This window comes from Ictidomys tridecemlineatus, chromosome 10 (genome assembly GCF_052094955.1).
Source record: "Ictidomys tridecemlineatus isolate mIctTri1 chromosome 10, mIctTri1.hap1, whole genome shotgun sequence".
Lineage (NCBI taxonomy): Eukaryota > Metazoa > Chordata > Mammalia > Rodentia > Sciuridae > Ictidomys > Ictidomys tridecemlineatus.
This window is the reverse complement of record NC_135486.1, coordinates 139,012,796-139,256,588: the sequence shown is the minus strand read 5'-3', so window position 1 is coordinate 139,256,588 and position 243,793 is coordinate 139,012,796. Positions and strand designations below refer to the sequence as shown.

The 243,793-nt window shown below is 47.8% G+C and overlaps 8 protein-coding genes, 1 long non-coding RNA gene, 1 other non-coding gene and 1 pseudogene across 36 annotated transcripts in view; 5 read left to right on the top strand and 6 right to left on the bottom strand.

Moving 5' to 3' along the window:
* Positions 1-555: 555 nt before the first annotated feature.
* C10H16orf96 (chromosome 10 C16orf96 homolog) lies at positions 556-59,585 on the bottom strand. Of its 7 annotated transcripts, none has more exons than XM_078024871.1 (16): positions 59,378-59,585; positions 28,766-28,870; positions 27,238-27,318; positions 26,960-27,046; positions 24,275-26,882; positions 22,800-22,885; positions 22,364-22,474; positions 16,172-16,246; positions 15,681-15,845; positions 11,607-11,725; positions 11,158-11,220; positions 8,169-8,261; positions 7,212-7,374; positions 6,954-7,056; positions 3,317-3,397; positions 556-2,277 (listed from the first exon to the last, which is right to left on the bottom strand). In XM_078024871.1, exons 2-16 carry the CDS (start codon positions 28,865-28,867, stop codon positions 2,060-2,062), a joined length of 4,155 nt encoding a protein of 1,384 aa, XP_077880997.1. In that variant the 5' UTR covers positions 28,868-28,870; positions 59,378-59,585; the 3' UTR covers positions 556-2,059. The 7 variants fall into 7 exon arrangements, with proteins under 7 accessions (XP_077880997.1, XP_077880993.1, XP_077880995.1 ...); XM_078024867.1 differs by lacking the exon at positions 59,378-59,585 and adding an exon at positions 38,707-39,356; XM_078024869.1 differs by lacking the exon at positions 59,378-59,585 and adding an exon at positions 38,707-39,353 and having other exon boundaries at positions 556-719.
* On the top strand, positions 24,736-33,847 carry LOC144367672 (uncharacterized). Its single transcript, XR_013427209.1, has 3 exons — positions 24,736-24,875; positions 32,722-32,981; positions 33,063-33,847. It is a non-coding gene; the product is annotated as an uncharacterized LOC144367672 (long non-coding RNA).
* On the bottom strand, positions 53,435-54,978 carry LOC101973918 (palmitoyltransferase ZDHHC6 pseudogene; annotated as a pseudogene).
* Cdip1 (cell death inducing p53 target 1) lies at positions 59,306-79,136 on the top strand. Of its 6 annotated transcripts, XM_040278176.2 has the most exons (7): positions 59,615-59,757; positions 75,704-75,776; positions 76,280-76,381; positions 76,438-76,459; positions 76,497-76,676; positions 77,388-77,661; positions 77,764-79,136. In XM_040278176.2, the coding sequence occupies exons 3-7, from the start codon at positions 76,304-76,306 to the stop codon at positions 77,873-77,875; spliced, it is 666 nt and encodes a 221-aa protein (XP_040134110.1). In that variant the 5' UTR covers positions 59,615-59,757; positions 75,704-75,776; positions 76,280-76,303; the 3' UTR covers positions 77,876-79,136. The 6 variants fall into 6 exon arrangements, with proteins under 6 accessions (XP_005327193.1, XP_021583286.1, XP_040134110.1 ...); XM_005327136.5 differs by lacking the exons at positions 59,615-59,757; positions 76,438-76,459 and adding an exon at positions 59,306-59,465 and having other exon boundaries at positions 76,521-76,676; XM_013359518.4 differs by lacking the exon at positions 76,438-76,459 and having other exon boundaries at positions 59,690-59,757; positions 76,521-76,676.
* An 822-nt stretch (positions 79,137-79,958) lies between these two features.
* On the bottom strand, positions 79,959-109,170 carry Hmox2 (heme oxygenase 2). 2 transcript variants are annotated; one of them, XM_078024901.1, is made up of 7 exons: positions 109,019-109,152; positions 86,338-86,457; positions 84,984-85,105; positions 82,685-82,802; positions 81,827-82,318; positions 80,764-80,890; positions 79,959-80,676 (listed from the first exon to the last, which is right to left on the bottom strand). In XM_078024901.1, exons 3-7 carry the CDS (start codon positions 85,067-85,069, stop codon positions 80,549-80,551), a joined length of 951 nt encoding a protein of 316 aa, XP_077881027.1. In that variant the 5' UTR covers positions 85,070-85,105; positions 86,338-86,457; positions 109,019-109,152; the 3' UTR covers positions 79,959-80,548. The 2 variants fall into 2 exon arrangements, with proteins under 2 accessions (XP_077881027.1, XP_077881026.1); XM_078024900.1 differs by lacking the exon at positions 86,338-86,457 and having other exon boundaries at positions 109,019-109,170.
* LOC120887773 (U6 spliceosomal RNA) lies at positions 91,626-91,730 on the bottom strand. The gene has a single exon (XR_005731099.1). It is a non-coding gene; the product is annotated as a U6 spliceosomal RNA (small nuclear RNA).
* An 8,532-nt stretch (positions 109,171-117,702) lies between the features above and the next one.
* On the top strand, positions 117,703-142,204 carry Nmral1 (NmrA like redox sensor 1). 7 transcript variants are annotated; one of them, XM_078024893.1, is made up of 6 exons: positions 117,703-118,070; positions 120,684-120,922; positions 122,109-122,358; positions 123,230-123,420; positions 132,960-133,022; positions 136,419-137,099. In XM_078024893.1, exons 1-6 carry the CDS (start codon positions 118,031-118,033, stop codon positions 136,674-136,676), a joined length of 1,041 nt encoding a protein of 346 aa, XP_077881019.1. In that variant the 5' UTR covers positions 117,703-118,030; the 3' UTR covers positions 136,677-137,099. The 7 variants fall into 7 exon arrangements, with proteins under 7 accessions (XP_077881019.1, XP_077881020.1, XP_077881022.1 ...); XM_078024896.1 differs by lacking the exon at positions 136,419-137,099 and adding an exon at positions 134,140-134,665 and having other exon boundaries at positions 117,706-118,070; XM_078024898.1 differs by lacking the exon at positions 136,419-137,099 and adding an exon at positions 141,992-142,204 and having other exon boundaries at positions 117,707-118,070.
* Positions 128,598-159,786, bottom strand: Dnaja3 (DnaJ heat shock protein family (Hsp40) member A3). 2 transcript variants are annotated; one of them, XM_005337731.5, is made up of 12 exons: positions 159,544-159,786; positions 155,545-155,678; positions 154,105-154,188; positions 152,683-152,883; positions 150,674-150,826; positions 147,675-147,822; positions 147,253-147,317; positions 142,249-142,377; positions 141,186-141,301; positions 140,490-140,587; positions 130,354-130,467; positions 128,598-129,724 (listed from the first exon to the last, which is right to left on the bottom strand). In XM_005337731.5, the coding sequence occupies exons 1-11, from the start codon at positions 159,752-159,754 to the stop codon at positions 130,367-130,369; spliced, it is 1,440 nt and encodes a 479-aa protein (XP_005337788.1). In that variant the 5' UTR covers positions 159,755-159,786; the 3' UTR covers positions 128,598-129,724; positions 130,354-130,366. The 2 variants fall into 2 exon arrangements, with proteins under 2 accessions (XP_005337788.1, XP_013219506.1); XM_013364052.4 differs by lacking the exon at positions 130,354-130,467 and having other exon boundaries at positions 159,544-159,785.
* Positions 159,787-180,748: 20,962 nt separating this feature from the next.
* On the top strand, positions 180,749-236,393 carry Coro7 (coronin 7). 5 transcript variants are annotated; one of them, XM_005337733.5, is made up of 28 exons: positions 180,749-180,933; positions 183,616-183,712; positions 185,876-185,950; positions 189,181-189,251; positions 189,683-189,866; positions 193,575-193,651; positions 200,863-200,913; positions 207,894-207,980; positions 208,459-208,541; positions 228,322-228,376; positions 228,795-228,852; positions 228,930-229,075; positions 229,152-229,244; positions 229,432-229,563; positions 230,208-230,334; positions 230,724-230,899; positions 231,405-231,513; positions 231,629-231,715; positions 231,794-231,936; positions 232,012-232,116; positions 232,191-232,276; positions 232,970-233,111; positions 233,199-233,288; positions 234,069-234,185; positions 234,436-234,571; positions 234,917-235,008; positions 235,537-235,623; positions 235,754-236,393. In XM_005337733.5, exons 1-28 carry the CDS (start codon positions 180,874-180,876, stop codon positions 235,757-235,759), a joined length of 2,772 nt encoding a protein of 923 aa, XP_005337790.2. In that variant the 5' UTR covers positions 180,749-180,873; the 3' UTR covers positions 235,760-236,393. The 5 variants fall into 5 exon arrangements, with proteins under 5 accessions (XP_005337790.2, XP_077880676.1, XP_040133801.2 ...); XM_078024550.1 differs by lacking the exon at positions 180,749-180,933 and adding an exon at positions 180,942-181,376; XM_040277867.2 differs by lacking the exon at positions 180,749-180,933 and adding an exon at positions 181,407-181,590.
* Vasn (vasorin) lies at positions 212,734-223,461 on the bottom strand. Its single transcript, XM_005337732.5, has 2 exons — positions 223,302-223,461; positions 212,734-215,371 (listed from the first exon to the last, which is right to left on the bottom strand). The coding sequence occupies exon 2, from the start codon at positions 215,360-215,362 to the stop codon at positions 213,338-213,340; it is 2,025 nt and encodes a 674-aa protein (XP_005337789.1). The 5' UTR covers positions 215,363-215,371; positions 223,302-223,461; the 3' UTR covers positions 212,734-213,337.
* Positions 236,394-238,248: 1,855 nt separating the features above from the next.
* The window catches only part of Pam16 (presequence translocase associated motor 16), a 7,694-nt gene continuing 2,149 nt past the window's right edge, over positions 238,249-243,793 (top strand). For 3 of the 4 annotated variants that reach the window (XM_040277870.2, XM_040277869.2, XM_040277868.2), the window contains exons 1-2: positions 238,531-238,681; positions 243,047-243,131. In XM_040277870.2, coding sequence (XP_040133804.1) covers positions 238,637-238,681; positions 243,047-243,131 — 130 coding nt within the window. In that variant the 5' untranslated portion in view covers positions 238,531-238,636. Of the gene's footprint in view, positions 238,408-238,530; positions 238,682-243,046; positions 243,132-243,793 lie in introns of those variants that run through there. The other variant, XM_005337734.5, reaches the window with a different exon arrangement.

Sequence of the window (243,793 nt, the reverse complement as noted above, 5' to 3'; positions counted from 1 at the left end):
GAATATGTATATTTCAAATGAGCCTTAAAAGAACTCAGCTGTTTTGGGGTAGGTAAGGCCGAGTTCTGGGGAGGACAGTCCTGGCTCTCCTTTTTGCCAAGGCCTTGTCAGTGGCACATCACGTGGCACCCGGCGCCTGTGGGTAAAATCCTGCTCTGCCCTTAGGAGCCATTTCTGAGTTGGGGCCACAGCTCCCCTAGCTGCAGTGGAGAAGGATGAGAGCTGAGCCCCCCACTGCCCCTGACAGTACCCAGCAGGTGTGGCCTCTTGGGCAAGGGCCAGAGAGTTAGGGCCTCATCCTATGAGCCTGGGCCTGTTGAGACCCTTGGTCTGCCCCCATACAGCTGAGGCAGCTCAGAGCACGTGGTCACTGTGGTAATTTGGCAAAGGATGAAGGTTTGTTTCGAGTCTCTGCTGACACTCAGCCTGGGTGGCTGTGGGCAAGGGTGCTGGGAGGCTGAGCCCCGGTGGCCACTAGAGAAGGGACCAGCAAGTCCCACCCATGGAGAGAAGGCAAGGCCACTCTGCAGAGAGCACCCAGCCAGTCCCCTCATCTACGGTCAGAAAAATGGAAGATTTTATTCTGGGAAGAAGTTGCCAAAATACTCATCTGTGACATGGAGGTGGGGCTGGGGCTGTGCGAACCAGTGGCCCCCGAAGTGGCTTGGAGAGGTGAGTCACTGGGGTTCGGCGGAGCTTGGCCTCATTTGAACACAGTCCTTGGAAAAAGAAACAACCAGTCAGGCCAGGGGTGGTCTCAGGTGAGTAGCTGGTGAGGGGAATGGGGACCAGTAGGAATGGTCAGGCATGCTGAGTCCCCAGGCACTGATGGCCTCCCAGGCCAGGGGCTCCCCCTCCACACCACTCCCTCGCAGATCCTGGAGCCCAGCCCTTGGTCCTCCCCAGGACCCTCCCCTCTCCAGCTCACTGCTGGACAGTTCTCCCCGCCAGCCCCCAGGTCCAAGATTCTAGTGAACACTGGAGTGGGGCTGAGATCTCGCCCCAAACCTGTATAGAGTTGTTTTCATCACTGAAATGGAACAGAGCAGTCAGCAGAAGCAACAGGAAGGAGGAAAAACAGCAGAGGCGTGAAAAAGGCAAGGGAGAGCAAGACAGGAGAGGGGAAGGGAGGGACGGGAACCTCCAAAAGGAGCAGGCCAGGTGGAGTCCGGGGCAGGGGGCAGGGGGTGATCCCTGGCTCTGTGTTCTAAGGCTGGTCTCTAAATTGCCAGTGAGAGCTTGTGACCTCCTGGTTTGCTTTTCCCACCAGATGCATGGTCTGTGAGCAAGGGAAGCTGCTAGACTCAAAACAGGCCTGTGGTGCTCGGCCCGGAAGGGATGGTGCAATCCTGGAATACCCTAGGAGCGTTGCACCCATTTCCTCGTGGATCAGCTAAGAAGTAAAGAGAAACAATCCAATTCATGACAGCAGTTACCAACATGAAAGAAAAAGATGCACACGGTCAAATTTGGTTCCCATGGGAAACTGGACTTAGTAAAAATAATGGCCCCCAAGCAAGGTGGGCAAAGGCAGGAGCTGTCGTGGGAACTGCTTCTGATGGCATCCTTCAGAAGAATAAAAAGGCAAGGGATCAGGGGCCAGGGTTGTGGCTCAGTGGCAGAGCACTTGCTAGCATGTGTGAGGCACTGGGTTCGATCCTCGGCACTGCATAAAAATAGAAATAAATTTTTAAAAAAGGCTTTATTAAAAAAAAAGAAGAAGAAAGAATTTTTTTTAAAAAAGGAAAGGGATTATTTTAAAACCATTTTAACTGTTGTATTCAAAATTGGTCAGGGAATTCAAGTGGCTTAGTGACAAATTCACTTGAAAGCCATGTTTTTTGTGAAGCGATACGAAGGCTGTGTTGGAGAAGAAGTTTGGGTTGTTTGTATTTATATGTAGAGTTAAAATAGTTACTTAATCAACATGGGGGGTCCCCTGTGCAGACCTGTTTGGTTTGCCCAGGGGATGTTTCCTGGACCAGCTCCAGGGCCCCGGATCTCACCCGGGGGAGTAGATGGGACCTGAGACTTGTGGGGACACAGGAAGGGTAGGGGCTCACGGGTTGACAGGCTCCTCCATAGGCTGCTTGTTGGTTCGGGACTCAGGGCGCAGAGACCTCAAGTGTCTGGTAGGCTCTGGGGCCTGCTGGGGGTTCCGCAGAGGGGGGAACAGCGGCGGCAGCAGTGGCAGAGGTGGCAGGGATGGCGGTTGAGCCAGCGTCACGGAGGGAGAGCCAGGGGTGGCTGAGCAGGCTCCAGGGCGGGGACCCAAGGCTGCAGGGAGCAGGATAAAACCCAAGAAATTCCTGGGAGCAACTGGCCTGAAGGGGTCCACCCCACTGGAGGGAAGAGCAGCCGAGTCTGGAGGTGCTCTGTGGGCCATGTCAGGACTGGTTACTGTGGCCTCCCCTGGCCCTGGGCACCTAAACTTCCCAGGTGAAGTGACAAAAGATACAGGACTCTGGAAATGGGCACTAGAGTAGGGCAGAGCTCCAGGAGGACACGGAGCCTGGTGTCTGGGGGTTGGGCTCGGGTCGCTGAGGTTCAGCTCCCTCCTCTTGAAATGGACTAATAGAGCAGGACGTGGCCGTGAGCTGTCCTGGGACTGCAGTGTGTGCCACTGTCGGATCTTTCCATGTCCCTGCTCAGCAGCCAGGCACTGTGTTGCATGGCCATACTTCCAGCAACATGGGAGGCTGAGGCAGGAGGATCACAAGTTTGAAGCCAGCTTGGGCAATTTAGTAAGACCCAGTACCCAAAAAATAAAGACCACCAGGACCACCCCTCTGAGCTGGGTAAGAACTAGATGAGACAAGAAGGGAGAAAGAGCTTCATAAGCTGTCAATGCCCCTCGGCTGCTGATACACGGTGACACCAGTCAGGGGAGCACAGGGCTCAGCTCCTCCCAACCTGGCTCCTGGGCTGCAGTCCAACAGGCCCAGGGCAGTAAGTGGGCTCCTGTGTCCCACCCCTGCAGCCAGTGGACGCCTGGGGACGGACACCTGGCCTAGGCTTCTGTGATGATGCCCAGGGCCTACAAGCTCCCCTGAGGATGGAGCAGGAGCCCAGGACAGCTGCAGGCACATTTCCCTGGCCAGGGAGCAAAGTGCTGGGTGGGGGCTGCTACAGCGGTCTTCCTGGGGCCCAGGTGTGGGTGAGCAGGCTGCCTGAACCTTGACAGAGCAGGTGAGAGATGGATGAGGTGGGACAGAGCAAGCCTTGGGGCTGGGGTGAGGGTAACGGGCAGTGAGTGGAGGGACCCGAGACCTGGCAGAACCTCAGGTGGGATGGGAGGGTTGGGGGAGGTACTCACGGGGGCAGATGGTACCAAATAAGTCACTGGAGCGCACAGGAGCATACAGGTTTCTAGCTGGGGGACAAGGAACCTTGACAGCTGAGAAGAAAGGACCAGAACAGGTAGGCGTCTTCCAGAGCTCTGGCCTCGCATCAGGCTCAACCTAACCCAGCCCTGCCTCCCCGGCTCCTCCAACCCTCCTGTCCCCATGGGTGAATGTCCTTCCCTCTCTGCTTAAGTCCAGATCCTCCCAAGGCTAAGACCAGGACAGCAGACATCCCAAAGGCTTCTCCAAGCCAGGGGACATGACAATTAGTAAAAGCAATTGACCTGGTGCAGACAAGGACTGCATGAGGTAGGCGTCTGGCAGTTCTGTTTTACACACATGCATGATAAATGTGTGCTAGACTGTGCCTTAAAAAAAAAAAAAAAAAAAAGCATGTGCACACCTTTTTTTTTTTTTTAAGGCACAGTCTTGCTAGGTCTCCCAGGCTGGTCTCCAATCCCTGAGCTCAAGTGATCCTCCTGCTTCAGCCTCTCAAGTAGCTGGGACTATGGATGTGTGCCACTGTCAGTTCTTTAGGTATTCCTGCTGGGCAGCCATGCACTAGAGTGCATGGCTGTAATTAGAGCAACTTGGGAGGCTAAGGCCGGAGGATCCCAAGTTTGAGAAAAGTCTCAGCAACTTAGCAAAACTCTCAAAATAAAAAAAATAAAAAGAGCTAGGATGTAGCTCCATGGTGGAGAATTTGTCTAGCATGCCCGAGGCCCTGGATTCAACCCCAGTACAATAACAGCTAAAAATTTCCTGCTGGGGACAGACCCCATAAAGTCCCCACCCCCATCTTGCCCCCCACTTTTTTTTTTTTTTTTAGGTAATTTCACACAATATAAAATTATCCCTTTAAAGCGCCCAGTGCGGTGGCATGGAATACATTCACAGCTGCACGGCGCCACCGCTATCCAGTTCCAAGACACTTTCATCACCCCAAAAGCATCCTGCACGCCATTAAGCAGTCACTCCCCACTGCCACACCAGCTCCTGCAACCACTGTTTTCATTTTCTCCATGAATTTGCTTCTTCCAGACATTTCATGAAAATGGAGCCATAAAACATGTGCCTGCTCCTGTCCAGCCACGAATCACCGTGACTGACTGGCCACCATCCTAATCCCTTCTGTGGAAAGGGGACTGTATTGAGCAGGAGTTTGAGGTGGGGAAATTATCCCAGGTTATCCAGGTGGGCCCTGAGTGCAATCATGGGGTCCAGGGCGAAGGAGTTGGAGGTATGATAGCAGGCGCGGAGGCCAGTGTGGTGTGCTCTGAGGACAGAGAAGGTGGGGCCTCTACCTGGGAAAGGTGAGGAGTGGTTTCGCCCCTGGAGCCTGCAGATCTCGGACTTCCAACCTCCAGAACTAAGACAATGAATCTGTGACGGCACCCACAGAGGAGCCCGAGCCCACACGCTTTAGGAGAGTCAACTGGCCGTGACAAGGCTTCAACTGGCGGGGGTCGTCTCCCACAGAACACTCCTCTGTCTCTGTAGCCCTGATCCTTCCACCTGGAGCCCCTTCTGACCACCTCCTGCTGCCTTCCTTCTGCGCTCAGTCTGCTTCTGTGGACACTCTCTCAAGGCCCCACCTGCGGAGCAGGCCTTGCACACCTGTCTACCAACTGCGGGGCACGCCCTGAGGATCGGATGTCTCTGCACAGGCCTAGACTGAGGACTGCAGCATCACAATCAGAAAGGCCATGGGCTGGCCTTTGGAGGCCTGGGGGGCGGGGCAGATGAAGGGCTGGCTGCGTAGTGGGTCCTGATGGTGGATGGGTGAAGTCTTCCGGAGCTGGGTGGCTCAGCCTGGCTAGTTTTAGGTTGGAATATGGTGTCTGTTTTGGATGACAACGTTCTTCTGTGTGAGCACATGAGTGGATCTACGTGCTGCCACAGACAGGCTTCTAGAGGACTCTCACACTAGTTTGGCTTCATCACCCAAGTGAGGCGAAATATTGGAGCCATCCAAGTTCAAAGTCTGTGTGCATTGTGGGTCTTGGGAATGAACCATCAAGCAGGGAGAAGCCCCTCAGCTCCCTCTTCAGGGGTGACAGCCTTGGGGAAGGTAGATGGGGTTGAGGACAGGACCAGAGATTCCTTCTGTCCCAGCCCCTCCACTGAGGCTGCCCTCCCAGCAAGTGGACCTCCCCTGTGTGTAGATGAGATGCCTCACCAGGTTGCTGCGGGCAGGGGCAGGTGGGGAGGGCCCGGCTTATTAGCCACTTACGAAACCCTCAAGTCACCCTGCTTGGTGACCCCTGAAGCCCAGCCCAGCCCCTCCCATCAGAGCTGCAGTGCCTGGAGCAGCCACATCCTGTCTGGGGAGAGGACAAAGGAGGTGGTGACCTGCCCTCCTGGAAACAGGGTGTGGCCTGGAATGGTTGCCTGGTGGTCCCCAATAAGTATGTCCCCTGGAACCCAGGTACGTAAGCGTATTGGAGACAGGATCTCTGCAGGCTTAATGAAGGATCCTGCAGTGAGATCATCCTGGGTCACATGGAGCCCTAAATCCAAAGGCAAGTGTCCTAAGGAAGAAGAGGAGAGCCAGGGAGGACGCAAAGAAGAGGCTGACGCTGGAGTGAGGCAGCCATTCCCAGGAGACCGCAGAGCCCTGAACCGGTGCCTCTGGAGGAGCAGAGCCCGCTCCCACTGGACTTAGGGCTTGTGGCCTCCAGGACTGCGAGAATAAATGTCCACTCCTTTGAGGCACCCAGCGCTGGGAGCTGCCGCTTCCCTTCCTGGGTCTGGGGTTGAGCTCTCTACTCCACAGGGAAGTCTGGGAGGAGGAACGTCCATGGGTAGAGTATGGACTTAACCCTGCCCGGCCCATGGGCTGTGTGTGGCTTCTACCAAGGAGCAAATTCAGAACTCTCTTCCCAGAGGGAAAATGCCCCAAAGGGGTGTGCAGAGAATGCTCCCCTCAGTATTAGAGCCAAGGTGGCCCAGTGGGAGAGGCTGGAACTCCAGCTCTCATGCTGCAAGGGCCACAGCAACCAGGGGCAAGTGCCCGTGGGTCTGGGGATCCTCCTGGTCTGACCCCTGCCTTTGAGATTAGGACACAGGCCTCCAGGGGCTGGACCTGCTCATTCCACTACCCCACCTTTGTCTCTGCACTCCAGTCTGGACCACTCTTCCCAGTTCCTGCCTGTGCTTGGCTTCTGACCACCAAATAGCTACTGAACCTGGTATTCCCTCCACCTGGACTGCTCTCCTCCCTCCCCACTCCCTCACCAAGTAATGCTTTTCTCCCCTTCAGAGGTGTCAGGGCAGCTGCCCAATCCTTCGCCATCAACCAGGGTCCCTTAGCACAACTCTCCCATCACCAGTGTCTCCCTTCAGGTCAGTTTTATCTGTTTGTAACCATGGATTCTTGCCTTCCAGATATTTACTGAGGTCTGTCCCCTGCATGAGTCACCTCTTGCGCCCCACTGTTTCCCAGCATACACTGGGGACCCCATTTTTGCAAGTGACTAGGTCATTTTGCAAGTGACCCCATTTTTGCTAGGGATGGCGGCAGCCCTGAGCCCCACTGCCTCCCCTCAGCTACCTGGCACAGGGAGACCTGGGCAGGGGTATGCGGAGGGAGGACCCGACACCTCTCACCTGCCAACTCCTTCTCTGCCGTGGTCAAGGGTTGCGCCCCAAACTGAGTATTCATTCGGCCTTTGTACAGAATCCCGTCCACTCCCAGGATGTCCACCTCGGCCTGTGGGAGGGTCCGCGTCACTGGTCAAGGCCTCCACCTTGCTACCCTCCCGATGCATGTAGAGGTCCTGAAGTCAGAGCACAGCCTCCCAGAGATGCCCGTGGCCTGGGGTCCAGCCCATGCCTGGGCCTGGACACCCTGACGGCCAGACTCACAGTGTCGTAGTTTAACACTTGGGGGTCCCCATAGGGGTAGAGTGTTGACAGTTCCCCTGGCTTGAACTTGAGGGTGGTGTCATTTTGGAGGCTGTCACCCCAGTCCTGCTGAGCGCCCAGAGTGTGCAGGCCGTCCTCTTGCAGCTGCAGCCGCTGCTGTTCCCTGTGCAGGGCAGAGAGTCATCAGCCCCTGGAGACCCTCTGCTCCTGGGCCTGGCCGTGTCAAGGGTGTGATGGCACAGCAGGCAGGCCTGGGGCCTGGCAGGCAGTGCAGACACGCACAGCTGGGAGGGGATAAACCAGCCCCCGCATCCCCAGGGCCAAGCGCTCCTGGAGCCTGGCCCGGTTTGACAAGGCACATACTCTTGATCTGCAGCTTCAGAGAGTGAAGCACAGGAGGCCAGGGAACCAGATCAGGCCCTCAAGTCCCTCCTCCAGGTGTCATTCCCACAGGGCTGGGTGCCTCTAGGGCCTCCAGAGCCTAGGATGTCCAGGGGTGGGGGGAGGTGAGACCAGGGGGCCAGCCGGTCTGTGTCAGCTCTGCCACTTACTAGCCAACACCTTGGCAGTCACATAAGCTCTTTGCTGGTTTCCCCAACTGTGAAATGGGATGACCAGGGAGTACACCTCAGAGGCAGGCTGGGAGGGCTCAACAGGCCAGGTGGGCCACAGGGGGGCTCCTGGAGGGTCCTGATCACTGCTCTCCACCAGGAACAGGCATGTCCACCGGCTCGCGAGGGGTTGTGAGATTTAAGGAGATACCCGCCCTCCGCCGCCATTTAGAAGCACCTAACAGTCCTGATAGAACAACATTGGCTCCTGTCCTCTGCCCAAGCCACCTCCAATCACAGAGGGTTAGCAACACCCTGGGTGTCGGCCTTTGGTCCTGGCGCTGGTGGATATGTCTTGGCAGGAGTAGGGGTGGCAGACCTGCCCAGGGCCGCCCCGCAGCCTCACCTCATCATTTGGCGCTGTAGGTATTCGTAGCTGTTGGCACTGGCGGGCCGCAGCTTTGACAGCAGGCGGGCTTTGCGTATGGTGATGAGCTGCCTGTGGAGGACAAAAGCGTGCTGGTGGCTGCAGGCTCCCACCTCCTCCAGGAAAAGGAAGGAGGTGCAGTCCTGGACACGCCCACCCTCAGGGCCACCGTGCATGGGCTCTGAGGAACCCTGACAATCAGAAGACACAAACACATGAACAACAATCATGCTGGTCCTGGCACTGGAGAGGGCCTGGGCTCCACCCCTGTTCTGGTCACTAAAGTAAAAGCCAGACGAGGAAATACTCAGGCTGCAGATGGAGGCTTCCGGCAGCTGGGCAGGGATGGGAAGGAGACACAGTTCCACGGTGCAGGGTGGGCACTGCACAGCCTTGAAGCATACCACATGCCATTTGACCCTTCCCTCACCGTGGTGAGATTTATGCCCTGGGTGTTGCCTCAATAAGGAAATAAAAATAAAGAAGACCACGGCAGCCTTCTTGGGCAGCTCCGCGGAGCAGACATGTGCAGAGGAGACCGGACAGCACAATAAGCACCATGCCCTTCACTGTGGGCATGTTGAGTCACCACAGGACTTTTCAGTAACACACTGATTGTTGACGTTTCATAAATTATAGAAATGCAAAAGGAAACACAGCTTTCTTCCATGTCTATGTAATTTTAAAGTTAGGATAACAACACATACTGCTTGGTATTCTCAAATGCCAACATTTTTCAGGTTATTAAATAATATTCCACAGCTGTGTTATCCAATACACTAGCCACTGGCCACGTGTGGTCATTTTAATATGCATGTAAATTAATTTAAAAAAAATTTTTTTAGTGTCGATGGACCTTTATTTATTTATTTATATGTGGTGCTGAGAATTGAACCCAGTGCCTCACACCTGTGAGGCAAGCGCTCTGCCACTGAGCCACAACCCCAGCCCCTAATTAAGTTTTAATAAAATTTAAAAGTCATTTTCTCATTAGCCACACTGCCAGTGCTCAACAGCCACACGTGTCCCGTGGCTCCTGGACTGGACGGTGCGGCTACCCACCATTTCCACAGTGCAGAGCGCTGCACCAGACCGTGTCCCTGTACAAGGTCGTGGCTTGTGCAGGCTGACACACGTGCCTGTTTCCGTGCATGGTGCTGGTCTCCAGCGTTTTTAATACTATAAATAATATTGCAGCTAGATACCTGTGATTCGAAAGGGAAATCTTGTTGAGGCTCCACAGCTCCTCCATGAAGGAGGAGGTGGCACGGGGGTGGCAAACTCCATGGGTCCCAGGACTGGACCAGCACTGCAGGGCCCTGTCAGGTCCTGATGTCAGGACAGACTGTTGCCCGAAAGCTCCTCAAAAAGTCAACCGCAGAGTTACCTTAGAGCCAGCACTTCCACTCCAAAGAACTTACACCCCAAAGAACTGAAGACAGGTGCTCAGCAAATACACATGTACAGATAGATGCTCACAGCAGCACTAGTCACATAGCTAAGAGGTACAACAACTGGATGTCCATCAGGAGACGAAGGGGTAAGCCAAATGTGCTCTATCCACACAACAGCATCTTATTCAGTGGTAAAAAGGAGTGACGCGCTGGCTCATGCTGAACCTAGAGGAACCTTACACACACTCTGCTAAGTGGAAGAAGCCAGCCTCCAAGGCCATATGTGGTCTGATTCCATTTATAGGAAACATCCAGAAAAGGCAACCCCATAGAGATAGAAAGTGGATTAGTGTGGGGGCTGGGGTTGTGGCTCAGGGGCAGAGCACTGGCCTAACACTGCATAAAAATAAAGAAAGATATTGTGTCCGATTACAAAAATTAATATTATTTAAATGATTAATATTTTAAAAAGAAAGAAAGTGGATTAGTGGCTGCCAGGGGCTGGAGGGGAGGTGGCAGTGGGAAGTGACTGCTAGTGTGCCAGTGGGCCTGGGGGACTAAACAGGGCCCTGGGATTGGAGGCAAGAGTTGCACTACACCGTGACTACACCAAATGCCACTGAACTCTTTGCTTTATTTATTTTTAGAGACAGGGTCTCATTAAGTTGTTGAAGCTGACCTCAAACTTGCAATTCTCCTGTCTCAGCCTCCCAAGTCTCTGGGATTACAGGCATGTGCCACCGATCCCAACCATTTTATTTATATTTAATTAATTTTTGCAGTGCTGGGGATTGAACCCAGGACCTCCCACATGATCTAGCACTGAGCTACATCCTCACACCTTTTATTTATTTTATTTAGAGCCAGGGGCTTGCTAAGTTGCCTAGGCTGGCAGCACCTTGGCCTTCCAAGTAGTTGGGATTACAGGAATGTGCCACCAAGGGACCACTATTCATTTTAAAATGGTTCATTTTAGGGCTGAGGTAGTGCTGGCGGGGGGTAGGGAGTGCTTGACTAGCATGCATGAGGTCCTGAGTTAGAGTCCCAGCACTGCAAATAATAATAATAATAATAATAATAATAATAATAATAATAAAATAGTTTATTTCATATTATGCAAGTATTGGACCAGCAAGTAGAACAAAGTTGTGCTCTTGCTGACAGTGATTCCTTCCTTTTTTTTTCTTTCTTTATTTTTTGGGGGTGGGGTGGAGCACTGAGTCAGACCCTAGATAGGGCTAGAGAAAGAACAAGGAGAGAAGCAGTGCCTGCCATCACCAGAAGAGAGGAGGAGGGGGCTGAAGATACACTCAGTTGGTAGAGTACTTGCCTCGCATGCACAAGGCCCTGGGTTCAATCCCCAGCACCACATACAAAAGAGAAGCGGGGAGGAAAGTGTCTAGAGAAGGATGTGTGCGGCTGGAGCTCTGCAGACCCTGCCTGAGCGTGGTGCACACGGGTATGTATACAATGGAGGCCTTTAGGGAGCTCAAGGTTGCGTTTTACTTGATCTCTGCAGCACGGTGCCTGGGGCAGGTACACGTGGCCTTTACCATCCCTGGCGTGGTACTCACGGGCCGGTCATCATCTCCACTGGCCGGTCACAGGAGATGCACTTCACCCGCTCAAACAGTTTCCTGAAAGGTAGGTGGTCGGGCATCAGGGGTGGCCAGGTGCCCCCACTCCCGCCCCAGCACTGTCTGTGTCCTGGTCTGAGGCTGAACGTGCTGTGCCTCCCGCCCATCCAACCCTCTTCCGCTGCGAGCTGAGGGCTGCAGCCCCCTCTGACACTGGGGCCCTCTGTGGGACTGTCTGGGTGGACGGTCAGGATGCCTGGCCTAGACCCCAGATCTGCCCCGGCCCCCCGTGGTGCACATAGTCCCTTCCCTCTCTGAGCCTCAGTATCCTCGTTTGCAGCCAGGGGCAGCAGAGCTGCCCACTCGGGTCCCAGCCCCGACCCTGTGCCCATGGTCTGGAATCCAGGGGTGCCCGAGGCTGGCAGCGCAGCCCTCCCGCCGCTCGCCTCCTGAAGCCCGCGGCGCTGTCGGGGTCGTAGAGCAGGCCCTCCAGCAGCAGCTTCTTGACCACTTCCCAGACCTCCTCCAGGCCCTTCTTCAGAAGGTCCAGGTCACTGTGCACCAGCTGCCAGCCCAGGGGAGAAAAGACAGATGTCAATCAGCCACACCCAGCTCCCTCGGAAAGGGATCTGCGGCAACCTGCAAACCTCCATAATGAGAATGAGTAGAAGGGGAAGACCATTCGGCTCGGGCTAAAGCCCACAGCCCTCACGGGTGCCATTGGTAGAGGGGAGCTGCAAAGTGAGCTTCCCAGAGGCCAAGGCAAAAACACCACCAGCTACCACCTCCAAACCTACTGCACAACTGCCCATCCTCCCCATGGTCCACAGGCATCTGACCTTCACATAGTCCTCACATATTTACTAAGGGTCTGACTGTGAAGTGGCTAATTCAGCCACTTTTAGTATACTCACAAAGCACCATCACCATCAATTTTTGAATGTTTGCATCATTCCCCAAAGAAGCCCACTATTTCCTCCAAAGCCCAGGCCCTGGCAACCACTAACCTACTTTCTGCATTTATTGGATTTGCCCATTCTGGACACCTCACAAAAATATCATACAATAGTTGGCCTTTGGCCACTAGCCTCTTTCCTTTGGCAAACTATTTCAAGATTCACCCATGTTGCAGCGTGCATCAGAATTTCATTCCTTTTTTTTTATGGGTGAATAATATTCTACTGTACTACATTCATACTACATGATATGAAGCATGGAACAGCATGATCAAATATCATTCCATCATATGGATATACTTTTTAACATTTTTTTCGTTGTAGTTAGACATTTATTTATTTATTTTTATGTGGTACTGAGGATCAAACCCAGTGCCTCGCACATGCTAGACAAGTGCTCTACCACTGAGCCACAACCCCAGCCCCTGGACATACTTTAAAAACTTTTTTTAGTTGTAGATATACATAATGCTTTTGTTTTATTTTTATTTATTTTTATGTGGTGCTGAGGATTGCACCCAGTGCTTTACATGTACCAGGCAAGTGTTCTACCACTGAGCTACAACCCAGAGGTGCTTAACCACTAAGCCACATCCCAAGCCCTTTTTATTTTTATTTTTTAAAACAAGGTCTCACCGAGTTGCTGAGGCTGGCCTGGAAGTTTCGATCCTCCTGCCTCAGCCTCCCAAGTCTCTGGGATTACGGGCGTACACCACAATGTCCAGCACTGGATATACTACATTTTGTTAATTAATTCCTCTGTTGATAGACATTGGGTGTTTTCCACCTTTGGGCTATTATAACTAATGCTCCTTTGAAGATTCACACGTAAACTTTCGTGTGGACATAGTTTCATTTTTCTTGGGATGAAGTTCTGACCCATGCCATGACATGAATGCGCTTCAAAGACATGGTGCTAAACTAAAGAATTCAGACCCAAGAGTGCGCATACTGTGTGGTTCCCTTCACGACAAACATCCAGAACAGGTGTGTGCACGCGGGGGCCAGGGTGGGAAGAAGGGAGTGACTGCTGAAGACGCTGGGTCTCCTTTTGGAAAGATGCGAATGTCTTAGAACCAGACTGAGGTGAGGGCAGCCATTGCCTGGTTCCCTGCAGAATGGTTGATTTTATGTTCTGTGACTTTCACCACAATTAAAAATACAGAAAGGAGTCGGGCACAGTGGCACACGCCTGTCATCCCAGCTATTCAGAGGCGGAGGCAGAAGGATTCCAAGGTTGAGGCCAGCCTGGGTAACTTAGCTAGATCTTGCCTGAAATTTAAAAAAAATAATAATAAAATAAAAAGGGTTGGGCCCAGCAGTTCAGGAGGCTGAGGCAGGAGGAACACAAGTTCAAAGCCAGCCTCATCAGCTTAGCAAGACCCTAAACAACTTAGTGAAACCCTCTCTCAAAAAATAAAAGGGCTGGGGGGCTGGCGTTGTGGCTCAGGGGTAGAGTGCTTACCTAACATGCATGGGCGCTGGGTTTGATCCTCAGCAACACATTAAAAATAAATAAATAAATAAATAGTTAAAAACTAAAATAAAAGGGCTAGGGATGTGGCTCAGTGGTAGAGCACTCTGGGGTTCAGTCCCTGGTGCCCCCTGGAAATAATACAGAAATGAAAGCAATGAGTATGGAGTCACTTAAAATAGCAACCACACAAAAAGCTCCTCATCTGGAAAATCTCAGAAAAAAGCAGAAAGACTAGAATAATTAATTACCCACCACATATCCATCACCTAGATTTAGTAGTTATTAACATGTTGCTAGATTTGCCTTATTCTTATTTGTTCCTGAGGATTGAACCCAGGGACACTAACACTGAGCAAAATCCCCAGCCCTTTCATTTTGTATTTTTAAAATAACTAGTTTGTTTGTTTGTTTGCTTATAGTTGAAGATGAACAGCATGCCTTTATTTTATTTTTATGCAGTGCTAAGGATTGAACCCAGGGCCTCATACATGCTAGGCAAATGCTCTGCCATTGAGCTACAGCCTCAACCCCATTATTTTGTATTTTTGAATCAGGGTCGCTAACACTAAGTGGCTGAGGCTGGCCTCTGCCTTGTGATCTTCCTGTTTCAGCCTCCTGGAGGCCTAGGATTACAGACATATGCCACTGTGCCCAGCTTGCCTTATTTTTTTTTTGATACATTATTTATTTAGTTAGTTTTTTGGGGGTACCAGGGATTGAACTGAAGGGTTCTCAACCACTGAGCCACATCCCCTGCCCTATTTTGTATTTTATTTAGAGACAGGGTCTCACTGAATTGCTTTAGTGCCTCACTGTTGCTGAGGCTGGCTTTGAACTCACAATCCTCCTGCCTCAGCCTCCTAAGCTGCTAGGATTACAGGCATGCGCCACCGTGCCTGGTTTATCATTATTATTATTTTTTTGAGTACAGAAATCATGACATTTCACTCATGAATATCTGAGTGTTTCTAAAAGATGGGGATGCTTTCATTCATAATCATAATTCCATGATCACATCTAATATAATTAGTGAGAATTCCCAACTTGGGTCACATTTGAAGACCAGGTTTAGAACTGGCTCAATTGGACCAGGAGAAAAGTAACACTGTTCCCTGTGTTGCGTCTGATCATCTGGGCTGCTGTGATATTAACCTAGGACAATCTCTGTTCTGTACCCTCTTCCTAACCCCTGGCATTGAGCCACGCAGCCTCACACTGTCAGTCTGTCTGTTCTGGCCTCTCTCTGGGTGTGCACAAGGGGCAGCAGGGCTGTGATTCCTCATGGACATTTTCTGGGTCTGGCACCTCAGCTGAATCAATCAAGGACCAGCATGGTTCCCTGTAGGCCCCCTCAGACCCTGCCTTTTCGGGGGTCCTGCCAGGAGAACAATGGTGGTCAGCCTGCAAGATGCTGCCCAGCTGTACCATGTGGAATTCACACCACCAAGTAGTCCCCTCTTGTTGAACAGGGACCAGTAACCAACAGGATATCACGGAAGTGAGGGAGGGTGCTTCCAGGGTGCAGTCACACAAGACTGTGCAGATTCTTGCTTGTTTCCTTGGGTCACTTGTTTGGGAGGATGTCAGGAGCCATGTTATGAGGCCACTCAAGTGGCTCTGAGGAGGAGGTCTTGTGATAAAGAACTGAAGATTCTTTTTAAAATTAATTAACTAATTTGTGGTCCTGGAGATTGAACCCAGGGGTACTCTACCTCTCTACATTCTCAGCTCTTTTTATTTCTTTTTGAGACTCAATAAATTACCTAAATAAGTTTGAGGCTGGCCTCAAACTTGTGATCCTCCTGCCTTAGCCTCTTGAGTAGCTGGGATTACAGGCCTGGACCACTGTGCCTGGCAGTAAGATTCTTGCCAACAGCCATGTGAGAGTCTTTGAAATGGCTCCTCTCAGCTCCTTCAGATGCAGCCCTGGACAACACCTTACCTGTGACATTGTGAGAGATCCTGGGCCACCCAGCTAAACTGCTCCCCAATTCCTGCTCCTCACAGCTATGAGCCTTTGCTGTGGAAGCCGTAAAGTCCTGGAGTAATCCGCTCCGCAGCAGGGGACAGCGAGGCCAGGAGCTCACCTTGGTGCTCAGTTCCTTCTTGAGCTGCTCCACAGCGTTCTTCCAGTGGTCATTCTGGGTCGTGAGCTTGAACAAGATGCTCTGAAACGTCTCGTGCAGCTCGGTCACCACCGTCTCCAGGTCTGCGCGGTTCGCCTTGCTCGCCAGGGCGCTCTTGTCAGCTTTCTAGGGAGAGAGGGGGCGCAGGGGACAGGGCTACTGGGGGGGGGACTGGGAGACCTCAGCCCTCTGGGGCCTGGACTCTGGGGCCTGGACGTCCAGCCCTTGGGATCTATGTTGGGATCCTCCTCGGGATCTAAGAGGCAAGCCAAGGTTTCCCTGCGACAGGGAAGTTGGTGCCTGGTTTGTAAGTTTACGTGGCAGTGTCCCGGGGTGGTGAGGACGACTTGTGAGAAGCCTCCCCGCCTGCCCGTAGGAACCAAGGCAGAGGATTCTGGAAGGTTCTGCCTGGGTGGCTCCTCTTCCCTGGTGGGGAGCCTCTGGCCACTCACTTCTCGAAGCTCCTCCTCCAGCGAGCTCTTATTCGCCTTGGTCTGCTCCAGGTTTCTGATTTGAGCCTGGAGATTCTAAGCACAGAAGCGCAGGCTGTCAGCCACCTTTGCAGCCTGAGGACGTCCGCCTCGTGCCCCCACCCCTGCCACGCGCTAAGAGGGGACAACAGGGTGGGTGGACGGCAGGCAGGTGGGCACGTTAGAAGGCGTGGCCTCGGGGCTCCCAGTGCCTGTGGGACTCAGAATCGCGGCCCCCTGGGAGGAGGCCCACCCAAGGGAGCACAACCCAGGGTGACGGCTGGTCCCCCTCATCTGGTCTGCAACGGTGTCTCAGTGGGGATCCCCATCTATCTGTGGCACACACTGTGCCCAAGTGCTGGGGGAACCTGTCCTCACCCCGTGACACCACGAAGCAGCTACTCCCCCGTGAGAGGAACAAAGCTAACCATCTTGGGAATCGCCTTCCCTGTCCCCAGAGGCTGGGTCGCTTTTCCTCAAAGCCGTGAAGGCTTCTTCTACTTTGTCCTTCATGTCTTGTCTGGCTCTCACCCTGAGGAACAGAACTCCCAACTTTCAGGTGGGATTCAGCTTCTCAGAACCGAGACCACTTTCTCACAGCCTTCCTTACGGATCGGTCTGGCCACGGGGTAAATGGAAGTGGGTGGGTGTCTTTAACTCTCTGAATTCTGTGTCCTCTCTGTGGCTGGCTTGGGTGTTAATGACTGGAATCTCAGCAGCCATTTTGGGTCATAAGGTGACTTTTATGAATGGAAGTCACAGAGGAGAAGAAGAAAAATGGAACTTAGATCTCCAACACTGTGGAGCACCCGCCCTCCCTGGATTGACCATCTGGATTTCTTGAACACAAAAGAGAAATACACTTAGACCTCATTTGTCGAAGTCAAACTTAATTCTAATTAACGCACAGCTCCATCACATCCACCTGGCCCCCAGGAGGGCTTCGGAGGTCTAAGCAAGAAGAGGAAGCGTGGGCGGGAGCCCCTGCTTTGACCTCCAGCCCAGCTGACCAAGGCTGGTCTTTTGGGCTTATCAAGTCCAGTGCCAGGGCTTGGCTTCTTGGCTCGGGATGCATACTTAACTACTGTAGTTAAAAATCTAGAAGTAGGGGCTGGGGATGTGGCTCAAGCACTAGCGCGCTCGCCTGGCATGCGTGCGGCCCGGGTTCGATCCTCAGCACCACATACCAACAAAGATGTTGAGTCCACCGATAACTATAAAATAAATATTAAAATTCTCTCTCTCTCTCTCCCTCTCTCACTCTTTCTTTAAAAAAAATATAAAGCACTAATCTATTAAAAAAATAATCTAGAAATAGGTGATTAGGTGGGACTCTAACTGCCAGGGACACCTGTGACTTGGGTTGAATAACAGCTCCCCAAAAATTCATGACCTCCCCAAAAAACTCAGATGTAGTTAGTGTAAGTTCACAGTGGAGTAGGATGAGCCCCAAATCCAATAACTGACGTCCCTTAAGAAGGCCACAGGAAGACACCCAGAAGCACAGGAAGAGCCACGTGCCCAGAGAGACGTGGTCTCAGAGTGATGCCCTGACAGGCCACCCGAAGCCAGGAGGGGCAAGGAGGGGTGTTCCCAGAGCCTTGGAGGAATGAGGCCTCACCAGGACCTTGATTTCGGATTTCTAGCTCCACCCTGGGAGCAAATAGATGTTTACTGTTTTCAGACGCCCAGTTTGATTTGTCACAGCAGCAATAGGAAACTGATAGGCCCAGTCAGTGGCAGAATCAGGGCCCAACCCAAAGCTGCTCTGCGAGCCAGAGGAGCGGGCTGCCTCCCGCTGGGTGAGCTGGGCTGTTTGCTGTCCTTTGCCTGCGTCTGGGTCTCTGATCCTCCTCCTCCTTTCCTTGCGCTCTCTTTCTTCTTCCAGGACTGGGGTTTGAACTCAGGGTGCTCCAGTACTGAGCCACATCTTCAGCCCTTTTTATTTCTTTATTTTGAGACATAGTCTCACGAAGTCACCCACGTTGACCTCGAACCAGTGACCTCCTGCTTCAGCTTCCCAAGGCACTGGGACTACAGGCTGCGCCACCACACAGGGTTTCTTCTCTAATGATGCTGGAGAACAGCACCGAGTGCCATCCGACCCGTGGGGACACCTGGGGCTGGTGAGCGGCTCCCAACAGTCAGCTTCCTGTGGTCAGCAGGGCCTGGGAGCCGGGGCAGGGGCGAGGCTGAAGACTTTGGTCAAGTCTGCAGTGTGGCAGGAGGACTTGCAGTTTTCGAGTTGATGACTTTATTTATTTATTTTTGGTACTGGGGATTGGACCCGTGGAGCTACGTTCCCCGTCAGTGGGAAATCTTTGAGACCAGGTCTTGAGAAGTTGCCCAGGTTGTCACCTCTCCTGCCTTGGCCTCCAGAGCTGCTGGGATTCCAGGGTGCGCCACCGTGTCCGACTCAAGCTTTTATGGTCACAGGCTGTGTCGGTGACTGCCTACTGGTTGTCTAGTTTCATGGACGAGACTGGGTCAGCATGATCCTCCAAGAGCCCACACAACAGAAGGCAGCAGACTGGGCCCACGGCATTCAGTGAGATGAGTCAGGGACAAGTCTCTGGCCTTCATTTTTGCCCAGGGAAATGTGCCCCCTGGGGCGGATGAGCGCAAAATGGACACAGCTCACCCCCATTCTGTGCCCAGAGGGTGCCCAAAGCCCTCCTCAAGGCCTTGGGGAATCCTGGGGGTTCTAGGGTCACCCGTGTCCTGGCTTCCACTTCTGCCTTTGTGGGTCCTCCTTCTCTCTGTCCTGACCCTGACCCACCCAGAGACGGACCCCTTCTCCACGACCCCTCACCCAAACCAAACACGAATTCAGGCCCGGATGGAGGCCACCTGTTCCCTCTGAGCAAAAGCCGGAAAGTCGTTACTGGACGTTCCCACCCTTAAGCCTGCTGAGTCCACGGTGCTCCTCGGGATCCCGTGGCTTCTCCACAGGTCTGGCTCCCTGTCTTCTCTACCCTGCCTCCCGGGAGCGGGAAGAGTGCTCTCACCCTCTCAGGAGATGGGCAGACCCCTCACACGAGATGCCAGGCGCGATCCCCATGCCACAAAAGGCACAGACTTCAAGGCCAGCCTCAGCAACTTAATGAGAACTCATCCCAAAATAATAAAGAATAATGAAATAATATTCCATACCCACAAGAATCTCTGAAATTAAAAAAGATCAACAATATTCAATGTTGAGGAGGATGTGCACAATTGTGGGGAGTGAAAAGAGGCATGCTACCTTGGAAATGGTTTGACAGGTCTTTTTCTCTCTTTTCTTTTTTTGATTGCAGCACTGAGGAGTGGACCTGTGGGTGCTCTACCACTGAGCTATACCCCCAGCACTTTTTATTTTGACACAGGGTCTCACTAAGTTGTTGAGGCTGGCCTTGAACTTGCTTGCAATCCTCTTGCCTCAGTCTCCCAAGTCACTGGGACCCCTGTGGTTTACAAGGGTCTTCCCCCCGTAAAGACAACCTCTCCAGGCACTCCAGTGGAGCACAGTCACACATAAGCACACACGGTATGGTCCCATTTATGTGAAGTCCAAAAGCAGGCAAAACTAACCTAGGGCGATGGAAGACAGAGCAGTGGCTACCTCTGGACCATGGGTGTTGCCCTGGGAAAGGGAACTTTCTAAGACCATGGAGCTGTCTCCATTTTGACTGGACTGTGATCAGATAAGAATGACCTCAGCTCTCAAGATTTAGGCATGTAAATCACGCTGCAGTTGAAAACGAATCCTGCTACCACCCCAGGCACAAACAGGAGGGACAGGCCAGCGTCTGTGGTGTTGGCAGCTGTGTCCCAGCCCCTAGAGCATGCCCAGTGCACAGAGAACACTCAGTAACATTTGCAGAGCAAAGATAAATGACTAGGAGCGTTAGGTGGGAGTTAGTTAGGAGTTTAAGAAAGTAGCATGGAGCATACCAGTTATGACCAGCCCTGCCTCAGTGGGGCCTCAAGGTCGCACAAAGCAGCTGTGCCAAGACCCCTGCCTGATCTCAGCCAGATAATCAGCTCCTCCAACAACAGGTAGAAAATGGTAAGTTCCGGAGAGGACCAAGGTATGTTTGCCTGGACAGCCTAATTGCCAAGACTCCTTAAGCAAGACACTATGCAAAAGACCAGAGATCCCCGGACCTAGGAGAGCAGAATGAACAAGACCAGAGCCCACCGGCCCCGTAACTTCTAGTTATAAAGCCATTTTCAATTAGGACCTGCCAGCGAGGCCAAGACGGCAAGGGCTGCCCTCAGGTTGCTAGCCAGGGTAGCCTGTAAATCCAGAGCCAAGGGGACACTTGGTGGGGATCTTCCAACAGTCTCCCTCTTTCCCCAATTGTTTTCATCAGCTTTTCCGCTGCCGTGATCAAAAGACCTGACAAGACCAAACAGAGGAGGAAAAGTCGGTCTGGAGCTCACGGTTTCCGAGGTCTCACTCTATAGATGGCCACTTCCACTCCCTGTGGCTCCAGTGAGGCGGAACATTCCGGGGGCAGAGTGTGGTGGAGGAAAGGGGCCCAGGACACCACATCAGAAAGCAGAAAGAGAGTGCTCCCCCCACAGATAAAATATAAACCCAAGGCCGTGCCCCAGTGACCAGCTCCTGTAGCCGCGCCTTGGCTGCCTGGAGTCACCACCCAGTTAACCCCCCTCGGGAGATCCACACCCTGTGAGGTCCAAGCTCTTATCACGTGAACCCTCTGGCACCGTCTCACAGGAGAGATTCTGGGGCACAGTTCCCATCTGAAGAACCATAACCAATAAAAGCCGGGACACAAAGATGAGAGCTGGCCCCACTCTGGGAGGACCCGCTATCTCCTTGAGGGTGCTCCCCTCCGCTAACAAACACTGCTCTGCTCTCACCAAGCCTGGCATCTTGCCTGAAAGCACCTCAGGTGACCCAAGAGGCCAGCACACAAAGCAGTGTCTGCTAAGACCTCCTCACAGTAGGATCCGAGTTTCTCAAGACCCCCGTCGTGTCCACCACGTTTCTGCAGACGCAGGGGAAGGCAGGGTCGAGCATGAGCACGGCCTCCCTCGGTCTCTGCGGGAGGCCGGACTGATGCCCTGCAGCCTGTGCTCAACACCCCGTGAATGAACACAGGCTGCAGGAGTTAGGTGCTGGGTGAAAGTCAGGTTTCACGTTCCTCCCAGGTGACTTTTATGGGCAATCATATCCTGATGGCATGAGAGCAGGAAGGAGGACAGGACAGGGCCCTGTGTGCTCCGCCTTGTGCCGTTTGGTGGGCCTCAGCTGGCTGCTTCTTCCCTGAGTGACAGCTACTACACCCCCCTTCCTCCTATGCAGGGCCTGGCCTGGAGCTGAGGTCAGTCCGCTCTAGTCCACAGAGGAGGGGCCCCACGACATGGTGACCCAGGCCTCGCTGAAGATCAGAGGCTGACAGAGAGCCCCGAGTTGGCAGAGGACCACGTGGCTCCTGGTCAGTGCTGCTCACAAAGGTCCAAGCACGCAGCCCTGCAAATCCTCCATCCACACACAGACCCTCCGAAGAGAGCGAGCTCTCCCTTCCAGCCCCTGCCTTAGGCAATGCGTCAGTCCCTTTGCAATGACTTCTCCTCCCTGCAGAGGCCCCTACATGCCCCAACGGGTGACACAGTAATGACATGGAGAGTGATCATAGTGCCAGGGGTTTGCTTTGGCCCCCTCCCTTGTCTTTAAGTTCTATCAAAAGCCCTCAGACCTGTACTTAGAAGTCCCCATGGGGCCAGTCACGATGACATACACCTGTAATCCCAGTGACTCAGGAGGCTGAGGCAGGAGGATCTCAAGTTGAGGCCAGCCTGGCAACTTGGCAACCCTGCTGTTCCAGAAAGGCTGCAGTGCTGAGAGCTCAGAGAAGCTTGTTCCCCCAAAGTGGGCTGATTTAGGGCAAATGCCATGAGTATAACTGTTGGGGCAAGAAATTCTCATCCTGCTGACTCATTCAGCAAATGTCACAGAGCCCTCACTCTGTTGATACAGAGGCCACAGATGGGCACTGATCAGGGCCTTCTGTGTATGTGTGTGGGATTTATTCTTAATTAAAGTGTAAGTTACACACAGTAAAATGTCCCCTGGCTCCCCAGCCTTCAGTGCACCCCCTTCTGAAAAACCACAGGGAGGAGCTCTCCCCTGGCCTGCCCCTCCGGGACCCCAGGCCTCCAAACCTTGAACTCATCCACACGAGCCTGGAGCTTTCCCACCAAGCGGTCCAGCACAACGTAGTGATTCTTCATGGACTCTATTTGGGTGCCCCAAACTCTCTCAAGTTCCTCTTCCTAAACAAGGGAGACACAGACAGCTTGTGAGGCTGCCTTGGCTGGAAGAGGCCTGAGGCAAGGAAGAAGGTGCCTGACCTGAGCCTTCTGGACAGTGTGACAGTGTGGAACAGCCGCCTGGGACTCCTTGGAAGGGATCTGCAGCCACCCGCCCTGGACCCTCCCTGGACCCGCCCTAGCCGCATCCTTGGCCCTGCTGCGCTCCCAGGCCACCTGGCAGCTGGCGGGCAGATGCTCCACCCAGGAGGGGTACGGGGGCAGTCCACCTCCTGCTTGCCTCCAGCTCTCACTGTCTCAAAAGCTCCTCCCTGAGAGGGACACTGACCTTCAGCCTGGACTTCTGGATGTTATTTATCTTGTCCTGCAGTATGTCCACGGCCGCCTCAAGCTTGGAAAAGCCTCCTGCGTGCACTGAAAGCAAAAGAGGGAGTGACTGTGGGGCAGGGAGGGAGCTCCAACCACCTGCTCTTCCCAGGCCCCTACGGCAGGGCTGCCCACAAAAATGTGCCCAGACAGGGCCTCGAGGGTCCACTGGGTCTTCCACAGTCACACTGTTATGCGTGTGTGCATGCACCAGTGTGTGGTGCTGGGGACTGAACCAAGGCTACTCTGCCCCAGAGCTACAGCTCCAGCATCTTTTTTTTTTTTTTTGGACAGGGTTTTGCAAAGTTGCTGAGGCTGCCTGGAACTCGCGATCCCTCCTGTATCAGTCTTCTTCTGAGACACTGGGGTTTATAGGTGTGTGCCACTATACCTGGCTAATAGACACATTTTTAAAAACTCTAAAAAGAACAGGTGGGATTACTTTTAATAAAGTGTTTTATCTAACCTATATATCCCAATAAGCTCTTTTAAATATGTAATTCAATTTTCCTGGGAAAGTACTGAGGATTGCACAAGGGCTTGCACTTGCTTAGGATACACTACCACTGAGCTATACCCTCAATACTATGAAGTACTTCAAAACCATGAAGCCTTTATTTTTTTTGCATTGCTGGGGATGGAGTCCAGTGCCTTGTGTGTGCTAGGCCAGTGCTAGACCATAGTCCCAGCCCTGATATTTATGAGAGTCTATGAGATGTATTATACCAAGATTAATAGAAAGGGAGATAGTGAAATTTTTACCAAATGGCCTACATGCAGTATGGACAAGCAGCCAGAGAGGCCAGATCCATGGAAAAAACAGGAGCAGGACACGGCAGCTGGCCAGGAGGAGAGCTTGGGCTGTTACTACTTGTTTACCACCCTCCTAATCTCAGCCATCCTAGTGTTGACAGATATCAATAGGGTTCTTTTTAGCTACATGAAGTTCCACTTTTCCCCTAAGGTCTGTGGAAGAGCAGTGCCCACCAGAGGTGCCAGACAGGGACGTGACTTTGGTGATCGCAGTCACTGCACGTCTCAGTGTGCAGAGCCAGGGATCTAAGTGGGCTCCCAGCAGCAGCAGCATCCACTGGGAACATAGCAGAAGTGCCACACTCTCAGTCTGGGATCTGGCTCAGTGTCAGAGTGCTTGCCCAGCAGGAGTGAGGCCCTGGGTCCCACTGCTGGTACCACTCCCGCCCCCCCCCCCCCGCCAAAAAAAAAAAAAAAGGAAAAAAGCAAAGAAAGAAGGAATTTCCAACTTTAGATCCTAAGAGTCCCTCCCTCCCAAGATAGTGCCCCACTGTACATTCCTGGTAAGTAAGACACTTAGGTCAAAGGGATGATAGCTGCCAACAGCTGATATCGATGTCACTGGGGGAGCCCCAGGAAGGACGCAGGCTGCAGGAAGGGCCTGAGCCCCTGCTCCCCTCCTACCTAGGTAAGTCAGCTGCTGCTGCAGGTTGTTTGACAGCTGGGCAAACTCTTCCCTCAGGGAGTCATGTCTATCCGGCACTTGGGCTATGTGGCCCATGGAGCGCTTGACCGCCGCCTTCTTGTCCTGGGTGCTCCTCGCCTTCTTGGCAGTCTGCATGGCCTGTGACAGGGTTTTGGTGGGAGGAATGTCCTTGGTGGGGAACTGGGGAGCCAATTCTTCATAATCTACCACCAAGTCTTGTAGCTGCTTGCTCTCCTGATCCAAGGTCGTAGGTTCCGCAGCCCCGCGGGAAGACCCTGCACCCGAGACATCTGAACGGGTCCCAAAGGGCCCGGGGGCAGCTGCAATGGCGGTTTTAGTAGCCAGTTTGCTGGCAGGGGCATCGGTGATCGCCTTGGCAGCAGCCTTGGCTGTCTGGGCAGCTGAGTTGGCAGCCGCAGCGTAGTTTGCAGCCGCTGCAGCAGCAGCAGCAACAGTGGTTTTCAATTGCTCAAGGGCATCCTGGGGACCCTTCAGGTGTGCTTCCGAGGCCCGAGCCATGGGACCCTGATCCTTGGTGGCTTCACCTGGGGAAGGCCCAGCCAGAGAGTCTACCATGAGGTAAGGGTAATATTCATCCCCCTTTTCTTCCACAGCTGGGAGCTCTGGGGCCTCAAGAGTCTGGTGCAACTGCAATGGAAGAGGCCACGATGATCCCAACTCTGTGGCTGGGGGTGGGGCCCTGGGGGGCTGCTGGGAGTCTGATGGACCTGGGCCAGGCTGGAAAAAGTCAAACAAAGGCCAAGTGCCAGCTCCAGGCCTGCCTCCTGGTGGTATGGGCCAAGCTCCTGGGGCAGGTTGAGGTCTGGGTCCAAATACAGGCAAAACTGCTGGCATGAACCCAGGTGTCACATCAGGCCCCACTGCAGGCATGGTTTCAGGCTCCAGCCCTGGCCCAGGCCCACGACCAGGCCCAGATTCAGGCCTAGAAGCAGGCCCAGTCCCAGGCCAAGGCCCAGGAGCAGGCCAAGGTCCAGGAGCAGGCCAAGGCCCAGGAGCAGGCCCAGTCCCAGGAGCAGGCTCAGCTCCAGGAGCAGGCCAAGGCCCAGTCCCAGGCCAAGGTCCAGGAGCAGGCCAAGGTCCAGGAGCAGGCCAAGGTCCAGGAGCAGGCCCAGTCTCAGGAGCAGGCCCCGTCCCAGGAGCAGGCCCAGTCCCAGGAGCAGGCCCAGTCCCAGGAGCAGGCCCAGTTTCAGGAACAGACCAAGGTCCAAGACCAGGCCCAGTCCCAGGAGTAGGCCAAGGTCCAGGAACAGACCAAGGTCCAGAAGTAGGCCAAGGTCCATAAGTAGACCCAGTCCCAGGCCAAGGTCCAGGCCCAGGCCAAGGTTCAGTCCCAGGCCAAGGTCCAGGCCCAGGCCAAGGTTCAGTCCCAGGCCAAGGTCCAGGCCCAGGCCAAGGACTAGGAGCAGGAGCAGGAGCAGGAACCAGCCCAGGCCCTGGAGCAGGAATAGCCCCAGACCCTAGAGCAGGAATAGGCCCAGGCCCAGGAGCAGGAACAGGCCCAGGCCCAGGAGCAGGAACAGGCCCAGGCCCAGGAGCAGGAACAGGCCCAGGCCCTGGAGCAGGAGCAGGAGCAGGAACCAGCCCAGGCCTAGGAACAGGAGCAGGTCCAGGCCCAGGAGCAGGAGCAGGAACCAGCCCATGCCTAGGAACAGGAGCAGGCCCAGGCCCAGGAGCAGGAGCAGGAGCAGGAACCAGTCCAGGCCTAGGAACAGGAGCAGGCCCAGGCCCAGGAGCAGGAGCAGGAACCAGCCCAGGCCTAGGAACAGGAACAGGCCCAGGCCCAGGAGCAGGAGCAGGAGCAGGAGCAGGAACCAGCCCAGGCCTAGGAACAGGAGCAGGCCCAGGCCTAGGAACAGGAGCAGGCCCAGGCCCAGGAGCAGGAGCAGGAACCAGCCCAGGCCTAGGAACAGGAGCAGGCCCAGGCCCAGGAGCAGGAGTAGGAACCAGCCCAGGCCTAGGAACAGGAGCAGGCCCAGGAGCAGGAGCAGGAGCAGAAACCAGCCCAGGCCTAGGAACAGGAGCAGGCCCAGGCCTAGGAACAGGAGCAGGAGCAGGAACCAGCCCAGGCCTAGGAACAGGAGCAGGCCCAGGCCCAGGCCCAGGAGCAGGAGCAGGAGCAGGAATAGACCCAGGCCCAGGCCCAGGAGCAAGAGCAGGAACAGGAATAGGCCCAGGCCCAAGCCCAGGCCAAGGCCCAGGACCAGGCCCAGGCCCAGGCCAAGGCCAAGGCCCAGGACCAGGCCCAGGCCCAGGCCAAGGCCAAGACCCAGGCCCAGGCCCAGGCCCAGGCCAAGGCCAAGACCTAGGTCCAGGCCCAGGCCAAGGCCAAGACCCAGGACCAGGCATGAGGGCCTGAGGTTGACCTGGCACCTGGACACTGCTGAGTAGATCTGCCTGGGCAGGCGGCCAGCCAGTCGGCCAGGCAGTCTGCTGCAGGCCGGGGCCTTGGACGGGCCATGAGACGTGGGAAGGCAACCCGGGCTCCTCCTGGGCCAGGGCAGCCTGTGGAGGCTGGTCTGTGGTCTGCCACTGTTTGGACATCTCCAGCTCTTGTGAAGTGGCTTCCTGTGAAAGAGGAGGCTGAAGAGGTGGGCCCATGCCCCCCTCCCCTCCCCCATTGCCCCTCCTGTTCCTCTACTCACTGGAGTGAACATGGCCTCATGGAGGCCACTCCAGAGCACCAGATCCTCAGCTTTGGGGAGAGCGTGAATCCTGTTCTTGAGAGAATCCTGTGGAGTGGGGTGGGCAGTGCAGGCGTGAGCTGGGGGTGCGTGGCCCTCGGGGGGTCTCACTACCCACACAGAACCAGACCGCCCTCCAGTGGCTCACCAACCACAGTGCCCTCTTCATTTACAGAGAAACCTCCCCACCCTGCCCTGCCCCCTGCCCGAGGGAGGAAGGACAGGACCCTGGCCCTCACCACTTCATGCTGCAGTGTGCTCATCTTCTGGTTCTGCGTTTTCAAGTCCTCAGATAAGAGGTCCACTTTTTCTGGGCATATCTGTCAAATGAGCTGAGTCTGTGGTCTGGAAGACAGGTTCTGATCCCCGTCCTGTTGTTTCCCACAGTGCTAGAGGACCAAGAGCCTGAGAAGGGTGAAGAGTTTCCCAGGGAAGGAAAAGGGATGCCAAAGAGTCTACAGACAAATAAGTCTAGGAAACAACGGGCTAAAAAGCATTCAACAGACTTCTGTACCACAGAACTTATCAGAGCCTTGAATGGGCAAAAGCACATTAAGAATCTCCCAGAGGCAGGGCACAGTGGTGCACACCTATGTCCCGGCAGCTCAGGAGGCTGAGACTGGAGAATCATGAGTTCAAAGCCAGCTTCAGCAACTTAGCAAGGCCATAAATGAGGCCCTGTCTCAAATGAAAAATCAAAAATGGGCTGAGGGGGCTGGGACTGTGGCTCAGCGGTAGAGCGCTCGCTTAATAGGGGCGGGACCCGGGTTCAATCCTCAGCACCATATAAAAAAAATAAAAGGTATTGTGTTGTGTCTACCTACACCTAAAAAACAAATATTAAAAAAAAAATGGGCTGCGGATGTGGCTCAGTGGTTAAGTGTTCCTGGGTTCAATCCTCAATACGAAAAAAAAAAAAGTGGGCCAGGAAGACATCGTTTCTCAAGCAGATTGGTCCCAGGATCCTCTTTAGTGTTTCATAGCATTGCTTCCTGACACTGCCCATCTACTCAAATGGAATCTACCCAGTCTAAGATGGAAGTTCAAGTGCGCCCAGTGACCTATGAAACAGAGGCAACACATTAGTCAGGTAATTTGGAGCAGGTGGTCTAACCTTGGCCACAGTGCTGGCCTGGAGGTTTGCAAACCCAGCTTCTGACCCCACTGTGGACTAGGGAAAGCTGTCTCAGGCTTTAGGGATTCCATGTCTTTCCATGTCATGGTAGAGTCTAGAACAGACTTGGACAAATGGCTCAGAGATGCAGAAGAAGTCAGTATGTGTGCCTGCACTAGCTTTATCCTGCTTCTCAGTATGAACAGAGCTTTCAACAGGAGGAAAAGGTGTTCTCTTTCTGTCGAGTTGAGGGACTATAAGCCTGGAGTTTCTAAGAATCGGGGAGTAGCTGCCTGAACATGAAGCCAACACAGAGGAAGTCATCACCGAGAGGCAGACGCTGAGGGGGCTGAGGGCCTCCATCTGGCTGTGGCTGGAGGTGCCCCTGGACTTTTTAGTAAATGAGAATGAATTCTATTACTTTTCCCAAGTCGGGATGAACTGGGTGTCTGACAACGGACATCCTAACACAGTGGAATAAGGGGCACTAAGGGGTCACAGGGAGCTCGGGAGGGAGGCCGAGGGCTGGGCCAGGAGGGTTCCCTTCTTCTCCCCTCTTGGCTGCATTCTTTGACCAAGAACAGGCTTTCTAGGCCTGGACCACCAGATGTCCACCAGCACGGCCAGTGTGGAGGATGCAGGGGAGGAATTACCTTTTCAAAACAATCCTTCATCATGTTCACGTCCTTCCCAAGGGTTTCAACGGTGACCTTGAGTGGGTTCAGGTCAGTGAGCAGATCCTGCAGGGTCACCATGGACTGAAGAGGGAGAGAAGAGGGGGAGACCCTGAAGTTGGGTGTGGTTATAGCAGAAGGCAAACGAAGTACAGAGCTTTCTGGTGACGGCATAGTCCTGGGGGTCATCTTGGCTCTCCCACAGCCTAGGCTGAAAGTACCCAGAGACCAGCAAGTGCTCCCCAAGACAACAGGGCTGCAAGCCCCGGGCAGACTGGGCGGGAAAGAGGTGTCTCCGAGTTACCCAAAATATCTGCTGCCCTTCCCTGTTTGGTACGTGCTACGGAAGGAGGAAGCAGGCTGGTCCCTAGGGGATAGCACCTGGAGGATCAGAGTCAGGGGAGAAATGACCATGTTTATTTATTTATTTATTTATTTTCTTTAGAAGTTAGGATTGAACCCAGGGGCATTATATCACAGAGGCACATCCCCAGCACTTTATGCTTTTAATTTTGAGACAGGGTCTCACCAAGTTGCTTAGGCTCTTGCTAAATTGCTGAGGCTGGCTTTGAACTTGAGATACTCCTGCCTCAGACTCCCAAATTGCTGGGAATCACAGGACATCACAACCACACCTGGCCTGGATTTACATTTTAAAAAGATCTCTCTGGCTGCCTGTGGAGATGGGCTCTGGAGGGTAAATGGGATACCAGAGGACCAGCAATGAGACTTCCAGGCTAAACTGATGGTTGCAAGGTAAGGCTCAAAGCTCGCTGCACAGTTGACTGGGGCTGCCACCACCTCTTTGTAGGTTTCAGATTTCTCAAGCGTTAGGATATGGGAGAAAAAGTGATAAGTTGAACAAAGAGCTTTGTGCCTAGCTAGGCATTCAGTTAACAAATGGTACAATGACAGAAGCCAGTCCTGATGGATAATTACATTAAGTATCAATGTTTTAAATGTTCGGTTAAAAGGTAGAGACTGGAAGAATGGATTAAAAAAATGTAGTCCTAGCTGGGTGCAGTGGCACATGCCTGTAATCCCAGCAGCTCAGGAGGCTGAGGCAGCAGGATCTCGAGTTCAAAGCCAGCCTCAGCAACTTAGTGAGACCCTATCTCAAAATAAAAGAAAATAATAGCTGGGGATGCATCTCAGTGGTAGATTTGCCCTGTGTTAAATCCCCAGTACCACCAAAACAGGAGGAAGAGGAGGAAAAAAAGGCTGAAAGAGAAATAGGCAATTTTAAAAAGCACAGTTGGCAGCTATCATACCGTATTTCTATTGTAGAATAGAACTAGACCGAAGATCAACAAGGAAACAGAAAACCTGAACAACACTAAACCATGCGGGCACCAACAGTGTCCACAGAACACCCTGACAATGGCAGAACACACACGAAGAGCACTCTGCCGGGTAGATCTCACGGCAGGAACGTTTTAGAACCCGTGTTTGTGCTGACCATAGTGGAATTCAACTAGAAGTCAACAGAAGAAACGTGTGTGAGAATTAACTCTCCTAAATCACAAATGGGTCCAAGAAGCCACAGACAAAATTAGGAAATACTCCGAGACAAACTGAAAACAGAGCACGGCACACCAAAGCTCACAGGCTGAAGCTGAAGCGGTGCATAGAGAGAAACGCATAGTGGTCAGTGGCCACACCGCAGAGGAAGACTTCCCATCAACAGCCTCACTTTCCACTGGAAGAAAGAAGGCAAACTAAACCTAAGCAAACAGAAGTAAGAAAATCACGGAAAGTACAGCGCAAGAGAAAAATCAACAAAACTGACAAACCGTTGAGCTCGATGGACCAAGAAAAAGACAGACTCAAATTACTAGAATCATAAGTTAAAGAGGAGACCTTTCTATTGACTCTACTGAAATAAAAATGGACAAGTTCCTAGGAAGACACAAACTACCAAAATAAACTTAGAAAGAAATTGAAAATGTGAATGGACCTGTAACAAATGATGAGACTGAAGCAGTATTAAAAAGTAAATACCCATCAAAGTCCAGACCCACATGGCCTTACCGCTGACTCCCACAAAACACTTAAGAGGGGGCTGGGGTTGTGGCTCGGTGGTAGAGCACGCCCGCCCAGCATGTGCGAGGCCCTGGGTCCTCCGCACCACATAAAAATAAATAAATAAATAAAGGTATTGTGTCCAACTACAAAAAAAAAAAGAAAAAATATTTTTAAAAACTCTTAAAGAATTAATGCCAACCCTTCATAAACTCTTACAAAAAAAAAACAGAAGGGGAAGGAACACTTCCAAACTGATTCAATGAAGCCAGCATTATACTGATACCAAATGCAAAGACAAAAGAAGAAAAGAAAACTGAAATATAAACACAAAGTTCTCAAGAAAACACTAGCAAACTGGATCTGGCAACATATAAAAAGAATTCTATACCATGGCCATGGGGTGGATTAACCCCAGAGATTCAATTAATTCAACATCCAAAAATGAATTAACGTAATATATCACATCAATAAGAAATATGTTATCAACTTTATTTATTTATTTATTTTGGTACTGGGGTTTGAACTCAGGGGCACTAGACCACTGAGCCACATCCCCAGCCCTATTTTGTATTGTATTTAGAGACAGGGTCTCACTGAGTTGCTTAGTGCCTCGCTGTTGCTGAGGCTGGCTTTGAACCCACAATCCTCCTGTCTCAGCCTTCCATTTTAAAAATATACAATCATCTCAATTGACACAGAAAAAGCATTTGATAAAATACATTCTTACATGAAAAAAAAATTCAGTAAACTGGGCGTGGTGATGCATGCCTGTAATTCTAGCAACTCAGGAGGCTGATGGAGAAGGATTGCAAGTTGGAGGCCAGCTCTGGCAACTTAGCAAGACCCTGTATCAAATAACAAAAGGGCTGGGATGTAGCTCAGTGATGAAGTGCCCCTAGGTTCTATCTCCAAAGAAAACAGAACAACAACAACAAAACAATACTCAGTAAATCAGGACACTTCCTCCACTGGATAAGGGACATTTACAAAAGACCTCGAGTTAGAGCTCAGGGCTCAGCAGCAGAGCACTTGCCTCGAGTGCTCAATGCCCCAGGTTCATGTCTGCTATGAAGGAGAAGAAAAAAGAAAGGGGAAGAGAAAGACAGTGTGGTACGGGCACAAGCAGATCAATGGAGTAAAACTGAGAAGCCCAGAAATAAACCCACCCAGCTACAGTCAGCCGATTTCCAACAAAGGCATCAAGATTGATCCAGTAGGGAGAAAAGAATCATCTGTTGAACACATGGCACCAAGACAAAGTAGCTGTCACCATGGCCTGTGGCTGTGGTCCCAGGTATCTGGGAGGCTAAGCCAGGAGGACTGCTTAAGACCAGGTGTTCCTGGTCAGCCCAGGCCACTACTGTTCATAGCAGGGCTATGTGTAGTGAACTAATGAACCCCAACGTCCATTAATCAGTCAGCTAAATGTGGCATGACTCATACAGCAGAATATCATTTGATAAAAAGAAATAATAATGTGCTGATGGATGAACCTGGAAAACAATAAGGTACAGTGAAGGATTGGGAACTCAAGCAGGCACAAGAGGCGTCACTACTGTGGATTGAGGGGTTCCTTTCTGGGTATTGAAAAATGTCCTAAAATTAGACTGTGGTGACAGTGGCACGGCTCTGTCAATACCCTTAAAAATGCATGAATTTTTTGGTAAAATGAAATACCTCAATAAAGCTGTAAAAACTGCATTTGTGTTTCAGAAACGATGGGAGGAAATCTCAACACTGTCTACGTAGAGTCAGGAGTCACTGCTAATTTTGTTGGGAGTGACAGTGGAATTATGGGATGGGTTTCACAAATTCTCATTTGCTTAAGGTGGAAAATGTTTCTTAGAGAGACCTCCAATGTGGAGACTATGGGTCAGCAGCCTTCCTTCCCTGCTCCTCTCCCATGGTAGCTGTGGGCAGCCCGGAAATGGCCAATCAGAAGCTGACCTGGCAACAGACTCCATCAACCAGTTTCCTGCCGGCAGAAGCAATCGCCCTGTCAATTCATCTCAGCCTGGACCAACCAAGGACAGATGCCCCTAAACTCGGCTCAGCCGGCGGCTGCTGTCGGTGGTGACAATTCAGATGGCCTAGGCCCTCCTACCTCCAGCTGCCCTTAGAAGCATTGCGCTCGCCCGGACTTCCCTGGCCCTCACCCTTTGGCAGACCGGTGAGCCTCGCCCTGGGAGCGCCCCCTAGTAAACTTCTTTGGGTGCCTTATTCTTTTCTTTTTTTAATATTTATTTTTTAGTTGCAGTTGGACACGATACCCTTTATATGTGGTGCTGTGGATGGAACCCAGGGCCTCGCACGTGCTAGGTGAGCGCTCTGTCACTGAGCCACAACCCCAGCCCCTGGTGCCTCATCCTGTTCCGTGGTTCCTGGTCTCGCACACCTTATCTGCTTTCTAGAGACCTTCACAGATCTACTGATGCTTCCTCTATCCTCCTATCTTCCTGCGGGTGACCAGGAGCCAAATATGCTGAGCAGAAATTACCCTCAACCCAGCCCAGATAAGTGCCGGGCAAGGCCCAGAAGAAATGGCAGAACCCTGTGGCTTGCCCTGTGGGAAGGTCACCCATGAAAGGAGAAAGGCTCTCTCCTTCACGTGGCTCTGTTCTCCTGTGATGTGCACACCCAGCCCAGACTGTAGCATGGGGACATGCCTTGGACTCCTGTTTTAGGGAACAAGGCACCAGAAGAACCCTTGGGGGGAGGGTCAGGTCTTTTTTCTGACCAGAGCCCTCCAGGCACAGTTAGGGCTTCACTGGAGCTGAGAAAACTGACTTCCCAGGAGCTGAACTGTGGCATGTCCCACATGGCGCCTGGCGTGGCACTGCCGCCTAGGCTTATCCGAACATGTTCCCATCCCCCCAACTTGCCAGGCACAGTGGCCTATGCCTATAATCCCAGCAACTTGGGAGGCTGAGGCAGGAGGACTGGGAATTCAAAGCCAGCCTCAGCCATTTAGCAAGTCCCTAAGCAACTTAGTGAGTCTCTCAGTTGTCTCAAAATAAAATATAAAAATATAAAGAAGGCTGGGGATGTGATTCAGTGGCTAAGTACCCCTGGGTTCAATCCCAGGTTAAAAAAATAAATGCAGAGAGAACTCTTCCGAAAGAAGAATAATATCCAGAATCTATAAAGAACTCAAAAATTTTAACACCAAAAACCCAGTGGGGGGCTGGGGCTGTGGGTCAGTGGTAGAGCACTTGCCTAGCATGTGTGAGGCACTGGGTTCCATTCCCAGCACTGCATATAAATCAACAAAATGAAGTCCACTCACAATTAAAAAAAAAAAAAAAAAACACCCAATGGGCAAATGAACAGCCATTTCTCAAAAGAAAAGATACCAAAGGCCAACCAACAAAAATATGAAAAAATGTTCAACACTGTTAGCAATTAGGAAAATGCAAATCCAAATTACTGAGGTTTCATCTCACACCAGTCAGAATGGCAGTCATCAAGAATACAAATAATGATAAATGCTGGAGAGGATGTGGAGGAAAAGGAACACTTTTACGCTGTTGGTGGGACTGTAAATTAGTATAACCACTATGGAAATCCATACGGAAGCTCCTCAAAGGACTAAGCATGGAGTGGGGCTGGGGATATGGCTCAGTGGTAGGGCACTTGCCTAACATGCTCCAAGTCCTGGGTTCAGTCCCCAGCACTGCAAAAAAAAAAAAAAAAGACTAGGCATGGAACTACCATAGGACTCAGCTATACCATTCCTCAGTTTTATCCTAAAGAATTAAAGTCATACTACAGTGATACATGCATACCCAAGTTTATAGCAGCACAATTAACAATAGCCAATCTATGGAACCCAACTTGGTAATTGTCAGTAGATAAATAGATTAAAAAATGTGTTATATATACATAATGGAGTTTTATTCAGCTATAAATAAAAATAAAATTGTCATTTGCAGGAAAATGGGTGGAACCGGAGAACATTATATTAAATGAAATAAGTCTAACTCAGAAGGTCAAAGGTAGTGACGCTAGAGAGGAACAAGGAAAAGAAAGGTGGGGGTGGGGGTGGTGGTGGGGGTGGGGGAATCTCGTGAACATCAAAGGGACATCAGTAGAGAAAAGGGACCACACAGAGGGAAATGGGAGGGAAAAGGGAAATACTGGGGAATAATATTGGCCAAATTAAATTGTTATATTGTGTGCAAGTACCAATATGTAACAACAAATCCCACAATTATGTAAACTATAATGCACCAATATAAAACACGGGAAGAGGGGCTGGGGATTTAGCTTAGTGGTAAAGTGCCCCTGGGTTCAATCTCTAGTATTCCCCCACCACCAAAAAAAAAAAGAATGCTGGCTCAGGCTAGGGCCCAATAAGGGGGTCCAAAGCAAACACCACCTCAGACAACCACATCCAGAGCTGTGGAAAATGGGAATGCTAACGTCACCTCCCGGGGAAACTTTCCTTTTCATTACTGGGGACTGAAGCCAGGGCCTCACACATGCTCGGTAAGTGTCCTACCACTGAGCTGCAGCCCAGCGCCTCCACGGCACCTTGGGAAGGTTTTGCCGTTGCTCAAGTGTTCATCACTGTTATGGTTTGGGTGTGAGGTTTCCCCCTAAAGCTCTTGTGTCTCTGCAGGAATAGTCAGAGGTGAGGAGACTGAATTATGAGAGCTGTAATCTAGCCAGTCCGTCCTAGTGTGAATGAACTGACTGGGTGGTAACTGCAGGCAGGTGGAGCGCGGCTGGAGGCAGTGGTCACCGGGGCCTTGCCCTGGAAGGGTGCACTGGCCTGAGACTCCTTCCACTTTCTCTGCTTCCTTGCTGCCATTAGGGAGCAGCTTCCCTCTGCCATGCTCTCCCGCTATGATGTCCCGCCTCACCTGGGGCCCAGAGTAATGGAGCTGACCATCCATGGAGTTAGACCTCTGAAACTGTGAACCAAAATATACATTTCCTCCTCCATGTTGTTATTTTGGTCACAGCCATGACTAAAGCAATTATTATTAGACCCTGATTGGCTAAAACCCCAACATGTCTTCAACACATTTAGGCAACAGTATAAAATACCCCAAAACCAACTGAAACGAAAATGCATTTCAATCTGGGTGACACACTGCAGGTGTTCTGGTTGTTGCAAAACAGAACAAGGAGTTCTGAAATAAACAAGCAACAACATGTTGGACCCACAACTTTATGAAAGCAGCATTATACAGAACAGTCTTAATAATAGCTCACAGCATCCTTCATCTTCCCCTGTGGCTGGCCACCAGGGATTATCATTACAGATGGGAAAACCAAGGCCTCAACCAGGTGGGCCGGGGAGGGTCAGGCTGCTTGTCTACCACATGTAGAAACCCAGTCAGGGAGGAACCTGGGAACCTGCAGTTCTGGAAAGGCTCACTAGGGGGAGCTAGTGCACAGCCACCAAGGGGCAAGCTGGGTTTCCCCTGCAACCAGCTGGAGGTTAGGACAACCAGGCTGAGCTGGGAGCCTCCAGTATTGTTGTTGATTTTTTGGGGGGGGGGGCTTTTTTTTTTTGGTTGAACCCAGGGTGCTCCACCACTGAGTCATATACCCAACCCTTGTTATTCTTTCCTTTGAGACAGGGTCTCACTAAGTAGCCCAGGCTGGCTTGAACTCACAGTTCTCCTACCTCAGGCTCCTGAGTTACTGGGTTATTGACACCACCACTCTGCCAGGCTGGGGAGCCCAGGCTTTCTAATCCAGAAGTCTCAAATGGGGCAGTAGCATCTGGCAATGTCTGGAGGACAGACTTTGGCTTGTCACAACACGGGGTGCTGCTGGTGTCACTGGGCAGAGGCCAGGGGTGCTGCCTGACCTTCTACAATACACAGAACACAAGCCATAGGAATTACTCAGCCCAAGTGTCAATAGTGCTGAGAAGCCTTGCAATCTAACCCTTAATAACAACTTGCAGTGGGGCACAAGTCCTCAAATCTGGTGGTGTGTTGACCAACAGAGCCAGTCCCTGGACCATGCCTATGGATCCCAGTCCGCTTGCTGCCAAGAGGCCTTCCCCCCTCCTGGTGTCTGCCCTTGTTTCCCAAGCACTATGTGCTCTGTTTGGGGTGGGTGCTGAGACCAGCAGGCTCTGATTCTCCATTTTTGGCCTGTGCCTCTTGGGGGTGCCCAGTAAGGGCAGCAGAGGACACTGGCACAATCAGCCCAGAGCAAGGGGCTGCCAAGGTACAGTCCAGGTGGCCCATGGCATCAACACAGCGTTTGGTTTGCCAGCCTCAATGGCTGATGGGTACAGACACTTAGCTAAGCAGCTTGCTCTAGAACCAGCTACCATGGCAACTCCCTTCAATGGGTCGCTGTGGTAAGCCATTGCAATGACTTTCCAACGGCAGGGACATTCCTTATCTGTACAAACAGGCCTCTAAGGGCTGCATGGTCAAGTCCAAACCTGTTCACGAGCCCTTTCATGAGCTGAGCAGGTGACCCTGTTCAGTGCTCAGGACATTCAAGAGCTCTAGAAGTCACTACTTTGCCCAGGTTCGTCTTGAACTTATTGGCTCACCCCACCAGCCCTGCATCGGCCTTCGGAGTGCTGGGACTCCATGCGTGTGTACTGCTCCTGGCTAGCACTGGTGTCTAAGCCCAAGTGCCTGCTGTGGCTCAGCCTTACCAGCTCTGCTCCATTCCTGTTGGTGTGGGATATCTGCTTCCATTAAACTTCAACCTCTGGTGTCTCCAAATTGAGAGCTCATCTCTTATAGACAGCATTTAGTTAGGTCATGGGGTTTTTTAAATGAATTCTGCCAACCTGCTTTTCATGTGGTAAAAAACACATAACAATATTAAAGAGTGTGATCCCGGGGCACTTGATACAGACAGAAGTATGACCGTCACCGCTCCTTACTTCCAAGACATTTTGTTCCCCTGAAAGAAAATCCTGTCTCCATTAGCAAACCACTCCCTCTCTCCTTTCCAACAGCCCTCATCCCATTTCTGCCTGCGGACATGCCCCTCCTGGCCATTTCACGTAATTGGAATCACGAGGTTCGGGGCCTCTGTGCTGGCTCCCTCCCTCCATTCAGCACAAGGCTTGTGGCTCCCCCTGCACCGCTCTGCCCCTCTTGCCTGACAGGGCCCAGGCTTGGCCAGACTGAGTCCTCCTCCCTCCCACAAACCCAGAGCTCAGGTCCTCAGATCCTGCGGGGCCCTGGGCTGGCTGACTCGCTGAGACTTCAGTCCACCTCTTTCCCTGCTCAAGTCAAATCTCAATAAACGGACTGGGCACCTAAAATATGTTGAGCTCCGTGCTAAGCACTTCCTGGGCACTCTCATCCAGTGTGAATTCTTGCTACAACCTGGGAGGAAACCATTATCGACTATTGCTGACTATGACCAACCCCACCCTTTCCGGCTGGCAAGAGGCTGTGTGCCTGCTGCTCACAAACCCACAGGGCCCAGGTTTCTACCGGCTTCTCCGTTTTGTAACACTGACCTCAAGTAGGTTACAAAACCCCTCGGTGCCACTGTCTTCTCACCTGAAAACTAGACTACCTGCCTCCTGAAGTTACTACAACACTTAAGGACCTCTCAGATGCACAGCATTTAGTCCATCTGGCACTTGGTAATTGCCTCACGAAGTTACGAGACCCTCCACCCACCAAGCAGCCACGCCCGCCCCACCAGCCCTGGAAGCTGGCCTATTCTGGATGTTCTGTATAAATGGAACAATGCAGCATGTGTCTGTTTGTGTCCGGCTCCTTTCCTCAGTACTTGACAAGTTTGCAATCTTGGGAGTTTTGATTCTGCCAGGCTCCAAGGTCTGGCTCTACCCTCCCTCTGTAAAGGGATGCCCACCATGAAGGAACAGGGAGCGGCATGCTTGGGAGGAGCGCTCAGGGGCTGAGAGGCTTCTACAGCTGGGCTTTTACCTTGGCCATGGCTTCTTCATTGCCCTCCACCATCTTTCGGAGCTTGATGAGATGCCACAGGTCCTCGGCAGGCCGTTTGGTCCCCTGGCTGCCCTCCAGCAGCTGGGCAGTGGAGGGCAGGTCCTGCAACCCAGCCAGTTGATTCTCGATCCTGTCGAGGCGGGTCACCACACCGTCAAAGACGTTGCTGAGTCGCTTCATAGGGTTGACTACAGGCTGGGAATCTCCTTCCCCAGGCACAAGCACCACCTGCGAGGTCTGGAGGAAGTCCTCATCCCCCGAGAGTTCCTTCTTGAGCTCAGCCATTTGAATGTGCTCCAGAATGCCCTTGATCAGGAGGTGCAGGGCCCTGAAATTCACCACCCCACACTGTGGTATGGCAATGTTGGTCAGTTCCATGAATGTGAGTGAGAAGCTCATCTTGCTGGGCTGGGTTGGTGCGGCTAGGCTTCTTGGAATCCTTGGGGACAAGTGGTGGCTTCCTGTGGTCAAAGAGCTGCACAAGCAGGTCTTCAGAGGCTCGGAAGGCAGAGAGTCACAGTGGTCAGGGAAGAATGGCCTCTGTCCTGGCCAGAGATCAGATCTGATTTTCTGGTTGCTAGGACACCAGAGAACATGGTCAAGTGGGTATGCTTCCGAGAGCCAGGAGCAGGTGGTGCTCCTGGGTGAGCCACGCCCAAATAGGAACTTCATTAATATTTAATGACTACCTGAATAGTGAACAGGCAGCCCTTCATTCCAGCCCTCGGCTTGTGTAAGGCTGATGACCCTTTCCAAGAGGTATGCAGGGGAGTGAGGGAACATGCATCTCAGAAGTCTCTAGAATCAGAAGACAGATTTCTTGGAGTCAGGAAGACCTAGGTTTTAAGAAAAGAGGACATAGAGAGAAGAGTCTGAAGAACTAAGCTGGTTCCTTGGCAGGGCCAAACGCACACCTAGCTGCTCCAGTTTCTGGAAGGGGAGAGCAGGGAGGTGAGTGGGCGTCATTTGGTCTGTCCTGCATGTCCCTGTCTTCCTGGATGATATCGCCCTTGCTGAACCCTGCTCTGCTCCCCACATGAGCTGGGGCTCAGTAAGACCCCAGTTCTAATCAGGGTCTCAGTCCTGCTCTGAGTCTGAAGGCATGGCCAGGAGCCAGTGGCTGCAGGGTGAGGAGGCTTTGTGGGGTCCTGTGACTGTCAGGCTCTGCTGGGTCAGTTCTGGGTCCCAACAGCAGTCTGCTTGTCCCCGTCTTCTAGTGAAGCCTGCAGGGAAGTTCCTCCATTCAGTGCCACCCTGAATCTCACATTCCTGGTGCACAGCATGCAAGATGGCCTGCTCAGGATTCCCACTGGCTAAGGACCAACCTCGCTGGCTTCCCTGAAGGAACTCTGGAAAGCAGAGTTTGACTTCCTCAGACACTCCCCAAACCACCTACCATGGACCTGATCTAACAGCTAGATTAGTCAGTGTTCTCCAGAGACAGAACCAACATCATACACTCTCACAGACACGTGAGAAGGGACGTGTCGGGGGAATTGTCATTAAGGAGGTTGAGAAGCCCCACTGCAGGGCATAGACACACTAGAGACCCTGGGATGTGGTGAGCATGGCTCAGGCTAGGTCCCAAGGCCTCAGAACCAGGGAAACCAATGGTGTAACTCTCAGTACAAGGCCAAAGGCCCGAGGTGGGGGTGTCACACAGGAGTAAGTCCTCTCTCCTGCCTTTGGGCTCCAGGATGTGCTTGTGTCCAAGGTCAGGAAGGGAAGAATGTGACCAGTGTCTAAGTTACACAAATGGATACTTGGTCTTTTTCCTATATTTTTGTTCTCTGTGGGTCCTGGCAGGTTGGATGGTGCTCACCCGCATCAACGGCAGGTCTCCCCCACCTACCTGGCTCAGGCTCACCCACCAATCTCTGGAAGCATCCTCAGAGATAATGTCTTTTTCTAGCTATTCCTGAATTTATTCAGCCAAGTTGTCCCCTAAAACTGACCATCATATGCCCTCTTATTAACACCTCTAGGATCCCCACTGTGTTATAGGACCTAAAAATTCAAGGGGCTGGGGCTCAGTGGTACAGTGCTCACCTAGCATGCACGAAGCCCTGGGTTCGATCCTCAGCACCACATAAATGTAAAATAAAGAGATTGTGTCCACCTAAAACTTAAGAATAATATTTTTTTAAAAAAATTCAGGGCTGGTGGATGCTATGGCCTAAACATGGAGGACTGAGGAACTTCCGGATAAGGGGGCTTAAACATGGACATGCACCTGAGGAACTTCCGGATCCTGGGGCTTAAACATGGACACCTGAGGCACTTCCGGATCCTAGAGCCTAACATGGATGCCTGAGGAACTTCCGGAGCGGGGTGGGGGGGTGAGAGGGGGCGCCTTACATGGACGTGAACCCAATGAACTTCCTGATTCTAGGGCTTAAACATAGACGTGCGCCTGAGGAACTTCTGGATGTGGGGGCCTAAACATGGACGCCTGAGGAACTTCCGGTCCTAGAGCCTAAACATGGACGTGCATCTGAGGCACTTCCGGATGCTTTGACCTAAACATGGATGTGTGCCCAAGGAACTTCCAGATCCGGGTGCCTAAACATGGACGTGTACCTTTGGAACCTCCGGATCCAGGGCCCTAAACATGGATATCTGAGGAACTTCCGGATCCGGGGGCCTAAACATGGACACTTTAGACACTTCCGGATCCGAGGGCCTAAACATGGACATGTCTCTGGAACTTCTGGGTCCTTGTGCCTATAAAGGGCAGGGCGTGACTCTCAGAAGGGATGTGGTCCATGAAGAGGAGTGGAGTATGGGGCCTGTTGGGGGGCAGACTAAGCTGTCGCACCCTGAACTTGAATGTGATGGTGGCCTCACTTCCCTGCCTTCCCCTGGATGTCACTTCCTCCCCTTCCAGGAGGTGCCGGGGAAGAAGTGAGACGAGGCACAGGGGCCAGGCCCTGAGGAGGGACACAGTTTTTCTCCTCACTTAGCCAGGCGCCCGGCCTGGCTGGGGACAAGGACGTCTTGTGACACTGGCTGCCTCCTGCATCCCTGCCCCAGGACCTCAGGGACCACAGGTGGGGACAGTCGTTGATTCTCCCCTGGCCACTGACCCTCAGTCCCGGGGTCTGCCCAGGGAGAGTTCTGTCTCCCAGAGGGTCAAGGGGCCCCTGTGACCTGCTGCTCCTTACCCATCATCATCCTGGGTGAGCACAGTTCACAACACCAGACGCTACTGAGAGTGACATCTTCTAGATGGGCGGCTGGGGACTTTGACTCTGTCCCAAGGCCTCAGACATTGGATGATCCCCCCCAGAGACAGAAAATAACCCCACATTGCCCAAGACTTATTTTTAAGCTTTGGATTCTGAAATTTTCCTGCTGCCACCTTCTTTGTGAAGTCAGTTTTTTAACAGAGACGGTATTCGGGGTGGGGGTGGGGGACAACAACATGGAGTTAATCAAACCAAGCTGACACATCTGGTCCTCCAAGAAAAATCTGGATGGGAGGGAGAACAGCCATTCTCAACTGGTGAAATAGTGAAGTTCCCTTGTCCTTTTTTTGTGTAAGAAAAATAAATAATGTGATGTTAACTCATCAAATGATTTTGGATGAGTGCTTGGCTCATAGGAAAACTGATTCTGTTTTATGGAATGAAGTGTTACCTGATTTTAAAATTAAAAATGAAGCCAATTAGGGTTGTTAAAAAAAAAAAAAAATCAGGGCTGCAGTTGTGGCTCAGCGGCAAAGCACTCGCCTGGCACGTGAGGGGCCCTAGGTTTGAATAAAAGTATTGTGTGGGGAAGGCTCCCGCCTGGCCAGCTCCTCCAGCACCCAGAGCATGGCACCCTCCTGGTCCTTACCTTGGGGGTGTCACCTCCCTGCCAGGCCTCAGGAATATTCAAACCAACCTTCCTGAGGGAACTATGGGCACCCAACCTCTTTGTCCTTACAAAGCCCACACTTCCCACAAGCCCTGCTGGTTCCCTCTGCTCCCCAGTGGATCCCGACCGGGAACTGCAGTGTCCTTCACTGGCCTGAGTGTGTGTGACTAATGAACTATGTCCAGGGTCAGTGTTGGGTATCCGGCTGTCTGCTACTATTGAGGGCTGGTTTCCCTCCCTCCAGAACAGGTAGGTAGAGGCGATCAGAACACTCTCACGGTGTGCTTCCTTGATGCAATGGGTCAATAAATGTAAATTTGTCCAACCACGGGTGGGCTCCTGGTGGTTGTGGCTGAAGGTAACTGAGATGTGATGAAATCAAGGATCTGGAGACTGGAAGGATGCTGGAATAGCCAGCTGGGCCCAATGTCACCATAGTGTGTAAAACAGAAAGGAAATGTGAGGGCTCCAGCCCTCCCAACAAGGACCCTGCCACCCCATATCCTCTCAGTAGATTTCTTGTCAGCAGAATTAGCTTTAAAAAAAAAAAAATATATATATATATATGAACCTTTATTTTTTAAAATTTATTTATTTATGATACTGAGGATTGAACCCAGTGCCTCACACATGCTAGGCAAGAGCTCTAACACTGAGCCATAACCCAAGCCCCAGAGTTGGCTTTTGCTGCATCTGACTACAAATTCCAGCTAGTCCGGTAGGGTGGGAACACACCCCTGCTCAGCCTGAGCCACAGTGGGCCTGCCTGGAGTCGTCAAGAAGAACCTGCAGGTGCTCTCCTGACATTCTGGAGTAGCCATAAGGACTAGTTCACAGCCCTGGAGGGTTCAAGTCTTCCCATTCATTTTCGCACATTGTCCTACTTCAGTTCAGAGATTCTTGAATGTGCAGATCAATGTGGTGCTCAAAAGAAAAAAACTATGTGTGTGTGTGTGTGTGTGTGTGTGTGTGTGTGTGTGTGTGTATTTAGTTGTAGGTGGACACATACCTTTATTTTTATTATTTATTTATTTTGGTGCCGGGATCAAACATGGTGCCTCATGCATGCTCAGCAAGTGCTCTACCACTGAGCCACAACCCCAGCCCCATTGTGGTTATTTTCTTAAAAATAATTTTGGGAAGCTTGCTTTCTTTCTCTTTCTTCCTTCCTTCCTTTCTTTCTTCCTTCCTTCCTTCCTTCCTAGGGATTGCATTCAGGGGCACTTGACCACTGAGCCACATCCCCAACCCTATTTTGTATTTTTATTTAGAGACAGGGTCTCACTGAATTGCTTAGCACCTCATTTTTGCCGCAGCTAGCTTTGAACTCATGTTTTCCCCATCTCAGCCTCCTGGGCTGCTGGGATTCCAGGCATGCGCCACTGTGTGCAGCAGGATCCATTAATTTAAATTCATTCTATTTTCCCTCTCTTCTTTGGGTTGCAAAATCCCTATCAATCTAACTTCATGCTTCCCAATTCTTTCTTCTACTACTCCACCCTTGTGTTATAGATGAGGAAATTTAAAAATTTAAGTGATTTACTGAGGTTCATATGGTGAAGAAGTGGCAGGGCTAGGACTTGGACTCAAAGTCTCAGCTGTCACCCTGTCAATCATTCTCTCAATAATCATTCATTGCATAAACATGTACTGAGAGTTGACCAGCGCCAGAAACTTTTCTAAGGGCTAGGGAAAATCAGAATTCCTGCTCTCACCAAGGAGAACTACAACAAATAGGTGAAAATGTAAATAAAGACCCACGGGTGATGGTAAGTGCTGTGAAGATAACCAAGTGGACAATGAGACAGTGGCCATGCTGCAAATGCTCAGGGAGCCCCCTCTGTGGAGGGGACACCTGGGTTGAGATCTGAAGGGAGGGTGTTTCTGGAGCTCATTCAGGGCAGAGACCTTTCTCTACTTTCTAGTACTAGGGAGTACTAGAAAGTAGTATACACAGCCCAGCCCAGTACATAGTAGGTGCTCAGGAAATATTTACTAACTGGATGATAGCTCCAAAGGAGCTGTCAAATCTCATGGGCCATATTAATGATAGAAATGTTATTAAATAAATTTGGTCATTCATGTTTCTTACCATTTATTTACATTTGAAGATCCAGAAATGCCAAAGGTTGGCAAGTATATGAAAAGCAGAACCTTCCTATGTTCTGGTGGAGCGTAAACTGGCAGAGCTGCTCTGGAAAACTTTTTGTCAGGCTCTACAAAATGGAATAAACACACACCTTATGACCCAGCCACCATATCCCTAGATGGGTTCCCACAGAAATATTCACATTCCACGTGCTGAAGTGTTTGTGACAGACTATTCACAGCAGCCTTAAATCCTCACCTAGGACCACCCAGATGCCTGGGAACAGCAAACAGACAACTGGCACATTCACACAATGGATTATTAGACAGCAATGAAAATGCACATTGACAATGGCATGCCACAATAGGGATGACTTTCCCAGCTATGAAATAGGCAGAAGCTGCTATATTCAAATGAGTTCACACTGCATGAATCCATTGCTGTCAAAAGTACAAAGATGGAGAAAGCTAAGCTTTGGTGCGAGAAGTCAGGAGAGTGGTTGTCCTCAGGTGACCTCAAGGCTTGAAAGAGAAAATGAAGCAGAGTTGCTGGGGTATGGTCAGTCTGGAAATTCACCAAACCACACACACTTCTGACAGGAAGTGTCAAGTTCTTGTCAAGTCTCAGGAACTGCTACAACTCTACTGTTGACCCCACACGGCAGCTCCCCCGGGGGGTTGCTGACTCGACTCTGGTGGGCTCCTTCCGTGTCCTGCACTGGGTATGAAAGGAGCTGGCCTGAGTGTGAGACTTCCTCACCCACCCCCATCAACCTGATGCATCATTAGCTTGAACGCCTCAGACAAAATCTTATGCCCATTTTGAGCACTTTCTGGCAAGTATGGAGCCAGGCACTTTGCATAGACACCTCCTTTCATTCCACGAAGAACCTATATGAAGTTTACCTCTGTAGAGAGGCGGGACCAGCCACGGCAGAGCCAGGTGTGCCTGCTCCTCACCACCCTTGCTGCTCTGCAGGCCAGGGTACGAGGCAGCACACTGAGGCTGGAGGAGTGGCCGCTGGGGCTGCCCTCAGGTGAGGGGAATCTATGTTTCCTGGTCGCCGTGTCACCCTTCCACCACCATGCTCTGCCTCGCCCAGGCCCAGAGCGACAAAAGTGGCCTTCTACAAAATGGCACCTCTGAAACCATGAGCTCAAATAAACTTTTCTTCCTCTGTGTTGTCCTTGTCAGGTCTTTTGGTCACAGTGTTGAAAAATCTGACTAAAACAAGCAGTCACAGAGGAGACTGAAGGGTGGGGGGTCTGACCTGGTACGGGGGCACCAGTGAGTGGGCTTGTGAAACTCACCAAACCTAACACTTGTGTGCACTTTTCCTTGTGGAGTTCCAGCATAACACTCAGGCCTAATTTTAACTTTAGACTAAAGAAGTAAGTTAAGAGGGTACATATCACCCCTGGGACTATCGGGCCAGGAAAGGCAAGGGGAGCCTTGCAGCCAGCAAAGGGCACTAGCGTCAGGAAGACACAGGGCCTTGCTTCCTCACTCCTGGGCCACTTCTGCACAACCTAGGAGCAGACAGCAAAGGTGTCTGGGATAGGGGAGGCCAGCCCTGCTGAGGGCAAGGGGCGTTTGTCCAGTGGCACCAGGATGAGCTTCAGGTGGCAGGCTACTGAGTGCCAAGGCACCTGTCACTAAAGGTGTGCTGGGCCCTGGCATAATGCTGCCCCAGTTTTAGTACAATCTGGACTAAAAATAAAAGGCAGTTGGCTTTGCAGCACATGCCTGAGGATAGGGGTGAGGCTCGGGTGCCAGGGGAGAAGGCTGGTGACGTAAAAGAAGCTGCATTCTGATGTTCTCCAGGAAAAGATGAGACAAACAGATACATTTTGAGGCTGAAATGATCCCTCAGGGACAGTCATGGGCTCCTGATCTCAGGTACACACAGGGAGGATTCCAGAGCAAGTGACACAAATACGTGGCCCTATCTTTGTAAGGATATGCTAGCCCTTCCTTTGTTATTTCATTGTAACTGAATTCTTCCTAAATTGCTTTTAGTATGGCTTCATCCCCCTCTTTCTGGTAACAGCTGTATTACAACATAATTCACATTTCAGTTCACCTGTTTAGAATGTAGAATGAGATGCCTTTTAGGGTGTGCAGATATATGCACCACCATGACGATCAATTTTTAAAGTTTTTACCAATCTAAAAAGAAAGCCTGCACCTCTTAGACTTACACCATTTCCCCTGAAGTTCCTGGCCCTAGTAGCCACTGATTTTTGTCTCTATTCTGGACATATGATACAAATGGAATCCGGCAGCACGTGGCCTTTCTGACCAGCTCCTTGTGTTACCGCTGTTTACCCATGACAAGTCCCTGCTTCCCCGAATGTTGAAGTATAACACCAGAGAAGCACGCCAAGGCAAGATTAAAGTGGAAAGTAAAAGCTTTATTAAAGCACAGCAGAAAAGTCTTCTCCTGGAGGAAGAAGGGGACCCAAGAGGTGGAATCCGTGGAAGGGAAGTAGCTAAGATCTACTTTCAGCTTTCCCACACTCCTGTTGCATTCCTGTCTTTGTTCTGTTATCTTGCAGTGATGGAATGAAGATGGGAAGGCCCAAAGGGTGGGGGGACAGGTGGGATGAAAGAGTAATCTGGGCAGGAAGGGCTTTTGGATTAGCATTTCCATGTTTGCTGGGAGCTGCTTCATTAACATTTCCTTGGGATGGGCTCTGGGCCTTGGGGACATTTCAATTTCCCCAAGAGCTACTCTGGTGGACTCCATTTTCTATAATGGCCTCCATTCTTGATTTTACTTGATATTAGACTCTATTTACCTAACTACACTAACTACCTATTTGTAAATCTGGCTTCATTCCCCCCTCTAATTTTGGGAACTCCTTACTGCTGTAAGGAAAGGGGGCGATGACCATTCTGGCTTCTTCAAGCTGAAAGCGGGTGGTGTTGAGCAGACAGTTTTGGAGTCCCCCTTTTTTAAAAATCAGTGTATCGAGTGGTCCCTGATAGAAGTCTGATTGAGAAGTAACAGGCTGGAGGGCCATTTGAGTGATGGGTGGTCTATAAGAGAAACAAGAAGTTATTAGTACTGGAACTAGATTAATGCAACAATAAATGCCACAGCATAGGAATATGCCAATGAGTATGATGACAATGAAAGAGACTAACAATGTTTTCCACCAGGAAATACCAGAAAACCAAGAGCTAAGATATTGTTCCCATGACAAGGTTGGCAAGGACATGGCTTCTGTCAGAGCATGTAAATTTTTAAGGATATTTGTCACATTGCCAGAATTGTCAGGGATGTAAACACAACATTCAGATTTAATAATGGCACAAGTACTGCCTTGAGCTGCAGCGAGGCCATCTAAAGCCATCCAGTTTTGTAAGATGACCTTCCTCCTAAGTGTTATTTCAGTGTTGAGGAGAGAGATACTTTCCTCAATATCATGGAGGGCAGTTTGAGTATAATTGTTTAAAGACTCTACATGCCACATTACATCTTCTAAACCAATTTGTGGGATAAACTGTGAAGCTAGATGATCATGCCAATGAAACACAGATCATCCCTATCTATGTTTAAGATTGGGGAGGTTTGGGCTGGGGATGTGGCTCAAATGGTAGCGCGCTCGCCTGGCATGCGTGCGGCCCAGGTTTGATCCTCAGCACCACATACCAACAAAGATGTTGTGTCCGCCGAGAACTAAAAAAAATAATAAAAAATAAATATTAAAAAATTCTCTCTCTCTCTAAAAAAAAAAAAAAAAGATTGGGGAGATTTGCTGGCTGTTGAGCTGGTTCCTTCTTTTGTGTGACCACTCCCAGGGCTATTCCTCCTCTCGCAGTGACAAATAGGTTGAATTTTTGTTCAGTAGGTAAACTGAGGGCAGGAGATTGGCGTAAGGCCCCTTTCAGTGCCTTAAAAAATTTAATGTGTTCTGGTTCTCATATAAGGGAAGTTGTTCCTTGGTGTAGTACCTCTCTGAGGAGGCTATAAAGAGACTTAGCTAATTCCCCATATCCAGGGATCCAATGCCTACAGTATCCAGTTATCCCTAGGAAGCCTCTAAGTTGTCTTATGGTTTGAGGTAGAGGATACTGTCCTATAGGAGTTATTCTTTCTGGCCCTAGTTTGCGGGTTCCTTGAGACAGCTGTAATCCTAAATATTGAACTTGTTTTTGGCACAATTGAGCTTTTTCTTTGAGACTTTATAACCCTTATCAGCTAAGAAGTTTAAAAGTTCTTTAGTGGCTTCCAGACATTTCTTTTAAGTAGAGGTACACAAAAGTATGTCATCTGCATATTGTAGGACAGTCAGAGATGTTTTATCTCTGAAGTCTGTTAAATCCTTAGCTAGGGTTTGGCCAAACAAATGAGGGCTATCTCTGAACCCTTGGGACAATACTGTCCAAGTTAATTGAGATCTGCTTATCTGGTTCCTCAAAGGCAAACAGATATTGTGATTGGGAGTCTAAGGGTATACAGAAAAAGGCATCCTTTAAATCTAACACAGAAAACCAAGCAGCAGCTGCTGGAATCTCAGATAACAGAGTGTATGGGTTAGGAAATATAGGGTGGAGAGGAACAACTGCTTTGTTAATTATTCTCAGGTCCTGAACTAGTCTCCATTCCCCATTTGGTTTTTGAATTCCTAAAATGGGTATGTTACATGGGCTTTGGCAGGGCACTAAAAGTTTCTGTCTTTTGAGGTTCTGAATGATCTTCAATAAGCCCTTTTTTGCCTCTGGGCATAGGGGATATTGTCTCTGATGTGGAAAGACAGAAGGATCTTTTAAGACTATTTAGGTTGGAACTGCACTTTTTGCCCATCCAATTTTGCCTTCAGTAGCCCACACTACAGGGTTTATATTACATTCTAATAAAGGCAAATAATGATCCTCGCAGTCCCAAATTCATTGTAATGGATGTCTGAAGTTTTGAAAGTAAGTCTCTTCCCAATAAAGGGGTAGGACATTCTGGGACTATTGGAAATGCATGAGAAAACATCATCCCATCCCACTCACAACTCAGTGTGTGTGTGTGGGTAAACTTTCTGGTAATAGGCCATCCAGACACTCCTTGTATCGTTATAGTATTAGAGGAAAGAGGTCCGGGGTAAGAGGTGAGCACAGAATAACTAGCACCAGTGTCTAAGAGGAAATGGACCTCTGGCCTCCCTACAGAGAAGTGTACCCGGGGCTCACCTGCAGTGATAGGAGTTACTGGAGCCAGAATTGAGCCTGGGCCCCATCAGGCCTGTGTGAAGGAGTCTGGCTTCAAGGACCTACACCCCTGAGGACAGTCACTCTTCCAGTGATTACCTTGACATTTAGGGCAGGGCTTTTGGGGTGGCTGCTTGGCTATTGGGCAATCCTGTTTGAAATGTCCTTCCTCTCTGCAATGGAAACAAGTTCCTTTTGTGGATTGAGGAGCATTTAGTCTTCCTCCTTTTTCACCCTGGGAGCTTACTCCTCTAAGAGCGAACACCAGTGCTTCAGTACTTTTTCTGTCTCTGCACTCTTTCTCCTTTTCCTTTTGGTCTCTATTATAAAAAATGGAAGTAGCAAGTCAGAGGATGTTATCTAAAGATTGATCAGGGCCATATGCCAATTTTTGTAACTTCCTCCTAATGTCTGGGGCTGACTTGAGTGATAAATTTGTCCTTTAAAAGTAGTCGGCCCCAGGGCTGGGGATGTGGCTCAAGTGGTAGTGTGTTCAGCTAGTATGCGTGAGGCACTGGGTTCGATTCTCAGCACCACATAAAAAATAAAATAAAGATATTATGTCTGCCTTAAAAAAAACTAAAAAATAAAAGTATTGGCCCTCTGTGGATTCAGGATCCACGGTGGTGTGTTTTCTCATTGCCTCCCTGAGTTTCTCCATGAAAATAGCAGGGCTTTCCTGGGGTCCCTGAATACTTTCTGAAACTTTAGAATAGTTAATGGGCTTTTTGCTTGATTCTCCTGAGGGCCTCAAGGGCCAACATTTGGAAATGTCTAATTTTCCAAGCATCCTGTTCAGCATTTGAGTCCCAGTCAGGATCATTTCTGGGAACTGCCTGTGCTCCGATGGATAATTGGGTTTGCTCCTAGTCTGTTCTGCTGGGGCAAGAGCAAGGTGTACGTCATCCCTAAATTCTTCAGCTGCTTTTAGGGCTGCTTCCTTCTCATTGAAAGTCAAAATATGGTTGAGTAATAGCATAATATCTTTTCAGGTGAGGTCAAACACCTAGCATAAGATTTGAAATACCTCAATATATTTATCTGGGTCCTCCGAAAATCTCCCTAAGTCTGTTTTTATTTGCCTTAGGTCTTGAAGGGAGAAGGGGGTATGTACTATGATTGGTCCAAATTCTCCTCCTGGCATCTCCTGGAGAGGTAATATATTTGATCTGTCTATTGGGGCAGATGCAGAGAGGCCAGGATATGGAGGACAGGAGGGCCGCTGTTGCAGACCAACATCTGATGGAGATTTTGTGGGTCCTCCTGATTCTTTCTCCTCAGTAGGTGATTCTTTTAAGATTTTTCTCTCTTCGTGGCAGATATCATAGCTAAGTCTACTTTACATTGTTGGCATAATTTGGGGTTTTCCCTTAGGACAAATAAACCTGGACCTATGGCACCTCACACCATTTCCATTCCCTTTTGCAAATTTTTATCAAGCTGTAAAATTATACTAAAATTGATACTTCCCTCTGGTGGCCAGGATTTTCCATCAGGGAGTTTGTATTGAGGCCAGGTCTGGCAGCAGAAGAAAATGAGGTGCTTTTTCTCAAGTGTCTGTGGGTCAAACTTATCCCAATTTTTCAATATGTAGGTAAGTGGTGTACCTAGCATATTGGAGAGAGAAGCTCCCATCTGAGTGAGAAGAGAAAAAAAACAGGACTCGGGTACATGCGATGCAGAAAACTGTTCTCATTAGGGATGTCTCCCTAAGCTTGAGCTTCCTTGTGGTCCAGAAAACTCTCACCTTGCTTTGCCAAGGGTGTTTCTGGGCCCCTTTGGCAAAGTGCTAGGGTCCCAGTTTGCCCTGTGCCAGAGACCCTGGGAGGATTCAGACTTAAGGGGCTTACTGCTTTCCTCCCTGCCACTAAAAACCCACAGCAAAAGAGAATTGCGCACTCTTCTTGTTGCCTTTTTGCTCTATAGACTAAAGGAATCTCCTGAGGTTAAGGGATATCTACTGGTTGTAAGGCATATAGTGCTTTCTATCGGAGAGACTACAGGAAGAATTGATTCTAAAAATGCCTCCCTCTAGCAGCTTAAAGAGAACACAGCACATTCTAAACATCAGAGCAGAAATTGGAAATTTTAAAACAGACTAGTGAAAGTTACCTATGTGCATGAGGGGAACCTGGGCACCTTTTACTAACTATCTCGTGTCTTTCTCAGTCCTACAATCTGAATTGCTAGTATTTCTGACCGGTGAAGGAAGGGAAGCATCCAGGAGGGAATGGATGTGGGGTTGGGAGTATTGTGTAGCCCATATGTTGGCAAATGTAATTGGGGATTTCCCAATTTCCACTGATCACCCTAGATACCCCTTAGAGCTGTCAGGAGGGGGTTCAAGAGAAAGGAATTCTAGGAATACGTCTGCGTGTAGCCCAGACCAGAATTCTGCAGTTGTTCCAAACTCCTTCCTTCACCTCCACGCATCCAAGGAAGATCAGGATTAGGGACAATTGTTCTCTGGGCCCAGACAGAAAAGTGGGAAGCGGCTTTGGCAGAAACCAACATGCCTCCTCTGTATGGAACAGGTGATTGAGAGCTGCCTAGATCAGGAAACCTCTCACCTGAGTCTTGAAGAGTGGCGGCTGCACTAATTGTGTTTAAGTAGCCATCGGGTGCCCACATCACCCTCCAGAAAGAGAGAGAGAGGGGCTGAGGCTGTGGCTCAGTGGTAGAGCATTTGCATAGCATGTGTGAAGCACTGGGTTCAATTCTCAGCACCACATATAAATGAATAAAATAAAGGTCCATATATATAAAAAATATTTTTTAAAAAAGAGAAAGATGCACCTCAGACAGACGTGGGGAGCATGGAGAGGCGCTTACCTTGGTGTAGATCTCGGTGGGACCTCCAATCTGTTATGCTGTTTACTGGTGATGAGTCCTTGCTTCCCCGAATGTTGAAGTATAACACCAGAGAAGCACGCCAAGGCAAGTGGAAAGTAGAAGCTTTATTAAAGGACAGCAGAAAAGACTTCTCCTGGAGGAAGAAGGGGACCCAAGAGGTGGAATCCGTGGAAGAGGGAAGTCTTCCCTCTTTTATAGCTAAGGTCTACTTTCAGCTTTCCCGCATTCCTGTCATATTCTTGTCCTTTGTTCTGTTATCTTGCAGTGATGGAATGAAGATGGGAAAGCCAAAAGGGTAGGGGACAGGTGGGCCAAAGGAGTAATCCGGGCAGGAAGGGCTTTTTGATTAGCATCTCCATGTTTGCTGGGAGCTGCTTCATTAACATTTCCTTGGGATGGGCTCTGGGCCTTGGGGACATTTCAATTTCCCCAAGAGCTGCTCTGGTTTCCTGGACTCCATTTTCTATAATGGCCTCGATTCTTGATTTTACTCAATATTAGACCCGATTTACCTAACTACACTAACTACCTATCTGTAAATCTGGCTTCACTTGCACCTAGCATGATGTTCTCAAGGTACATTCACAGTGTTATACCTGTACTGGTGTTTTGTTCCTTCTTATGGCTTAACAACATTCCCTTGTATGGATGGAATACATTTTGTTTATCCATTCATCAAAGAAAACCAGAGCTGCACAATAGTTAAAATGTAAGAACAGATTTTATTCAGGAACTATTACAACGGGGAAAGAGGGAAATAGACGAACTCTGAATACAACAAGGAAAAGTGGCGATTTACAGCGAAGCAATGGAAAGGGTGCTATTGGAGGACTTGGCTGAGGGAACACTGTTTAGAGGGTAGGTGACTCTCAGCTAACCTAACCTCACAGGAATCTTCTGGAGACAGGCCAGGGTGCTCAGAAATCAGCTGGGGAGGGGAGGGTGAGGAGTTTGGCCAGATGGTGAGGGTTGGGGGGGTGGGATTTACTTAGCAGGATTCTTGCTAAATCTAAAGGTCAAGATCTAGTTGGAAAGAGGATTCAAAGGAGACTGTGACCAAAGTTGGTCAAGGATACAGTCTGTCATTTGCTTCCACCTTTTTCTTAACAGGGCTGGGGTTGGGTACTAGGGTTTGAACTCAGGGGCACTCAACCACTGAGGCACCTATTTTTTATTTTATTTAGAGATAGGGACTCACTGAGTTGCTTATCGCCTCACTGTTGCTGAGCTGGCTTTGAACTCATGATCCTCATGTCTTAACTTCCTGAGCTGCTGGGATTACAAACATGCAGCCCTGTGCCTGGCTGCTTCCACCTTCTGGCCACTATGAACATGATCATTTGTGCTGTGGTCTCTGTGTACAGGTTTTGTGTGGATGCATGCTCTCGACTCTTGCGGGCACATTCCCAGGAATAGAATTGCTTGGCTGTGTGGTACCCATGTAGCCTGTGGAGGATCAGTGGCCTTTACTTCTGTCTCCATACAATCAGCACCAGAACGCTTTTGTGGCTAAAATGAATTCCCCTTTTTGTAGTCTCAGCACAAGGACTTGTGAAGAAGGCTTTGATTCATTTTGCTGAAGGACAGCAGGCACCAGTACAATCTTCTATGACTTTACAACCAACACTTCTGACTCTCACTTTTCATTTCAACTGCTCTATTGTTAAGTTGTACTGGTGACAGCATTCTCTTATTGGCCACTCCAATCCATCTCTTTCAGGGACCCTTAACAATGTAAATATCTATTTAAAGTTCTTTCATTTACTTCCCATATCATAAGGAAAAACAAAAATTTCATCTAGTTGGTAATATTGAATTCAATCTTTAGCCTTCTCTTCAATGATGATTCAATATAAGTTTTGTTTCTAAGAATTATTTTCATCTGGATAGTAAACAACATCCTAGCAGTTATGGTTATTCCTAAACCTAATCCCAAGGCAGACAAGGTGGCAGCAAATGCAGCTAATCCAAAGGACACAAATGGAAGAAGACCTCTCTGGGCTGCTCTCATGTCACTGTTCACGGTGTTCCACCCAAAGGAGTGACTGCACTGCTGTATATACAGTCACGATAAAAATGAGAGCAGCAAGAACACAGGCCAGGGGTGCTGAAAGGACAAAGAGTGTGAATGAAGCATAGAGTACCCATTTTGGTGCAGAAGAATGTCTTCCTCCTTCTGAAGTTATGAATTTCCTTTGTCTGTGCACTTTCCATGTGCCATTCTCAGGCCTCCAAGTTTTGGGATGTTAGTGCAAATGATGCCATCTCCACTATGAAGCACTCAGTACCTGCTGCTCAGCCACAGCATTTCCAAGGCCTGGGCTCACCCTGACAGACTTCCTCCTTCTTGGATACCTCACCATAGGCAACTGTGTCCAGAGCAAGCAGTAAGCAAATCATGATCACCAGAGCTGGAATGTGGGGCCTGTGCATTCTTGACCCTACTTGCCAACTCTCACTGGTTTTTGAATCCCCAATACTCAGTGGACTTTGAAGGGTCAGTAAATTTTAATATAGCATCCAGTACAGTAAGTTAGGCATGTCCCATTCTACTTGACCTCTACTACATGGGATGCTCTTGCCACCTGCTGGTCTACATGCTCCCTTCCTTCCTCTGACCCTCTTCTTAGTCTCCATGGATCTTTTCTCTGGCTCTGTTTTAAGTCCTTTCCCCTCCCAAGAGGTCTTTCTGCCTCAAATTTCTACTCCCTCCACACTGCCTGAATGGCCTGTCAAAAACACAAATCTAGCCACATCACTCTGCCCAAAATTGTCAATATTCCCCATTACCTATTGAATTGGATCAATTCTAAATTCCATAGACTAGTCTACAAGACCCTCATCTTTCCTCACCCTCTTCCCTTCCATTTCACACCCTCCCATCCAGCCACACAGAGCAGCTTGCCCCTTGCCAGGAACACTGCATTGCATTTCTCTATGACTCTGCATAACAGCTGTCATTGCCCTGAGTGCCCTTCACCACTTCTTACACTTGGGGAACTTCTACCTGTCCTTAATTTCCCAGCTTAAATGTCCACTTCCTCTACGAAGCCTTGTCTAGGTAGGTACTCCTTCCCCAAAGCTCTCAAGCACTTCAATGCCTTCAACATAAGCTACTGTAACAGTTTTCCTAGCTGGACTGTGTGCACTTTGGGAAGAAATTGGGCTTCATTCCATTTTGTATATTTCCAGGCCGAAACAAGACCTTGCTTAGTCAAATAAATAAATGAATATTCTAGGTTTGTGCTGTCCAGCACAGTAGTACACATCATATATTGCCACTGAGCTCTTCAATGAGGCTGGCCTACATTAAGAAATGTTGTAAATATAAAACACACAAAGGATTTCAAAGTCAGTGTGGGGGAAAAAGTAAAATATATCATTGGTATATTTATATAATGATTTAATATTGAAACAGTATTTTGCATATATTTGATTACATTAAACAGTACTGCTCAAATTAATTTCACTTCTCTTTTTTATGCTTTCTAACATGGTTAGTAGCAAAATTTAAAACTACATACATGCTGGCCTCTCAGCTTCCTAATTGCCACTCATAGTTACAGTCGTCAGAACGATCCTTTAAAATGTCACTCAACTCATACATGGAGCCTCACTGAGGTAGTTACATTCTCTAAAGCTGCCACAAGCACTGAAATCAGTGAATACTGAATCACTGTTTCTACAGCAAATACATGGTCAGGCTCCTAAGAGTTCCCCATTCACAACATTTTTGTCAACCAATCAACATGTAACTTTGTATTATGAGTGTCTTTGTTTAAAGACACCTTATTTAATATATATTGTTGAATCAATGCAGTTGAACACAAGGCCAAGGCTGAACAAAGCTCATGTAACATACATTTTTCTCAGGCACAGCACAACTGTTATGATTGGGATGTGAGGTGTCCCCCAAAAGCTCCTGTGTTAATGCAAGACTGTCCACAGGGAAAGTGGATTTTGAGAGCTGTAACATAATCAGTCCATCCTCGTTTGAATGGACTCAGTGGTTAACTGTGGGCAGGTGGGGCATGGCTGGAGGAGGACTGTCATTCGGGGTCCTCCCTAGAAAGGTGCATCTTCTCGAAGCTCTTTTGCTCTTCTTTCTGCTTCCTTGCTGCTAGGAGGGGAGCAGTTTCCCTCTGACATGCCCTTTCCCTATGATGTGTTGGGCAATGGAGTTGGCTGGCCATGGACCGAAACTTCTGATACATGACCCAAATCTACTTTTCCTTCTCTAAGCTGTTCTGGTTGGGTGTTTTGATCATAGCAACACAAAGCTGACTATAACAACTACTTTCTTGTGCTTAGGAATACTAGATAGCATTTCGGCCCTATACTTGGGGACATTTAAGCAGCAAAATCACCAACAAAAAGCACAAAAATAAGAAAAACATGACATTAAATATACCTCCAAAAGAACATTTTTAGACGGTGTACCCTTATTTTTTATTTTTTTAAAGAGAGAGAGACAAATATTAATATTTATTTTTCAGTTTTCGACGGACACAACATCTTTGTTTGTATGTGGTGTTGAGGATCGAACCCGGGCTGCACGCATGCCAGACGAGCGTGCTACTGCTTGAGCAACAACCCCAGCCCCCTTATTTTTTATAAAAAAAAATTTATTTGCTCTTTCTAGTTGTACATGACAGTAGAATGTATTTTGACATATTATATATACCTTGAGTATAGCTTCCCATTCTTGTGATTATACACTATGTGCAATTATATTGGTCATGTATCCATAAATGAACACAGGAAAGTATGTCCGATTCATAACTTATACCTAGGGAACTTCTACCTGTCCTTAAACCCCCAGCTTAAATATCCACTGCCTATCCTATTTCCATTCCCTTTCTGGAATAAGTACCCTTACTTGACTTCAGCTGAGAAAAAAATGAGAAAGCACCACAAAGTATTGATTTTGGGGTATGCAGGGGAATTTGCAAATATGAAATCTGTGAATAATGAAGGGTGACTAATTCTACTGCTTACAGCTCTTCAAGGGCTTTAGATTCCATTTATAAAATCCAAACTCCTGGGGTTGGGGATGTGGCTCAAGCGGTAGCAGTAGCGCTCTTGCCTGGCATGCTTGTGGCCTGGGTATGTTGTGTCCGCGGAAAACTAAAAAATAAATATTAAAAAAATTCTCTCAAAAAAAAATCCAAACTCCTTACAATGGCCTACAAGGCTGTTTTGTCCACAGCCCAGCAGTGCCAAGGTGGTGGGATAGATTTTGGGAAGGTCAAAGAAAGTGCCCAGACACAACATGGGAGACAGACAATTTATTAAGGAAAATTCATAAGAGCTCCATGACTGCCCCAGAAGAGCTCAGTGGCCAGGCTGACAGCACGCCAGTCCCTCATAGTATTTCTTCTCCTTCAGTGTTTTGTCCAATGGCAATTGGCTAGAGAAATCACACATATCCTTTATATAGTACCCTGGGTCCTACCCCCCACTCAGAAAGGCTGCAGAATCAGTCATCTTTATTATTTTTATTGTTATTTTAAAATATTTATTTTGTCAATGGACCCTTATTTACTTTTTATTTATATGTGGTGCTGAAAATCGAACCCAGTGCCTCATACATGGTAAGCAAGCGCTCTACCACTAAGCTACAACACCAGCCCGCAGTGACATCTTTAGCATTAGTTTGTTTAGTTTGCTTACACAACCGGCATCCCAAGAAGCAACTGCCCTGGTATTCAGGTAAGAAAGTGGCTTTCTAATGGTAACACTAACTTGCCCTAGTTCCCTGTGTGCATGAGGGAAAGCCAGTGTCCTTCAAGATAATGTGTATCTGGACACGGTGGCCCAGTCTTGTTCTCACTGTTCCCTTAAGTTGGTGGTTTTGGGGGAACAGAAAGGAGGCATTCAGGGACACAGTGTTTTCTTTTCTTTTTTTAAGAGAGAGAGAGAGAGAGAGGATTTTTAATATTTATTTTTTAGTTTCGGCGGACACAACATCTTTGTTGGTATGTGGTGCTGAGGATGGAACCCGAACCCGGGCCGCACGCATGCCAGGAGAGCGCGCTACCGCTTGAGCCACATCCCCAGCCCCAGATACAGTGTTTTCTAACCCCCTTTGCTTTAGGGACGACGGAAAGGCCCAACAGGGTGCGGGTGCAGTTTACCTTCCTGCATCCTCACACCGCGGACCACAGTGGCTTCCTGCCTTCCCATTCCAGCCTGTCCCCACCCCGCAATGGCCCTGCCCTTTCACTTCTGCCTCCTCCTCACCATCACCTCCTTTTCTGAGCTCCCCTCCAGAGGCACCACCCATACCGCGGGGGGCGCCCACTGGGCTTTCCTTCGTGGCCCTGGGGTTGGGGTTGACTTCTGTCACAGTGTTTCACGGCGCCTAACCGGACAAGAGTGCGCGGAACCAGGGCTCGACGACGCCGGGGTGCGAGGGCGGCGCGCACTCCTTCCCGCCGCGGGCGGGGCGGCAGCGAGCGCCAACTGCGAGGTCCCACGACTCTCCCGCCTCCTGAGCGGCTGACAAACAGGCCCGAGGTCCTCCCACGAGTCCAGTCCCACGCCGGGCTGCGCTCCGCCCTCTGACGTCACCAAGGCGCGTCACGTGCCACGCGAGGCCCTGAGCCGCGACGCCTCGGGCCCTGGGCCCATCTCCAAACCTACCTGCCTCCTCTGACGGGGCGCGTCAGGCAGCTGTTGAGGCGGCCGTTCCTGCTGCTGCGCTCGCCGCCGCTGAGGGTCCGCGGGGACGGTGAGTCACCTCTGCGCATCCGGGGACGGCTTCCGGCGGGAATCCCTCTCCGCTAGAGCGGGGGCTGGCCTCCCGCGGCGGTTTGGGGGATGACCTCGCCGCGGAGCCCCGCCCCGCCGCGGTGCCTGCCGGGTGCTGTAGGCCCCGCTTCAGGACTACAGGTCCCACAGGTCTCCGGGCGCACGGGGGCGGTGTGCGCGCAGAGCCCGCGGGCCGAGGGGCTCCTCCGAGCGCCAGGCCGGACCCGGGCCCTTCTCCGCGTCCCGCCGGCCTCGGGCACCAGGTGTCGGAGGTAAAGGTGGCGGGGTGGGGGCGGCGGCCAGCCTGGGGCTGTTCTCCTTGGGGCGCTGCCGAGACCCAAGGCGTTTCGGTGTCGTTGCGGCCGCGGAGCTGCGGCGACAGCTTCCCGGGGCCGAGAGTCCGGGGTTACCGGCCCTGCGGCCGCTCGCGTGAGCCCTCGTCACGCCTCCCCGTTTTCTGTAAGAGAGGGTTGTGCCATTTTTCTGCGGGAGACCGGGAAGAGAGGGCAGGGGAGAGGAGGGGAGGGCAGCCTCACCGTGTGGCCTCAAGGAACGGGGGTCGGGAGGGTCCCCGCGCGTGACCTTGGCGGTCCCGCGGGAGCCCGCCGCGTTTGCCCTCCCCCGCCGGGCAGGCCCGTGCGGGTCGGGACCTGGCTCTGCGCCGCGCTCCCGCAGGCGAATTGGGGAGGCGGCGGGTAGCCTGGCCTCGGGCCGTTCAGCACCTTGGTGGAGGTGGGTTCCCAGGGGCCTTTCCACAGGTGTCAAGGAAGAGAGCGGCTGAAAATCCTGCGTCAGCACGACCGGTGGCCGTTGTTAAAAGGACAGGGTCCTGGGGCTCGTCCCAGCCCCAGATTCTCATTCTGTAGTTATGGGGTGTATCCCAGGGAATCTGTAAATAATGAGCTCCTAGATAATTCTCAGGCACATGGGACTGAGAATCTCTGTCCCAGAGTGGGGATCAAGGACCTTCGGTGGGGGGCGATTCATAGCGTTTTTATCACTTTTGTATGCATTCTGAGGATGTGGGCTGGGGAGTGCCTAGGAAATTAGGACCGCTATCCTTGGTACTTTGCTTCTTACTTTGTTTGGGGTTGACACGAGTTGAGTGGAGAAAGGCCTGCCAGCTCTTATTGTCCTGCTCTTAACAGGAAAGAGCCATTCAGAAGACCATCTCAACCTCCCCTGCATTAGGAAAAAATTAGAATGCAGAAAAGTCGAAGGAATTTTACAGAGTATGTTAATGAACTCCATGTAGAATGTACAGTTAACATTTTCTACTTTTTCATCCACCCAGCAGTCCCATCTTTTGTTTATGCATATCTAAGTAAGTTGTAGATCACCAGTGTGTTTTCTTTTCAAATAGTTAAGCATGCATATCATTAACTAGACTCTAAGGATTCTTGCTTATTGATTTTTAACCAACAGAACCTCTCAATCCTGAGGACCTGAAGGAGTGTGTAGGTTTTTTCTTCACATGAGGAAAGACCTTTACATATTGCTCTTACAGAATTTAAGAACAGCTAGCCATGGCTCTAGACTCATCCTAAGAGCAGAAACATGAAATATATGAAGAATACTTAAGGGAACAAAATTGTTTTGAGAAGAAGAGAATAGAATGTGTCCCAAAGGACAGTGCCCCAGCAGTTCATTCTGGCAATAACTGAAGTGAGTTGTCAGCTTGTGTGTTTTTTTAGCTCTTTCTGTACCCTATAAGCTTGATGTTTGAAGCTGCAGGTGTGATGTGTGTTTTCTAAGCTGTAGGGGAAGAGGGCTGGGTAACACATTTGGCAGGCACATGGTGCTGATGAATTAGAGGTCATGACTTTGAGTCCCTTAGGCCCAGATACTTGGTTCCATAGCCACAACTACCAATCCCTCACCCTATTCCTTTAAGGGGGAGAGAAAAGTCAAGCCTCATGAAAATTCATTTCTGCTTTCAGAAACACCGTACTAAGCATGATGACATATTTTAACTCAGAGAGGACGCAGTTCAGGATGTGTAGCAGTTAAAGTCATGTCATTTTATGTTAAGTCCTGTCCTGTATGTGGAGGATATGCTGATAAGAAGGTAGCATGCAGGGAGAACTTGGGCCCTTAATGGGGAGAAGAGCTATTTTGGCAGTGATGATGGGGGGTTTCTTGTCCCACAAGGGGACTTGGAAATAGATTGCATAAAATGGAAGCATATCCATTTTTAGGACCCCATAAAAGGCTTCTGTGTTTACCTCCACCCTGTCAGGATTTCCCAAATCCTATCTCCTAGAGGCGGTAGAGGCTGCATTGTAATAGAGTGCTACAGAGGGGAGTTGGAGTCAGGCCAGGGGGCTGCTAGAGAGCTCCCACAGAGGGCCAGAGAGACACTGGTCTGACTGGCTCCTTAGCCTATGGGTCCACTAGGTCTGCTCACCACCTCTTCTGTACTATGAGTCATCAGGCAGTGCTCTGTTGATAATGATGGATTCTGGGACCAGTACTGCCTAGACTCAGTTAGCAAACCACATTGGAGGCCCCTCCATGTGACTTTGAAGCTTTGTGACAAGCTAGTTGTCTTCCCAGAGCCTCATTCATTACATCTGTGGTAGGTGAAGAGACCTTGATCTGGTCAGAAGACCTATATAAGTAAGCACTGAAAAGATTAGGGTTTCCTAATGTTGACAAAGTATAAACAATTCAAAGCCATGCAGTAAAGGGTAAAGAGGTCCAACAACACTGGGTGCAGTGGTGCACACCTAATCCCAGTGGCTCAGGAGGCTGAGGCAGGAGGATTGTAAGTTCAAAGCCAGTTTCAACAACTTAGTGAGGTCCTAAGTAACATGATGAGGCCTTGTCTCAATATTTTTAAAAAAGGCTGGGGATGTGGGTCAGTGGTTAAGCACCCTTGGGTTAATCTCTGGGACCAAAAATGGGGGATGGTTTCCAACATTCTGGTACTTTCCATGAAAGCAACTGTGATGCATTTTTGCTAATATTGGTTCATTTTTCCAGAAAACATTTCTTGTCAACTTTCTAGTGTTCCTGATTTTGTGGGTGCTGTGAGCCCCTGCTTGGTCTGTCCATTGGGTGATCCAACACCATCAGTTCGTACTACAAAGAAGTGTCTCATGGTTCAGTAAAACCTCTGTGTGTGATACATATCGTGTTCAATAAATGTTAATTCGGCCTGAATTCAGATCTAGTTACAGTGTCCGAGTTTTTCCTTCAAGAAGAAAAGGGTATGGTGGCACATACCTGTAATCCCAGTGGTTTGAGAGGCTGAAGTAGGAGGATCAAAGCCAGCCTCAGTAATTTATCCAGGTCCTAAGAAATTCAGTTAGACCCTGTCTCTAATAAAACACAAAAAGGGCTGAGGATGTGGCTTAGTGGTTAAGTGCCCCTGGGTTCAATCCCTGGTACCAAAAAGAAGAAAAAAAAAAGGAAGAAAAGGAGTCCACAGCAGGTGGGAGTAGGTAGGGAAGGGTACAGGAGTTGCTTTGGGTACATTTAAGGAGAATTTAACCCTATTCAAGAAAACATGAACAGTTGTCACAGTTTCAACTGACATTAAGTAGGAAAACAGGGCATGAGATTTCTGTGCAAGGTGGGGCCCTTTCTAAGTGTGTTGTTCTACTTGGCAGGTTCTCACCTCTTATCCAGGGAAATAGTTACACATAGTTACACAAGCATGCCTCAGCTAAGGAAGCAGCCAGACTAAGTGACTTGCACATGGTTGCCAAATAATGGCAGAACAGGGATACACACACAGCTCTCTTGAAACAATGGCATGAAGGGGGTGACAGGAACACAGGCTTCCCCAGCCCTGCTATGATTACTGCTTCATGGAGTTGATTGTCATTCAAAAAATGGCATTTTTTCCTGTTTTGATTTTGACCATAAACAAAGGCATTTTTATGAGGAAGCATGTGGAATCCATCTGAGCTGTGGCTGTGCTCTGGTCCTAGGGCATGGGTAGTGGGCATTAGGATTAGGAAAAGTAGGGGGCTGGGGATGTGGCTCAAGCGGTAGCGCGCTCGCCTAGCATGCGTGCGGCCCGGGTTCGATCCTCAGCAGCACCACATACCAACAAAGATGTTGTGTCCGCCAAGAACTAAGAAAAAAAATAAATAAATGTTAAAATTCTCTCTCTCTTTCTCTCTGTCCCCCTCTGTCTCTCACTCTCTCTTTAAAAAAAAAAAAAAAAAAAAGGATTAGGAAAAGTACAGGAAGTCCACTATGGTTAACCCCACACTCATAGGCTCATTTATTTAGCAAACATTCCAATGGTTTAGAGAAGTCCAAAGTACAGTTGAGTAGATTACGGTAGGTCTGGGACATGGGCTAAGCCCAGATTTTTCCCTTTCAACCTTGACCATCTGATGAGATAACATGGGTCTGAGTGCTGTTTGAACTATGGAATCCATAGGATTTGCCAGCTGGTCAAGGTTTCAGAGAAATAGTTTAGAACTCCTTTAAGCCTGTTCAGTTTTCCAGTGAACTGAAATAGGCCTTGAGGCTGAGGAGCCCCATCCCAGCAGTAGTCAGCCTGGATGTGCTCTCCACCTGCTCAACACATATTTCACGTGTTTCTGGTACTGTAGAGAAGTGGCCCCAAGTTCCATCTTTACCCCCAGGAGCTATGGGTCTGATGGACAAACTGGACCCTTGAGCATAACTTTCAAGTTCTCCTGATGTGAATGACTAATGCCTCAGGCCTGGGATTGCTTGAGTTCTTTCCACAAGGACCGGAAGCTTCCCCAGTCTCAGCCCTTCTATCTAGTGAGGATCCAGTGACTTGTTGACTCAATTTAGAAGTAAAAAGTCTTAACTCTGAGGGATGGGGTTGCGGCTCAGCGGTAGAGCGCTTGCCTAGCATGTGCAAGGCCCTGGGTTCAATCCTCAGCACCATATAAAAACAAATAAATAAAAATAAAGGTATTGGGCTGGGGATGTGGCTCAAGCGGTAGCACGCTCGCCTGGCATGCATGCGGCCTGGGTTCGATCCTCAGTACCACATAAAAACAAAGATGTTGTGTCTGCCGAAAACTAAAAAAATAAAATATTAAAATTCTCCCCCCCCCTTTATTTAAAAAAAATAAAAAAATAAAGGTATTGTGTCCAACTACAGCTAAAAAAAAAAAAAAAAGTCAACTCTCAATAAGTAGTGATTTAGAAAAACAGGGCTAGAATGTAGCTCAATGGTAGAGTGCTTGCCTAATCTGTAGGAAGCCCTGCCACTGACCCCCAGTGCAACAAAAAAGAAAACTTGGGTGGTGATTTCTTTGCTGAATAAAACTGCTTTTGCTTAAACCTACCCTGCTCAGGGGAGAAGGCCTCAAGTGGCCACTTCTCAGCCCTTGGAGTCCCCAGGCATTCTCCATCCCTGAAGGCTCAGGCTCCACATATGTGTGTTTACCAGCTTTGCTGGAGAGTAGCCACACTGTGACCCGTTACTCTGTAGTCCCAAACAGGCCAAAAAGTAACTGTACCAGTTGGAGGTGGTGGCCAAGTGCTCTAGGGTTCTCCACCTCTAGCACTTAACAGTTTGATAGCAGGGCTTTGAAGGACTCATATTAATATACAGGCAGCGTGTAGGAAGTGGAGATTCATGGGATTGCCTGATTTCTTAAGCTCTACAAAAGCCTCGCAGCTTACTTAAAAAGTGGGGTCCTGCAGTAAGTAGCCAGAGGACCTAGCCCAGCCCCTCCCCCCACGACCTCCCTACTTCACCTTCCCTGCTCTCAGCACCTGCTGTACTCAGCTGCTACTCCTCGGTCATTGCCTGTGCCTCCTTCCTACACTGCATACATGGCTCACCTCATCTTCAACCTGGGCTGGAATATTCCCTGCACAGTGAAGCTTTCCCTGTTTAGGACACAGCTCTGAGGCATTCCATTCCCAAGTTTTTATTCCTCTATACAACTCACTATATAACAAGCTTTACATTCTGTGTCTCACAGTCCCTAGTCCCCACCCTGCAACCTAAAATTAAGTTCTATTAAGACAGGTGCTCCTTCATCTTCACTGCCTAGGAAAGTGTTGACACCTAGTAAATGGTCACAGTTTATTAGTTGGATAAAGTCATATACCATGCCTGCATTTCAGTTGTGTTCCTAATAGCTGTTCATCTTGCAATGTCCATGTGCTGTGTCCTTCCCTGGAGTCCTGGGCATCCACTTTGTTTGTTTGTTTGTTTGTTACCAGGGATTGAACCCAGTGGTGCTTAATCAGTGAGCCACATTCCCAGCCCTTTTTGATATTTTATTTAGAAATCGGGTCTCACTGAGTTGCTTTAGGGCCTTGCTAAATTGTGAGACTGGCTTTGAACTCCTACTAATCCTCCTGCCTCAGTCTCTTGAGCTGCTGGGATTACAGGTGTGTGCCTGGCAAGGGCATCTCACTTTGAATGCAGAATTGAGTTCTCACATGCATGGTTATTGGGTTAGATTCTGAAGTTGCTGGTAGAGCAAAGACCTCATTTGGTCACACTGTCCTTTAAAATCCTTGAATGGCCTCTAAGCTGTGAGCATATGGAAGGACTGTGGCCCTGAAGAGATAGCATGAGCCATGTTTCATTTCCCTCCCAGCCCTATTCTCACCAATGGGTAAGACTAGGGGGGCCCACCAGCATTACTTCAGCTTTTTGTTTGGGTGCCATGAAGTCCACATAAACTAAATGAGTGGGATGGAATTCCCCTGCTTGAAGCAATTTGGTCCCTAAGACTCCGCATTTGAGAATGTGGGACAAGAGACAAGGCTGATGGTACTATAGAAAAGAGTGTAGGGCATGATCAGGACAGTAGAGGTCCTGTCTCAGATCATTGTCCCTGAGCAACTGGGATAGCCACAGCCACCCTTAGAGCCTGCTCCCCGTTCATTGGCACTGCTTATTGTTCCTTTTGCCCACTGTAGTCTCCAGCACTTCACACATACTTGCCTTTGGTGGGGGCTTGATTAATGTATATCACTTAAACGAATGTCAGCTGAAACTTCAGATGTAGTCATCTCTGGTGGCTTTTCCAGCCCTGAAAGGTGATCTCTAGATAAAACTTTTTTTTTTTTTTTAAGAAAGAGAGAGAGAGAGAGAATTTTAATATTCACCTTTCAGGCTTCGGTGGACACAACATCTTTGTTTGTTTGTGGTGCTGAGGATTGAACCCGGGCCGCATGCATGCCAGGTGAGCGCGCCTCCGCTTGAGCCACATCCCCAGCCCTAGATATCTTTTTTTAAAAAATATATTTTTAGTTGTAGTTGGACACAATATCTTTATTTATTTTTATGTGGTGCTGAGGATCAAAACTCAGCATCTCACACATGCTAGATGAGTGCTCTACTGCTGAGCCACAACCCTAGCCCCTTTCTAGATGTCTTGAGTCATAGAGAAATACACATGGGCAAACATAGCAGCCCCAACATGACACACACTCTCACTTCTGCAAGGAAAAAAATCCCAGTTTTGTGTTAGCTTCAGGTTACGGGAATTTAGTGAAGCTTGCATATACTACATATAACATGAAACTGTATACTTTTGCTTCCCACTCACAGTTCCCCAAGAACTGCCATTCCTACTCCTCCTGTGCAACTCCACTGACCTCTATGTCCCTGTTTCTGTGACCCCACAGAGCAGGTGTAAGTAGTCTTGAGTGCCACAAGAGCAGGATGGCTCTGCTGTGCCCCAGAACTGGTTACATTCTCTCAGGTATTCTTTTTCCTGGTTGTTGGGGACTGAGAATTGAACTCTGGGGCACTTGACCACTGAGCCACATCCCCAGCCCTTTTTGCATTTTATTTAGAGACAGGGTCTCTCTGAATTGCTTAGCACCTCGCTTTTGCTGAGTCTGGCTTTGAATTCACGATCCTCCCACGCTGCTGGGATTACAGGTGTGCACCTCTGAGCCTGGCTCTCAGGCATTCTTTTTTTTTTTTTTTTTTTTTTTTAGTTGTAGATGGACATGATGCCTTTATTTTATTTACTTTTAGGTAGTGCTGAGGGTCAAACCCCAGTGCCTCACATGTGCTAGGTAGGTGCTCTACCACTGAGCCACAACTCCAGCCCCCCTCAGGTATTCTTATCAGCCCTGCAGCATAGCTTTTTCCTGCGTGTTTAAAGGCACTCTTGAAAAAGCTGTTTATAGCAACATTGAACAAGTGTCATTTTGAGGCCTGGCCCAGGAACAGTTACAGATCTCCATGTCTGCAGTGTTTTGTGTTTATTTACCAATTCCACCTACAACTTGAGTGTCTCACTAGTGCTGACAGGTCACTGCAGTTCATGTTCTTCCCCCACCAGAGTTTTCTTCAAAATGATTGAAAGAATACTGTCATATGAGAGATCTGAGTGTTGCAAAGCCACCTCTGTTCTGAGGGAAAGCTGAGGGGTGGGAGTACGCTGTAGTTTTCAGGTATATTTGATGACTGAAGTATATGGAGAAAGAAAGGGGATCCCAGGGATTGCTTCTTCCTGCAGCAAGGGGAGACTTGGGTGATGCCTACTAGAGGCTCGGAGCCCCTCCCCTGTGCTCAAAGGCGTTTCTGTCCCAATTAAGACTCTTCCATCTGGTGGCTGTGACTGTTGTGACCACATGGCTTGATGGCATGAATAAACCTTGTGCTTTCTGGAAGGTCAGGATGTTATGTCTTGATGTCACCCAGCTGACAGCTGGTTCAAATAGTCAACCCAAAGATGATTTTGTGTCAGCTCAGTGCAGGCAGAGGTAGGAACTTCTTCAGAGCTGCATTTTGATTTCTCAAGTGATGGCTCTTTAGGCTTATGTTTCTAAAATTAGTTGACTCTTAGTTACCACCTCCTGCCTGTGGGCAGGTGCCATTGACTTTTTTATTTGCTAGTTGTGGTTCCACTTGTAGCTGTTTTCTATCCTTTGCTCATTTCTCCTGCCATCTGTTCTTCCTTCCTTTTCTGTATAAAGCAGCAGGACATAGAAACAAGCTTTCTGGAACAGCATAGGAGGCAGTGCAGAGGCTGCGCTGTGTTCAGTGCAGCTCTAGCCTGGCCTTTGACAGGCCAGGAAACTCACTGCATTCAGTTTTGTCAGGGACCTTGTGGGGATTTGCTTGCTGTCCTCTGTTAGGTGGCCTGCCAACTCCCCAGGCCAGCCTTGAGACTACTGACTTAACAGGTCCAGTAGGACCCTCAGTTTGCCTAGAGCACTGGGAGGTGGCCTGGTAGAGAATAGACTCGTACTACCAAACTGAAGTAAGACCTCCATGCAGACCAAGCACCAACTTCTGAGAGAGGACCGACAACCTTGGGCTCACTCCATGAGCATTTTCTCCTCTGGGTAAAACTAGATTGTAGTCTGAGGCACCTTTCTGGATTGAGGAGAAATAACATAAACCTAGCACAATTATGAGTATTTTGGAGAAAGAAGCATTTAGAGAAGCTGCTCATCACACATAAGGAAAAGCTTCTGTATTTGTATTTAGGTATAAACAAATCACCCGGAATCTCAATACCCAGAGAAAGCAGCTAATGTAGAATCACAGGCTACTTTACATCCTTCCTTCACTCAGCATTGTCAGGACCATCTTTCCATGTCACTGCAAGTAGCTCAGAGTAACACTGTAACACTGTAAGGTAGACTAAGTGGTTCTGACAGTCCCTTTGGTGGGATGTCAACACAGTGATGCAGTGAACACCTTTGCAGGGGATCGCTGCACCAGGTCCATTTTACCTCTAGGGTAGCACTCCTGTAGAAGTCAACAAGAAGAATGCAGGCACACAGCTCTTGTCCAGGAAAGCAGAGCTGCTAGGTACAGGGAATGCAAAAGTAGCTTGCCAGAGCTTCACAGGAAGCTCAGCCTGCTGCAAAGTGTAGTAACTGTTGTTGTCATAGTTCCTGTAAGTCTTACTACTTCTAAGTTTAGAACCATTAGCCCTCCTGTGTGTGGTGGCTCATGCTGGTAATCCCAACAACCTGGGAGGCTGAGTCAGGAGGATCACAAGTTTGAGGACAGCCTCAGCAATTTAGTGGGACCCTGTCTCAAAAAATAAAAAGGGAGGCTGAGATTGTGGCTTAGAGGTAAAGCTCTTGCCTAGCATGTGTGAGGCACTGGGTTGGATTCTCAGCACCACATATAAATAAATTAAATAAAGGTCTATTGACAACTAAAAAAGCATTTAAAAAAATAAATAAATAAAAAGGGCCGGGGAATGTAACTCAGTGATAGTGTCCCTGGGTTCAATCCCAGTACCCCTCCCCCAAAAAAGTCATTCCTAATAAACAATAGCAGGTTCTCTTTATTTAGCGTCCCTTGTGCCAGGCCCTGTGCTCTGAAGTATTTTGCACCCTTTTTGTTTTTTTTGAAGTGAGAGAGAGAGACAGAGAGAATTTTAATATTTATTTTTTAGTTATTGGCGGACACAACATCTTTGTTTTGGTATGTGGTGGTGAGGATCGAACCTGGGCCGCACGCATGCCAGGCAAGTGCGCTACCGCTTGAGCCACATCCTCAGCCCTATTTTGCACTCTTGTAAGCTTTGTTCCTACCCCAACATATAAGCAGATGAGAGAAACAGGTCACAGCTAGGAAGTGGGAGGGGGGCTGGATTTGTTCTGGTTGATGCAGAAACACATCTTGACTCCTTGCCTCATCTACAGCCTCCATGCTGCAGCAGGCACCTCTCTGGGGTGCAGCTTCCTCAGGAGGCATCTCTCTGGGGTGCAGCCTCCTCCGGAGGCATCCCTCTGGACTCCTCTGATAACAAAGCCCTGGCCCTCTGTCCAGGCCCTTAATGTTGCACTCACATTCTGGGGTTCCTTCAGCACTTTGTTCTCTATATGAACTGAACCCCAGGAGCTGCCTGAGACTTCTCAGTGTGGAGGATGAACTGTTTTAATGATAATACAAAAATACATTTTGTAATGTGCTGGCTGACCTTCCCATAGATGGTGCAGAATTTAGTGGGAAAGAAACTGTCAAAGCCTGTGCTGGCCATTGTTTTTGTGTCACACAGCATACACACACAAGCCAGTATCAGTAAAAGGCAGTAAATGTTATTAGCCAGGTGGGTGGTGCATGTCTGTAATCTCAGCAATTTGGGAGATTGAGGAAGATTGCAAGTTCAAGGCCAGCCTAGCAATTTAATGAGACCCTGTATCAAAATTTAAAAAAGGATTGAGGATATAGTTCATATAGCCATGGGTTTAATAACCAATATCTCCCTCCCCCCAACAAAAAAGCAAAAACAAAAACTGACCAGCTATGGGTGTAGCTCCATGGTAGAGTATTTGCCTGAGAGGTCCTGGGTTCCATCCCCAGCACCACACACACAAAAAATTATTCAGTGGCACTTCTTTGGACATGAACAAAGTAAGCCTGCTCCTTCAAAAAGACAGTGGATTTATTTTTGTATATATTTTTTTAAATATTTATTTTTTGGTGTAGATGGACCCAACACAATGCATTTTATTTTTATGTGGTGCTGAGGATTGAACCTGGGTCCCGCCCGTGCTAGGCAAGCACTCTACCACTGAGCCACAATCCCAGCCCCAAATTTTTGTATATGTTGTCAGTAATAAGTTTATTATTATTTCCAGTAATAAAATTTGAGATATCAAATGAAAATCAGATTTTGGAAACATATCTAACACTGTGAACTTGATAGCTTCTTGATATTTATTTTATTATTACTTGTTGGTGCTGGGAATCATGCAGGGCCTTGCACATGCAAGTCAAGCACTCTACCATTGAACTACATCCCAGCCTATTTCATGATATTTAAAGACTTTTCTGATAATATTGGTGGTGATGCTAATAGTATGATTGATTGGTTAGATTATTTCTGGTTCCTCATTTTGTATTTCTAATATTGTATTCAAAAAAACCAAAATCTATTTGTGGTCCTCAGTAATCAAATATAAAGGAGCCCCGAGCCCAGAAAATCTGAGAAACACTGCTTTGGCAGACTCTGTGGAACTGGAATTTCAGAACATCCCTTTGGGCCCTATCTTTTCTGTCATCTCTCTGCCTCATCCCCTGTTGCCTATCCTCAGGCTCTAGGAGAGCACACATACATGGAGAGCCAGCCAGGTTGACTATCACAATGGGGCAGGAGCATCAGAGTACCCGCCCCACTCCTGGACTTTGCCTCCATAATGGCTTGGCAGTAAATCTGCTGGTGGTATTCTGCAAGGGGACAGATCACAGGTACATGGTTGGTACCCATGGTTGCAATGTATAGGACATTTTCAAGTGAGAATAGTTTTCCCTCAGATTCTATTGAAGTTGCTGTAGCTAGCAGGTCTGTATCCTGCTACCACCCTCTCAGGATCCTGCCATGGTGGGCAGGTTGTTGCACATTGGCCTAGCTTTGGCCTTGGATTCATTGCACTGCTCTCTGCAGTGAATGGAGGAGGATGCCAGAGTCAGTGCCCAGTGCCCTGAGGTCTTGTACTTGGCTCCTATCTGGGAAGCAGGAGACCCAGAGTAGAGCAGCTGAGCTCAGCACATCATGAGGGGTCCCCTCCCTCCTCTGCCCGTCTCCAGAGTCAGAACTGCCCTTTACTGACCTGTCTGGAACCATAATCTATTCAAAGTATAGTTATGTGCTACCTAACAAACAAATGTGTGGTCAACAATGGACTGCATGCATATATGAGGTGGGTCCCCTCAGATTATATTGTCTGGTGGTGTCATTGCCATCTTAGCTTGTATAAGCACTATTTCTCAGAATGCAACTTCATTATTAAGTACAGTTCAGTGCTTTTAATATGTTCACATTGTTCATCCATCCCCATGATCTAATTTTATGTTTTTATCCACCCAACACACAGCCCCCCTTCTGTATGGAATGGTCCACTAGGACCAGGAGGCAGGTGTCCTAGTTTCAGTTCACAGGAAGTTGGAGGCTCTGATCTGCCCAAGGTCTTGGATTTGAAGTCAGGTTTATCTGGTTCCAGAATGCTATTTCTTTCTGTCCTCACCATTTTCCCATTAATAGGGCCTGGAATAGGGTCCATCCTTTCCCCTGTGGGAGTTGGAGAGGGAGGTAAGGTTTCAGGTTTTGGTGCCATGCTGACCCCATTTTAGAAGACTGACAATGTACTCTTTTTTAAAAATTTTTAATTTTTATTTTAATTATTTAGTTGTTGATCAACCTTTATTTTTATTTATTTATATGTGATGCTGAGAATCGAACCCAGTGCCTCACACTTGCTAGGCAAGTACACTATCACTTAGCCACAGCCACAGCCCCTGTACTATCTTCTTTTAAATATCTTTTTTTGTGAATGGAACAGTACCTTTATTCATTCACTCATTTGTTTGTTTTTATGTGGTATAGTTCTGAGGATCAATGGAACCCAGTGCCTCAAATGTGCTAGGCAAGCCCTCTACCACTGAGCCACAGCTGCAGCCTTCAGACTGTGCACTTTCCTTGAAGCTAAGTCACATTCCATGTGTCCTGGGATGGGAGTGCAGTAGAGCAGTTTTTATTGGTTTCATGGCCCCATCGTGTACCCTAAAATCTACTGCAGGCATCTCAAAATCTCTTTTCTATCCTCACTCTGGGGAAATCTCCAACTGGCTGCTCCCTGGAGAAGCAGCAGGAGTCCATAAGACCAGGTGCCAGGCTAAGTGAAGGTGAAGTGTGCTGCATTCCCTGGCAGAACTGCATGAAGGGGCAAGGGAAGTGAGGCCTGGGCTCCAGTGCTGCAGTACAGAGCAGGTTTTCATTATGAGATAGACCCTGCACTGAGCAGGCCCCAAGGCTCCTTGTGCTGCTTAACCAGCCTTACAGGCATATGGCATTTAGAATCCAGATGTCCTCAGTATACTGGGGATGTGGGATGTGAGGGTGGCTTTGCAGAATAGTGCTTGACCCTGTGTCTGAGAGCAGTGGGTAGGGTGAGAATTGTGTCTTGCCCCTGGGAAGTTCCCTGCCCCATCAGGTACACACACCTTTGGGAGGATGGATTATAGCTGCAGTGGGATAAAGACAGGTACCCTTTTTTTCAGGTGTCTTTAATAACTTCCTATAGAAAGGCATGGTGGGTGCTAGGTTGTTGGTCATCAGCACAGGGGCCAATGGGTCCCTGGTGACCGGTTCTATCCCCCAGTGGACCAGGGGCATGAGTAGGTCCAGCCTCCCTCTCTTGGACACATCACCCCCTTTTTCCCCTGAGGGCTCCCCTAAGTTTGTCCCACTTCCCCCATACTTCACTAAATTCTCATTCTAAGGGACTTACTTATTAATGCCAGTAATAGGGATTCTAATGAACAGCTCAGAGAAGACAGGCTCATGCATGTCTTGGAGTTCCCACAGTGCCTGCTCTTGTGCCTAAGACACTCTCCCTTCTTGAGTCTGGAGCCTTCTGACTCAACAGCTGCTTTTCTGCTCTGGCAAAGGCCAGGACCATTCCTTCTGGGATGGGCTTCTTAATAAAAATGCCATCAAGGAGACAATGAGCTCCATGGTCAGTTTCATCTATGAGGCCCCCATAGCCAGTAATCCAGGCCTCCCCCTACACCTTTATGGAAATTACCCATACTTCTTTAGCTTCTGGGAAGCACCTCTGCCCCCTTGAACCACCCCTCAGGGCTGAGCAGTGGTCCTCCCAGCATCCTTAACAGTGTGTCTGAAAATGGGTAGGAGCAGGAATTTAAGGCTCAGAAGAAATCCTTGAGGGCATCTGACACTGATTGGGAGGCTGTGTGACTCTGGAGACGGAGCTTTGTTGGCTTTCTTGATAAAATGCAGATGCTGAAGGGCTGGCCTGTGGGCTGCTCTGAGGGTTAATACTTGTGCAGGGAATGTCACCTGATTGAGGACATCAGGATTGTTCCTTCTCCATGGCCTTACTTAAGACCACCTCTTGGGCTTCTGCAGCCCCAAGAGTCTGGGAAGAGATAAATGCTCATGGAGCATGTGCCCTTGCAGGGCTCTCTCAGACGCCCGTCTCATCCTACACTGGGTGTGTGAAGCTACACCTCACTGGACCCTTTAATAGGTGAGCCAGCATTGCTACTTGAGTTCAGTAAAGAATGTTCCTTGTTTCCTGTGCTTTAGCTGAGATTATTATCATCTGCCTGAAGTCTGTGGGGAGTCCAGATGCCAGATGAGCTCATGAGCCCTGGGGACTGAGTTTTAATATGGTTTTATATTGGAAGGCACTTGGGGCATTGGTGTTTGATTTTGGGAGATCTTCATGCCACACTGTCCAGATACTTCTATCCTTATGAGGGATCTGCTTCACATTCTCTGCTGCAGTTTGGGAAGGTAGCTGAATGGATATGGGTGTGAAGGGCTGGGCAGCAGTGTACAGCAGGCAGGGCTATGGAGAGGAGACATTGAATAGTACTAGAGCCCTGCAGCTACTGGGTGTAGGGTTCAACTTCTCTGCTTACCATGTTTCTAAATTTTAGCCACCTTGTGGATATAAAATCATATTTCAGTGTGGTTTTGAAGTATGTATGTGTGAGATGCTGGCAGTGGAAGCCAGGACCTTGCATGTGCTAGGCAAGTGCTCTACCACACCACTAAGCTACAACCACAGCCTGAAGGAGCATTTTCATTCTTCAAAGTTTGTTTTTAAACAGAGGTCTCAAGTGTTGCCGAGGCTGTCCTCCCAACTCCAAGGCTCCAGTATCCTCTTTGCTCAGCCTCTCTAGAAGCTGGGACTTTAGGTGCACCATGCTGGGCTTTGGTTTTGATTTTTATTTCCATTGTGAAAAAATATTGAGCCTGCCATTTGCACTGTGTATGCTGTTGTAGCATACGATGAACTTTTTTCCTTGTTTGTACTATTACTCTCATTTGCAAAAAGAAAGTCTCATTTCAGAATGCTATTAATGGTTTGTCGTTTATAATGCTAAGTAAGAGTGAAGGCAAGGAGACCTGGCTTCCCTGCTTTTCTCCTAATACCTAAGCAGTAGGTGCTCAGGGAAGTTGGTGAAAGAAATTAGGCAAAGTATTTAACTTGACTGATTCTATTTTTCCTTCCTGGCTCCAAAAAAGTCCAGAGACTAGGCAGACCCATATCCCATCATCCTGATTCTTTTCACAGTCATTGCATGGGTAATGTATTTGTCAAGACTGGAGAGAGGGGGTGGTGTGCAGAGGACCCAGCAGCCACAGGACTTGGGGACAGAAATCAGACCTGTGAGGTCGGGCAGGACAAGAGTATGTAGTGATTAGGCTTATGGGTGGCACAATGAGTGGGGATGTGCCCAAGCCTGGCCCAGCAGCTCTCACAGGCTAAGTATGCTGCTTCTTCCCTGAACAGCTCTCTAGAGCCCTGTCCATCCTGGCCAGCCACTGAGGACCCACTTCCTTTCTCTGAGTACCAGGGGTTTGAGGTAAGAAATCTCCTGGAATTCTTTCCCTTGGACCTGGCAGCCTCTGGCGGTGATCAGCCCCTCCATGGATGCCTGTAGGTAAGGGGAGGACTAGGTGTGACTGCTCTTCTGTGGAGCCCTGGGTCAGCTTCCCAGGACTGCTAGTCCCCAGGACTGCTGTCCTTGCCTGAGTGACTAGAAAGGTTCAGAGAATAGCAGCTCTAAGCTACTGGTCCCCAGGGTAAGGTGGGACCTCCCCTGTGATGAGCAGTCCAATGATTTGAGTTCTCCAAGGCACCAGCCCCAGCCTATTGCCTCCAGAGCTGGGAGCTATGCATGAAGGGAATGTGACAGCTTGGGCACCTGAGCCAAAAGCAAGGGACCCTGTGAAAAGAGGGCCTATGTGTTAGGGCTCAGCTAGATACCTCTGAGGACATCTTGTGCAATGGCCCTCAACACAGTCCTGAACCTGAGTGGAAAGCAGGTTGATTGGGAGCTGAGTTTGTATCTGGTTTTCCCTCCAGGTCCAGAAGCAGCAAATATGTCTAATGAGCCACCCCCTCCTTATCCTGGGGGACCTACAGCCCCACTTCTGGAGGAGAAGAATGGAGTCCCACCCACCCCAGGTAAGAATCCCTCCTCCCCAGATGCAATTGGCCCCTCTACACCATTTGTTCTCCAGGATCACCCTGTGTCCCAAAGCAGTGATATCTGGCATGGCCCATGTGCTGACCACCTGAGCCTCCACTTTCTGCTTCTGTCTAGGCCGTACCTCCCCAGCTGTGATGCAGCCCCCACCAGGCATGCCACTGCCCCCTGCAGACATTGGCCCCCCACCGTACGAGCCACCAGGTCATCCAATACCTCAACCTGGCTTTGTCCCCCCCCACATGAGTGCGGATGGCACCTACATGCCTCCAGGTGAGTTTGGAAGGAGTGTTGGGATCATTAGAGCAACCACTGTGCATCTTTCACTGTAGGCAGTTGGTGATGGGCCAGACTGTGGATGTGAGACAGGGTAGCAGGGCCTTGTGCTGGGTTTGTCAGGTTAGAAGGCAGGCACTCAGGGAAGGCCCCTCAGTTACAGTGGCTCCTAATGACTGAGTGCTGTAGGACTTCTTCCTACCAGGGACGTGGCTCCTAGTAGATGTCTGGATCTCTGCCTATTTGCAGCTCTCCACAGGCCCAAGGAAGGGCCTGTGGCTCTTGTTCAGGCTGCCAGGTAAGGTGGGATGACTCTCAACACACTAGGCAAAGCTATGTATGCAGGAGAGGAGTAGGAGAGAGGCGAGGCTTTTCCTACTGTGGTAGGGCCCTCATCCCTGCTGATTCTGGCTGCCTAGTCCCTTCATGCTAGAGGTGGGAGAGCAAAGGGAAGTCAGGTCCATGTTCCTGGCTCTCTATCACATTTATCCTGGTCCCATAGTGTGGGGACTAGAAAGGACTAGGAGAATGTGGTTGCTTGAAACAGAGCCCCGACCACAAGTCTTCACTGGTACTCTGTGGCTCCAGGGTACAGGAAGCTTTAGGCTGCACTTGATTGCTGGGTCCTGGGTTTTGTGTTCATGCCACTAGGGCAGGTGGCCAGCCAATGAGTGACATAACCTCTCTGTTGTCTTCTGTGCTACTCAGGTTTCTACCCGCCTCCAGGCCCTCACCCACCCATGGGCTACTACCCACCTGGACCCTACCCACCAGGGCCCTACCCTGGCCCTGGAGGCCACACAGCCACCGTCCTGGTTCCTTCAGGGGCTGCCACCACAGTGACAGTGCTGCAGGGAGAGATCTTTGAAGGCGCACCAGTGCAGACTGTGTGTCCCCACTGCCAGCAGGCCATCACCACCAAGATCTCTTACGAGATTGGCCTGATGAACTTCGTGCTGGGTTTCTTCTGCTGCTTCATGGGGTAGGTGTGGGGTGTTCGCAGGGTTGGACCTCCAGGGCTCTGCAGACTGCCTCTGCCTCTTCTCTTCAGGCATCAGCCTTTTTCTCCCTGTCTCTGATTCAGGTGTGATCTGGGCTGCTGCTTGATCCCCTGCCTCATCAATGACTTCAAGGATGTGACACACACGTGCCCCAGCTGCAAAGCCTACATCTACACATACAAGCGCTTGTGCTAACAGAGCTGAACTCGGACTCCCCAGCCTGTCAGTGGCCCCCTCCCCATGCTTCGCTCCCTGTGCTCAGTGGTTGCTTCTCCTCCACTTGGGGTTGGAAGCTAGGCCACCCTCCCCTGGAAGTCCTGTCCTCTTCTCCTTGCCCTACTCTGAGCATCTGACTCTTCCAGCAAAAATTCTGTTGGCTTTAAGGCCAAGGGCCAGTGGATGGCAGGGGAGTAGCACTGAGCTTGTGTTTTGCTGGTTTGCTTGGTGTTTTTGATCCAGAAGATAAGCTGGAAAGGGGTCCTTATTTTTCCATTTCCGTCCAAGGTCCAGGCTCGGTCCTGACTCTCCATGGGGCCATAAGCTGCCAAAGCAGGTCCCAGCCTTTGGTTCTGCAGTAGAGGCTGTACCTGGAGCCACAGTTGTTTCTGCTAGGCTGACAGTAGGGCATCATCTGGACCCAAGCAGAACAGGGTCATAAGGCCTGGGTTTAGTGTAGGGTACACTGCACCTCTAGGGTGCCAGAGGTGGGGCATGCCAGAGTTAATGATCGCCAACTCTGGCCCTCAGCACTCAGGTATGGAAACCCAGTACATCTCTCTGTCCAAGTGCCCAAGAACCCCTGGTACAAGGTAGGGAGGATGCTGGGTAAGTCATGGCCCTGGTAACCAAGAGGGACTCATCCCCACTGTACCCCCCTTTGAACTGATGTGCAGACCCCCTTTTTGGCCACACCTCTGTGAACTCCTATATTTTCTGGGGCCAGAAGGAATGCCCATGAACCTAGCCCATCCTGTCTACCCTGTGTCCTCACTGTGTGTGGGTACAACCTTGTCCAATAGCTGCTATGTCCCAGCTGAAACAGATGGCAGATAAAAGGGCCCCCCCCCTTAGAGGCACTGGGATTTACAACATCTTCACCCTTGGTTCTCTTCCTGGAAAGCACTAGGCCCTTTGCCTCACCTGACTTGCTGTTGCTGTACCTACTCCCTCTCTTTGGGACACATCAACAGAAAGAGCTGTGGCGCTGGGATGAGGAAGAAGTGGCGGGTAATGCCCTAGTGGATAACTGTCTTGCTTGCCCAGGGCATAGACCCAGAGCTGTCTTTATTTCCTAAATGGTTTGTCTGTAAACTTGCCCACATGGACACTGTATTCCTGCTACTGTCCCGCTCTTGGTCGCGCACTGCCACTGCATGGCCTCCTGTCACTGTGAATCGTGGCCTGGTCTCAGTTTGTAGTTTCTCATTAAATTGGCCCTTTCACTCCCCTGCCCTGACCTCTCTCTGCTCTTGCCTGGTTTCCTTCTTTTCTGAGGGAGTCGGGGGGGGGGGGGGGGCTACAGGTAGTGAGGAGGCAGGTAGGGGGTTGAGCCCAACTGCTCTGGGGAAACATTATGTAGACCTGCCCTGGGAATCCAGCTGTGACTAGGCCAGGGCAGAAACTGCCTTTGACAGTTTGAAAGTCACCTTTCTTTCTGATGTCGGCACCTTGGCATTTACCCTTGGGACCTGCAAATTGGAGTCTACCCATCCCAAGCTTGGGCTTGATGTCATCCTGCTCTGTAGCTCTTTTTCACTTGGATAGAGCCACTGGGTTGAGACTAATGGTATGTAGGTTAGTAAGGTACAGTCTGAGCATCCAAATTCTGGAATAGCTCTGGCCTTGGCCTGTTAAATGTGAAGGTGGTAAGTTTCAGTCCGTAGTTTAAAAAGACTTTCACCACCATATAATCCTTTTTTAAATAAAACTTTTTACAAGTGGTAGATTCCTACTAATAAAAATATTTAACCTCACACTTATATTTAAGAGATAGTGAATTGTTTATATGTTTTTTTAAAGTAGGAAACCTTCAAAGTGTTTGAGTTAAAAAAATCACAGGTCCAGATAGCCATTAGGATATCTGTGACAAAAGTGGTCAAGAGAGATTGTCTTGGGGAATGGGTGCTAGGGGATGACCAACAGTGTCAGAGAAGTACATGGGTCAGGAGGAGAATATAGTGGGTTTTCAGGACAAGAATGTCCAGGTCCCCAGATGGATACAATACCCATTTCCCAGTGGGTTATTAGGGTCTAGGAAATAGCTTTACTGACCCCGTGCCAAGAAGGAAGAAACACAGAGTGCATTTTATTGAATGCTATAGCATTTACACAGACTAGGGGAGGGAACAGCCCAGGCTTGCAAATCTTTGAGAGCTCTTGACTGAGAAGGAGCTCCCAGGGCCTCTGAGGTGGACGGGATCCTGGTTTCAGCCCACCCTCACCCCCAAGTCCCCAAGAGAAGCCGAGAAGTTGAACAACACTGTTTTACCCCTCAACCCCACAGAACTCGGGCATACTGGCCAAGAGGGCTTACTCCCAACAGGGCAAGGACATATTTTCCCAAGTACTGTGAAGATAAAGAATGAAGGGAATACACCTAGGGCTCAAGGTGCAGAAGCCATGAAGCAGAGGTGGTTCGGGTTTGCCCTACTGTGCCAGCTGCTGCCAGGGTGATATCTTGTATACCTGGTGTGCATCTGGCCTACAGAGAAGACGCTGTCAGGCAGAGCTAGCATCTAGCTTTTATTGGTTGCTTATTTTCTCAAACCCAGCATTTAAAAAAAGTCACCTGAGGTGGTAGTTTAGTGGGGTAGAATGGGGTAGGACAGAGGTCACTTGGGAGGACTCCAGCATGGCATGATGGGTCCTTCACATGTAGTACCAGGCCAAGAGTCCAGCAGCCAGGGCCACACCAGCAGCCAGAATGAACTGGAGACTGGGCTTCCTCAGCACAGCCATGGCTGTCCGGAAGGGGCAGCTGCTGCCCTCCAGGGCACCTGCATGTAGTGCAACAGAAGACAGGGCATCAGTGGGGGCCACTGACATGCCTGTCCCAGGAGGGAAGCATGGAATCCACAACCTACCTTTGTCTTGCTGAGCAGCATAGAAGGGGCATTTACGTACATCTCCCTTCCCGTCGTGCCCTGGGAGCCCATCCTCCAGGGTTTCTCTGGCCAAAGCAGAGCCAGCCTGGTCCAGTTCATTGAATATCTGAGGAGCACAGATAAACTGAGCCATCTTGGACTGTGCAGACTTTGCTTTTGGAGCTGATTTCCTCCCCACCTACCCCCATCCCAAATGGAGGTGGAGCAGGTGCACTTACTCAGCAGTGCCAACTAGATAATCTAGCAGCCCCGGTAGGTGGCAATACTACTGTATTCTCCCTAATGGGAATTTGGGAAGTGTGGCCACATTTGCTGGTGGCACCCCAAGGCCGCCAATCATGATGGGTCTTCCCTGGGCACTGATCAAAACATACCCCATGCCACCTGCCCCTGAGGACACTGAACAGCGAAACTACCAGGCCACCAGTACTTCCCCATTTCTAGTTGCTAGTCATTTTTTAGCAAGGAACAGCAAAATGGAAATGAGAAGAGCCCACAGTAGGACAGACCCATCCTGGGAGTCCACAGTAGAGGGCTTCTGGGGACTGTTCAGCTGGCTGATACTGAGGAATGACCACCTGTGGCTGGGGGCAGAATTAATCCTCAAGAGCTCAGCCCTAACCAAAGGCTACTTGTAAATAGTTATTCTCCTTCTTGATCCTTGGTGATAATCTGTCTCGAGCTGAATTTACCAAGCAAGACTTTTCATAGCAGTCCTTGCTAAAAAAGAAGGAAATTATCTATTCCTCAATTCTGGCATTGGTATCCTGTGATGAGATGGAAGAAGACAGCCCCACTGTTTCAGCACCCTCTTCATGCTGGGGCCTTGCCCTTCCCAACACTTACCCACAAACCTCTACCAAGCCAGGTCTCCATGCCAAAAGCTATCCACTGGGCCCATGATGCCCTTTGGTGACCAATTTGGTTCCATTGCCTCTCTCCAGAGAAGATACTACAGTCTATCCTCTTGCCACTGATGCCCTCCCAGGAAGCTCTGAATTTTCCCCCACTATCAAAGTGTAACCTATGCACCCAGCAGTACCTGCATGTTGTACTCAAAGGCCTTGTTGGCCTCCTCCACAATCCTCTCTTTGGTCTTCAAATTCAGGTCCAGGGCATTCATCCTGGACCGGTAGAACTGTTTGAACTGCTGGGCATTGTCCACATGCTCAAACAGGTAGAACTGGGTCCCTTCCCCTGTGCTGGGGAGTTTTAGTGCCCGCTGGGCCACCTTCTTCAGCACCTGGCCTCCCGAGAGGTCCCCCATGTAGCGGGTGTATGCATGGGCCACCAGCAGCTCTGGCTCATTCTGCCCTATATAGTGGATCCGCTCTACATACTTCTGGGCAGCCTCAGAGCACTTCACCAGCTCCTCCCAGTTTTCACCAAAGAAGTACTCCATGTCCTTGGTCAGTGCCTCCTTCCGGTGCAGCTCCGTGGGGAAGTACAAGGGGGCAAAGGCTGGGTGGTCCTTGTTGCGGTCCATTTCTTCCTCAAGGGCTGAGTATGTGAAGTAAAGTGCAGTTGTAGCCAGCTGTGGGGGTGACAGGAGACCACAGGAAAAAACTGCAGGCCAAACTGACAACTCCCAAAGCAACACCCCTTTCTAGTCCCAACACCCAAATGTGACCTATTTTTATATAGTGAATTAGTTAATACACCCAGGAAGCTTTTGTGTTTCTAAAAGGAAAAATACGGTGAAGTCTTTGAAACACATACTTTTTGCTTCCTTTACATTACTATGTTATTCCATTTAAGCCAGGAAAACCGCAGCTTAACACTAAGAAAGACTGAACATGGAAAAAGACCCATGTATTCCCTCAGAATAGTTCTGAGGGCACTCAAACCCATCCCCATATGAAAGTCTGGAACCCAATCTTATCTGATTGAGGGCACAAACCTTAAATAGCTCCTTCTTAATGTTGCCTTTCAAGAAATCCTTGACAAACTGGGTGTTTTCTGCCCGGTCATGTGCTTCCTTGGTCCCTTCCTTGAGAAGCTCAGAGAGGTCAGCCATTCTGCAGAGATCAGATGTGTGTGTGAGAGCCCTTCCTAATTCCCCAGAAAAGATCACAGAAAAAAGTCCAGATCCCAGGGCAACTATTTGCTGAACTGTAGGCAGAGGCTGCTCCAACACTTCTGCATAAACAGCAGGGGCCACAGGGCAAGCAGACAGCTGCTCAGGAAACATATAGGTAGACTGTGGCCTCCACAAGACTCTAGGTCTAAGTGTCTTATGCTAGGAACCACCCAAATGAGTGACGTTTTGATTCTGAGGCCACCTAGTGTCCAAAGAAATTCACACCTCTTATCCCACCAGTTTGCTGGCTTCTCCAAGAACATGCTCCCCTGTGGAAATATGGATCTTTGAGGCAGCCCTGCTGCCTTCCTACCACCATGTGTCCAGTCTCTTCAGGACTATATGTGGCTCCATGCAGAGGAGGATGAGAAGGAAACAACTGAGAGGCTGGGGCCAAATGCTTGGATTTGTGTTTCTTAAAAAAATCACACAAGAAAACCAGACACAGTGGCACATGCCTATAATTCCAGCTCCTTGGGAGGCTAAGGCAGGAGAATCAAGTTTGAGACAGCCCAGACAACTTCGAAAAACCTTGTCTCAAAATAAAAAAGGGGACTGGGGATATAACTCAGTTGGTAAAGTGCTTGCCTAGCATGTACAAGACCATGGGTTTAATCCCCAGCACCACTAAAAAAAAAAAAAAAAAAAAAAATCAAAGAAAGATAGACAGATAGCAGCAGAGGACTAGGGATATAGTCCAGTGGTAAATACTTGTCTAGTAATTGAGAGGCTCTGGGTTCAATCCCGAGCACCACATACACATACATACAAATCACATAGTAGAAATTGTGCTGATAGATGACAGAAAATATGACGATAAAGATGATGGCATCTGGGCAGGGCTCACACATTCATGTATTAGAGTGAGAAAAACTTGGCCTGGGGGCTGGGATTGTGGCTCAATGGTAGAGCACTTGCCTAGCACTTGTGAGGCACTGGGTTTGATTCTCAGCACCATATTAAAGGTCCATCAACATTCTTAAAAAAAAAAACAAAAACAAAAAACAAAAACTTGGCCTTACAATTTCAAAGCCAGCCCCAGCAACTTAGCAAGGCCCTAAAACAACTTAGAGACTCGTTCTCTAAATAAAATACAAAAAAGGGCTGGGAATGTGACTAAATGGTTAAGCACCCCTGGGTTAAATTCCTGGATCCAAAAAGGGTGGGGATGGGCTGGGGATGTAGTTCAGTAGTAGGGTGCTTTCCTAACGTGTGAGGCCCTGGGTTCAATGCCTAATACTGGAGGGTTGGGGAAGCCAATGACAAGGCTCATCAGGGCTCTAACAAAGGGCTAAGAACAGTACAGAGCAGAGCCCAGTAATTTAAGGCTCAGAAAGAACTTGTCCTAATAAGAAAAACCCTGCCTTAAAGAACAGTTAAGAGGTTCAAGTCCTAGGAGAGGAATACAAGTTCAGTAGAGTAGGCAAAGGGGACTGGAAACAGAAATGAATGTAACATAACTTTCCTAGGTATACACATGAATACTTACCACAGTGAATCTCACCATTATGTATATCCATAATTAATTAATTTAAAAAAACTATGGGTAAATGACAGAAAAATCAATAGAGGAAAAAAGTAAAGGGTGAGGAGAAATGAGAAGGAGAGGTACTGGGGTCAGAATTAGAACAAGCTATATTCCATGCTTGTAGAACTATAATCAAAATGGATTCTAATGTCATGTATAACTAAAAAGAACCAATGAAGGCAGGGATTGTGGCTCAAGGGTACAGTGCTCACCTAGCACATGAAGCACCAGGTTTGATCCTCAGCACCACATTAAAAAATGAAATAAAGATATTGTATGTCCACCTACAAACTAAAAAATATTAAAAAAAAAAAAAAAAAGAATCAATGGAAAAAAGGAAAAACAGAGTCCAAATCCTAAATTTTAAGGAATGGAAGACACTGTAGAGGAGCCAGTTCTGCCTAATTACCCTTTCTCAGCCCAGATGAAGTGGCCAGGGACTTGGAGTCCTTCAGTGCCAACCAGGCATCCCAGGATCCATAGCTAAGGACCAATACCCCTCCCCAGTGCCTCCAGCAGACAAATCCAGGTTGTTGAACATGGAAGGTGGTGGGACCACCTGATCTAATGCTGCCGACCCCCAGTACTCACCTGGTATGGTTTTCTTTTTCTGGGGCCACAGAGTTCTTTTTCTCAGATTCATCTACTCCCTCAGAGGTCTCCACTTCTGCTGACATTGTTGCTGAGCGGTTCTTGATGCCCTGACAATGGTTCTGTAGAGACACAAGGAGTCAATTATTTAATATCCTTGGCAATCACTTCCCCAAATACTTGCCTTTTCTGCTCTTCTCTGAGGGAATGTAACTGAGAAAACACCCCTGTACCTCAGGGTCGTTTTCTTTACAATAAATCTGTGCTATTACTGAGACCATATATAAATATGGACAAATCTGAACATGGAAAGTAGATTAGGTAACAGCACTGTGTTGATGTTGAATTTGTTCTGAGGAAATGCACAGAAGCATACCATCTAAAAATTACTGTCAGAAGTTCCAGAAGAGGGTATAGCCATGCATCTATGTGGGCCTAATATGCTGTCTTGCTTGGGAATGCACCTGAACATTTTATGTCCACAATGTGCATTCCCAAGCAAGACAGCATATTAGGCAAAATGCAGACAGAGAATCTGAGTATACAAGAGTTTTTTGTACTATTATAATTTTTTTGTAAGAAATTAGATCAAAATAAAAAGCCACCAAAAAGCATAAAAGAAATACAACATCATTGATTTTTAAAAAATAAATTAAAAAGGTATAGCACAGTGGCTCTCAGCTTGGCAAGCAACATAAGGCTTCCATGTCGCCACAATACATCCTACATGAAGGTAGCGAGGTGGCCTTGTTCAGAGAATAGTAGGAGCAGGGTGTTAGACATAATTTAGTTAAGTCAGGCTGTGCCCAACAGCCATACTACTTAGCAGAGCAGTTCACAAGGCACCCAGCAAGCCCATATCCATTGCATTTGAGTCACCTAGTGACTACACAGAACTCTGATTGGCTGAAGGAGTTATTAGCCAATCGATTCCTTCACCTGCTGCAGAGGCTAAACATTCATAAGTAAGGATATATATAGTCCCACAACATGAAAAGCTCATCCTCAATCCCTGGAGGCTTCAACTCTAGCAGTGTGAAGGGCAGCCCACTCAGGAAACTTTTAGATGAACAACAGACCAACAACTGTAGCACCAACAATAACGTCACTCAAAGACAAAACGACCAACATTGGGGCCATGTCAGGCCTCCTCAGGCCACAATGGGCCAAGGAAAAAAAAAAAAACTTAGTTTTCTACTTCGACCAGTTATTTACTGAACATTTTCTACATGATCTACCCAGAAAGAGTGTCAAGAGGGACAAAGAAGTGTAAGGAATGGTCTTTTAAATGGCCAAAGGCATAAAGAAGAGGAAAAAACCAAGCTGTCTTACCCCACAAGTTACTGGTACATACCCTCCCTGAGTTTCCTCCAGACACCTAGTTACATTTTCTTTGTTATCTTTTGGGACATTACAATGCGTAATTTGCTCAGCACAATCTTTCAGAATTTTCTCTTGACTTCAGATTCAGCATCTATACAATGGAATTAATTAAAGAAAATTAAATGAGAACAATAGAAGCACAATGCCTGCTATGTGGTAAGCACTCAGTGAATGTTACTGCTTATACCTGTGATTTTCTTTAGTTCTATTTATTCATTCACTTATTTTGTGGTGCTGAGGATCAAACCCAGGGTCTCATACATGTGAAGCAAGTAAGCTACATCTACAGCCCTACAATGAATTTTGACTGATATTTAGTGATAGCCAAAAATGCTCAAAAAATAAATAGCAAAAAAGAAAACGGAACCGTCTCTTGAATCCAAAGTAGACACATCTTTCTGCATAATACTGATGAACTATATGGTGCACAGAATTGTCTAGAAAAATGAAAAGGGAGGCAGTTATCAAGTAAGGGGAATGATATGTGGAGAGGTCTCCTGGAGAAGGACCCCCAACAATAGAGTCTGCAGATCAAGGAACACTACGACAAATGCAGAAATGGGAAGGTTCACAGATGGAATGAGGCTATCCAGCTGTGTGTCCTTTTTTGAAGGGACTGAGGCAGGCTTTTAACAGCTGCAGAACTTATTCTTCAGCCCCACACAAGTGCTTCTAAGAACTTTTCCACAATTTATCTTCTTGTATAGACTTCTTTTCCCCCCTAGTACTGGAGATGATGGAGTACTAGGGATTGAATCCAGAAGCCGTCTATTGCTGTGTCACACTCCCAGACCTTTTTGTTTTTAGCCAGGGTCTCCCTAAGTTGCTCAGGGTCTCACTAAATTGCCCAGGCAAACTTGTGATCCTTCTGCCTCAGCCTACCTGCCCCTCCTCAGTTGCAGGGATTACAGGCATGTGTCGAACTCAGCTTACAGTGCTAGGGGTTGAACCCACTGAACTATATTCCCAGCCCTTTTATTTAATTTTATTTTTTTGAGAGACGGGCTCACTAACTTGCCCAGGCTGGCCATGATCTTGGGATCCTCCTCCCTTAGCTTCCTGAGTAGCCAGGATTACAGGTGTGACTTAGACTTTTTTTTTAAGAGAGAGAGAGAGAATTTTTAATATTTTATTTTTTAGTTTTCAGCGGACACAACATCTTTGTTTGTATGTGGTGCTGAGGATCGAACCCGGGTCGCATGCATGCCAGGCAAGCGTGCTACCGCTTGAGCCACATCCCCAGCCTGTGACTTAGACTTTTAAAAAAGAACAGCTATGCCCCACACCCCTGGAGACTCTGAGAGCCAAGATGTGCCTCCAGCCACAGAGTACTCAGACAGCAGAGAGGCGAAGGGGGTGTTACGATGGGAATGGTGGGCTGCCTAGAAGAGGGAGGGGCACAAAGGGTCCCAGGGCCTCTAGACACCACTACCCTACTGAGAAAACAGCCAGGCACCAAGTATTGCAGATCCCAAGCTGCTTATAGTTGAAGCAAAGACAATAGCAAGTGCACAGATTACCAACTGTGGTAACTTAGGTAAGCTTCCTACTATGTGTACCTAATTATGCCACACAACAGTGACCGTGTACATGATTAAATCTGATCTGTGTTTTATTCTCTGGGAGAATGTAGTCTATTTGAACAACAAGGTCTTTCTTAAAAATACAAAAGGGGAATGGTGGTGAATGCCTGTGGACTTAGCTATTCAGATTAAAGCAGGAGGATCACAAATTCAGGTTACTCTGGGCAACTTAGCAAAACCCTGCCTCAAAAAAATACAAGGGGCTAGTGGCTGGTGTTGTGGCCCAGCAGTAGCATGCTCGTCTAGCACATGTGAGGCCCTGGGTTCGATCCTCAGCACCACATAAAAATAAAAAACAAAATAAAGGTATTGTGTTCAACTACTTCTTAAAAAAATAAATGTTTAAAAAAAAATACAAGGGACTAGGATGTAGTTCAGTTGGTAGAACATTTGCCTTGCATGTGAGAGGCCCTGAGTTCAATCCTTAGTACCCCCCAAAAAAGGGAGAGGCTTCCATTGGTGCCCATTTTGGCATTTTCTTTTTCTGAGAAGCACTTTATTTGTGCCATTTACACTCTTCAACCTCTTGTCTACTTGCCAGCCCCAAATTCTGTCTACCCAGCCCACAAGAGTCTAAACTTTGGCCCCAGGGGCCAGACCACAGCTATCTTTTCCACTACTGTAGCTCCAAAACCTGAAAAATGCTAGCTTCTAATAAATACTTGAGTAAAAAGAAAAAAATCCAAGTCAAAAAAAAGGAAAAAGTCTCATGCATATCATCAACACAGGTTTAAAACAACAGCAATGGGCCAGAGGTATAGTTCAGTGGTAGAGCACTTGCCTAGCATGCAGGAGGCCCTGGTTTTGATTCTCAGCACCACAAACAAAAAAACAATAGCAAAAAGTAATCTGCTGGGGCTGGGGATGTGGCTCAAGTGGTAGCGTACTCGCCTAACATGCATGAGGCACTGGGTTCGATTCTCAGCACCACATAAAAACAAAACAAAGATATTGTGTCCACCTAGAACTAAAAAATAAAAAAATTTAAAAAATTTTTAAAAAAGTAATCTGCTCTCCACTACTAGTTAGCATGTTCACACCAGGGCAGGCAGCCTGTGACCATGGCCCTGTGGCTGTTCACTCTTTCTCAAGGGAGTGGCCATGTCTTATGTCACTAAGAGGCTACCTTGCAACAGTGGAAACAGAATTATCTTCAATCTCTGAAAAGATACATGTCCAAACTCAGTCTGGCCCAGTTCTACACTTGAATCCTTTTTTCTTTGCAAGAACCACTGGAATTCGTAGAAAATTGGGAGCCAAATTATAAATGTAGGGCCTTTTTTTTTTTTTTTGCGTTGGTGGGGGTGGTGCACAATGGGGATTAACCTAGTGGTAATTTACCACTGTGCTTTGTTCCCAGACCTTATTATTTTTTGAGTCAGAGTCTTACTAAGTTGCATAAATCCTCACTAAGTTGCTGAGACTGGCCTTGAACTTGCAATCCTCCTGTCTTAGCCTCCAGAGCTGCTGAGATTACAGGTGTGTGCTATGGCCCAGCTATACTTCAATCTTTCTTATCAACAAGAAGTTACCCCAAAACACACTTCAAAAACAAAAGAATAAATTCCATTCTGGAAAATACACCGAGAAATATTCATATAATCTGTATCAAAATAGTAACAGCCACACTCTTATGTTAGAAAACAAATCATATGGTCTAATGGCAAAGGCTTGGATGCTCAAAGGGCAATAAGTAAGCAAGGGAATGCTAGCACAGCCCTGACCAGTTGACAAGTCAGGAACTAGTTGCATTCACCCAGGGAAAAGCATATATAAACTTATTTTTTAAAAATCTAAAACAATGACTAAAATTGTGTACAAACGTACAATATATAAACCAGTATAGAGGCACACGTGCAATCCCAGCAACCCAGGAGGCTGAGGCAGGGAGCTGCCAGCCCCAGCAACTTAGAGAGGCCCTAGGCAACTTAGTGAAACCCTATGTTAAGATAAAAAAACAAAAAGAACTGGGGATGTAGCTCAGTGGTAGAGTACCCTTGAGTTCAATTCCCAGGGCCACTAGGAAAAAAATATATATATTAGGTAAGTATGCTGACAATAACAGGAAGGGAATTTGGAAAGCTATAAGATCTTTTTTCTTTTTGTTGGGCTTCTTAGCCATATAAGTAACCCGATTTTCTTGGAAAGAATAGGGGAAATAGGGAGGAAAGGGAACAAAACTATAGGGAATGAAAGGGAAGTGAGCCCAGAAAAGAACTGTCCAAGCAAACCAGCTAAGGTCTGACCTGCACTAACTAATCAACAGGAAGTCAACCCTGAACCCCCCTTTGATATTACCAATGGCAGAAAGGTCACTCTGCCCTCTTTCCCATTTCAGAAAATCATGATCCTCTGTAAAATTTACCTCCTCTACTCCATATTTATCTATATAATCCTAGCTATTTGCTTGGACAGCTAATTCTCATTCTAACACCTATTCTGACCAAAGCGGCAAGTTCCTATCATGGTGAGTTCCTGTTAGACCAGCCCAGCAGATGCAGAATACTCATATCAAAGCCTTTACTCCTGGTAAATTCCAATCTCAGGGCACTAGGGCTTCTGAAGCCACACATACATTGTTTGAAGAATCCTCCTTCCTGGAGTTGCAAGTCCAGAAAATTTCACAAGGTCAAGTAGCTCAAGGCACAGCAGCCAGGCAGAAATAATCTAAGGAGCATGTTATGATTCATTTCCCATCTAGAGATCCAAGAAGCACAATAAACACTTCTTTTTCTTTGCCCTGGAGAAACTGCAACTAAAGGAAGGGAACAGGTTGCTGAGCTCAGCCAGAACAGAAGGAAAGGGATGGCAGGGTGACCTGCTCCCTGGAGTTCTAGAACAATGCTGGCAAGCCTCTGACTCACAGGATACTGACAACAGGGACCAGCTGATGCTCATGACATGCACATTCAAAGGAAGGCTAAGTGGCTGCTCAGAGACTTCTGCTACTGGTTCCTTTCTTGTGGTATGGCTTACAGCAAAACGTCAGGATTCATACCATTGCACTGGTGGGAGTCCCTTGTCTGCTTCCTAGAAGGGTGTCCACAGCTCAGAATTCCTATACAAAATTGGAACTCCTATACAAAACTGGCACCATATCACTACATGAGATGAATATCATCCTGTTTCCTCAGTTAAACTAGAAACTTTCTAAAAAACAGATCAAGATTTTCCTCAGGGGCTGGGGATGTGGCTCAAGCAGTAGCGCAGTCACCTGGTGTGCGTGCGGCCCGGGTTCGATCCTCAGCACCACATACAAAGATGTTGTGTCCGCCGAAAACTAGAAAATAAATATTAAAAAATTCTCTCTCTCTCTCTTAAAAAAAAAAAGATTTTTCTCAGACTCAAATTTATCAGGGTCCAACATCATGTCCAGCACCACAGGGAGCCTCCAACTTGAGTTATAACTGTTGCAATGCACAAACAGAATGTCTAAAGAGACTAGCTAAATGAAAGTTTTATGTTGTAACAACAAATAACTCTTTTTGGTTTTGGTAGTGCTTGGGATTGAACCCAGGTATCCTGCATGCTAGGCAAGCACTCTAATCACTAAATTGCACCTCCAGGTTTTTTGTTTGTTTTTTTTTTTTTTTTTTTTTTTTTTTTGGTAGTTTTATTTAAGCACACACACACAAAAAAAATGCACATGAATTGTCTATTCATTTTCTTCACTGTGCAAAATATAAACTGCTTCATGAATGTGTCATCCTTGTGCAGGGGCCATGCTAATCTTCTCTGTATTTCTCCAATTTTTTAGTATATGTCCTGCTGAAGCAAGCACCTTCCAGTCTTTCTTATTTCATTTTGAGGTAGGGTCTTCCTAAGTTGTGAAGCTGGCCTCTAACTTTTTGATTCTACTGAGTAGCAGCTGTGTGCCACTGCACCCAGCTTATATTATTTCTTTATGGTAAAAACAAAAACTCTACTTTTAATTTTTTTAATAATTTTGAAATACACATTAAACTATAGTCACCTTGTTGTGCAACAGATCCCCAGACTTAATCTTCCTAACAAAAATTTCTACTCTTTGACCAACATTTTGTCATTCTTTTTTTTTGTGTGGGGGTGGGGTGGGAGGTAGGGTTACCAGAGATTGAATTCAGGGGCACATGCCCACTGAACCACATCCATAGCCCTATTTTGTATTTTATTCAGAGACAGAATCTCACTGAGTTGCTTAGCACCTCACTTTTGCTGGAGCTGGCTTTGAACTCGTGATCCTCCTGCCTTGGCCTCCTGGGCCACTGGGATTACAGGCGTGCGCCACCTCATCCAGCAACGTTTTGTCTATCTTTTTCCATCTCCCCACCTGGTGACCATCTTTCTTCTCTTTACTTCTATGAGTCTGACTTGTTTTTTACAATTCAGGTGTAAGTGGGATCAGGAAGTTGTTTTGTGGCTTGCTAATTTCACTTAGCATTATGTCCTCTATAGATTCATCCATGTTGCTGTAAATGACAAAATATTATTCTTTTTTAAAGCTGAATAGAACTGCCTGGTGCATGCACCTCCCATTTTATTTTTATTCATTTATCAGCTGATGGATACTTAAGTTGTTTCCAAATCTTGGTTATTATGAATAATGTTGCAATAAACCCCCAGAATGCAGGTATTCTTTGACATAATATTTTTCATTTCTTTTAGATATATACCAAGTAAAGGGACTGCTGGAACATATGGTTATTCTATTTTTAGTTTTGGAGGAACTTTCATACTGTTTTCCAAAGGCTATACCTATTTGTATTCCTTCCAGGTGTTCCCTTTTCTCCACATTGTCACCAGCACTTGTTGTCTTTTAGTCATTCTAACAAGTGTGAGATGATATCTCATTATAATTTTAATCTGCATTTCCCTGATGATTGGTGATGTTGAACATTTCTTCATATATCTGGCAGCCATTTGTACATATTTTTGAAAAATGTTTGTCTGGGTCTTTTACCCCCACTCCTTTATTTTTTGGTACTGGGATTGAATCCAGGAGTATTTTTATCACTGAACTACATCCCAGTTCTTTTTGAGACAGGGTCTCACTAATTGTTGAAGCTGGTCTTGAACTTTGGATCCTTTTGCCCTCAGCCTCCCTAGTCACTAAGATTAGAAGTGTGCACCACCATGCCTAACCTTATCCATTTTTACATGTGGTTATTTGTTCTCTTGATATGGAGGAGTCTGAGTTTGGTACATACTTTGGATATTATCCTCTGATGTATGATTTGCAAGTATTTGCTACCAAATCTGTGAGCTGTCACTTCATGCTGCTGTTTCCTTTGCTGTACAGAAGCTTTATTTGATGCAGTGGGGAAGGGGTCCTGAATTTTCTAACTATTGATTGTTTATATTTTGCATTGTCTCTATGCTAGCCAAGGCCATTTTCACCCCTTTGGGCCCAGCTAGGGTCTCATTATATATCTTGCCCTCCCCCAGCTCTTTTTTTCCCCCCTTATAAATTTATTTATTTATTTATTTATTTTTTGATTAGTTGCTCAAGACAATTCCCCCAGCTCTCTTGACATCAGGTCTGGCCCCTAATTCCCCAGCACCTTTCTGACCCCTCCACATGGCCCAGTTGCACTTCCTCTGACCCACTGCCCAGTGAGGCTGCTCCTTACCTGTATGCCTATGAGAGAATGCACTCCATCAGGCCCTGGTTCCTACTCTCAGCCAGCTTTGGAGGAAATGAGGCCTCCAATCATTTTAGTCTCTCTGGTCATTGGTACAGCTTTCTTCCCACAGCCCAAAACTGACTGGTCTTTAAAATCCAAGATTAAAGTAAACTCAAGACAAGGGATAGTTCTGTATACCATCTAGCAAATGGATGTACAGAAGAGGTTGTGACCTGTTTTCTGCTTTAGGTAAACAAACACCAGGCAGGCCCTGCCCTGTCTCAGACTTCAAGCAAGCTGGAATATCTGGAGTGGAAGGGAAAAGCTCACTATCACTATCACTTTACTGGATTAATTTCTGGGTTCCCACTTACTCCTAATTATTGCTAGAAACCCAACTTGCCTTCAGAAATGGGAAGGCAGCTTGGCCCTGCAAAAATAACATGGTCTTTAGAGCCAAAAAATTTGGGTTTAAGCCAGGCACAGTGGTGCATGCCTGTAATCCCAGCAGCTCAGAGGCTGAAAAAGGAGGCTCTTAGCCCAGCCTCAGCAACCTAGCAAGGCCCTAAGCAACTCAGTGAGACCCTGTATCAAAATTAAAAAAGGCTGAGGATTGTGGCTCAGTGGTAAACTGCTCCTGGATTAAATCCTTAATAATCCCCCTTCCCCCTAAAAAGAAAGAAAAATTTGTGCTTGCCATCTGAAGTCCTAATATTAAGTAGCTCCTGAGAGTATATTTGAGAGTATATAAATCATAACCTCCTGAAACCTGAGTTTCCTCATCCATAAAACTAGTAATAAAACTCTTCACTTTACCTTCTCAAGGATACAGAAGGACTAAGTAAACTAATGGGCATTACAGTGTTTCAAGAATGCAATGTTGTCTCAAATGTAGCTCTCTTACTGAGAAAGTCACTGGTGAGAACAAGTAGCTGGGTGACTATGAAATGCTGAGGAAGAATTAGAAATTTAGAGAATTCAGATAATTCTAGGCAGGTCGTACCAGATGAGCCAGTTGACCACTACAGGCTAAAATACCCACACTACAGGTGCTACTCAAAGCTGGCTGAGAGCAGGATGTTGGGAGCAGTAGACAGGCCTGAATCAGCTCTAATGCAAAAAAGTCTTGATAGATAACAGGGGCCTCTCAAAACTACATCATCTAGGTCAAAAGCTGCTGAGTTTCTAAACTAAATGGCCTGAAGACTCCTCTGAACTCTGGTACCACCACTCCTCAGGAAATCTTATACACAAGCCTCACCCCTTTCTTTTCAATCACTGTAGGAATTCAATCCCACAATTCATTCAACCAATGACTATTTTTTTAAATATTTATTTTTTTAGTTATAGTTGGACACAATATATTTATTTCACTTATTTATTTTTATGTGGTGTTGAGGATCAAACCCAGGATCTCACATGTGAGGCGAGTGCTCTACCGCTGAGCCACAATCCCAGCCTCTCAACCAATGACTATTAATGTCTTTTTTTTTTTTTAAAGAGAGAGAGAGAGAGGAGAGAGAGAGAGAGAGAGAGAGAAAGAGAGAATTTTTTAATATTTATTTTTTAGTTCTCGGCGGACACAACATCTTTGTTGGTATGTGGTGCTGAGGATCCAACCCGGGCCGCACGCATGCCAGGCGAGCACGCTACTGCTTGAGCCACATCCCCAGCCCTATTAATGTCTCAATGAAGAAGATCAGACAGGAAATCCTGGGAAAGTGGGGACTGACTGCAGGGACCAAAAAATACTGGAATCAGATTTATTAAATATACACTTGCAAATGTGAGCAAAAAGCAAGGATGAAGCAAAATAACCATCAGACTGGGGATGCAGCTAAGTTGTAGAGCACTTTCCTCAGGCCCTGGGTTGGATGGATCCCTAGCACTTTTTTTTTTTTTAAGTTGTAGTTAGACACAATACCTTTATTTTATTTATTTATTTATTTAATGTGGTGCTGAAGATTGAACCCAGGGCCTCGCACATGCTAGGCAAGCACTCTACCACTGAGCCACAACCCCAGCGCTCCCTAGCACTTCTTACAAAACATAAAAATTGTCAATCAGTCTAAAGTCAACAACCTCAAAAAAACTGACATCAGGGCTGGGGCTGTAGCTCAGTGAAAGAGCGCCTGCCTGGCATGCATGAGGAACTGGGTTCAATCCTCAGCACCACATAAAAATAATCAAGATAAAGGCATTCTGTCCATCTATAACAACAAACAAACAAACTAACTAACATCAGTTCAGGAAGTCCAAGACTCCCCCAGCAGGCATTTTCTAAATTGGGAGTGGGTAGGTATGTTCATCTTGAGCATGTCCAAATATAACCTAGCAAGCAGTCAAAGCAGACACTAAAAGACAAGATGTGAAACTGAAAACACCCAGCACAACAACAGAGAGAGAGAGAGAGAGAGAGAGAGAGAGAGAGAGAGAGAGAGAGAGAGAGAGAGAGAGAGCCTTCTTACTACAAATGAAATAAAATAAATACAAGATTCACCCCTGTGTGCAAGGAATGGGTCTTGGAACTAAAAAGACAAAGACATTTTAGTCTCATAAGAGGTATAAGGCTGAGAACAGTGGCACATGCCTGTGGTTCAAGCTACCCAGGAGGCTAAGACAAGAGGATTGTAACTTTGAGGCCAGCCTGGGCAACTTCGCAAGACCCTGCATCAAAATATCAAAATTATAAACAATTAAACAAATGAAAAGGAATAAAAATAATCAAAATGAAAATATAAAAAGGACTAGGGATATAGCTCAGTGACGGAGTGTCCCCACTTGCAATCCCCAGACCTGCAACAGGGGAAAATGCTTCTGCTGAATTTTCTTTTTTTTTTTTTTTTTTGAGAGAGAATTTTTTAATATTTATTTTTTAGGGCTGGGGATGTGGCTCAAGCGGTAGCGCACTCGCCTGGCCTGCGTGCAGCCCGGGTTCGATCCTGAGCACCACATATAAACAAAGATGTTGTGTCCACTGAAAACTAAAAAATAAATATTCATTCTGTCTCTCTCTCTCTTAAAAAAAAAATTAAAAAAAAATATTTATTTTTTAGTTTTAGGTGGACACAACATGTTTATTTGTATGTGGTGCTGAGGATCGCACCCAGGCTGCTTGAGCCACATCCCCAGCCCTTCTGCTGAATTTTCATTGTGCAGAACCTAGATGGGCAGTCAGCTCCCAGGTACTTTTCTCTTTACAACCAATTTTAAGCATTAGAAGCTATTCCTTCTGAGCAAAAGGCAAAAGGGGTTGAGGCAGAAGATAGCACCAACTACAAGTGTGATAGACCTGGGTACTATTAAGAACTAAGATCAAGGGTTGGGGTTGTGGCTCAGTGATACAGTGCTTGCCAAGCAAGTGTGAGGCACTTGGTTTGATTCTCAGCACTATAGATATTGCATCCATCTAAACTAAAAAGAGAGAGAGAGAGAGAGAGAGAGAGAGAGAGAGAGAGAGAGAACTAAGATCAAGAAAATTAACAGAGTTAAAGTCTCTCAGAGGGCTGGGGATGTGGCTCAAGTGGTAGCGCGCTTGCCTGGTGAGCGTGCGGCCCGGGTTCGATCCTTAGCACCACATACCAACAAAGATGTTGTGTCCGCCAAAAACTAAAAAATAAATATTAAAATTCTCTCTCTCTCTCTCTCTTTAAAAAAATAAAATAAAATAAAGTTTCTCAGAAGTGAAAAGTCAAGTTGGGACTAAACCTGAGTCATTTTAAATGCAAAGTGATTCCTCCTATGTCTCCAACAAATTCTTACTGGTTCATGCACTGAAATGAGTGGGGTATCACCACAGAATACTAGCCATATGGAAACTACAGGCTGGAGCTGGGGATGTGACTCAAGTGGTAGCACGCTCGCCTGGCATGCGTGCGGCCTGGGTTCGATCCTCAGCACTTCATACAAAGATGTTGTGTCCGCCAAAAACTAAAAAATAAATATTAAAAATTCTCTCTCTCTCTCTTAAAAAAATTAAAAAAAGAAAAGAAAAGAAACTACAGGCTTTGGAAGCTCCCTCACCACACAGCATTTATTCTCACAGTGTAGGAATTTAACCAGGGCATGTGATTTATTGTTTTAGTATGAAAAATAAGAATAGTCCTGGGCTGGGAATGTGGCTCAAGCGGTAGCCCGCTCGCCTGGCATGCGTGCGGCCTGGGTTCGATCCTCAGCACCACATACCAACAAAGATGTTATGTCCGCCGAGAACTAAAAAATAAATATTAAAATTTCTCTCTCTCTCTCTCTCTCTCCTCTCTCACTCTTTAAAAAAAAATTCTCTCTCTCTCTCTCTCTCTCTCTCTCTCTTAAAAAAATTAAAAAAAGAAAAGAAACTACAGGCTTTGGAAGCTCCCTCACCACACAGCATTTATTCTCACAGTGTAGGAATTTAACCAGGGCATGTGATTTATTGTTTTAGTATGAAAAATGAGAATAGTCCTGGGCTGAGGATGTGGCTCAAGCGGTAGCGCGCTTGCCTGGCATGCGTGCGGCCCGGGTTCGATCCCCAGCACCACATACCAGCAAAGATGTTGTGTCCACGAGAACTAAGAAATAAATATTAAAATTTCTCTCTCTCTCCCCCCTGTCTCACTCTCTCAAAAAAAATAATAAGAATAGTCCTGTCATTTCTAAGAAATAAGTGCTTAGGCTCCATTTAAAGAATCATAGCTGGTCTGGAATTCAGTGGTAGGGTGCTTGCCTAGCATGTGCAAGGCCCTGGGTTCAATACCCAGCATGCAAAATTAATTAATTAATTAATTTTCAGAGCAAATTCTTCCTGTCCTCAAAAGACTTACCTTGGCTCACTCAGATTACACTGAGAAGATTGTTCCCTGGTGAGGTTTACTTTTGTTAACTGATAGGGCAGCCCAAGGCTGATCCCAAGGGGGAAGATGGAACAAGCCAGCACTCAGTGCTAGAAAGAGGCAGTTAAGCCTCCCAGACCTTGATGGAAAATGAAGCCAGGGGCTCTGGGACAGGGCACCAACAGGGAGTCACAATAGGGTCTACATATCTCTATAGCACCCATCACCAGAGTAACTACAGAGAAATAGAAGATCTGGCTTTAAGAATGTGGAATTATGTCATTCCTGTGTCTTTCTGCCTCTGAAAATGTATGTTGCCCTGGAAATAGTTGTGATAGAAATATGTTAACAGAAACTTCCTTTAAGATTAGCAATACAGGACAAGTTTTGGTCAACTAAATGAGGTGGCTCCAATTTCTCACTTTGGCGCTGTAAGGGATCTTTACATGTTTCCACAAGTCTACAGAGTTAGGTATTATTCCCATGTTTCTTCACAGTAATTGTTCAGAATCTGGTGATGAGGAGTGAGTACAAGGATTCCTAGACCACGGACCAATAACTTCAAATAGCTGGCATGTCCAACATAGACTTGGTCTGTGTTGGCAGGGGACCAGCTACTGGACTTTCCCAGTTCAAGACAGAGAAGTCCAGTCCTTTCCTAGCACTACTAGCAGGCACTGTACTGAAGAGCACTGAGGGAAATACAGCAGTCAGTTTGCTCCCATTTTACCTTCTGATTCCTTATCTTAATGAACAGGTATCCACAATTCCTAGGAATGGGGGATCCCCAACTGTTTTCCTCCCTCAGAAGATAGGCCCTGATTTATACATGAATGACAATGTCCCATAGAAACAGCCAGGTCCTAGAGCATAGAAAAAAATGTTCTATAGGAGACCTGGAATAACCAACAGTTAGCTATAATAGGAGTCCTTTCTTCTACTCTAAAAAGCCTCTCAGAGTGAGAGTAGGCACACAAGGATAATTGCTAAGCCAATTAGAGTTCTTTTTAAAGAGAAAGCATTTATAAACTTCACTGTTAATAACGAATTACATGTGACACATCTCATAATTATACTTAAAAGGCAGAAAATCAAAGTGACACAGTGATTACTTAGCAAAAAGAATTTCCACTAACTTTCTAAGAAAGCTTTCTAGATGCTCCAGCTCCTTTCTGAAGTCCTCTAGGAGAAGAGGTACTGCTTCGTTCATGTGAGAAACTTCCACACACATAGACTTGTGTCTGCGTTGGCAGGGGACCAAGATATCAGCTACTGGACTTTCCCAGTGCAAGACAGAGTAGTTCTTTACTTCCCCACCAATAGGAGAAAAAAAAAGGAAATTCCCACAACATGGCTTCCCCATCCCAATGGTCACTTAGCACTAACTGTATGAATGCTACATGTGGCTATTAATTTAGATACATATTTAAATATCTGTATTATACATCCTACATCATGAGACTGAATCTCTCCATCTGAAAGTTTCTAGAAAATGGGTTCAACAAGTCTAATAGCAGGGATTTGTACAGAAATTCTTTGTTTTTTTGTTTTTTAAAAGAGAGGTGTGAGAGAGGGAGAGAGAGAGAGAGAATTTTAATATTTATTTTTTAGTTTTCGGCAGACACAACATCCTTGTTTGTATGTGGTGCTGAGGATCGAACCTGGGCCGCATGCATGCCAGGCAAGCACGCTACCGCTTGAGCCACATCCCCAGCCCCCAGAAATTCTTTCTGTATAGCACAATACTAACATGTTATTACAACACACAAGAACTGAATCATGTACTGAGTTGTGATATCTTTAGAGCCTGACAAGTGGTGGGCACCAAACGAAAGTTAACTGAGCTGAGCCAGCCAAGAGAACTATTCCAATCACACTGAGACCAAGAGGCAACACACAGACATAGTTAAGGCACAGGTTCCTGACATGTGCAACTGAGAGCAAACCATGTACCAGGGTGGCCTTGGACCTGTTACTTAATTTCTCAGATTTCTTTTCTTTGTAATAACAATTCTGAACATTGTTATGAAAATTAAATAAATGCATAGTTCCTGGCTTTACATATTTCTTTCTTTTCTTTTTTTTTGGGGGGAGGGGGCTACTGGGGATTAAATCCAGGAGCGCTTAAACGCTAAGTCACATCTCCCTTTTTATATTTTATTTAGAGACAGGATCTTACTAAGTTACTTAGGGCCTCACTAAGTTTCTAAGACTGGCTTTGAACTCATGATCATACTGCCTCAGCCTCCTGAACCGCTGGGATTACAGGTGTGTGCCACCACACAGGGCCTGATTTCTAAGAATGTTAGTAGGTGGAGCAACATGGCATTGCCCACAGGGACAATGAAAAGGGTCACAAAGCCTTCCTGGGGATAGTCCTCATTTGTGTTGGGATCACTAGAAGTTAAACCTATGATTACTGATTTATTGATGAGATAGAACTTAAAACTGGAGAAACCAATCATTTATCAGTCTGGTGTCTGACTGAAAGTAAGCCAAGAATTATAAGATTTAGTTCTGCTTCTCAGGTCTTAGTTCTTGCTGCTACATAGTTGTAGGCCTTCCTGGAACTCCAATGAGTTCATTCTCAGCCAGCAGGAGGGAGAGCAGAAAAGTTCTGAGTCTCCCTTATTTCAGTTAAGAGTAACTCCTATATTCCTTGCTGTATTTTCTCAAAAGAAAAAAAAAGGGGGGGGAAAAAAAAAAAGCTTGTGTTGATACTAAAAATAAATTCTAGAAAACAATATCAGGGATAATCTTGGTGGTTTGATATTATATTGAAAGCTACCAAAGTAAGCCCTTCATGATCTAGCACTTATATCCTGTTATACTTTTTTGTTTACATGTTTGTTTTCCAGATTACAGCTCATTCACCTGAGTCTCCTATCATCCAACACAGAGCACATAGCTAGAGTTTCCTAAGTGAATAAGTGAGTTCAAGAATGCTAAGTATTATCAAAATTGAGGCACTCTCACAGAGCTGATGACAGCGAACAACTAAAGATGAATCCCAGAAATAAAGAAAACAGCTGGCTAGCGAGCAAGCATTTCCCTGAGCAGCATTTATGGCAAAAATTTCTACAGAAGAAACGTGAATGGATGGTGGGGGATAAAAATGGCCTTGTAGCCAAGCATAGTGGTGCATGCCTGTAATCCCAGGGGCTCAAGAGGCTAAAGCAGGAGAATCACAAATTCAAAGCTAGCATAGCAATTTAGTGAGGCTCTAAGCAATTTAGTGAGACCTTAACTCTTAAATAATATTAAAATAGGGCTGGGGTATGGCTCAGTAATTAAGTGCCCCTGGGTTCAATCCTGGGGGAAACACATACACACACACATACACACACACATACACACAAAATCAAAAACAAACAAAAAAGAATGAGCTTGTAGGGCCAGAAGTGAAACATGCCTATAATCTCAAACTGCTCAGAAGTTTGAAGGAGAAGGATCACAAATTCAAGGTCAGCCTAGTCAATTTAGCAACATTTGAAAAGGAAGCAGCTCAGTGGTAGAGTACTTGCCTAGTATGTACCAGGTCCTGCATTTAATCCCCAGTTCTGCAATAAACAATAAATACATGGTCTTATGGGTGAATCAAACATGTGGTTCTCTGTGCTTGAATTCATTGTTTCCTATTTGAAGGAGAAATATTCCATTAATTGATTTTAAACCAGATTCCACACATAAGGCAGAGCACGTTTCAGATTTTGTTCTAAGGTCTCTGAAAGCCGATTAGTAGGAGGACACTATACTACCTTTTTTGTTTGTACTAGGCAGTGAACCTAACAGCACTCTATCATTAAACTATATTCCCAGGCCCCATCTTTTTTTCTTGCGGCGGCGGTGGGAGCAGTATCAGAAATTGGATTTAATTTCCAAGAGTATAATTTTTTATAACTATAATTAATTATAATTTTTATAATTCCCAAGAATTCAATTCCTAAAAATTACCCCAAATTGGGGTAATTAAATTGGGAATTAAATGTAACTTAATGTGCTTGTTTGTGGGCACTGCCTAGTTGAAGAACATGGAAGAAGAACTTAATTCAGTTTTATGCTGATAAACTGCTAGGAGGGTGGTGTTATTTTTTTCTTTTCAGTAAATTATTTCCATTAATCATTACCAAGGGGAAATTCAAACAGCCCAGAATATCAACTATCAACTGAAGACTTGATCAATAGGCAACAATGAATAGCTAAAAAAAAAAAAAAAAGTAGGTAGACAAGATGGGGAGGGCAACTATCCAATAGTTCATACACCAGGGAAAGTAGAGAAGCAGGCTTTCCAGGGTGGTAAGAGGTATTACTCAAGCCTTTTATCAGACAAAATGTTATACAGAAGGCTAATACATAAAGCAAATAAAGGGAAGCTTACAACACAGCAAAGGAAACAATTAGGAATGTGACAAGAGAATCCACAGAATAGGAGAAAATCTTTGCTAGCTACTCTTTTGACAGAAGATTAATATCTACACTACATAAAGAGCTCAAAAAAACTTACACCAGCCAGGCATGGTGGCACACACCTGTAATCCCAGCAGTTTGGGAGGCTGAGACTGGAGGATCGTGAGTTCAAAGCCAGTCTCAGCAATGTCGAGGCGCTAAGCAACTCAGTGTGGCCCTGTCTCTAAATATAACACAAAACTGGGCTGGGGATGTGGCTCAGTGGTTGAGTGCCCCCGATTCAATACCTAGTACCCCCACAAAGAGTACACCAAAAAATCAAATAAACCAATTAATAAATGAGCAAATGAATTCAACGACACTTCTAAAAAAAAGAAATGTAAATGGTCAATACATGAAAAAATGTTCAACATCTTTAGCAATTAAGGAAATGCAAATCAAAACTCCTGAGATTTCATCTTATACTAGTCAGAATGGCAGTCATCAAGAATATAAATAATAACAAGGGATTGGGGCTGCAGAACACTCGCCTAGCACATGTGAGGCCCTGGGTTCCATCCTCAGCACCACCAAAAAATAAAGGTATAAAAAAAAAGAATATAAATAATAGCAAATGCTAGAAAAGATGTAGAGAAAAAGGAATACTTTTACACTGTTGGTGGGACTGTAAATTAGTATAACCACTATGGAAATCAATACGGACACTCCTCAAAAGACGAGGCATGGAGTGGGGCTGGGGATATGGCTCAGTGGTAGGGCACTTGCCTAACATGCTCAAAGTCCTGGGTTCAGTCCCCAGCACTGCAAAAAAAAAAAAAAAAAAAAAAAGACTAGGCATGGATATACCAGATACACCATTCTTCAGTTTTATCATAAAGAATTTTTTTTAATATTTGTTTTTTAGGTGTAGATGAACACAACACAATGCCTATATTTTTATGTGGTGCTGAGGATCGAACCCAGGTCCCACCCGTGCTAGGTGAGTGCTCTACCGCTGAGCCACAATCCCAGCCCCTACCATACAGAATAAAAGTCATCATATACTACAGTAATACATGATACCCATGTTTATAGCAGCAAAATTCACAACAGTCAATTCACAACCAGACTAAGTGTCCATCAATGGACGAATGGATAAAGAGAATGTGACATATATATATAAATACATACACTGGAGTTTTAATCGGCCATGAAGAAAAATGAAATTATATTAATAAGTCAAACTCAGAGGGTCAAGAGTTGTATGTTTTTTCTTATATGGGAAGCTGGAGAGGAAAAAGAAAAACAAAGGTGGGGGAGCGGGTGAATATCCTAAAACTCAAAGGGAGATGAGTAGAGGAAAGGGACCAAGTGGTAAAAGGCAAAGAGGGAGGGGGAAAATCCTGTGGAGTAATATGAGTGATATTGGCCAAATTATATTGTTATATTCTGTGCATGTATAAATATGTAACAACAAATCCCATTAATATGTACAACTATAATAATGTATCAATTTTTAAAAATGAGAGGAAAAAAAGTGGAGTTTTCACTGTTAGAAAAGGGAGGCTTAGCAGCTCAGCTCCTCCAGGCCTCTCAGGACCACTGAGTTTGGCCTACCTTTGCTTATTTATGGTCTAGGGGAGACTGGACATTCATTTAACAGTTACCCTTTGCCATTTCATATGCCAAGTGACCAGTACCTCTAGGCAGGGCCTCTTAGCCGAAAATGTCCTAAAAAAAAAAAGTACCAGTGGGAAGCTGAATAGCCACTATTCCCAGGCCTGGGCTCAGGGTACTTCCTACTCTTTCACACTTCATTTCCAATAATCCAACAGTTTCTTAAAATCTTCATGCCCTTCCAGAAAGCAGGTGGTCTGTCTTCAACTCACTTGTACTTACTTCTAACCCTGAGTTTTGATTCTAATCAGCTGCAATGGATTATATAAGATCCCTGAGGGGCTGGGGATGTGGCTCAAGCAGTAGTGTGCTTGCCTAGCAAGTGCGGGGCACTGGGTTCGACCCTCAGCACCACATAAAAATAAAAATAAAGATGTTGTGTCCACCAAAAACTAAAAAATGAATATTAAAAAAAAAAAAAAAAGATCCCTGAGGGTAGACCATGAGCCTTAACATCTCTGCCTCACTCACACTAGCCAAGGAGGGTGCCGTAGCCTCAGACTGTGCCTCATTTCCTGGGAACCAGATTAGACCACTAGGAATATGCAGGAACATGCTGTCCCTTGGACAAGTACTCATGTACATCCCATAATAGCTGGTGTTCTGCAAAAGGCTGTTTATTTACAAAGGAATGTCCTTGAGTCTGTCTCTAGTCTTCCACCTAAATAACTGCTCATCTGAAGATACACAGTTGCACACTCCTGAAGATGAGGCCAAAGGTATTTGCCAGAATAATCCTTAAGACATTTTTGGTTGCATAATCCTTTGAGAATCAGATGAAGGCATGAGATCCTCATTCTAGGATAATCACATTTAAAAGTGTTGGCTTGGGGCTGGGGATGTGGCTCAAGCGGTAGCACACCCATCTAGCATGCGCGCGGCCCGGGTTCGATCCTCAGCACCACATACAAACAAAAATGTTGTGTCTGCCGAAAAACTAAGAAATAAAATATTAAAAAAAAAAAAGTGTTGGCTGTCCCATTCACGAGCAACTGTAGGACCCCAAGGTTCATCTGTGGACCCCAAATTTCAGATTAATAATCCCTATTCTAGACAGGAATGGTGGCACATGCTTGTAATCCCAGCAACTCAGGAGACTAAAGCAGGAGGATCACAAACTTGAGGTCAGCCTCAGCAACTTAGCAAGACCTGCCTCAAAATTTAAAAATTTAGAAAAAAGCTGGAGATACAGCTCAGTGGTAAAGCACCTCTGGATTCATTTCCCAATATTATTATAATCACCATTATCAACATCATTTGTAAATAGATGAAATGTTGGAAAACCAATACTGTTTTCCAGTACAATGTGAAATTTATTAGAAATGTAGAAAGAAATTTTCAGAGAAACTCAGCTGCATTCACTAATTGACTGTAAAATGTATAGTACAGGAATCAACATTTGGGGACTGGGGTTGTAGTTCAGTGATACAGCACTTGCCTAGCACATGTGAGGCACTGGGTTCCATCCTCAGCACCACATAAAAATAAATAAAGATACTGTGTCCATCTACAACTAAAAAAAATTTTTTTAAATCAATAACGTGTAAAAATAAATGAAGGCAATACTGTAAAGATAAAGCTAAAGAGGAACAGAGTAGAGCAGTCAAACAAGTGAAATTTCTTTCAGTATATAATACTGCTATACAAGCAATTTTATATTAAGGGTTCTAATTAACAATCCCTCTCTCTCTTTGTTGCTGCAAAGAATTGGCATTGTTTCCAGAAGTTCAAAATGTATTCATATACAGAAACAGTGCCTACTCTTGGCAGGGCATGGTGGCTGGTGGCGCACATCTGTAATCTCAATGACTCTGGAGGGTGAAACAGGAGGATTCCAAGTTCAAGGCCAGCCTCAGCAATTTATAGAGGTCCTAAGCACTAAGTAAGACACTGTCTGAAAATAAAAAATAAAAAAGGATGGTGATGTGGCTCAGTGCCCCTGGGTTCATCCCCAGTACTTTAAAAAAAAAGTGGTTTCATCTTGTTTTTACAAACACAAGTCAACTAGACATAATAATTAAAAAGCAGGTAATTGGGGGCTGTGGCTGTGGCTGTGGCTGTGGCTCAGTGGTAGCGCACTTGCCTGGCATGTGTGAGGCACTGGGTTTGATCCTCAGCACCACATATAAACAAATAAATAAGAATCTAACAACAATTAAAATTTTTTTTAAAAGAAGGTAATTGGTGGGGCGTGGCAGCACACACCAGTAATCTCAGAGGCTTTGGAGGCTAAAACAGGAAGAACACCAGGATCACCAGTTCAAGGCCAGCCTCAGCAATTTAGCAAGGCACTAAGCAATTCACCAAGACCCTATCTCTAAATAAAATATTTTAAAAGGACTGGGGATATGGGTCAGTGGTTAAGTTCCCCTGGTTCCAATCCTCCGTACCAAAAAAACTCAAGAAATTTAAAAATCAATGTAGACCCAGCACAGATGTACGATATTGCAATTTTCAATAGACTTGAGTGAGCTAAAGTAATGAATACTGTGCTTTCTGTAACTCATCTCATTGTCATTTCTAGAGTAGCTCATATCCTGACTCTGGTGCCAATACACCTCAAAAAAAGGAAATCAGGTCAGACAATGAAGGAATCACAGGATTTCCCTCTTCACATCCCCAGTTGGATTAGGTCATACAATGAACATGAATTTCCAAAACCTACAAATTCCCACACCCTCACCAGGGTTTTGGCTTAGAAACTGTATTTGAAAACTTCCAATTTCACCAAAAAAACGTGTAAATGCCCTATTGAACTGTGAATTTCTGGTAATTGAAGATTATGTCTTGTGATGTTTCTTGGAAAAAAAAAAAGAACTAGTTAGTAGACTTCTCCCCCTTCCCAAAGAAAGTAAATATTTTAATAAGAAAAACTGTAATCAAAGCACACTGGTTAGGGCTGGGGTTGTTGTTCAGTGGTAGAGCGCCTGCCTAGCATGTATGAGGCATTGGGTTCAATCCTCAGCACCACATAAAAACAAATAAATAAAATAAAGGTATTGTGTCCAACTACAAGTAAAAAAACATTACACACACACACACACACACACACACACACACACACACAGGTGACAGCTGGGTGTGGTAGCACACACTTGTAATCCCAGTTGACCTTGGAGGCTGAGGAAAGACGGCAAGTTTGAGGTCAGCCTAGGCAATTTAGTGAAACCTTCTCTCAAAAATAAAAGAGGTGGAGATGTAACTCCCCTGGGTTATATCCCCAGTACTGCAAAAACAAACAAAACACACACACTGGTTAAGGCTGAGGGTTTAGCTTTGTGGTAGAGTGCATGCTTAGCATGCACAAAGCCCTAAGTTCAATCCCCTTTATTAAAAAAAAAAAATATATATATATATATACATATATATATATATATATATTTTTTTTTTTTTAAAACACTGGTTAACTAACACCATACAGAAACTCAAAAGCACAAAGCCAGTAAGCTCAGGAGACCGAATACAGGAGGATCAAAAGTTTGAGGCTAGCCCCAGCAATTTAATGAAGACCTAAGCACTTATTGAGAGCCTCTTTCAAAAAATAAAAGGGCTGGGAATGTAGCGCCCTTCTGTTCAATCCCCAATACCAAAAAGGAAAAAATAACAACAATGGAAAAACCCAGTAAGCTCATTTCCTTCTACTTGACAGGACAGTTTAAGGGAAGACCGCTTAAAATAATCCATTCCTAGTCTGGAGAACTTCACTTAGTAGAGTACACAATATCTGGAGGCCAACTACCAGGTTCAAGACCATCTGTCGTTGTCTTCCTCGCGTGGGATGCAGGTCAAGTTACTTCACTGTGAATCTCTCCTTGAACCCATTTTGCAAGATGAAAACTATCATTTCACAAGGTTTTGGAAGGGGCTGACAGCAAGGGAACTTGCTCACCTGGAGAGCATCACCCAGTGTTTCTTTGCATCACACTCTGCCTGTTGTGGTTTACAGCGCCATCAGATAACACAGCAAGGATGAAGAGCCAAGGGCCACAACGACCGGCCCAGCAGAACTCATTTAAATGCATGACACAGACAGGCCTTGTGCAAAGAAGGTGCAAGGCACTGCTGGCAGTTTTTACTGGGCAATTAAGACACCCAGAGTGCCGTGCTTAGGAGGTGACAGGTGAATTGCCCGTCCAGACCAACCGGCTGCTCCTCCCAGTCCTGCACTCCGCACCGAGGCTGCCCGGGTCGCAGAGAAGCCCAGACAGCGGTCCACTGGGCACCTCCCGCCCAGGCAAGGCGCGAGAAGGCAGGACAGCGCCAGTGCCACGGTCGACCTCCGACGAGGCCGCCGGCCGCGACCCCGAGGTCACCTCGCCAAGCACGCCCGTGACACCAACAGGGGCTGGGCGCCGCCGACACGTCGTCCAGATTCATCGTCCGCGGTTTCGGCGTCCCTTACCACTGCCCGCGGCCCGCCTCGGCCGCCTGCGCCCTGCTCCTCGCCGTCCCCCGCGCGGTGTAGCCTCAGGCCGGCACTGGGACGGAGCCTCTGACCGCACTCCTGACGGCCCGGGCGAACTCCGGTCTCGCCGAGGGGGCGGCGCGGCCCGAGGGGTGGGAGAAAGACGGGGACGGCGCGGGCCACTCACCTGCCGCGGGTCTACTCGTCCCGAGCGTCCGCTCGTCAGCTCGCCTGCCAGCTACTCCCTCAGGCGAAGCCGCCGCCGCCGCCGCAGCCAAGCGGGCGGGCGCGAGGACGGCGCGACGTGCGCACGTCGCGCGGGGGCGGGTCCTGCGGGGGATACGCCCCCTGCGCGGAGCAGGCGGCACGTGGCTGCGCTTTCACGGCCGCTGGGCTTAAGCTAATGGTAGGGTCCACCAGAGCGAATGTGTTAACAAGGGCGGGTGCACTGGGCCACGTGTTTGTCTTTCCTGTTGTCTTCTAATCCTTTTATATCCGCTCGGTGTGAAAAACTGATGTGACTCCATTTTTGAAAAACCTGCCTGTATCTCAGAGCAGGGCCTGTCCAAAGTGTGTGTTGGGCGTGGTGACCCTTGTCCTTGGAAACCCATTCCAAGGCACGTAAGCTACCCTGCTGAGTCATTTGTCTGTACCAGATGTCCTTGACTCAGCAAATTCAAGTTTCTGAAAAGACCAAAAGAATGCTTGAGGCCTAATTCAGACAATAACAAAACCAATCAGAGTGAGACAGGGAAGACCTGAAATACCAAGCCCTCCTCCCAGTTGTTTGGGTGATGACCTGATTAGGCCACCCTGCAAGTTTAGCATATACACTCTAGCAACACCTAAACCAGTCAGTTCAAAGATATCCACCGTTTGTACTAACCAATCACCCTTACCCAACTTGTTCCCATCAATGAATGTGCTAATCAATGTTAAGAGTTGTTTGATTTCCTTGCCGTGTGAAATGATTTGCTGTATGATGTTGTGACACATAGAGTATCTTCCAAAAAAACCTATAAATTCTCACTGAAGTAAGGGTCAGGACTCACTCCTCTGGAACACTGTGTCAGAAATGGTTGTGAGTCCAGGCTCAAACTTGAAATAAAGACTTGTGTGACTGCATCAGACTCAGCTCTTGGAGGTCTATTGGAGTCCCATGAATCTGGCATTACAAGTGAAGTAAGGAGTCCATTCAGCGATGTAAGAACTGAGTTGTCAACCTTCTCGTCTCTTTCTGGGTCACTGGCTAGTTCAATATGTTAGCTATTCCTGTGCAGACCCACAGCAAAACATGTATGTGGATTCCGCCCACTTCTGCTACCAGTCTTGTATCTGGTTTCCCTGTGTTGGCCTTTCTCTGTTCTTTAAACAGCAAAACCAAATGGGATCCTCTCCTGAAAACTCTTTAATGGCTCCCCAGTACCCGCCTCTATCCTTGCCTTACTCTGCAAATCCACCCCCAGCCGTCAGTCTATGTGCTGTCACCATCTCTTAAGGCTCATCCGGAGCTGGACTCTACCTCCCTGCCTTCTCTGCTCCAGCCACATTGGTTTCCAGTACAGAACTGACTACAAATCACATGACAGCATTGGCAAAAATGTGGCAAATACCCAGTGTTCATGGGAATTTACTGAGGAAGGGGGAACAATTTAACAAAAATCTATTAAAATTTAATATCCAGGGGTTGGGGATGTGGCTCAAGCGGAAGCGCGCTCACCTGGCATGTGTGCAGCCCGGGTTCGATCCTCAACACCACGTACCAACAAAGATGTTGTGTCTGCCGAGAACTAAAAAAATAAATAAATATTAAAAAATTAAAAATAGGGGCTGGGGATGTGGCTCAAGCGGTAGCGCGCTCGCCTGGCATGCGTGAGGCCCGGGTTCGATCCTCAGCACCACATACCAACAAAGATGTTGTGTTCATCGAGAACTAAAAAATAAATATTAAAAATTCTTCTCTCTCTCTCTCTCTCTCTCTCTCTCTCTCTCTCTCTCTCTCCTCTCTCACAAAAAAAAATTAAAAAAATAAAAAATAAATAAATAAAATTTAATATCCAATAATTCCACTTGGGGAATGGAATTACTTTTTTTTTTTTAAGAGAGAGTGAGAGAGAGATAGAGTTTTAATATTTATTTTTTAGTTTTCGGCAGACACAACATCTTTGTTTGTATGTGGTGCTGAGGATCGAACCTGGGCCGCACGCATGCCAGGCGAGCACGCTACCACTTGAGCCACATCCCCAGTCCCATGGAATTACTTTTTGAGGGGCGTAGCTATTCCAGAGGCACACTTTGTGACACCAAAGAGGCACAAGCAAGAAGGTCACTGCCATACATAAAATGATGCTCCTGTTAAATAAAAATTAAAGGAGGCCATTGTTTTGGACTAAGCTCCTGTACTAGGCCCCAGCAGACCAAGCTAAAAATCAAAATGTCCCCTTTGGCTACAGTTTCACTTTACTAAACTTAAAAAAAGCTGTTTATGTAAACTTCCAAGAAATTCAGCATAGGGATGCAGTGGCTCATGCCCGTAATCCCAGCGGTTTGGGAGGCTGAGGCAGGAGGATTGTGAGTTCAAAGCCAGCCTCAACAATTTACTGAAGCCTTAAGCAACTCAGTAAGACCCTGTCTCTAAATGAAATTTAATAAAAGATTGGAGTTGCAATTCAGTGATTAACGAAAACATTAATTTAGGGAGATAACCGAATTTCCCTAACAGACCAGTTTTAATGGACAAGATAATGAAGTTCCCTCTGCCCTGATCCTTACCTAAAATGAAAATTCCCTCTGCCTTAATCCTTACCCAAAATGTAGCCTGAGGTGACCTAATGTTAACCAATCAGTTATTTTTCTATTGTTCTGTCTTCCTGTTACCACTTTACAAGGAAAGTGACTTTGAACTGCTCAGTCTTTTTTTTTTCTCCCTGCTTTCTTTAGTCCTTTACTGCTGAGCTCTTCAGAACACTTATTCTATTTTATGAGATCAAGTTGTGCAAAATTCTAGAACTGAAAAGCCAAAAAGCCAATTAAGATCTTTAAACTAGGGGCTGGGGATGTGGCTCAAGCCGTAGCGTGCTCGCCTGGTATGCATACCAACAAAGATGTTGTGTCCGCCGAGAACTGAAAAATAAATATTAAAAATTCTCTCTGTCTCTCTCTCCTCTCTCACTCTCTCTTTAAAAAAAAAAAAAAAAAAAGATCTTTAAACTAGGGCTGGGATTGTGGTTTAGCAGTAGATTGCTTCCCTAGCATGCATGAAGCACTGGGTTCGATCCCCAGCACCACATAAACAAAAAACAAAGGAACAAAAATCTGTAAACTAAATCATTATAATTCAGTCTGTAACTGTGGTCTATTTTATACTTGCTGTTCTGCCACTGCAACTTTTTTTTTTAACTTTTTATAGTCATTTTTTGTTGTTGTAGTAGATGGACACAATACCTTTATTTATTTATTTTTATGTGGTGCTGCGGATCCAACCTAGTGCTTCATCCCAGTCCCATGCAACTTATTTTTAAAAAGGACTGAAGGATATGGAAATGACAACTCCCAAAACAGTACGGCCTGACAAGAGGGAGGGTGGAAAAGACAACACACTGATAACATTGATCCTTTTTTTTTTTAAAATATTAATATTAGCTGGGCACAGTGGTGCATACTTATTTTTTTTTAAAGAGAGAGTGATAGAGGGAGAGAATTTTTTTAATATTTATTTTTTAGTTATTGGCGGACACAACATCTTTGTTTGTATGTGGTGCTGAGGATCGAACCCGGGCCGCACGCATGCCAGAGGAGCGCGCTACCACTCGAACCACATCCCCAGCCCCAAGATTGATCCTTTCCCAGTGACTGGACAATCCCTGGGAAGGAGATGTCCATCAAGTCTAAAACTGACAATCTCTGGGAAGGAGCTAAAACATCAATCCTTCCCCAAATAAATCTCTTTTCAGTGACAGTACTAGACGTTCATCCTTGCCCAGTAAAAACAAATGTCAAATTCTCACAACCTGTTCTCTGAATGTCCAAACTGATATGTTCAGTTAACGTCTGTCTTCAATGGTTAAATCAGCTCCCAGTGTGTATCCCAGGTAAACCCATACCTCCCCAGTAACCGGGGCCATTTTCTATCCAGAAATGCCTCAGTGCCTGATTGATTGACTCTGCTGCGGAATAAAGAGAAAGGAAAGCTTGCTGATCGTTTTGAGGAGTCCCCGTGTGCTCATAATGGTGCCAAAACTGTGTTGGTAATTTTTTAACCTTTTTTTTTAGTTGTAAATGGACACAATTTCTCTATTTTATTTATTTATTTTTATGTGGTGCTGAGGATCGAACCCAGTGCCTCACGTATATGAAGTAAGTGCCCCACCACTGAGCCGCATCCCCAGCCCCTGTGTTGGTAATTTTTGTTACAAGGACAAGTTTCTTTCTCTTCTCCCTGCTCCTCCCTAATCTCTCCTGCTCTGTAATCTCAGGGGAAACAGGATCACCTTTCTTTCCCATCCTAGGCAGATGTAACTGTCCTAGAGCACACACCCACCACAGGAAAGAAGTAATCCAAACTTGGGGATGGCACCCGAAGATCTCAGAATTGACTATGTGCCCAGTTAATAAGTGAGTTATAACTCTGTCAAAGAATTCATGGAATGTAGCCTTTGAACTACCTTAAAAAAAAAAAAAAAAAAAAAAAAAAAAAAAAAAAACGCCCTTTGCTCCCCCAGATGGGCAGAATCACAGCCCCTGGGACCAGAGTCCCCTGTGCTTCTCCTTTGCTAGTAAAGCAAGAAAACTTTTTCCTTTTTCTCAAAATCATGTTCTCATTATCGAGTTGGCATTTAGGATGAGGCCCGAGCTTTTGGTAATAGGTCCTACTGTCACCAGAAGAGGTCTGAGGAGTTCCCAGAGAGGGGGACCTCAACTCAGGACCACTAGGGTTCTTGACTAAAGAAATGAATTTAAGGACACATTGGTTTGAGACACAAACAAAAATTTGTTTAGGAAAGCAGAAACATTCAAGGAAGAATGCTGGCCATCTTGAGAGAAGTTGGGGTCCTCAGCTCTTCCTTTGAAGGAGAGTTGGCGAGGGGTGTGTGTTGGGGTTTGACACTGGTCAGTGCCTAGAAGGCTTACTATTCCTGAAGGTGAGATAAAAAGGACTTCAAAGAATGTGTTATGCTGGGGAAAGGGGAGGGAAACTGGCCACTGCCTCATCTCCAGTTTATATTTTATTTTTGTACAGGAGATTGAACTCAGGGGCACTTAACCAGTGAGCCACATCCCCAACCCTTTATTTAGAAAGGGTGTCTTGCTAAGTTGCTTAAGGCCTCACTAAATGCAGAGGCTGACTTTGAACTTGCAATCCTCCTGCCTTAGCTTCTGGAGCCCCTGGGATTACAGGATGAGCCACTGCGCCTGGCTCATTTTCCATCTTGAGATAGGGATCAAAACAGAAAGGATGCTGGGCTTGGTGGCATACACCTGTAATCCCAGCAGGTTAGCGCAGAAGGCTGGGGCAGGAGGATCTCAAGTTCAAAGCTAGCCTCAGGAAAAACGAGGCGCTAAGCAACTCAGTGAGACCCTGTCTCTAAATAAAATACAAAATAGGGCTGGGGATGTGGCTCAGTGGTCTCGTTCAATCTCTGGTTACCGCCCCCACAAAAAAAAAAAAAAAAAAAGGAAAGAAAAGAAAAGAAAAAGAAAAAAACCCAGAACCTTGGTTATTCTGAAATAAAGGTATGTACTCAGAGTATCTGAAGGAATCCATCTGCCCACTATGCACACATCCTCTTCTGGAGGCACAGTGTGGCTCTCCATGCTATTCCATGGCCTGCCACTGCCCAGGACCATGTGAACAATAAAATGTCCGAGCCCCTCTACTGAGTCTTCCAAGTCTCTTCTTTGGGTCAGTGTACAGTTTGCTGCAGCTCTTGCAGCACTGAGGTTGAACAGTGGGTATGGGAAGGTGTGTGGGATGACATCAGTCTGACCGTTTCAAGACAGTTTGTGGTGGCCTGGTTGTTCTCAGGGTCCTCAGGCTTGAGGTAGGATAGGTACAAAGGAGACAAGCAGGAAAGTAAAGAGAGACTGCAGTTTAAGTCTAAAAGCTCCACAAACACCCTCACCTTCACCTCCAAGGCTGTTCTGTTCTCTGCTGTTAGCAAGAACTTGACACAAGCAAGGCCATTTTGAAATGTATCCTCCGTCTTAGAACAAGAATCACCACAAAGTCACTCTGACTCAGCCTAACCTAAACACCAACACCATGCAAAGAAACCCCGAGGTCTAGCAGCACAGAGAAAGGAAACTGTTACCTGGGACTGAAATCCTGAAGACACAGAAGGTCACCCCTGGAGGACCCTTCCCTAATAATGCCCCTTTTAATGGCCTAAGTGCAAAAATTCCCCCAATCTCTCCCTCTCCTCTACTCCAGATTGTAAGTGGAAGATGGATCTCATCTCCTGCCCACGCCCACAGATTTGTCCCAAATAAACCTGTAGCTAAGGAGCCTCCTCTCCTGTTTTCTTCATTCGGTTCTTTCTTTACATCCTCCAGGCCTGAATTCTTAAAAAGCCCAATAAATCTTAGAGTACTATAAATCCAGTTGATTGGTTCCTATATAATTTTGTTGGTTTACAGAATGTATTTTTAGATTAATTAAAACAAGCCCTGGAAGAAGTATGGTTAAAGCCCCGTGGTATGGGTACAGTCCAAGTGCTGCACTAAGTAACAGGCACCTGAGGATTTGGAGACCCAGAACCCCATGAGCTCCACAGTCAAAGAAATGGAGCTCATTAGCCTGATACCACCCCTTACGTGTGTCAGGTTCACCATTTACCAGAGTTCCTTTAAAAGTAGCCTGAGGCCCCCAAAAGCATCTCCCCCTCAAGTGCCGCCCTACCCTTCCCTGTGAGTGTGTATCCTGCTGTACCTTTAGCTTTTCCAAATAAATCGTCTCTACACGTGCTTCTTTTGACACACGCTGAAATTCATTTCTGTGGTGTAAGTCAAGAACCTCTGCCAGGGCTGAGAAGAGTTTCAGACCTCATCTGGTGACAGGCTGACATGGTTTACATTATCTGATCTATAGATAATGTTGGAAAGTCCCCTAAATTATGTTTCTATTTTTTTTTTTTTTGTATTGGGGATTGAACTTAGGGGCCCTCTACCATTGAACTACATCCCCAGTCCTTTTTATTTTTTATTTGGATATAAGGTCTCACTAAGTTGCTTAATAACCTCACTAAATTGCTGAGGCTGGCCTCAAACTATCCATCCTCCTGTCTCAGTCTCCTGAGTTGCTTGGATTACAGGTATGAGCCAACTGAATTTGGCTTCAAAATGTTATCTTTCTACTTGTTCATGTTGAGTTGTTTAATGCATCCTAAAAGCAGGAAAGGACCAGGCACGATGGTGCACATCTGTAAACCCAGCGGGTCAGGAGGCTGAGGCAGGAGGATGGTGAGTTCAAAGCCAGCCTCAGCAAAAGTGAGACCGTATCATGTCTCTAAATAAAATATAAAATAGGGCTGGGGATGTGGCTTAGTGGCCGAATGCCCCTGAGTTCAATCCCCAGTACCCATTAAAAAAAAAAAAAAAGCAGAAAAGGTTTACACACTAGAATGACAGAGGGGGCTGGTTTCTTGACTCTTACGCAGGGCTCCTCACCTAGCATGTGTGAGGCCCTAGGATTGATCCTTAGCACTACATAAAAATAAAGGCATTGTGTCCACCTACAACTAAAAAAATATTAAAAAACAAAAAACAAACAAACAGGGGCCTAATGTTTTCTCTGATAAGTGGATGCTAATCCATAATGGGGGGCATGGGATGAGTGGAGGAACTTTGTGGATGGAGCAAAGGCAGGGAGTAGGAAAGGCGTTGGAATGAGAGGGACTTCATTACCCTAGGTATGTGTAAAATTGAAGGAATGGTGGAATGGTGAGACTCTACTTCATACACAACCAGAGAACGGAAAAATTCTGCTCCGTTTGTGTACAATGAATGGAAGAACTTTCTACTGTCATGTATAACTGATTAAATTAAAAAAAAAAAAAAAACACTTCTGGGTTATGTTAAATGCTAGATCACAATAGATCACAAGGAAAATAGCCTCAGTTTTAGTTTGATTTCCACTGTAAGTGCAGCGACCAGTAGGCTGCAGCATCCAGTAGGTGTTTAGAAGTCAACCAGCAAATGTTTGAAGCCTCTACCTTGTCCCACAAATCATTTCCGGTGCTAGGAATCAAGGGTGAAGGACAGACCTCCAGACCTGATCTGGAGGCACACACTTGTAATCCCAGCGGGTTAGAGGTTCATTCCACACTTTGGAATGAGCGAATGGATGAAAGAATGAATGGGAAAATGAGGACTTTGAGCCACTCATCAATAACTTCACACATGCAGAATGACAGGGTGAACACAAAGAAATCGCACATTTCTGTTAAAAAAAAAAAAAATCCCGTGCAAGCGGTGACATCTTCAAAAGTGAGTCAGGCCTGAGACAATGGTTTTAAACGTTTCTATGATGATTTTAAAATCGTATTCAAATATTGTTAGGATTTTACTGCTGTTTTGGAAAATTTTGAGGTGGAAAGTGCTCAGGTTTTGACAGTCCATGTCCTAAATCCTTAAAGTAATTGACATTAAAATGAAAAAGAAAAAAAAAAAAGTAAATCAGGCAAATCGGGCAGACAAAATAGGGACTCAGGGCGGGCTAGAGTCATGAACCTAGATTTAAATTATCTTTAGGTGACAGCCAGGATTTGAAAATGCACAAGTTCACGCAAGATAAAGAGGAGAATTATCATTATTATTATTTTTTTCTCTTCTTGCTTTCCCGGGCTGGAATCCAGCGCAGCGCCCTCCCGCCACGTGCGCCGGGGTCACAGCAGCTCCGCACCCCGCGGCGCACGCTCCGCGCGGGCTGCGGGAAGCTCCGGGGCGGGGGCCTGCTGGAGCGGCTGGAGCTGCGGGCGGCTGCAGGGCTCAGCCGGGGAGGGAGACGGGACCCGCGGGCTGCTGCCGGTGGGCGGGCCGGGGGAGGGTCCCCGCGCCGGAAAGCGCCCGGGGCTGGGGGCGGGCCTGGGCCTGGCCTACCTCGAGCCCCGCGCTGCGTTCGGCGCCGAGACCCTGCCCCCCCGAATCCGGCGCCACTACCAACCCGGGCCTCTCGTGGTAGCTTCACGCCCGCTAGCGCCTCATGGACGCCAAGAAGCTGGTGGTCGTTTTTGGAGCCACAGGTGAGCGAGGCACGAAGCGGGCCCCGAGCGCGCAGGGCGCGGAGGCCGAAGCGCGGCGCGGACGCGGGAGCCGGCTCTGGGGCAGGGGGGCGGGGGAGGGTTCCGCGCAGGGGGAGGATTGCCTTGGAGTTACCTTTTAAAATGTTAGCACCGTGATCCCGGCAACTCGGGAGCCCGTGGTAGAGGACTGCAAGGTGGAGACCAGCCAGGGCACCTTAGTAAGACCCTGACTCAAAATAGAAGGGTCTGGGGCTGTAGTTCCGTGGTCCAGCACCTTAGAGCAAAGTAACAGTGATGAGGGCGATGTTCCAGGCGGGCCTGTTGGCACACCCCTGTAATCCCAGTGACTCCCGGAGGCTGGGGAAGAAGGATCGCCAAGTTTGAGGACTGCCTGGGCAACTTAGTGAGATTCCTTTCAAAATAAAATTAAAAATTCAGTGGCAAAGTACCCCTGGGTTCGATCCCCAGCACTTGAAATAAAAATCGCTCTAGATACCAAAATTAAGTTTCCGCTCCCTACTGTTCCATCAGTTACCAAGTTTCTTGAGCTTTCTAACTGTATAGACTCATGCAAGTAGGTATCATTTTTTCAGTTGGTAGCATTGTATTTTGCGCGTACCTGTTTTTTTATATTTCATATATATTTATTTAGCTGGGGATGGATGCCAGAACCTGGTGCATGGTAGACTAGCTTAGATCACTAAGCTGCATCCCCCAACCTGAGGGATGGTTTTTATTTTCTACCTTTTGGTTTTTTTTTTTTTTTTTTTAATATTTATTTATTTAGTTTTCGGCAGACACAACATCTTTGTTTGTATGTGGTGCTGAGGATCGAACCTGGGCCGCACGCATGCCAGGCGAGCACGCTACCGCTTGAGCCACATCCCCAGCCCCCTTTTGGTTGTTTTAATTTAATCAATTATTATCATTGTTTTACTGAGAATTGAATTCAGGGGCACCCCCAGTTGTTTTTTTTAATTTTTTAAAATTTTATTTTTAGGTACCAGGGATTTAAACCAAGAATGCTTTACCATATAGCCACATCCCCAGCCCTTTTTTTGTATTTTATTTAGAGATAAGGTCTTGCTGAGTTGCTTAGGGCCTGGCTAAATTGATGAGGCTGACTGTGAACTGGCAATCCTCCTGCCTCAGCCTCCCCAGCCACTGGGATTACAGGCATGCACCACTACACCCAACTCTTTTTATTTATTTATTTATTTATTTATTTATTTAGAGAGAGAAAGAGAATTTTTCAATATTTATTTTTCAGTTTTCGGTAGACACAACATCTTTATTTTATTTTTTTATGTGGTGCTGAGGATCGAACCCAGCACCCCACGCATGCCAGGTGAGTGCGTTACTGCTTGAGCCACATCCCCAGCCCCTCTTTTTATTTTATTTTATTTTTTTTATTATTTTTTTTTTAAATTTTTTTATTTTTAATATTTATTTTTTAGTTCTCGGCGGACACAACATCTTTGTTGGTATGTGGTGCTGAGGATCGAACCCGGGCCGCACGCACACCAGGCGAGCGTGCTACCAGTTGAGCAACATCCCCAGCCCTATTTTATTTTATTTTATTATTTTATTTTTTTTAAAAGAGAGAGTGAGAGAGGAGAGAGAGAGAGAGAGAGAGAGAGTGAATTTTTAATATTTATTTTTCAGTTCTCGGCGCACACAACATCTTTGTTGGTATGTGGTGCTGAGGATCGAACCCGGGTTGCATGCATACCAGGCGAGCGCGCTACCGCTTGAGCCACATCTCCAGCCCCCCCCCCCCCCCCCCCCCGTTTTTATTTTTGATACAGGGTTTGCTAAGTTCTCCAGGCTGGCCTCCAATTTGTAACCCTCTGCCACAGCCTTCCGAATAGCTATTGGGATTACAGCAGTGCACCACTATGCTAAGCAGTGATGTTTTATTTTTTAAACCAAAGGGTAGCTCATGACTATTGATGCATCATTTTATACAAGTGAAATATTCCATAGTTCAATTTTTTTTTAACTTCAGTATTTATTTATTTATTGGTGCTGGGGATTGAACCCGAGACTTTGAGCTTGCTCGGCAAGTGCTCAAAATCCATAGAGACAAGTAAATTAGTAACTGGCCAAGGCTGGGGACAGAGGAATGGGGAATGATTGTTAATAAGCATGAGCTTATTTTGGGGGTGAAAAAAATGTTCTAGAATCGGATGGTGGTGATGGCTGTATAGCTCAGTGAATATACTAAACACCACTTGATAGAGGTGAATATTATAGTATTATATCTCTGTAAAGCTGTTATTTTTAATCTTTTAATGAACATCATGCATGAAAAGATTTCCTGGGTGTTTCTTGCTGTGGTAACCATTCCCTTCTGGGCTCCAATGCTGTTTTGAGAACCTCCTCCTCCTACTTTTTTGCCCCAGAAAGCCCAGATGGGAAGATGTGATGCTGGAGGTCTTTTTTTTTTTTTTTTTCAATATTTATTTTTTAGGTGTAGATGGACACAACACAATGCCTTTATTTTTATGTGGTGCTGAGGATCAAACCCAGGTCCCGCCCGTGCTAGGTGAGCACTCTACCTCTGAGCCACAATCCCAGCCCGATGTGGAGGTCTTTATGAACTCTTCACAGGTGCCCAGGGGGGCTCAGTGGCCCGCACGCTTCTGGAAGATGGGATGTTCAGGGTTCGAGTGGTGACCCGGGATCCTGAGCAGAGGGCAGCAAAGGAGCTGAGGCTGCAAGGTGCTGAAGTGGTAAAAGGAGATCAGAATGACGAGGCCAGCATGGAGTCGGCCCTGACCGGGGCTCATGCCACCTTCATTGTGACCAACTACTGGGAGAACTGCAGCCAGGAGCAGGAGGTCAAGCAGGTGAGGGCAGGCAGGAGGGAGGCCAGGGTCAGGGCCAGGAGCAGCTCATCTTGGGAGCGCTCTATCCTAGCTGGTCCTGGGAGGCAACTCTGACTTGCCTTTCCCCTCTTCTTCATGCTGCTGTTCAGGCTTTGATGGGGGACCAGCCTTCTGGCACAGGAACCCTTGGGGACCAACCTCATCCAGCCACAGCACACAGTGGACAAAAACAAATTCCCTGGTTGGCATTTGTTCTCAGTCAGTAATCCTGAGAAACCTGTGTGAGTCACTGTAATAAGTGATTATAATCCAGGTGGTTTAAAACCACAGAAATCTAGCTCACAGTTCTAGAAGCTAGAAGTCCAAAATCAAGGTGTCCTCCAGGTCACACTCCCTCCAAGGGCTGCAGGGAGAATCCTTCCTCACCTTTCCCAGCTTCCGGTGACTCCAGGCCATCCTGGGCTTTGGGTACATCGCTCCAGTCTCTGCCTCCATCTTCCCCTGCCTTCTGTCTCCTCTCTTCTTGTCATTTAGGGACTATCTGCTTAATCAAGGATGATCTCATCTCAAGATCCCTAACTGCAAAGATCTTTTCTCCAAATAAGGTCACATTCACAATTTTCCAGGGGTGCAGACATGGGCATATCTCTTTGGAGGCCACCATTTAATCCTCTCACAACCTCATGTGGCATGTGTCATGTTTTTCCAGTGGTTGGAATGTCTGCATCACTGGTCCTGGAGGTACAGCCAGTGTGTGGCAAGGCCTCAATAGAGTTAGAACCTCAGCAGCTGTGCACTTAGCAGGAGCTGCAGTACCTCCGAGGTAGACCTCAGGTATCTCCAAGGAAGTGGGCTGAGTTCCATGGACAGGATGGTCAGGCTAGCAGAGATTTGATGTGGAAGTTGAGTGGGCCTCCTCACAGCCCAACCCACATTCCCTCCCTGAGCCTGTGGGTTGCCATTGAGAACCACCTGAATGATGTGGAAAGGTGACTCCAGAACCTGGTGGTTCAGGCCTTACAATTCTGTGTTCATGGGTGTGTGCTGGGGGTAAGCATCATTCTGGAAGAGGGGGCTTCCTCTGGGATAGATGAGCCTAGCTTTTAGCCTCACAGATGTGGCAACTCTGGGATTAGAGCTAGGGTAGAAGATTGTGGTCAGGGACATGCATCTTCCTTTTAGCTTTGTGATTTCTCCTGTCCACCAGGGAAAGTTGCTGGCTGATCTGGCCAAGCGCCTGGGCCTCTGCTACGTGGTCTACAGTGGCCTGGAGAATATCAGGAAGCTGACGGCTGGGAGGCTGGCAGCAGGCCACTTTGACGGCAAAGGGGAGGTGGAAGAATACTTCCGAGACATTGGCGTTCCCATGACCAGTGTGCGGCTGCCCTGCTATTTTGAGAACCTCCTCTCCTACTTTTTGCCTCAGAAAGCCCCAGATGGGAAGAGCTATCTGCTGAGTGAGTGCCCCTTCCCAAACACAGTGAAGCAGAGTTCTGACTGTGAAACTGCAGGTGTAGAGGAAAGCAGGCTTACTGTCAAGATTGTTCTGGGCCCAAGTCCTGGCTCCCTCACATTGGGCCTGTGACTGTTCCACAGGGACAGTGAGGAAACCAACCAGGTGGTATTGATGGGTGATTTCTCCATTGGGTGATTTTTCCAAGTAATAATAACTGCAGACAGCAGCACTGTTATTATTACCTCTTCAAAGAAAGGAAAGGGGGTTGGGAGGATGGCCCAGTGGTATGTCCTGATCCCCAGCATTGCAAAAAAAAATTTTTAAAGGAAGGTTTGGATGGTAGGGTTCAATTGTAGATTTCAGTGGGAACATCTGGTCTTTTTTGTGCCTGTTGGCCGGTCTGTAAATAGGGGCTCTGGCTTGGAAGGAACCTCAGGCAACTTACGTTCTGCCAGTTGGTGGTCAGATTAGAGCAGGATGCACTGGAGGCCAGAGTGGGAGGGGCCAGGTTCAGCTAGCCTCTCTTCACACTGAGTGTTAATGCCACTACCCTCATGTAAGGACATAGGCACTGCCAGGGAGCCTAGCCCACCTGGTAAGCAGAGTCTGGTGCCCATGTGGCCTGCTGTACTACCCTTTAGAGTTTGCAGAATTATTGTGAGAAGTTCACCTTATCAAGGATTCTGAGTTGGACTCATCCCCTCAGGCTCCTGGGTGATTTGTAAAGGCACCACTTTTGCTGGCTGATGAAGGACCCAAGGGCTCCTGGCATCACACCTGGACACTGACTAGTGCTGATATGTGTGGGTGCCCAGTAGACTAACTCTGGGCTCTGACCATGCCAGCATGTCTCTTTACCCACCACCCCCCAGACTTGCCCATGGGTGACATCCCCATGGATGGTATGGCTGTGAGTGACCTGGGTCCTGTGGTGCTCAGCCTGCTGAAGATGCCAGAAGCATATATCGGGCAGAACATCGGACTCAGCACCTGCAGACACACCGCAGAGGAGTATGCCGCCCTGCTCACCAAGCACACGGGCAAGACTGTGCACCATGCCAAGGTGGGCTCCTCCCTTCTGGGGTGGGTGAGGTCCCAGGTCTTGCCAGGCAATTCCACAGCCTCAACAGGTCCTTCTAACTCTCAAAGGGGCCTTTTTGGGTCTAGGGAAGTAGTAGTTAGGGCTGTCCCCACGAGCGAGGCAAATCTAAATCCATTGTCATGGTTAACATGTTGTGCTGTTCCTGTGTGACCAGAATGAAATTTCTGGCTATGTGTTTTGACCAAGGATACAAATTTTCATAAAGGACAGTAGAAACCTAGGCAAGGCAGGCTAAAGACACAGGGCCCACTGGGCTTCTCTGTAGGACGTGTGTTGAAGAAGAGCAAGTGGGGAGGATAGAAAGGCCTAACCCTGTCCCTCTTGTCCTGCCTGGGTGGGCAGGAGGCATTCCCATCTCCTCTTCTCCCCACTGACCCTCAGGCTTCCTGACCAGACCCTTGGGTGCCTTCTTTCTAATGTTTGTTGTTTGCATTACAGAAGACATTAAGAAAATATGGGAAACAATTTCTAGGGCAAGTCACCCTCAGAGCAGCAATGGGGAAGTTGGGGGCCAGGTTCCCAGACTCAGTTTCAACATGTGAGCTTGGGACCTGTCCTGACCCCTGTCTGCTTCCTTATTTGTCAAATGGATATATTATAGCTTCCACCTTGTGCTGCAGTGAGGACTAAATGAAATAATTGATGTTAGGGCTTTCTTAGCAGAATGCCTAGTGCCTAGAAAATGTATATTAAGTGGCCATGTGTTATTTGTTCATTTAGACAGTGAGACTGAAGAGCTATATTCCCAGACCTTTTATTTTTTTTTATTATTATTATTTTTTTTAAAGAACAGGTGGTTTCAACCTAGCATTTATTATTTTTTTTTTTTAAGAGAGAGTGAGAGAGAGAGGGGGACAGAGAGAGAGAATTTTAACATTTATTTATTTATTCTTAGTTCTCGGCGGACACAACATCTTCGTTTGTATGTGGTGCTGAGGATCGAACCCGGGCCGCACGCATGCCAGGCGACCTTTTATTTTGAAACAAGATCTCACTAAGTTGCTGGCCTTAAACTTGTGATCCTCCTGCCTTAGCCTCCTGTATTGTTGGGATTACAGATGTGTGCCACTGCACCCAGCACCATGTATTATTTATTTATTTTTTTAAAAATATTTTTTTAGTTGCCAATGAATTTTTAACTTTGTATATGTGGTGCTGAGAATCGAACCTAGGGCTTCTCACATGCTAGCCAAGCACTCTACCACTGAGCCACAACCCCATTCCCACCATGTTTTTTTTTTTTTTTAAAGAGAGCAACAAAGGCCTGGGTTGGGCTGTTAGGTTGGCTGAGGAGGTAAGGTTCAGTTTGGGAGGGAAAGGAGAGTAGCTCTGGCTTTTAGGCATGGAAGTAATGTTGCAGACTTCTCATTTGGAAGGAGCCCAAAAGCTTTCATGAGTCAAGATCTCATGATCTTGAACAGTCTTTAAACTGACTAATCAGGTAGCTTTTGAGGAACTGTGGTTTCTGAACTTCATCTCTGAAGTAGAATGTTTTCAAGTGACCATGTGTTGAGGACCCCAGTTGGTGACCAAGAGGCTAGTAGCAGCTCTGGGTGAAGCAGGTAGGAAGACCTTAGCCCACCTGCCTCCCTTGTGTGTTGGAGGAGGCCAGATATAGTAGCCTCCCTCTGTTTCCAGACAACTCCTGAAGACTACGAGAGGCTTGGCTTTCCTGGGGCCCGTGACCTGGCCAACATGTTCCGTTTCTACTCTCTGAAACCTGACCGAAACATTGAGCTGACCCTGCAGCTCAACCCCAAGGCCCGGACGCTGGATCAGTGGCTGGAGCAGCACAAAGGGGACTTCACCCAGCTGTGACCTACCCACTTTGCAGCTCCAAGTCACGAGATGGGAGGCCCAAAGGCACAATTATTTCTTGTGCACAAAATATTTTTTTCAATAAAACCACTGTTTTCACAGATGGCTTCCAAAAGAAAAAGGCTTTGTTTTGGGGTGGCAGCTGCTAGGACACAAACAGCATGAAAATTCTAACAGGAAGCATCAAATGCTTGAGTTTGGGGCCCAGTCTCTGTCCCCCTGCAGGAAAGGTAACCACGTGGGGTCTGGCTGAAGGGATTGTGGGTAACTGAAGATGGGAATGTTAAAGTTAAGGCAAGCACCGAAGTAGGGGTGTAGCTCAGTGTTACAACGTTGCCTACCACGTCAAGATCCTGTGCTCAATCCCCAGTGCCATGATAAAAACGTTTAGTCAAAGCAGGTGTGAGATGGGCTGTGATGGAGCATGCCCAATCCCAGTAGCTGAGGCAGGAAGATTGCAAGTTTAAAGCCAGTCTCATCAACATAAGAGAGACCATAATAAGTTTATCAAGACCCTATCTCAAAGTAAAACAATTTCTAAACATATGTATGAGGATGTGGTTTGCAGCAGGGGGTGGGGGTGGGGGTGGGGAGTGGCTGTGGATTCCCCAGGTTACCCCTTGGCTGTAGCTGAGAAACCACTGCCCCTTCACTCTTCACTCTCTAGGCATTAAGGCTGCAGGCCATGCCCTAGACACCTCAGAACTGTTGACTTTTGTGTGTGTGCTGGAAATGAATCCAGGAGTGCTTTACCATTAAATTACATCTTCAGCCCTTTTTATTTTTACAGATAGGTTCTCACTAAATTGCTTAGGGCCTGGCTAAGTTGCTGAGGCTGGCCTTGAATTTGTGATGCTCCTGCTTCAGCTTCTAGAGTTGGCGGGATTATCTGTGTGCTCCATCATGCCTGGCCAGAACTGTAGACTTTTTAAAGTTCTACGCTTTTTATTTATTTTTCTTTTTTACAGTGCTGGGAATGGAATTCAGGGCCTTGTGCCTGCTGGGCAAGTGCTCTACTGGCACCCTCAACCTGTGCGGGCAGCTGAAGTTAAGATCGCTCGCGTGAATTTGCAGGGACACCAAATAAAACACAAACACACTTTACCTTTTCACAAGCTTCAGGATGGCTTCTCTGCTCTTGGCCTCAGGCTTTCCAAAAGAGAGAGCAAGAGAAAGTCAAGAGAGACTAGCGACAGAGAACGAGCACATTCGGAAGTGAGATTTTATTGAGGGGACTCTTTGTTCTTAGAAAGTTATATCTAAAAAAGGCCAGAAGGGGCAGGGTTACAAGGGACACATGAGTGTAACTCAACCCTCGTGGGTAATGCCTACATCTGAAGATGCCTTTGCTCTTCAGATGTAGGCATTACCTACTGGGACAATGCCCAAGTCACCACAAATGTAGTGATTGGTCAGAGCCCCTTGCTTCAGGACTGGAAGGCATGGGTCATTCAGTGTGGCTCCCCACACTCTACCACTGAGCTACATCCCCCAGCCCTATATAAAGTGTGTGAATGGCCCCCTTATGGCCCTTAAAGAGTCACACTTAGAAGATAAGTACAGATTTGATAAGCAGGAGTGATTGAAAATGCCTCTGTAAAGCTGTCAAGCTGCCATGGTCCATTTTCAGTGTGTCCACACTGCTGTTGGACAGGAAGGATGGTCAGTCTTGGCACAGATGGCTGGAAGATAGTTGTGCACTTTCGCTGAGGGGTTCCAATGATAGGGAAGGATGCAAAGGCCAGTGAGAGGAACCAACAGGGCTGACTGTGAGGAGGGCAGCTCAGGCTGGAGACAGAATCAGCAGGGGCTTGAGTGGGGATGGGGCTGAGACCAGTTGGCCTTGTCTACTCTGACTGCACCTTCCCTGGCCCACCCTCCCAATATTTTAGCAAACACTAACCATCTACCTCTGTTTCTATTCTCAACCCCCAAAGGCTCAGTGTCCTGGAGATAACTTTTCTGTGTGTGTTAGGGATAGAACCTAGGGGGCTTTATCTCAGCCACACCCCCAGCCAGTTTTTATTTATTTTGAAATTGGGTCTTGCTAAATTGCTCAGATTGGCTTTGAACTTCTGAATCTTCTGCCTCAGCCTCCCAAGCAGCCATTTTTGTATTTAAAATACATCTTCTTGCACCCCAGCCCATCTGAAAGGGAGCAAAGAAATCTCAAAACAAAACTCAGGAGCCACATAGAAATAAACCAACCCTAATCCTGGAAGCAGCACTTAATTCTGCAGTTTTTCCAGGGCCACTTTTCAACACCACGAGGGAAGGAGGCTTCAGCACAGCAACAATGGTGTCTCTAGCCAAAAATTCCACCTTCCTCTTTCAAAGACTCCAGACTTATACTTTCCAAGGACAGAATGTGAATTAGGCCCAGCTGACTTCTCCAGGGACAGACCTATACTTTCTTGACACTCTGTCCAACCTATCACTGCATTTCCAGGGCTTGTGTAGTAGTCCCTGGCCCACTGCACGTTCACAGCAGGAAGGCAATAAACCTGTTGAATTAAATACTGGCAAGTATCCAAGTTCACCAAATGTCACTTTTTTTTTTTTTTTTGGTACTGGAGATTAAACTGAGGGGCACTTAACCACATCCTCAGCCCTTTTCTTTATTTTACTTAAGAGACAAATCTCTGAGTTGCTTAGGGACTCACTAAATTGCTGAGGCTGGCTTTGAACTCTTGATTCTCCTGCGTCAGCCTCCTGAGCCACTGGGATTACAGGCATGTGCCACCATGCCGGCACTAAACTTCTGAGCCTGCTTTATACATGACTCTTACCCCATCTCTACCCAGCTCAGGGAACAATCCCAACACCTTCCTGTTCAGCCTAGACCACTGGGGCGGGCATGAGCTGTGTGCCAGGGACCAGGTGTCTGCTGAGTGCCAGACTAGTTAAATCATGATACACATTTCTCTTTTTCAGTACTAGGGTGAGCCCAAAAGGCACTCTACCACTGAGCTACCTCATAAGCACTTTTTATTTTGAGACAGGGTCTTGCTAAGTTGCTGGCCCTGAACCTGTGATTCTTCTGCAGTTACAGGTTTGAGCCACCTCTTCTGAGATAGGGTCTTGCTAAGTCATCAAGGCTAGCCTTGCAATTTCAAGACTCTTGCCTTAGCCACCTGAGTAAGCCTAAGCAGAAATTTTAGTGTTTGAAAAAACAAACAAAAACCCACCATCAGCCCTGTCAGTGCCCTTGATTCATTGTGTTCTGAAGGATTTGACCACACTGATGAAGCCAACTGACTCAAGTCACCCCTGCTGAGCCACATGCAGAAGGCTGTCCAAACTCAAAGAAATGACCACAATTTAGGTTTTAAATATCTTTTGCAGTAGACAATCTTATTTACATTAATACATAATCACTTTACATTCTTAAATCAGACCCTAACAAATGCTTTAATGTTGTAAATTATAAAGAGAAAAAAGGAAACTACTGAGAAGTGTTCTTCATTAACCTGCATTATGTTAGCTCTAGCTTGCGGTCCTTGAAATGCAGAAACCACAACATGCTACCAGCAGTGTCTAGAGACAGGGCGTTTGCTCTGACTGCATGGTGCGACCTTCTTGGCTGAGGTTGTGCTTTCTTCTTCAAACACATAGGAAAAGACAATGATTCTCAGCACTGAGTAATCTGAACATGCATATAAGTGGGGAGAACCAGGCCCCTGGGCTGACATGGCCTTTTGAGGTAAGGCTTTTTGAGTTACCTCAGTGAGCCAGGTCTGCCCAGCAGAGCTACAGCTGCCATGGCTCAGAACGGCAGGAGGCCCTCCACTCCCATTGCCCAGACAGCGGGACAAATGACGAGTAGAACCTCCAGGATCCTTTGGCCTTTCAGTGTGGCTGCCCAGGCCCCCAGCACCCACTTTCCAGAGGCTTGGTACCTCGAGGAATTAAAAACCAACTCCAAGAGGAGTGACTGATGTCTCTGCAGAGGCTGTTAGCGGAGGACGGTTCCTGGGGAAGCCAACCTGTCAAGAAGGACTCATTCTGGGACCTCTGGAGGTTTGCTGTGAGAGAAATTAATCACTTCACAACTTGGAACAGTTTAAGGCTTCATTTTTAAGCTGTGAGCATGGCCTTTAATTCTTTTAACTAACTACGATTTCCACATTTGATTCCAGATTTGAGTTTTAGTACTGCAAGAAGAGTCCAACTGCCTTATCGTGCCTGAGCCAAAAGAGGCAATTCACCTACCCATGGACAGGAAACTTCCACTAGCCCCTGGATGCTACATTTTACTGTCCAGGGGCTGTCCACCATGGCCTTTCCTGTAGAGGTGCTGTCACATGGTTTTGCTGTTGCCAGGCAGTCCTGAGGGCTCTGTAGGCCAGGTCTCAGGGCTGCTGTTCAGGAATCCTCCCATCTCTGAGGTGCCTTGGCCACCAGAAGAGGCTGCTGCTCCTGGCCTAGTTTCCAGTGGACCGTTTTCCTAAGCCAGGGAGACAAACAGTTACATGTCAGATGCCAGAACACATCCCTGTGGGAGAGCTTTCATTCACCTTTGGGAAGAGGCTGTGCAGACAGGGTCAAAAGTCCTTAGCACCAGGGATGAGCATAAAAGTCTCTGTGTCCAGAGACACTGCAAGTGCTATACCTACAGCAGCCCCCAGGTTTGCAGTGCTGCACTACCCAGGCAGGATGGGCAGCCATGAAGGGGGGGGGGAGTGGAGGAGATCTGAGTTCTAGGCCTGGCTCCACCACAAGTTGTCCTCTGTGACCATGGACAAGCTGGTCCTACCACTGTGGGACAGAGAACCCCTGGGAACTGGTGTAGGAGCATCATGAGGCAGCCTCCCCAAACACAAGCTCTCCAGTAGAGTCTGAACTGAGTTCAAACCCAAGAGGCTGGCTGCTGCAGCCTGGCTCAGCCCTGTACTAAGTGGCTGCCACACTCTGCTCCCATGGGTGGAGAGGCTGCTAGATTTACCATGCCTTCAAGTAGTATCTCTTCTAGCTCTTTTTGATTGGGTATGGGGTATGATGTTGGTTACAGTGAGAGAAAACAGTGATTAGTTCATAGAGGGAAACAAAGGGAAGGGACCTCACAAGTTTTCCTACCTCGGCTGGGATATCAGGAGGTAAACATTTTCTTAAGTTTGGAAAGGAATCCCTCGTCCTCCCCAGCCTCACTCCTAGCCTTGCTTCCTGCGGAGCTATCCATGGTCCTGCTACCTGGGCACAAACAGCAGAAAGAACCGGGGTCAAGGGCACACACCTCCGGGTGTCACATCCCGGACTCCCACCTACCCACACCTGGTTGCCAGGGGCCTGGCACTTGAGAAACGTCCAAGCACCACCTCTAGAAGAGTGGGGACCACTCCCAAGCTGGCAAGGGCTGTCTCAACTGGTCAAGCTACAGTTTACTTACACACATTGTAATCTTTAGGATAAGCTTATAGGTAAATTTAGATGGGCAAAAAAACAACAGGGACACAGAGAGGGTAGGTGTTCTATCCAAGGACACAGAGCCAGCTAACAGGAAGTAGAGCTCAGTTCAAACCCAAGCTGCCTATCTCCAAAGCTTAGGCTCTTAACCATCTGCCCAACTAGCCAGAAGGCAAGTAATACAAAGAAAAGATCCTATTTCTAGGACTACTGAACCAGGTTCCATACTGTGCATGTATGCCAAAACACACCCCCTAGCAGTGAGGGGCCCACTGCCTCACTGATCCCTCTGATGTGTACATTTCATTTCATCTATCACAACACCTGTGGGGAGTCTATGTCTCCCCAAGCAACCTCCTCACACCTAGTACCTATAACCCCCGCTGCTCTGGAGAAAGGGCAGTTGGGCTGATGTTTCTTTAGGTCCCAGGCCAGGACTCCCAAGGAGGTGCTGCAAAGATGTGTTACTTTAAGGATCTATAAGGTCTCAATAGCCCGAGTGTTCTAACTGCAGGGCATATTCTCACTGTGCCAACAGAGTGAAAATGGTCAGTCCCCAAGAGCTTAGTCTGAATCAAACAAGGCCTTGGAATGAGAAGCCCATAGCTCAGAGTGACAGTCCCCAAGCAGGGGTAGAGCAGGGTCCCTAGGGTACAGGAAAAACAGTGGGACCAAGGATCGTTCCTCTGACCTAGCATGTTCTCAAAGCTCATGTGCGTCCTCAGAGAAGGAATGGGGACCCAAGCAACACACTGAGATGTAGGCAACTGTCAAAACTACTGGGGCCACGTCCAAGTTTAAGAGCTGCACATTGAGGACCTGGCTCTGTACAGCACACAGCATGCCTCAGAAGCTGCCTTGAGGTCAAGAAGCCAAGTGAGGCCTCTCTCAGTTCTTCCCATCCCCTTCTTACAAAATGGATTCTAACACAATGTATCCACAAACCACAAGTTTTACTCCTATGCCTCCCAAGACAAGGGCAAACAGGATTTTTTAATTTTGTTAATGTCCTTGGTAAGTGAAGAGCAAATCCTGGTGTGCAATAAGAGTGTGGCAAATTATGAACTGTTGCTGATGGAGCTTCTCATATGTGCTAGGTATTATGCCAGAGGCTTTACCCACATGACCTCATTCAAACACACATAGCAACCCTGAAGTAGCTCTTAACTACTATTATCTCCTGCTTACAGATGATGAAACTGAAGTTCAGAGAGGTAATGATTTACCTAAATCTTCACAGTTTACTGACAACAGAGCTGGGATATGGATTATCTGATATCCCGACTCAAGCTCTTAACTAATCAAGTGGGGCACAAAAACAGTCAGCAACTGCTGTCGCCCACTTTCCTTGTCCCCTGGGTGAAAAGGATAACAGTTAGGGGACTCTTTTCTTAAACCAAGGAGACAGTTACATTTCTGATGCCAAAACACATCCCTGTGGGAGAGCTTTCATTAATCCCTGGAAAATGGCTATGCAGAGAAGGTCAAGAGCCCCAGCACTAGGGATGAGCACAAACATCCCTGTGTTCAGAGACACTGCAGTGTTCCAGTGCTATGCCCATAGCAGCCCCTAGGTTTGCACAGTGCTGCACTGCCCAGGCAGGATGGACAGTGGGACAAGAAATAGCTTGTGCTCCATGGTCACAGCTGTACTTGAGCCACAGTGGTCAAGGTCTGGGAGAGCTAGAACAAGCACCTGGTTAGCTGGTTAGTGGCACAAAGAGAGCGCGCGCATGTGCGCGCGCGCGCGCACACACACACGCCACACAACAAAAATCAAGCCAGGTATGGTGGCACATATGAGTAATCCACTGATTTAGACTGTGAGGTAGGAGGAATTCAAGTTCAAGGCCAGCCTTGGCAATTTAGTGAGAACCTATAAAAAATAAAAAGGACTAGGGATGTAGCTTAGTGGTAGACTGCTTGCCTGGCACTCAGGTGGCCGCAGGTTCAATTCGTCATAACAAAACAAAAAGACATGTACGCAAAGATTCTTCTTCTCACCTTCTACTCCTGGAGTAGCACTCTTAGCTCTATTTTATTTTATTTTCTGCAGCACTGGGGGATGAACCCAGTACATTACATATACCACTGGCCTGAACTACACCCCAGCCCCAGCCCCAATTCTATTTTATTTTTTTTATTTTTATTTTTTAAGAAGAGAGGGAGGAGGCAGTGACATTTGATTTGGAGCTTAAAGGTTGAGAAGGGTTTTCTTTTTTTGTTTTTTTTTAAAGAGAGAGAGAGAAAGAGAGAATTTTTTAATATTTATTTTTCAGTTTTTGGTGGACACATCTTTGTACGTGGTGCTGAGGATTGAACCTGGGCCGCACGCATGCCAGGTGAGTGCACTACCGCTTGAGCCACATCCCCAGCCCCCCAATTCTATTTTAAATAGGGCTCAAGGGGAACAGGCTTCTTCAGGAATAGGACTTACTAGTGGAGACATCAAAAGACATGAAGAACTGACTTTAGCATACAGATAATCAGGTCTGTAAATACACTACTTCCTCTCTCTCTCTGAGCCTGAGAACTAGCTGGGGTAGAAGAAGGAGTCCCTACAGGATATCCGGGCCACTCAGGACACAAATGTGAGAGCTTTACTTCCAAAGCTTCTCTAAATAAGGTTGGTACACAATGCACTTAAAAAATAAATAAATAAAAACAAAAACAGGAACTGCACCACTGGAAGTTGGTTCTAGCTGAAAGGGCTGCACAGTGCTTCTGGTATACAACAGGGTCTAGTGAAGGTCCAGGAGTCTTCCCAACACACCATTTGTGCCTCCTGGAGAAGGGTTTCTATGCTCATCTCTCCCTCAGACACTTCCCAGCCAATGGTTAGGAAAACAGATCCAGATAAACTCATCCAAAGTTATTGTGGAGTCAGGCTTGTGCCAAGCACTGGGCAAGGTGCCAGGGACACAAAGAGGAAATGAGCTGGATGAAGTGGCACACACCTGTAATCCCAGCAGCTTGGGAGGCTGAGGCAGGAGGATGGTTCAAAGCCAGCCTTAGCAATTTAGCAAGGCCCTAAATAAAAAATAAAAAGGGCTGAGGCTGTAGCTCAGTGGTTAAGTGCCTTGGGGTCCAATCCCTGGTACACACACACACACAAAAAAAAAAAAAAAAAAAAAAGGGAGAGAGAGACAGAGAGAGAGAGACAGAGAGAGAGCTGGGGTTGAGTCTCAGCAGTAGAGGGCTCGCCTAGCATGTGTGAGGCCTTGGGTTTGATCCTCAGCACCGTATAAAAATAAATAAAATAAAAGTATTGTGTCCAACTACACTAAATAATATTTAAAAAGAGAGAGAGAATGAGTGAGACAGATAAAGGTCTAACACTTATTTGGGTTTTTTTTGTTTTTTTTTTTAAAGAGAGAGTGAGACAGAGAGAGAGAGAGAGAGAGAGAGAGAGAGAGAGAGAGAGAGAGAGAATTTTAACATTTATTTATTTTTTCTTAGTTATCGGCGGACACAACATCTTTGTTGGTATGTGGTGCTGCTGAGGATCGAACCCGGGCCGCACGCAAGCTAGGCGAGCGCACTACCGCTTGAGCCACATCCCCAGCCCTCTAACACTTATTTGTTGTAGGCAAAGTTTTTCAATGCTTGTTCTAAATTCCCCAGTTACAGAGTACACTTGATGAGGATAGGGGCCCCATCTCTTCATATATAATTTCTCAGACTGTAGTTAATGCTAAATGGACATTTTTGTGCAGGAACCAAGGCCAAAAGGACTCCAGGATCTGGTTTCTGAGAAAGGGGCCACCCCACAGTGGAGAGGGGCAACCCACACTCACAGCCTGACTCAGCTCAGGACTGCCTCCCACTTTCTATATCTTCTCCCTCACCTTCCTCTTACTTTCACCTTGCGTAAAGGAGACATCCAGGAGCATAAAAATGGTGTGGAAAATTCCAAAATCACTTGTATTGAGCTCCAGAACATGTTTCTAACTTATAGCTAAATAAATGTATGTGTCCACAAGAATTAATTATACTCAAAACAATGAACCACATTGTGTTCCTAACTCAAAAAAATCACACAGTAACTGCAAACTACCCCACTGCCTGTGCTTTTTGCCAGATGTACCCACTGAGCACTGACAGTGCTGAGCTCCCAAATATTCTACAGTCTTCTGGCTTCATAGGCTGAAAGAGAGACTAGAGTCTGATAGCATTAGGACACAAAAATAACCAAGAGATATTAAATTTGTTAAAATCTTTAGGCTGAAAGTGTGGCTCAGTGGCAGAGCATGTGCTTGGCATACACAAAACCCTGGTTCCACCACTAGCACCAAAACAAAAACAACAAAACAACTTTAGGCTATTTTATGTAGACCTAAAGCCTAGACACTTCCACTGGACTTATATATACCCTTTTCCTGTGATGAAAGCAAGTCTTCAAAGACACCCAGGAATTGATCTGTATCTGCAAACATTGATCTGTACCTACAACATCTCTCACTAGGCTTTCTAATGATGCTCCAAATCACGAGTACATAGAAAGTTCTGTGTGTGTGTATAGTGGGGATACATGGCCTCTCACATGTTAGGCTATACCCTCAAAGGGCTATTAAAAAGTGACAGTAGGGGCTGGGGTTGTGGCTCAGTGGCATAGTGCTTGCCAATATTAAAAAAAAAAGTGACATGAAGACTGGGAATATGGCTCAGTGGTAGAGTGTTTATATAACATGTATGAGGCACTGGGTTCTATCAGTAGCACTCTAGTACCTTTATCCCACAAACCATTACTAAGCAAATGCAAACTGCTTATGGTACAACTTTAGTTTTATTGAATGCTTGACCCAGTCTAATTAAATAAATAAAGCCTATTATTAGTGTAGTTGCTCAGAAATGGGTATTATATGAACTATGATGTTTTCATACGTAGATTGCAGAAGTAACTTTTTTCATGATCTAACGAGAGGCCTACCCACAAACAGGTAGCAAACCAACAGCATATTCTCTCTCTCTCTCTCTCTCTTTTTTGAGTTGTAGATGGACAAAATGCCTTTATTTTATGTTCATTTCTATGCGGTGCTAAGGATTGAATCCAGTGCCTAATGCATGCTAGGCAAGCGCTTTACAACCCTGGTCCCCTCAGTCCCTTTTTATCTTCTTTTTGAGAGAGGGTCTTGCTACATCTCCTATGCTGGCTTCAAACCTGTGAACCTCCTTTCTCAGCCTTCCAAGCAGCTAGAATTATAAATGTGCACCATCACACTCAGGTCCAACTCTGAATTCTTTTTGTTGGGGGTACCAGGGATTGAACTCAGGGGTACTTGACCACTGAGCTACATCCCCTATTTTGTATTTTATTTGGAGACAAGGTCTCACTGAGTTGCTTAGCACCTCACTTTTGATGAGGCTGGCTTTGAACTTTGTGATCCTCCTTCCTCAGCCTTCCAAGCTGCTGGGATTATAGGAGTGTGGGAGTGTGCCACCATACCTGGCCCAACTCTAGATCCTTTTTTTTTTTTTTAAAGAAGAAATTAAACAATCAATCAATAAATATATGAAAAAAATGTTCAGCGGCTGGGCTTGTGGCTGAGTGGTAGCGTGCTCGCCTAGCATGCATGAGGCACTGGGTTCAATCCTCAGCACCACATAAAAATAAAGACAATAAAGTCCACCAACAACTAAAAAAACTATTAAAAAAAAAGAAAAGAAAAAATGTTCAGCATCTATAGTGATTTCAGAAATGCCAATCAAAACTAACCTAAGATTTCATCTCACCCTAGTCAGAATGGCAATTATCAAGAATACAAACAACAATAAACGTTGGCGAAGATGTGGGAGAAAAGGTACATTCATACATTGTTGGTGGGATTGCAAATTGGTACAACTATTCTGTCTGGAAAGCAGTATGGAGATTTCTTGGAAAACATGGAATGGAACCACCATTTGACCCAGTTATCCCACTCCTCAGTCTATATCCAAAGGATTTAAAATCAGCAAACTACAGTGATGCTGCCACAACAATGTTTACAGCAGCTTGATTCAAGTAGCATAACTGTGGAACCAACCTAGATGCCTTTCAATAGATGAAAGATAAAGAAACTGTAATATATATACACAATGGAATATTACTCAGCATTAAAGAGAATAAAATTGGCATTTGCAGGTAAATGGATGGAGTTGGAGAATATCATGCTAATAAGTGAAGTAAGTCAATCCCAAAAAACCAAAGGCCAAATGTTTTCTCTGATGAGCTGATGCTGATCCATAATGCGGGGTGGGGGACATGGGAAGAATGGAGAAACTTTGGATAGGGCAAAGGGGAGTATGGGGAGGGGAGAGGGCATGGGGGTAGGAAAGATGGTGGAATGAGATGGACATCATTACCCTGGCATATGTACAATTGCACAAAATGGTATGACTCTACATCATGTACAACCAGAGAAATAAAAAGTTTTGCTCCATCTGTGTACAATGAATCGAAACACATTCTACTGTCATGTATAAAAAACAAATAAAATAAAACTTAAAAAAAGGCCCCAAAATTATTTTTAGTTGTCAGTGGACTTTTTTTATTTATATGCAGTGCTAAGAATTGAATCCAGCCTCACACATGCAAGTCAAGTGCTCTACCACTGAGCTACAACCCCAGCCCCAATTCTAAATTCTTAAATGCCTTTTGCAAAATTATGGCTGGGAGCCAAAGTTCCCATTGGAATGCATCTCTGAAAATGACAATAGAAGTGAATAGAAAGAGTCTGTCGGGCTGGGGATGTGGCTCAAGTGGTAGCGCGCTCGCCTGGCATGCGTGCGGCCCGGCTTCGATCCTCAGCACCACATACCAACAAAGATGTTGTGTCCGCCGAGAACTAAAAAATAAATATTAAAAATTCTCTCTCTCCTCTCTCACTCTCTCTTTAAAAAAAAAAAAAAAAAAAGAGTCTGTCATCTCAGCAGCTCAGGAGGCTGAGACATAAGGATCATGAGTTCAAAGCCAGCCTCAGCAAAAGCAAGGTGCTAAGCAACTCGGTGAGACCTTGTCTCTAAATAAAATACAAAATAGGGCTATGGTTGTAGTTCATTGGGCAAGTGCTCCAATTTCAATCCCTGGTACTCTCCCCTAAAAAAAGAAGTGAGTAGAAATAAATGTAATTTGGTATACCCATTTCACTTTATAAGCAACTTTTCAGAGGTTAAACAAAACTCAGCAAAATTAATGTCATCAAGAATCTCGAGCGGGTTGGGAATGTGGCTCAAGCAGTAGCGCGCTCGCCTGGCATGCGTGTGGCTCTGGGTTGGATCCTCAGTACCACATACAAATAAAGATGTTGTGTCATCCGCCAAAAACTAAAAAATAAATATTAAAAAATTCTCTCTCTCTCTTAAAAAAAAAAAAAAAAAAGAATCTCGAGGGCTGGGGTTGTAGCTCAGTGGCAGAGCGCTTGCCTTGCACGGTGAGACATTGGGTTTGATTCTTAGCACCACACACACAAAAAATAAATAAATAAAGGTATTGTGTCCATCTACAACTGGAAAAAAAAAAAAAAAAAAGAATCTCAAAAAGAAGAGCTGACATCTGTCACACAGGAGGCTCCAAATAAATCCTGGTAGAATGAGGGAATTGGCCATCAGGGCTAGGAACCACAAAAATAACGAAGTTTCCAAGGACACTCACAAACAAACTACATAATCAACTCTCAAGCTATCAGGGGAGATTTAAAACAAGTGGGAGCCACTAAATTCCCAATAATTTTTTTCCTTTCTTTTTAGTCCTGGGGATTGAATCCAGGGTTATTTTAACACTGGGCTACATCTCCAGCCCTTGTTTTTTTATTTTGAGACAGGGTTTTACTAAGCTGGTCTTGAACTTGCAATTCTCCTACTTCACCTTCCTGAGTAGCTGGGATTACAAGAATGTGTCATTGCTCCTAGCTTAATACCCAACATTGTAACATGTTAAAACACCAATACCACCAAGGCCATACCTAGCCAACCATGAGGCCTCTTGTTGGCAGGAGAGAAGGAGGACAACTGGGTACAGAACAAATGTCACATACCACACAACTACAGGAACATGTAGGTTTAAGGAAGAAGCAAGAGGTGCATACCAGAGTTTTGTAGAATAACCAGTGCCACTTTTTTATTAGTTCAGGAAATATAACAAGCCAGGCACAGTGGTACATGCTTATAATACCTGCTACTCAGTAGCTGAAGCAATTTAGTGAAACCCTGTCTAAAAAAAGAGGGGAAAAAAAAAAAAGGCTGGGGACTTAGCTTAGTGCCCAACCCTCTACTTCACTGGTAAATCTGCTCCCAGCTCTGAACATCTGCTCTAAGACCATTTGAGTTCTGGGAACTCCATCCAGGATCCAGACAAAAACTGATGCAATGAGGAAGAAACATGCATAGTCTGAGCCACTGACCTCATGGGCACAGCCTATCCTGACCTGACCTGAGTCCCAATCAATCAAGGTCCCCAACCCCCATAAGAAGAGGAACAGCAGCTGTGGGTGCCATTGTTGAAGCTCTGACTGGCAAATATGCTCTCTCTCTTTTTTAATACTTTGTATAATGAGCTATATTTAAACAATATAATGACATGGTTACATTACTCATACATACAGCCACATATGCAAAAGATTAAATAAATCAAATCTGCAAAGAAGTTTCAGTTCACTTGAATTAAGTTGGATTGAGATAATTTGTGACACTAATTTGAAACATTCCTGTTTGTACTGATTTCTAATCTCATTTCTATAAAAAATCTGAACTTTTTTTCTTTGAAATAGTCTAGTATCAAATATGCTCTCTTAAACCACCAACATTCAACAAAACTGCCAATGGCAGGATCTCTGCATTCAGTGTGACATATTTATTCCCTGCCAAATGAATTCAAAGTTACCCTGCTCTAAAAGAAAGACTGAACTCTGACTTCAGTTTTTCCTGCCCTGTGGTTACTGTTGTTTACAAGACATTCTGGAATCCCGGTGAAGTATTCTAGCCCAGAAAAGCACAAATCTGTTCTATTTGTCTTTTTATTTTACTTTTTTTTTTTTTTATAAGCACTCTACTGACTAAGCTATATTCTCAGCCCTGATCTGTAATCTTTTTTTAAAAAAAATATTTTATTTACATTTTAGTTTTCGGCAGATATAACATCTTTGTTTGTATGTGGTGCTGAGAATCGAACCCAGGCCGCACGCATGCCAGGGAGCGCTACCGCTTGAGCCACATCCCCAGCCCCTTTATTTTACTTTTTGGGTGCTAGGGTTTGAACCCAGGGGCACTTTACCACTAAGTTGCATCCCATCCCCTTTAAAAAAATTTTAAAAATTTTACTGATGCTTTAACCCAAGAGCACTTTACCACTGAACTACATCTCCAGCCCTTTTCATTTCTATTTTTTATTTTGAGGCAGGGTCTTAGTTGCCCAGGCTGACCTGGAACTTTTGATCCTCATGCCTTAGCTTCCATAATGGCTGGAATGATAGGTGGTGTGCACCACCTTGCCTGGCTCATCTGTTCCTTAACACTGTTGTGAGAAACTTTCATGGAAGTATGTGCCCAAGGTCACAAGGCAAGTGGCAGAACCAATCCTAGAACTCAGAATACCAGCTCTGAGACACACAGAGCTGCCTGGGACAGGAAACACTCCAGTGCTGTCCTCAGCACACAAACACAGAGAAAGGAAGAGGCCACAAGTCCGCTCCAGCTATTTCTACCCACAGCTCCCCTTTTTCAACAGAGCTTTTTAGGGGCTTCATGAAGACCCAAGTGGAAACCCAAACATGCTGCCTATCCAACCTCTAAGGGATTCAGAGGCCCCCTCATGTCTGCACCTCCAGACCCCTTACCAGTGCTTGTGTGGGTGACACCATTTACTGTCCCCTCCACATCTGTCTCGTCCTCAGCATAGCTCAAGATGAGGCTCTGCTGCCGGCTTGTCAGCCTCCTGTAGACCAAGCACAGTAAACATCTCTTAGGACACACATGCAGCCACATTCCCTCACAGCATGTAAGAAACGTGGGACCCAGACCCAAACCGGACACCTGAGCTAGTGATGAGATCCTGGCTCCTATGAAGCTCAAAGCTCTTACAAAGAAGAGCTCCTAAAATACCCTAAGTTCTTTATAAATAACTGTCACTGCAGCTATGACACAATTTGCTAGGGGCAAAGAAGGGCTTATAAGTGTGTGTATGAAACAGGTAAGAAATTATCTAATTCATCTCAGAAAAAAGAATGAGGGCCAGAAGAGCAGATGGGCATACCCTGCCCTGGGTGCCCACAGCAATACAGCAAGTGCTAAGCATCTCTTATGTGTCATTTGACAAGGTGGACTCATTACATCCAATTTGCAGATGGGGAAAGTGGGTTGGACACATCTGACTTATGGAGACATGACCAATAAGCCAAAAGCATATGGGGCATCTGAGCTGCTGGGGCAGGACCTGGCAGGTGAAAGGCTCAGCAGGCACCTGCTTGGTAGATAAGTGAGGGACAAGCGTTTGTGGGGCTGGTAGGTGACTATGGTCTATTTAGGGTGCTTACTTTGGAACTCGGATCTTGACATGAATGTAGTGATCACCATAGCCATAGCTATTAATCCGGGGGATTCCTTTCCCAGTCATGCGAATCTTCTGGTCTGTCTGAATCCCAGGGGGAATCTACAGAGAAAAGAAAGTGGTGGTGCTCCCTGGTTCCTGCTGCCCAAAAGTAAACCTTTTCACTACACAAAGGCCATCTTGAAAGGACTCCTTGCACTTGGGTTACTGGAGCAAGCCTGTGATCACCTGGAAACTGGCTGAACTGGGTCCATGAGGCACAGCCTACAATCAGGACTTGGGGGCAGTTCTGGGTGGTAAGCAAGAGTGAGTGTGAGACCTAGGAAGAGAAAAAGCCAACACAGGATGCAAGGCTGGGTTTATACTTCCCTGGCCCTCTATGAGCTGGATGCCAATGGACACTATCTCCATGGGCAAGTCACTCCAAAGTCCCCTACACCCAGAGATTAAAGAAGGTCCTAGGTAAATAAAGACAATAGTGGGACCTGGAGGAAGGGGTAAGGGGTGTGGGTGAGCATAGGAAGCTATCATTGTATGTGTGACTGAAATCAGAAGTGGTCAAGGAGAAGAAATGTAGCCCCAGAGGCATTTGCTCTTGTTGCCAGACATTGAAGGAAACAGCAAAGAGCACCTACTGCAATGATACACTTCTTTTTCAATATTTTTTTGTCAATGGACCTTTTTTGTCAATGGTGCTGAGAATCAAACCCAGTGCCTTATGCCACATGCGAGGCAAGCACTCTACTACTGAGCCTCAACCCCAGCCCACAATGATACACTTCTGTATCATAGGTGCACTCAGTTCCTGAGACCCACTGAACAACAGAGAAGGGGAAGCCAGCCAGGACCTGCTCTCCAGAGTTTTCCAGTCACTTCCTGGCCTGTGATTCTCACTCAAGGAACAGCCCAAAGCTCCTAGTGCCCATCTCCAAACCAGAATACACAATATGCCGGAGGATCACAGGTATCAGGATGCATATCAACCATTTCCCAATTCAGAATAAAGAGCAAAAAAATACCATGGCAAAGACATCTCTGTATCATCTTACCGTCACATTGATTGTCTCATATAGGCCCTGGGCTCTGGCAGTCCCCCCAAGAATAGCTTGAGCTATAGAAATAAAGAGATCAGAGTGGATGTCTGCGCCGTCCCTCCGGAACACAGGGCTCTTCTGCACCTAAGGCCAAACACAAGATGAGGTGACCACTGAAGAAATCCTGCCCGAGGCTAGACATCAGCCATGTCTCACAGACCCTGCACTTATAGTACAATATCAAGAGAAAGACCTGCACTCAACAATGCTGCAGACCCCAACCTCTACAATCACACATGGTAGGGGAACATCTGAACTTCCTTAGTCCATTGTTTCATTGTGAAGGGAAATAAGAACATGAGGTTGGCTTTTTTTAAACTTCATTTTATCCATTTATTAGTTTATTTATTTAATGTGATGCTGAGGATTGATCCCAGGGCCTCACACATGCTAGACAAGTGCTCTACTACTGAGACACAACCCCAGCCCATGAGGTTGCTTTTTGAACATTTTTTAAAATGGTATGGAGAAATACAGACTAATACATAAAGGTGAAAATAACTTGATAAATGCTGCCTCCGAGACAGACTGGCAGCACTAGAGTTGATTCCATTTTATAAATACCATCTCGCATCTCAAAGACATTCTCTGCCATCAATAGTGTCTTTTTTTTTTTTTTTTTAGCTTGCAGCACTGGGCATTGAACACCGGGTCGCTCTACCACTGACTACATCCCAGCCCTTTTTATTTTTTATTATGAGATAGGTTTCCCTAAGTTGCTGGGCTGGCCTCAACTCGTGATCCTCCCACCTTTGCCTCCCAGGTATGTGCCTGAGATATCAGGTATGTGCCACCACACCTGGCAATGATTCCTTATTCTCTTCTTTCCCTCTATTATTAGATAGGAATACAAGCTGAATTCTTTTTTTTTTTTTTTTTTTAGAGAGGAGAGAGAGAGAGAGAGAGAGAGAGAGAGAGAGAGAGAATTTATTTATTTATTTATTGGCAGACACAACATCTTTGTTGACATGTGGTGCTGAGGATCGAACCCGGGCCGCACGCATGCCAGGCGAGCGCGCCACCGCTTGAGCCACATCCCCAGCCCCACAAGCTGAATTCTATACCAAACTTTTTTTTTTTTACACACTGGCTTCCAGCTTTCTGCCTTCATCTTTGATTTCATAGTCTAAAAGATTTACCCTTTACATTATTTTTACTTGTTTTTCTTTTCTGTGGTGCTGAAGATTAAACCTAGGGCTTTGCATATGCTAGTGTGCTTTTATTGTTGTTTTTTTGCGGGAGTACCGGGGATTGAACTCAGGGGCACTTGACCACTGAGCCACATCCTTAGTCCTGTTCTCTATTTTATTTAGAGACAGGGTCTCATTGAATTGCTTTGTGCCTTGCTTTTGCTAAGGCTGGCTTTGAAATCGCAATCTTCCTGCCTCAGCCTCCCAAGCTGCTAGGATTACAGGCACGCATCACCAGGCCCAGCCTGTTTTTTTGTTTTTCCTGCTGGGGATTCAACCCAGGGCCTTGTGCATGGAGGCAAACACTCTACCAACTGAGCTACATCCCCTGTCCTTTTTTATTTCACTTGTTTATTTTTATTTTTTTTTAATGTGGTGCTGAGGATCGAACCCAGGGTCTCGCACGTTCGAGGCAAGCGCTCTACCGCTGAGCCACAATCCCAGCTCCCCAGTTCCTTTTTTTTGAGACAGAGTCTCACCATGTTGCCAGGCTGGCCCCAAACACTCAGCCTTAAGCAATCCTTCTGCCCTGTCCTACTTCAATAGCTGGCAGTATAGGCATGCAGCACCATGCCTGACTGCCTTTGTTTTAAATTATGAAATACAACTAGAAAAAGGAAAAACAAATAATACAGCAAACAGTGCACTCACAACCTGGCTCTGAGAACAAAACATGACAAATGAAATCAAATAGTCGCTGCTCCTCACTAAACCAATAACCTAATTTGGAACTGCCATAACAGCCAGCATGTGTTTACTTCTGCTGTGCATTTCCATGTCCTAAATAAATATAATCTGTCTTGTCTTGAAAACTCTATATCCTGTGTTCCCCAGGCTATTGGGACCTGCTTCCCTGTCATGGGTAACGAGGCATCTTATGGTCACTTGTGACTCTCATTCTCTCCTCTGGAGGGCTCAGTAGTATCTCTGTGACACAGCAGGGTGCAGTGTCCATTCTCTGATTTAATGACAGCAAGTGTCTTCCTATGCAAACAAGACCATCATCTGCTACATTTGCATGTTGTTTTCTGAGGTCCATATTTAGGAATGTGATTAGTGATAAAGGTATTACTTTCTTTAAATGTTTCTTTACCTGAGAAAACCACAGCATGCCCACATATGTAACAGTACGTAAAACTGTACCTTGGGGGTGGGGATACAGCTCAGTGGCAGAGCATGTGCCTAGTGAAGCCTTGGGTTTAATTTCTTATGCCACACCATAATTAACTAATTAAAACCATACTAAATGGTCAAATGAATTAAACAGACACTTCTCAAAAGAAGAAATACAAACGGGGGCTGGGATTATGGCTCAGTGGTAGAGCACTTGCTTAGCATGTACATAAATATAAAATATTTTATATATATATAAAAGAAGAAATACAAATGGCCAACAAATACATGAAACAATGTTCAATATCATTAGCAATTAGGAAAATGCAAATCAAAATTACACTGAGATTTCATCTCACACAAGTGAGAATGGCAGTCATCAAGAATACAAACAAAAATGCTGGATAGGACATGGAGAATAAGAACACTTTTACACTGGTGTCGGGATTGTATATTAGTACAATCACTATGGAAATCAGTATGGAGGTTCTCCAAAAGACTAGGCATGGAACCACCATATGACCCAGGTACACCCCTCCTTTATATTTATCATAAAGAATTAAAGTCATCAAACCACAAAGATACATGCATACCCGTGTTTAAAAAGCACAAATGACAATAGTCCAACTATGGAACCAGACTATGTACTCATCAATGGATAAATGGATAAAGAAAATGCAGTATATATACACGACAGTTTTATTCACACTTAAAGAAAAATTAAATTATGTCATTTGCTGGAAAATGGATAAAACTTGAGAACATTATGTTAAGCAACATAAACCAAACAACATATGTTTTTTACCATATGTGGAAGCTAGAAAGGAAAAAGGAAAAAGGAAAAGAAAGGTGGCAGGATCTCATGAAAATCAAAGGGAGATCAATAGATATGAGGAGGGAGAAGGAAAGTGCTGACAACTGATCATACTGTTATGTTGTATACATGTAACAACAAATCCCATCATTATGCACAATTATAATGCACCAATAAAAATATGAAAAAAATTTAAAAATTTAAAAAAGGGCTGGAGTCATAGCTCAGCGGTAGAGTGCTTGCCTAGCATGTGTGAGGCACCGGGTTCGATTCTCAGCACTGCATTTTCCTAATTGCTAATGATATTGAACATTGTTTCACGTATTTGTTGGCCATTTGTATTTCTTCTTCTTCATATATATATATATATATATATATTTAGTTGTGGATGGACACAATACCTTTATTTTATTTGTTTTTATGTGGTTCTGGGGATTGAACCCAGTGCCTCATGCATGCTAGGCAACTGCTTTACCACTGAGCCATAATCCCGGCCCCCATTTGTATTTCTTCTTTTGAGAGGTATCTGTTTAATTCATTGACAACTTAAAAAATTAAAAAAAGAAAAAAAAGGGGGAGGCTGGAGTTGTGGCTCAGTGGTTGAGCACTTGCTTCGCATGCGTGAGGCACTGGGTTCGAACCTCAGCACCACACAAAAGAAGTAAGTAAGTAAATAAATGGATGAATGAGAAAAGATTAAAAAAAAAAAGAAAAGAAGGAAAAAACCATACTGTACTAAGGGCAGTGTCGCATGCCTGTAATCCTAGCAACTGGGGAGGCTGAGGCACAGAATTGCAAGTTTAAGTACAGACTCAGCAACTTAGCAAGACCCTATGCAACTTAGAACCTGTCTCAAAATAAAAATTAAAAAAGGTTGGGAATTTACCTCAGTAAAGAGTATCCTTGAGTTCAATATCTAGTACTAATAAATAAATAAATAGACAGATAGATGGCTTTTGCCATTCCTATCAACAATATGATATGTGAATAAAAACACATGGTGGGCTGGGGTTGTGGCTCAGTGATAGAACACTTGCCTAGCAAGTGAGAGGCACTGAGATAGATCCTCAACACAATATCTAAAGATATTGTGTTAAAAAAAAACAACACATGGAGGTGGTCTATTTTTTTTGTTTTATGTTTCTAACTTTTAAACTTCATGAGAAAGTTTTATTCTCTTCACACTAAGCACAAAACCTGAAGAGCAAGACAGTTAATAATCATGTTGACGTGGCCCTTCTTCCCTTTAGAAATAAACATCAAATACCAGGGGCAGTGGCACACACCTGTAATTCCTGTGACTTGGGAGGCTGAGGCAGGAGGATTGTGAGTTCAAAGCCAGCCTCAGCAACTTCATGAGGCCCTAAGATACTCTGCAAGACCCTGTCTTTAGTAAAATATAAAAAAAGTGCTGGGGATGGGGCTTAGTGGCTAAGCATCCCTGGGTTCAATCTTTGATATCAAAAAAAAAAAAAAAAAAAAAAAGAAAAAAAAAAAGGAAAAAAGAAAAGAAACATAACAGCAAGTCAAACACAGTGGCACACACCTATAATTCCAGCTACTCAGGAGGCTAAGGCAGGAGAAGCACACGTTTGAAGTCAACCTGGGCAACATAGCAAGACTGCCTCAAAATAAAAGGACTAGGGTTGTAGCTCAGTGGTTGAGTACTTGCATACCATGTACAAGGCTGCAGGATTGAACCCAAGTACTATAAAAAGAAAAAAAAAATGCAACAGCAAGAGATATGCCACAAAGCTCCTACCTCATACCAACAAGTAGCTTTGGTTACACCTGTAGCTACAGAGCAGAGTCCTAACAGAGGCTGTGCAGGCCAGCACCTACCCTGAATGTGACAAAAATTTCTCGTTTTCCCACAGGCATCCTCACAGTTTGGCCATCCTCGACTCCTAGAAGAACAAATTTCCAAAGAGAACAGTTATGGTGGAACACCCCACAGCACTTCCCAACCAAGATCCAATAATTAGCCATAGGCTTCCTTGCTCATTCCTGTTTCTTGTTAATGCTGGTCTCAACTAAAGACGGGACAGCAGAGAGAAAATGGTGGGATGGGAGTTGCTCTCCTACCAGGTGGGAACAGAACAAGCACATTTCAAGGATAAGTGACGCAAGGGGAAATAGTCTCGGAGATTCTAGTTCCTTCTCCAGCCTGGAGCCCTAAAGCCCTCCAGCTTCTGGCAATAGTCAAACACACAGGGCACAGTGGCCTTTGCCCTTTCCTGGGCATTGGGGGCCTGGGTACCTACCTGCAGGCACAGGGATCACTACTCGCTTTTTCTGCTTGGCTTGTCCTGCTCCTCTGCAGATCACACAGGGAGTTGTGATGATGGAGCCCCTGCCACCGCATCTCCGACAGGTGGAACGCATCACAAAAGGGCCTGTATTGATGGTTTCCTGACAAAAAGGAGAGGGAAAATCGTATTTTTTTGGGAGGACGGGGGAGATAATGGGGATTGAACTCAGGGTATCTCGACCATTGAACCAAATCCACAGACCTATTTTGTATTTTATTTAGAGATGGGGTGTCACTGAGTTGCTTAGTGCCTCACTTTCTGAGGCTGTCTTTGAACTTGTGATCCACCTGTCTCAGCCTCCTAAGCCACTGGGATTACAGGTATGTGCTACCACAACAAAAATGGTACCCTTAAATATGCAAGCAAACTGATGCATGAGAAAAACGTTTGACTAAAGGCTTCTTCTTTGTGTACACATGTGCCCTAAAACATACTGCCTAAGAAAACAGACATGGGGGCTCACTGCCAGCCTGATTTTCTATAACACTGACTTCTGAACTCTTGAATACTGATATGTTGATGTGATCTAAATAATGAGATACTTGCTTCTTTCTATCTGAACCCCTAAAGCTCAGCAACACATTTAAAGATATTATTTCCCCACTAGTTACACTACCTTTCAGCTCCAGGAACTCTGTAAATATTGAATGTCTGTTAATAGGAATGCTTTCCACATGGTATGGGTTAACAATTCTAAAACTACTTTAGTGCTATAAAACTGAAGATTTTTTTTAAAAATGAATATTTATAAAAATAAAATAAAATATAGGTCCTAGGGAATGAATCCAGGGGCACTCCACCACTGAGCTACAATCCCCAGTCCTTTTTTTTTCTTTGAGGCAAAGTCTCACTGAGTTTCTCAAACTTTCATTCCTCTTGCATCAGCCTCCTGAGTTGCTGGGATTAAAGGGCTGCACCACCTTGCCCAACAAGGAAAACATATTGAGGATAATAGCAGCTAGATATCTGTTACAGAAAAAAAGGTGAAACTCTCACTTGAACTCTTGGTTTTTGACAGATGTCAATGCATGCATGTGTGTACACATATATGTATACATGTGAACAGATATATATACGTATCTACAAGTGACACACACATTGATTTCCTAGCTCAGTCGGCTGAGAAAGTTTAGAAGTAGTGTCACTCCAGGGACCACGAGCATAAGGGGGATACAGACGTTGGTTTTCATGTCCCACTAGACACTAACAGGTACCACAGCTACAGGTAATACCTGACTCAAAGGGTGTAGCAGGGAGAGAACAAGTTCAGCCTGGAATACTCTGCCTTGTGGAAGATAAGGAAGTGCTGAAAGTATGGTTGGAACATGTCAAAAGGACACAACAGTCAGATGGAAGGGACCTGGCACAGGCCAAGTTAGGGATAAGTTGAACAGCAAAGAAACTGCTGATTATAACACAGTGAATAAAATAAGCATCCCTGACTTCATACTGATATAAACAAACAGGTAACTGGAAGAAAATTAGTTCTTCCATCCAGTAGAATGCAGACAGGTTAACAGAATTAGAAAACTTGTCATTTAGCAACCATGATAGTCATGTGTGATTGAGAATGATCAAGGGATGCAAAAATCAATGGGTAAGTTTGATGAGGAATATGATACTTATAGTCTCAGGGTATTTCATCATAACATTTATTAATTTCAAAAGAAAGAATAGTAACTTTAAAGAACCTGATAAACACTATTTTAACAAAGTAATCATGAACATGTGTAATGTCATCAGTATGAGACAAACTGACACCTAAAACTACTCATATGATCCACTGAAAAAGATAAATTGCCTCTGTGGGGTTTCTACCCAAAGCAATCTGAATCTTATTTTTTCCTTAAATATTTTTTAGTTGTAGATGGACAGGATACCTTTATTTAATTTATTTATTTTTATGTGGTGCTGAGGATGGAATCCAGTGCCTCACACATGCTAGGCAAGTGCTCTACCACTGAGCCACAAACCCCAGCCCCACAATCTGAATCTTATCAAGAATCCAAATCAAAGTACATTCTATTAAACAACTGGCTTATAATCTTCAAAAAAGTCAAGGTCAAAGAAAAAAAGAGCAGACTGAGAAATAGTTCCAGATTAGAGACTAAAGATATTATAGTCAAATGCTTCAGACATAAGGACACCTGCAAAAACTTGAAAACATACAGATAATGATATGGTATTAACATGAAGTTACCTGATTGAGAAAATTGTACTGTGGTTATTTAAGAGAATGTTTTTGTTAAGAACACACCATACATACTGAAATACTACACTAAAATACTTAGGAATCAAGAGATATAATGTCTTTTAGCTAGCCCAGTGAGTCAGCACAGGCCAGTAACCCCAGCATCTGAGGAGGCTGAGGCAGAAGGATCACAAACTGAAAGCCAGCCTCAGCAACTTAGTGAGAGCCTAAGCAACTTAGCAAGACCCTTTCTCAAAATAAAAAGGGGCTAGGGATGTGGCTCAGTAGTTAGGCCCCCAGGTTCAATCCCCAGGCCCCTCCCCCCAAGAGAGAGAAAAATACGGCTCACTTTCAAATAGTCTTCGAGTAGGACAGTGACAGAGACACAACCAAAGAATGAAAAGGAACCCATCAGAAGTGAAAAAGCAAATGGAACAAAATGTTTAACACAGGTGAGCCAGGCTTGGTGGTGCAGCCCCGTAATCCCAGTGACTCTGGAGGCTTAAGCAGGAGGATCACAAGTTCAAGGCCAGCCTCAGCAACTTAGTGAGGCCCTAAGCAACTTAGTGAGACCTTGTCTCAAAATAAAAAATTAAAAAAGGGCAGGGTACAGCACAGTGTTAGAATAGTAGAATGCACCTGAGTTCAATCCCCAAAACAAAACAAAACAAACAACAACAACAAACAAACAAACAGGGTGAATGGGCAAAAGGTGGGAGACCACGGGGTCGGTGTGGGGGGGTCCTCTCAGACATCTTACCATGCCAGAGCCCCCGCAGTAGTGACAATGCTGCACCTTGGTTCCAGGCTCATTCCCTTTTCCGTCGCAGCGCTCACAGGTGTCCATGATGTTCACAGTGAACTCCTTGTTGACACCCTTGGCAGCCTGATTGAAGGTTAACTCCATGATGTACTAAAGAAATCAAGGCATGACCTGTTAATGCTCTGCTTCCCAATGACCAAAGTGATGCTCTGCTATAGGAGGACACGAGGCCACTGGTCAGCACTTGTGGTTACCCTTTAACTGCTATGTTACACTTGTATACTGCCAGGTAAGAACAGGTAGGAATCACTCATCAGATCCTTCCCAAGGCCTTAGGATTTTTAAGTATGTCTTAATTTAAGTGAAAATACACTTTTCAACAAACTGAAAATGTTCACAGAAAATAATTACGACAGTTTGCATCTTGAATATCCCCCAAAGGCCCTTATGCTAAAGCCTTGGTCTCTAAGCTGGCACTACTGAAAGGTGGTATAACCTCTAAGAGGTATGGAGATTTTAGATCAGCGGGGCATGCCCTCAAAGGAAAGGCAGGCCACAGGTCTCTTCCTCTTTTTTCCCCAGGAAACATGAGGTGAACAATTTTGCTCTACCATGTACTCCCTACCATAATATGCTGCCTCACCACAGCCCAAAAACAATAGGGCCAACTGTTCATAGGCTGAAAACTTTGAAAACATGAACCAAAACAAACCTTTCCTTTTTTAAAAATTTATTGTCTCAGGTATTTTGTAACAGTAATGGAGAACTGACTAACAGCACTTAAAAAAAGATGAAATAATACATAATCATAACTTAGATCATTAAACATTTCTCCTACATCTTCAACTGTAACAATTAAGACATAAATATGAAAAGGAGAAACAGCAGTCTCCTTTGTGAACTGAGCTCCCTTAGAATAATGTGGCAGACTCCACATAAAACACACCCAAATGATGGCCCCTGATGGTCTTAGGTGCTGCCTGATTAAGCAATTGTTGAGAATATAACAAAAATAATCAGGCATAGTGGTACATGCCTATAATTCCAGTCTCTCAGGAATGTTAGGTAGGAGGATTGTAAACTCAAGCCTAGCCTCAGGAATTTAGCATGACCCAATGTCAAGCTAGGCACAGTGGCATACGCCTGTAATCCCAACTACTAAGGAGGCTGACAGGAGGACTTCAAATTTGAGGTCAGCCTCAGCAACATGGCGAGGCCCTAAGCAACTTAGCCCCATCTTAAAATAAAAAATAAAAAGGTCCGGAGATGCAACTCAATGCAAGAGAGCCCCTGGGTTCAATTCCCAGTATAAAAAATATATTAATACAAGCCAGGGTTGTGGCTCAGCAGTAAGAGCACTTGCCAAGCATGTGTGAGGCCCTGGGTTCGATCCCAGCACCACATAAACAAAATGAAGGTATTATGTCCATCTACAACAACAACAACAAAATATTAAAATACATACATACATACTCTAAATAAATAGATAGCTGGGCATGGTGGCACACACTTGTATTCCCAGCTGCTAGGGAGGCTGAGGCAGGATGATCATGAGTTCAAAACCAGCTTAGCAACTTAGTGAGCCCCTAAGCAACTAAGTGAAACCCTATCTCAAAATAAAAAGTAAAAATGGGGATGTGGCTCAGTGATAAAGCACCCCTGTGCTCAGTTGCTGGCACCAAAAAAAAAAAAAAAAAATTCCCTAAATAATATATAAATTAAAAAATAAATTTAAAAAGGCTAGAGATGCTTAGTGATACAGCACCTCCACAAGGTTCCATCCCCAGCATCAGGAAAAAAAAAACAGAACCTAGTCAAAACCTGGTGGGTGCTATTCATTGCTACCTACAGGGTTTTTCAAATGCTGGAATTATTTTCTGTCAAATAGCTGCCTCAAGATCATTTCACTTAGGTTGCTTTGCCTTTCTAAGAAATAAAGTGATAAAAATTTATGTCACACTTTAAAAGCCTAAAATTGGAATAATCCTTCAAAGTAAGGAACTTACTTCCTGAGGCTGATCAAATACACTCTGGAAATCTCCAAAGGAAGATGATGAGAATTCCCCGAAGATCTTCCTGAACAGCTCCTCAGGGTCAACGGAAGGACCTCCCCTCCAGTAGCTCTGCCCGGAACTGCTGGCCCCAGCATCAAAGCCAGCAGAGCCATAGGCATCATACTGCTTCCGCTTCACCTCGTCACTCAACACCTACAAGGAGAGGCAGAGCAAGCAGCATTTCTGGGTCTGTGGAGGCATGGGAACACAGATAAGAGCTCCACCAAGGAAAGCAGTCACAAGGCTAAAGGGCTCCATGTGCCAAAATATTCTTTGAAGTTCTCTGGATGGGGGGACAGACTGCAACTTCAGCTCCTAGAAGAGGAGAGAGATGACTGCATGGGACTCTACATGTGAAGCCTGAAGTACTTTCAAGTGTCTTATGAAAAGCCCCAGGGGTGGCCACACTGTTAAAATGCCTGTATTCATCTTCACAGAACCTCTTAGGCATCCTGAAGCTTCAGATTAATACTGCACCTCTCTTCTCAGGAGACACCCTGGTAGAGACCTTAAGCTTCCTACCCTTTATCCTACAGGACAGAAACAGGAGGAAGAGCGACAGGACAGAGAGTGCATCATTTAAGCATGCCTTCTGAGGACTATTCTGACTGCTATATTAGCACAAAGCTCTTTGGAGGGAAGCGCCACTATGGAGGGGTGGGGAAAAAATGGAGTATTCACTTTCTCTTTCTCTCTTCTGGCTTCTGGACTGAGCAGCTACCAGCTTCCTTGGCTGAAGATAGCCACTGTGTAGTTATTCAGGCCCTGATCATGTAATAAATCCCCTCTTATAAACTTTACATACTATATTGTTTCTGTTTCTCTGGGAAATCCTGACTAACACACATTAAATGTAGTTGATTACTCACTGAGCTGAGGCTGCTTTTATATAAGGATGTCTACTTCTGTGGATATATGAAACCACATGTTCAGAACCCCTTTAGGATGGTCAAAGTCTGGGGAGAAGAGACACTATCCAGTAGAATTCTACTTGGGTGATGCCCGCCTCACAGGTGTATGCTGTGCCCTCTGATTACATTTCTAGTTCTTGCATGGCAATAATGGTCTTCCACCAACCCTAAGAAGATGTCCTAAGTAGGAGAGTCATCAAACAAGGGCTGAATTAATCCAACTGGGAGGTCCCAAATTTAGCTGCAAATATAAATTGCCTGGGAAGCTTTATTAATTTGGATTATTGAACCCCATTCTTTGTTTTATCATTAATACACATTAATATACATGACAAAGTGATTTAGTGTAGGGTCACAGCCTTCACACTGGACCATATGACACTACAGGCTGTCCTGTGTACCAAAGCAAACTCTGATTCACACAGCTGAACAACAGTGACCACATGCACACTAGTCATATTACCTCATAGGCTTCTGCCAGCTGGGAGAATTTCTCCTTGGCTTTGGGATCATCTTTATTTGTGTCTGGGTGGTACTTTTTCGCAAGCTAAGAGAAAAAAAATGTAAATTAATACAAACATGAGATGGTTATTAAAACAGAACCCAAATATGAGACACTTGATAACTCTAAAGACTTATCAAGTGCTGGGCATGGTAGCACACGCCTGTAATCCCAGTGGCTCAGGAGGCACACTGGGGATGTAGCTCAGTGGTTAAGTGCCCCTAGATTTAATCCTTGTTACCATAAAAAAAAAAAAAAAAAAAAATATATATATATATATATATATATATATATATATATCAACTAACAGCAATTTTTAAAACAAGATTTAAAACATTTTTTCAATGCAATAAATGTACACATTTTCAACCACAACACATCTCTACCAAAAATTATTAACTAGTTCTTTAGAACTTGGGCACCATTGTGAAAACAAAGTGCCAAAAAGTGTATTTATGATAGACATAGTGGTGCATGCCTGTAATCCCAGCTACTTGGAAAGCTGAGGCAGAAGGATCACAAGTTTAAGGCCATCCTGGACAACTTAGTGAGACTCTGACTCACAATAAAGCAAAAAAAGGGCTGGGGGTGTAGCTCAGTGGTAAAGTGCTTGCCTAACACGCATGAGGCCCTGGGTTTGGTCCTAGTACCATCAAAAAGAAAGAGAAAAGATGTTAATCCCACATTGAACTCCTAGCTTTTATTTTATTGATAAGACCAAACCAAGAGTCTGGAACTCAACAATAGAATTTCACATTTTCTGTGTTAAGAAAGGAAATAATTCTTAAAACCCATAAACTGTTTTATCTGAATGTAAAAAATGTTTACCTAAAACTTAGATAAGTATACCTGCTAATTCAGAAAGCTCAGAATAAATTAAATTACAGAATTGGCCCTAAAAAATCTTTTTTATTTTAGGGCTGGGGTTGTACCTCAGTGGTAGAATGCTTGCCTACCATATGTGAGGCATTGGATTCAGTTCTCAGCACCGCATATAAATAAATTAATTAAACTAAAGTCTATTAACAATTGAGAAAATATTTAAATTTTTTTATTTTAATTTTTTACTGGTACAATTTAATCATATATATATATATATATATATATATATAGACACTCATTGTTACATGTTTATACATGCAAACGAGTTTTATATTTTAGAACTAGCAATTGAACCCAGAGCTTCAAGCACGCTAAGCACACTCTACCACTGAACTACACTAATAGCCTCTGGAAAAGAACTTAATTTGGACTCTTTTTTTCTAAAGCACTAATCACTACAGTACCATACACTGAAGAATGCATCCAGCAAAGTCCACTACATCACACCAACAGATTCACATAACCCATCCATGTAGCCTAAACACTGTACCAGCTGATAAAACAGACTGACATACAGACCTGGTAATAAGCTTTCTTGATCTCTTTCTGGCTGGCATTGCGGGGCACTCCTAGTATCTGGTAATAATCTTCTTTGGCCAAAGGGGTGTTTGTGTGGAAGTAGGCAGTACAAACAAAAGGGTAACTTTTTACTCCTGAAAAGGAAAAGAAAATTACTCTCGGAATGTGAGTCAGACAGCACACACCTGTGAAAGAACAAGACTGGAGATACCAGCTTGTCCCCATCCAAGCCCACTAGAGAAAAAGGCAGTATATTAAAAAATGGACAAAGCCAGTGGGTTAAAATAAATTCATACAATATCAGAGTACTGAGTGTGGTTGATTCTGATGAATTATAACATTGGTGTAATCTCATAACACCATTAGAGAAATACTAAAGATCCCAGATAAAGAGCTACCTCTGGGAGATGATTAAGAAGGGATTTAGAAGGCTGTGGATGTGGTTCAGTGGTAGAGCATTTGCCTACCATGCCTGAGGCCCTGGCTTCAATCAATAGAAGGGCGTGGGGGCTGGGAGTAAATGGTAAGGACCTCATTCATGTAGACTATAGGACCATGATGTAACTAAACCAGAGACTCTGGGTTGCGGTGAGTGATGACATACAGTGGTGGTTAGGAGATAATTAATGAGGTCCAGGAATAAGCAGAGGGCCTTATCCTGAGGGCAATAGGGAGTTACTGCAAGTATTAACAAGAAATTAGATTTTGAAGGAGATTTGGGAGACTACTTAAAATTAATAGGAGCCTAGAGAGGTAGCATACACCTGTAATTCTAGTGACACAGGTTGTGCAGGAAGAGCACACATTAGAGGTCACTCTGGCACTTTAGCAAGACCATGTCTCAAAATTTTTTTTAAAAAGGGCTGAGGTTGTGGCTCAGTAGTAGAGTGCTTGCTTAGCATGTATGAGGCACTGGGGTTTAATTCTCAGCACCACATACAAATAAATAAAGGTTCATCAACAATAAAATATTTTTTAAAAAAGAAAGAAAAGAAAAAGAAAGAATAATAAAGGCTAGGGATGTAGCTCAGTAGTAGAGTGCCCGGGGTTCAATCCCCAATACTACAAAAATAAATAAATAAATAGATGGATAGATAGATAAATTAAAATAAAATTAACAGGGGTATGGAGATGTAGTTCACTGGTAGAGCATTTGCCTAGCATCATGGGCAAGGCCTTGGGTTCAATTTCCAGTACTGTTTAAAAAAAAAAAAAAGAAAAGAAAGAAAGAAAGAAAAAACGCAATCAGAAAAGTTGAGAATATCCAGGAAAGTGTCAGGAGACGGGATGATTAGACACAAGAATGAGTAGGAAGGGTCAGAATAAAATCAGAAACAGGAAGTAAAGCTGTTTTTGTTATATCCAATATTTCTAGAATGGGAAAAGCGGACAATAAAAGTAGTAGAGGTTAGGAGGCTGTTACTGTCTCTTCAGTCAGTCTTTTTTTTTTTTTTTTAAGAGAGTGAGAGGAGAGAGAGCGCGCGAGAGAGAATTTTTAACATTTATTTTTCAGTTCTCGGCAGACACAACATCTTTGTTGGTATGTGGTGCTGAGGATCGAAGCCGGGCGGCACGAATGCCAGGCGAGCGCGCTACCGCTTGAGCCACATCCCCAGCCCTCTTCAGTCAGTCTTTTTTTTTTTTTTATTTTTATTTTTTAAAGAGAGAGTGAGAGAGAGAAGGGGACAGAGAGAGAGAGAGAATTTTAACATTTATTTATTTTTTCTTAGTTCTCGGCTGACACAACATCTTCGTTTGTATGTGGTGCTGAGGATCGAACCCGGGCCGCACGCATGCCAGGCGAGCGCGCTACCGCTTGAGCCACATCCCCAGCCCCTTCAGTCAGTCTTGAGGAGACATTGGAACTGGTTTCTCAGTGATCCTATAACCTCTTCCCTTTTCCTCAAGAGTAAGGGATTACCTTAACCATTTCCAGCTTCTCCTTCCAATGCCAAAGGCTAAGGCCAGAAGTGGCAAAGATTCTAAGCAGCTATGGATTCAACATCATCAGCAGAGTTAGAATGGGAGACATGCAAAACTGCATATGGATAAAGACAAATCACATTTCTCTATTACAAATTTGATAACACTGTTCAAAATGCATCAATGATCAGCAATCATTTAAAGAGTTTAAGCCGGGTGCAGTGGCACATGCTTGTAATCCCAGGGGCTCAGAAGGCTGAGGCAGGGGGATTGGGATCGAGAGCATCAGCAATGATGAGGCACTAAGCAACTCAGTGACACCCTGTCATAAATAAAATACAAAAAAAGGGCTGGGGATGTGACCCTGTGATCGAGTGCCTCCGAGTTAAATCCCTGGTACCCAAAACAAGAACAACAACAACAACAACAACAAAAAATCCTGACATTATAAATGTGAGAAAACCCTAAAAATGACCATTTTGTTCATACTGAGAAAACAGCATGACATTTTTTCAAATAATTCTCAAAAAACCTGAACAAACTACTGCTCCATCCAGGAATACGACAGGAAGAGAATTTTAAAATGTCTTCACTGGATTAAACTCACTCCCAATCTCTTGTTCTCTGCTACATTCCCAGTGCCTGAAATGATGGCTGACATAGGGTAGCCTCAACAAATATCTGCCTATGAATTAATTTTCAGAGTTAAGACAGGATCAAAGAGATTAAATAATACACCCAGGTCACACACTTTTCGGGAGGAAAGTCTGTTCAAAACCCATGCTTTTTTTTTTTTTTTTAATGCTGCATAACATAATCACAATTCCTGATATTTTAGTAACTACCTATTATGTAACTGGTACATAATTGGCCCCCAATAGGAAATTATCTTATTAAATTTTCCAGTAAGAGCTTTTTTCCTCCTCCTTTTTCTGGGAACTGAACATCAAACCCAGGAGTATTTTAGCACTAAGCTATATGCCCAGCCCACTTTTTTTAACTTTTTAATTTTAAGACAGCGTCTTGCTCAATTGCTCAGGATAGCCTCAAACTTGCAATTCTCCTGCCTCAGGATCCAGAGTTGCTGGGATTGTAGGCATGCACTAAATCCCAGTCAGCCAAGGTTCCTTAATCTTACTTATAAATTTATAGATAACTTACAATTCCCAAATTCTAGAGGACACAAAACAACTATCATAATTCAAGAATATAAAAGGTTGCTCAATGCTTCCCTCCTTCCCTTTCACTAAAACTGAAGTCATCCAATGCACAGCATACGAAAACATCATGGCTAAGCACTTTAAGTCTTAATACACATTAATTTGATGTAATCTCTGGCAATTAAGAAGATGCTAGGTTTAAATCAAAGTCTAATGCTTTTTAGCTTTGTGACTTTCTACAAGTTGTTTAGCATCTAAGCCTCAATTTTTCTATAAAATGGAATGGTAACAGTGCTTATCAATAAGGCAATATGATGGAAACATGGTAAAGTGCTCATATATGTCAGAATGTGTTATTGCAATCACTGTCTAAAGAACTTCTTAAGAACATATTCTTAAAAAAGACTATTAACGTGTCCTTTAATTTACATCATGTGGTGGGAAGGGTATGAGCTATGGATATGACAACTTTGAGACAACTAACTTCACGATCTTGGTCGGGGTCAATTCCTGATAGTGCCTGTTGTTAAAATGGGGATGAAGATCTGCATATTGCAGGGCTGTTGAGTGACTAGCACTCATCGAATGGCAGTTGCCTCCTGCTTTCTCCTACAAGTAAAAGGTGCAGAGATACAGAAGGAATAGAGCAAGGGAGCCGCAGAGCCGAGAAATGTTGACAGAGGTGAAGGTTCATGGCCTTCGGGGCGGTTCATCACCCCGAACTCCGTGCAGTTCTTCCCCCTAGACGGCTATAGAGAGCCACCGGGGCCTCTCTGCCTCCCACTTGCCTGTCTCCCCACTAATTCCGCACCCAAGTCGGAAGACACCTCCACCCTGCTCCCCTCACCCGGAGCGAGGCGAGTCACTCATTGCTAGTTCCTGGAGCCACAATTCGAGCGCAGGAGCCTGACCTCACCTGTGAGGCTGACACCGGGTCTCAATGTCAGCAGCGCCCGGGGGCCGCGAGCGCCCAAGGAAGGCGCGAAGGCGAGGACGCTCAGCTTGCGGCCCAGAGACGCCCCCACCACACCCTCCCGCGGCGGTCGGGCCCCTCTCCCCGCTGCAGCCAGCAGCCGCGGGTTCCCCACGGCTACCAGAAACCAGCGTGTGGAACACCGCGCCGCCATCTTGGCCCGGGGACACTGCGCCTGCGCCGGCCGGCTCAAGGAGGCCTCGCAGGACGGCGCTTCCGGGGACGGGGCCTCCACGCGCACGCAGGGACGCACGCGTTGCGCACGCGCAGCCTCCCTGGCTCGCCTTGCTGATAGCCCATGCCGGCTGGAGCTTTGCTTTGAAGATGCTGTCAGGCACACTTGCCCAGGAGAATCCAGTCATTTTGTGCTGGACGATCAAGGACTGCACTTTGCCTGTGAGCAACGTGGCTGAGCGCAGCGATTGTAACTGGCCTGAGGATTCTGGCCAGGAGGGGAACTACAAGTCCCTGCAGGCTACGCGGCCTTAGGTCGCGCGGATCCCAGCATGCAGCGCGCGGCTGCCTTCGGCTGACCCTGAAGCTCGCGTCTCTGAGCGTGTGGGTCGCTCAGGCAGCCCCGCCTCCCAGAACCTGCGAGCTGGACTGCGAGAGTTCTGCTCTTGCTAAGCATAGTTGCCTTCTCCAAAAATGTAGCGAACTTGCTGATGATTCAGAATGATAGCCGAGCTCCCCCAAAATGAGTTTAATAAACCTTGTGAACACCCATTGTCTCGTGCATCCGCGGTTTTATGCACTTTGTAGAATGCTGGGGATAGGGAGATGAATGTCACACCATCCCTGCCCTGGAAGAGCAAACCTCACTGGAGACGGACTCCGCCGGGGCGCGGTGGCACCCGCCTGTAATCTCAACGGCTCAGGAAGTTGAACCAGGAGGATCTCAAGTTCAAGGCCAGCCTCTGCAATTTATCGAGGCCCTGTCTCAAAAAATTAAAAGGACTGGGATGTGACTCAGCAGTTAAGCGCTCCTGGGTTCAATTCCCAGTTTAAAAAAAAAAAAAGCGTGGGAGTCCTGAGGTTGGTAAAGTGGCCCCGTTAAATCCCCAGTCCCCTCTCCCAGAAAAAGAGAGAGAGAGAGACGCGTACTCCTTGATAAGTAATACAAGTAACAGTGTACTAAAAGCTATTCTAGGTGTATACAGGTAAGGAGTCATTCTGGGGAAGTTGGATTCAACTGTCAAGGCCTTCTGAGAGGTAATGTTTGAATTGGACTTTGATAAAAAGTGCATCTGGTAGGGATAAAGTAATACAAGGGCAAGAATTTAAATATCTAATGTCGGAGATGCAAAAGTGTTTGCTTAAACCCTAAAGTCAGGGTTTGCAAATAGACAGGAGGCTAGAAAGGTAGACCTGCCTGATAAGTTGCAAGGAAGTTTCAACTTGCATTCTTCCAAGACCATCACCTCACCAAGCAATAGGAAGGGAACCTAAGGGTTCATCAATGGGTTTAGGAAGATCACTGCTCCCCCTGCTCTCTACCCCCAGTATTGTACAGAATAGTTTTGTGTATGTGGATCTTTCTTTCTTTCTTCCTTCCTTCCTTCCTTCCTTCCTTCCTTCCTTCCTTCCTTCCTTTCCTTCCTTTCCTTCCTTTCCTTCCTTTCCTTCCTTTCCTTCCTTTCTTTCCTTTCTTCCCTCCTCCCTCCCTTCTTCCTTCCTTTTTTCTTCTTTTTGTCCACCAAGGATTGAACCCAGGGAGAACCACATCTACCAGAGATCCACATCCCCAGCCCATTTTTTATTTTGAGACAGGGTCTTGCTAAGTTGCTGAGCCTGTCCTTGAACTTGTGATCCTCCTGCCTCAGCCTCCAAAGTCGCTGGAATTACAGGTGTGCACCACCACACCTGGTTAGGCTTGATTCTTTTTTTTTTTTTTAATATTTATTTTTTATTTTTTGGTGGACACAACATCTTTGTTTGCATGTGGTGCTGAGGATCCAACCCCGGCTGCACGTATGCCAGGCAACCGCCTCTTCCGCTTGAGCCACATCCCCAGCCCTAGGCTTGATTCTTAAGAAGAATCTGAGAAGAGTCTTGTCAGGGAGGGGTTGGAGGAAGAAGCAGAGATGGATAGATACTGGGGATTGAAATCAGGGCCTCATATATGCTAGGCGATCTCTCTGCTACCGAGCTATACCCCCAGTCCTGGACATCCAAATGGAAGGCATTCGGGCTTTTTCTCTGCCTCTAGAGGAGTCTGGCCTATGGTTTTCGGTTTGTTTGTTTGGGGATACTGGAGATTGAACCCAGGGGTACTTAAACACTGAGCCACATCCCCAGACCTTTTTATATATTTTAATAGAGATAGGGTCTCGCTGAGTTGCTAAATGCCTTGCTAAGTTGCTGAGACTGGCTTTGAACTTGCAATCCTCCTGCCTCAGCCTCCTAAGCCACTCAGATTACAGGTGTGTATCACCTCACCTGGCTGACCTGTTTTTTGACTGTTGTTGGGGTACAGAACAGATACTTTTTATTTTTATTACTTATTTATTTTATTAATTAAATACTAAGAATTGGGAAAAAAAAAGAATTGAACCCAGGGGCACTTTACCACTGTACTATATCACCGCCCTTTTTATTTTTTGAGACAGGATATCACTGAATTTCTCAGAGCATCAGTAATGTTGCCAAGTTTGGTCTTGAACTTGCAATCCTCCTGCCTCAGCTTTCCAAGTTACTGGGATTACAGGTATATGCCATCACCCCTGAAAGAGCAGATATTTTTTTAATTGTTGATAGATCTTTATTTATTTATTTATTTAAATGTGGTGCTGAGAATCGAACCCAGTGCCTCACACATGCCAGGCAAGTGCTCTACCACTGAGCCCCAGTCCCAGCCCCAACAGATACTTTTTAAATAATTCCCCAACCAAGCTAATGAACCCAATTAATGAGCAGGTTTGGGGAGAATGATAAGTTATTATTTGGGCTTATAATGTTTGAGATGTTTGACTGTCCTATTTTAGGCAATATGTATATGATTATGGAGAAATCTGAAAGCTGTAATGTGCTAAGAATAACTTCTTTACAGTTCACAATTCTTCTTTTTCTTTTTTGGTACTGGGAATTGAACTCAAGGGCACTCGACCACTGAGCCACATCCCCAGCCCTATTTTGTATTTTATTTAGAGACAGGGTCTTCCTGAGTTGCTTAGCACCTTGTTGTTTAGGCTGGCTTTGAACTGGCAATCCTCCTTCCTCAGCCTCCCAAGCCACTGGGATTACAGGAGTGTGCCGCCACACCTGGCTTCTTATTATCATTTTTTTTTGATACAGGGATTGAATCCAGGGGTCCTAAAATACTTGAGCCACATCCCCAGCCCACCTCCCCATTTTTTTAGTTTAATAAATAAATACCTTTATTTTACTTGTTTATGTTTATGCAGTGCTAAGGATCAAACCCAGTGCCCACACATGCCAGATGAGTGCTCTACCACAGAGCCATCCCAGCACCGCCCAGCCCTTTTTATATTTTATTTAGAGACAGGGTGTCACTATCACAGGAAAGTAGGGAGCTGAAACTCCTAACCTCGATTCTTGTGTTCTGATGAAAGAAGATTTAATGTCAGACACTAAAAATCACGAAAGGGAACTTTATTAGAAGTGAATGTGAGGTGAAAATACAGTAAAAGAAAAGTGAGCATTAAGCAAAAAGTACTATCAAGGTAAAGAGTGGGCTATCTCCAAGCAGAGAAGGACAAAGGAGACAATGCCGTCCCAATTTTATTACTGTTTGATGTTTACCAGGACAACTGGGTACCACCTTCTATACTCTTTGCCAACCAGGTGTTCCACTCTTCCTTCACATCAGGTGGTGGAGGAGTTTTTTACCTTCGTTGGTCATCTCTAAAACTGTCATGGTAGCCATCCTATTTAAGGGGGCTTCATCTACAAGTCAATCCCATGTTAATGTGGGCACTAGGATAAATCACTGGTCAGAAGTTACCTTAGGGGCTGGGGATGTGGCTCAAGCGGTAGCGCGCTTGTCTAGCATGCGTGCGGCCCGGGTTCGATCCTCAGCACCACATACCAACAAAGATGTTGTGTCCGCCGAGAACTAAGAAATAAATATTAAAAATTCTCTCTCTCTCTCTCTCTCTCTCTCTCCTCTCTCACTCTCTCTTAAAAAAAAAATTTTCTCTCTCCTCTCTCACTCTCTCTTAAAAAAATAAAAAATAAAAAAGGTTTTTTAGAAAAAAAAAAAAAAAGAAGTTACCTTAGTGCACCTGTGCTACTAAAGGAGTCTTCCTCTCCAGATAAATGGAGGCACCTTTAGCCATAATTCCTAGCTTCATGTCAATATCAATGGACCCTATCAAAAGTTAATTCCATTAATCCTTTTCTCTTGACATGTTTCCCGATTAGCTCCTTTTGCTTCTATTTCTTTTCTACAAATTAACTACCATACTTTGCTTTCTTGTTTAGTTTGGAAGTAGTTTAAATAAGACCCTTAAATAATTTAAAGTACACCTGTGACCTTGGCTGCATCTTACCGCTTATTACTAGCTACTACCTAACATCAGTAAGTTGCTTAGGGCCTCACTGAGTTGCTGAAGCTGGCTTTGAACTCAGGATCCTCCTGCCTCTGCTTCCTGAGCTGCTGGATTACAGTCATGTGCCACCACGCCCAGTTCTTTTAACATTTTATATTTCAATATGATCAGAACTCTGTGAGGCAGGTAGGAAAGATTATTTTCTTCTCCTTTTTTTTTTTTTCCTGGTACTGGGAATTGATCTCAGGGATACTCAACCACTAAACCACATCCCTAGACCTTTTTGTATTTTATTTAGAGACAGGGTCTCAATGAGTTTCTTAGTGCTTTGCTTTTGCTGAGGCTGGCTTTGAACTTGCGATTCTCCTGCTTCAACCTTCCAAGCCACTAGGATTACAGGAGTGTACCACCGTGCCTGGCGAAAAGACTATTTTCTCTAGTGGACACTCCATCCAAATACAATAAATTCTGAAAGATGTAAAGATTTGTTCAAGGTCACATGGCCAGTAACACCTAAGACCAGGTCCTCTAACCATGAAAACATGGCTCTTTCCTGTAAACCATGTGGCCTGTCATATCATTAGTTCTTAGTTGCCTAGCCCTTGATAATTTACAAAATATTTTCTCATGTTTCATTTCATTTGATTCTCCCAAGAGGGAGGCAGGACAAATATTTATTGTCACCCTTGTGTAGGAACTGTTGCCCTGCCTTCCAAAGCCTTCAACTGGGACAGGATACAAATTGTCCATCTCAGGCCTGTTGCCAAAGACTGGGAGGAGCACATGGACCACATCTCCCCACATTCCCAGGCAGAGTAAGCCTCCTCTCCCTGTGCCCTGTGTTCTCCATTCTGAATTCCCCCAATCTTGAGCTTTAAGGAGAAATAAAAATTGCTTACAGAGAGCACGCAAGGCAGCAAGCACATCCCTTCATGCACTCTTCATTTCCCTAGACCAGTAATTCCACCAGGTCCTCTTCCGATCACATCTGTCTTTACATCTGAACACACTGGTAGACCTCCTGGGTGCGGGTTAAAGGTAAAGAAAATGAGTGTCTATTCCATGATTTCTTGCTGAAACCACTGACCATTTGAGGTTAAATGGGAGTGAGCAAGTCCATGATGTCATTTGGCTGCAACCCTCCCATGAGTGAGGAGCCCTTCCAGGGAGGGCACACTCTTCCTGAGGCTATAAAGGCTAGCTCAGGCCAGGCATGGTGGCACATACCTGTAATAATCCCAGCAGCTCCAGGGCTGAAGCATGAGGATTCCAAGTTCAAGACCAGCCTCAGCAATTTAGTGAGGCATTAAGCAACTCATTAAGACCCTGTCTCAAAATTAAAAAATAAAAGGGTTGAGGATGTGGCTCAGTGCTTAAGTGTCCCTGGGTTCAATCCATAGTACCCCCCCCCCAAAAAAAAGGGAAAAGATGGACTGGGGATATGGCTCAAGCGGTAGCACGCTCCCCTGGCATGCGTGCGGCTCGGGTTCGATCCTCAGCACCACATTCAAACAAAGATGTTGTGTCCGCCAAAAACTAAAAAATAAATATTAAAAAAATTTCAAAAAAAAAAAAAAAAAAGGAAAAGAAAAAGCTAGCTCAGAATTTTTCTAATGTTAGCATTTCCTTTCTTCCTTAAGAGACTGTGGGACAATCCCAAAAGGGTTAAAATGTGTGGTACAGATGTTCTGGGTCATGATATCTACAGTGGGCACAGATAAATCCCTACAGATGTTATGAGTCCTTGCCTCATTCACCCGGGATGGCTTTGAACTGACAATGAACACAATACCATTGGGATCACCATCTACCATTCTTTACTTTTTTTTTTTTTAATTGTACTGGAGATTGAATCTAGGGGCACTTAACCACTGAGCAACATCCCTAGACCTTTTTTTTATTTTTTATTTTAAGACAAGGCCTCGCTAAATTGCTGAGACTGGTCTCAAATTTGTGATCCTCCTGCTTCAGTCTCCTGAGTTGATGGGATTACAGATATATGCCATCATGCCTAGCTTACACAATTTTAAAAATATATTTAGTTGTAAAATTATTAATTTCTGAGATAACTACATGTATCTCTCTTCACCAGATCCTGAAGTGAATAAGGTGTGGTTTAAGTATAAAACATCTTCAATGTGTGTATTAGTAAAAAAAATAAGTTCAGAGGCAGATAAATAGACTTAAGGAATCTGTGATTTACCCTGATGCTGGCTTTATCCATCTCTCTCTCTCACAAAAACTCTGATTTATGGAAACCACTAAATTTTTTCCTTTCTATTTTTTTAAACCCACTGATTTTAAGGGGATACCATACCCGAAACATTGTTGGCATCACAGTTTAAAATTAGGATATAAAGCCTGGGGACATAGCTCAGTGGTAGAGTATGCACCTAGCATGTGCAAGGCCCTGGGTTCAATTCCTCTAGCTTCAAAATAAATAAAATTAGAATGTGTCCTAAGACTTAAGCTTTTGTGCAGATTGTTTGTTCTTGTCTTCCTTTTTGGTCCCTTCTCTTCTGTTAATGTTCCTTTAATTGGATGACATGTTTTGGGGTTTACCAGAAGGAGAACTTCCCATAATGGACTCCCAAATTCTGGTTCACTATTAATTATTCTCAGTTTTTGTTTTGCTTTGGTATTTACTGGGGTTTGAGCCAAGGGCTTGACTCATTCTAGGCTCTTTACCACTAAGCTATAGCCCTAGCTCTTTTATTTTTTAAAAATTTGAACAGGATGAGTTGCCCTGGCTTCCCTGAGCTTGCAATCCTCTTGCCTCAGCCTTCCAGTAGTTGAGATCACAGGCGTGTACCACCATTTATTAATTATTCATGACAAGGATCTAGGGAAGATGGCGGCGAAGGGAGTGCATCACCCCAGTGCGCCGCGTCACTGAGCGGGAGAAAGACGAGGTGAAACGGCTGAAGGCTATCTTGTTGGGAATTTCCAGTGAAATTGAGGTGCTCCAGAATCTAGTGGACAGATTTCCATCGTGCGAGGTTCGGCTTCGGGAGCTCGATTTCTCCGCACGGAGGGTCGCATTGCCTGATCGGCGATCGCCCCACAGCTGGAGTCTGTGGCGTGCACTGGGAAGCAGTGAGGTGTGAGGTGCCGGAGTGGGGGTGCAGCGATACGGATTTGGGGGGCTCCCGCCAGTGGTACAATGGCCGCGCTTAGTGCTGAGTTCCAGCTTTGAGACAGAGGAGAGAAGCAGTTCAGTTCAGTTCCCAACACCGGTCGGACCACGGAGGAGGTCAGCAGCCGCCATCTTTGATAGATGATGTAATCATCCCTGTTTTCTACTGATCTCAGCTCATTCAGCTACAGAACAGGTGATTTCAGGCTGGTATTTGCCTGCGTCTCGCAGACAGATAGCTCAGGCTTGGGGCTGGAGAACCTGTGGAGAATACTCCTGGGGGCTCGTTCTTGGCAAGGCGTGCGCTGGGCTCTGAGCGTCCGGATTCTGGTTCCCGGGGCTAACTTGGCCCAGGGCTGGGGAACCTGCGGAGACTGCCTGTGGAGGCCAGCTCCAAGTGGAGCGTGCGCTGAGCTTGGGGCGACTGTCTGACTCCCAGAACAGTTTTGGCCTGGGGCTGGGGAACCCGTGGGGGTCGCTCCTTGGAGCCAGTTCCCAGCGGAGAGTGCGTTGGGATCGTAGAGGCCGGGTTCTGGCTCCCAAAGCTGCTTTGGCCCAGGGCTGGGGAACCTGCGGTGACTGCTTCTCAGTCCAGGTCCTGCTGGGTGCTGTGGGGGCCATGGGGGCAGAGTGGAGCTGCCGCCTGCGCCCAGAGCAGGCCAAGTGACCCGCCGGCGTGGTATCACGACACCCCAACTGCAGCTGGGGCCGAAGAGAGTAGCCGCCCACGCCTAGAATAGGACCAGCGACCCCACGGCGCGGTAGCCAAGTAACTTCATTTGGAGTAGGGGCTGTGCAGAGCTGCCGTCTGAGCCTGCAGGGTAGGCAGACCTGCGACCCACTGGCAAGACAGGCCCGGTAGCCTGCCAGCGTGGTGGACACGTAGCACCGAGGCAGTCACGTCACACTGGTTGGAGGGAGGGTGGAGCAGGGCCACCACCCGGGTCCGAAGGGAGCTCAGCGACCCGTTGGAGAGGTAGTCAGGTACCCCCATTGGGAGTGGGGGCTGTGCAGAACTGCAACCCACCGGCCTAGAGGCCTGCCAGCGTGGTAGACTCGTCACACCAGTTGGAGTGGGGACCGAGCAGAGCCGCCGCCCACATCCGGATCAGGACCAACGACCCCAGGGCATGGTAGTTACGTCACCACAATTGAAGTGGGGACAGAGCAGAGCCGCCACCCGCGCCCACAGGGGGGGCAGACCTGCGACCGACCAGTATGGTAGACAGACCACCCTAATTAGAGGAGGAGCACAGCCACTACCCACCCTGCAAGGGAGACTTCCCAACTATACAAGAGCAATATAAATAAATAGAGGGTAAATTTCAAAAACACAACAGTTTCACCAAGCAGAAAGAAAAGCGAGCAGTATGAAAAGACAAGGAAAGAAAGAACCACAAGCAATGCAGTTCAACTCAACTTTAGAAGAGGTAATAGCTGCAACAGATGGAATGTCAGATAAAGAGTTCAGAATATACATGCTTCAGATGATCTGGAGTCTCAAGGAAGACATGAGACAGCAAAATCAGACAATGAAAGATCACATTGACAAGGAACTACATAAACAAATCCAGGAAGTAAAAGATCAATTTCACAGGGAGATAGAGGTAATAAAAAACAAACAAATAGAAATCCTAGAAATGCAGGAAGCAATAAACCAACTTAAAAACTCAATTGAGAATACTACCAGCAGAGTAGATCACTTAGAAGATAGAACATCAGACAATGAAGACAAAGTATTTCAACTTGAAAAGAACATAGACAGCTCAGCAAGTCTGCTAAGAAACCATGAGTAGAACATCCAAGAATTATGGGATAATATTAAAAGACCAAACTTAAGAGTAATTGGGATACAGGAAGGCACAGAGCTCCAAACCAAAGGAATAAACAATCTATTCAGTGAAATAATACGAGAAAACTTCCCAGACTTGAAGAATGAGACAGAATCCCAAATCCTAGAAGCCTACAGGACGCCTAATGTGCAAAATCATAAGAGATCCACACCTAGACACATTATAATGAAGATGTCCAACATACAGAATAAGGAGAGAATTTTAAAAGCTACAAGAGAAAGGAAGCAGATTACATTTAGGGGTAAACCAATCAGGATAACAGCTGATCTCTCAACACAGACTCTGAAAGCTAGAAGATCCTGGAATAACATATTTCAAATACTGAAAGAAAATGGGTTCCAACCAAGAATCGTGTATCTGGCGAAATTAAGCTTCAGGATGGAAGATGAAATTAAAACCTTCCATGATAAACAAAAGTTAAAAGAATTCGCAGCTAGAAAACCATCTCTTCAAAAAATCCTTGGCAAAACATTACAGGAAGAGGAAATGGAAAATAACATTGAAAACCAACAGGGGGAGGTAGGACAGTAAAGGGGGGAAAGTAATCAAAGAGGAAAACAAATCAGGTTTAGTAACATTAATAAACAAATATGGCTGGAAGAACAAACCATATCTCAATAATAACCCTAAATGTTAATGGCTTAAACTCACCAATTAAGAGACACAGGCTAGTAGAATGGATCACAAAACAAGACCCAACAATATGCTGCCTACAGGAGACGCATCTGATAGGAAAAGATATACATAGACTGAAGGTGAAAGGTTGGGAAAAATCATACCACTCATATGGACTGCGGAAACAAGCAGGAGTGTCCATACTCATATCTAATAAAATAGATTTCAAGCCAAAGTTAATCAAAAGGGATAAAGAAGGACACTTCATACTGCTCAAGGGAACCATACACCAACAAGACATAACAATCATAAATATATATGCCCCAAATAATGGTGCAGCTATGTTCATCAAGCAAACTCTTCTCAAGTTCAAGAGTCTAATAGACCACCATACAATAATCATGGGAGACTTCAACACACCTCTCTCACCACTGGACAGATCTTCCAAACAAAAGTTAAATAAGGAAACTATAGAACTCAATAACACAATTAACAACCTAGACTTAATTGACATATATAGACTATACCACCCAACATCAAGTAGCTACACTTTTTTCTCAGCAGCACATGGAACCTTCTCAAAAATAGACCATATATTATGTCACAGGGCAACTCTTAGACAATATAAAGGAGTAGAGATAATACCATGCATCTTATCTGATCATAATGGAATGAAACTGAAAACCAATGATAAAAGAAGGAAGGAAAAATCAAGCATCACTTGGAGAATGAACAATAGGTTACTGAATGATCAATGGGTTTTAGAAGACATCAAGGAGGAAATTAAAAACTTCTTAGAGTTAAATGAAAACACAGACACAACATATCGGAATCTATGGGACACATTGAAAGCAGTTCTAAGAGGAAAATTCATTGCTTGTAGTTCATTCCTTAAAAAAAGAAAAAACCAACAAATAAATGATCTCATACTTCATCTCAAAATCCTAGAAAAAGAAGAGCAAAACAACAGCAAAAGAAGTAGAAGGCAAGAAATAATTAAAATCAGAGCTGAAATTAATGAAATCAAAACAAAAGAAACAATTGAAAAAATTGACAAAACTAAAAGTTGGTTCTTTGAAAAAAATAAATAAAATCGACAGACCCTTAGCCATGCTAACGAAGAGAAGAAGAGAGAGAACCCAAATTACTAGCATACGGGATGAAAAAGGCAATATCACAACAGACACTCAGAAATTCAGAAGATAATCAGAAATTATTTTGAATCTTTATACTCCAATAAAATAGAAGATAGTGAAGGCATAGATAAATTTCTTAAGTCTTATGATCTGCCCAGATTGAGTCAGGAGGATATAGACAACCTAAACAGACCAATAACAATAGAGGAAATAGAAGAAACCATCAAAAGACTACCAACTAAGAAAAGCCCAGGACCGGATGGGTATATAGCAGAGTTTTACAAAACCTTTAAAGAGGAACTAACACCAATACTTTTCAAGCTATTTCAGGAAATAGAAAAAGAGGGAGAACTTCCAAATACATTCTACAGGGCCAACATTACCCTGATGCCTAAACCAGACAAAGACACTTCAAAGAAAGAAAACTACAGACCAATATCTCTAATGAACCTAGACGCAAAAATCCTCAATAAAATTCTGGCGAATTGGATTCAAAAACATATCAAAAAAATTATACACCATGATCAAGTAGGATTCATCCCTGGGATGCAAGGCTGGTTCAATATACGGAAATCAATAAATGTTATTCATCACATCAATAGACTTAAAAATAAGAACCATATGATCATCTCGATAGATGCAGAAAAAGCATTTGACAAAGTACAGCATCCCTTTATGTTCAAATGTTTCCTAGAAAAATTAGGGATAACAGGATCATACCTCAACATTGTAAAAGCAATCTATGATAAGCCACAGGCCAGCATCATTCTGAATGGAGAAAAATTGAAGGCATTCCCTCTAAGATCTGGTACAAGACAGGGATGCCCTCTCTCACCACTTCTGTTCAACATAGTCCTCGAAACACTAGCCAGAGCAATTAGACAGACGAAAGAAATTAAAGGCATAAAAATAGGAAAAGAAGAACTTAAATTATCACTATTTGCAGTTGACATGATTCTTTACCTAGCAGACCCAAAAGGGTCTACAAAGAAACTATTAGAGCTAATAAATGAATTCAGCAAAGTGGCAGGATATAAGATCAACACGAATAAATCAAATGCATTCCTGTATATCAGCGACAAATCCTCTGAAACGGAAATGAGGACAACTACTCCATTCACAATATCCCCCCAAAAAATAAAATACTTGGGAATCAACCTAACAAAAGAGGTGAAAGACTTATACAATGAAAACTACAGAACCCTAAAGAGACATATAGAAGAAGACCTTAGAAGATGGAAAAATACACCCTGTTCATGGATAGGCAGAACTAACATCATCAAAATGGCGATATTACCAAAAGTTCTCTATAAGTTCAATGCAATGCAAATCAAAATCCCAACAGCATTTCTTGTAGAAATAGATAAAACAATCATGAAATTCATATGGAATAATAAAAGACCCAGAATAGCAAAAACAATGCTAAGCAGGAAGTGTGAATCAGGCGGTATAGTGATACCAGACTTCAAACTATACTACAGAGTAATAGTAACAAAAACAGCATGGTACTGGTACCAAAACAGGCGGGTGGACCAATGGTACAGAATAGAGGACACAGTAACCAATCCACAAAACTACAACTATCTTAATTTGATAAAGGGGCTAAAAGCATGCAATGGAGGAAGGATAGCATCTTCAACAAATGGTGCTGGGAAAACTGGAAATCCATTTGCATCAAAATGAATCTGAATCCCTTTCTCTCGCCATGCACAAAAGTTAACTCAAAATGGATCAAGGAGCTTGATATTAAATCAGAGACACAGCGTCTGATAGAAGAAAAAGTTGGCTATGATCTACATACTGTGGGGTCGGGCTCCAAATTCCTCAACAGGACACCCATAGCGCAAGAGTTAACAACTAGAATCAACAAATGGGACTTACTCAAACTAAAAAGTTTTTTCTCAGCAAAAGAAACAATAAGAGAGATAAACAGGGGGCCAACATCCTGGGAACAAATCTTTACTCCACACACTTCAGATAGAGCCCTAATATCCAGAGTATACAAAGAACTCAAAAAATTAGACAATAAGATAACAAATAACCCAATCAATAAATGGGCCAAGGACCTGAACAGACACTTCTCAGAGGAGGACATACAATCAATCAATAAGTACATGAAAAAATGCTCACCATCACTAGCAGTCAGAGAAATGCAAATCAAAACCACCCTAAGATACCATCTCACTCCAGTAAGATTGGCAGCCATCATGAAGTCCAACAACAACAAGTGCTGGAGAGGATGTGGGGGGAAAAGGGTACACTTGTTCATTGTTGGTGGGACTGCAAATTGGTGCAGCCAATTTGGAAAGCAGTATGGAGATTTCTTGGAAAGCTGGGAATGGAACCACCATTTGACCCAGCTATTCCCCTTCTCGGTCTATTCCATAAAGACCTAATAAGAGCATGCTACAGGGACACTGCTACATCGATGTTCATAGCAGCACAATTCACCATAGCAAGATTGTGGAACCAACCTAGATGCCCTTCAATAGATGAATGGATAAAAAAAAAATGTGGCATTTATACACAATGGAGTATTACTCTGCATTAAAAAATGACAAAATCATAGAATTTGCAGGGAAATGGATGGCATTAGAGCAGATTATGCTAAGTGAAGCTAGCCAATCTTTAAAAAACAAATGCCAAATGACTCTTTGATATAAGGGGAGTAACCAAGGACAGGGTAGGGAGAAGAGCTTGAGAAGAAGATTAACATTTAACAGTGATGAGAGGTGGGAGGGAAAGGGAGTGAGAAGGGAAATCGCATGGAAATGGAAGGTGATCCTCAGGGTTATACAAAATTACATATAAGAGGAAAGGAGGGGTAAGACAAGATAATACAAGTGGAAGAAATGATTTACAGTAGAGGGGATAGAGAGAGAAAAGGGGAGGGGAGAGGAGGGGAGGGGAGGGGGGATAGTAGAGAATAGTACAGACAGCAGAATACATCAGACACTAGAATGGCAATATGTAAATCAATGGAAGGGTAACTGATGTGATACAGCAATCTGTATACGGGGTAAAATTGGGAGTTCATAACCCACTTGAATCAAACTGTGAAATATGATATATTAAGAACTATGTAATGTTTTGAACGACCAACAATAAAAAAAAATTATTCATGACGATAGATCCTGTGAAATCTAGATCATTACACCAGGCACCACACTAACCAGACATCATTGTTTTGCTGGAATCTGACCTACCCTCTGATAGTTACTGGGATAGAGAGTTGTTTTCAGCACAAATGAGAAGTTGTCTTTGTTTGTAGATTATAAAGAAGTCACTCTGGGCTGAGATTATGGCTCAGTACTTGTGGTAGAGTACTTGCCTAGCATGCGTGAGGCACTGAGTTCGGTCCTCAGCACCACATAAAGTAAAATAAAGACACCTATAACTAAAAAATAAATATAAAAAAATAAGTCAGGCTGGTAATTCATGGGCTTGCACTGGGAGAAATTCTGGTGGCCCTCCAGTCCAATATTGCAACTAATGAAGTAATTTATTCTGCTCAAGTTTGCAGCAGCCACAGTGCTCCGAGCGCTACTAGCAAGACTCACCCTCTCTAGCCAGAAAGGATTTGGGAACACATGAAGCAGACTGTCACTCCCTGGATCTTGCTGTCTCTTTGTTCCTTTTCTCTTCCTGGTTGTGGAACTCACCTTGGTCACTGTGTAGACAGAAGTGCTGTCTGCTCTCATCAGGCACCCACCACAGCCAGTGCCTAGGAGAGTAGGTTAGGAGTCACAAACTCAGGTGCTAAGGCCAGGTAGGTAAAGTATAAGAGTGAAAAGCACATGACTGTAGTTTTACCTATTCAAGAGGCTGAAGCAGAAGATTGAAAATTCAAGGTCAGTCTGGGCAATAAATATAGTTAGTACCTATCTCAAAAATAAAAAAAAAAGAATTATGGAGTAAAAGATGATGGAGCACAGTAGAACTATGAAAACATCTGTTCCCCTTCCCCTGGGAATGAACCCCAGGGGCATTCTATCACTGAGTTATATCCCCAGCTGTCTTTTGAACTTTTAAGAGACAGATTCTTGCTTGGTTGCTAAGGTTGGACTCCCAAATTACTGGGATTACAGGCATGTGCCACCATGCCTGGCAAGAACATCTACTTTAATTTTTCAACATCCCCCAAGAGCACCTGCTTTAAAGGGAACAGTATTATTCTGCTCTGGACCCATACCTATGTGAAGATATGGATCCAGAATCACCAAATTTTTCATTTTTCAAGAGTCTGAAATCCAACTGGGAATGGTCAATTCCTATATGTCAATCAGCAGATTTGGGAGGCTAAGGCAGAAGGATTGCAAATTCAAGGCCATCCCTAACAATTTAGCGAGACGAGACCCTATCTCAAAAACAATTTACAAATTAAAAGGACTAGGGCTGGGCTGGGGATGTGGCTCAAGCGGTAGTGCCCGGTTCGATCCTCAGCACCACATACAACCAAAGATGTTGTTTCTGCCAAAAAACTAAAAAAAAAAAAAAAAAAAAAAAAAAAAAAAAAATTAAAATTTCTCTTTTTCTCTCTCCTCTCTCTCTCTCTTAAAAAAAAAAAAGATTTAAAAAAATAAATAAATAAAAGGACTAGGGCTGGGCTGGGGCTGAGTGGTAGAGTGCTCACCAAACATTTGCGAGGCACTGGGTTTGATCCTCAGCACCACATAAAAATAAATAAATAAAGATATTTTGCTCACCTATAACTAAAAAATAAATGTTTAAAAAAATTAAAAGGACTAGGGCTGGGCAGGGTGACACATACCTGTAATCTCAGTGGCCTTGGGAGGCTAAGGCAGGAGGATGAGTTCAAAGCCAGTCTCAGCAACTTAATGAGGTTCTAAGCAACTCAGTGTGAACTTGTCTAAAAATAAAATATAAAAAAGGGCTGCAGATGTGGCTTAGTGGTTAAGTGCCCCTGGGTTCAATCCTTGGTACCCCCCACCACCAAAAAAAAAGGACTAGAGATGTAGCTCAGTAGTAGAGCATCCCTAGGTTCTGAAAAACCAGCCTCTACCTCAGAGCAAAGCCTGTCCAAGGAAGGGACATGACCTTGTCCTTGAAAGACCCACAGAGCACTCTTAGGCACATTCCCACTCTGCTAAGTGGTTTATCTACAAATAACAGGAGAGATCTGCTGCAGGTGTCCCTGACTCAGTCAGGCTAGGTGGGAATCTATAGCAACCCCCTAGCAGCCACCAACCAGCATGAGACAGGGAAATACCTGGGATGCCAGATGACCCTTCCAGTAGTTTATGGTGGTTGATAACATGTTGGGAAACCATGTAATTCAGCATGAACACCCCTCTTGGCTTAAACCAATCAGTTCAAATGAATACCCCTTTTGTACTGACCAATCACCCTTACCCAAATTGTTCCCGCCAGTGAATGTGCTAATCATGTTTTAGAGCTGTTATTTGATTTTCCCTTGCTGCTTACATCGATCTAGGGTCTCTGGTGGTCTTTTGGGGGTCCCGAATTCAAGCATAACAGTTAATCCCTAGTACTGCAAAAGAAAAAAGAAAGTAAAATACAAAATTTTATATAATTTCCAAATTTTAAAAAATACTATACAAACCAACTGAAGGACAGAAGTACTTCTGTCCCAGTTGGCTCTGGCTGCCTTAACAGAATACCATGAGACTGGTGACTTCACAACACACACGTTTTTCTCTTGCTTCTGGAAGTTAGAAATCCAAAATCAGTGTGCTATCACAATCAGATTCTTGATGAGGGCCTTCCTTGGTGCTTGCACAAAAAAAGGCGAGTGAGCTCTAGTCCTTTCATGACTAGACATGAATGGACGCTGAGGATACAGCTCAGTAATATGGAGCTTGCCCTCATGGGTCTTCCCCTGTGGCATCCTCTAAACCTAATTACCTCCTAAAAGCCCTAAATCATAATACTACCCCACTGGAGTTGGAGGGGACATCTGGCACATGAATTCTGAGTTGACACAAATATATAATCTGTAACATTATCTATGAACCAGATTTATGCCATGGTATGTCCATTTGTTACCTCTGGGATTAATGGCTTTCTCTAAGCCATCTTCCTGCCTACCAGCACCCTGATATATTCTGCCTTCTCAAGAAACTTGCTATATTGATCAATCCTTCCCATTTCTATACTTCAACCCCTCTTACTTGTTCCTTCTCATCAGCATTTTTATTTATTTATTTATGGTGCTGGGGATCAATTGTAGGGCCTCATGCATGCCAATCAAGCACTCTTCCACTGAGCTACACTCCCAGCCCTGTTAATAAACTTTTGCATTGTGTATGTGCTTTCTTAGGCCCATCTGACCCAATAGTAAATTTATAATAAAAAAAATTGCAAGGCGCAGTGGTGCACGCCTGTAATCCCAGCAGCTCAAGAGGCTGAGACAGGAGGATTGTGAGTTCAAAGCCAGCCTCAGCAAAAAGCAAGGTGCTATAACAACTCAGTGTAGACCATGCCTCTAAATAAAATACAAAAAATAGGGCTGGGGATGTGGCTCAGTGATAGTGTGCCCCTGAGTTCAATCCCTGGTACCCCCCCTAAAAATAAAAAATAAATAAATACTTCAGGGATAGCAATGAAGTGATATCAAGCCTGTTTAAGAGGCTTATGTGAACCTTTTCATAGGTGTACAATTGATTCACATGTGAAGCATATTGAGTATTGTGTGAATGTCAGCTTAGCAGAAAGTTAGACCAAATACTACTGATACAAAAAAATTAAAAATAAAAATAAAATTGAAAAAGCAAATACACATAAAAAATACTACTGATGCAAACAGTAACTAAGGGATGAGTTTTGACTTAAGAAGGAATTTTGACTTACGAAGCACAATATTCTGGGCTGTGAGTGTAGCTAAGTGGTAGAGTATTGGCCTAATATATCCAAGGCCTTGGGTTCCATTACCAGCACCAAGAAACAAAACAAAATCCCAAACTCAATACCAATTATATGTTCCTCAAAAAATTAAAAACAGAACTACCATATTACCAAGTGTGGTGATACAGCCTCTGATCCCTGCTATAGGAAAATCGAGGCAGGAGTATCACAAGTTCAAGGCCAGCCCGGGGAATTAATATAACTCTGTCTCAAAATTAAAAGACAAAATTAAAACAACAAACTCCCCCTTCAAAAAAAAAAAAAAACACACACAAAACAACTTTTGGTACTGTCGCGTTTCTCACAACTAAGACACTCCAAATGAACTGGGCTTCAGGAAATAACCACACAAGAGAAAGAGATACCTTTTTCTGTGGGTCCTGTGACAGCTCCTCTGACCTTAAGGGTCCCTAGAAAGAGACAGAGAGAGAGAGAGGGAGGGTCAGGTTTCAGGGGGTTGAGTCTAGCTTTGTGATGTCTGCTGTCAGCAGGTTGACTGACATCTAGAAGGCCACGTCAGAGCCAGAGAAGGGGGACACACAAATGGCACTTCCATGGAACATTCTATCCTAAACAGGGCAAAGGGGTAGTATTTCAAAGGAATAGGAGAGTATAGCTCCTGAAGACATGCCTTCTATTTCCTGGGCTGGGACAACGCCCAAGTCACCATGAAATGTAGTGATTGGTCAGAGCCTCCTGCTTCAGGATGAAAGGCGTGGGTCATTCAGAGTGGCTCCCCACATGGTAGGATCCTAGAAATCTCATTTCTGGGTATGCATCCAAAGAATTGAAAGCAGGGTCTCAGATATTTGTATACCCATAACCCATGTTCCTAGCTACATTGTTCACAATAGCCAGGAGTCCACTGACAGATGAATGGATAAGCTAAATGTGGTACACATACACAATACTATATTACTCATCCTTTTTTTTTTTTTTTTGAGAAAGATAGAGGATTTTTTTAATATTTATTTTTTCAATTTTCGGTGGACACAACATCTTTATTTTATTTTTATTTGGTGCTGAAGATTGAACCCAGCACCCAGCGCATGCCAGGTGAGCGCATTACTGCTTGAGCCACATCCCCAGCCCCTCCTCAGCCCTTTTTAAAAATTTTGAGACAGGGTCTTGGTAAGTTGCTGAGTCTGTCCTAGAATTTGTGATCTTCCTGCCTTAGCCTCCCTGAGTTGCTGGGTTACAGGTGTGTGCTACCGCATCTGGCTCAGTGTTCAAGTGTCTCTGAATTCAATCCTCTATACCAGTACGCCCTCCCACCCCACCCCCCAAAAAAAAAATAGGCTACCGGCTGGAAATATAGCTCTGTGGAGGAGCAATTGTCTAGCATGGGAAAGGCCCTGGGTTTCATCTCCCCCATCCCAGTTAAGATGGTAAATTGTATACTTTTTTACTATACCATTTTAAAAGCAATATCTGAGGTGATGAAACTCCACAACCAACTCAAGACTGTGCTGGTGGGGCTGGGGATGTGGCTCGAGCGGTAGTGCGCTCACCTGGCATGCGTGCGGCCCGGGTTCCATCCTCAGCACCACACACAAACAAAGATGTTGTGTTCACCGAAAACTGAAAAATAAATATTAAAATTCTCTCTCTCTCTCTCTCTTAAAAAAAAAGAAAAAAAAAACGAAAAAAAAAAAAAAGACTGCTGGAGGTGTCTTTCTGAAGCTGCTGGTATTCCAGATCTGGTAAGTGTGGGCACACTGCACATCTGTGGGTGCCAGATGCTTAAAGCTCTGTATCCTACACTTTAATCAACTCTACTGACATTCTATTTTTTACTCATCAAAGATGCTTTTGAATCGCTTAGTAGGATACAGGTAAGCAGTTTCATAATTTACCTCTTTAGAAAGATCCATATTTCCTATTCCCTTGGGGCCTGTCAGCATTACCTGGTCTGTGCAGCCTATCACCTGCTGTGGAAAGGGAATTTTCAAAGCAGCTGACCATTCCAGAACAATCAGTCATATTCCTCAGATCAAAATCCCTTTTACCAGCAGGCTTGGGCAAGTGTTCTGCCAGTTCCAAAGCACACAGCATTCAGATTGCATGGAGTCAGTGTTCAGTGATGAGAAGATGACTTGGAATGAACGGTCACAGGCAGAACAAACACTCTATCTGGGGAACTAAGCCTGTGCAGCGCCTCTGGAGACATAGCTTTTTCTTTCTTTCTTTCTTTGTGTGGTACTGGGGATTGAACCCTGGGTCTTGTGCATGCAAGGCAAGCACTCTGCCAACTGAGCTATATCCCCAGCCCAAGACATAGCTTTTTAAGAGATTCTTATCTTTTGCTCTCTTTCCTGTTTATCTAAATGACTTAAGTAATTTATTGCGGGGAGCATGCCTCACTACACCCAAGGGCTGGAGGGGAGCCGCCAGGACATAACTCCAAGGAGTTATGCTGAAGCCCCTCACCCTCCCACCTGGCCTGAGCAGGATGAAGAGGACTCAGAGGCTTTTGAGTAGGCACTGAGGACAGGGATATAGTCAGACTTGGGCTCCAGTTTCCCCTCTGTCATTTACATCGGTGTTACCTGGGGCCAATGGCTTATCCTTTATTTATTTATTTTTTTCTCTTTGCTGCGGCCCGAAGCTAAGACCCAGAGCACGGTAGACAAGCACTCTACCACCGAACTATATCTTCCCTAAGTCGGGTTTCCTGTCTCCGGAATCGCTAATTTCTGCCCTCCCTACTTGAGGAGGTAGGTAGTGCAGGAAGGGGCGCCTAACACACTGAAAAGCCTCCTGGGACAAATCCTGCCCGCAGAATCTCCATTGCTGAGCCAGGTCCCCACGCGCGCCGCCGCCGGCAGAAAGCCGCAAGGCACGTGACCACCCACCCGCGCCGGCGCTGCCTCGGCATCTGGGCGTGGCTTCGCGGACGACCTCGCGGCCATTGGCAGGGAGGCGGGGCCGACGGCGCGCGCGCTCCAGGCCAGAGAGGTTGGGGGCGTGGTCAGGAAGCCCGCAGACGGCTACGATTGGCCGGGGGCGCTCAGGGCGTGGCCGTGGACCAAGGGTTGCGGGTGGGGCAGCAGGCAGCTGGAGTCGCGGCTGCTGAGCGTGCACCTGAGAGCTGACTCCCGGGTCACCCAAGCTGTGTGCAAACGGTCTCTGCCTCCATGAACCGCTTCAAGGTGTCCAAGTTCCGGCACTTGGAGGCCCGGCTGCCCCGCCGCGAGGTGAGCCTGCTCCGCTGGCCCCGAGCCCATGCACCGGCCCCCTCGGGCCGCCCTCCCCCTGCGCCGGCCCCTCAGTGGACGCCCCGGCTTGCCAAGTTTCCCAGCCCTACTTCCCCCGGGCTCTCCCTTCAGGCCCAGGCGCCCGAGCCTCCCCGTCGCTGCCAGGAGGGCAGACGTGGCCCCGCTGTTCGGTGATCCCGGCGGCCTGCCTGCCCCGCCTGCCTAGCTCCGGGACCTCTGAGCCGAAGTATCCCTTGCGACTGGGGCCAGGCTTGAGACTTGCGAGGCTGCTTCCCTTCCCTGCTTCCGGTCGGCCTCGTTGGAGAGCTGAGATCTGGAAGCTGCTGGAGCCTGCCCGCTCCTCTCCGCCGCCGTGGACCGCCTCTGCCCGGGGCCAGGCTGAGGGAGAGCTGCCTCTCTTTCCCTGGCCTGGGCGAGTCCGAGTATGGCAGCTGTAGAAGGGCGCCGTTGGCCAGAAGCGGGCCCTCCCTCGGGTTTCCGCCAGCGCTTCCTCCTTTCTCTGCTTCAAGCTCTTCCTTTACTCTGGTGATGCTGCCGGAGCCTGGGTGGGGCCTGGGGAAGCCAGAGCAGGTGGAGCTCAGAGGAAGAGCTGAGTGCTGTGTGTGGGGGTACCTCCGACCTCCAGCAGGGCAACAGGTCTGATGAGGGATGTGCTGCACGGATGATGCCAGCCTTGGTCTGCCACTCCCCGTGTTATTTGGAAGGCCTGGGAGTGTCCTCGAATAATTGGGTTTAGGAACTGATCTCTAGTGGCCCAATCACGGCCCAAAGCAAGCCAGGGCCACCGAAATGCAACCGCATTTCCCTTTCTCTCTCGGTGGCACTGATAGCCACATGAAGGAGATAGCCAGCAAGCAGAGAAACATATAAGGGCATTGCAAGTTTTGTTTGGGGGGAAGCGGGGGTACTGGGGATTGAACTCAGGGGCACTGGACCACTGAGCCACATCCTCAGTCCTATTTTGTATTTTATTTAGAAATAGGGTCTCACTAAGTGCTTAAACCCTGGCTTTTGCTGAGGCTGGCTTTGAACTCCTCTTTCTTGCCTTATGCTCCTAAGCTGCTGGGATTACAGGCATGGACCACTGCACCCGGCCACTTTGCAAGTTTTAATAAGTGCATTGAAGGACACTCATGAGGAGCAAAGATGGAGGGTGATGATGTGGGGGTTAATTTCAGTAGGGTGATGGGGAAGGCTGCCTGGATTTCAACTGAGGCTCAAAGGGTGAGAAGTGAGAAAGAGTCTGGTGGAGGACTGAAAAGAAGGCAGGTGGATGGAGAGCAGTGATCAGGGAAACATAGTGACAATTAAGTGCAGAGCTGTTCTGCCAAGTCTGAGGGGCTGTGGAAGAAGTTGGGTTTTGTTCTCAGTGCAGTAGGGACTCTTTGAAAGGCAGAGGGAAGTTTTTAGTGTTTAAACTTGCATTAAGACCATTGCTGGTAGTGCAGTAAGTGCTCCTCAGGGGGTCTGGAGAGTACTTGGCTGGCCCTGGTCCTGAGTGGGTCTCAGTCCAGCAAGATAAAGTGCAGAAAGGGGCGCCTAATGGAACCATAGATTGCAGTGAAAACTTGAGTTTGTATTAGGGAGACAGGAGAATAGGCAGTCTCTTCCCCTTTTCAAAGAGACTGTCATTATGCTTGTATGGTAAACATGAATTGGGAGGGAAAAATAAAGATGGTACTGATATTCTACTGGTGGCAAGTGAACTTTGAAGTAAGAAATTTAGGTGTGATGCTGCAGGTGGTTGGACTGGGAAGTTGGGTGCTCTGTCATTGGGGCAGGAAGGAACAAGGAGCTATGTTTTGACACCAACAGAGGAAATATGAGGGCCTTGTTGATCTCGTTTCAAAAAAAGCACCCCATGCCTGTGGGGGTAAAGTGTTCACTCATTTAGGACACTTAATGGAAGGGCATATTCTGATAAGGCCAAGCCTCAGTTTTCCCTGTTGAGAGTGGGTGCTTTTCTCCCAGTGCTTGGAGGGGTCCCTGAACCCTGGCAGAGCCCTCAGCAGCACCACTGGGGAAGCTGAGCCATCTTCTGTCTTAGCTACTCACTCCTCCTCCTCCTGCCTCCCTCCCTCCTTCCCTTTTGAAAGAAATAGGCTTCCTTCTGACAGCTTCTTCATCCTTTTTAGGGAACTGACTTATAAGCAAAATCACCCCCCTTAGTGACTTAGGTTATTTCAAGAACATTTTGCATTTCCTAAAGGACTGCGTGAATGGGAACAGGGTTTGATCTAAATAATGCATCTCTAATGCTGCAGCTTTAGAGTAGAGTTTCCTGAACTATGGCCTCTGCCCACTGCTTTAGTCTTGAGTAGAAATCTGGCCTTTACCTCTCATTTCTTTTTTCTTTTTTTTTTAAAGAGCAACGAGGAAGGATTAAGTCTAACAGATATACATATCAGAACATATTTTAAAGCTTCAGCAACATCAAGAGGGTGGCAGGAGAACATTAATAGACTAATGCAACGGTATTTTTTTTAAAGAGAGAGAGAGAGAGAATTTTAATATTTATTTTTAGTTCTTGGCGGACACAACATCTTTGTTTGTATGTGATGCTGAGGATCGAACCCGGGCCACACGCATGCCAGGCGAGCGCGCTACCACTTGAGCCAAATCTCCAGCCCCTACCTCTCATTTCTTATTCTTTATTTTCAGGCCTGGATCAATGACATTCGTGCAGGAACCACCCCCTCATGTGGGAACCAGATTAAATCGAGCTCTACCTTGATTGCCTTCAACTCTGACCGTCCAGGTATGGGGTGGACTTGGTTACAGGGAGGACATGGGACTTGGCAGACCAGAGATTTGGAGTGTCTTGGGGTAAAAGGGCTCAGGTGAGTGCCTCACAGGGCCTTAGACACCTGCTTACTAGTCGGTATGCAGTAATCTGATCAATTTTTAAAAAATATCTTATTAGTTGTTGTTGGACCTTTATTTTTATGATCTCAGTGTCTTACACGTGCTAGGCTCTACTACTGAGCCATAACCCCAGCCCAATTTTTTTTTTTTAAAGAACTGAAAGTGGGGCTGGGGATGTTGCTCAAGCGGTAGCGCGCTCGCCTGGCATGCGTGCGACCCGGGTTCGATCCTCAGCACCACATACCAACAAAGATGTTGTGTCCGCCGAGAACTAAAAAATAAATATTAAAAATTCTCTGTCTCTCTCTCTCTCTCTCTCTCTCCTCTCTCACTCTCTCTTAAAAAAAAAAAAAAGAATTAAAAAAAAAAAACTGAAAGTGGAGACTCAAGAGATATTTTTAATTTTTTTTTAAAAGAGAGAGAGAGAGAGAGAGAGAGAGAGAGAATTTTAATATTTTTTAGTTATTGGCGGTCACAACATCTTTGTATGTGGTGCTGAGGATCGAACCCGGGCCGCATGCATGCCAGGAGAGCGTGCTACCGCTTGAGCCACATCCCCAGCCCCCAATTTTTTTTTCAAAATATTTTTTTAGTTATAGATAGACACACTATCTTTATTTTATTTTTTATGTGGTGCTGAGGATTGAACCCAGTGCCTCATGCATGCAAGGCAAGCCATCTGCCACTGAGCTACAACCCCAGCCCTGATTGATTTTGATTAAGGTGTTCCTGTTGTTGTTTTAAGGTACTAGGAATTGACCCCAGGGGCACTTTACTACTGAACTGCATCCTCAGTTTTTTTTTTTTTTTTTTTTTGGCCAGGGATTGAACCTAAAGCCTTGTGCATGCTAGGCAAGCACTCTGCCAGCTGAGCTACTCCTCAACCCCTCCTTTTTAGTTTTATTTTGAGACAGGGTCTCACTAAGTTGCTTAGGGCCTTTCTAAGTTGCTGAAACTGGCTTTGAACTTGTGATCCTCCTGCCTCAGCCTCCCAAGCCATTGGGATTACAAGTGTACGTTACTGCACCCGGCCATCCTCAGTCTTTTTTATTACTTATTTTTTAAAATTTTGATACAGGGCCTTGTTAAATTACTGAGGCTGGCCTTGAACTTGAGATCTTCCCAAGTCACTGGGATTATAAACTATTGATCCTGATAATACAGTGTACTTTTATATAAACCAGTGATTGTGGTCATCAAGAGTATGTCCAGGGGCTGGGGTTGCGGCTCAGTGGTAGAGCACCCGCCTAGCACATGCGAGTCTCTGGGTTTAATCCTTAGCACCACATACAAATAAATAAATAAAATAAAATTATTGTGTTCAACTGCTTCTAAAAAATAAATATTAAAAAAAAAAAAGAGTATGCCCAGGAGGGTAGAAAGAGGACTGATGCTTCTGTTTCCTTCCCTCCTCATGGGCTACTTATTTCTTGTCAGTGGGCTGGGAGTAGCTGGGGTTATTAAGAGTGCAAAGATTTAAAAAGCCCTTGCATGAGTTGGGACACCCTTGGCTGTTCGTGATAACCTTTTTGGCTTGTCTGAGAAGTCAGGAGCTTTAGGCAGAGCTGTATCCAAAGATTTATTTATACTGTTAGCCTCAACCTCTCTCTTAGACACTCAACACTTCTACTTTGGGGTATTGGTTTCTTTTCCGGGTAAAGGTAGAAGAGGTGGCAGCCGGTGGCCTCACACTGACCTTATTATTATTTTTTATTTCTTTTGTGGCACTGGGGATTAAACCATGAATGCTAGGCAAGTATTCTACCATTGAACAACATCTCCAGCCCACAGCTAATCTTTTATATGGCTCACAATGTGAGAAAAAGAAAACCTCTTTTTTTTCCAGTGGCATCTGTGTATCTGATGCACAGATGGTTCTTGTGTGGGGTGTAACCTAACTCTGGGCCACTATGTTCAAAGGGATATGAACTTATAGAGGCTCTGGAAAAGTCCTAGGCTGAGGTTTTTGGTTTTTATCTCCTCTGGGAGCCCTGAGCTGGGAGGTAGGTAGTCCCCATTAGTCTCAGAGTCAAAGAGCCCTGTGTTTGCTTAACAGGTATGTTGGGCATCATGGCCTTGGAAGGCCAAGGAGAAGACAAGAGACATGTGGCCTACCTGGGCTGTCATTCAGGTGAGTGGGTGCTTGACCCAGGAAGCCTAGAACTGGCCCTTCCTGGGGTCAGGGATTGCTATACATGTGGTCCCATGGCCCCCTGGTCCCATGGCTTATAGTCCTCACTGTGTTCTGCAAAGTGGCTGGACTCAGAAGGCTAGTTTAGAATTCTGGCCTAGGAAGAGAGGTGGGAAGCTGGACATTCCAGGTTTTCTAACCTGAAGGAGGGAGGTGTGCACTTCAGGGTCCAGGGTTAGGTTGGCTCTCTGTCACTGTGGACAGAGACACGATGTGGGGGATTCACTCCTGTGTGCCTCTTAGCCCCGTATCTTCTCCTGGAGCCCCGTAGGATACCTCTCACCCTAGGCATCCTCTGCAGTCAGGCCACTCAGGACCCTCCAAGGAGGTGGCCACGCTGGGCTGCTGGGTCAGAGGTAGGCCCTCACACAGAGCTGATGTCTGCTGCAGCTGCTTCTAGGGCGTTTGGCAGCCTGCCCATTTTGAGGAAACAGTTTGCTTTCCTTAGGACGAGGCAATACTGGCCAGACTGGCTTTGTCTCCTCTGTCCAGCTGCAGCAGCTCTGGGCCCAAGCACTCTGCTGTGTTCCTGGCAGCCTATTGGGAGGCCTTGGGATGAGGGAAGTGGGGAAGATCCTTGATCCTTTCACTGGGTAGGCTGCTGACTGCAGGAATCCTGATAGTGACAATGAAGGCAGTTAATAGCCATAGCCAACATTTATCTAGAATACTAGGTGCTAAGTTGTCTGTGTTGTGTTTTGTTTTTGTTTTGTGCTGGGGACTAAACCCAGGACTGATCCACATCCCTAGCCCTTTTTGTATTTTACTTAGAGACAGTCTCACTAAGTTGCTTATGGCCTTGCTAAGGTGCTGAGGCTGGCTTTGACCTTGTGATCCTCCTGTGTTAGCCTCCTGAGCTCCTGGGATTATGGAAATGCGCCACTGTGCCTAACTTCATCTGTGTTTTCTGATCTAAATTTTTTAAAAATATTTTTTGTAGTTGTAGATGGATAGAATACCTTTATTTAATTTATTTATCTTTTTATGTGGTGCTGAGGATTGAACCCAGAGCCTCACACTGAGCTCCAACCTCAGCCCCTGATCTAAAATTTTAAAAATAACTATTGAAGCATCATTTATATACTATATAAACATTGCCTGTTTTAAGTGAATAATTGATGCTTTTTATCAAAGTTTTAGAATTGTGTGTACCACAGTTCAGTTTCAGAATGTTTGCATCCTCCCCCAGAAGATTCCTTTGGGGTTAATCTGCTTCCACTTTGGGCACCACAGCCTCAGGCCACCATTGATCTACCTTCTGCCTCTGTAGCAGACGTTTGTACATTGTTGTCATATCCAGCCAGCCACCTGTTTTCATAAATAGTTTTATTGGAACATAGCCTTACCCGTTCACTGACTTGCAGTTTGGGCTACTTTCTTGTATTAACTGTGGTGTTGAGTAGTTTTGCTTTGTTTTGTGCTGGGGATTGAACCCAGGGCCTTGGACACACCAAATACCTGCTATATCACCGAGTTACACCTCCTGCCCAGAGTGAAATAGTTGACAGAGACTATATGGTCCTGAAATGCTAAAGTAGGTAATACTCTACCTTTTTTCTTCCCCTCAGTCCTGGGGAATGAACCCAAGGACACTTTACCACTGAGCTACATCCCAGCCCTTTTTATTTTTTATCTTAAGATAGGGTCTTGCTAAGTTGCCCAAGATGGGATTACAGGCATTTGCCACTGTCTGGCATAAGGTCTTTTTTTTTTTTTTTTTTTTTGAGAGAGAATTTTTAATATTTACTTTTTAGTTCTCGGCGGACACAACATCTTTGTTGGTATGTGGTGCTGAGGATCGAACCCGGGCCGCACGCATGCCAGGCGAGCGCGCTACCGCTTGAGCCACATCCCCAGCCCCAGGTCTTTTTTTTTTTTCGTATCTTGCAATAATGACTAATAATAAACCAGTTCTCAGTACTGGAGTGATAAGAGCTACTCTAAAGATACCAGTAGAGACCGGACCATGAGGGCCAAGATTTTTTACATTTTTGTTTTTGTCCACATTGTAGCTTTTGTTTTTGGGGGTTTTGGTTTTTGGTTTTGGCACTGGGGATTGAACTCAGGGGCACTTAACCACTGGGCCACATCTCAATCCCTTTTTTGTATTTAGAGACAGGGCCTTGTTGAGTTGCTAAGTGTTTTGCTAAATTGCTGAGGCTGGCTATGAACTTGCAATCCTCCTGCCTCAGCCACGCGAGTCTCTGGGATTATAGGTGTGCACTGTGCCTGGTTCAGGTTATAGCTTTTGATTGAGAACATTAGCAGTTTGTGATTTTTTCCTCTACATTTTGGGGATTAAATAGCTCAACTAAGATGACTGAATATATGGATTATGATTACTCTGGTGCCCAGTTTTTCCCACTCTAACAGATGGACTGAGTGGACTCATGAGTCCTGCCCAGGTGCCATCATTTTCAGGATCACACATTTTCTGCCTTGTTCATCTTATAGCATAACTTATCCTGTGTGTGTTTGTGTGTGTGTGTGTATATTTGTTTTTTTGGTGGTACTTGGGTTCAAACCAAGGGGGTCTCATGCTAGACAGGTGCTGTATACTGAGCTGCATCCCTGGCCCTTCTTAAATTTCTCTGGTCTCTTCTGGCTATGAGGAAACTGTCTTGCTCAGCCCTACGGCAGGTAGCAGGGATGCTGGCCCACAGTCCTGTCCACCGTCCACCCTCCCCACCCTCCAGCTCCAACCCACATCACCAGCCTTGTTTCCCTTTTGGATTCTGGCTGACTTTGAGTGCCCCCATGTCCTGTACCAGCAGCCTGAGACTAACTTCTGCTTGCTTCAGCCAAGGAAGTATTTGTTGGGTGACTTGGGACCTTTTGCAACTGAAGTCTGTGCTACCTTGAGAGGCCTGGATTGGGTCACTATGTCCACACAGATGCCTGGTAACCTGAGGAGCTTCCTGCTCATTTTCCTGTGAGCGTCCTGATGCCTTTGACCACCCTGGGACAGCAGGGCTGTGGTGGACATGTGTCGCAGGAGGGGCCTAGGGCATTTATTTGCTCCCATGGTGTCCAGAAGGGCTCTCGCTTTTACCTCTGTCTGGGAAGAAGGTGTTACCTCCATAGACTTGAGCTTTGGTTCCGGCCTGGGGTGGATCCTGCTGAGTTGGAAACAGGACATTACAGCAAGTTCATGCATTCTTCCCCCACAGACCTGGTAACTGACTTGGACTTTTCTCCCTTTGATGATTTCCTTCTGGGCACGGGCTCTGCTGACAGGACGGTGAGTGGAGCCATTTGGAGGAGCTGGTCATGTCCCACCTACCCCAGCTTTCTGAACTCCCACGGGGTCTTCACTTGTTCTCCTTCCTCAGGCCCTTGGGCCCTGAGTACCTGCCGGCAGCTGTGGTGGTGACTAGCCTTTACACCATATTATTGCCCAAGGGAAGGAGTCTGGGTGATTCGAGAGACTGAAGGGGACAGCAGAGCCCCTGTCCCCACTCTGACCAGCCTTTGGCCACACCCTGTGAGCTCTGAACTGGGTTCCCTCCCTCTCCAGGACATAGAATATGCAGCCCCCAACCTGAACAGCTGAGGTGGGCGAGGTGCCCCTGACCAGCCAAAGGGTGTTTTCTTTGTGGACTGGCCTTGTTCAGCATGGGACCTCTCTGGGGCCAGGGGCAGCCCTGGTTTACAAACTCAGTTCTTCCATAGGTGAAGCTGTGGCGGCTGCCAGGTCCTGGCCAGGCCCTCCCCTCAGTGCCTGGAGTGGTGCTGGGCCCTGAAGCGCTGCCAGTGGAAGTACTGCAATTTCACCCCACCACAGACGGCGTTCTGGCGAGTTCAGCAGGCAGAGCCGTGAAGGTCTGGGACGCAGCCAAGCAGCAGTCTCTGACAGGTGTGGCCTCCCTGGTGCCCTGGACAGCCCTTCCTTTCCTTGTTGTTGTTTTATTTTTTTGGTATATTCCCATCCCCCCGCTTTTTTAAAAATTTTTGTAATAGTAGATAGACAGGGGCTGGGGATATAGCTCAGTTGGTAGAGTACTTGCCTTGCATGCACAAGGCCCTGGGTTCCACACCCAGCACCAAAAAAAAAAAAAAAAAAAAGTAGATAGAATGCCTTTAAATTTTGCTTCATTTTTATGCGGTGCTAAGGATTGAACCCAGTGCCTCACACATCCAGCCCCTCATCCCTTTTAAACCTTTTTTTTATAACTTTATATTATTTATTTATTTTTCTATGTGGTTCTGAGGATTGAACTCAGTGCCTCACATGTGCTCTGCAACTCCAGATCCCCTTTTAATTTTTTGAGATAGTGTCTCATTAAGTTTCTTAGGGCCTTGCCAAATTGCTAAAGCTGGCTTTGAACTTGTGATCCTCCTGCTTCAGCCTCCCAAACTGCTAGGGTTACAGGTATGAACCACCATGCCTGGCATGTTGTTTCAATAATATGACTTCTAAAATTCATATTAGGACTAGGCATGGTGGTGCAGTCCTGAAACAACTTGGAGGCTAAGGCAGAAGGAGGACAAGTTCAAGGCCAACTTTGGCAACTTATCAAGACCCTCCCTCAAAATAAAATTTTAAAAAGGCCTAGGAATGGAGCTCAGTAGTAGAGTGCCCCTGGGTTCAATCCCTAATTCATAAAAAAATTTTAAAAAAGAAAAAAATTGCAGGGTTGGTTGTTTAGCTCAGTGGCAGAGCATTTGCCTAGCACACATGAGGGCCTGGGTTTCATTCTTAGCAACACACACACACACACACACACACACACACACATACACACACCGTAAGTTTGCTAGACGCAGTGGCACATGCCTATAATCCCAGAGTCTTGGGAGGCTGAGACGGGAGGATTGCAAGTTCAAAGCTAGCCTCAGAAACTTAGGCCCTAAGCAACTTAGCAAGACCCTGTCTCAAAAAAATGAAAAGGGGGCTGGGGTGATAGCTCAGTGGTAGAGCACTTGCCTAGCATGTGTGAGGCACTGGATTCGATCCTCATAAAAATAAATAAATAAAATAAAGGTATTGTGTCCCTCCGCAACTAAAAAATTAAAAAAAAAAAAAAAAAAAAGGAAAAGTGCTGGGGATGTGGCTCACTGATGAAGCACCCCTGGGTTCAATCCCTTGTATCAAAATATAAAAATAAAAAAGTATCAAAATAAAAAAGTTGCACAGTGCAACTTCTGTAAGCCTTATGATAAGCATCTGTCCTTCTCCAGGTAGGCATCTGTTTTCATTTCTTAGCTATTTTATTTTCTATTGTTTTCCTCCATTTTTCTACATAACTTCCTTATACTGTTATTGCTTGAAGAAAACTTTATAAATATCTTTCTTTTTGAGTGTGTGTCAGGGGTAGGGGTTAAACCCAGGGCCTCTTGCATGCCAGGCAAGCACTCCACTACTCAGCCGCACATTCCAACCCCTAGAACTGTTTTCAGTGTTGAAAACAAACCCCTGCCTTCCCACCTGGAAGCGGAGGTTTTGTTCTTTAAGGCACCCCTCCCATGGGTGCTTGTGTCTCCTCCCTCAATCCCCATGGAGGGTCACAGTGCTGAGTCCGATTCCTCAGTGTTTAAGTGATGGTGATGTTGGCCGCCTGCAGCTGAGCCCTGTGATATGCCAGTGTTGGGAGTGGACTGAGCTCACCATAGAGGGCTGTCAGCACAGCCTGTGTCCTAGGGAGTCCTTTCTGATGCCTCAGTTACTGAAAATTCAGCCAGGAACAATATTCCTTTTTCTTTTCTTTTTTGGTGCTGGAGCTCTAACCCAGGGCCTCTCACCTGCTTAGCCCACCATGAAGTCAGTTTTTGCCATGGGGGAAAAGAAAAGTGAAATATAAGGTGTAGGTCTTGCCCTGGTGAGCCTCTGGGGTGGCCTAGAAGACCAGCCTGACCCTGGAAGTGACAGTGGAGGTGATGAGGCCTGCCTCTTGTTAGGGAGCAACTTTTTTGTTACCCCTCCCAGGCTCTTTTTGTGTGCCTGGCACTGTGCTGAGGGCCTGCACATCCGTCTGCACAGCAGCTCCTTTGGAATGTGTCAGTTCCTGCTCAGGAGGTCCGATAACTTGGCCATGGCTGTGGCACTCGTGGGTAGTAGAACTGGGATTAGTCCAGGGGAGGGAACCTTGGTGGTTATCTATTGCTTTGGAACAAATTACCCAAAACTAGATACTTAAAACAAATACAAGCATTTATTACCTCAGAGGCTTTGAGGGGCCAGGATGTGGGAGTGGCTAAGCCTGGCGGTTCTGGCTCGGTTCTCCTGAGGATGCACTTGTCTGAAGGCTTGACCTGTGCTGGGGGAGCCACTTCCAAGACAACTCACTCACAAGGTGCTGGCTGTGGACAGGAAGGCTCAGTTGCTCCCTTGTGGGTCCCTTGATGGCTGCTCGAGTGCCCTGAGGGAACAGAGAGGAAGCATAGTGCATTTTCTGACCTGACGTGGGACCCAGGTCACACACCCACATGCCCACCAGCTTCTCTGTTTTGGAAGAGAGTCACTAAGTGCTCCTCACACTCAGAAGTGGAGGGTATTAGTGTCTAAGACTGCCAGTGCGAAGAACCACAAATGGGGTGGTGTAAACTATCAGGAGTTATTATCTAACAGTTCTGGGGTTTAGGAGGCAGATTGAGGTGTAGGCATGATCAGCACCTCCAGGGCTTGCCTCTAGAGCTCCCTGATTTGTGGGTGTCTGTCTTCCTTCTTTCCCTCCATTCGTGTTTATCTTGTTCCCATTTTCCCATTCTCCCAAGTTCCCATTTTCGTAAGCATACCAGTTATACTGCATTTCAAAGAAACAATATTCCTTTTTTTCTTTTCTTTTTGGTGCTGGAGCTCTAACCCAGGGCCTCTCACCTGCTTAGCACAAGCTCTACCCCTGAGCTACCCCAGCCTAAAAGAACCCAGTTTCAAATTATGTCACATTCACAGGTACTAGGACTTAGGACTTCAGCATCTTTTGCAGGGATACGATTCAACCCACAACAGGAAGAGTTTCTTTTTTTTTTTTTTTTTAAGAGAGAGAGTGAGAGAGGAGAGAGTGAGAGAGAAAGAGAGAATTTTTTTAATATTTATTTTTTAGTTCTCAGCGGACACAACATCTTTGTTGGTATGTGGTGCTGAGGATCGAACCCGGGCCGCACGCATGCCAGACGAGCGCGCTACCGCTTGAGCCACATCCCCAGCCCCAGGAAGAGTTTCAAAGAACATGTAGATGGATGTATTTGAAAACCCTTGCTAGGGGAAGAGAGTGGAGTTAGCAGGAGCAGAGGTCCAGGGCTGCGGTGACCCAGTAGGGATGGCAGAGTGAGCGGAAGTGAGCCTGGTAGGAAGTGAGAGCCAGACCTAGGAACAAGGAGCCACAGGAGGTTGTTGAGTACAGATGCGACCCGGCAAGGGCAGAGTTGTAGGCAGAAGCCCCTGGTATACATGCCTCTGTCTGGAGGGAGCTGCTGCCTATTTCTTCCTAGCTGAGAGGGATCCTTTTTGCTGCTGCTGCTGCTGCTGCCTTAACCCTGGGAGTTACCCTACACCAGGCCTGCCCCAGCCTGCTTCTCTGGTTCCCTTATGAGCTGGGGCCTGACTTTGGCTGCTTCTCTGCAGAGCTGGAGGCCCATGGGGACCTGGTGCAGAGTGTTGTCTGGAGCCGGGATGGAGCGCTTGTGGGCACAGCATGCAAGGTAAGTAGGCAGTGAGTCTGTGGGCCTCTGCACAGGGCCAGCCGTGCCTGTACCTTGCAGATGTGGCAGGATTTATGAAGCCAAAGGGCAATGAAGTCAGGTGGGACGTTTATGAACTCCCACCCCACTTGGGCTCTATCAGAATGGGCCTGAAGAGAGCCCCATGCTGCCCGCTGCTGGTGCCTGGCCTTTGCGATTTAGCTCCATCCTGTCCTCGAATCAACCTCACACTACTGCCTTAATGGTTTATCCAAACTCGAGGCTCATGTTTGGTGGCTTCCATATGCAGGGTTCTGTGGCAGCCCCATGCTGTTGGACATGGCCACCTTCCATGAAGGGTGGTACACATGAACGGCAAGTTGTGACCTGGGACCTACCTCTGAAAGGGAAGTGGTTCTTTGAGTTTGTCAGAGAGGCTGGGGAAGATCGGCCTTAAACAGGGGCTGTGGAGCAGAGGTCTGGGTTGGGGAGTAATCCTGGGGCAGGTACCTGGCTGGACGCCAGGGGAGACAAGTACCCATGCCTCGGGGGCAACAGGAAAGCATCAAAGCATTAAAAGTCAGAGGGCAGGACTGGGGCTGTAGCTCAGTGGTAGAGCACTTGCCTAGCATGTGTGAGGCACTGGATTCGATCCTCAGCACCTCATGAAATAAAATAAAGGCATGCTGTATATTTACAACTAAGTCAGAGGGCAGTTGATGGTGTGAGGTGAGCAGTTTTGTTTTGAGTGCTTTCCTGGCTGCTGTGTGGACAGAGCATGGCAGATGAGCAGTGTCCAACACGGATGTTGGACAACTTCCTGAGGGATGGAAAGAATAATTCCTTAGTCGGGGGTGGTAGAAACCAGGGCAGACAGCATAGGGAGGAGCGCTGAGTGCTAAGTGGTGGATTAAGGAGTGGACATCATGAGACTGGGTCCTGGGCTCCAGGAAGAGCCCCTGCACTGATACTGGCATGTGCAGTAGGTGCCACAAGGTGCCAGAAGGGCACCTTGTGGCTGGGGATGTGGCTCAAGTGGTAGGGCGCTTGCCTGGCGTGCATGTGGCCTGGGTTTGATCCTCAGCACCACATACAAACAAAGATGTTGTGTCCCCCGAAAACTAAAAAATAAATATTAAAATAAAAAAAAAAGAAGGGCACCTTGTGTGGATGTTCTGGGTTGGGCACCTCCCAGAGTGATTGTTGGTTGTTGAGCTTAAGTATCTGGAGCTGTGGGAGTGAAGCGTCACCTAAGTCTCTGGCCCTGGTGGTGCCCAGAGCTGAAGGTGGAAAGGTGGGCATGGTTTATGTTCAGAAGCCAGGAGTGCCTCCAGGAGGAAATGACAGTTCATTGGAAGAAGGATCCAAGGAGAAGGTGGCAGGTAGAGAGCTAAGGCAGGGTGGTGCCTGGGCCTAGGACAGAGGGTCCCCAGCATGGCCATGCACCAGGGTCCAGGAAGACCATGGGATCTGGGGATGTGGGCGGCCTTGGTGCTGTGCTGGACCTGAAGACACTATTAGAGAATGGGTAGGTAGCAAGGGCCTGGCGCCAGGGCCGGGAGGAAGGAGTGGAAGGGGTGGCAGGGATAGAGTTGACGGGAGTTCTCCTGAAGTAGAAGGTTCCCAGCAGTAGACCTCTCTAGGCCCATGGTTCACATTCGGAGAGACCCTATTCTCTGCCTTTTTGGAAGGTGAATTTCCTAGTCCTTACTGATTGCTTTTTTCTGGGTTGTTCATTAAGCAGTAGGTTTCAAACACTGAGCTCTCAGGTTGAGAGGAAATCCAGTGGGGCTGCTGCCCCAGGAGTGCCCCTCTTCACTGCCTGCCTGAGGATCTCCTGGGGCCACGGTGAAGGGGCAGGTGGCCACTAGGGGGCACGCCAGCCCCTCCGATGGATGGCCTCTGCCGCCTGCGCCTGCACCTCCTTCACAAGTCTGCTCCTGCCCTGCCAGGACAGGACCACTGCAGGGAGGCTGCATCCCCTGCAGGCCAGCCCTTCGGGTCATACTATGGACTCCTGTTAAGACTTAGCCTTAAAGTACTGTTCCAGAGGGCTCAGGTGCCTCCATGGGGTGCTGTGCCCTGAGCCCCAGTAACCCACCTGTGAGTGGCACTGTTGTCCCATTGTCCTCATCCTCCTTCAGCAGGCTCAGGGCTTGCCCAAGTCACAGAGCTCATCAGTGGTTTTGGACCCAGGCCCCTGCCTTTTCTCGCAGCACTGTGGGGTGGAGAGGTGTTTCCCTTGACCTTCATCTCTGAGACCCGCTCTCCATCCTGTCCCATTTCCTGTGCCCTCTTCATGTCTTTAATCTATAGTTGTCCTTGTCCCTGGCTGTCTTCTTTGACTCTCACTGGCATTGTTTCTGTCTCAGTCCCTGATTGTCTTCTCTGCCTGTCCCTAGGTGCACCTTCTCTGCCCTGTGCTGTCTTTCATCCCCTTCATAAGTGTGGTCTACATATGTCACCACAGGACCCTTGGAGCCCAGGTTGTGGAGCACAGAGCTGAGAGGAGCTACTCCCTGGATCCTGCCTAGTGCCCACCCGGTGTGTGGCAGTTGCTCAGTAAACTGCATCTGGGAAGGCTTTGCCAGGAATGGCACAGAGCCCTGGGCCCCTTCCAAGTATGCCCACAAGGCCTGGCTTTGGAAGCCCTCTCGGCTGGTCTCTGCCTCAGCTGACTGTGCTCTCCTGCCCTACTCACTACCCCATGCACTCCCCCATACACCAGTACACTCCCACCTCCGCATCACGCTCGGGTTCTTCCACCTTCCCCAAGTGCCTTTCCCTTGCCAGAGTAAGAGAGCAAGTTCTGCTTGTCCTTTAGGGTTCAGCTCAGGTCTCAGTTCCTCCCCAAAGGTCCCTGTGACTATTCTGCAGAGTACAGCCCTTGGTTTCAAGTTTAGTGATGGCCGGGCTGTTTGCTCATCTTTCTGTCCCCGGCACTCAATGGGGGCTGCTCACAGCAGGTATTCACCTGGTTTTCTCCTTCTTTTTTTTTTTCCTCCCCTAGTACAAGGGATTGAACCCAAGGCCTTGTATATTAGGTAAAGCACTTTACCAATGAGCTATTTCCCCAGCCCGCTTATCTAAAATTTTGAGACAGGGTCTCACTAAGCTGCCCAGGCTGTCCTTGAACTCACAAACCTCCTGCCTCAGCCTCCTAAATTGCTAAGATTACAGACTGCCACTGTGCCTGCCCCTAGTCCGTTTTAAAATTATTTTTTTTGGTACCAGAAATTGAACCCAAGTGTGTTCAACCACTGAGCCACCTTCCCAGCCCTTATTACTTTTTATTTTGTGAATTTCTTAGGGCCTCACTAATATGCTGATGCTGAACTCCAACTTACAAAGCTCCTGCCTCAGCCTCCTGAGCCGCTAGGATTACAGGTGTGGCTCAAAATTACTTTTATGTTGAAATGGGCTAGGGTTGTAGCTCAGTGGTAGAGCACTTGCTTAATACACATGAGGCACTGGGTTTGATGCTTAGCCCACATAAAAATAAATAAATAAAATAGGCAATGTGTCCATCTATAACTAATATTATATTGTTTTAAAAATATTTTAAATAGGGCTGGGGCTGTAGCTCAATGGTAAGGCGCTTGCCTAGCATGTGCAAGGCCCTGGGTTTGATCCTCCGCACTACATAAAAATAAATAAATAAACTAAAGGTATTGTATCCAACCACAACTAAAAAATAAATATTAAAAAATATTTTAAATAAAGAAATATTTTTAAAACAAGAAAAAAGAAACAGGGTCTTTCCTAAATTGCTGAGGCTAGTCTCAATTTGTGATCCTCCTGTGTCAGCCTCCCAAGTTGTTAGAATTATAGGCAGTGCTTCTGTGCCCAGCAAGGATCTCAGCCTCTTTAATTTTATTTTGAGGCAGTCCCTCTAAGTCGCCCAAGCTGATTTCCAATTTGCCATGCTCCCACCTTGGCCTCTGAGTCACTGGGGTACCAGAAGTTTGCTCTCACCCAATTCATGGTTGAACCTTTCATGTTCTCCTGATGTTATAGGCATAAATTATTTTTTTAATTGTCAATGGACCTTTACTTTGTTTATTGATTAATTTTTAAAAATATTTATTTTTTAATTGTAATTGGACACAACACCTTTATTTCACTTGTTTGTTTGTTTGTTTTTATGTGGTACTGAGAATCGAACCCAGGAACTCGCATGTGTGAGGCGAGCACTCTACCGCTGAGCCACAACCCCAGCCCTTATTGATTTATTTATATGTAGTGCTGAGAATTAGTGCCTCACACATGCGAGGCAAGTGCTCTACCACTGAGCCACAACCCTAGCCCTAGGTATAAATTATCTGAAACAGGTATTTTGCAAATATTTTCTTGAGTCTGTGGCTTTGAGTTTTGATCTTTCATTCTCTTGACAATGTCACAAAGCAGAAAAACAAATTTTCAGTATTTTTTCCCCAGTGTTGGTGATCAAACCCAGGGTTTTGCACTTGCCAGGCAATCACTACACTGAGCGACAGCCCAGCCCAGAAATTTTCAATTTTATTTTTTTATTTTTTTAAAGACAAAGACTGCAAGATGTGCAGACTCTTTTTATTTTTTTTATTTTTATTTTTTTTAAAGAGAGAGTGAGAGAGGAGAGAGAGAGAGAGAGAGAGAATTTTTAATGTTTATTTTTTAGTTCTCGGCGGACAGAACATCTTTGTTGGTATGTGGTGCTGAGGATCGAACCCGGGTCGCACGCATGCCAGGCGAGCGCGATACCTCTTGAGCCACATCCCCAGCCCCAATTTTCAATTTTAATGAAGTCCAATTTGTGAGATTTTTCTCCCATGATCATACCTCTGGGTGTTAGACCTAAAAAGTCATTGCTGTATCCAAGGCCACCTAGATTTTTCTTCTGTGTTATGTAACAAAGGTTTTATGGTTGCATGTTCTGTGCTTAGTTCTGTAGTCCATTTTGAGTTAAACTTTTGTGAAAAAGGTAAGTTCTGTGTAGAGATTCTTTTTTCCTTTTTCCTGAGTTGTTCCAGCACCACTTGTTGAAAAGACTACCCTTTCTCCATGGTGTTGACTGGGTTCTTTTGTTTGTTGATGGACCTTTATTTTATTTATTTATTTATATGCAGTGCTGGGCCTTGAACCCAGTGCCTCACATATGCTAGACGAGCACTCTACCACTGAGCCACAACCCCAGCCCTTGATTGGTTTTTGTCAAAGATCAGTAGACTGTATTTGGGGGGATCTTTTCCAGGCTCCCTTGTCTGCTCCATCAATTTGTTTCTCTTTTTAGTAAAATTGGGTTTGTTCTCCGTTATTATTGTGTTGACTATTCTGGGTCTTTAGCTTCTTCATGAGAATATAGAATCAGTTTGTCAATGTTTACACAGCAACTTCTGGAACTTTGATTAGGATTGTTGTGTGGACTCTGTAGATCAAAGGTGGAAAGAACAGATCTCTCTATGGTACTAAGTCTTCATATCCATACATTTCTTTGATCTTCCTTCTTTTTTTTTTTTAAACGTACTTTTTTTAATATTTATTTTTTAGTTTTAGGTGGACACAATATCTTTATTTTTTTTGAGAATTTTTAAAATATTTATTTATTTATTTTAGTTTTCGGCAGACACAAAATCTCTGTTTCTATGTGGTGCTGAGGATTGAACCCAGGCCGCACACATGCCAGGCGAGCGCGCTACCACTTGAGCCACATCCCCAGCCCCTTAAACGCACTTTAAAAATATATGTTTTATTAGTTATTGAAGGACCTGTATTTATTTATTTGCTCGTATGTGGTGCTGAGAATTGAACCCAGTGCCTCACACATGCTGGGCAAGAGCTCTACCACTGAGCCACAACCCAACCCTTTCCTTCCTTTCTCTCTCTCTCTCTCTCTCTCTCTCTCTCTCTCTCTCTCTCTCTCTCTCTCTCTCTCATAGTAGAGATGGAATCCAGGAGCACCTTCCACTGAGCTGCATCCCCAGTCCTGTTATTTATTTATTTTTTCAGATTTTGAGATAGATCTTGCTGCACTGCCCAGGCTGGCCTTGATCTTGAAATCCTTCTGCCTCAGCCTTCCGAGTTGCTGGGATTATAGGTGTGTGCCACTGTGCCCAGCCTTCTGCAGTTTTTTCCATCAGAGTTTTGTAGTATTTCCCATATTTTGTCAATACATATTTTGTTAGATTTATAAGTGAACATTTCAACTTTTTGATTCTGATGCAAGTGGTAATGTTTTTAATTTTAAATTACAGTTGTTTATTTTATAATATGAAAATAGGAATGTCTGAAACAGAAGTAGAGCTGCACTCAGACATAAAAATGACATGCTGATGAGCCCCCACTGCCCCACCCCTGGTATCCAGCATTGACACCCTTGCCTATGTTGGTCAGGACCTTCATCCTTGCCCAGAGACTATCCCAAACACAAATAGAGATTTTTGTTTATTTTTGACCACAGTAGAATCACAGTGTGCTATGTTATTCTGCAACTTCCTTTTTGCACTTAACAATTTATTATGGACAGTTATGGCCAAGCCTATAAATAGCGGACACAGAGTCTGCCCTTTCTCTGCACAGTTCTTTTTTTCTTTTCTTTTTGTGGTGCTAGAAGTTGAGGGGGCCTCGTGCATACTAGACAAGCACCCTACCACTGGACAGTATCCTCAGCCCTCTGCCCCAGTTGTCTATGTATATACACAGATACACAGATTATTCCACAGAAATGACTTGAACGGGGTCTGGGAGTTTTATTTCAGTAGAGTTCTTTCTTCTTTTTTTGTTCATCTCTGCTCTCAGGTAGTATGGGTCAGTAACTAAGCTGGGTGGACTGTTAGAAGGTGTTAGCTCCATTTTCTGATTGGAAGTTCAGAAATGCCATCGTCCGAGGAGCCAGGACGCCTTGCGCAGGGCTGGACATGCCTGCAGCAGCCTCCTGCTGGTTCTGAGTCTGCATTCTCCTTTTCAAGGGTCCTATTGATGGCACCACTCCATAAAGTCATTGGGGAGACAGGAGAGGGCATGCCTGTGACATGCCTGGTTCATAGTAGAAGGAAGGTGAGCGGTTGCCCCCATCAAATGTGGTCTTCTGGGGGAAGTGGGCATGAAGCAGGACCCGTCCATGCCAAAGGAGGAACCTGGTTGGGGCATGTAATGCCAGCCCCGGGTACAGAGGCAGGGGCCAATCAGAATCTGGAGTGAAGAAACGGGCTAACTCTAATTGTATATTTTCTGTTTCCTCTTCTTTGCTTTTGCAGGACAAGCAGCTAAGGATCTTCGACCCCAGAGCAAAGCCTGAGGCCTCTCAGGTGAGTTGTAGGGGTGGTGGGGTGGGTGGACACCTCCATGCAGGATGAGGACCCAGAGGTTGCAGCAGGTGGAGGAGGGCGGGTGGGTTCCTGGTGCAGAGACCCATGGGCAGTGGCTGCTGCCGGTAGAGCTCTTCCTGGAAAGCCAGTTCTGGGTCCTGGGAGGGCCTGGCTTTGATCACAGGGTGGGAGCAGCCTGGCTGCCCACAGGCAGGAGGAGGAGGTATCCTGTGGCTTCAGGAAGGTAATTTGAGATTCCAGTTTCCTTCTTTCCTTTCACCCCCCCCCACACACACACACTCTCCTTCCCTGGCATGGTCAGAAGAGACCAAGAGAGAGTATCCCCAAAGTCTCCCACCCTCTGTGCTCCTCAGGCCTCACAGAGACCCCTGGAGTAGGGAGGGCCTATCAGACCTACAGGACTGAGGGTTTCTGCATGTTTTGGTTGCACATGTTTCTGCAAGTGTATATTGCATGGGGGCACATGTGGCCATTTGCATTCCACATTAGGAGGCTGGGACCTGGGTTCATGCAGCAGACACAGAGTCACTGGGGAGTCATTAATTTATCCAACAGACCTAGAGGCAGCAGCCAGTGAGCCAGATATAGTGGCCCTGCCCTAGGTAGTACTGGGGGCTTCTCTTTGGGAATGGATTAGTGCTTCTCTGAGCAACTGACATTGGAGCTTCAGCCTAAGTTTCATTTCACCAGGGTGACATGCACAGATGGCCTGAGGTAGGATGAACTTGTCCCAGAAGTCTGCTGAGGGACCCAGAGGGGAGGCAGGCCATGTGAAGAGCCTGTCCCCTGGGCTTTGGAAAGCCCCTAGAGTGTTTAAGCAGGAAGTGAGATGAGTGGATTTACTCCCCGCCCCATAATTTTGTATGGTGCATTATAATTATACATAATGATGGGATTTATTATTACATATTCACACATGCATATACTATAAGAATATAATTTGGGGCTGGAGCTATAGCTCAGTAGCAGAGCACTTGCCTTGCACGTGTGAGGCACTGGGTTCAGTCCTCAGCACCACAAAAAAAATAAGCAAATAAAATAAAGACATGCTATTCATTAAAAAAATATATGTATATATATATATATTTAATATATGTGTCCTGGGAGGGCCTGGCTTTGATCACAGGGTGGGAGCATATATATATACTCACACACAAACACACACACACACACTAAATATATATATAAAATCTGGCCAATATCGTTCCCATTATTTCCCTTTCTTGCCCCTCCTCCCCTGGTCCCTGTTCTCTAGTAGTCCTCCTTCAGTTTTCATGAGATCCCCCACCTTTCTTTTTCTTTTTTCTTTCTACCTTCTGCACATAAGAGAAAACATATGACCCTTGACCCTTGACTTTTTGCATTTAGTTTATTTTACTTAATGTTCTTAAGTTCCATCCATTTTCCTGCAAATAACCTAATTTCATTGGATTTAAATTTCTGATTTCCAATTAGTGATCCTCCTGCCTTAGCCTCTTAAGTAGGTGGGAATTTTCTAGAAACTGAAGTCTTCTCCCTCAGGGAGATGAAGTATAGGGTCCTACTGCCAGCTCTGGGAAACGCTCCCTAGCAAAGGTACACACCCATCCACACCCTGTCCCCATTTCAAGGGCTTAATGCCCACCTAGGGCCAGGAGTAGACCATCAGCTCAAACCTGGTAGCCTGAAATTTGAGTTTTGGGGGGCCAAGATGGTACAGTCAGTTCCATTCCGGCTGAAGACAGAAAGGAAGCCCTATCTGACTGGTGAATTGAGATGAAAAGAAGTTTGGTTACATCCCGCCTGTGCATCCTGGAAGGACTACCTGGCCTCCTCCACCCAAGGGGACATTTGTGTCTCAGAGAAGTGTGGGTGTGGACAGTAGGCCTCACCTGGTAGTTTTCCTTAACTCACCTCTAAGCCTTTACCCAGAAAGGGGTCCAGGCTCTACTTGGAGGATAAACTGAATCCCCCCCTTTCCCAGGTCGCCCTCTGCCCAGGGCCTCAGATGCTGGGCCTGGAGTGCCTGCACTCGTACCCGCTGGGCATGCCATGCCCAGCCTCTGGGCCAACCCTGGAGTGTTTCTCCCTTCTCTCCCCTCCACGCTACCTCCTTCCAGCCCCCGCCCTTCCTCCAGCAGGGCTGAGTGGGGGCTGAGGTGGAGCTGGAGTGGCTGCTGGCCAAGGGAGTCTGATTCCTAGTGGGTGAAGGTCTGTGCCTGGAGGAGCCTCTGAAGGGGCTGCAGCCAGGAGATCTGGGAGGAGCGAGGGCGGCTCCCTGACTGCAGAGACTGTGCCTGGCGCCTGGCCCTGCTGGTGCCTTGCGGGGGCAGTGGGCCTGGAATGCCGTCCTCCGCCTGGCCCTGCCCCCCACTTCCGCCCAGGGCATCTGGCCCACACCTGGCTTCTATTAAGAAAACCACTGCTGGCGGCAGGGGCGGGCGTGAGCCAAGGGGCCAGCTTGGGGGAAGTCCTTCTAGGAGCACCTTCTCTGAGGGGGCATGGCTGGGGCTCCTGGAGGATAGCATCCTCCTCCAACCATTTCTTCCCCTCACTATCCTCGCAGCCTGAAGGCTGTGCTGTGCAGGGACGAGTCCTCCCTTCACTGTCTGGACCCTGCTTTGGGCCACCTGAGCTTAAAGCAGAAACCTTTGGGTGCCTCCTTCCTATTTACAACCCTGTTTTGTTTTTACTTTTTATTTTCATGTATGTATACATGTATTTTTAAATTTGTTCTTATTAGTTACACATGATAGAATGTATTTTGACATACACGTATGGAGCGTAACATTCTTCTGGTTGTACGTGATGTATAATTACATTGGTCATGTAATCATACGTGTGCATGGATAGTAATGTCTGATTCATTCTACTGTCTTTCCTATTTCCATTCTCCCTCCCTTCCCTTCATTCTCCTTTGTTTAATCCAAAGTACTTGTATTTTTCCCTATTGCCCCCTTATTGTGAGTTAGCATCTGTATATCAGAGAAAACATTTGGCCTTGGCTTTTTGAGATTGGCTTATTTCTCATGATAGTCTCCAGTTCCATCCATTTACCAGCAAATGCAATGATTTCATTCATCATTATGACAGAGTAATATTCCATTGTGTATGTATACCACATTTTCTTCATTCTGTATGCATGTATTTTGTTTTGTATTTTTCAGTGCCAAGGATTGAACCCATGGCTTTCCTCTTGCTTGGCAAGTTCTCTACCACTGGACTTTTCCCCAGCCTTTTTTATTTTTTATTTTGAGATGGGGTCTTGCTAAGTTGTTCAGGCTGATTTCCAATTTGTGATCCTCTTGCCTTAGCCTCTTAAGTAGGTGGGATTATAGGTGTATACCAACACAGTCTGCTCTATGTCTTTTCGAGATGTGGTTTCCTTTTGCTGTCCAGGGTGGCCTTGAATGCCTAAGCTCAAGCATCTTTTTGCCTCATCCTGGGACTACAGGTGCATACCACTGTGTCTGGCTTCCTCCTTCGTTTTTCGATTATGTTTATGACCACTGTAGGACTTCCACCCTGATGGCCCCCCTAGAAAGCTGGCTCTTTGGATCTTTCTGAAGTCCAAGCCAGGACACGAGGGGTCAGGATGTTTCTTTCACTGCTCCAGGGCCACAAGTAGAAGAGCCAGGCCTGTTCTAGCTGAGCCCCCAGGCCCCTTCTGCTGCTCCTTCATTGAACCAAAGCCCTGGATGGGGGTTGGTGAAGCCCTGAAGTCTTGACTGTCTCAGGGAAGCAGCACACTGAGGCTGGGAGATGCCTGGGGTGCAGTGAGGCCTCAAGATCCTCCTTAGGGACAGAAAGGGGCCCAGGATGAGCCATCTGACCTCTCTTTGTGGGGGAGTATGTGCCTCCTGACCACCCCATGTGTCAAAGCCTGGGGGGCTGAGCATCTGGAACCCAACACTGAGCCTGGCTCAGGTGAGGGTCTTACCACTGGAAAAAGTCTCCTTGCCCTAGGAAGGAGCCCAGGGCTTCCTGATGAGCAGCCCTGCCCCACACCGTTGTCATGGTAATCCAGAGGGGCTTTGGTTGCATTGCAGTGGAATGCTGGGTATGCACACACACACCCACACTCACTGGATGGGCTGGTGCTGCCTGCCTGGCTGCACCTCCTCCTCTCCTCTTCCTGAGGCCAGGTAGCAGGGACTTTGCTCCAGAGACTGAGGGGCAGTGAAGCCCTCTTAAAGCTTCTCCATGAGCAGATACCCTATTGCCTGTGGGGACAAAGGCCACCCCTAGGAGGACCTGAGCCTCTTTGCTTCTAGGAGGGAACCTCCAGCCTGGCCTCTTGCGCCAGGGTAATAGGATGCCTGGGGCCCAGCTGCAGCCTTCCCGGGGGCCCAGGAGATTGAGATGCTGAGGGCTCAGAGGCAGGGCTTCTCTTTTGTGAGTCTCTCTGAGGTCAGCCAAGAACTTTCTATTTTTGAGATTGGAAATCACTCCAGTGATCTGGGGTTAGAGGTGGCTGCTGACCTTCCTAACCCATGTGGCTTCCTGTGGCCCCTGGGCCAACAGCTAGGTTCACCATAATGGGGAGTGGCTTTCCGAGTACTTTCGCAGACCTTAGTGCTGTGTGCCTGGAGGCCTGGTGCCCTCCCCCGGGTGAGCTGATCCAGGATGCTTGCTGGAAGCCAGAGGGCTTCTGGGGCAGTGGTCGTCTTGGGCTCCCCTAGCCCTCTCTCTGCTGCATGGCAAGTCTCTTCACCCCCGGTCTCATGTCCTCATGCGGAGTGAGATCATGGGACCAGCTCACAGGACTGGAGGCTCAGGTAGCCTCCAGCTGCATTGTTAGGTGACTGGGGAGAGGGCTTGCTTTCTCTAGGTCCTGGTTTCTGCACCTGTGAACAGAAGGTAGAAGATGCAGGCCAAGGTGCATTTGGCCTCAGCTGTGCCTCTGAATGAGAAATGCTTGGTGATAGCCTGGCCCTGCCTCCCCCACCCACCTGTTGCCTGCACCAGCCTCTCTGCTTCCATCTCCTGTGTTAGTTCTGCTGTCTACCTCACACCTCTTTGCTCAAATGTTACTTTATAATGACTTCAGTTACACTCTGATTGTACACTGTTATCATCTTTAAAAATAGAGTATTTCAGGCTGGGTGTGGTGGTGCATTCTTGTAAGCCCATCTATTCAGGAGGCTGAGGCAGCAGGATCACAAGATTGAGGCCAGCCTCCATTACCCTGTCTCAAAATAAAATAATGGCCAGGGATGTAGCTTTGTGGTGGGCCACTTGCCTAGCATGCATGAGGCCCTCTGTTCAATCCCTGGTACCCCACCTCGTTTGATATGTGGCAGATTCTCCTGTGTTAATGTTCCTTGTGGCAGTCCTCCAAAGAGGGTCCTGCTACGGTAGTTTTTACAGACAGGGAAACTGAGGCACTGACTTTGTGACTCATTCTGGGATAGGGCCCTTGGGCAGGTCTGGGGTTTCATTCAGGCAGTCTGTCTCAGGTTGTTCCCTCACCTCCACTTGGCTGCTCTGTGGCGCTTACAGTGATGTCGAAGGCATAGTTATTTCCATTTGGTCTGGTCTGCCTCCCAGTGTAGATAGTCCGTGGGCTTGAGGACCTTGTCCATTCTGTTCACTGTGTCTCCAGCTCCTGGCACATTGTGTGGCTTGGATAATTGTATTATGAAAGAACAAATGAAGGAGCAGCTTGATTTCACTCACATTCTTGGTCCTCTGAGGACTGCCCATCCCCACTGCTGGCTTCCAGCTTGGTCCTTGGCCTGAGGGAGGCCTCACGTGTTTGTTGAATGAATGAATAATGTGCAGACCAGTTGGAACCATCCGGTTTGCTTCTTACACAGGGATATTTGTACACTGATGAGAAGACAGGAGCCCAAACGACACTTCTCACCTATTCTGGGTGTCAGGGGCCTGACCCTCTTCCTGATCTGAACCCCTCTTAGGTCAGGGAGAGGGGCGTGAGGCCCTGGTTCTCAGGCTCCAGCCCTGACTTCCTGTGCTGCTGTGGCTGGGTGGGAAGGGAGCAGTGAGAAAAGCCCCCGGAACAACGGGTGGGGGAGTGTTTCCAGGTCTCCCACGCTGGGGTCGCCTCTGTAGGCTGAGGAGGGGGCCCTGGGCCAGCTCCTCGCTGGCTGCTTCCCTCCCTCATTCATTCCCAAGGAGATCGTGGGAAGCCTGGAGGAGGCTGGCCATGGTTGGGGTGAGCTATTTTTGGTAACAGGGTCCTTGTCTCAGGCTCCAGGGGCCAGGGTGACTGGGAGAGAGCTGTTTGCATTTCCTCTGGCCCCCTCAGCCTCCCCCCCACCAGGGCCCAGAGGGACAAGGCTGCCTGCCCGGGATGTGAACTTCTCTCTCCTTCCTGGGGGCCTTGAGCCTTCCTGCTGGCAGCTCTAGCACCGTGGGAGGCCACGAGGGGCACTGCACTGCCCTCTCTAGGACTTCCCCAGAACTTGGCCCTAGGCCTGCCCTCTGGCCCGCTGGCAGCTCCCAGAGGCAGTGGTAATCCTGCTAATCCTGCGATTTGCACAGTGCTTTGCTGAGGGCAGCGTGGGTACCATGAGCCCTGTTTACAAGAGAAAAATGAGATTTTGAGAGGGTGTGGGGTCCCCAGGGTCATATGGCTCAGGGATATGGGCAGGATAAGGGAGGGGTCTCAGCTTCTTTTAGGCACCTGCTTTTAGTCCAGCCCTCCCAGGAGGTGAGCATCCACCAGGGCCTATTGACACAGCTGTCCTGGTGGGGTTGGAAGTGGGCTTTGTCCTGTGTGTATGAGGTCTCTTTTGGCTTAGGTCAGCCATAGGAAATTCCAAGGTAAAGACCGATCTGCCCCTCTGTGGGTGCTCAGATGGGTGGGTAGCAGAACTACCCTAGTTGAGGCCCACTCCACATCTCCACCCCTTGTCTAGGGCTCCAGGGGCCAGTACAACTAGGAGAGAGCTGTGTGCATCTCCTCTGGCCCCCAAGGGGCCCTGATGGCTCAGCCCTGGTTTTGCATCCTGTAGAGCACAAAGGCCCACGAGAACAGCAGGGACAGCCGGCTGGCATGGACGGGTACGCAAGAGCACCTTGTGTCCACGGGACTCAACCAGGTAGGGACTTCTCCAGCGCGAGCAGGGCACTGTCACATAAGTCCTAGTCTAAAGGACTAGGGCGTGTCTAGTCCTTTAGACTCCTGACCTAGGAAGGTGGGATAAGGCTGGTGGGAGGTAGGGAGCTGATGTCCAGTTCCAGGCCTGTCCATATACGGCCTGCCTCTGCAGCTGGGTCTCAGAGCCCCAGGGGACTAAGGGCTGTGGAAAACTGGTGAATTCCATTTGCAATAGCTAAGCCTGACCCTGGGAGCTTTGGTGGCCCCACAGGGACCAGAGTCCATGGAGGGAACCGCCCCTGTCCTTTGTCACCTAGGGGTTGTTAAAGGAGCAGGACATGGAAACCCAGACTCTTTCTCCTGGCATGTCTTCCCCCTGCTCTCGCTTGTACCAGGCATACCCTCAGGCATTGGGTTTCAGGAGGCCCTGAGGTAGGCAGGCCAGGACCCTCTGAGCCTCTCTCTGGCCCTCCCCACAGATGCGTGAGCAAGAAGTGAAGCTGTGGGACACCCGTTTCTTCTCCAGTGCCTTGGCCTCCCTCACCCTGGACACCTCACCCGGGTAGGAGCTGCAACAAGTTGGGGGGGCTGGGACCAGAGGACCAGATGAGTGTTGAGTCCAGGTCTGGTGCATTAGTCATTGGTGAGGGTCCTTAATCCAGCTTGGCAGTTAGTTAGGCTGGTCACCTGTTACCTGGCTGCAGGTGCCTGACCTGGGCTGCAAGGTCTATGTGTAAAAGACTGCTCTCCAGGAGCCCCAGGTTTCAACAGCAAGGGCACTGAGGTAACCTCCAGTTAGCCAGTGAGCCTGACCTGCCCTGGTGGACCCTGGTGGCAGACTGGGTGCTGGGTCATGGGGTATGGCCTAGGGCTCACAGGTGTATTTTGACATTTGGGGAGGGGATTGTGACCTGGAAGATGCACTTGATTTTGTTGAGGATACTTGTGGGACTGAGGACCCTGGGAGACCTACAGGAAGATGGTTATGGGATGGACAAGTAGAGATGTTGGGAGAGATGAGTAGATTTAGAGGGGCCAGTGGCAGATAGGAGTGGGCTTGGATTCTACTGAGGTTTATGACATTCAGTCAGCACTTGCTACACGGCTGTCCCTGTCCGTCCCCAAGTGGGGCTGGTGCCCAGGAAGCATGGGGGAAGTCCGAATACACCTTTCCTTCCATCCCCACCAGAAGTATATGGAGGAAGGTTTGTGGAAATCCTGGTGGGGTCCCCAACCAGGCCAGCAGCTTTGTGCAGAGATGGCATTGGTCCACAGTGGCACAGAGCCAGCCCATCAGGAGGCCTGCAATGAGCACTTACAAGGGAGCAGTCATTTAGTCTGCACGACCACCCACATTATAGCTGAGGAAACCGAGGCTTGGGAAGGTTCATACTTAGCCAAGCAAGGATATGGGGGGAAGGGGCAAGGACTTGGTCCCTGTCCCAAAGTTCCAGCTGTGACTCATGGAGGGGCTGGCTTGTGCTCTTCCAGGCAAGGGGATCGTGGACTGCCAGAGTTAGGAAAGAACCTTCTTATATTAAAAAAACTGAATCACGGAGGGACAGAGACCAGGAGCAGCAAGGGCAATGTGTCTCCCTGGAATCTTCTAGAAGAGCCCTTGGCCGAGTGTTCCCTAGCTGAGAGTGCTTCCTAAAGAGGGGGACTTGGTCAGGAAGACAGAGACCTTCCATCCCATCCTCTCACACCTAGGGAGAGGGAGACTGGGATGCTGTTGGCATGGCCAGTTTTACAGGTGAGGAAGGCAAGGCTGAGTGAGACTCAGGACTTTCTTCAGCCTCCTGCTGCCCTAGGCCTGGGGAACAGGGGGTTCAGGAAGGAAGTCAGCCAGCCCAGCCTGCCCTGGAGGAACTGGAACAGCTGGGCCACGGGGTCCTACACCCATCATCTGTTCCACGTACCCACCCCAGCCCTGAGGTTGTCTTGGTGCTGCCCTGGCATCTTGTCCTCCAGACTTTCCCAGACCAGTTGGCCCCTTCCCTGCAGGCCCCCAGCAGAGGCGTTGTGGGTGTGAAGGGACCCAGCATCAGCAATCAAGTGCTCACCCGCCCACTGCTTCCTGCCTTCCAGACCCTGCCCTCAGTGATAGGTCCTCCATCCCCCGCAGAGCAACTCCCACCCAGCCCCAGCATGGCCCCTGGAAGTTAACGATGCTCAGACCCCACGGTGCCACTGGCCAAGGCTGACCCTGTAATTACAGCAGTTAAGAATAGCCTGGAAGGACCAGCAAGGACTGGAGCTTCTCAAATCACTCCCAGATGGGTGTCCAGGCTAGTGCCTTGCCCCTCCGTCCCCAGCCCTGGCCCTGCCAGAACCCTTAGCAAAAGAGCTGGCACTCTTAAGCTAGTGGATGCCAGGGACGCATGCCAGCCTCTAAACTGAGAGGCGGTGGGTCCCCTGCTCCCATGCACCCTGGAAGCCAGAGCCCCCCGCTGACTGGAGATGGAAAGTGCACAGGGCGTCAGCTGTGGGCACAGATGCAGGGAGGCTGGCAGCAGTGTGCACTCAGCTGCCCTCAGTTTCTTCTGTTTTACAGATTTTCCATCTTGGTTTGGGCAGAACAGTGTGTGCTCTTAAGAGTTATAGGAGCCAGGGGTCAGGCATTCACCCTGGGGCGGGAGGGGCTCTACTGTGGTTCCCATCTCTGTCCTTCCTGCCATTTGTGGAGTGTCTTCACTGGAGCATGCCACAGTGGGAATAGTTGGGTGTACTGGGAAGCAGGCCAACCTCGGGCCTTGTGAAAGGTTGGTGGGAGGGGCAGGTACCTGGCACTTTTTGTGTGTAAGGCAAGACCCATGCTTTGTGCCGGGTGGAGATGGGGGATATGAGAGGGACCAGCAGAGCTCAGTGTTCAAGAAGCAGCTTTTCCCTGGTCCAGGAGACATGCTTTGGGGTGTGAAGTGGGAGGGGGTATGAGTGTGAGGGTGCTGGAGGAACCTATGCTCTATCCCCTATAGCAGCAGGGGTCATGGCCACCGAATCTTCCCCTGTGGCTGGCAGCCCCGGCTGGGCCAGGGAGCAGGCGGTGGGCTCATCCTGTTTGGCCGTGAGCAAGCTGCTGCTTCATCTGCCTGAGGTGCCAGGGACAGAAGCAGAGCCCATGCAGCCCAAATGAAACTACACTTGTGGCAGGAAGGACCCAGAATAAGGGGCTGGCATGTCCCCATGGCTGCCCCTGGTCCCTGGCTTAAAGCCACCCTGGGTGAGGTCTGTACCTTTCCTGGGCCCTGCCACCCCACCCAGCCAGTCCCACGGGCCAGGTTTGCTTTGCGGTGGAAACATTTCCTTAGCAGCTGCCGTACTCAGCAGCGGCCCACAGGCCCACAAAGGTGCCTCTGATGGGGCTGCTGAGGGCGGCCGCCTCGCCATGGCTGCTTCCTAATGGAGCCCAGGCCTACAGGAAATCCACCTGGGCTGCTGCTACCGCCACTGCTGCCTTAGGAGGAAGGGCCCCACCCAGGCCCACAGCCACCTCCTCTGCCACATGACTTACACCGCCTGCCTCCTCTGCGTGCCAGAGCCCTCAGCAGCCACTAATTGAATCCAGAGCCTCGCGTGGCCAGGCCCGACTCTATGTTGACATCAACACCCCAAGCCTCTGGGCCTGGCTGTGCTTCCTTCTTACTGCTGGGGTGAGGCTAGGGACCAGGGCTGTGACCTCTGGGTGGACACTGATGTGGGGCCTCTGGGAGGCTTGCTCCAGCTTTTGCTGGGCTCTTCACTGCCCTAGGACCCACTGCCCCTCACCCTCTGAGGTTAACAGGAAGAGATGGTGTACATCCGTCACTGTCCCCAAGCTGCCTTGGGGACAAGGCAAACCTGGCCTGTGGGACTGGCTGGGGTGTCAGGGCCCAGACCTCACTCAGGGTGGCTTGGGACCCACTGCCCCTCACCCTCTGAGGGTAACAGGAAGAGATGGTGTACATCCGTCACAGTCCCAAACCCAGTCCGGGCTACAGCTCTCCTACACATCCCTGGCTCTGCCCCCATCTCAACCTGCAGTTTTGAGGGTTCTAGAGTAGCTGAGTACATCCCCAGTGCAGGGGGCAAAGGGCCCCCATGGAGCCACCAAGCCTAGTGCCATCTGTAAGCCAGACAGCCCTTTCGGCCCTGTCTCTGACCTGCTCCTAACAGCTCTGGCTGGCCCCCTCCCTCTGCACCCATCAGGATTCTGGCCTTGGCTATCCACCCTCCCTCTACCGGTACCAAAACCCTCTTCACAGCTGGATCGGAGGGCAGAACAGGACTTCCAGAAGAGCCTGTGGGACTGTGGGGAGGAGCTGGGGCCACACATACCACCTGGTCTCAGGACCAGACAGCCATGAGACCTGGAGTAAGACAGCTTAAGGCACCCCCTCCCTGGAGGTCTGATGGTGAACTGCCCATGAGACCTGCCCCTGAGCAGGGGATGACCTCCCCTGGGTCTCTCTGGGCCCCATATCTGCCACAAGCATCTCTCAGACTCAGGCACTATAGTTCCTGCTGGCAGAAAACTGGATCTGGCTAGGATGAGGCTGCCCCAACTGGTTCCCTTTCCCAAAGACAGGTGGCCCTACCCCTGCCTGGGTCTCACTTCACTCCTGGCCGGGCTACCCTTCTGGCAAGACCCTCTGTGGCAGCCCTTGAAGCCCAGACCTGACGCCCTGTGGGGAGATGTCTGCAGCCTCCCGCAGAGGCTAGCCTTCCCATCCACCCTGAACCCAAACTGTGTATCCCAGGCCAAGCCTGAGAAGCACTTACTTCATTTTGTCTTTTATTTTTTACAAAAGGCCTTCATATCATCGTTTGTCTTATAAAAACCAAAGTCCTTGTCTCTGAGTTTGAAAAACATTTTCCCAGCATAAATGGGAAAGGATTGCTTATAAATACACTTTAAAAAATGAAACAACAGAAGCAAGTCCACATGTTCCCAGAGCACCTTCCTTTCCAGTTTCCTGTGTTCCTGTGCTTCTGGGGCCGAGGCTGGGGCCACAGGGCCCATCCCCACCCATGTTCTTTCTGAGGGCTTCCTTCACTGGCCCCCAGTCTCCTTGGGTTGGGTGAGCCCAGCAGGGCCCCAGCCGCATTACCAGCACACGGCAGAGCCTGCCAGGCCCCACGATTGCACATTGAATAGGTGGGGCAGATGCCAACCTTATAAGTACTCAGGCGAGGGGGCTGTCAAAGCTCATTACCTGGGCCACAGCAACTCACAGAAGAGATCAATGCAGAGAGGGGCAGGGACTAGGAGTGGTCACATAGCCCTACCCAGCACGTGTCCCCGGGATGTGCACTGAGAACTTTCTTGTGTGGCAGCAGAGGGTGCTGGCTGAGAACTCAGCCCATGGCTCTCTCTGAGGCTTAGATATAGGGTTTTGTAGGGAGGGCACCTTGGAGGCTGGGCCCTGGGTAGCCCATGAGCAACACCTCGCACTCAGGCCCGCCTGGCAGGGCCTCCCCAGCACCCTCAGTTGCCTTGGGGCCTGGCTCCAAAGGGGCCTTGACACCTTCTAGCTCCAGGGGCCCTGCCCCTGGTCCCACCTGGCCCTTGCCCTGAGCCACGGCTGCTGCCCGTCCCCTCCGCACACAGTAGGCTGCCCCTGCAGCAGCCAGCACAGCCAGGAGCACAGCAGCCAAGGCAGGTGCAATAAGAAGTGGCAGGTTGCCCTCTCGGGCCTGGGTGACGGGGGCATGGTTGGAGCGGACAGCCGGGGGTGTGCGGGCCTCCCCACAGGCCTCTCTGCCTTCAGGTACCCGCCCAGCCCCCAAGGGTGTGACGCAGATGGCATAGGTGGCGTTGGGTCGCAGCTGGGTGACCGTGTACTCTGTGAGTGAGGCAGGAAGTCGCAGAGTCACCAGCCGCTTGTCAGGGCCTGACAGGTTGCGGTAGGTGAGGCGGAGGCTCCTGAGCTGCAGCGCACTGCCCTGCAGGTAGCGCTGCAGTCCCACACGCAGGGAGGTGGGGCTCACTGGCTCAATGCCGAGGGGCAGGGGTTGGGGAGGCCCTGGTGTGTCAGGTGTGGGGCTGGACTGCGGCCCCTGCCCCACTCGGCTCTCGCAGTACAAGCCCGTGAAGCCCACAGGGCACAGGCACTCCAGGTGCTGCCTTGGTCCTAGCTGGCAGGTGCCCCCGTTGAGGCAGGTAGATGCAGGGCAGTCCTGGGCCCGGGAAGCAGGCCCTTTGGTTGGCAGGGCAGTGGATGGTGGGATGGGGGCCTTGGTGGCGGGCTCAGTCAGGCTCAGCCAGGTAGGAGCCAAGCTGGAAGGTAAGAGTGTGGGCTCCCCCACTACTGGTCTTGTGGTAGGGGCTGTGGCAGTGGTGGTGGTGGCTGGGCAGCCAAAGTCAGCATAGTCGAGCTCCAGGAGCAGTCGGCCAGCATTCTTTGGTGGAAAATGGCAACGTGTCTCTTCAGGGCTGGCCAGTGTGATGTGGCTGTCACGTACCCAGGGGCTGAACCAGCTCAAGGGGCACACGCAGTTGAAGGGATTGCGGGCAGCTGCCAGGAGCCGCAGTCGGGGGAAGAGGCCTGCAAGGTCACTTGGCAGGGCCTGCAGGCTCAGATTGCTCAGGTCCAGCTCCTGCAGGGCGGCCAGGCCAGCCAGGTCCTCAGGCCGCAGCTGGGCAATGCGGGTGTTGCCAGCCAGCCGCAGCCGTGTCAGGCCCCGCAGGACTCGGATCACAGGAGGAACGTGTTCTAGCTGGTTGTCAGACACATCCAGGTCATGCAAGTTGCGTAGGTGGCCAAAGAGTCCCTCGTCCAGTTGCTGCAGCCCCAAGCCAGCCAGCCGCAGTGCCTCCACGTTGGCAGTATCCAGGATCCCGGGCTCCAGGGCCGGGAGGTGGTTGTGGCTGAGGTCAAGCAGAAGCAGGCGGGGCAGGTGCAGTGGGGGCAGTGCCCGCAGCTCGTTGTCCTGCAGCTTGAGCTCCAGGAGGCGATCTAGCGCATCGAAGGCGCCCGGCTGGATGTGGCGGATGCGGTTCTTGCCCAGGTAGAGGCGCTCAAGGCGCCGCAGACCACGGAAGGTCTCGTTGGTGATCTCACGCAGTTTGTTGGAGGTCAAATCCAGATTGCTGAGGTTGGTGAGTGGTTGAAAGATGCCACCAGGCAGGCTGGTGATTTGGTTCTGTGACAAGTCCAGGAGCTGCAGGCCTGGCAAGCTGGCAAAGCTGCTTGCATCAAGTGTGGTGATGCCGTTCTCAAAGATGTACAGGCCTGCTGTGTCAGGTGGCACGTCTCGGGGCACTGTGGTCCCCTGGCGGGCAGTGCAGAAGACCGTCTGTGGCTGGTTGCACTGACAGCCAGATGGACACCCCTGCACGCTGGGCCCTGGGACCAGCAGTAGAAGCAGCAGCAGGGGCTGTGGCAGAGGACTCCTGGAGCGCATCTTCTGTCCCTGGGAGCAAAGAAGCCATGAGTCAGGGCTGAGAGGTCAGCTACGCCAGGAAGGGCCAGAAGGGATTTCATCACTCCACGCCCCCAAATGCAACAAAGCCCAGTGATTATGAGTCAGGTCCCCCGGCCCGGTTCCTGGCCCATCCCCATCACTCCCATACCATGTGACCTTATCTTTTTTTTTTTTGCACTAGGGAGTGAACCCAGGGGCACTTTACCACCAAGCAACATCCCCATCTCTTTTGAGTTTTTATTTTTGAGACAGTCGCTGGGGTTATAGGTGTGTTCCACTGTGCCTGTCTGACCTTACAGTTATGTTGGCTCTTGTGGGCACTCGGTAAGCTGATGTGTGCAGATGAGCACAGGGACTGAGGGCCACTGAGTACCCAGTGACCATGTACTCTTCCTCCTCCTGAACCCAGATCTCCTACCTCTTCCTACCTGTGGTAGAAAAAGGGAAGAATCAGGGAAGGAGAGAGAATTGTGTGTCATGGAGTGGCAGTCCTTCCCAGCAGCATCTGGGAGAGACTGGGCAGGCAGACAGCCCAGGCGCGTAAGCAGAGAAGCTGGCTGCCCCAGGCTGCTGGCCCCTGGGCCACGTTCTTCATCCCTCCCTCCTCCAAGACCGCAGCAGGAAGACTTCACATGGAAACTATGGGATTGGTGTTTTTCCATTTGTGCAGTCAGACCTGCCCAGGACAGGGGCTGTGGGCTGCCAGGATGTGGCTAGGGGGAAAGTTCCTGGAGGAGGGGCAGGCTGGCTGCAGTCCTTGGCAGGTGTCTGCTTGTCCCAGGGAAATGGGGAAGCAGGGAGCCTGTCTCTTCAGACCCATTTCCAGACCAGGACAGAACTAGAGGTAAAGGGCCGCTGAGGTCGAGTGGCGGGCACTGGTGTGAGGTGGTCACAGAGGCGATGCCAGGCTGTACTGAAGCCCCAGCTTCACTCCTCTCATGGTCCTCCAGGTCTGCTCTGGGCATGACACTGAGAACAGTGGGCAGGAGCACCCCTCAGCAGTGGCAGTGTGCAGCCACTTCAGGGGAAGCTGCTCTTACCACTCCCAAAGGGACAAGAGGAAAGGGGGCCCTCAGAGGTGCCAGGAGGTCTGAGCTGTAGCCCAAGGCCTTAAGGGTCTGCCCCTGGGACAGGGTCCACATCTTCTATCTTTTTTTTTTTTTTTTAATTGTAGTTGTACACAATACTTTTTTATTTATTTGTATGTGGTGCTGAGGATCAGACCCAGGGCCCCACACATGCTAGGCAAACGCTCCACCACTGAGCTACACTCAGCCCCAATGGCGTTCTTTTTTTTTAATCTTTTTTTGGAACTTGGGGTTGAACCCAGGACTTTGTAAATGCAAGGCAAACACTTTGCCACTGAGCTGCATCCCAGCCCAGTCCACACCTTCTAGATGAAGGATGCCGTGTCTTGACTCTTGCTCCTAACTGGAACAGCTGAGGCAAGATGGTCCGCAGCTTGCCCCCTTCCCCCATAATGTGGGCTTCCAGAACAGCCTGGGGCCATATCCAGGCATGGACCTCATACCATGGGTGCCTCTGAGACTTCTGAGTCTCATCTGGAGTGCCAGCCTCTCCCCCAGAGGCAGTCCTGCCAGGGTCAGCACCTGCCTGATGCTCACTCACACAAGAGCCTTTTGTGCTGGAGCTGGGTTCTCCTTCTCTCATGTGGCCAAAGCAGGTAACAGGACCCCCCCCCCACCCAGCCTGCCTGCCCCAGGCTGTGGGGAGGAGCCCATCCAGGCTAGATGAGTCAGGTCCTTAGGGTCTTAGGCCAGCTCTAGGTGAAGAGGAAGCCCTTATCACCCGAGTTGGTCCTGTAGGCCCTGCTCATCTGCAGTGTCCCTTTGCTAGGGAAGTCATCTCCCCAAGGAGCTTCTAGCTGGGAGCCCCTCACTAGTTAGCAATGATGAAGGCTCTTCAGAGCCCAGCTGCGAAAGCCTTCCCCAACCCCCTTGAGTGCCCCCATGGTGTGACCTAAGGCCCTGTGTGCCGCACCCCCAGCCCTGATCCCCTCTTGAGACCTGCTCCACCCTCGCTGACTCAGGATGATGGGTGGGGCCTAACCTCCAGATGTGGGCCATGAGTGGCCCCCCAACTGTGCATACATGTGGGGGGTGAGGTGCCGCCCCCTGAATCAGCCCTCCCAGAGGGGCCAGGCTGGGGTCAGGTGGGAGGGGACCCTACACGTGGCCAGCCTGGCCACATTGCTGCTTCAGCTCCCTGTGGGCCTCCTGTAAGGTCATGGTTAAGATTTCTCACTCCTGGCAGGCAGCTCTATGCTGAGGTGTCCAAGCTGTGAGGCCACAGACAGCAGCTAGACTCTTGTACCCACATTTTTCATGTATCTACCTTGGACATCTCAGGGCTGCAGAGGATAGGTGCATGTGGAGCACTTAGCACGGAGTGTCCAGACTGGCTTTCAGGGGCTTGGAGCATGGCCAGGGAGGAACCCCCTACTCTGCAGGGAGGAGGGGGAAGAGCTGTGGGCTCTGGGCTTCCTAATCTGTTGGGCTTTTAATCAGCAGTCATTGGATCTGGCTACAAGATGGCCACCTGGCTTGACAGGTGACAAGAAGGTGCATTTCAATTGGTGGAGAGATAGTAAGCTCAGACTAGGAGGGACCAAGGAGACCCAGCAAGCAGTAGTTAATTGCTTCCTGTTCCCCAAACATGCAGGGCTGAGTTCCTTTGCCAGAGTCCCTGCTCTACCAGGCAAGGGGAAACAGGAGTTTGCACTGGGGCCTTGGAAAACTCCAAATTTTCCAAGCTGTGGTCTCATGGCCAGGGAGCTCCACCATGGGGTTCCTGGCACCAAGAGCAGATGGGGAAGGAACCTGGAGAGGGCAAAGGCTGACTGTGGAGGGGACAGGTGCAGAGCAGCATGAGACAGAGTTCAGGCCCAAATTCTGGTGAAGTAGATCCCCAAGTCCTTTCATGACTGTGAGTTTCAGTCACTCACTTGCAGAGCCAGCATAAGCATCTCTGTCTCCTTTACCCTCTGGAGCACTGCTCTGTTTGTTTTGTTGTACTGGGGATTAATCTAGGGGTGCTTTACCAGTCCTTTTTATTTTTTGAGACTGGGTCTCTCAATGTGCTCAGACTTGCAGTCATCCTGCTTGAGATTAAATGCTGAGATTACAGGTTTGAGTTGCTGGGATTACCCTCTTGTGCCACTTTGCCCAAAGCTGTTGTTTGTTTGTAAACAGAGATTCAGATGCATGCCTGATGTTTGTCCACTTGCGGGTGGGTGGGGATGGAGGCATCTCCTGGGGTCTCTGCCGCCCTGTGCTATCCAGTGATTACAGCCCTGGCCTGCGCTTTGAAATCTGATCTGCCAAGCTGGGGCAGGGTAGGGAAACCTTTCCCTCTGCTAAGGGTGGGGGAGGGTTCTGGAACAACCCTGAGCTCTAGGGTGCTGTGAGGAAGGGAGGGCTACAGTGAGGGCCCCGGCTTCATGACACCATGACCGGGTGGGTGTCAAGGTTCCACCACTTTTCTTTGTCCTCAGCACTTATCAGGTGGTCGGTGAACATTAGTTGTCAAGGGAGTTACCTGTACGCATGGAGTCCTGCCCACCCCACTAGGGGGCAAGTTTCCTGCAGGAGCCCACTGTGTATCTTTATGCCAACAGGAGGTCCCTGGACCCAGGTTCAAGGCCTCCACAGCAAGGCTGCCTCCACTGTCAGGATGGTGGGAAGTGCGGTGGAGTGTCCTTAGTTTTAGAAATGGGAATGGGGGTGAGCTGTCCCTTGGCCAGCCCCCTGCTGCTATGACCTCTGGGAGGGGCTCTATGAGTAAGAAAGACTAAAGGCACTGGTCATCTCAGCACCCTGAGGGACCCAGGACGCTCCTCTCAATGAGTGTGCGACACACTTGTGGGCAACCACTTACATGCAGGGACGGGCACATGGGTGGGGTAGAGTCTAGGCATTTGGGTGACCACATCAGCCCTGAAGCTGGTGTACACTGCTCCTGGGGAAGGCCATGTACCCAGCTGGGCAGAGGACATTTGGACAGACTGACAGATGACAGAGCTCACACTCCCCTTCCTCTTGTGCCAGATGCTTCAGAGAAGGTGTGGGGGATGGGTGCGTCTAATCTGACCCCATGGCTCTGGGCTCTTGGCTCCTGGTGCTGGCCCGCCTGGGCCTGGGCTCCGCACTACAGGCCAGGCCTGGCAGCAGCCCAGCCCCAGGAGTCTGCCACCCCCGCCCCTCCTCCCCAGGCAGGCGGGACTATTCTGGCGGCCGCCAAAACGGCTGGCTCCGGTTTCGCTGACGTGTCTGTGTCCAAGAAGGCTTACAGCCCCAGGCCTAAGTTGGGTCCACCCCATCTCCCCTTCTCTGGGACACAGCAGCCCTTGGCCCACAAAGCAGGGCAGAGAGGTCAGGGGTCTCTGATGTGGGTCCTCACACAAAGGGCAGAGGGGCTTGGTTTCCTCAGAGGCTGCTCCTCAGAATGCGACCCCTCTGCCAGGGACTCCCAAGCTGGCTCTGTTTATTCAGTCTGCTGTGACCTCACTCCAGCTCCCTGACCTCTCTGTGCTTCCATCTCCACCTGTAACCCTTGGGGCTTTTCCACCCCAACTTTTAGGAAGCTTTTAAAAAATTCTGATACCCTGGGCCCATCCAATAAAAAAAAAACATTAAGTAAGAACTTCTGGAGGTGAGGCCCCGGCAGAGCTGTATTTTAGAAATACAGCTGAGGCGAATCCTCTGCACAGTCATAGGTTTGCAAAGGGGACAGCCAGGGACATCAGCGTGTCTGCCTATGCAGGGAGGAGGTTCTGGATTCCCTCGCAGGTGTGGACTGGCTGGCAGCTGGGCCCTCTCCCTCCTCCTCCTCTGTACCCAGGAGGCTGGCCTAGCCCCAAGTGGGTGCCTTTAGTGGCAGCATGGGTGACCTGGCAGCTGCCAGACCTGTCAGCCCAGGGCAGGGAGACCAGTGACTAAGACTAGTCCCTGGCTCAAGTGAGCCCTCAGGGTGGCAGGACGTGCCACTTCAGTCAGGAGAGGTGCCACCTGTTAGTCAAGGACACCTGTGGTCCCTGGAGCTATGTGGTGGCTGTGGCCCAACTAGAAATGGGCCAGCCCAGATGCCACTGTTGGCACGTGGCAGATATGATGCTGCTTGGCCCAGACGCTGGGCCTTCTCACCACCCTGTCCCCACCCAGGGCCACGCACCCATGGAGTAAGGCTCTAACCCAGCAATTAACCCTGAACTTGCTAGAACACTTTAGTCACCAATGGAGGTTGCCAGCCTAAGGTGCCTGGAATCAGAAGGGGTCTTGCCTTTCTCATTCTTGCTGTGTCCTGGGGTTCTTGGCCACATTGGCACAAGCAGCCCTTCCTGGGATCTGGGGACTGCCAAAGGGCAGGTGGGCCACAGTCACCAAGCCATAACCCTGCTCCACATGGCTGTCACTGTTGCTCAGTGACTGGGGGCCCAGGGCTAGCAGGGGCCTTGGCCCCTTCTCAGTGCAAGCCAGCTCCCTCCTCCTCCTCCTTAATGAAATCTCTCAGGCAGCCTCCAGGAATGTCTGAGCCTTATTGCATTCCCCAGGAGGAGCCCCGTGGGGGGGTTGTCCCCAGTCTTGGAGAAGAATTGGCCCCTTGCCTTACCCCACCCCCCCCAAAACCGAGGTGGCCTGAGGGAGCCTCCCCCAGCCTCCTCACACCCAGGGAGGCTGGAATGAGGAAAAGCGGGGGAGGCCTGTGGGCCTGGACAGCCGCTGAGGGCTTGGGGAAAGCAACCCGGCTGCCTCTGGAATGTGGAAACCGATAAAAGGAAGGAGGCTAAGCCCCCGGCTCACCCTCCCCAGTACACACGACTCCCTGAAGCACCTCTGCCCGCCCTGAACACAGCACTGCTGCAGTCACGCGCACAGGCACACACCCACGCCAGATACACACCCACTGGGCCGAGCTCCTACACACACACACACACACACACACACACACACACACACACACCCACCCTCCCCCTTCTCCAAGAACTCACGCAAATTCCACAGCAGTGAGGGGAGCTGGTTTTGGCAACACAGAGCTTGGGCTCCCCAGCTCAGGGAGGGGCTCTGAGGGGGATCTGGGGGTAGGCACTAAGCCCCTTCCCATGGGCTTGTCCGTGGTCAGGAGTGCCTCTGTGGTCTCCCAGGCCCAGTGCGACCCACTTTCCTGTCCAGGACTGTGCAGCCTAGGGGTGGGGTTAACTTAACCCCACAGGGACTCAGCTTGCTTTACCTGGGTCTTGTCCCAGTTCCCCCAGGGATGTAGGGGGGTTAGTAACAGAAGCTGTTGGAATTGTGGATCCATCTCCTATCTGGGCATTGCCCTGGCCCCAGGGCTGCCTGCCAGAGGGGCCTTCAGAGGAGAGCACAGGTCTGAGGCGTGTCTGGGGGGCTCCTTGTGCTGAATTCCTCTTCCCCCATTTCCAGAGTCTGGAGCAAGTGATGTTATCTGGATAAATGTCCCGGGACACCAGCCCCCAAGTCATCCCCATCTGACCCACAGGTCTCAGATGGCTGTCCCAATGTGGCTGTCCCTCACCTCCTTGAGGTTGAGGGTGATAGGGGACAGGCGGTGCCCAGGCCTCCAGGCTGGCATGTGTGCTACTGGGTCCTTCCTCCCTGAACTGGGAGAGGCTAGATAATGGTCTGGAGGAGATCCAGCTGGGCTGCTCATTACCAGAGCCCTCTTCCTGCCTCTGACACTGTGTTTACAGAAGCTCCAGGGGCCGATTCCCCTGGGAGAAGACAGTAAACTCAGGGGACTGCTTTCCCATCCCCCCACCAGCCTATCCCAGCTCTGCTGGGCTTTACCAATAGCTGCGCCCCTACTGGACTTCACTTGCCCACTGGGCCAACTCTAACAGTTGCCGGAGAGTGCCAGCCTAGCTACCCTCTGTGCACCCAACAGCCTAGCAGGAATGGACCTTGGAGATTGGTCCATTCCCCAGCCCTAGGGGCTCCTGGCCTGGGAAGGGGCTCTAGATTCTGGTGCCTCTCTGGAGCTTCATCTGCCCTTGGTGTAGAAAGCAAGCAGGGGGACACCTGGACTCTGAGAGCCTCTTTCAGGGTGCAGACCCCACTCCTGCACCCAAGCAGGAGATGCTGTCAGCAACCCTGGTGTAATAGTTAACAAGGGGCGGTGAGGCAGTGGCTGGCACCAGTCAGCTGGACTGCCAGTGACCACAGGGGACCTCAGCAGTCCTCAAGCCTCAGTGTTGCCAGCCCTGGGGACACAAAAGACTAGGCTGGCTCTAGGCCACTGGGTTCACAGCACAAGCAAAGCCCCTTTCCTGGCAGAGGCAGATGGGGCACCCTGATACCTGGAGCACAAAGGCCCTGGCCAGCCGAAGTCCATCCCCCACCTGGGGGGGATGGGTCAATAGTTATCTTCAGCCGCCCCCATACTTCTTGAGGGCTGCATGTCTGTGGCCCCCAGTTCTGGTGTAAGTGACAAGGCCCTGAGGACCCCAGTCAACCTGCATGCACTGGGGCACCGAACCGTCAGACCCCAGGAATGAAATGTAACCAAAGAATAAGGCTGGGCCATCCCCTGAAAGGGGTTTGATTCATAAAACTGGTCATGCCGGAGGGCCCAGCCGTGGGAGGAGGAAGCGAGGGAGGGGGTGTTTATTTTGTCTGCTAGCAGCCTCGCCGGCCGGTGAACCATAGACACTCATGCACCCTGGCCAGCCGTGGGGCTCCTGGAGCCCTGGGACGGCCGGGGGAGGGGCACAGGGAACCCACCCGCCGCGCGCGCCTGGGGCCGCCCAGGTGACCATACGGGGCTGGAAGCCACCGTCCTGCGAGAAAAGTGCGTGTGTGTGCGGCCGTGGTCTGCTCGCGTGCACGGCGAATGTGCGCAGCCAGCCCGGCGCCCCGCGACCCCCAGCTCCGCAGACACTCACCGGAGGCGGCGGCACCCGAGGGAGCCGGCCGGGCCGGGCCGCGGCCTCAATCCTTTGCGGCCGGCCGGGCCCGAGGGGGGTCCTAGGTCCGCGCTCCCTGGACCTAGAAGCAGCGGCGTCCGCGTCCTCCAGCCCAGGCTCCGGAGTCGAATCGAGGGGGCGGGTCGCGCTTTAAGGGGCGGGGGCGGGGCCTCTTCCTATTGGTCAGGGCGGGGCCAACGGGGAACACGCCTCCTTTTCGCTGACGGGGTCATTGGCCTGGCCTGGCCCTTTCCCGCCTCCTCCCGACCTGGACCAGGAGAGACCTTTCCTAGACTCAGTGTCAGGGGCCCTCCGCTTGAGTCTACTCCTAGTTTGCTGTAGGACACTAGATAGGTTCTGCATTCTGTGTATAAAGGAAGCAAACACTGATTGTCACCAAGGGCCACAACCCAGATGCCCATGACACCAGGCAGGTGACATATATAAGAAGCAGACACCAGGACCTGTGGGGGCCAGTGAAGGTCTCAGCCCCTCACGACCAACCCAGCCTGCTAGAGCTAAGGATCCCCCCGCCCCCATTTGGTACCAGGTGTTGAACCCAGGTGCACTTAACCACTAAACCACATCCCCAGCACTTTTAAAATATTTTATTTAGAGACAGGGTCTCCCTAAGTTGCTTGAGGCCTTGTTAAGTTGCTGAGGCTGGCTTTGAACTCCTTATCCTCCTGCCTCAGCCTGCTGAGCCGCTGGCACCACCATGCCCATCTAGCCTTTTTTGTTTTTTTGAGACAGGGTCTTGCTAAGTTGCTTAGTGCCTCACTGAGGCTGGCTTTGAGCTTGCAATCCTCCTACCTCAGCCTTCTGAGCTGCTGGTATTACAGGTGTGCCACCAACCCTGACCAGAGTTAAGGCTTTTTCTTAATCTTTTTTGTTGTTGTTTGTTTATTTTAGTGTGGTGATGGGGATTAAACCCAGGGCCTTATGCATGCTAGGCAAGTGTTTTACCACCAGCTAAGGATTTTTTGAGATTGAAGTCCCGATTTTCAGGTGAACTCTGAAAGTGTTGCTGTTGTTAGCTAATTCCAATTTCAAAACCTCCTGGGAAAGCGATTCAAAGCACTTCCAAGAGCATTCTAAGTACAGCCTCTGGTGCTGAGTTTGGGGTCCTTGTGTCCCATTATCAGGGTTTTGAGCATCCGTGGACCCTTTCCCCACAATTTAAGTGAAGGACTGAGACACAGGAAGGGAAGTGGTCATCTGCCCAAGGCCCAACAGTTACTGGCAGCTTCAGGTGCAAAATGTACTGGAGATGGGGGCTGGGATGGTGGGTTTGGGATCTCACCAACTGTGGGTGGGGCCTGAGCTTCGGTTGACAGTGTCCTTTGATTGGGCAGGAGAGAGTGGGTGCCAGGGCCTGGACTAGTCCAGAAAAATCCCCTGCCATGGAGTATTCCGGGAAAGCGCTCTGCTCTCCTCCCCCACTGTGTCTGTGGTCAGAGTCACGCCTCAGAGCCTTTGGGGACCCTGCTCAGTTTCCAGCTTCCGGAGAGCCCCTGAATATCACCACCCACCCCCATCTGGCCTGCAGCCAAGGCCTTTGCTGGACCAGTTTGAGTCTTTGGGGGACCTGAAGGTTTACCCTGGAGGCTGGGCAACACCAACTGGGGACTTGTGTGGTCTCTGGAGGACTCTTAACTTCAGAAGGCAAGATGGACTGTGTCCAGTTGTTGTCAGTGGATGACTGGGACAGTTGCCTTCTAGATGTCCCCTCTAAGTTTCTTGGTTTCCACAGGGTCATGTCCCCAGGACAGGTGGGGCTCCTCATTCCATGTTTCCTTGTATCATGGATATGGGACATGCCTGCAAACCTCGCCTGGGCAACGCTGACCCCTGGGTGTGATTCATTTGGCCTGTGTGGCATGTTTTAAACTTTGAAGCCTTTGCCAACATTGAGAAGTCAGATGGTTTTGCATTAAAATGGGACTTCCCAGCTTGCCTTGAACAGGAAGTCTCAGCTGCCCTCTTTGGCCAGGGCCAGAGCTCAGGCTCACGGTCACCCCAGTCCCCACTACTCCCTGTTGTCTCATGCCAGGAACTTCACTCCTTTCCTGCCTGGCCCACAATCATCTGAATGTGCAATCAGTGCTGTGTGGCTTCTGGTCAGACTGTCCCTGTGCTACTTTCCTTGAGCCGTGTGTTCTCTGAGACCCTCAGGAATATCCACAGATGCTGCCAACCCCACCCAGGAGGATCTGACAAACTCCAGCATGATTTCCCCCAAGGAACAGGACTTCCCGATGGCCCTTTGCTTCAGTGGCCAGCTTTGTATGATGAAGAGACCCCTTCCCCCACCTAAAGTGTTTTCCCATCCCCTGGGCTCACACAGGGCCCCATCTACCAGGGGCTCAAGGCAGCTTCCAGTAGACCTTGCCAGTTTACCCAGCTTTTCCTCATTGCTTTCAAGATACCACCCCACTCAGAGACTCTGAAAGGAGGGACCCAGTGAGTGTGGAGCAGGCTTGGCCCAGGGGCCTTGGACTGCTCTGGACTAGGGGCAATGCCAAGATGTCTAGGTTAGGAGGATGCCTGAAGGTGAAAAGATGAGTGGAGAGGAAAACTGGACATGTAGTCCCGGGGCTGCTTTTGCATGTACCCCGATCTTTCCACCATGAGCTCATCACAGGAGTGCTGGTGGCATTATCAGGGGGCCAGAGCCCTCCTTTGCAACCCAGTTGATGCCTCTATTGTCCTATCTTTTAGGACTGGAAGGTGGAGACAGATGTGGGCCCTTGACCTTTTATGACTTTGAGTCTGGGGTAAATCCCTGAACCTGGTGTCAGAGTCAGAGCCCTTTGAGGAGGCAGACCCTGGGGCCATGACAGCCAGCAAGGTACTGACACAACTCACCACCTTTGACCCTCTGCCAAGCCAGGGATTACCTTCTGCAATCCAGACCCAGACCAAGTTAGCTCTGTTTATGGGGCCCGGAGTCAGGCCCGTGCCAGCTGTTGGCCAACCCTTGGCTCTGGTTGCCGTGACCCCAGATCCTGGCCTGGGCTGTGCTGTAGACAGCAGGATGCTCCTGCCTGGCAGAGCTGCCCAGCTGGCTCTGCCTGAGGCAAGAAGGACTGGCTTGACCTGTTGGAAGAGCCAGCCCTGCCTGCTGTGACTTCCTGCCCCCGCATCCTGAGTGCCTGAGTCAGTAGGCAGGAGCTGATGGGGTAGGGGTGAGAGGCGGGCCAGGCCTCTTCCCCTGACTCGCCCGGGAGCGAAGGAGCCATGGGCAGCTCATTTGCTCTCAGCCTCTGCCTCATTCCCTCCTTCCCACTTCTCCTGGCCTGTGTCTGCAGTAGCTGGCACAGCCCTGCCCAGCACCAACCTCTCTCTCATTGCTTAAAACACACCATCAGCTTTTTGTCACCATGGTGCACTGGAGGCAGAACTTCCCTCCTGCCACAGGCTTGTTCTATCTGGCTCTGCCCACACTAGCCCAAGCCTCAGTCCCTCACCCTTACGGCCTGGGCTACCAGGCCCATCGCCTTTCCCATTCCTGGAAGGGCTGCACTTCCGCCTACCACAGGGCCTTTGTACAAGCTGCATTCAATATCCGGAACTCTCTCTGCGACGTGTTTGACTTCCCTGACACTGGAGTTGTAGGGAACACCCTCTCCCCAATGGCCTAGGTAGGACCCAGTCACCCTGCCCCCTGCCACATGTCCTCAGAGGACCTTTCCTTCATCACTTTTAGTTGTGGAGTTGTGTCTGCCTCTAGCACTAGGCTGTGGAGCTCGAGGACTGGATGAGATCTGTCTGACTTACCTCTGGTCTCATGTGCTGGCCGGGTGAGGACTGGGTAGGCCAGCTGCTCAAGGGAATGCATGATCGTGAATGAACAAGTGAATGAAGTCCTGTGGGAGCCACTGAAGGGGACCTGGTGCCAGCCTCAGCATGGAGCACCCCGGGTCACATTGTCCCCACTCACCCCTACCATCACAGCAGGCAGTGGTCAGGCCAGGTCTTGAAGGGCAGTGCTGAGCCTGGTTCACCCTGTTGGCCTGAGGTAATCAGGAGTCTGTGTTACTCACAGGTGACCCACTCAGGGCACTCCAGGAAGCTGTGGAGACACCCAGGTACCCACCCAGCGTCCCAGCCCACTGTGTGGCTCCTGGCAGGGTGGGGAGAGGAGGGGCGCAGGGGAGGGGAAGGCTGGGCACCTTGTCATCTGGGTGAGGGACAGTGACAACTGCCACGGCCAAATTACGGCAGGGATAGGGTACAGTCTGGGGGGTGAGGGTCCCCAGAGACCGGAAAGTGAGACCAAGAGCAAGAGACAGAAGGTGGCACCTTCCAGTTCCCCTGGGGGCTGAGGTCTAGAAGGCAGCCCTCACCCTGATGGCTGCAGAGGGCTTCCCCGGAGCCCAGGGAAGGGCGTGCAGACCCCTGAGCAACGACAGGCGCTTGGCCAAGGCTGAGCCTGGCACTCAGTGGGTAGGGGTCTGGGGCTTCATGCCCACCCTCTGTATTCCCAGTGTTGTCCCTCCTGCCATGACCTCCACCTCAGGAGCAGAGGGCAAGGAGTATCCTAACCACTTGGCCTGGCACAGGACTTGGGATTGGCATGGAGAAGGATGTGCTTGGTTCTGGGGGAGTCTCTGCTTCTAGCTTCACCCCCTCTTCCTCCCTGGCAGTGCTGGTCTGATGTCTAGGTGACTGAGGGGTAGGGGAGGGGGGATGGAATCCGTGTGGGGTCTTTTTGGAAAAGCCCGGAGTAGAGGTTGGATCTGAGGTGCCTAGGCCTAGCACAAGTCTGGCTGGGAACCAGGTGGACAGGTGGGGGACCCAGGGAAGGGTGGGTTGTGCTTGGTGTGTGGGCAGCACATGGAGAGGAAGTGGAGGGTCCTACAGGACACAGCAGGAGCAGCTAAATGGCTCCTAGTTACTGTGGTACCCTTCCAGGAACCCTGTCTGGGGTCATGAGGCACACAGCCCTCCTTCCTTGCCTTACCCATCAGTCTGCCCACTGGTCCTCTCTCCCCAGGTCTCTCATGCCCCTGTTGGACCCAGACTCTGGGCTCCTGGTCCTGGCAGGAAAGGTGAGTAAGAAAGATACATCTGGGTTCTTCTGTCATTGTCCCTCACCCAGAGGGACACATTCTGGTCCCTGGGCTTATAAGGTCCACCTCGCTGTCCCTGACAGAAGAGGAACTTGAGCTTGAACGCTGGCTCAGCCCTGAGGGTCCCCCTGCCAGGTGCATGTTCACCTGGGTTGCCAAGATGATGTCTCAGCATGCAGTCTATGTCCCATAAGTGCTGTTGTACACTCCCAGGGTCACCACTGAAGGTGATGATGTGCAGATGAGGGACAGTCTGCCAAGGGCTCAGCTTGACACCCAGCACATAGCAATCAATCTCCTAGATGGCCACCATGGGTCTGGCTCAGGTCCCTGGGGAGCAACAAGGGTGAGAGCCAGGTATGGTCAGTGAGAGGGACTCAGGCTGGGCTTCTTTCAGGGCGAGCGTCAGCTGTACTGCTATGAGGTCACCCTGCAGCAGCCAGCACTGAGCCCAGGTGAGCTCATCTCTTCCCATTCTGCCACCCCCCTTCCTCTTCCCTCCCTGACTGTCCTCCCGTGTTGTCCTTGACAGTGACCCAGTGTGTTCTGGAGAGTGTGCTTCGGGGTGCAGCTCTTGTTCCCCATCGGGCACTGGCTGTCATGAGCTGCGAGGTGCTCCGAGTCCTGCAGCTGAGCGACACAGCCATCATACCCATTAGTCACCATGTGCCCCGAAAGGTGAGGGGGTGCCCAGGCAAGGGACTTGGGCCTGGGACACTTGGGCCTCACTGGCTGCCTGCCTGTCCATCACCAGGCTGTGGAATTCCACGAGGACCTGTTCCCAGATACTGCCGGCTGTGTGCCTGCCTCTGACCCCCACACCTGGTGGGCCGGGAGCAATCAGCAGGTAGGGCCATGCCTGATTCCACCAGTCCCTGGAAGCCCCTCAGTTTGGCTGGGCCCTGACTTGCTGGGCCTGTCAGTGACCCTTGAACCCAGTTGACCCCTCCAGAGATTGTATTCCCACCTGGCAGCCTATGCCCCCCCACCGTGGCCCATACCTACCACTGCCTCAAATGCCAACCTCTCCACAGGTGCAGAAGGTCAGCCTCAACCCGGCCCATCCGCCCCACCCCAGATTCACTTCCCTCTTGGTGCCTGCTACGGAGGCCCCCCCTGACACAGTCCAGTTTGCAGAGGCGCCCAGGGCTGATGCAGACCCAGCTGTAAGTACCAGGCTGCTCCCGTCCCACAGCCAGCAGGGGGCTGCAGTGGGTGCCCAGGTGAAATCAGCACTAGATGTGTTGTGTCTCTCTGTCTGGTGATCTTTATTGTCCTTTCTAATTATCAAGAATGACAGGAAGGCTGGGGATATAGCTCAGTTGATAGAGTGCTTGCCTCACACAGACCCTGGGTTCAATCCCCAGTACCACCACCAAAAAAAAAAAAAAAAAAAGAATAACAGGAAAAAAAATAAAAACAAGAATGTCAGAGGATTGCCTGCTGCATAAATAGAAAACTTGAGCCGACACTGAAGAAGTGAGACTTCTCACACAAACTGGATTTCTGGCTTTTCTTGAAACACTGGCAGCTCTAACTCACTGGCATATTCCCCCCACCCCACAAATCTGGGAGCCAGCAGCTGCCACCCGCTATCTTCATGGCCTAGAGCTTAGCCTGTCTCCTTTATCCATGTTACCCCAGCCTGTGCTCCCCCTGCCACTGTCCATGCCCACAGCAGTGCTTAGACTCAACCCAGTGTTCCACAGCCCAGAGGGCCCCCAAGCAGTGGCTCTGGAGTTGGGTGTCCCCTCTCTCTCTGGCTAGCGTGCCCAGGGACCCGCTGGCTGATCTGGGTCCTTCTCCCCAGGGGGGCTTCTCTTCCTCTCCCAGCTCCCTGACTTCGCCCTCCACACCCTCCAGCCTGGGGCCCTCACTCTCCAGCAGCAGTGGCATTGGGACTAGCCCCAGTCAGAGATCGCTGCAGAGCCTGCTGGGTAAGCACATCAGGGTACTGACTCTGTCTACTCTGTCCCTACCCATTCTCTTCTGTCCCCCAACTCTGAAGGGAGGCCTTATGTGGGGCACCCAGACTTGTAGCTCCTAGCAGAAACAGTTGTCCTGTGAGCCACAGTAAAGCTGCTAAGGGTCATCTGTAAAACTAGAGGGTGGCCTGGAGCCCTGGATTCTCTGAAATCCTTTTGGCTGCAGAGGAGCAAGGGCCAGCTTTCCAGGCAAGCTGTATGTGCTGCCTCTGCAGAGGCCTCCCCTGGGCACATGACAGGCACCTTCCCATAGTGAGGGTGGCAAGCGGCCAGGAGCCACGGCGCAAGGTGTGCAAACATGGCATCCTTACGCAAAGCTCTGTGTCCCTGCCACCTGCCAGGACCCAGTTCCAAGTTCCGCCACACTCAGGGTAGCGTCTTGCACCGAGACAGCCACATCACCAACCTTAAGGGACTCAGCCTCACCACACCTGGCGAGAGTGATGGCTTCTGCGCCAACCAGCTGCATGTGGCTGTGCCCCTGCTCAGCAGCGGAGGACAGGTGGCCGTGCTTGAGGTGAGGGATTCCACTCCACCAGGGCTGCTCCCCAGGTCCCTGAAGGTGGCAAGGATCCTAAGGGCATTAGTGACTGTCAACTCCCTGAGTGCAGACCATGTATCAGGCTCCTGCCAGCATGTCCCTTAGTCTTCCCAGCTGCCCCAAGCAGTGTGTACCATTCTTGTCCTCATTTTACAGATGAGGGTGAAGAGGTACAGAGAGGTTTAGTGATCTATCCAGGTCACACAACATCGTAAGTGGAGCTGGGTTTGAACCCAGGCCACCTAAGCCCCAGGCCTGAACTCTTTCCACCACTCTGCACTGCTGCTCTTCACTTTTTGGTGTCTCACTTGGCATCAGGGGCTCAGAGCATGGGGTGGTTAAGGCAGAGAGCTTGGGTCACCGAGCAGTGGGGGCATCTGCTGCAGAGGGTGGGGACCCAGGCATGCTGTTGCTCTGCAGCACCTGGGACTGGCTCTCCTGCCTGGTTCTGATGGGCCATGGGGTGGGGCACCTCCTGCAGCTGAGGAAGCCCGGCCGCCTACCTGACACAGCGCTGCCCACACTGCAGAATGGGGCAGCGGTGACTGATCTGGCCTGGGACCCTTTTGATCCCCACCGCCTCGCTGTGGGTAAGGAGGCTGGTTTCCTGGGCTTGAGGGAAGGTACTGGCCCTGGGTTCTGAGTGTTCTGGGGAGCCAGGGATCTTGGGCCCAGTAATGAGGAGCTGCTGCTCTCTCTCCATAGCCGGGGAGGATGCCCGGATCAGACTGTGGCGAGTGCCCCCAGGGGGCCTGGAGAACATGCTCACCACACCTGAGGCTGTGCTCACAGGTCAGGAGGGCCTGGGTCGGGCTGGGTGAGGCACTGGCTTCCAAGGGGGCTCAGCCTCACCCCATTCCCCTTCCTCAGGTCACACAGAAAAGATCTACTCTTTGCGCTTCCACCCATTGGCAGCAGATATTCTGGCTTCCTCTTCCTATGACCTCACCATTCGCATCTGGGACCTTCAGGCCAGGACTGAGCGGCTGAGGCTGCAGGGCCATCAGGACCAGGTAGGACAGCTGCAGGAATGGGGGGGTCTAACCATGGGGCAACAGGCTGCCTCTCACATCCCTGCCTGTCCCCAGATCTTTGGCCTGGCCTGGAGTCCTGATGGACAGCAGCTGGCCACTGTCTGCAAGGATGGGCGTGTGCGGGTTTATGAGCCCCGGAGTGGCCCTGAGCCTCTGCAGGTAAGCAAGTATACATGGCCTTTAGACCTGGTGTGAGGGACACTAGTTGTGCTTCATGTGCTGTATCTCAACAGGAAGGTCCAGGACCTGAAGGGGGCCGCGGAGCTCGCATTGTTTGGGTGTGTGATGGTCGCTGTCTATTGGTGTCTGGCTTTGACAGGTGAGGGCTTAGAGACCACCATCCCCAGGCTCTGGGCACCTGAGTCTCCTTTCCCCAAAGTAACAGACACCTTTCAGGCCTGCAAAATTTGTTCCTGCCCCTCAGTTACCGGGTGGTTGGGTGGGTAGTAGTAGAGGTTTGGGTGGATGGATGGATAAATGGATGGATGGATGATGGTAGATGGGTAGGTGGGTAGAAGTGAAGGCTGGTAAGGGAAAATGAGTCAATACGGAAGCCAGGAGGTGAGAGCCAGGCCAGGAACTCAGGCCTGATGGGGACCAGCTAAAGCCAGTTAGAGAGCTCTGAGAGATGATGCTTTGGAGGAAGGATCAGGAAGGGTCTCCCAAGGGAGGTATCATTTGATCTGGGGCTGCTGACCAAGATCTGGAAGACAGAGTATTTGAGCTCTGGGGAAAGGCCAGGAAGCTGCCCAGAATAGGGAGAAGTCTGGTCCTGGGAAGCTGCAGTCGCCTGTGACAGGTGCTGGGGTCAGCACTGTGCTGAAGAGGGACAGTGGTATAGCCGGGGATGAAGGGGGAAGCAGAGTGGTCAGTTGGGACATTGCCGCCCTGGCCAGGCCAGTTCTGGGCTGGACTCAGCTCTCACATTGCCTAGAATCAGGGTCTCTGTGGAAGTCTTCGTCTTGCCCAGGCCCCTCCAACCCTAAGGGCCTACCTCTGCCTCCTCTTGCAGCCAAAGTGAGCGCCAGCTCTTGCTGTATATGGCTGATGCCCTGGCAGGAGGCCCCTCAGCTGTGTTGGGTCTTGATGTAGCTCCCTCGACTCTCCTGCCCATCTACGACCCTGATACCAGCCTGGTGCTCCTCACTGGCAAGGTGGGCTAGAATGGTCAGGCAGGGTGTCGGGGACGGGTGGTGAAGCTAGATACCTGTCACCTGCCCCATCTACCCTCTGTCCCCCAGGGTGACACCCGGGTGTTCCTGTACGAGCTGCTCTCTGAGGCCCCTTTCTTCCTGGAGTGCAATAGCTTCACATCTCCTGACCCCCACAAGGTGAGGCCATCCTTGTACCTGATCCATCTCCTGTCCCCTATGGGATCTTGGGGCTTCTCCGCCCCCTGGTGGCCATATGGAGAAGTTAAGGAGCCTGTGAGGTCAGAGCTGGTTATGAAATATCCAGGAATTTTGATAGCTTGCTGCTATATTCTGCCATTATTAAAAGTTAAACTATTTTAAAGTTAAATAATATTAATCTGCAATATAAACCTACAAAAAATATATTAAAAACCAAAAAGATAGCCCAGTGCCTGGCACATGCCTGTAATCTCAGTGACTCAGGGGGCTGAGTCAGGAGGATTCTAAGTTTGGGGCCAACCTGGGCAACTTAGTGAGACTCTATCTCAAAATGAACAAATAACTGGGTAGTAGTTTAATAGTAGAACTTTTGCCTAGCATGCTTGAGCCCTGGGTGGAATCCCTAGTACCACTAAGGGAGGGAAAAAAAGAAATAACTATTCTGATCACTTTCTAATTATCATACTAGATTTTACTATTACTTGTGCCATTGATTGTATCTGGGAGAGTTGAAATGTGCCATGGAGGCATACCACTATACATCGCTTCTCAACCCTGCATTTAATGAGTCAAGTTAGTAGCTTGAGATGGGCCATGGTGGGAGTTTGTACTCTGGAAACAGGCCAACCTTCATAGGGCCACCCGTTCACATTACCAGTACACCACTGTCCGGGGGAGGCTGTGGTCCTACATAGGAATGTTGCTACACTGGGTGCCCAGGAGGAGCTTTTGGCTCTAGCTGTTACTCCTCTCCCCCAGGGCTTCATCCTCCTACCCAAGACCGAGTGTGATGTGCGGGAAGTGGAGTTTGCCCGATGCCTGCGGCTGCGCCAAACCTCCCTGGAGCCTGTTGCTTTCCGGCTGCCCCGAGTCAGGGTGAGGTCGGGTCCAAGGATTCCAGCACCCAACGCCCTCTTCCCAGCACTGGCCAGGGACTTTAAAAGTTCTATCTGGCTGTGCTTCCAAACCTTCCTGCTCTCTGCTCTTTGGGGATACTGGCCCCTTATTTGCTGCAATTTCAGAAGTTATGGATGCCCCAGCATGGGGGTAAGGGTCACAGAGCTTGATATTGGTGTGTTCTAGGTCTTAGTCAATGTCTCAAGACAGTCTCTTCCCCCCCCTGCAGAAAGAGTTCTTCCAGGATGATGTGTTCCCAGACACTGCTGTGAGCTGGGAGCCAGTGCTCAGTGCCGAGGCCTGGCTAGGAGGCACTAATGGACAGCCCCGACTACTCAGCCTGCAGCCCCCTGGCATGATCCCAGGTGGAGTAACTAGGGTTGGGGGAAAGAAGCAGGGGAGTCTGGGCAGGGCCTAGAGGAGGGGGCAGAGGCCCAAGTTCAATCCTTCATCATTGAGGACACACAGGACCTCCAGCTCTCTCAGGGATGGAGTGACCATGTCTTGAGACCTAATCTCTGAGCTCCTGGAGGGTAGTACCTATGTTTCCATCCCACATCTACCCAACACACACCCTGGTCCCTGGTGCCTAGGGCAGTCCTCCTAAACAGAAACTTCACTAGCTGTTTATGCCACCTATCCCCTAGGGGCTGGCATCAAGCAGCCCCCACACAGGGGACTCTCTGATACCTGTCCTTGCCTCATCTCAGTGAGCCAAGCCCCCCGTGAAGCGCCTGCCCGGCGAGCCCCATCCTCAGCACAATACCTGGAAGAGAAGTCAGATCAACAGAAGAAGGAAGAGGTAGGCAAGGGAGAGGGCTAGCTCTGCAGAGCGGATGGGGTCCTAGCTGTGTGTGGCTGTCCTTCATATCTCTAGTCCTGATCAGATGAGAGTTGTATCACACTGATCTCTGTGTCAGAGCTTGGTGGGGAGACCTTTCAGAGCCCTGCTGCTGACCTCCTGCTGCCCCCAGGCTACAGGAAGCCAGGGAAGGTAGGGAGAGCCCCTCTAAGCCCCACCAGGTTTGATCCAACTAAAACTGGAGGTTGGAGAGCCAAGTCCATTTGGGGCCCTGGTGTATGTTTGAGCTTTTTAGGCTATGTGCAGAGACAGCTGCACCTGAATCAAGTGCCACAGCCACGGTCTCTCTGTCTCTGATTCCCATCTCTTGTCTTTATGTCTTCTTCAGTGAAAATCCATGAACTTTGCCACAGCTCTAATTAAAATGGCTCTTTTCACAATACTGTCAGGGTTAAAACCATGGGATCTGATGCTCTTGAGGTCTGGAAGTCCTATTCCTTTCAATGCTTCTCTGATCCACTCTTGCAGCTGCTGAATGCCATGGTGGCAAAGCTAGGGAACCGGGAGGACCCCCTGCCCCAGGACTCTTTTGAAGGGGTGGATGAGGATGAGTGGGTAAGTGAGTGGCAAGGGAGACCAGCCTTCCTGACCAGCAGCACCATCCCTCCCAGACACACAGCAGCACACATACCCTTCCTTCCCAGACCCTCTTAACTCTCTCCCACTTCTTGGTTTATCACCCCAGGACTAGCCTGCCTACCAGTCACTTCTGGCCTCATCTGCTGCTGCCACCTCCTAGAACCACCTGGTGCCCTTGCACACCTCACATCTCTTCAACCTGGAAGATACCTCTCTGGCCTTGGCACGCCCCATCTCAGAAGCCTTGGTTTATTGCAGGCCTTGGGCACTTCCATGGTTGCTGGGCCTACTGCAACTCCCAGGGATTGTCTGTAATTTAGCTTTCTTTGGGACCAGCTGCTTGTCCTCAACCACCTGCTAGCATGTGGAACCAAAGGGCATGGGGTTGGGGTCAGTACCATGTCCCTGGGCAGGCCCTGGACTCCCTGTCTCCCCTGCTCTTTCTGCTGACCTGGGCTGGTCCCAGCCTAGGCTGGTCTTAATCCAGCACCTTCAGGTACTACATGCCAACCCATCTTGCCTGCTTAATTGTTCCTATTAAGGGTGTTGGGGGCTGGCCCCCCACCAAGCCATTTGGAACAGCTCCAGCCTGAAGAACCTGGGACCAGTTGCCCTGCTTCCCAGGGTTGCAACCAGGAGAAGGGGGCCTCACCAAATCGATGGCCCAATTAGGGTAGTGTGAATCCTGCAAGGACCAGCCTGCACATGCTTGGATGTTTTCAGCAATTAAATTTTTGTAAGCTGACCACCTCTTGTGCTATTCTTATCTCTGGGATAGCTGGAAAGGGAAAGAGGACATGAATATGAGTGAGAGTGGTTGAATCTGTGCTCACCCTCATCCCAGCTCACTTTGTCCTTATGGCCTTTTAGCCGAAAGCTGCTGGGAGTTCATTCATTCAACACTCAGGTGCCCAGCAGTACTCTGGTAGGTATTGAAACTGGAGAGCCCAGCAGGGTTGGGGTCTTTCAGTGAGCTTAAGCTTACTATAGCTTTGTTGTATAAGGGAAGTAGACTGTGCAGAAGAGCAGTGTGAAAGGAGCCATGGAGAAAATAACTATAAAAAAAGAAGTGGGGCTGGGGATACAGCTCAGTTGGTAGAGTGCTTGCCTCACATGCACAAGGCCCTGGGTTCAATCCCCAGCACACACACACACACAAAAAAGGAAGTGATTTGAATGCGGGGGCAAATAGGGTATTCAGAGGTCTGAGGAGTTGACTCCCATTTAAGCTGACACCTGAAGGAGCTTGCCACAGAGAATGCTACAAGAACATCTCTAACAAAAGGAAGGACAGCAGGAGTGCTGAGGGAAGAAGCAATTTTGAGAGCCTGAGGAAAGAAAGGGCAGTGCCAGAGCACAGTGTAGGCAGCCTGACTTCCATCTATTCTACAAATACTTATGAGCACCTGCCACACTCCAGGCAGCCTTCCAGGTGGAGATTAAATACACAGCTTGCCCCCTGGGAATTTGCCTTCTAGTGGGAGGGAACAGACTATAAGCAATAAACATAAAAATAAAGGAACTATATGATACGGTAGAGGATGTAAAAGCCTCAGAAAAAAATAGAGGATGTCAGGGGGCTGGGGCTGTGGCTCAGTGGTAGTGCACTTGTGTTGCAGGTGTGAGGCACTGTCGATTCTCAACACCACATATAAAAAATAAATAAAATAAAGGTCCATCAAACAATAAAAATATAGATACATTTAAAAAAGTAAAGGGGATCAAGAGTGGAGGATTAAACTGCACATGGTAATACACACCTGTAATGCCAGCGACTCTGGAGGCTGAGATGGGAGGATCGCAAGTTCAAGACCAGCCTCAGCAATTTAGCTGTCAATAGTTGCCCTAAGAAACTTAGCCAGACCTTGTCTCAAAAAGATAAAAAGGGATGGGGATATGGCTCAGTGATAAAGTGCCTCTGGGTTCAATCTGCAGTACCAAAAAAGTGAAGGAATACCCAGCACTACCAAAAAAAAAATGAAGGAATAAGCAATAAGCCAGTCACAAAAGACACTTGTAGTATTGATTCCATTTTTGTGGAATGTCTTGAAGGGACAAATCCATAGGGACAAAATGCAGATGAATGGTTGTCAGGGCAGGGCGAGGTTGACTACTGGTGGGCAAGAAACTAAATGGTGGTGATTGTTGCACAGCTCTGTGAATATGCTCAAAGACACTGAATTGTGCACTTTAAAAGTGTGAGGTGTATGGTGTGTGAATTACATCTCAATAGAGAGAATGTCGGGCATGTCATAGTGGGGGACTCGGGGTGGGCTTCATTGAGAAGGTGGCATTTGAGCACAGATTTGGGGGAGGAAATCAGCCTCTCAGATTACGAAACAGAAGGAATCTGAACTGAAATTTATTTTGAAGTTCCCAGTTTTCTTAGATATTCCCGAAAATTTGGCATCCTACCTCATATTCGTTTATTTCACACGATGTTTTCGTTTTAAATATTTTTGGCAAAACTAAGGGAAGAAACAGTCTTGGCGCCCCAGCTAGAGGGCCACCTGGAGGGGCTGGGACCGTCCATCGCCCGCCTGGTGATCCCCAGAGCCCAAGGAAGGTTCCGCCCACCGAAGGTCCCGCCCCTCTTTCGTCACGACAGCGCTCGGGGCCGAGGTAACGCGCATGCCCAGCGCGGCCTCGCGCACGCGCTTTGCTGTCTCCTTTAACCTCTGACCCGCCGGCCGCCCTTAAGCCGGCGCGGCGGGGCCAGGAAGCGGGAGTCCGCGACCCCGAGGCAGAGCGGTCGCAATGGTGAGACCCGGGGCGTGCCGCCGGGACAGGGAGGCTGGGGAGGGTGATGGGGCTCTGGCTGTGCTGAGGGCGCGCGTGCGGCGGGAAGCGGGGGGTCGGGGGAGGCGGCCGGGAAACGCCGCCGGCGGAAGGCAGCGCACACCTACCTGGCTGACGCACGCGCCGGTCCTTGCCGTCGCCGCCGGCTCAGCGGGGTGAGAGCGAGCCGCCGCGGGCGACCGGAGGGGGAATGCGCACACCTGTTCCACGGAGGCCTCCCGGGAACTTTGAAAAGGCAGGTTCTTGAGCACCGTCCCTGGGGGTCGCGGAGTTGGTATCTGCCAATCGATGACTTGAGGGACTCTATCCATAGGAAAGGAAAATGCTGTGGATAAGTATGATAGGAGGAGGCTGGGAAAGTTTCAAAGTGGAGGAATTTGGAGCACACGTGGAGAAGAAAAGTGTAAGAACTGATCTAGGAGTAGAGGGTGCATTTGCATTATGGGGAGAGGTGAAGGGGAGAATAAGGCGGAGAAGTTAGTTTAGGCCAGATGGAGAGAGGTGAATGCCAAGTGGAGAACGGTGTGTGTATTGGGCAATGGCCAGAGCCCTTCCCCAGCTAGGAAACCTTGTCTGGGAGCATAGAGTATAAGACTCCAGCCTTGTCTGAAGCGCAGCTGAGGGTGGTGTGGTTAAGTGTCCATTCCTGGGCAGCCACATTCATTCAAATGCAGATTGGGCTCTGGGCCCCTATGGTCCTGGCCTTTTTCCTGCCTAGCTGTGATACCAGCAGCTGTTTGTAGAGGCCCTGGGTGACCATAGCCCCTTGCTAGCTCAGCATGTCCTTGAGAAGGAAGTGAGTCTTAGTGGCAGTCTGCTCACCAACCTGAGGGTCTGCAGCTGTGCCTTGAAGGAATGTAGCACATTTGTCAGAAAGCTGAGCTCCTTTCTTGATGTACTTTTAGTGGGATAATCCTTATTTCTGAGTGTCTCCTTAATATTACTTGTGGTACTTTGCCCTAACTTCAGGGCTGTGGTCTTGTATTTGCCATGTTGCTTTACAGAAGAAAAGGCCTATGTGCTGCCCGCTGTGGGTCCCAGGTTGGAGTCCTGTGGCTCTGACCTCTGCTGTCTGCCTACTGCTTGACCCGAAGTTGATTGCCAATGGTTGGTCTTCACTGGGACTTTCAGACCCAAGTATCAGTCAGTGTATTATGGGTTGTTTTAGGTCTTTTTAGGAGGGGCCTCATCCGGTGGCACTTTGGATCACCTGTAGAGGCTGCAGCTTCCAGAGCTTTGCCCACCATGAATCCCCAGCTGTGAGCATGGCCTGACCCATAGTCAGTGTTCAGGGAATGTTTGGGTTGGAATAAGGTGGATGAGAGTTGGCAGCACCACCTGATTGCCAGACCATTAACACCAAACTGGGTCTGGTCCTTAAGTAAAGCCAGCTGTTGAACTCTTGCTTCGGCCTGCCACTGTGGGTCCAGTTGGTTTTACATGCATTCCTTTATGGCTTTATGACTCTCCTATAAGGAATATATTTCTTTTCTTCGTTTTGCAGATAAGAAAACAGGGTTTAGAGAAGTTGAGTAACTTGCCCAGGGACACCCAACTAGTGAGAAGCAAAGTTAGGTTTCCAGTTGAAGTATCTCCCTAACTGCTTCCTGGCTCCCTGGGGAATACAGCATTTTGCAGCCTTCACCCCTGAGGAATCAAATGAACTGCTTTATTATAAACTTTGTTACTCCATACTGTCTAGCCATTGCCAAGTTTTGTGACACAGCAGTAGTTAATGAAAAGCAACACTTACTGATCACCTACTGTATTATTAAGGTCCATGCCGGACACATTATAGGCATTATATAATCTCTGTGACAGCCCTATCATTGTCCTCATTTTATAGGCTCAGAGGGATTGAGATCTTTTCCAGGGCCACACAGCCAGATTTGGCCACAGGTGATCCCAGAGCCTTCTGTAACCACTATAACACACTCTTTCTCCAGTGTTTTGTAGCAGGTGACCCTGCAGGAACTTTGGTGGCCTCCATCTGCCCTCTATCCAGCTCCCTCCACCAGCCAGGGTAGCTGCTGAAACTTTGTGGGCCAATCCTGCCTTCCCTGCAGTTGTAGAGAGTTCTGGACAGTAGAACCACAGGCTACCATGCCACTTTGATTGATTTATTTTTTTCATTTTTCATTTTTGGTCCTTGGATTTAACCAAGGAATACTAAACCACTGAACTACATCCCCAGCCCTTTTTATTTTTTATTTCGAGACAGGTCTCACTAACATGCTTAGGGCCTTGCTAAATTGCTGAGGCTGGCCTTGAATTTATAATCCCTCTGTCCTCTGGGTCTCTGGTATTAGAGGCATGTGCAACCATACCCAGCACAACTTTGATTTAAAACATGGAGGACATGATTAGGGAAGTTTCCCAGTTACAGCCTTGGTGTTTTTGTTTTCTATTTTGGGGTACTGGAGCTTGAACCCAGGGCTTTGTGCATACTAACCAAGGACTCTATCACTGAGGTATAGCCAGCTGTCAGCCTTTTTTTTTTTTTTCAGTTGTAGATGGACATACTATCTTTATTTATTATTTTTTATGTGGTGCTGAGGATCAAACTCAATGCCTCATGCATGCAAGACAAGCGCTCTACCACTGAGCTACAATCCCAGCCCAGTCTTTCCTCTTAATGTGCATTATTTAGCAATGGTTATTGGCCTCAGCAGAAAAGTAACCAGTGATTACAAGACTATGCTAAGCCTCTGGCAGCAGAAGACAGAGGCTTTGGGGTGGGAGGTGAGATCACCTAAGGGTTTTCCAGGCTCAGGGACCTCTGGAGATAGTGACTGCCCTGTCATGCAAGGCCAGTATTCCACTTGAGAGCCTATAGCTTTTAGGCAAGGAGGACAGAAGACAGGTAAGATTACACACTCAGCAAGCACACTGCTATTCCTCATACACCTCCAGTACAGCTGGCTGCAATCTTGCCTTTGATTACATGAGGGTCTTTAGGCTTTACTTTCTTGTATGAAATCCGGAACTTATAAAATTTCCACCTACTTGTGAAATGCATACCAAATTCTGTTTATTCATCTTCCTGACAGCCCATAATCATATCTCTTCTGTTAGGAAGGGCAAGGCCTTGAAAGCCAAACTAGGTCACTTCTGGAGTCCGAATTCCACTGGAATCTGACAGCCCCTGTCCTCTTTGGCTTCTGGATCAGTTTGCTTAGTCACCCTGCCTTATCTTGGGATTTTTGTGAGGCAGCAGCCCACAGCTACCTTGTCACATAGCGCCAGCTCTGGGTTCCTTCTCCCTCACTCAAGTACTAGCTGTCTGTCCTTGGTCACTAAGCCCTTTGAGTTATTGGGATTATATGGCACAAACAATAGAATATGTTTGGCATAGTGCCTGGCACACAAGCTCAATCAGTACTTGCTGACCAAGGGGAACTCTAACCACAGGAAAGTACAAAGAAGAAAGGGCAACTTACTTGACTCTACCACATGAACACTGTTAACCCATTGTGAGCAGTCTCCTGTGTCCTCTGTGCGACCCTGTTTGTACCATTTCATGGACACAGGATCATTTTTTATACATGTTGCCTATGTTATCTGCATGTCACAATATAGTCTATAAATTTTCCCATGTCATATGCCTTTCTGTTCTTACCTCTGGCTGCTCCCAGGATGTATCTTATTCCCCTACCCTGTTCCTCTGCTTCAGAGTCCTAAGAGTCCCATCACGACTCTATCTGCTCTTCAGAACCTAGCCAGGAGAAGCACCATCTTCTCCCAGAACCTCTCTCATTGCTCAGTGTTCCCTCTACTGACTGAGCGTCTGGTTGTGTCTTAGTGAGGTATGTCTGTGGCATGCTGAATCATAGTCTGGGGTCTGTATAACCTTGCTGTGCTGCAGTTGATTTCCATGTCAGGCCATGTAAGTATGTGGCCAGCTCAAGACAGGGACCAGGCTCTGTGTGTGCTGTGCAGTGGGTGGCATAGACTCTGGCTAGTGTTTGAAGGAGTAGGCAAACCAGTGGCTGAACAAATGAACTAGCCCTACTCTTGATAATCAAAAGGTCCTTCCTGTGATTGTCTAACTACCCTCCTAATGGGCCTTTAGCTCCTGAAGCTGGAGACTGTATATTCTAAGTAGACCTGTGGTAACTTTTTGTTGTATTGAATGGAATGAACTCCAAGTCATAGGACTCTATGGTTAGAATGGGTCTGAATTTTCCCACTGGTAAAAAGAAGGTTGGACCAGATAATCTGAGAAGCACAGGAAGAGTCATTGTCAGTTCTGGGATAGAGGGTGAATTGGTAACAGGTCTGGGACTGTCCCTGTGTTCTGGATCCCAGGCCACGGTGTTTCTTACTAATGTCAGTACCCTCCATCCCCTGTAGCCACATTGCTTTGGTTTTTCTCTGACTTTCCCGAAGGTCAAGGGGGACCAGTCTGCCTCTGGAGACTCCAGTAAGTATCTGAAGCCACCCCAAGCAGAAGCTTTTTATCAGGGCACTTTGGAGAAGGTAGCCTGTGGCTGCAGTGCTATACACCATACTCTCAGTTCCTCAGCAGCCATCTCCAGACTCCCCACTTTTCAGGCCCTGAGAATGCAGCCTTCTAACCAGATGCCTACTCTGCCTACAGGCCAAGTACCTGGCCCAAATCATTGTGATGGGCGCACAGGTGGTAGGCAGAGCCTTTGCTCGGGCCCTGCGGCAGGAGTTTGCAGGTAAGCATGGGCCCCTCTCTCCTGAGTTGAGAGCTTCTGCCCAGGTCAGATCTTCCTTGGTAGCTCAGCCTGGTCATGAATGCAGTGATTCCCTCCATGATAAAGCATTCTGTGGCTTGGGTGGCTTGGGGCACTCTTTTGTGGTAGGGGGTAATGCCAGACTTTGGGACCTTCTCATGTGAGAGAGGTTTATGTCCAGTGAAACTTGGTTAACATGAATATCCTGCTCAGGAGCTGGCAAACTGGCCCACTTGACCATCTGTTTTTGTAAATTAAGTTTTCCTGGAACATAGCCACATCCTCTGGCTGCTATCAGGGAGAGCTGAGTAATTCCAATGCAGGTGAAATTGACCAAATTTAAAATATTTTCTATCTGACCCTGTAAGGAAATGTTTACTGGCTTCTGATTTTAGTGTCACTAGAGGCAAGCTTGCTTTGGTGGTCTGAGTGCTGGCTTGGCAGCCAGGTCCCAGCAGAACTATTGCTCCTCCCTTGGCCACAGCTTCACTCCGCCTGGTCCCCAATTTGCTCTGCCCTGGGACCAGAGGTAGGGGGAGAAGGGGACCATAATCCAGGCTCGATGGTCAGACCTTGTCCTCCAGTAAGGCTTGTCTGTCCTTACTTTCCTGCCCCCTCCCCCAAAAGAAACCAGTCCTGGAGAA

What these genes read in the sequence shown, in the direction of transcription:
- C10H16orf96 (XM_078024867.1), bottom strand. Translation starts at nt 39,126, where the DNA reads ATGAGCTTCTCACTCACATTCATGGAACTGACCAACATTGCCATACCA. An exon ending in ATGAAGAAGCCATGGCCAAG is followed by an intron (nt 28,871 to 38,706) that starts GTAAAAGCCCAG and finishes CTCCCTCTTCAG; the next exon opens with TCCATGGTGACCCTGCAGGA. An exon ending in GTGGAGATGATGACCGGCCC is followed by an intron (nt 8,262 to 11,157) that starts GTGAGTACCACG and finishes TGTCCTCCACAG; the next exon opens with GCAGCTCATCACCATACGCA.
- Vasn (XM_005337732.5), bottom strand. Translation starts at nt 215,362, where the DNA reads ATGCGCTCCAGGAGTCCTCTGCCACAGCCCCTGCTGCTGCTTCTACTG.
- Nmral1 (XM_078024893.1), top strand. Translation starts at nt 118,031, where the DNA reads ATGGACGCCAAGAAGCTGGTGGTCGTTTTTGGAGCCACAG. An exon ending in GGTCGTTTTTGGAGCCACAG is followed by an intron (nt 118,071 to 120,683) that starts GTGAGCGAGGCA and finishes AACTCTTCACAG; the next exon opens with GTGCCCAGGGGGGCTCAGTG. An exon ending in AGACTGTGCACCATGCCAAG is followed by an intron (nt 123,421 to 132,959) that starts GTGGGCTCCTCC and finishes TTTATTTTTCAG; the next exon opens with TTTTTGGTGGACACATCTTT.
- Dnaja3 (XM_005337731.5), bottom strand. Translation starts at nt 159,754, where the DNA reads ATGGCGGCGCGGTGTTCCACACGCTGGTTTCTGGTAGCCGTGGGGAAC. An exon ending in AGCTGGCAGAAGCCTATGAG is followed by an intron (nt 152,884 to 154,104) that starts GTAATATGACTA and finishes CTCTCCTTGTAG; the next exon opens with GTGTTGAGTGACGAGGTGAA. An exon ending in TATTTGATCAGCCTCAGGAA is followed by an intron (nt 150,827 to 152,682) that starts GTAAGTTCCTTA and finishes TGATTTCTTTAG; the next exon opens with TACATCATGGAGTTAACCTT.
- Cdip1 (XM_040278176.2), top strand. Translation starts at nt 76,304, where the DNA reads ATGAGCCACCCCCTCCTTATCCTGGGGGACCTACAGCCCCACTTCTGG. An exon ending in TGGAGTCCCACCCACCCCAG is followed by an intron (nt 76,382 to 76,437) that starts GTAAGAATCCCT and finishes TTTGTTCTCCAG; the next exon opens with GATCACCCTGTGTCCCAAAG. An exon ending in TTCTTCTGCTGCTTCATGGG is followed by an intron (nt 77,662 to 77,763) that starts GTAGGTGTGGGG and finishes TCTCTGATTCAG; the next exon opens with GTGTGATCTGGGCTGCTGCT.
- Coro7 (XM_040277867.2), top strand. Translation starts at nt 181,483, where the DNA reads ATGCTGCCGGAGCCTGGGTGGGGCCTGGGGAAGCCAGAGCAGGTGGAG. An exon ending in CAAAGCCTGAGGCCTCTCAG is followed by an intron (nt 200,914 to 207,893) that starts GTGAGTTGTAGG and finishes TGCATCCTGTAG; the next exon opens with AGCACAAAGGCCCACGAGAA. An exon ending in ATCGCTGCAGAGCCTGCTGG is followed by an intron (nt 230,335 to 230,723) that starts GTAAGCACATCA and finishes GCCACCTGCCAG; the next exon opens with GACCCAGTTCCAAGTTCCGC.
- Hmox2 (XM_078024900.1), bottom strand. Translation starts at nt 85,069, where the DNA reads ATGTCAGCAGAAGTGGAGACCTCTGAGGGAGTAGATGAATCTGAGAAA. An exon ending in TTAAGAAGGAGCTATTTAAG is followed by an intron (nt 82,319 to 82,684) that starts GTTTGTGCCCTC and finishes TCACCCCCACAG; the next exon opens with CTGGCTACAACTGCACTTTA. An exon ending in CCTTTGAGTACAACATGCAG is followed by an intron (nt 80,891 to 81,826) that starts GTACTGCTGGGT and finishes TGTGCTCCTCAG; the next exon opens with ATATTCAATGAACTGGACCA.